At 36.9% G+C, this 250000-nt stretch overlaps 1 protein-coding gene across 7 annotated transcripts; it reads left to right on the forward strand.

Annotated features, from left to right (window-relative positions):
• Positions 1 to 50100: 50100 nt before the first annotated feature.
• On the forward strand, positions 50101 to 176342 carry SATB1 (SATB homeobox 1). Of its 7 annotated transcripts, none has more exons than XM_072412430.1 (12): positions 50101 to 50346; positions 85674 to 85767; positions 106880 to 107115; positions 109498 to 109674; positions 110424 to 110550; positions 111286 to 111409; positions 118115 to 118226; positions 126487 to 126935; positions 146673 to 146885; positions 154374 to 154529; positions 173664 to 173867; positions 174563 to 176342. In XM_072412430.1, exons 3-12 carry the CDS (start codon positions 106905 to 106907, stop codon positions 175085 to 175087), a joined length of 2298 nt encoding a protein of 765 aa, XP_072268531.1. In that variant the 5' UTR covers positions 50101 to 50346; positions 85674 to 85767; positions 106880 to 106904; the 3' UTR covers positions 175088 to 176342. The 7 variants fall into 7 exon arrangements, with proteins under 7 accessions (XP_072268531.1, XP_072268532.1, XP_072268533.1 ...); XM_072412431.1 differs by having other exon boundaries at positions 85674 to 85755; XM_072412432.1 differs by lacking the exon at positions 85674 to 85767.
• Positions 176343 to 250000: the final 73658 nt, after the last annotated feature.

The following is a 250000-nucleotide window of genomic DNA, read 5'->3' on the forward strand; positions in this document are numbered from 1 at the left end:
CAGATTCAGGATGCGAGTGGACGCGCGCACTCGAGTCCCGGACCGCGGTAATCCGCGATCGCGGGTCGCGCGTATTATCGCGCTTCCCGCGATCGCGGATTTCAATGATGAATCAGGGGCATGGTCTACATAACACAGGATTAGCCACTGAACTGTTGAACACTGGCACAAACAACATGGTTAACAAAGTTAAGACTTTCAATGGTGAGAACAAACAAAGAAGTCTAGCAATTTCAACAAAACAGAATCTCAGTTTATATACATTTGCAAATATATAGGAAAGCTTTCTCATACAAACTGATAACTCAGTATTTAATAAAATATCATGAGTTTAATAAACTGTTAGATACTATCAAACTAGTAGCTAAAAACAACCAGTGAATGGGAAGTCTAACTGATGTTTCAGTTACTTGCCAGGAAGAATGCATAATTACTGTAGGTAATTTTTATTAATTTCCCAACCCTTTGTAACTGAATCATACTACAGAACCGAACAACCCATACTGCTTTATTGACACTTCAGATATGGTTCAGTCAGCCAGAGTTCTCCTAATACATGTTCTACTGAAGAGAGAGAAACATCAATTCTCATGTTTAAAATATAAATATATGATTGTAATGTAATAAAGTCTGCATGTCTGTATTAATGACATATGACTATGGTAGGGACGTTAGATTGCGAGCCCCTTTGAGGGACAGCTAGTGACATGACTTTAGAATTTGTGCAGCTCTGCATATTATGTCAGCGCTATATAAATACTGTGTAATAATAAAACTTTGTAATAATAAACACAGTAGCACATTAAGGCTTTCTCTTTGTGATAGGGTGTGAAATACAATTTGTAATACAGACGGAGACACAAGTTCTTTAAACAAAAAAAGATTTTAGTGATTTAAAGTCAATATCTGCAATAAATATTATAATCGAAAATTTTATAATATATTGTTATATAGTATAATATGTATATTAAAGTATATTATGTATATTTACCAAAGGTGGTTTTTAATCTATAAAAATATGTTTTTTTAGTAAAATAATACCTGTGTTCAACCTAAATGTCCTTGCTCAGGCTATTCTTGTTACATAGAAGCAACTGACTACCAGTAGTACTTCTTTGTTGACACTTTGGGCCTGATTTATTAAAGCTCCCCAAGGCTAATGAGGATACACTTTCATAAGTGAACCTGGGTGATCCACTGGGTGATCCACAGGTTTGCTGGATCACCCAGCTTCATTGAAGAAAGTGTATTCTCTCCAGCCTTGGAGAGCTTTAAAAAATCAGGGCCTTTGTCACAAGTACGCCTGATGGAAACTACAGGTAATCCTACTGACATACAATATCCAGGTATGGATGGGCATTGCCCCTATCTGGATACCAGTCTAAAACTTTTCTTTTCAGCCAGTGCTAGAGCCTTCCGTTAGGGCTTACATCTACGTTGCAAGAAAAATACAGTTTAGGTTTATAACATATAATAACTTCAATGTATAATAACGGAACAGCTTAGATGATAAGGAACGCCAAAAGCTCCGTGTGTATCCGAGCCCGTTCTGTCTTGTAGTCTCTTCTGTCTGATACTTGTCACCTTTCAGTGTAGGTAAGCCTTCTAATCACTATGTCTAGATGTACTTTTCGTTCTGTCAATAACAATCTAGCTGGCTTTATTTTGTTAAGTACACGTTCACTAGCTGTCTTGTTGTATTTTCGCCTCAGTTCTCACTCATTACTCTACTTCCAATGTCCTGGTGCCACTTAGTATCTTTTCTGTGTTCCCCAACAACAACTGACCAGTGTAGCAATACAAACGAATATGAAACACAGAGACGAATTCCAGGAGTCAGAAGCATTTAAAAAAGAACACAATAACAAGCAAAGCAGACACATAAAATACTATCATGCAGGTTCAAGGGAACACTGAGACACAATATAAACTACACACAGAGGGGAAAGTACAGCACAGAACAGAATATATTCCTTCTGAATTTGATGCAGATGGCTCTGGCTTGGTATGCCTATGGCTATGTGCATCATTGTATTAGTGTGGCAATAAAAATAAGCCGGTTCTAATGATGTTTAAACGGTCCCTGATTCTAAAAACTACCCATTGTGGTTCTCAGAGAGGGAGGGTGCAAAGCAAGACAAAAGGAGGATGTCTCAACTACCTGTAAGGCTTATACTGTAAAAATGGCTCACCTCTTGAAAAGTGGTGCCAATAGCTCCATTTAGGTTCTGAAGCCAATGCCTATATGTATTCCTATATGTGCTTACTGTATTGTATATACTATTCTATAGTTCTGTGGCGCAGCGTGCTTCCCCATCAAAGCTTCTCCTATCAGAAGACACTTAGTTGATTTTTGTACGTCCAAATGAGCTGTGTGAAAATTTACTTCATCTCTTCATCTCTGAAGTATGAAAAAGTGTAGGTACACCATGGCTTTTCATGCAGAAAACAAGCAGTTATGAAAACTAAAGATATTATAAAAGGTTATAAAAAGAAGTCAACTATAGAAAAATCTAATCTCAAACACACGGTTTAATTTTGGGTACAAAATATGTTGTGAGACTAGAATGATTTCAGGGAAGGGCACCTAAATTATTAAGAGGTATTGAGGGTCTCAGCTATAAAATAAGATTTAAAAAAACAGATTTATTCTCCATGAGTCAGAGCTATTTTGATGAGGAATTATAATAATATATTAATATTGTTTAAATGCATGCATGGTCCCAATTGTAAACTGAGTACAAAGTTGTTCAGTTTTGGGCCACTACAAAAGACACATTGTGTCGTTTTAATAGCGGCCCAACCATTCCTGCACTATCAAAAAAAAGAGGTTTAACCTCTCCACTACTAACTACCTAGGTAGATTGCTTTAAAAAGCTGGATCAGTTACTTCATATGCCTAAATTACAAACATCTACTATATTTCAACTTTTACACACATTCTTCTATTTGTAGGTGTTTAACCATCTTTTTTGTACAGAATGAATAAACAAGTACTTTTATTAAACTAATCAGTAAATCCTAATTTTCATAATAGAACCTCATATGTTAATTAGAGAGATTACATAACTATATGGGTGACAAAGTTTTTTTTTGCCTTTTTGGAGAAATTTATACAATTTGTTTTCCTTTTTCTGGATCAACTGGAGGTTTATATATATTTTTTGTTTTTTGGATGATCCTAATAGACATGTGTCTTTTGAACCTGATCATGTAACAATCTTAACGTCACAAATATTGCATTTGAAGACTTTTCAGTTTGGTATAAAACGACACTTAACGACACAATCTCTGATCACATTGCATTAAGCCCCACATTTGAAATTAGAGTTATCAACCTCATTGATGTCTTTTTTTATTTGTGTCCTTGACATTAGTTTAAAGCACCAGTATCTTTATTCTATAATAAAACTGTATTGCCTTCATGTCACCTATTTTATCCCATTCCGCCAAATCAACACATTTAGAAAGGCAATTAAACTGTAATGTTTTCATACAATTATTTTTACATTCTCTAAAAATCTCTTTTTGTAATTTTCCCTGATATACTAATTTGTAATTGCAGTGTCCTTACTCTAAGGTGGTATTCAATTGTGTTCCCACTTTCAGGATCCCCTAAGTGTAAAAAAAATGCATGCCAAACAGGTACAAAGTTTTTATTATGTTATTGTAAATGCTTGCTTGCTGTAAATTGTTATTTAGATATTTTTATTTAACCTCCCTAGCTGTCTAATTCCGTGCAAATTTCCATGCAAAGAGCGTTACAATTTTTTGCATGGAAATGTATTTTTCATTGTAGGCTATAGTTCTTAGGCATAACTCACCGGTATTTATTAAATTTATTAATAAACTTTAAAAAACAAAACACAAAAATATGTTAAAAAAATTATTAAACATGTAATGTAAGTGTACAGTAGCATGTATACTATATATAATATAATTATATGTATATTATATGAATATTTCTTTGTGTTGGACTCTATACAGCTAATTGTATTGACTCCAATACAAAATTATTTGAATTTCCCGCCAATCCGCCCACCGCACCATTGCCTGGCTGGAGATCGAGGAGGATAGACGTCTCCCCAGGACCTGCGGGGACCAGCAGGATGACGGGGGACGACAAACGGGGCAAGGTAAGTGGGGGTTTTTTTAGTTAAAAGCTACCGAGTCCCACTCTGAAATACCGCTAGGGGCGTTAACAAAATACCTGGATATCCAGCTGATAATTAAGGATCTAGTTACCCAAAGATAAGCCCCAAGATAAGACCAATTGATCATGCCAATCCAGTAAACATGTAACTCTGCTGGGTAACATTTGGCCTGCCTTGTGTTTACTATAGCTCAATGTCATTATACTTTGATGCTATCCAGTCAAACAGGAACATGTGTATATTATCTGTTTGATTGTCCAGTTCCACTCATGTCCAACAGAAATTTCCACTGTTTTGGGACTGATTGTCAGAGAGCTATGTCCTTGATGACAAGACCAAATTTTATTCATACAATAGCAGTAAAAAGACAACAAGGCCACTAGCTTGGAGATAATAAATGCACCTCTAGAAAGGTTCTATTCTAGTAAATGCAGCAATTTCCTTTTCAGTGCAAATAAATGAACACATGATTCAAGAGGAAAAACATTTGTTCATTTAAAAAACTATATTTAATTATTACAAATATAATTTTATTAACATGAGCCATGAAACACACGGCTGTACTAAATGTAGAACACTAATGACTACCACTAACTAGTTGCACTAACTAATATTTTAGGAAAAGTCAAATCATTTTATGATTAAAACTCATGACTTATTACCCAAATCATAACAAATATCTGCATAAATGACTTACTAATTTGGCCAAGAACATATTCATTGAAGCTCATTTTTACAGAATCACAAATAGGGAGAATATTGCATTTGGTTTGATGAAATAGCCCATCTGCAACTTTTTCGTGATATACTATACTCGGATACAACTCCAAATACACCAATATGATTCCTGTAGGATTCTGCCAAGAGGCCAGATGCTAGTGTCAGAAGAATATATTCCATAGTTTGGCATTTGAGCTCTAATACTGCCCTCAGCAAAAGGATGAGATGAGTTGAAACCAAAAAATCAAAGGCATAAAAATAAACAGATATTCTGTATGCCTCAATATATGTGCATTGCGGTAACATTGCAAAACTATTTTCTTTGTCGAATGTGACATGTTAATTAAATTAAAAGTTATTATTAGAGACAATATATTCTGTTCTGTCAGTAGAAACTGCATGTTTATTTCTAACACTGGATTTGGCACTGCAGTATTGGAGATATGATTTCTAATTGCTTGAGCAATATTTTATTTATATTAAGGGTAAGGGAGCCGTGCAGCTGGCAAACAGACAGACAATAAAATGATGTGTAGTACTATGATTTAATGATAAAAAGACTATATTTTTCTGTCTCCATCAGTAACACAGTGTGTAACAAATTCCTGCAACTTTGTAACAAATCTCTATGAAGCCCAATGTCCCTTTTGTGTCAAATTCTAAGGCATCCACCCTCTCATCTTCTATTTTAGCCCTCATTGCTGCTTTGCTTTTTTTATTTTTTTATTTTTTTTGCTTTTTTTCTTGCAGTTTCTGGACTGGACCAAGGCTGGAGAGGATGCAGTTTCATCAGTAAAGCTGGGTGATCCATCAAACCTGGATTGGATTTCTTAGAAATCATTTGATATTTGTTAGCAAATGTTTTCAGTCCTTGGCCAGATCCATTCCAGGTTTACTGTGTCACCCAGCTTCACTGATTAAAGTGTATCTTCTCCAGTCTTGGAGAGCTTTACTAAACCAGGTGGCTGTGAACTTTTCTTCCTTCTGCACAATAGTACTGTTTAAAAGTAATTTTGAGTGTAAAAACACACATTTTGAGAAATATGCAAATGATGTGCAGGGCTTACAGGAAGAGGGTTCGATGATGCTGTCCATTATTTTACTCAGAATGGTGGTGAGGACAAGAAACTGTGCAGGAGACAGGATCAGAGAGGAGCTGCAGCTAAAGAGGCTGGGTCAATGAGTTTTGGACTTCCTCCTAAAGGTAAATCTGGGCCTTAACAGATACCACCGCCCAGAAGATTTTTTTTGAGTTGCCGTTGTTTCAGGTGAAGTATCTGTTAATTGGTTTCTCATAGCTATGTTCAGGTTCTTTGACTTGGATGATTGGTGCAATGGTCCAGAGCTGGGCTTTACAAATCACGAAGTTCAAAGAATTTACCCAACAGGGGTTAAATCAACCAAAACTTAGTTTGCATAACAGTAGGTGCAATCACCCATAAAGTTCTGTCTTCATATTTCCCGAAGCTTCCAGTGCCAAGATTTCCTGCTGTAGTTTTTTCCCTCCCATAAGACCAGAACTTGGGGTAGATTCCCCAATTATTTGTTTATTCCTCATTGTAGGGAGCCTGTAAACCATCATGGCCCTGACATTTGCTTAGAGTAAGGGCTGTAAGTTGGATGAAAATGGAAATTCTAGTGAAGATATCTCACCACTGAAGACCCTTAAAGAAGCTAGCAGTTGATTCAATTCTTCATTGCCCACTCAGAACTGTAATATCAGTTTTGTGTGAGCTGAGCTTTTGCACTTTAATGGATTTTATAAAGTCACTAGAGGATGAATCACAGTTACCAATATAAATGAAGCAAATATATTACACATGATGCACCTGCCTACTCCAAGGATCACTATGAACAAACTACAGTTTTGTAAAAAAAAAAAAAAAAAGTAGAAAAGAGGTACAGCAGATTTCTTTGCCAACTAACCTTTTACCAAAAAAAGTACTTACCAAGTGAAATGCCTGCAATGTGTTATAAAGATAACTCGAGGCATTAGCAAATTTGATAGCACATAATGGTGTCTGTGTGATGCAGTGATTCTAAACATTATAAAAAATTACTATATAAACATTAAATTATTATCCTAATCTAACCTCAGTTTTGTAGGTTTTATGTTGATAGAATTTAAATAGTAAACACAAAATACACAATAGCTTAGTTTGTTGGTGTAGGATCTTCAGATCCCATCCTGATGATGGATAACACCCATAAGGTAGGTAATATTCATCTGGGAATTCTTGCTGTTCTAATCTAAAACTATGGGGTGATACCACTTGTGTTCTCCATTTTTGCAAATCTGATCACACCTTTTGAAACTTTATCTATAAAAAGGACAAATTTATATGGTGGTTATCAGTGCTTTAGTGATCATACCTTGTTTACCTTAAACTGATAATCATAAGCTAAACATAAACTGAGTAAGTGAACATTTTTTGTAGCCATGATTGTCAATGTGGTGCTAAGCAACCCATTGATTGCCATTTCAGGACAACTGTAAAGAAATAACTTCAGTGATCTCCACTGTGGCTTATGGTATTATGGCTTATGGCATTTTCTACTTTTAAAGTGATGAACTTTCTGGCAATCTATAAAGTGGTGATCAGCCTAATAGTCACTTTATATGTATGACAAATGTTGTAGTCAAACACAACAAAGGTGTTCATTGTAAAACTGGTGACTGACTGCCCAAGGGTTCATTCATACAGATCTCCTGAGGGCTCCACTATGCTCCCTTTAAAAGACCATAAGTGTTCACGTCAATGTGTAGCATGAAGAAAACGTCAAATCCAGCTTTTGTCAGCACTGTCACAGGACTTAGATCCATTAAATCTCCCATCTGACAGGGGCTTTACTAAATTAGGGAATTTCTGGCATTACTCCTCAATGCAGCAGTAGCAGTAAACCAGAATGACACTAATCCACATGGCAAAGCTTTCTGCTGCAAGTAATTTAGTCCAAGCTGATTACTGTAATATAACTAAAACAGTTCTATCTTTATATCTACATTGTATGTTTTTTTCCCATGGAAGCACAGAAATAATTCAACTAATGAAAAAATAACCAGGTTGATAATGAAATAGTTCACTTAGCCAACTGTTTGTCATAGTTACTTATCTGTCTTCTTTGAGGCTGTTCATTAAGTAGATACAAACTCTAACAGAATTTAGTTTTCTATAGAGCATAGAGTATAGGAAACTATTGCTGTTTCTTCTACAAAATACTGGTTTTACTTGGTATTATCCATGTTTTATCTTAGTTCTGCTGACATTTTTTAGTTTCAGTCGTTTTATGTCTTCATGCACTAATTCTAGCTCCTGCTGAATAATGGCTCTGGATCGGCTTCTTAAAAGTGATAACTACAAACCAGTAATGTGTTGGCCCAGCTACTTATAGTCTGCATTGGGGTGAGTGGAACAAATTGACAATGTAGGAGCATGGGAAGACAGCTGTAAAACTAAGTTTTTGAACATGGATTCAACTCTTGTTATTTAGGAAGGGTTTCTAATTGAATGAAGGTAAATCCTAAATGTGCCTAGTCTGATAGTTAAAAATATATTCAAGAGAAGATAGAGGCAGACAGGTTATTTGTGGGCAATGTGATGTTTGTGTTTATTGACTAAACAAATTCATGTGGCCCTCATTCTAACAGAGACCAACTATTGTAAACCAAGTGACAACATAATATATGTTAATATAAAAAATACCAAAAAAATATATATTTTTGTCTCAACTTGCCCGACGCGTTTCACCTTTTGGCTTCCTCAGGGGACCATTTAGATCAAAACTATACATAAGTAATAAAACAAATCATAATCAATAGATATACATATATATACAAAGGAAAGAAAAATCATCCAAAAATATATATTGAACACGTCTACTTACTTATAGGTTTTTGAACCAACACCTCTATGGCAAAATGACTGCATATTCTTTTGAGAGTAAATTATTCAATTTGGACGTCTGTGTTGGTGACAACTGTTAAGAATGCCAGTTCCTTTTTCCTTGGGTAGATTCTCTTTCTCCACTTCCTATAGCTTCTCTAGCATAGAAAGTGAAGAGAAATTTAGATAGAAGAACAATGACATTAAAAAAAAATAACCTGGTGGGTGTTTTAATCATTTTACTTTAGCCCAAACTTTTCTTTTTAAAGTTTTGGATACACATCCAATTTATGGGTTACTTTGCACTTTGTGACCATACTAGCCATCCTCTCTTTTGCATGGTGAAGCTGAATTTTACTCCGCCTATATTTTTCCTTCCCTCATTTTCCCCCTTTCATCAACATGCTAAATGAACTTAAAAAATTCATAACATACCTTAGTTAAATCCCTGTGATGTCATAACTAGATCTCTGTTTTTTTCTGAATGCAAAAAGCTTATGGATGGTTTGAGGGGCTAACAATTGTTCACCACAGACAGCGGGCTGTCCTGCAATAACAACATGTAAACCTGAGCCTTCATGATTGAAGAACTGCATATCAAGCATATGCAAAGGACACATGATCTTGGGAGAAAAAGGGAAGATGTTTCTGGATGTCCACTAGCCAGGAAGTGAGGAAGGCTGTGTATGACTTTCTGTTCTAATATGTAAGTTTATAGAATGTAATAAAGTAAAAAAAAAATTCGGTGCAGGGGAGTATTCCTTAAACCCGTGCAAGATAGTGCCGGAGTTTAGCTTTCAAATGGCTTTACTAATTCCTCTGGGCTACTTGAGGAACTGTCCCACAATAATCTAAAAAACAAGTAGAAGGTGAATTTGCTGCACAGTTGTTTAGAGTTACAAAGCAAATGATTTTGTTTGTTTTTACCTTAGGGGCCCTATTTATAAAACAGGAAATCTGACATTCCCTCAAACATTCCCTGATGGGAATCCTTTAGGTCCATGTGTTTTAATGGCAGTAATTGATCCTCCATGTTTTGACAAGGCAAAATTCCCTGTTATATAAATGGAGCCCCACATTTGCACTATATTAATTAGCCTGTATATTAACCTGCCCATCCATTTTGAAATTTAAGTCTAATGATTTTACATTTTTAGGTGAGTCTAGATGTAACCTATCTTTGCTAGAATTTTCCATTTCTATTCAACTGCTGTGATCATTATAAACAAAAGTTTTTATAATTTCCATGTAAATGCTTTATGACACAGAAATGTAAAAAGAAACTGACTAGTCCAGCTGCATCACGAGTGACACCTTTGCTACTTACTGAAGGAAGTGATGCAAACTATTACTGTCAAATCTCACCACTACAGTCTGTGTGACGCATAACCGTTGGCAGGTAACAGTTTTACCAACTAGATGCCTCACATCCAAACAAAATACAAGTTTAGTCACAAAAAAAAAAAAACATTGCAAAGATACCCTTCCATGTAACAACAGTAAGCAGTTTAAAACGGATAAGAGATTTACTGTAAAAAAAAGTGCCAAGCAGAGTACAGGGAACAAAGTTATTTTGCTTAATGTCAAAAAGTTTTCCTAATTGATGTTAACCTTTATCTGAACCTTTAGTGCCAGGTATAGCAGCAGGTATTCTAACAGCACTTTTAGGTGGGACAAGCATTGCGTCATATATTTTAATGCTTTTTGCTTCCCTCTCTTGCTTCAGTCTGTTTTATGAAGCTTCAGTATTCAATGAAAGAGGATAAGGCTGGATCCATAAAATACATTGTCAAATATTAGGCTGTGTCCCCAAATCCATTTAAGGTGAGGCAGTTAAAAGAGAAACATGGAACCTAGCAATGGTGGACTCTTGTCACAGATTCCCGCAAGTCCAGGCCACCTGTGCCTCCTTCTTGCCCACCTTCCTTGCAGCCCCTGCTGCCAGCACCATCTCTGCCTCTGGCTCCAACACTCTGTTTACTTCCTGCTCCAAGTCAGGTGATTCTCTGTCAGCTGCTCCCTTGCTTCAGAGAACCAAAGTATTCCGCAGATGCGCTCCCTGTGCTGGCCAACATCTAAAAAACACCTGAGGCCATCCCAGCAACAGCACTCCCTCTGCTGGTGGGATTGATGTCATGCGGCTCGCTTAAACCATGCCCATCTCCCTTTTTTAAGGAAGTGACCTGGCAACAGGAAGTTGCCTGAACAAGGAGTTCCTTTGGCTCTGCTTCCAGGTTACTGTTATTATCTGTTATATTATCTCTAATATTCCTGATTCTCTGTGTACCAACGCTGGCTCGTTCCTGACTACTCCTACTTGCCCTGACCCCTTGCCTGTTTCCTGACCATCCTTGTTTGCTGCTGGCCCTGATCTTTTGGCTTGTCTGACTACCCCCTTGGATTTCCCTTTTGTACTATGCTTCAGCCCCTGCTTGTTGGCAGTCACCTGCTTTGGCAAGCAGGAAGGCCGCAACCTGGCAGTAGCTTGCCACACAACATCCTCACCTCTAGGAGAAGAAGAAGAGAAGACCAAGCTACTGCTTAGACCCTGTGCCTCGTGCACGTCTCTCTACCCACAGGGTGGGTGACACAATGGGTCCACCATTTTGTCTTAGTATATGATATATGATGACAGTGATGCCAGTGTAATGCATTCTCTGTCCCCCCATTTCTGAAATGCAGAAGGGAAGAAGATTTTTTTGCAAAATCAAATTGCCTGCCCATATTTTGACTGAAGTGGGCAAGTAAAAAAAAAAAGGCCGCAACTCCAAAAAAATCATTCAATCACTGTTTTATTATTGTATTTAGTACATATCTTTAACCATCATGGCCCATGGAATTTTAATTCCTTCACCACTCCATAGTGTGAAAGATATGACAGCAAAAAGATGTCAAAAAATATCTTCCCGCATAAATTTTTAAATATTATCCCTACTTATTCCAAAAATACTTTTCAACTTATTTGTTATCAATGCATCAGCATTTTACAACTTATCATAATTAGAAAGATGAAATTATATGTTTGATTTTTGCTCACAATATTTTATTAGAGAAGGTTAATTCTATCAATAGACACCAAAAGATGAAAGAATTAACCCTTATTTTTCCTTCCCTCATTTTCCCCCTCATTTTTTTTATTAGAAAAAAACAACATTCCAGACACAAATCTTCTAAATAATGATCTTCTGAAAACATAAATACATGTTATCTTTATCCTTAAGGATTTCCTAATTTTATGCGGCTATGGAATAAATATCTGAATTATTTTTAATGAGTTTTTCCATACCTACGTACTATAATAAAAGTTTACCACCTACCTAATTTACATATTCTAGAGTAATGCTTTTCATTTGCACTACAGGACAGAAAGTGTTACTGGCAGGTTTACCAAGTAAAATAAAGAAAAAAAAAAATACTTCTCTTTATCCAGTCCATATAGTCACTAAGAGAGAAGCAGACCTCATTTCTTGTGCATGCAATCCAGCGGGAGGACTCCTGAACTTTGTTTACAGGTAAGGTCACCGAAAACTCTTATCTACATGTTTAGTGGCTTCATATCAGTTTATAGCAGTGTTTCTCAACCAGCCCCTAGGGTTCCTCCAGAGTTTGCTAGAGGTTTCTTGAGCAATGAGAAATCTGTGACTCTCAGTTACTGCCATAAACACTTTTACTGTTTTATTATCTCCTTTTTGATAGAGAATGCAGCAAACGTTGCTAGTTTCTCTTAAAAAACATTGCAATCAGTTAAACATCAATTATCCACAATGCCCCCCTATGAGTGGGTTAAGGAAAAGGGACCAACAGGCTGCAGTGTGCCAGCCTTGGTCTTTTTATATTTAGAGTTTTCAGCTGATTAGGCTACCGGTGCACACATGTACAAGGTTTAGATACTGGATACAGTTAAAATAAATCTGAATTAAAGTAACAGAAGGTAGCTGGATGTTAACTGTACACTTCCACTATAAAGCACTGGCTGGGAGGGATCAGGGGCATTGTAGACTCAATTGGCCTTATAAATTTTTTTGGGGGAAGAAAAAGTTTCGCAAGTTTTTTGGGAAATCACTGATATCTAGTTATGCCCCTGGATCCAATTCCCTTTGTTTGCCCTGATGATAGATGTCCATTGGATAGCTTTGAAACTCAGAGAAGAAAATAGAGTTTCATGTTTGTGGCTTAAAACTTTAAAGAGATGCATCAGTAAAACGGACGCTTTGATGAAAATTATATTGTGTACATCAGATTTATAGAGCATAACATACATTTATAGAACATAACTTTTAACTAAAGGTCATATTTGATTACATGACTATCTGAATATATATATTCAAACCAATGCAACATATATTCTCACATCAAAACAAGAAAAATATAGTTACTGAAGAAAAACTGTGCAAATGTATATTTACAGTTACTCCCTGCAATTCCTAATGATACAGCTGAAATCAGGTCAGGTTGTCATTTCTATACACTAATATTTCGTACATTTGAGTATGTGACTTTCATTCTGATCATTGTATGTATTTGGACAGTAACAAGTGTCTGTTTTCTATGATGTAAAGAAAAGGTCAATGAGGGCTTCCCCTCAATAGTCACAGAATGTTCTTACACTTGTGGAATTCTTGAGATGACACTACAAATTCTGATGAATCATTGCTTACCATAATTGCAAACACATACTTACCATTTCTGCCACTTTTTTCCTTTAATTTAAAAAGGGAGTTTTGCCTTATTTATCACTCTAAAAATGATAATGAAGAATGATGCCTAAAGATAACATTTTGGACTCAAGTCATTAGAGCTGCAAAGGTGGCTTCCCTTGGATGCAATTGAGCAAATTCCTGCAATTTACTCCATTCAATACATTTTTTAGGATTTATAAACTGAAGAAACTAGTTGCAATTCTGGAAGTACCAAGTATGCCTCAAGGTTTTACAGAAATTGTACTTCATTTTCTGATACTTTCATGCTGGTGGTCATCCTAATTTGGACTATTCATGAAAGCTTTAAATATTTGTAGAGAAAGACACAAAAGTGTTAGGGTTTGTTCAGGCCTACAGTAAAATACTATGGGTGTTACCTCTCCAGGTTGCCTACTATACACAGCTAGACATCCAGGATCATTTTCAGAAAAAAACACCTAGTTATTGCAGCCATTTGCAAATGCTAATTCAGGCTTTTTCGACTCCCTATATATGCCATTTTAAGCATTTTTAAAGCCTGGTTCAAAAAAAAAAATAGGCACTAGAGATTAAAAAACAAGGCATTTTAAACACTTCCCATTCAAGTTTGGAGGTGGTAGCAGAGGTGACAAACTGCCTCTGGTCACTACATTGAGTATTTAGAAACCTGCATAGAAATGCTGCCGCCTGTGAAATAAAGGATAGTAAACGGAACTATTTGGTCCAATGTAAACTGGAGTAGTAAAACTACTCAAAAATGCTTGAAAAAACCTCAGGTCTAAAAAAACCCTAATATTATAAGTGTGATAATGTATGTGGAAGATAATGTATAGCAACTAGACAGGATTCAGTTTAAAATAATCAGTAAAAACTGGTTGATGGGTTATATGGATTTTAAAACTGATTGATGGGTTATATGGATTAATAAATCTCTTGATTATATCGAATATTACAATGTGACAAATACTTCTATGTATTTTTAAGAAGAGGATATTTTTTTTTGTATTACACAATGCTGTGAAAAATGATATATATTGTAACAAAGACAATAACAAATATGTGGCTACACTATTTTCTAAAAAAAAAACAAGAGGTTGGGGCGGGGCATCTGACATTGAATCCTTGGGGGCGTAGCATGGAATCCAATAAATGCTAAAATTAGTGTAGTATACAAAAAGTAAAAATGAAGTCCAGGCAAACATTAAAATACACAGATAAAACACACATAAAGGAGCTGCGAAATGATTTGAATTTCTGTTTTTTAGTCTTGAGATTGCTCTACAGCAGGAGACAGGAGAATTACACCACTTTTTGTATATTACAATATACTCCAATACAATGATGACACAGAAATGCCTCCAGTCTTTTTGAGTTGGCAGTGAAAGAGCAGCAGGAGACTGATAAGAACATCTCCTAGCTCCGTCTTATCAGCTTGTTCCTATTTTTATATTTGCCTGGAGAACACCTGTATTGGCTTCCAATGATGCCCCTTCCTCTCCCTGCTGTATAAGCAGTTAATAAGGTAGAGTTAAGCTGCGTACACACCTGCAATTTTTCTCGTTGGAAAGGATCTTTCACGATCCTTTCCAACGAGAAAAGACTGCACGATGCATGAACGATGCTGTACATACAGCACCGTTCATGCTCTATGGAGAGGGGAGGGGGAGAGCGACGGAGCGGCACCCTGCTGCGCGCTCTCCCCTTCCCTTTCATTAGGATCGGTCGTCGTCCATCGTCCATGGATCCGCCAGGACGGTCGTCGGACGATGGACGACGACCGACTGTACACACGGCAGATTTTCGCCCGATAATTGGCCAATACCGATTATTGGGCGAGAAAAATTTGCCGTGTGTACGCAGCTTAATGGCACTGACATTAGTACAATGATTTATAACCGAAAATCAAGCTGCATTAAAGTATGTCGTTAATAAATGCTTTAGACTCATACATGATTGGCGCATTCTCCTTTTTGTAATTCTTCAATGATCACTAAGACACACAGTTGCACTGTTTTGGAGCGCACCCCCTTTACCAATCACATGATAAGGAGTCTATTAGAGCTCCAAAAAATGTCTTCACTGTTAATATCTGTGACCGATAAGGAAAAGCAAGAAAGTGCAGAGGTGTGCTGATCATATACAGTATGTTTAAATCTGTGGTTAGGTTGCAGCACCATATGTACCTTCTCACTTCAACACTCTACAGTAGGCCTATTGCTATTTACAATGCTTCATTTCCTTACAAACATTTTTTATCTGCTAGCCATTCACATTCAAAACCACACAAAATATGTTACTTGTGCCCAATTTTTTGTCATAAGTTTTGTGTATCTGATCTAGCAACACCAGCATAGTTTCATGGGAAATTCGTATCACCCACTGACACTGGTGCTCTTCATAAACTAGATTACATATCAGAGTTCAGTTTCATAATTACAGTGTGGTATTGTGATATATCTGTATTCAGCATATATTTTAGTATTGTCCTAAAAACATGCAGTTAGGTTCATTCGCTTCCACTCAATATTGGCCTTAGACTGTGTTAATGACATATGACTATGGTAGGGACAGATTAGATTGTGAGGGACAGCTAGTGATATGACTATGGACTAAAGTGCTTCATAATATGTTGGTAATATATAAATACAAAATAATAAGAATAATATTGTAAAGTGAATGCTGTCTTAAATTTTACCCTACAGTAGCTTGAAGGTAAAAAATTTTCCATTCCACTACTTCCGTAAAAGACAATATCAGTAAAACTATTCTTAACTAAATTTAACTAAACTTAACTAAACTAAGTTAACTAAATCCAAAAACACAATTCCTCCATATTTCAGCTTACCAATTCATAGATAGAGCTTGCATGTGAAGGAGTAAGCATGATCACCTTGGGGCAGAAGGTGCTATTTATTCATTACCAGATAAAACTATATGAAAAAAAAAACACATACAGCCATCATATCACCAGTAATGTAGGAAAAATATGCAGGGTGGAAGTTTAGATTTTAAGGCTTTATTGACCAAATGCATTGTCCTAATCCATCAGGAATAAGGAATCAGTGAAGCCACAATCAAAAAGATGGAGTTTGCACCTTTGAAAGCAAACTGAAATTTGCTTTCAAAAGAAGCTTAATACATATTCCACAAAATAGGCCCATAAAGAATCTCAGACAAAAATCATCCGTGTCTGTGTTCTACATGGTCATTCCATTCATTACTGTTACTAGCCAATCAATATCATTGAGCATCTTCATTTGGATAATTTGGTGTTAAGATATTATTGTGACTGATGTTCTTGAGGCATGATTTATATGTCAGTATAAGAATTCAAAGAATGTTTTTAAGAAAACAGGTAATTCAACAAATTTTCCAATGTACAGGTAGTCCCCTAGTTAAGGACATCTGACATACAGAAGACTCCTAGATACGAACGGGGCTTCCCTGCTCACTCATGTGCAGGACGAGACTTGATGGGGAGGAGGGGGCAGTTCGCTGAGCTGTTCTGCAACCTTTTGTAACTCTTCAATGACCAAGACAAACTCTGCAGTTGTTTCTTTTTGCATATCAAAGCTCAGCTTGCTCCAGATGTTAATAAATGTCTGGGCTCCATAAAGTTTTTGTTTTTTTTTGCTTTGTTTGTGAATAACTCACAGTGAGGATTTTATACAGTAACTGACACCACGCTGCCTAATAATATGTTGAGACAAACATCTGTCCTAAACCTACAGTCCCTATCTCGTATGTAACCTGGGGACAACCTGTATTTGTCTTTCCATTGTGTGTTGTATTTGTTTTAAAATAAGTTTCTTGCTGAGAAGGCCTTTTAAAATTATATTGGGTTGTGTCACATTACCTGTTATACATTGAGATTATGATATAAATAAAACAGTTTAATACTTCAAGTGGTACATTTTTTGCATTAATAAGTTATTTTTAAGAGCTGCTGTTATTAGATATCCCTTTATTCTGGTCCAAGCAGCTCTAATACACAAAGGTACAGCAAGATGGTAAGGCACAGCTGAAATAGAATTTATTAAATAAACTTAAAAAAGTGAATTAGAAAAGGAGGTAAAAAGCGGGCTATAGGATGTATGATGGAAGATGCTATATACAGACAAACAGAAGAAGTTTATTGGATATTGTTTTTTTTTTGTTTTTACTTTTTATTTGTATACAAATAGAAAGTAAGGCTTATGTAAATTTATAAGCTGTTTCATCACAACCAGAAATGTGAATTCTGCAATTATTTAAGCATTTCTTTTTAAAGTAGGTTTAAAAAAGGAGGTAGCTTTAGGACAGAATTGACAGGTAGAAAAAAAACTTTTTTTATTTAATTTTGTGATAATAAGATATGATGTTTGGATTAATGTTACTTTACCTGAAATGCATTCTGCCTGTGATGATCTTTTGACATGAAGATGAAATATAATTATAATAAAAAGTTTTAACTAAAGTCACTTTTGCAAATGTTTTAATTTTTTTTACACTTTGCTTAGTGTATAATATACTGTTTCTCATTTCAACTAATTTATTATAATAGTCTTATATTTTAAACGATACAGGTCAAAGCGTTATGCAACTCTTAACCCCAAGGCTCTTAAACAAGAAAATTTAAAATGAATTGTAGTTATTTTTTTATTTACAAGCAAATTATTTTTTTATGCTTTTGTATTTAGCTTGGTGATAGTGATGTGTTTTTTATATATATACAGAAATGCTTCCTCATTGCTAATACCTAATATGTATGTAGGCTGCTTTACCTATAGAAGAAAAGAAATATACAAAGTCTGCATTGATGCTCACTTAGATATGTAAGGCATATTCGCTGCTTCTGTTTGCCCAATTAAAAAAAAAACAAAAAAACTTTCATTTCTACATTCAGCCTTAGTATTGAATTAGATTCTATTAAAGATTTCTAAAATTACAACTGCAAGAAGAAATGAAAAAGAAAAAAAAAATTAAATCCTATTCCATCTCTAATTTGCACAAATGGTATTACAGGCTTGTTGGTGTACATATATATGGATATAATATAGTTAGTGGATATAATATATTAACTATATTATTTTCTAGTGACATTATGATATTCTCCAAAGTAGGACATTATTTTGCCATAATATAAAAACCATAAGTAGCATTGATTTATTCCAGCAGGACTATACTAGAACCAACAAGGTATTTTAATCCTCCAAAATCATAATATAAAATCAACCGTATGATAATAATATATCTTTTATATGACATATTTATTTCAAGATAGCATTATAACCCCCTATCATTATAACCTCACCATCCAACATATGTAGGTATAGTTAGCTGAATCTGCTCCGTATGCTCCGTGATACCTTATGTATCTGTTGGTGTGTAGGAACCCTTAAGCATACTACTAGTAGATGCTCATTGTGGTGCGGATCTGCAGTGTGATAGTTCGGTGTGGTGGCAAGCATTAAAGTCCAAATGAATCTTCATTTTTAAGAAGCTAAATATATTACAAATGCATCAAAATAAATAGTGCTCAGCCATAGTCCAAGCAGACTTTTCTGCTTGGGCTATGGCTGCTTTTATTTAAAGAAAACAAGCTGTAAGACTTTGAACACCTTTCTTTTATTTTTCTTAGTAAGTATTAAGGAGATGTAAACATGAGATAAACAGGAATATAATGCTTTTAGTGTCCTAGTTTTCTGGGAATCAACGCTATAGAGAAAATTTGTGAGCATGCAGACCAGAAGTATCTTCATTTGTGTACTGCTATTTTAGGTAAGCTCAGTATGCAATATTAAAATTGAAATGATATGAACTGAATCAGTTTATAACATCTTTGGCATTCTATAGAATAAAACACAGTTTAACCTGTAAATAGATGACTGCATTTTCCCTATAGTTCAGCTGATGCTTGTTTATAATTATCCAAGCTTTTGGAAATATATTTGACAGACATGTATTGTCTGTGATGACTAGACAATTCTCTGAACTATGCTATATGGGCAAATGTATGTGGACAACCCTCCAAAATGTTGAGTTCAGGTATTTCAAGTGATTAAGAATGTTTATGGTGCAGTACAAACACATTATAAACAAATGGACAATTCAAAACTCAGAGTAAGCTATAAAACGTGGTTTGATTCATTTAGGTGTAAATGAGTGGCATGTAGAGAACGCTAACCTCATTCTATATTGAACACCCTAGGGATGAGTTGTGACTAGTGTTGATGTTCGAATTCGGGTTGTCCCTATATTCGACCCGAATATGGCTGTTCGAATTCGGGTAGACCTGACCCGAAAAACACGGGATTCAACAGCAAAAATTCTTAAGTTATTTTTTTCGTATGTGTTTTTTTTTTTAAACGTGTTCTTTTTTATTTTTTACAGGTTATCCGACAATGACATTATGAATCATAATGTCATTGTGGGATTCCTGGACCGTGGGAACTTTGCGTTCACAGCTAATTGAAAGCAGGTGCCTTCAATTAGCTGTAACCGCAGGCAATACGAGGGCAATAGAGGTTGAATGGAGATACTATCTCCAATAATACCTCTACTCCTCTGTGATTGGCTGAGAAATAGGAAACCCTGATGACAGCTCAAGCATCATAAGGGTTTCCCTTTCCTCAGCCAATCAGGGAGCAGAGCAATCAGCAGAACTTTACTATGCTGACAGTTCTGCTCCCTTGATCGCTCCACGATCAGTGGAGCAGAGCTGTCAGCATAGTAAAGCTCCGCTGATTGCTCTGCTCCCTGAGGAAAGGAAAAGCCACGGTGGATCTGATTGGCCGACGATCTTTCACTATCTATCATGTGTACGGTCGTTCAGTGATTGTGCATGTGTCTGTGGTATACTTTCTGCTTTACATGTCCCTCCCTGCATCGTTCAAACGATTGTATCTAGTGTGTGGACACTGTTGCTGGATTATAAATGAACGATCATATTGTTACAGCATGCACATAATTGTGCACAATATGATTGTTCAAGTATAATCGTGCATAATCGTTGATCGGTCGTAATCGTTAGTTTTCTAACAAAATTAATTTTTGGAAGTGTGTACCTAGCTTTAGCCTAATATTGATGTGAGAGGTGCTCTTTAATCTTCATATTGGAAGTGTGTACCTAGCTTTAGCCTAATATTGATGTGAGAGGTGCTCTTTAATCTTCATGTGAAGTACAGGGGTATGTAATAGTGTTATGTATCTTTTTATAATGTATCTTTTTATGTATCCTTTTATAATGTATCTTTTTACATCTGTTTGGAGGCTGTAGAAGCTCTACACAGTGCTGAAACAAACCCAAATTTTTCCTCCTATTGACTTTAATGGTGTTCGACTTTGAAATTCGACCACCCAAATAATTTTGCTACATTCGAGCTAATAGCTGCTGAATCGAATAGTGAGCTATTGGACCAACACTAGTTGTGACATGCAGACTGTGAGCCATGTGGCCAGGTTCAATATCATTTTATACCTTACAAATGTTCTTTGGTATATATTCCCAAAGATACAAAATCTTGTTGAGTATCCTCTAGGACGGCTGAAAGAGGACCTGACATGTTGCTGCTGCCTGTAAGTAGGTCATTGTGTTCCTGGTGAAATGTGCATTTTTTTAATTGTAACAGTGCACATTGTTCCTACAATTTACCCAAATGGTCCTTCTAAATCTAGAACTGCTAGAGGATAGTAAAATGGTTTGCTTACTGTTCTAGCAGTGGTCAGTTTTAGGTATAGTTATGATGATACTGACATTGTTCTTTTCAGGATAGCTCACTCTCCCCCTCCATGGATCAATCTATCAGGCCCAGAGATGCCTATGGGGCTGTAATGTGCAGACATAGTTAGGGCAGAGCTGGATTTAAACAAACACCGGGGGCCACAGGATCTTGTTGAAGTATATATCTGTAAAGGGGAGGTTGGTTTATTTTAGCTCAAAGGAAAGGGGGCACACTGAGCACACAGGATACCTACACAGTATATGAAAGTGATGTTATCCTTTAAGCCACTCTGTCCACAAATTTCACATTCTTTGTATTTAGCTCTACAGATACTAGTACCTAAGAATATGAAGGATTTCTGTGGGACTCATTCCTGTAATTATTATTACACAGTATTTATATAGCGCCAACATATTACGCAGCACTGTACAAAGTCGATAGTCATGTCACTAACTGTCCCTCAAGGGAGCTCACAATCTAATGTCCCCACTATATTCATATGTCACTACTGTAGTCTAAGGTCAATTTTTTTTTGGAGGGGAAGCCAATTTACCTTACTGCATGTTTTTGGGATGTGGGAGGAGTACCGGAGGAAACCCATGCAGACACAGGGAGAACCTGCAAACTCCACAGATTCAAACCTGGGACCTAGTGCTGCAAAGGCAAGAGTGCTACCTCTGAGCCACCATGGCAGCATGGTGAATATAAAATTTGATATTATCTTTTCTGCTTCTTTGGTAAGTGGAAAATGTAATATATTTCCAGGTAGTTACCAATAAGAAATCAGCATGACAGTGTAGACAAATGATGTCCTGATAAGTAAAATGTCCAAGCTTACCATTACATTGGCAGTGTGAAATACTGGTCAGAGAAAAAAGAAAAGTTTCTCAGATACAATTTTACGCTATTAAAAAGTTAACAGCACTTAATGCTGATAGTGCAAGTGGAGTCTAGTCATTAGAGTTATACACCTGCTCCTACTCTGTCCATCCAATTAGATCAGCTCCTAGTCAGGTCCGGGTTTCTTACATAGACCGTGGCCTAGGGTGCCATGGACACTAGAAGTGTCATTTGTACTGCTAACTTGACTGACATTTTATCATTATAATGCATAAGTGCTTAGCATAGGGCTGTTCTAGCCACACCATCATGGCACCCACCAATGACCTTCCACTATCAACATGGCCGCCTTCCCATATTTGCCCCGGAGCACAAGTTAGATGTCCTAGGTGAGAAAAAATACAATTCAAACCCTGTACCTAGTTGGTATTCCTGCTGCCCATGTGACTTTTCATGCAGGTAATTTAGGCTGCATGTTCTATCTTCACCTTGTGTCTGGTCCAAAGCTTTATTCTGGCGAATAAAGAAAATCATGCACTAATCAACATTATGATGTAAGGTTGATATTGATAAATAAAATGTTATATTTAATACTTTGCTGTATAGGTTTTACTTAATTGCATCCTTTAAAAATAATTTTAAAACGTACGTAAAGTAGCAAACCTTAAGCACACACTCATAAGTATTAGCAGTAAACTTGCTGGAAAATATTTTTTTCAAGCAATGTAAAAAATACATTTACAGAAACAATCTCTTTTTATATAACTGCAGCTGCTAAGTGTAAAACAATTATATGTAACCCTAATCACTGAAATCTCAAATAAGCCTAAACGGTAATGTCATTTTAAAAGTGATTTTTAATATTTCAATAATTATGTAATTTTCATAACACCTGGTCCCTTGTCCGGGCACCTCCTACTACTGGGTGAGTGTCCTGCCCCTGTTTTTTAATATTGCTAATGTATTGTTTCCCAGTAAAAGGCATTCCCAATGGAGAATTTAAGCAATGAATTTAAGAAACCATCCCTAGGAAATGCCTGGAAAAGAGTAGACAAGTGGTCCCAAAAAGACTGCATAAGATTACCAGGTTAAAAAAAGTGAACACTATATTTTTGTTGGCAATTGTTCAAGACAGCCAATTGAATGTTATTCAGATGTAATTGAATGTAGTGTTTAGATTTCATTCAAACATTTTAGTGTATACTATAAAGTTTCAACTAACAAAGGAGATGTTACAAAAGATTGATACAATAAATATATACTTTGTTATAAGAGTTTGAACAAATTTAGGGTCCTGCTCCCCCAAAACAAACTATCCTAGACAACGCACCAACCTGACTCAAGGATTTTTCAAATGTACTGAAAAACTTCCAATCCAATAGATGGAAATACAGAAATTCCATGCAAATTGACTAGGGTTACCAGTCCCATGTGTTATATGACCACTTCTGCCTCTTTATACAATACCTATTCTTCAATAATCAATGTTACACAATTAGTAATTGTCTCTAGCAGCTGTCAGACCCAATAGGATTGCAATGTCACCAAGCAGACATTAGGAGCATGTGCTTTATGTTTTTAGTACACTCTATTTTCTCCACAGGTGTCCTATCATTTTATATTAAGGATTCTTGACATCACAGCTCCTACTTTACTCTTGCAATGCACAGATAACCACAAGCACTTTCTCCTCCTATTCTATTTCTTTTCAGGTTGCGCTCCTTTAATTTTGTTTCCCAACAGTGATTAAGCAGTAGCATCTCAAACATAACCAATTGATGTGATGTGAATGAAATCAATTAAACTGTTAAGTGAACTGTATAGTTGGATTTGTTACTGACATACCCACGTGCCCATCATTAGCCAGCTGCCTGCCGTTTTGACTTTGGTCCCTAGATTTCCCATAATTATTTTTCTTTATATTTTGGTCTAAGTTAATGAACTGAATATATTACAACCAAGCAACAACTTTCTGTGACAAAAAATGACTTAAACTTTATTTTACCTAGTTTTTATGTAAATGTAGCCCTTTAATAGCCTAGTGCAGGGTCTTCAAGATGTGGAATCTTAACATTTGAGTGTAGTAATCTGGTCTAGCTTTTTTAAATCACAATCAGACAACTTGTATTTTGAAAATGCAAAAGATATAGCAGCCTATCAGATCCATTCATAACTATAAGAAAGGTGATGCATATAGATAGGGCAATTCACTGAACCATGCAAACAAAGCCCATCCTTTAGTCCTGCTAGGCACCCCTAAAACATGTGTTATCTTACTGTAACTATTTGCATTCCAATTATGGGACAGTCATGTGAACACTAAATTGAAAACAGGCTGGAGACAGTCCCTTAATCCTTAAACGTAAAGGAACACATCGGAAGGTTAGACATGCTCAAGGCCCCTTGCATGTGTCTATACCAAATCATACCAAGTACCTCGAACCAGGTAACATAATGCATTTTATTATAAAATCATTGTATTTATTACCAGATATTTAAAGTACTGGGGTCAGAAAGTGTTTAGAAATTATATCTGAATAGTTTGCAGACTAAAGAGATATTGCAGATAAACATTTTAATCCATGCACAGGCCTTCTTCACTCTAACACCTATAAGATATTTTAGTACTAATAAAAAAAATATACTTTTTAGTAAAATAATCAAAATAAAAGGATTGATATACAATTTTTCAAAGTTACTCATATTAGGTAAAGTATTGAATGGGTATGTGTTGTAAGAATTGGAACAATGGTGATAGCACATACCCCATCTTCCAATCACAAGGCAGGCTTTCCATCCACTTTTCTTTTCTATAGTTCATTTTTCAGTATTTCCTGTATATGTAACTGATGCTGCATGTTTCCACAGGAACTCCCTTCCATATGCCATCAAATACCAATCAAGCCTTCAAAGGTAATTCCACTCCTAAAACCCATAATTTTCAGCAATGCATGTAACCTCAATTTATCCTTTGCCTGTTTCACCTAACCTAAACCTCTTTTATTACTAAATACATAATAAGTCTTACAACTGCAGTCACCAGGCATCCCTTTTTCTGCGTTTAACTCTTTTACACTGAGACTATATCTTTTATTGGTCAATGAAATGCTGCTTCTATGAATTGCAGTGGTGGTATATATTTTATAAATCTCATTAACTTTGCATAATTCAGAAAATTGTTTGCTGTTCTATCAATATGTAATTGTAACAGCTATATTATAAAGATCACTGTTCTTTCTTTTTCTCTCTTTAGATCCAAAATAGCACTGGTGTTGGTCAAGATAATTCAAGAAACAAAATTTAGCCAAGTGTGCCTTACTTTTGGTGAGCAGAACAAAAAAAGATACTGGACATACTTAAGACAGCCTAATTCTTACATTTTACACATTAAAGCAGACATTCAAAGCTGAAAATACTTGAAAATGTGTTGTGGAAAGCTAGCAGAAAGCTCCTTCTATTATCTTGTAACCAAAACGGGAAATTCATCATATATTCAAGCCTGCTTAATTACAGTGATTATTGAGTCTTCAAGTAAGAGCAGGTAAAACGTGTAATGAGTTTGAAATATATCTTTATCATATTTAAAAAATAAAAAGCTTCCATAGGACAGGCCACACACAAGAGAATGTCTGAAATCCTTCAAAGGCAATTTTGTCATTAGACTGTGTTATTTATTCTGATTGTTCTGTCTGTTCCTGAAGAATTTCTGATTTTTTTCAAGTTTAAAAATAAACAGTAAATTAAAATAAATAAAATCTTTGCTAATATTATGTTACAGTCAGTCAGTCATTGTACAAATATGTGTACTTGAACTGTCTCATCTGTTAAGATTGCTAGCCAATCTTGTGATCCAAGCATACCTAACATGGTGCATGTCCGGGTCAGTGACCTCACTTTCCTATCATGTGCTTAAGCAGAAAGTTTTGGTCACTGACAAACCTTCACCTTCTGACTGGATGTTTAAAGATTTTATTTACATGTATATTGCTCCTATTTCCTGTCAGAAGGCTTACAGTTTTAGACTGATGGTACTATGAGGGCCTAGCTGCCTATAATTGTTGACCACGCTCTCTGAGTGCTGCCATGAACTGCATTACAGCAAGTCAATATATATACGATTTGAAGTACATATTTATTCTCTTTTTTAAAACACACACAGTTATGGGCTAAAATTTTGGCACCCTTCCATTTGTTGGAAAATGCACTACTTCTCCCAGAAGATTGTTGCAATTACAAAAGTTTTAGTATTTCTTTTGTTGGCATTTTTTAATTTAAAAATTACAGTTTTAAAGTTAGCCTACATGGAATAACCCAGCGTTTACCCTGAGCATTTAAAAACCCATGTTTGATTTTCTATGCATTCCAATGAGTTAGTCTATATCTGGGCAATTGTAGGAGGCACGTTCTTTAGAGGGTTTTTAGGGTTCTGCAGACATTGCTGAAGGACGCTGTTGGAACCAGGTAGGACTTGGTAAACTCCCTGGCAATTCCACCCCGAGTGTGGCTTTTGGTATGGAAAATCCACCCTGAGCGATACTCAGGAATACCGCCAGGGAGGTTAAGAATGCTTCTATCGAAAACAAATCTAAGACTTAACAGGTGTTTAGAAGCATTTTAAACACCTGCTTTAAAAGCCTAGAAACTCTTACAAATGCCCCTTTTATAAGCATTTTGGCTTGCTTTAATACACTTTTAAAACGCTTGTATAAACTCCCCTAAACGCATTCAAATGTAGTATATAAGTCTGTAGGATTTTTAAAAAACGGCCCATGTAGATTTAGCTAGAGATGTCTACCAAAAAAGATGTCTGGGAAACTTTTACCAGTGTGTAAAGCAGTAAAGCATACAGAAACCAAAGGTAGACATAGGTAATTTAAATATTGTGGCTGGTTAGGTTAAGGGGAGTTACTTTTAATTGATTTAGCATAGTCATATACTGTAAACACTTCAACTCCCATGGAAAGCTTTACCTATATAAACAATAGGCAGCATCCTACACCTTGGTGTCACAAAGGATGTTCTTCTTACAATTTAAGTGCAAGACCGTTTATGGATGGAATCATATGATTAAATCTAGTTTTTGGAGATAATTATTTATTATCACTCCATAATGGAGTAAGCATTACCAATAATATCTGGAGAAGTACTGAATATCGTTGTGGAGAACATCTATGGGATGCCGCCATCTCTGTGTGTTGTGATTTTAATTCTGCCTTTTGCCTACATTCATACCAAGAGAGTAAGCATACCGGTGAATGCAACAACTTTTGTGCTGATACACCTACTAGCTGTACCAATTACATCCCTGAGGAAGCGGACACAGTCTGCAAAACGCGTCGGATAATCTTATCATATGTAATGTGTACAATGAATCTAGCCCATGTATGCTAACAATGTTGAATAACTCTTCCTGAAGAGTATTTTAATTGTTGTTTCTTATTGAGGGAAATAAAAGGTATATGATAACTTTTTACAAATCCACTGCTGTTAAAGTCCTGTATTTTTTATTGTTTTTGTATTCTTTAATGTATATTGGGGATGTTGGCAGGATTACAAATGTAGACCAGACAATATTAATGATAAAAATAAGCAGCATCTGTAAAAGAACAGAACTTACCGTATCCTTTTCTTTACAGGATAAACTCTTGAGCCGCCTCAAAAAGGTATTTTTATGTGTAGACAGACAGTTTTGAAGTCGATCCTTGCCGATATGAGGTCTCAGAGTCATTGCTAGATAATTGTGCAGAAGATTACTACTGTGCTAGTAAGAGGCTGACGCTGTGATAGACAAGCCAGGGGTACAGGGAAAAGAAACTGATGGAACAATAAGACCCATTGCCAGTGTCAAAGGAAACAAAATAAACTCATTGGTATAAAAAAAAACATGTGGGTGTCTGTAGAAGTTTAATCACCTTCTAATTCACTTATAAAAAATTAATTGAGCTGGACCTATCACATGCAGTAACCCATTCACTCCACTAGAATGTTTATACCAGTGGTCGCCAACCTTTCGGACCTCACGAACCACTAAATTAAATAATATAATAAATATTATATACATATTTTAAATCCATATGTCACTCAATGGGGAAGAAACTCCCCCCAGAGTGACGTGATGATGCCAGAACCTGCCCACTCTTCCTTCCCAGGCTCAGACCTGCTTGCTAAACATCCTTGGGGGACAATAGCAGAGGGCTGTGACTTTTGGGGACATGATCAGTGGGGTCATGAGAAGAACCCCACTGGGGGGCACTCTTGCTAGGTATTTTTTTAGCTGCGGACCACCAAAATTTTCTCATGGACCACCAGTCCCCTCTTATTGTCAGCAGGGTCTTATGAAGAACACTCAATCAAAATGTACCTACTGCTCAGATTTTATTTTATTCACTCTTCAACATTATTGCAATTATTTATTCTATAGGCAAGGGAAAGTAATCATATATATAACACAAATTTAGAATTATGCACCATATATCATATATAACCTACCATTATTTTATTGTGTGCCATTTAGGATTCTGGTGAACAGTAAATGAGAAATTCCCTGTTTTTGGCCTTATTGGACAACATGTCGATGTCCTTGAATCTCCCACAGGCAATGGAGGGAAAGTGAATAAAGTGGTTAGAAAATGTTATCCAATCACAGTTGTTTTCCTCTAAACTGGCACCATAGCAGTTTGCATCAAGCCCATCCCATCAACTCACAATACGCTAAACACAGTTATTGGAGCTGACTGTTCACATATAGGGCACCAGCTGCAGATCTATGTGCCTAAGGGCTGTCAGATTGTGCCTGCACATTCGACCACCCATAAAGTTTATGGTCAGCTTAATACAGCAAGCATAAACATTAACCAACCAGAAGAAGCGTGAAAAAATGCAGACATCTTGTATTTAATGCATTCTTCACATTAGCCAAGCTTCAAAGATAAAAACTGTAATTTTTAATCAAGTTTTTCCCTATATTAGAAATTGCACATCTTGTATCCTACACAACTTTATAACAAACTCAGAAATATAAATTGCTCCACTGTTTAAAATAAAAGACATCTCTAACAATTCCTCAATTTCTTCACATTCTCCAACGCAATCATTATTTTCAGAGCAATCTCTTGTACTGGAAAACAATTGGGCACTAATTCTAGCTATATAAAGATTTTTAATCAAGAATCACTGGTGGGACAGTTTTCTTTAATAATTTATTTTGGTATTTTCTTGTAGCTTTCAGGCACAAACTAAGCATGATGAGAATTTGTCTGCGTTTGGCGTATTGATCTAGCCCCGGTGGGTGCCTAGATAATGTTATCTAATTCGCTTATATTGGAAATGTTCAAGCTTTTATATATGAATTAGCTGAGTGGGGCCTATAAACAAAAAGTACCTTAATGCCAAATGGCATAAAGAAATCCCCATATGACTATGAATTCTTCAGTGATTATGGTTTATTGTGTACAGGTGCTTTTGTGGGTTTTATGTCTACTGCACCCAACAGAGATTCTACTTAGAATCATAACATGATTAGGTTAAACATGTTTACTGTCTTTTTTTTGTTTTTTTTTAACCATTGTCTGTCCTCATAAGTCACAGATGTCTTTATAAAGACAGGTTTTAGGCTTTTGTATGAAGGTAAATACATAGTTAACATTAAATATAATATACCATAGCATTTTAAGAGTGACTGCACTGTTTATGGAAATTTATATCAGTAATGTATGGATCCAAAAGAACAGGATTTGTGCGACAGTAACGAGATCCAAACAATGTGTAAGTGGGCACGATGCCATGTACACAGATGGTCAAAATAGCAGGAAGCCAAGAGATCATGTTTGCACATTAAGATCAAGACTGGGTGCTATGGGCATGACTCAGAGCAGTCAAGAGATTGTGATGTGAAACATGAATCAGTAAAGTATTGTCTTTGGAAATTACCAGCCACAATATTCATGTTAGATTTGTGGAATCTAATACTGCTCAGTTCTGTTAACCATGTACAAATTACTGAAAATACATGTCAGGGCTGCAATAAGCTATCACCTCTATCACCAGCAGCAACATACTGAGAAATCTTTGCCCATACTAGGATAAGTGTTTACGTTCAATTTTAGTGGTCCTATCAAATTTCACCAAACCAAATTTGCAACCATAATGCACTGCTTGACCTTTAAATTTAGGTCAGCTGGCCTAGAAGGGCCAATACAGGGACAATGTGCTTTAAATGTGTTAGGAAAAGCATAGGGAGTGCTGCTTAGTAACTACATAGAGAAAGATTAGTGTAAGGCTTGTAGGTACTGGCAGGCCACTTAGTAGATGTAGACCCTTAATGATTTTCATGTAGTTAGCAAAATTCTGCGTATTTTAGGAAAATTGAAGGGGGAGTGGGGAGAGGAAAGGAATTTATCAATTTTTGCATGTTAAGGATGTCGATTTCGAACAGTTTCTTTACAGTTGGTCCCTGTCCATATGCACTACTGTGATAACAAGCAGTATGCGTTATTTTATATATAAATTGTTGCTGGATTCAGTTTAATTTTTCCACTGGCTTTTTTGAATGATGAGTGCAGTGGAAAATCCATGGGCAACAGGGGCATACCAATTACCCCTGTGACTGCAAAGACTCTGAAGCCCAGGGGGAAAATGGTTTTGTTGCCATTTTTAGGGTGTATTGATGTCTGTGTCCTTTTTTAGCCTTTACAGACAATTTATTTTTATTGCCTCAGTTGGAGCGGGAAGACAAGGCTTAGAGACAAAGGAAGCCATTAAAGCCAAGGAAAAGGGATCAGAGGGTGACACAGCAAAGTGCAGGAAGAAAGCTGCCTGGAGTTAAGCAATAAAGTTAGGGGACAGTGGGGACAAAGGTTGCTACAGTGCAAATACTTTTCCTCTCTTTTTACTTCTAGGTGGCTAGAGGTCTCCATCCAATACTTAGTTGTAACCCAGTCATTTGTTGTCGACAGTCTGTTCAAAAAATGGCTTTTTCGCAACACCTCACTGCATTTATAACCCATCCTATATAGCCATACTTATTTTGGCCTTTTCTTAGGTAAATGTTCATTACATAGATGTTTGATTACATTTTTATTGAGGAACAATAAGCTTAAAGTAGAAGTAAACTGAAAAATGCCCAAAACCCAAAAAAATACACTTACCTTCAAACCTGCAGTGATCGATTGGTCCAGAGGTGTCTTCCATCGGGTCCTGCGTCGTCCAGCATCCATCCCAAAGCTGACGTGCCAAGCGCTGCCATCTTCGCTTCTTCTTTTGGGTTCTTCTTCCTACGTCACCCAACCCAGGCGTGAGGTCGGGTAACTTAGGTTTGAAAAAAACTTGCCGATCCCACTGTGCTTGCTAAGATCGGCAATTTTTTTCCCTTTTCACAAAAGGGCTCCTTCGGTGCATGCCCGAGCATCTCAGGTCAGCAACAGTAGTATTTTAAGTAGCAAGGCTGGGGCCATATTTACTAGGAACAGAAACTCAGAGACTAGAGTTTTACTACACTAAATAAGATACTGCAAAGGAAACAGCAGTATAAAATTGGCCAGTAGCAGGACCATTTAATCAGAGGTAGTAAGCCATAATGTACTTGACATGAAGGGTACAAGTGGTTAATATATTACAAGAATCAAGAGGCTTCAAGTGAAATGGCAGTAAATAAAATGATCTCCGGCAGGACCAACATAATCAGGGATAATACGGTCATTGAAAAAGAAATTATGTTCACTCTCTTTCAGTTCTAGGATTTTACATATAAAAACATAACAGAAAAATAACCTGGTCGTAAAATTAGGTAGGTAGATAAACAACAATACATGACATAATATGCCGTGTCAACATTTATTTAACAAACACTAGACCAAAATGCAATAGCAGCAAGTACTGTACACCTTTGCCACTTCCATAAGAATAAGGAGGGTATGTAGCAACCAGCTGCTGCTAATCAAATGCATTTGATTGACTGATCATAAGCAAGCATGATCACCTTTATAAATGTAAAAATTTTGGCAGTTTGCTAACTTTTTTTTTCTCAGGACTGCAGGCTTACGTTTTGTATGCCTACCTTTTATTTTATGTTTGGGGATAGGGGTTTCACAGGGGAGCAATGCCTCTGATCATCACACGTATCTGCCTACCACTTATCTGCCTATCACTAGAATCTGGCTATTAATGGAATTCATCTCTTGGGCGATATCTTCCTGTCACTGGAAATATCTGCATGTCATTGATATCTGCCTGTCAGACACCCTATCCCCCAGTCCCTGTTTTCCCTTGTGTAGTGAATGTTGAGTGATAAAATATATGATGGTTCAGGAGCACTCTGTTCTTGCCGAAAGACAGCTTCATTGGATTGATATTGACAAGTAAATGTTCTTCATTGAGCATCCAACCTTACAAAAGTCCCTATTACCATAAAAAAAGTTAGTAATCAGAATAATTCAGAACTTAAATAATGTTTGCCAGCTTTCTTTGTGTTTTTCTTTTAAAACACTGACATTAAGGCTGTTTTGTGTCCTTTTCAATTTTATAATCATGGCTTAACCAAAAGACCTACAAATATTTTAATTTAAATCTCAAGCCAATGGTATCGGAAAACACTGAACTGGACTGCATATAGCCATGGGATTCTATGTTTATTTTTTAGTGCTGCCTGCCATAGGACCCCCCTTATTGTTCATTCAAATAGATTGAGGATGGCCAGGCACCCTATGACAATGTAAGTGGTGCACACATCAGCTCCAGTGATTTGCCCCATGCTTCATTCTTTCCTGACCATGTTTTCCAGATTATATTTTTGTGTTACCCTGCAGATGACTTCTTTTCTTGCCAGTACAGGTGGTATGGTGGATGCCAGAGGTGCATGTTTTTAAGGGGAGGGAATGCTTAGGGGGGCAGATAAGTGAGGAACAATAAGGAGTAAGAGTGCAGGCCGTTTTGCTGTCAACCTGTCTTATGAAGGCCTTCCTCCCATCAAGCATTGTGGTGCATCACTCTGTGTTTCCTTGGAAAGGCATATGGTACCTACTGACTGACTACTTTCATTATGTCTGATATGCTGCAAGTAGAGGAGAAGTAGGGGGGGGGAGGTGAAGGATACTTTCATATATTGCTAAATAAACCTGCCTTGTCTATTTCTGTTTGCAGCCAATTGAAGCACTTCCGTATAATTCATGACAGGAGCCAATTTTTACCAAATACATTCCTGAAGTTTACATTTTGAGAAAAATCAGGAAATTGAGAAGCGGGTTCAGAGAATGTAGGTTTGAGTGCACCCTGTTTTGACATTTTAATACACCTATAGGACAATGCAACACGGAACTGTAAAAAAAGGAACATCACAAACTATACTATGAAACTCATTTGGCCACTAGCTACTTTGTATGGATTTGGGAGCTTTAGCCTATTTTTTAGGAGCAAACTTTCCTTTTAGATCTGTTGTGGCTGATACTTTCATCTAAAAGAAACCCTGTTTTTCAAGATTGTGTTATTTAAGCCACACAAAATGTAAAAGGTAAAAAAGAATCAATTATAATTCTATGTTAAGTGTTTCCAGAAAATGGTGTTGATGCTGACTATAACTTATCTGTATAGATTCAGCCCCTATAGACTTCAGCAGGGTTACTGCTAAGTGTAGGTTTCATGGTATTTAAGCAATATTCAATGTACTGTGAACTGAACCCAGTAAGATGCACACATCTAAAGGTGCGTACACACTTCCAATTTTTATCGTTCCAATCGAACGATTGATTGGGCAAAAAATTGTTCGTAAAAAAGTAACCAACGACGCCGACGAACGAGGAAAGTCGCTGGAAACGAACGACCGGACCGGCGGATCGGATTGGACGACGATCGTTGAACATCGTTCGTGTGTACGGTCGTTCGTTGATCGTCCATGGTCTGAGCATGCGTAATGAACGAACATTCGTTCACTTTCCTGTCGTGCACATAGTTCCTCTATCGTTCAAACGATCGTATCTATTGTGTGTACAATATCTACGAACGATCGTGTCGTTATCTCTCTGTGCAGGATCGGTGCTATACGATCGTTCGTATATATCGTGCAGGATCGTTCGTCGTTCGTTTTCCAACGATAATAATTGGAAGTGTGTACGTAGCTTTACATCTTACAATGCTTAATCAAGTTACTGTACCTTTGGAGAAACAACAATGTCAGGACAGGACCACTGGGTGACAATGCTCAAAGTACAATATGCCTTGAGGAACAGCTTTGTCACCCTACGACAAGACTACAGAAGCTCTCACGCTTATCCGTAACATAGAAGCAGTTGATAGTTAGAAAGTTGGGAAAATTTAGCACTGCATCACAAAAAATAAATGTCTGCTACTTGGTCTAATCCATGTATCCTATACTAAATCAAGTGGGCTGAATCCAAATCTGAAGTCCGATTCTGCCTAGGACATCAGGAGGATCCCAACTTAATTATGCGTAAAGACGTGATTCGCTACATTCTCTTGTTCCGCAATCTCTGTAATCTCTATACATAACTAACTTTTGCCTCATGGTTCCATGACTTGCAAAAACATATACAGTTACACATAATTCTGCTGAGTCCTTGTTCAACTCACATGTACACTTCAGAAGTGTTTCAGGAACTTGCTTTTGTGTTTGTGGCTCTCCGCTGTCTCCCGTTGCAGAAACCAGCAGCAGTCTGCCATCATGTTGGGGTTGCACCGGCCCTGGTATCTTGTTTCCATAACAGAAATGTCCTGGTGGAACCTCTTCCCTTGTTCATCACTCATATCACCCTAATTTTGTGGGAAGAAATCCAACCAGAAATGTAAAAAATGAATTTTAATTGACATTCAGCAGCCAAGTTGATGGTATGCTATTAGCATGTTGTTCACGAGTTCAGCATGGTTTTCAGCTCACTGGTTGCCCAGAAAGTATTGTGCAACTAGCACAAATGAATCCCAAGCAGCAAGTTCAAGTGGGTTGATTTTGCCTCTGAATGTGGCATCACGCATGAAATTGCGGATTTGGGGACCAACAAAAATGCCTGCTTTCAGTTAAGAATCTGTTATAACTTGTCCTTCAGATACTGAAAACCTATACCCTCACGATCTATTGCAAAGACAACTTTTTCATGAATCCAAGTTTAATATGAAGTGACGGAAGGTAAACTTTCTGTGGATCAATGAGTGATTTATGCTTCACGTTGTACTGGCAAACAATGTGTTCAGGTCTGGGTGACCATTCTTTCACTTTGTAATGGTTGCTGTCATCACGACTGTCCCACAGGCACAGAAAGCACATATATTTTGTATATACCAATTGCAGGCCAAGAAGTGCCACAACCTTCAGGTCACCACAAATGTTCCACTTGTGTTCTGAATGGTTAATCAATTTCAAAATGACCTCCATGGATTCATATGTCTCTTTCATTCCCTCGGCATGAGCAAGAGCATCAGAAGGTTTTTTCTTATCTTTATGCAGCAATACAGTTTTTAAACTTGCTTTGCTCGAGTCTATGAACAATCTCTACTGCTCTAGTATGTATTCGCAACCTAACTCCATCATCAGACCACTCACATCAGTACAGAAGCAAATGTCGTTTTACAGCTTGTAACAATTTGCAAACTTTGTGTGATGATCATGAAAGTGGGAAGTTGTTGTTCTTTTTTGTTGCAAATTCCACTCCTTTAATCTGGAGGCTAACAGTTTGGACTTCTCTTTTAACAAAGACAGGTCCCTTACAAGATCATCTAAATCTGATTGGTTTTTAAAATGTGGCTTACTCTCTTTAAATTGGGGTTGATACCATTCACTAACATCGACATCATCCTTCTGTTCCTCATCCGACATGTCACAGTCAGTAACAACAGATGTACGAGGAACTGGCATTGGATTCTCTGCATCATGTGGCACTGGCTTCAGAGCAGATTTACAATCAGGAAAGACGATTTTTTTACTCATACAGAAGTAGCAGTCCGAGAGATGGTCTTTTTGCTTACGCCAAACCATAGGCACAGCAAAAGGCATTTTATTCCTTTCCCATTCAACCATTGTGTTAGGCCAACGTAACACACCTGACAGCAGATATGAGGTGCCCAGCTTTTATCCTGATCTCCAATTTCATATCCAAAGTAATACCTGTAAGCAAATCAGACTCACTATGGCCTGGCAGTACTATCCAATAAGATTGTTTTGAACTAGAGACAAGCCCTTGGTCCATCTTGCCTTATATACCTGTTTTTTGACGTCAGCTGACTGACTTGCCTAGACATGCCCAGCCGCTGCTGGAACATGGCATGCCACCAGGGGGCGTGATTCAGATGAGGCAGCAGCAGGCATAGTGGTAGCTGCAACTGTTATAATGTTCCCATGTAAAAATACATTACCCAGAAACTGACCATTTGAACAGCTATAGCACGCCTATAACCTAAAATCTTACGTGATAGGCAAATTTTGAGTTCAGATTTGGAATCAGAACACTCGATATCATGTAAATCCCATGTGATATTCTCAGTAGCAAAATCATCGTTGTGCAGTATGAGACAGCAGAGGTGAATTTTTGATCAGACATACCAAAATGCTTTTAATGCAATATTTAACAAACCAAAAAAGAAAAAATTATTGCTAGGATTCCAAACAGTATGGGCGGCAATACTTACCATGAATCCAAAATTTGTGCCCATAGTACTGTTTTTTTAGTCACAAGATGCCCTCAGAGTTGAATAGTGCCCAGTGTCACTCAACCCAGTGGAATGAGGAGAGACCCCCTAGGCACAGTGCCTACTCTCCAAGAATATTGATGTAGAGAGCAGCACTAATATTATGTCAGCACAGCTTTTGTCATCATCCAGGACAGAGCACTTCTCGAATAAAGTCATTGCCACATTTTACCATTCAAGTTCCTCTTTGCATCAGTTTTCAGTGGCATTACAAGCACTAATATGTCTACTACTGTGTTCCGGTTCTTTATGGAATTTATGGAATACATTTGTGACCAATTTCACCCCTGTGTACTGTAAGCCCAACTTAGGTTCCCCTTTTTCCATTTTACGTACAGGTCCCAAGGTTCACAAACACACAGTACATTTTGCCCAGTGTAAGTTTGCTTATTCATTTTGCATTGCGGTTCTAGCTATAACTATTCTCTATATACTGAGAGTAAAAAGAAGGATGAAAAGAAAGATGGAGCTCACGCTGAGAAAGGTTCCCTACTTAGAAGGGAACATTAACATACTGATGTGAGCTTGGCTGGATCTTAACTCTGTGGGGAGTCTTTAAGTGAAGTAGTGAAAATATTATTACAAATTAGTGGAAGCCAAGTAGATGTGGTATGAGAGGTGGATAAGTAGTAGAAGTGTGAAGAGGTATCATGCTGAGTTACTCAAATGTTCACCCAGAAGTGTTAAATAACAAATTAATTTGATAGAGTCTGTTTCCCCTTAAAAACAAGGGTTTCTCATATCAAGAAAAGACCTATTTAAGGAATGTAATGTATATGAATACATATATCCACAGGGCTGGGGAAAATAACAGAAACACATAACAATATATTATCATATAACAAATGTGTAGCAGTTTGTGACTCATTGAAAAATATCATACAAATTCTATATTCTATATTGTTGGATTTACAACATTCTTTAAAAAAAGCCTTTAAACTCAATTTTAAATTCATTAAAAATGGTAACAAGCAGTAGTTGAATCGATTCACCCATGAATAAAACCATTTTAATTTATATAGTACAGTTTCTATACCAGGGTTCCTCCAGAGGTTGCTAGGGGTTCCTTGAGCAATGAGCAGTTTAGCAGATTTCAATGATTTTTGATCTATCTGTGAGGGTGGCAGTCTTCCCATTGTCCAGAAATGTAATTGCATTAACAAATTCTTCTGGAAACCACACTAATATACTGTGAGCTGTGAATATAGTATTTATAGCAGAGGTTCTTTGAAAATCTGAAAGTTATTTAAGGGGTTCCCCTATGTTTAAAATGTACAGAAACACTGATATGGTATATGGAGGCATTTTCATCCTATAAAACAAACCTGTCATTACCAAATGATGCATCAGGTCCTGTGAAATGGCCTAATCTTTATTGGTTCTTGTATGCTGTATAATCACTGTTCCTGTTGTTAACCACAATCTGCCCGTTACAACTGAAAAGAAAAATAAGATAATCCGTCAATGATATGATCAGCTTATTAAAGCACATATAAAAACTCTAAAACAAAACATTTAGATATTTCAGCTTACCAGTCCTTAGATAAGGTGGCTGCATTCGATTTCACAGGTTTAGAACATTTTAGCAGGTACAGTAAATATCCGCTTGTCTTGATAAAATGCAGTGCCCTAGTCATTCAAAAAAAGAAAGAAGTGTAAAAACTTCCTCTTGTACGTTATGTAAAATACCAGTCTCGTCAAAATGTAATAGGATGAACAAAGGCAGAAATGTTGGAAGTGTAGACTGTCTGACACCTATGGCTCCTTCCATAGATACAGGGGAGAAATACGAGTAGTCATGAATTAACATTAACTAGGTTATTTCAAGATTTACCAGGTGAAAATAAACAAAAAGAAAATAAAGTAGCCACTAAATCAAAGGACTGTTAGGCTTGCTATGTTTTTGATTATGGGTTTAGAATAAATTTAAAGGGTGGATAAAACATTAAGAATAATTTTGTATAATTTTGGAAAGTTATGCTCCTGCAACATGGAACAGCAGCAGCTTCACCTCCCATTGCCTCTACTGTCAATGACACAAACAGCCCCTTTTGTAACCCTACCCTCCTTTCCCACTGCCAGGCAGGAGAAGGGAATAAGAAGAGACTAAGTAAGACCATGGTATTTTGTGTTGCCAAATGTCTTTGCTTGCCATGCAGATCCAGACACATTAGCCATGATATATTAAAGCTCTCCAAGGCTAGAGAGAATACACTTTCTTCGGTGAAGCTGGGTGATCCAGCAATGGATTTCCTAATCTCATTTTCTATTTGTTAGCAAATGTTTTTATTCCTGGACCAGATCCATTTCATGTTTTTGGAATCACCCAGGTTCATTGATGAAAGAATATTCTCTCCAGTCCTGAAGAGCTTTATTAAATCGGGCCAGTACCATGTTACATATTTAGTGGGCTTGCCTATTAATCCACTCTTTTTGGACCTCTGTCTTCTCAGTCTATAACAAAGTAATGGGCTCTCAAGTCCCTGTATCCCCTGAGATTGGGATTTTTTCTGTGCTCCCGAGTTCTGTGTCCTTCGTTTTTTTCTCATGGCTGCACAAACAGTTATTCCCTGACACTGGAGATCTACTGTGGCTCAGACAGAATGGCTAAAAGAACTGTTGCAATGTATGGAGGAAGGCATGATGCATGATCGCTTCTTGCAACACATTAGGACAAGGAGCATCTGGATCATTTTCAAGAGGACCAATGCATTTCATTCTTCATAAACGAGTTTTACTTGGTGCTCATGTCTTGGTGGTGCCACATCCCCTCCCCAAATAGCACATTCTTTGCCTTTACACTGTTTTTTTTCTTCTCTCTTCCTCTTTCTGTTTGTTTTTTACCTTTTTCCATACGCTGATCATGGCTTTCTCACATTTTACATTTTACATTTTTTTTCTGAATTTAATGTTGGGGCTGTACACTTAGTTGTCCACATTTCCTGCATTTTACACTTGGCTGTTGTCACTTCCTGGTGCATCTTGCTTTTTCTTTCTATCTAAATTTGAATAAAGCTTAATTATATTAAAACAAAAAGAAAATAACCATGCATTTGAAATAGTTTTAAAGACTCTTTGCGGTGTTTTATTACTACTAGTCTGTTTGCCGACAGTAGGTCAGCCAAATCTTTTCTTACTCCTCGTTTGGACACATTTAACTACAATTTACACAAAGAGTATGCAAATTGTTGTGCCACTGACTTACAAATTGGAAGTCCAACATCAAAAAAGTGTTGAACTAGAGCTGGTAATTCCTTTCCACTGTTGACTTCTAGCCACTTTGACCGCAGTTTTAGAAAGCTTGCTTCTTTTGCTCTAAAGTATCTAATGTCTATAATCTAGAAAGCAATTAATAATAAGGAAGTGGTGTTGTGGCAATGTAGTTTACATTTTGCCAAAAGGAGCTAAAAATTTGCTGAAAGATTTCATCTTTAAATTTGTTGCACAGCATTTCATGCCTGACCCATATAACGGCTCAGTGCTTCATGACTAGGAAGACAGTAAGATTGTATTGACACTTAATATTGTCACTGGTTAGGTGTGGTTTCATGTTTATGAACATCTCTTTTGCATCATGCCAAAAATGTATTTTGCTGGACAACATAAATTTAAACTCAATATGAATATAAGGCTACCTAAACAAACATAAAATGATAGATGATCTATATATTTTCCATTAAAACCATTAAACATGGGGGTTGTCTAAAGTTTTCCCTTAAGAGCACTTACTAACCCCCCCCACGCTTCCTTTTTTATTGAAAAAAAAAAAAAAATGCATCTCATATAAACAGCTTTTCCATATTGCCTCTACACAAATAAAGTCATTTAATACCCATATTAGCACAGACATCCAGAGAGAATGTGCATATGGCAATGTGTCATTAATGCACCTTATTTGTTTCACTTGCGAATGTACATTTATCAGGAGGGAAAAAACTATCCATTTTTGATAAGTAAATTTGTAATTGTAAAATTAGTCATCCTACTTTGTGTGGTTCATATGGCAGTAAACAAACAACATATTTCCACAGTGTTTGCAGAAACCCCTCCACATGTTCAACAATATGGACAATGTATACCTGAAATAAATGTGTGCTACTGATACTGCAAGGAATTTTAAAAAAGCCAAATTATTTTTATTTAAACTGCAGATTTGTAAAGGACCCTGTTTTCTTAATGTATTTACCTTACACCATTTTATAATAAATACTGCACCAAAAATGTTACCCCCCTTATTGCCTTTAATGATGTGTGGGACTATGATATCTCTTCAGCCAGATCGGAGGAAATCCACAATTTCAAATCAAAGGCCCACACTAAATATAGCAGTATGTGTCAGTTGATTTACCAATATTGCTGTCACTAATTGAAAAAACTAATACAGTACCCAATATTAGGGCCTACAAGGTTTTGTACACTGTTTCAATAAATTTTTTTTTTTTATAAGCTTGACAAATAACAGGCTTAATATAAATAGAATTACACATGTGTATGCAGCACATTTTAGTAAAGAGTCATTCACTTACTCAGTATTTCTAGCCTAAAATTCAGAGTGGGACATCTAGGCATTTTGGTATATAAGACTAAATATTTTTGCTTTTACAGTCCACGTGAGTTTTTCAGGTCCTAATCAGAACTAAACCCACAAAAACTCACCTATCCATGTTCTGTCGCAGAACACCATCTTCCTTCTTCTTTTCTTCCTGAAGATGATCTTCAGTTATCTTGATTGGCCATGCCGGGATGATGTAACTCACCCAAGGAACTTCATTCATTCATTCCCAGCACATGCAAAGGAAGCTATAACATGCACAGCTCATCAAAATATGACAGCTGGGTGGCAATAAGGCAAGTAAGGACACATTGCCTGTCCCTTTTTGTAATAACCACCTGCCTGAAAAACAAATATTAGTTCCACTTTAAAGTAAACCATGACATTGAACTACCCTATTTCTTACTATTCAAAGAGGCTGCTCTAGCTTTTTGTTGATCTCTAATGTTACAGTCTGAAATGGCTAAATAGAAGCTGTGGAAACTTAGACTGGAAATCAAACCTTTGATAGCAAAGTGGTTCTTCTACAGACTGAGCTAATGGAAAAATAGGAAGGGAGCGATAAAGAATGAAAAGGCTAAGTAGGTGCAATGGATTTTTACACTGAGTTTCATAGCTGCTATCTATGGGTTGCTGGTCTTGTTATATTAAATAGCAAATGGATTAGCATTTGACACTTTAAACTATCAACTGAATACAGAAAATTTTAAGTTAATTGTGGCGGATGGATATGCGCTTCCAACATGCAAAAGAAGACAATATCTTTTAAATTTTACTTGCTGAGCTGCCCTTCAGAGAAACTATAATAACTAGGGATGAGCAACTTAATTTTTTAAATTCAGTCTCGTGGGGAATTGGCCCGTTCTTGCTTGCCAAACATGTAGGCCAGAACGGCCATTGTAAATTCGTCCGGCGGGACTGAATTTTTGGGGCCTGCAAGACCGCTCCCCTAACAGCTGACAGCTCCGCTCCCCTGATTGCTGTTGCAGCCCTGTACTATGTGTTCCTGGATAGAGTTTCTCTATCCAGGAACACAGTGTGAGTCTCGCTGGCTGCTCATGAATGAATGCAGCGTGGGAAAAATCATTCATAAACGCAAGCCACATGACTCACTCTGAATGGAGGAGTATCGCAGCTGCATTTATAAATGGAGCCATGGGAATCCTCCTCTCAGTGAGAGTTACCCGAGCACTACAGGTCAGAATGAAGGCTTGCCAGAGGCATTCTTGCTCATCCCTACTAATAACATGATTTCAGTGAACCTCCAGATATTGTATCTTTAAATTTTGCATTCAGTGGGGAAACAGTAATCTCTCAACAGCCACTGCCAACAGCCATTTCAATATCAGCTGCGTTTTGGAATGCACCTACTTCCATGCCTGGCCACCTTAGCCCCAAGCATTTGTTTCTAATACAGAGGGCAATGGGTAAGTCTGTTGTGCCCACTGTTCTGTCCCCAATGTCTGGCCAGACTACAAACTCCAGCCCCAGCTTGCAATGAGCTGAACTAATGCTGTGTGGTTGGCATATTTTGAAATAACATCCTGCAATGCAACAGACAGAGTGGGGCTGGCTGGGTGCTGTCTGAGCCTGTAATAAGGTGGCACCCTGAGGGAGACCAAACCAAATTTTGTGAACCAGCAAACAAATTTTGTGCTGAGGTTTCTTTGAGCACTGGATTTTCTGTCCTTGCCACTAGGTTGGCAAACAACCTGCATGCCGAAACCTGACATAGAAGGCAATAAAAAAAGTGCAAAATGGGTCGCGGGGAATGGGGGTAAGAAAGCCTGGAGGGGGCAATTTCTGCTCAAAATAGAGACCAACTCTAATTACTTAAGCTAGCCAAAAAAGATTATCACCTAAGCCGGTGTTTCTTGACCTTTTCAACCTTTCAGGTACTAAGGGCCCCTGCTATAATTACTATATCCACAGATCACAGTATTTTAGTGAGGTGGGAAGTGGGAAGAATGCCTTTTACATTGCTGGCCAATAGGAAGAATGTCACCCTTACAGATAGCCAAAAACATAATCAGTGTCACTTAAACTGACCTGACCTGATATACAACAGGAACAAGAGGTAATTTTTCCAGAATGATAGGATATCTCCTAGTTGTTAGACAGTTGACCCCATTGGAAAATTTACCCTCATCTGTTCAGGTGACAAAAATGTTGGCTTTTCCTTTCTTTTTATTCTTGTAGCAGGCTCCAATACAAATAAAGAATATTTTTTATTGAGTAAAACATAATTTGTGTACAGATTACTATACCATAGGATATATAACAAAGTAAAGAGTAACCAATATCTATACCACCATATAATTACATACATATCAACTTTACATAATGTTAAACAGTGAAAACATATCATTGGAACATATTCAAATTTTGTCTTCCTATGCCTTAGATACTCTAACATTACATATAAACAAGTCTAGGGGCTCAGTTAGCCAACCTTCACAAGGCCCCTGGCCTGAATGTGTTTTTAAAGAAGTGAATGGCTGCATTTTTTTTATGTTTTTGGTAAATGAATTTTTGTGGTATTTAGAGTTAATAAATATTTTACATAAATGTTTCCTAAATTGTAACATTGTAAGAAATTACACAGATATGACGTACAGGTGCCTCCGTGAAAACCTATAAATATTAGTTTCATTATGACAATGAACCTCTGCTGGTGACAAGCAAAAGACCACGTGGGCGTTTACATGAACTTTGTTTTTAAGTTTTATGTGACTGCTGAATCAGGTTCAGATGGGTTCAGAGAGAAGTCTATAGAGTGACATCTAAGACCTTATCACAAGCAATCTTCAGTGCACTTCTTTAGGAAGTTAACAGACATTCTATTCTTGTCCTGAGGTCACAGAACTGAGGGGGCAGTGATTTTATTCATCTGTCCAGAGCTTTATGTGAATTATCTATTCTCCAATTGGGGGAAGGTTCAAACCTCAGATCTGTTTATAAGTGTTTACATAAGCTTTATCTTCTTTCTACAGGAAGAAGAGAGAAAAATGTCACCTTGTTTACAAGTTTCACTTTCCAGGAACTATAGTGAACGTGTCTATACTTTATCAACTTTCACCTGCAAAATAGTTCAGCTGAAACGAAATACCAGTAAAAGTTTCCCATTCTGCAAAAGCGTATAACCTTTGCCATATTACTTGTTTTTCCTCATCAGTTAAAAAAACTCAGAGTAGATAAAGAGACCCTGTCACGAACTTAAAAACTGCAGTAAAAAATACATTATTTGCAGTGTTTTTCCTCTCTATAAATTATGTTGTTATTCACTTGTAATGTGCCCCTGAACGTGTTAGTGCTAGATACTTGGGGAATTTAATTCCTTAGCACGGCCCCCTACTTCCTTACACATGACAGCCCTTTTCTATCCTGGAAATGTCTAATTACTCTCTTTAATGGCCCAAGTCCTCCTTCCTTACCCTCACCTTAGTGTTTCTCAATGTTTTCTTAACATGGGGTAACCCTTGAAATAACTGTCAGGTTTTCAGGGAACCCTTGCTAGTACTACTATATCCACAGCTCACAGTATATTAGCGTGGTAGTCAGTGGGAAGAAGGTAACCCTTATATATAGCTAAAAAGATCAGTCAAAAACTGCTCATTGATTAAGAAACCCCTAGCCACCTCTGGAGGAACCCTGGTTGAAAAAACACGTGACATTTTGGTATCTTTAAAAGTGTCCTTGGCCTGGGCCTTTTAGTTGAAGTGGGAGTTCCAAATTGTAAAGGGGGCTGTAATGGTGGTGATTCTAGAAATCACAGTCTCCAGCCATCTCCCGTTGCATGTCTTTAGTTTTCAACAGCATTATATATGCTAAACATCATGTGTGGCCCCATGGTGTCAGGAGCCACAGGTAATAGCTTCTAGGTAAACCACCACTGCTACAGGGTATAATTTGAGTGACAGCTCTGAGTCTGTTGGGGCTGCTGACATCATATGTAACATGGTGGCATCCAGCGGAAGCCTCAAGTTTTTGTGATAACTATACAAGGCTTTTAGAGGGAAATAACATGATTGTAACACATCTGAGACACATATATTTTTATGGGAGGGTTGCAATTTCCATGACTGGCGTGCCAACTGGGTCTCTTAGGAATTTGCTTAAATGGTTCCAAAAGATCATTGCCACGTTTATTTCAAAACTATTCTGTCATTAGTTCTACTAGGTATTGAAGTTGAACTGGAGATGTCTGAGAATGTTGCTAATGCTGATGACTATAAACATACAAATCACTCAGCCCTAGCGAATATCAGTATTTTTTTAAATATTATTATTATTATTATTGATAATTATAATAATATTATACTGTATTTATATAGCGCCAACATATTATGCAGCGCTGTACATTAAATAGGGGTTGCAAATAACACACAAATACAAACAATGACATTTTCACCTGATACAGTAAAGGCTTATACAGACCTGTGTTTTTTCCTAGCGCTTTTGACCGGTTTTACTCCCTATTAGTAAATGTTACAAAATACACTTAAAAAGGCTTTTACATGGCTGATTCCATCAGTCAAATTTTTATTCTAATTTCAGCTTTGTTGGACCCTTGTCCAAGGTCCCTTTTTATGAAGACTTGGGAAACATATGCATCAATCATGGGAGTGGATTGAGGTGGCTTGTAATATCTTACTTATTGTAGGACTGGTTATATTGAATTTTAAAGTTATGCTACATGGTACCTGGTCCTACCAAGATTGCTTGGTGCTTTCCAGGCCCCTCTTCCCTCTGTTTCAGGTGGTGCCTGTAACATGGAGCACATCTGCTGGTTTTGCCTAGTGGTGCAGGAATACTTGGAGAAAGAGTTTCAGATCATATAATGATAGTTACACCTCCAAGCCTGGGGAGTGCTCTTCTGAGCAAAACTGACATGCCCTTGCCAAAATATCCTAGGAAATATATATAATTATTTTCTGATAGCAGCCAGAATTTTGCTCTGGTTAAGGCCTGGAAATCGCCAACCCATCCCACTGGTCTTGGTGACAAGAAAGCTCATCTGCATAATGATAAAGGACAAACTCACATGCACCCTCTGGGACACCCTCCATGCATTTGAACTCATCTGGGATCCATGGATGGAACACTGCTCTTCAGTAGAGACCCCTACCCATTTTATCCTCACTCCCCATTTTTATACCCCACCCCAGGCTTTCTTGTTTTATGTGTTCCTCTCTTATATGGGTATTATGTAACATTTCCAGATCCTGTCAATTTCATCTACACAACATCTCCAAAATCCGGCCCTACCTGTTCCGAGACCACCAAACTCCTTGTACATGCTCTTATCATCTCCTGTCTGGACTACTGTAACATCCTCCTCTCTGTTATTCCACTAACCTGACTCCTCTTCAATCTATTATGAATGCTGCAGCCAGACTCATCCATCCTTCCCACCGCTCCTCTTCCACTGCAACTTTTTGTAGTTCTCTTCATTGGCTTCCATTTCACCTTAGAATCAACTTCAAGCTCCTGTGCTTTGCCTTCAAATCCCTACACAGTTCTTGTCCCATTTACATTTCTGACATGGTAAAAAAAGTACTTCCCTAGCTGCTCTCTCTGCTCCTCCAATGACCTACTAATGACTTCCTCACTCATAACCTCATCACATGCACGGATACAGGACTTCTCTAGAGCTGCCCCAACTCCCTGGAATGGTCTTCCTCATCCTAATGAGGAGCCACTCTATATATGCATTGTATTTGTTGAATACCTTCCTGGAATAAAAATGTATTGAGATAAAAAGGCTTGTACAGGTATTGTAAGGTAATTTTGATTGCCTAATCCATGAACTTTTTTTTAACTAGTTTTTAAAAATTATAAAAACACCAATACAGTCAGTTGCAAATTCGTATATTATCATCTGCAAATGCCTGCAAAACCATGCGTTTTTTTGCCTGAAAGTGATCCTGGATGCCTAGCTGTGCATAGTAGGTATCCGGGAGAAGTAATGCCCTGTTTTTATTGCAGATCTGAACCTCACCTTACTACCAAGGTAAATAAGCCCTTAATGTTCCAAAAGCTTGTAAATAAATGCTGCTTCGTAGGGTTTGTTGTCATCGCCAGCTAAAGCAAAATTTCCTGGGTGGTTGGCTACCTGGTAATTGCCAAAACTGTAAGCATAAAAAAATCAAGGCAGTGGTGGTGAAGCTGTCATTTTATTTGGTGTTTACTTGAATACAATGTTATATATATATATATATATATATATATATATATATTAATATTAATTCCGCTCAAATTGTCCTATGATAAGAACATTTGACTATAAACAACATAACTATGTTAGGGACATTAGATTGTGAGCTCTGTACAGTGCTGTGGTATATGTTGGTGCTTAACAAATACATACCAATTTGTGTATTTTGTCCTTGGTGTCAGATAATAGAACCATGAATGCTTTGCATTGTTTTTCGGAGATTATAAGACGTTTCTTTCTGCAAAGCATGCTTGCACAATCTGTTACTCACATCTCACACGTAGAAGAACGCAGAAACTAAACAAGACAGCATGCAGAGAGGGAAGAAGAAAGGGAGACAATGTAAAAGGAAGAGGGATGAAAGGGACAAGGACAATCTTCTAGTCTATGTAGACAACAAATCACAATGAGGGTAAGGGCTGGCAAGGGACAGGTACAAAGCTAAAACAAAAGCTGACATATGAAAGCACTATAACATTTTTAGAAATATTGGAATTTGTTGCATGGGTCTGCCAGAAATGAAGACACCTGAGGTAACTTTGTCACTGCTGTGTAACACAGATAATTTGTTAAGTAATCACACTTATCACACTGTTTTTTATTTCAGCCCCATTGGTAATACTCTTAGAAAGATTCTGTCATATGGGAACATTATTACAGTGCTATAGACCAGACTACAGCATAGGAATCACTTTAATCTTTAAATTATTTGTATCATTGCCAAGTGACCAGCAGTGGAAAATGTGCTTGAGCCACTGAGTTTGGAACATTACCTTTCATGATATGATCATTGCCAATTTTGTTTTAATTTAAAATAAAAGATGGTATTTTTTCCTTCCACTGTTACTCATTCAGAGGGTCGCAGTATTATCAATTATCGGATCCAAAGGGCACTGGTCTGCTGTTTTGCTGCCAATTTTCCCTTTAGATCGATTGAAATATCACATATCATAATTTATACACAAAAAGTGTATAGGATGGTTAACCAATTGACAAAAAAGTCCTGCTTCAAAAAGTTTTCATATCATTTACAAGCAAAACATTTTTGTTCAATTACCAAAGTAAAAGGTTGGTCCCCCACCCCCAACTGTCCCATCATTGTTCATAAGAACCAGACATAGTATATCCCTGGGGTGAACAGTACAGCTCCACTATTCCTCGGGGGCTGTGACGGCGAGAGGAGTGGCTCTTAATCACCAGTGTGCGTTCTCTTATTGTCCAATCATAAACCACCTTGTATTTTGTCAGTAGCCAATAATCGAAGAGGGGTGCAAAAGGCAAGCCAATTTAGCAAATGGGAGCCGTAGCCTTCATGGTCAAAGTATTGGAAATAAAGTAGAGCTGCAGTGTTGGTCAGGGTAAAAACCTTTTCTGTTTCTTCATATGCACAGCACAGGGTCATCAGGTGTACTAGGGACACCCATGGAGTTCAGTTTTTGTTTTAGTATGTTTTGCTGGTGGCGGGAGTTATAGTAACTCTACCTAACATAAACCAGTCCCTTAAATTAGCTATACACTATGTAATAATGATTAAAAAAAAAACATATACAGGTTGACATACAAAATTCCAGCAACCTCTGGACCTGAGGAGTGCCAGATTTATTTTTCGGATTTTTTATGGTTATTTATGCTGTTTATATTTAACAGTAAATGACTACTAGCACAGCCCTTTAAATGGATGCTATATAATGGGCTATACAGCAGCAAATACATGAGAAGGAATGAGCAGGAAAGCACGTGCAAGCAGGACCCAACAGCTGATTCTGGAGTACAGCGCCATCAAAACATAAACGGCGCCTCCAGAAAACAGCGTAAACTTGAAAATGCGCTCCGAAATCCATGCCGGAAATCTGAAGATACCAGATTTTTGAATATTAACCAGTAAATAATTAAAAAAAATATTAAAACAATTCTAATTATGATTTTTTTAATGATTGATTTTTCAGGCAATTATTGATCAAAATTTCATATGGCAAGGCTTTTTTTTAGCTATCGGTATTGAAATCAAAACTACTTTTGCGCCATGATGTTTCAGCTTCTTAAAATCAACTGAATATCGAACAAGTGGATGGTACGCCTAATATTTGTAATCGATCGGATCATTGGAGATCGCAATTTAGTATAGTTATCGAAAATAACATTGAAAGCTTGTGTGCTGTATCTTTCTCACTTTACTAAACTATCTCCCTCTGGGGGCTTCCTGGAACATCTTATGCCTGGCGTGCTTGGTTATCATCCTCGCTCTTCACTGAACTTGGCGTTTGACACCTGGAAAAGCCACGTTGGGGGTTTACAATAGTGGCGCTCCAGATGTACGCTTGGCAAAATAATTCCAGCATAAAAAAAGAACAGAACAATAATTCTAGGCATCATTAAGTTTGCATAAAAGCACTTGAAATGATTGAATAAGTAGTAAGAGTGACTGTATACTGGAGCAGGGTGCTGTGATGGGCACAGTGATGGGCACAGTGATGGGCACATAGGGCAGTCCTGCTGCTGATGCCCCCTAGAAGTGCAGCTTCCCCTGGTGTGATCTATGTGTCAGGCACAATCAGGGAGACTGGGAGGTGCACAGGGCGGTGCAGTCAGCGAGGTACGATCAGGCTCACACCTCTCTCAGTCACACACTGAGCAGCATATCTAGGTATATATCTACACACAGGCACACTCCATGCAGCTCTCCCGGAGAAGACACAGCATTGGGCATAGGACACATCAGCCCTTCTGATTTATTTCACTGGGGTCATCCTTGTAGCCAGATCACTCCACCAACAACAACCTACCCACCAGTTAAAGTGCACATCCAGGAGCACTGATCCCACAACTCCTTCTTGGGGTTGGGAAATTAATTTTTGGATGGAGAAGTGATCAAGAGAGTGAAGTTAAGGAGGAGGACAGTGGTAACACCTAAGGTACAGTAGAACATGGATGTGACTAGCCAGGTGTTGCAGAGCCTGTCCCCCATGCCACCATCACCTTGTGCCACCAGAGGAGGGTGGGAGGGGGCATCACAATGCTGGAGTGCTCTCCTGCCTCTTTCTATGGCCCCATCACCTTAACTCCTTCCCTGCTGTAGGCATGTTTTTATTTTTTTTGGGGTGTGCACTCCTTTGTGTCTACATGTGAGCCAATGCACTGGGGGGTGACACTTGATTTCTGTTTTATATTAGTTATTTTAACAAGCTTGCATACCACCAATGATAGGCAGATTGACAGCTGATCAGCATTAACTTATCCTTGTTATAACTGTCTTCAGTGTGTTGTCTTTGTATAGAATGCATTTTATATTAGAGCTGCTTGAATTCAGGAGGGAGATGCATGTATTTTTGTGCACAAGACCTCATGGGGGCTCTAGATCACACTGCACAGGTATAGCTAAAGTTTTAACTGACCTTAAGATCAATTCACAAAGCTTTAACACAAGGTTAGGAATTACTAAGAGTCATTGAATTTAACTAAAAAGCACTATTTTTTCAATAAAGTATTATACGTGTGTGTTAGCTTTGTGAGTTGAGTTTATTGCTGTGATCAGTGCTGTTTTACATATTAGATTGTGTTTGCATAACATATAACAAATCATTACTGTCAATGGAGTCAACTATTAGCTTTCTATTGGGTTTATCATAAATGATTACCAGCTGCTATTAAACATATAAAGATAGCAAACTCCTGCTTGCCTTTTTTTCTTGATATCTAGCTCAGAATAAAGGGGATAGAAGAATCATTGTATTGTAAATATAAGACATACAAATCAGTCTTTTATATAGCTCTATATATCAGGAAGAAAGGAATAGAATTAAACTTAAACACAATTGTATTCAAATAAAGAGATGATCTCAGCAGGGGTATATCAATTTCTCATGATAATAGGAAGACACCACTGTCATAACTATTGTGTGCCTATCAGAATCAGTCTGATTGAGCTTTATACTCTCATCTCTGTCTGTCCTACTGATCCCATAAATGGGTGAATTTATTGTGAGGGCATATAAATAAGTAAAAAGGCACAATTTAAAATTTTTTATTACGTACATAAAATATAACTTAAAGATAACACAAACTTTATAAATACATCTATCATACTTTAATATATTTGTATTCTATTACTTTCATGGCAAGAAAGTTCATTTCACTGGAAACTTAGAAAATACTACAGGGAATTCCTAGAAAGATGGAGATCCATAGGAAAACCTACAAAACAATGATAAAATACAAATATTTCCTAAGATGAAAACATGTAACATAAACATTTAAACAACAATATATTTGCTATGATGAAAATCTAGAACATAAAAATCTAATATTAACATTTTTTCCAGGATGAAAACATAAAAATCAAACAAATAAAACATTTTTAGGATGAAAATCTTAACATTAAAATTAAACAGAAATATATTTTCTGAGATGAAAACCTGAAATATAAATATCAAACCAAAAAAATATATTTTACAGGAAGAAAACCTGCAACATAAATCAAAGACTCCTAATAGTGATAATTGTATAGGCTGTATATAGCCACACCTGCATTGTGGAACTGCAAGTTCCAACAGGTCATATTCTAGGTAGGTGATTGCTGAGACTTGTAGTTCCACAACATTTGGTAATTTGTACAGAACTCCCAAACTGTGCATAAAAAGGGATCTGAAACAAATACTTTTTTTTTTAATGATATGAAAAGACCATGAACTACAGGTAATGTCTCTTTTATCCCTAATTCTCTGCTGTCAGGTGGGCACAAACTAAATGTCATTGCCAGGACATTGGACCTCACTTTTAGCAGAGGTGTCATTAAATCATATAGCTTCCCTCTATATTCTAGCTTTTCTGAATCACTTAGTTTCTTTACTTGATTAAGCCACATTATATTGCTAGTTACACTCTGTTTATGGTCACTGCATACAGTGTTGAGGTCTGTTTAAAGCTCAGTGGAAAATATTAGTACAAGTCTGGCATATTTGGCATCAAAGTGTCGCTAATGTTCCAATTAATTGTAAAGTTAGATATGTTTAAGGCAGCTGGGGTCTACAGTAAATGTTACATGTCATTTTAAATGCTTCCATTGCACAGCACAGTTTATATATCACCATAGCCCTGGCTGCAGTTGTATATACAAGTTGTTACGTTTTATTAAAGATAACAATTCCATGCTGCAGTAAGTAAATTCACTTTGCTTATACAAGTGATAAAATGTATATCTGTGTTTTGTATTATAGAATAAGTACATTGTGCCTTGGTAAACAATATAGTCTGATGCTGGCCATGCATGGTCACATTTGGCTAATTTTAACTACAAAAGTGATCAAATCGTAGAACAAACCCATCTCCGACAGTTTATATATAATAAACTGTATGGAAGGGATAGTGGCAGGTTGCTTGTAGGTGTTTTATCATATTTGTTTGTATTTTAAGGAGTGGTTGTCAGAAAATTGTTGTGGATTTGGGTGTAAAGAAAGGATACAGTAAAGTATTTTGCATTTAGGATGAAGACATAACTAACACCGTAGAAGAGCTGCACAATTACGATAAGATCTTTGACATAAAGAGGTTTTGGGAAGACACTAAATACAACCAATAGGAAAGAAAGGGGAAGTATAACATGTAAAATGACTTCTGATGTTTGGACAGTATAATGTTTTATGGGAACATCAGCATGCACATACTGGCCTACAAAGTAGCCATTTACAACCTATAAGCACCCCTGGTAAAGTATAAACCTAAAGATTGGGTCAATGTACAGATTGCATTTGGGGCTGGTACAGGTGGGCATTTATTTAATCTAACATCAGTTTGTGGAGATCTGGCTTTTATGGAGCACTATACACGTGTATCTGTTGCTGATTTTGCCATATATCATGTCACCTTCTTTATATTTTCATGTAAAGGTAAATGTGAACATATTTCAAATGCATTCCAAAGTGATCCTAGACCCTTCCATGTGAGCAATAATTCTGCATGGGCTGTTGTACTCAAGCATTTGAGATCAATTTAAGGTCATGGTGTCAGTGTTAGTGCATGTTGATGGCAAATGTATGGAAATTGATAAATGATCTTTTGGCACTCATGCACTCTACCCCCAGATTCTCCTTTAAGGACTTGCTTTGGAGGCTGTAGCCTGTGCTCCCCAGTCTAAACACAAGTGATCGGATTGTGGGGGGTCATCGTTTGCCTTTGGGCACTTGTAGGGCTACCACAGGCTTTAAATCGAAGAGCAAATTAAATGCAACATGCTTTTTAGTGCTTTAGAATTACTTAGTTTAAGTTGTATTGATAAGCCTTTTAGCTGCACAGGGAGTAGCCTAAGGCAGCGTCAAGGTGCTTTTGCATTTACATTACAGCAGTTTTGGTGCCAAAAAACTTTTTTGCCACATTTTGATCATTAAAAAACATGTTTTACTACAGCAAATCATGTTATTCTGTTAGAAATAAGAAATAGTTTTTTTGCTCTATAAGAGAAATTACCAATAATGTATTGAAGGACTATGCTGAAATGCTGTATGTAGCTTTCCCTTGTATATTCTCCCCATCATACTGTTATGTTGGGTATAGGAGTCCCTCATCTCACAAAATCATGAGCATGAAATAAATTGAGGTCAAACATTAAGACCTTAGCTATGTGTAAGATCTATACAGGGTGGGTTTATTATGGCACTAGTTGCCAACGAATGACTTTTCTGTCTATAACTTATGGGAAACCTCTTTTTTTCATAATCAGGAGGAATTATCATGTCACAGAGGAATATTTCCACTATACACAATACTCTAGATCAGGTACACAAGGAATTGATCTATGTAATAAGGGATTCATTGTACGTGTGTGCAGGCTACACTAATGAAAATCTGCCTTTGGTGCCAACTAATGAATTTGGAAATGCCATCCCCCTGGCTTTTTTAAGTTTGGGTATACATAAGGGGGCATGCAAATGTTAGAGGTCTGCAGGTCTGTATCCCTACAAGTGACACCCTTGATTTTAGCATCAATTTAGCATCACAGGTTTCTTCTAGGGCAGTGTTTCTCATGCCTCCATGGATTCCTATGGTGCCTCCAGAGGGGTTCCTGGAACAAAGAAGTGAGTTTCTGCCTCTCAGATCAGTTTAAGTGACACCATAATCTTTTTGGCTATCTGTAGGGTGACATTCTTCCCCCTGCCCATCTATGTAGGAGGCATTTTACCTGCTGACCACCACACTAATATACTGTGTTTGATATTATTTATTTCAAGGGTTCCCTCTTGGTAAATAGGTATATAAACACTGCTCCAATGGGTATAAAAAGAGATCTAACCTGCAAAAGTGCATTTTATGACACACAGATATGTTGATGGAATATCTTTTTTTCTTTTTCATACATGCATCTGTTTCTACTAACCAAACAAAATGACACAATGTGGCTGGTTAGCAAGTGAGCGGATATCTCCCCTCTGTACTCTGAGACATCTGTCATCTATGGGTGCTCCCCAATAATTTCACTCATTGTCATTTGTTTGAGCAAATGCACTGTAAGCTAATCACTGTTCTAGCTGTGAAAAAAAACTTGGGTGTAAAAAGTCTGTTATTCTTTGCAGAAATACATTCCTCAGTAGTCCCACAACTTCAAATATGTATTTAGCACTATTTCTTTGTATGAAAAGCTGTATTATTTGGAGTGCATGGGCAGTCAGATGGAATGCAGTTATTCGTGTGCTTTATCATAACATTTCTTTTTTTTTATTTTGACTCGTCTTAGCTCTGTTTTGTCACAGTGTGTTCATGTAGATAAAGCTGAGGGCACGATGAGGGTTATAAATGTTATTAGGTATTAAACTATAATCTTTAAAGTAAATCTGTCACATATGAAATAAGATTGCAGTGTTATACAGTTGGCTATGTGACTGCAGAAATCACTTTCATTTTTTTAAATTCATGTTGCAATTGCCAAGTAATCTGCAGTAGAAAATCAACAGCCTGGTTCCCTTTTGTTTAGGCTTCCAGTAATTTTGCAGGGGACAGCCTATCAGCTAAATAAAAGTTGTATATTATTGGGCGCTGTGTTGTGCTTGGAAGCTGCAAATAATTAACATATAGGTGTCTGGAGTGAATTTATTATTCTATTAACTCTGGGAAGAACCACCAAAAATATGTTACTTTGCCTGATTTGTGAACTGCTATATGTACCAAAATGTGGCTTTAGTGGAAGATTCGTATAAGGTGGTAGTATTGAATTATTAGTTATAGAGAACGTGACTTTTGGGGTGGGGATTTACTAAACCTGTGCAGACAAGAAATGCATTTTATCTTTAACATTTAGTTTGGTTGGGGAAGAATTTAAAAAATCTTTTTAACCATAATTAATAGTATAAGTCAGTGTGGGGCGCAGCTTTAACTATATTAAGATTAATAGGCAAATTTCTGTAGAAAACAGTCATAGAGGGTTGGGCATAGTCATGGGGCACATAAATAAAAATGTTAGAAAGGTACCATGTCCCTCAACATTTGGACCCCTCCTCAATGTTGATCCCTAAATGTTGATCGAATGCATAGGACCTGATATGGTACATGGGGGGGGGGGGGGGGTGCTTAATGTCCCCTCTTTTCTATCTAGTTAAATTTAAAGAGAACTTTAAACAACTTTTTTTTTTTTAAAACTCCATTAAATAAAAGATATACAGCTTTCAGACATCCCCTAGGCATGTTGTTTTATGTATTTGTGTATTTTCAGTGTTGCCCTCATAAAAAGACTATAACTGATCAGCTGATCATCAGCTGATGGTCAAGAGTAAATGCTGTTCACCTAGTGAGTCTTTTTCTACTATATATATATATATTATACATTCACTTTATTGGTGCACAGATTCTACACCTTTACTAAATTATCTCCAAAGTATGAAGAACAGCATGGTAGTCAGGCAGCCAGCATTCTCCTAAGCAGAGAGCAGCCTATACTGCAATACCACCTTAATACAAGCACACAACAAATAAAACACTATGCATAGTTTTACACGTTGGCACAAACTAAACTCTCCAAGGACTTTATGCTACAGGTTCCAATATGTAGAATTCTCTTAAACAATAGGAAACCATATATGATTTTGGTGGAATTGTTATAACATGATCATATTCATTTATTAAGTTTTCAAAACAGCATTTTTGTTTAAAGTGTATACCCAAAAATGTATTTTATTACAGTTTACCATTCCTTATATGTACTATGTGAAATTGATATTTCTTTTTTTTGAGCACCTTTACCTTTTTATCTGATGATTCTGCCACTTCTCCTGCCCAAGGGGTGACAGCATTTATCCACAAACAGTATTTGTAGAGATAGTTTGTTGGCACCCCAGGGCAGGATGTGTGTAAAGACTACTGGATACCTCCTGTTTTTTTACCAATCAATATACGGTACATATATGGGAATTGTTTTTAACTAGATACGTATTTTTATCCATTCCTAAAATGTGCACAGTTCTGCCACATAACACAGCCCCGTTTAACGATCTAGAAGACCTGATTGTCTCCATTGCAGATAATTGCACCTACAGAACAGTGAAACAGTGAAAGTAGAGAAGGCTCATCTCTCTATCACTTAGCTAGCTCTCATATTGCTGTAGTTGCATATGTGTGGCATGAGAGTTTTTTTTACTGTACTCTATGCCTGAATGTAATTTAATTTTAATGTAGTTGTCACCCTTTGATGGCCACTACTAATATGAACTACAAAACATATCACCCTCTCATCCTCATATACTATAGGTGGCCCTCAAATGTAAATAACACTTGACATGAGATGTGTGCAGCACAGTGCACAGAAACTTAGAAGCTCACTTGACTTACCATGTATATTTATTATTATCATCTGTGCATGATTAGTTATTTACAGTGAACAAAGCTTCACCTTGTTCAATAAGCTAAATGATTGTTCACTAAACCATCAACCCTAAAAGTGTTTGTTTAATATTTTGCACTTTTTTCTGTTGGTTTCATTTAATAGAGGCAGAACATCACATTTATTTATTTAGAATACTCACATTATAAATAAAATCATAAAAAATAAATGAAGATATATCAATTAAAGGGTGTCTCCTTTTAGAAAGCTATAAACATTCTATGGTAGGCATCCTTGTACACTGCAGTGTAGAACACTTTAAGTTTCAATGTCACCTTCTTTTTTTAAAAAGATAAAAGGTACCAGGACCAGTTAAACAAAGTTTCATATTTTTACATTATGTACCTAAGTCCTGTCTCACAGTACACATGTTTAGCTCATTGGTGGCTGTCAACCTCTATAACTGGGAGCAGAAAAAACACATTTGATGAATGTAATGTTATGTCCAATGGTAAAGACCAACAATAAATCACTAGAGTTTAGAACAACTCAAACAACTCAAAGACATAAGGCAATAGTCTATTGTGAGGGTTTTTCGACCTCCAAATGAATATTCTCTCATAAGAGTATTGAGGAGCCCGTCATGTGCTTCATTAAGCTTGCATGTATTTTATATGGGAAGAGGAAAAGATGGAGCAGGAAAGATAGGTGGTGTTGGCTTATTAGCGTGGAAGTTGCAATAATTAAGGTAAAAATTTTCCAGCTACCAGGAGCATTGGGATGTCCCATGCCATTAGAAAGTGCAGAAAGCCTATTGGTTTCAATGAGAAAGACAGGTATTGGTGTTGGTAAAGTAGAATCAAGAAGCCAAACCCAAGCATGTAGAAGACAAATATAGCCACCCCCATATATGTACATATATTAAATTACAAACAATATAAAAAAAAAGTTTTTAAACAGTTAAGAATTCTATATGGCCTCTAAGCTCTCTGCAAGAAGAGATAATGCACTAGCCTTTCCAAAGTCTTCCACACTCCAAGAGTGTCAGATGGCTGCTCTTGGCTTTCTTCCTTCAACCCCTACTTCACTACAGTGTTTAGCAGCGACATAAGGGTCAGGGGAAGAAGTCACAATAGGAGTCATGGGATAAGGACATCGGACACTAGCAAAAATGATAACTGACTAGTTATACTCATGGAAGCTCCAGAAGTGGAATAGAGTAGAGGTAGGAAATACATTCAGGATCTTTTTAACACACACTGATGAGTATTTCCATGAAGCATGTAATATTTATACCTATATTTGAAACACTATAGTCCCCACTAATATGAATATTGGCTGGTAGTTGTCTGTCTTTAAGAAAATATTTTTGCTTAGGGTTTAGAAGATATATATTGTCCGCTAGTCTCCTGAAACAGGTGCAATCCCCCCCACCCCCACCCCTTTTATAAATTATTTTACCACAATATGGGCTTGGATTGTCATGGGTGCAATATAAACTAATGTGCTGTGAAATGTTTTTGAGCTATTCTTGTGGTTTGTTTTGCTGAGTGATCACTCTTCTGAAGGTGTTAGTAGGTGTGACTTACTTGCTAAATGTGTATATTTATACTGCATTCGGCATTTGGAAATTATATTATTTATGTCAAGTTAATTATTATGGATGAAATAATAATATGGAAGCTTTTCTTAAGTAGTAAAGAATGTTCCTTTTGTAATGCAAATGTTTATTTACCCTATAGATAAGGTGAAGCTGTGATCACATTATGCATCTTATCATATGATATTTCTTAAATTTCCTTTGTACATGATTGGATATTTAAATGAACATTATTATGACTAAACAGGATTTATAGTGCCAACATATTACACAGGGCTGTACAATAGGGGTTGCAAATGACAGTGACAGGAGGAGGAAAGGAAAGAAAATAGAGTTCCCCTTTCATGAATTTCGTGACGGATTACTAAAAGATGATTGATGATTGGTTACTATGAGTCGCTGCACTGTACACAGTCCTCTTTCCTTCGATAATGTGAATAACACTTTGCATAGCAGACAGACACACTGCAGAAATCACTTATACTTTCTCATTTCAGCTGAAATTGCTGAGCACTACACAGTAGGAGAAATCAGTGGGTTTACCACCTTTAAGGCTGAAACAGTTGACATTCTTTAAATCCAATAGCTGTAGAGAACTGTTTAATATTACAGTCCCGGGTTGAAATTATTACAACATTATTTGGACACTAAAATGTGTTAGTTAATTTGAATTGATTTATATGCAAGATCTTTTTTCAGTAGTTGATTCTTCCTAAATATGCCTGTAGGACAAAGTGATAGTGACTATATAACTGATTGACTGATATGATGATAATTTTATAAAATGGGTTATGTATTCCTTATACATGATCTTATCATGCAGCTGATAAAACATTCATGCATTTTAACTCCACTATACAAATATTACACGTGCAAGGCTTAAAGTTAACATGTCACATGCTTGGGCAAGTCAAACTGAACATAGGATGAGAAAATACATTAGCATACCTTCTGTGAACCCTGAACATCAAAATAATAAATTGTTTCAAATGTATGAGAATATTTATGTAAATCCCAACTTTCCATGGCCTCCCCTTCTGCCTTGTTTTGCTGTTTAATCTATGGTTGTGATAACCAGTAAGAAAGGCTTAGGTAGTGGTAGTAGTGGAACCAACCTCATCTTTTCAAATATCAGATGCATTTATCTCTGGATCTGCTGGTACATGTAATATTTACTGAGGGTATACTTCCAACGTGCCTTCGTGCTTCGTCCTGCTTTGATTTCCCAAACCTCTTCCCCACCATTGGGCCTGATTTATTAAAGCTCTTCAAGGCTGGAAAGGATAAACGTTCATCAGTAAAACTGTGTGATCCAGCAAACCTGGAATTGATTTCTGCAAAGACATTTGATATTTGCTATCAAATGTTTTGAATCCTGGACCAGATCCATTCCAGGTTTGCTGTATTACCCAGCTTCACTGATAAAAGTGCATCTCCAGCCCTGGAGAGTTTCAATAAATCAGGCCCAATATGTTCATGTTTATACTATTTATATATAAGAAAAAAGTGCCTCCAGGGCATCAAATGAACTTGATCACTGGTAAAAAAAAAATCCTTGGTCTCTTTTCACTACAAGATCCTATATGTACATTAAAATTAAAGCCAACCCTATCAGTACAACAGGCTAGAACACTAACCATTGCTAGATTTGACCTATTAATTGTACATGACATTGAACACAGCATATTGTTCACCAGTATCTGTAGCATGAGACAAAAAGAACATTTGAAAAGTATATATGACAAGACAGTTTTGCAGGAATGGAGGTAATAAACACTTCTCAGATATGATTCACAGTTGTTGAATGCAGTACGTTGAGATAACTGCCAGGAATTTTTAGTATTTACTAAATATAAGGTTTGACATACATTTTTCATGAATGACCTTGAATGTTTAAAATATTTGTGTTTAGCAATATGACAATGTAAAATGCAGTTTGTTTTCATATATCATTATTTATCAATAAAATCAATGACATTTTAGGATCCTTGTATAAGGGAATATATAAGACATATTTCAATCTTTTGCTTACATCCTGTGTATTGATCAGAACCTAATATCTATGACCAGTTAGTTAAAGAAAACTAAGCAATGATAGAAAGTATTTAGGGAGTAAAAGTCATCCCTACAATGCTTCCATCTGTACTTTAATTCTTTTGTATATGCAACAAGTACAGTTCAACTACAGTATATGGCCAACAACTTATAAACACCTGGCCATGACACCTAGGGACATAGGTATAAACAGTTAAGCTGACATTTACGAAACAGGTGCAGGTGATTTTTTCCTGGTGCATGTAAATGGTTCAAAGTGAATCATTGTTTCTATATACCATATAGTACAGCCTTTCTCAATCTTTTAAGCCCAAAACAGCAATAAGGTCTCATGGAACCCCTGCTAAAATTAATTCATTGGTAGATAGTAGTCAGAATGCCCCTTACAGTGATGGACGGAATGTTCCTCTCATAGACGGATAAAAAGTCTGGTGTTATACTGCTATAATACAGACACAATAGGCCTGGTTTATTAAAGCTCTCCAAGGCTGGAGAAGATACAGTTTCATCAGTGAAGCTGGCTGATCCAGCAAACCTAGGATAGATTTCCTAAAGTCATTTGCTATTTGTTAGCAAATAATTTTAATCCTGGACCAGATCAATTCCAGGTTTTTTTTGGATCATCCAGGTTCATTGATGCAAGTGTATTCTCTTTAATCTTGGAAAACTTTAATAAATCAGTCCCAATCAGATGATGGTCATTCAGCCACAGCTCAAGGAACCCCTGGCAACCTCTGGAGAACCCTGGCTAAGAATGGCAGCTCCAGTATGTACAAGCTTTGTGTCTTTTCACAAAATTTTTTTTTTGTGTTTTGTTTGTTGGAATCTGCATCCACCCATTCACCCAAAAGTGTCAAGAAAGGTACTGATGTTGGAAAAGATGGTCTGGCTTGCAATTGGATTTCCAAATTGTTCTCAAACTGTTTATTGTGAATGAACTTAGAGTTCTTCACTGGATGATTAAGTTCATTCACATCAAATCTGTTTATAGGCTTTGTGCACAGGGGCAGAGTCATACTGGGACACAAAAAAGGTCAGACAATTGTTTAAAATATTTAAAATGTCCAATGTATGAGTCTGCATTACCAGTACCCTTCACTGGTAACATCTGATCTCATTTTTTTAAGGAATGACCACTTGCTTTTTGCCATAATAATAGGTGCAATGGTACCCACTAAATTTACCCAAAATGGGGTCTATTTATAAGTGGTTTAAGACAAGACATACATAGCATCCACCTAGGATCCTAGCATTTTCCTATTTAGATTCAATTGGAAAATGTGTAAATCCCAGGTAAAAGTTGTGTATATCTAGTATAACATTTTTAGAAATGTTTTTGAACTGCAGTAAGATACATGAACAAGCCATGCGTGTTTTTGAAGTTAGACGAAATCATCCTACGGATATGATGATAACAAAAATTAACCACCAATGAAAAAAATTAATTTTTATAGGTATAAAATAGCAAACTGAGGTCTATCACAAAGAACATTCAGATTTGAAGGGAATGGAGATAATAGGTGTGAGTATTCCACCTTCCCTTCTACATGTCAGAGTTGTTGCAGCCAGATGAAAGCTTTTTACTCTTTCTCTTACCTTTGGGAAAATAGGCAGAACAGTGAGCATGAACCTGACATCATTCATGTACAGGCAGGGTAGAAAAACACTTTTGCAGAATACTGTCTGTCTATTTAATACAAACTAATCTAGTATGAAAATGAAACACATCCGAGTATCCAATTCTTTCCTCTATGTATGCCCCTTAGAATTTCATCACAATCCTTATTCAGCAATTTTGGCAATGTGAATTGCATTTATTAAAAAACGGGGATATCTATTACAACTAAAGCATTGCAAAATATTCAATAGGTAAGTCATAACAGCCATATGCATATGCAGACTTTTTTTTATAGAACTGTGAAACCATTGGTCACTATGTTTGAATGTTTCAGATTCAACCGTGGAGTTGGATGCCTTCGAAAGAATGCTGTGACTGGTACAAGACCTTATATATCATGTGCCTGATTTATTATAGCTTTCCAACGCTGGAGAGGATACACTTTCGTCAGTGAACCTGGATGATCCAGCAAACCTGGAATGGATCTGGTCTAGGATTGAAAACATTTGCTAACAAATTACTTATAAGAAATCCAATCCAGGTTTGCTGGATAACCCTGGTTCACCGATTATTATTTCACAGTATTTATATAGCACCATCAGATTAAGCAGTGCTGGACAGAGTCCATAGCCATGTCACTAACTGACCCTCAAAGTGGCTCACAATCTAATGTCCCTACCATAGTCATATGTCTTTAATACAGTCTAAGGTCAATTTGCGGGGGAAGCCAATAAACCTAATTGCATGTTTTTGGGATGAAACTGGAAAACCCACACAAACACAAGGAGAACCTGCAAACTCCATGCAAATAGTGTCCTGGCCAAGATTCAAACCTGGGACCTAGCACGGCAAAGGCCAGAGCACTTACCTCTGAGCCACCATTCTATGCTGCCCTCTGATGGAAGTGTATCTTCCCCGGCCTTGGATAGCTTTAATAAATAAGGCCTTATGAATTCTTCTGTTTGAGGTATGGTTAGGCATGGAGCAATTGGTCGTAGGTTGATTTCCACTTGTTGCTCCTGCTGATACTTTTTCCTCTGCTTTGGTTTCCTATGGCCTATTTCCCGCTCCTTTACTTCCTTTGCAGTGTCCTAATGCACTTCAGTTTTTCGTAATCCTTTCCACAAAACATCATTATAGCAGCCTGCCTATTACCTGAGGAAGGGTTATCAGATTATTAATTGGGTCAAAGGATGATACTGAGGTAAGCAAAAACAAAGCTTGCCACATATACATACACACCTACTAACACCTTTGCATACTTCCGGAAACAAGTCACCATTTATTATCACTTGCTTAACAAACCCACAAATATAACACTCTACATAATAAAAAGGCCAATGAGAGAAAAGTGAGGACAACATTTGGGTGTGCAATCCTTTGTGATGCTCAAGCATCATTTACTGTAAACAATATCAAGGAGGTGCTGTGAGGACCATAGACAGTCCTTCTCCTCCTCAATTACTCCTCACTGTGTTGACCAGCAGCAACATTTTAGCTTACAAGGACCATAAACTGTTCTATAGCTTATTGTCTTTATGTTTACATATATATTTTACATTTTTATTTTAAAGTTTTGCAAACTACCATAATCCATAATACTAAATCAAATGCCAAATGTGTGAGCATGTGAGCTATTAGTAGGCAGATCATTGAAACAACTGAAAGCCATTACTGGGTTATTATTTTCAGTTTGACACGCCATGTACAATCAGATATGTCAGGACCCATGGGAACATATGAAGGGAAGAAGTTTGTATCCATAACAATAACATTTCAAAGCCATGTAAAAATAGTAAATCACACGATAATAAATGATGTGTTCAATAAAAATACAATACACTTTTATTTATATTATACTAGCCAATGGGGAGGCTAGCCTACTATGTAACTTGTTATATTACCCTTGATTTATTTGGCTCCAACATATTGCACAGCAATGTACATAGAACATAGTCATGTCAATAACTTAGTGGAGCTTAAAATGTAATGCCCCTAAAATATTTGAGGGTTTTTTGGGAATCCATTTAACCTACCAGTATGTTTATAGGATGTGAAGTAAATTCAATCACACACAAGAAGACCATACAAATGTGTCATACAAATTTCATACAGTATTATGGCCTGGTCTTCCCTTTTAGTAGGCACCCTGCAGCAATGACAAGTCTAGGAACCTGTTACTGCTTTATCCCCTGAAGCTCCCATATTTGAGGCCAACTCCACAGGGATCTTCTGTGACCATTTAGTGGCATTTTAGCATGGGTACAAAAAGAGGCTTTACATGTCTCTTCCGCCAAAAACTGGTAACGTTTTGGTCTCTTCTGCCTCCTGGTATCTTTTTGTTTAGTGAGTTTTGGTCTATCTTGAAGGCAACTCACACCTAATGATAGGAATCATATGATATTATTCAACGGTATTTTCAAGTGATAATATAGTCAAACTGATCCTCGTGATCAACTACAAGTACCCAGTGTGCCACCCATTTCTTCAGTAATTTACATGAATTTCAACCAATTTTACCATTATATCTAAATGAAATATAGATCATAACACATAAAGTCGTTTCAATTTTAATATGATGCCTAACCAATCAATAAAAAACTCCTTGTCTGATACATTTTTGATACACATACTGCTCACATAATATTCATAAAATAAAATTGTAATATAACAGATCAATTTAAAGGTTTAATTCAATCATCTGATCCTATATGGCTAGCTAATTAGTCACTGCTCCCCCCCCCCCCCCCCGAACATGAATACCACCTGTACATACCTTTGATCAGGTGTGGAGTATATTAGGCCATGTTGATGTCATTCTTCCTTGACCCTACAGGGCTGATCAGTACCACAGCCACAGCATTTCATTTGTGGGCCCTAACATAGACATCACCTCCCTGCAGACTTGATGGATTGTCAAATGTGGTCATATGAATAAAAGAGCCAAGCATGTGTATTACTGTGCAGCCCTACAGGTCGAAAGGAAGATGGGAGCTCTGCATAAGCTACAGCTCCTGGTGTAGGTGATCTGTACAGTGGGGTATATATTATTAGCTATTATTTATATAGGGCTGACATATTACACAGCACCTAAATTCCATAGTCATATCACTAACTGTCCCTTAGAGGGTCTTGAAATCTAATGTCATGGTCATTACTGTAGTACACTTTTTGAGGGAAAGCCAAATAACCTAACTGCATGATTTTTGAGTACCCCCACACAAACTCCATGTAGATAGAGTCCTGGCTGGGATACAAACCTATGACCTAATGCTGGAAAGGACAGAGTGTTCATTTCTGAGCCATAGTACTGTTCCATATAGCGAGAAGATAATAAGAGGAAACAGGCTGTGAGGGTGAAGTTGTGCAAAAGCATTGCTATCTCTTAAAAGCAAAATTACAATTTTAAGCATTTGGAAGTCCTAGCATGGAACATCTTGAATAAATACACCTGGGTAGGTAGCCACTTTTATCTTATTTTTGCAGCTTAGTATTAGGTCTTTACTGATGTGTACCCTAATATGTGCTGCTACAGTGTTCAAGGAGAAATGAAGAGAAGAACACTGCATTTCCAGGGCTATAAATATAGTACATCAAAATAGGTCCTACCAGCATAATTTGGGGTTGATATCCAATGTAAAAATTCATTTAAATTCCAGAGAGAGGACAGATGGCAGTTAAAGGCTTATACTTGTCATTGCTGGAAATGACATGATGCTGTCAGTAGGTACTGTTTACCTTATGAATGTATGATTAGGCTGAGCTTAGTGGTTTCCTGAAATAAACATTATGTTGTGGTTTTGTGCAAACATACATGCTTATCCTTGCTCTACCAAATAATGGCTTTGTCTGCCTTTTAATACTTACCTTTGGTGAAATCTACAGAAGCTGTCTCTTTCTGGTCATAAGCTTAGCCAGATAATTTGCCTTGTTAGATATTATTTCCCAGACTATGAAAACATTGCTCAGCTTTCCCGCTGCAATGCTAAACTGCAGATGAAAAGCAAATCATACCTTTGTGACCACATTCTTAGCATGCCATTTACATTGCATTGCAGAGAGCAGTTGACTGCTGGAAAAGGGGAATTAAATGCTAGTGGATGTGTAATGCTACAGGCTCTTCAGATGTCTTGCTTTGTGTTTGTATAGGATTGAACTACAAGATATACTTAACATCCGTTGCTGTAACTATGCATAACGAGCCCTATAGCAATATTACTATAGGACCACTAATTATGTAATAATCATCTCATAGAAATTTCCTCTAGTGATACAGAATATTGATTATGTTCATAGCAATTGCATTGAGGCTCCTTACATTTTTTCTTCCATATGTGCTGTATTTATGTAAAAGCACCTGCAAAAATCACTAGACGTGTTTGGGAACCTTGTGCTTTTGGGCCCCATAGCAGTCATATAGTCTGCAATGTCTATGGTTATACTCTTGCTTACAATCATCCATATAACCTGACTGTATTCATACCAGCTGACCTTCCACCAAAAGTAGCACTTTTCCCAAAACCTGCTGCAGTAATGGTACACAAATTAGAATGCTGTAAGATAGACAAAATACTGGATAAAGCAAAATCTCCTCTGACCTAATTAATATTGTGATTTGATTATAAGGCATTTGCCAATTTGCAAGCATTACGCAGTCTTGGTACAGAAACAGAGATGTTTGTCTTCAGTATGCTTTTTATTTGGTATACAGCATTACAGGGTGTCTCCAAGGGATTAATTCAGCATCCATGGGGACTTCAAACCATTATCAGGTGCCATGTGTCGCCACCCTCCCATTACATCTCCATCTTTAGAACCTCTGCCATATATTAAAGTGCATCTATATTTTAGTAATACACTTAATTTAATGAGGTCAGTTTAACAACTTCTTCATGGCACCCCAGTGCATTAACCCAAGGCAGGGGTATGATTCTATATTTGTGCAATTGACCAAAAGTGGCTAATAAATATGTAGCTTATCCTTTATTGATTGAGAAACTGATCAACTGAAAATATAGTGATCAATTTGCATTTAAATAATTTAGAAAGCGTCAATACTAAGGAATCAGTTATACATCAAGTGTGCTATGTAGTAGTATAATACCTTGATTTTCAAAATCCACTTTGACTGTTATGATATAAGTACCAGCAAACTGATATGAGAGCAGCACAATGGATAAGCATTTAACACTTTTGGCTTCTTGGAGGCTTGGGTTTTAATCCCACTAGGGCTACTATCTCCTAGTTTTCTCCCTGGATTTACAATGGTTTCCTCTATAGACCAAAAAAAAACAAAGTAGTGAATTGTTTAGCTGCCACCCAGGTATAGTGGTCATTGGTAAAGCTTGTATAAATGACCTAAGTGACAAAAAGAGATATAATATTAATATTATATATTATTCTCCATAAAAGACAAATGGGTCTATTTTAAAAGCTATGAATCTGACTTTCACTTTAAAATTCCCTGGTGAAGACTTAATTACTGCCATTGGAGCAGAGATGTCTTTAGAATATTGTCCATCAGGGAAAGTCAAGGGGTGTACAGAATAATTTCAGTAAGTGTATTTATTTGGACAACCACATATTTAAGACAAACCAAATATGCAGAACACAAATGCTTTCTGTGAAAAAATGGCTTCATTTTCTTGTGACTTGGAACACACTGCAACAAAGCAAAAAAAGTGCAAGCAGGCAAGTACTTTTTTACAGAAGGGACAGGCAATATCTTCTATGCATTAAAATAAGCTCACCAGTCAGATCACAATTTTTTTACTAAACTAACCTCTCCTCACTCTTACTCTGGTTTCCTCACTCATTAATCTTATGGGTTTGGGATTTTCAGCCATCTTTATTGGTCAGGCTGGAATGACATAACTCCCGCACATGGGCACAGAAGTTGGTTCGTTCCTGACAGCCAACTATGCCGTGATTTTCTGGTTTAGGAAATCAAATAATTTACATATCAGCAGGCTGATATGTTGCAGCAGTGACTAGTAAAAAACATATAAGAATTTAGAAACCCAAAATGGTGTGCTTTTAAAATCTCACAGACATCATTCGAATTTAAATCTGCTCAAACGTTTAGACTTGTTCATCAAATTTCTGAAATCAAATATCAAACACCCTACATGAGCGGAGTAGTGTGAAATATGGTTGCAGTGGATTACAGAGAATTTACAAAGTAAAGTCAGTCAGTCTGAATGTTGCCCATGAAAGGCAAAGCGTCAGGTTCACCAGAACACCAGCTTCTAAAGTATCTTATACTTACCAAAGATAAAAACTTCTATGTAGGCCCCTGTTTATGATATGGGGCTTTAATAGGGCTGAGGACTTCCCATCCTTATGTGACAGCTTTGGATATCTGAGCATTGAATGGCCAAGTACCAACATTTTCTGGGAGAAAAGGGAGTAGGTTTGATTATAACAAAAGCTGAAATTCACAGAGCAGTGAACAGAAGGAGACTATTAGCTATAAAGGCTGACATTGAAGTAAACCTGTTACTCTTCACTGCATTAGGAATGCATTGGTTCTTTTTAAGGCAGACAAATACTTGTTTGCAGTAAAATGCATGAGAACAGTTGGGAAATTTTTTTTGTAAGAGTTTTCTTTGCAGTTGTGTTGGTTTGCACAATTCTTCCCAGACATGGCATGTAGCTTCTGGCCATCCTTGAACAGGGGCACGTTCCAAGTGTAGTGAGCTGCAGTTGAACGCGGTTGTGTTGCAGTTGTTGCTAAAGGACTGGAGATTTCCCACATTCTCTTTCACTGCAGTGAATCACACCACCCCCACTGCTGCCGGGTGCATATAGGGGCATCCAGGAGTAACTAACCACACCAACTTTAGACCTCAAGACTGAAAGAGGCCTTTGTGGGCTTTGTGACTTTAACGCAGTATTTGAGGTTAGTATTTGAATGGTTGGTTTCATTTGCTGTATGAGTTTTCATTTTTAATAAATGTTGTGCAGTTGTGCCATTGACAACAAAAGGAACAATGCAGACTGCTAACTGGCCCTGGTCTCCAAGGAAGTCTCTTAGTTCTCACAATTCTCTTGATAATAAAATTTCTGTCTTCCTATTCTCTCCTGTGTAATATATATGTGGGGGAGGTGATGGATAGCATCACCAATCTATGTCTCCTTAAGAAATGAGGACGTTTAGCAGCTGTCATGTGTCACCACCTATACACCTATATCATAATTACACACCAGTATGTGTACAGATGAATCAGCATGTCTCTTTAATATAGTATTTCAAAGAAAAAAAATAATAACCAGAGAAGATTACAATAGCAGGTTAACTGGAGATACTGGTTTTCCATCCTAATAAATTACTAAAATTATAACCATTTCATAATTACATACAGCAGTAACATTTATGGTCAGATAATTGTTTCTTAGTTCAGATAGATCAGGCTTTTTTCTACCTGCATTTCTGCTACTTGAAACTGCAGTCTCCTCTATTTGCCCTATTAATTGTTGATATGTTGCCATCCACAAGACAAAAATTAGAGCTGTAATTAAATAATCATGTGATCCTCCTTAGTGCCAGTGAGAGCAAACTCATTTTTCCAAGCACTGATGGTCACTGATTATTACATTATAACTGTCTCGTTTTATGATTTTTTTTACTGCTCGCTATATTGCTTACCTGATAAATAAAAAGTATGTAAAATTGAACTGGTGATAGGAATGCGGAGCATTAAGTGGATATGCATCCTTTTTTTTTCCATCATTTGTCACCAATCGGTTCATTCTGGAAAATTGCTTCAATGGTGTAGCTGTTATTTGCCATGTAATTTACTCTGGTGTTTTGGCTGCAAGCGACGCATGCAGGGATTGCCAGGAGAATTACAAAAGGAGCGCAGTATTAAAATGCAGAAATGATTAAAATTGAAATAAAAGGATGCTGCTTTTGCCAATGGTCTGGCAGTTATAATAACATAGAGATTAGTTTCCACCATCATCTTCTCTACACTCCCTTCATATAAGCCACCTTCATTGTGTACATATACTTGTGAGAGCATTATTTAATAACATGATATAAACAGAAATGATGCGCAGTTTGGATGTCCATAGTGAGATCATTCTCTAACAGAATGGTTGGCAACAGGGCACAGTTGCCCACTCAAGCCTTTAATTACATGTAGGAGTTATTGGTACCATGGCTGTTTACAAACTGGTTTGACATTGAATCACATAGCCACATACCTTGTATGAATTATATTTGGTATATATATTTTGGTATATTTTAAAAAATGAGCTCTTAGCTTGTGTGCAATGTGATTTGAAGCTTCACGGTAAGCTCTGATCTGGATCAGAAAATCTTAACAAATCATTTTAAAGTCTCATCGCATGTGCTCCCATGTAGCACACCCCCGCAGGCGCTGCAGTATAGGGATTTAAACCGATTACAGTGATTCAATGCTTTTCAATCGTTTTAGGGTGGTACCCAAAAATAGATACATCTTGCACAGGAGATTGGGTAAATCATCTTATTTCCAAACCCCAATCTTTAGCAGTTTGTGTTTGCCTTTGTATGAATAACTAGAAACATATTTCCTTTATAATAAGCCTAGTAAGTGCAATGACTTTAAAATGAAAGCAGTAATGCTCTCTTTATTTGCAATGTATCTTTATCTTTAGAAGTCATAGATGTATTTGTGGTTCCTGACACTTGAAAAATTGCAGGTACAGTTTTGCATGTGATGAAGCTTTAAATAAGTTCCCTACCTGTCCAATATCTACTATAGAACTTTCAGATGAAGCTCCTTTTTCTTTCCAGTACCTACTGACCAATTTTTCCATAAGGAGAACTGACTTTTTACCATGCAATTAGGCCTATGCAAAAGACCCCTTTTTCCAGGCAGTGTCCTAGACTCAAAGAACATGCTGAAAGGTTACTTACAATTTTTTTTTTGTTCCCAGCACATTTCACCAAACAAAACCGTGATTAATTGAAAATGATCAAATTGATAACCCAGTATGGTTACCTCCTACATTACCCTCTGACATTTTCAGTAGATAGAAGCAATTTATACTCAGAACTTGGGGAAGGTCAGCAGAGTGTTAAAATGTAACACTCCTAGGGCAGGGGTCATTCTACCTATATGCAAAATTGTGCACCTAGGACCCTGTAAAAATATCTGCAATAAACTACTATATATATTACATTCTTCATTTTAAATGACAACAATGTCTAATTTTTCAGCACTTTCTTTTACTGTAGATGTATTTTTATTTTCATAGGCCTATTCCCTTGCAACTCCCTCACAAAAATCAGCCAAAAACAGCCGATCCTCAAGGATAAAGTTTTTTAACTGCTCTCTACTTTGATATGCCTTTGATAATGACCCCACAGTTACTTTCAGTAGAAAAGGTAATATGTAGAACTCTACTTATTGGGCTATGTTTATAAAAAAAAATTGCAAGATTTGCACAGAAACACCATTATCACCCTTGCAAATCTACTTATTGTGCATGCAAGTGTAACATTATTAAGATAATTATTATTGTTGCTTATAAAACATGGCTTGGATCTAATGAGGGGTTACAGACAATTTTTACTTTTGACATTACCAATTGAAAACTTGAAAAGTGCTACATATCCAGCGCTACTGCAGTTACATGACCTAGCAAGGGCTGACATCCTACATTCACATGATCTTACAAGATATTGCTTCCCCCAAATCTATGCCTGTATCTAATTGGAAACTACATAAATATTATCTAGCATTACAGAGGTCACATGAAATTTCTGCCTGAGCTCTATGCCTGGATGTAATAAAAAACAACAATGTGGCTATCAGCAGCCTATCCAGCCTATCCAGCCTATCCAGAGCACAAGGTCCCATCCACATACCTTTAATGTCAAAAGGTGAGACAACAAAACATCTGTCAGTTTCAGAAAATACAAGATACAGGGGAAAAGGGTGCAACAATTCTTTACAGCAGGGGGGAAAAATATTAGGAGCCTGGAAGATATGGTCACAGAAAAAAACACCAGAAAGTATCGGGCGTGCTGCAATATGCCCTATGGGAGCATTGGGCTAGGATGTCCCCTTGCCAGGCAGCACAGACATAATGGCAAAGGTCTAAACTGTGTGGGCAAATGTAGAATAAAATTAAACCCATATCCTATGGATGGCCATGGGTAAAATGCTACTTAAGCATTTACCTGCTCATTTTAACTTACTTCCAAAACACTTGACTGTTGACTGTTACTGTCAAGGTTGGCTTTGTGCTTGGTGCCATAGATGGCGACATGAGCATCCTGGCAATTGCAAATCCAGATAAAGGCTGACATGGCACCATTCTTAGCTGTAAAGGAAAGAAGGGATTAGTTCCGCTTTAAACATACATGTTTGGGATGAAGTAGTAAGGGGTAGTAGAAGTAAACCTTTTGTTCCATTCACTTTCTGTCCCTGGGATACAACAGGAAGTAATAGGAAATCTATTTATATTTCAATGATTTTTTTAAAAAGCACATAAAAAAGTAACAAACAATTTTAAGTAAAAACATAACACAGTTGAAAGCAATAGTAAACAATAGTAAATTAAGGACATCTCCTATTTAGTAGTAGCACTTTTAGACAGTTGTCTCTGAAACAAGTATCCCCATTGGAAGATTTCCCCTTCCATTCTGTTCAGGTAACAACTCTAAAATTTGGATTTTTCACAATGATCACCAGTACAAATAGAGAGGTACTGTATATCTCCTACATACTATTAAAACAACTGTAAAAAAAAGAAAGAAAGAACACAACAGAAGGTTTAACCCTTCCTTAATTTATCCAAAAAGGTGTGCCTAGAGATATACGTTATATGTTTTATAGCACATACTGCAAATGTGCTGGTAGTTCAAAAGGTTACAAATAGTGCTTCAGATTTATTTCTGTTTAAAAATTATACACATTTCACAATTTTTTGATGCTTTAGATAAAATAGGAAACTGTGCTAGGTGAAAAAAAATCCCAGATCCTAACCCAGCTATATCTATGGAAGGATGAATAAGGCCCTTAATATGATTAACTTTATTATAGTGATGAAACTGTGGGAGAAGTGGTAGTTACTGAGATTTTGTTTTAACAGCTTTTAATTTAATCTATTTTACCATACTCTTATACATTTTGGTGACACGTTTACTGGCTCTTGGGTGAACAGGGGACAGAAAAGCAACAGACTTAATACCTGGGGGGCTGTGCATTGCTTTTTGTTTTAAACCACATTCAATGGAGAGAAATGCCCATCTACCTGGTACACTGTACTGGTACATAAAAAACACTAACATTGTTGCCATACCAAAACATAAGTAGGGTATACAAACCATATATAGAAAGTATTTTGCTAGAAGCACCACTACCATAAAAATGTTAAGAAAACTTTCAAGAATATCTAAAATATAAATGATTGATGCTGTATTTTTGTGCAGCCTCGTAAACAATGAATTATGTAACATATCCATACCTTTCCTGTTCCATTTACCCTGTAAAGGCAATTTTTGTACTGAGCACACAAAGTGAACTCACCCTACCTTCCAGGGGTTTCTGTAATTCCACACCAAATTTGTTTCCTTCCTACATTTTGGCAATCTAAAACGTTTGAATAGGCCGGTCCTGATCTCATCAAAGTAGGGGAAATAACCCAAAGTCATCAAACAGCCATCTTCATTCTACATTCCTTATCTTGCCACTACAGATAAATACTCAGCACAAGTGGAAAGGCCAAACCTTTTGATGTGGTAGGCTTAGGATACTACCCAATATACCTCGGGGTATATTTGAGGTGCCCATGCCAATTCTGAACTGCTCAACAAATTGGTGGTTTCACACTGAGCAGATGTACTGTCATGGCTGCTGGATATTTATGTTTTCATTTTAATCCAGCATGATGCCTGACATAATAAGTTTATACTATATCTTTTACTGCTATGGTATACAGAAAGGACTGGAAAAGAGATAATAACAGATTGAACTCAAATATTATAAATATAAGCATCATTGTGCAGATGGTAACCTTATCTCTGCAAGGATCTCAAAGTGCTGGTACATGATCAACAGGAGGGAAAGCCAGTAAATTATTATGAAAACCTCCAAAAATAATGTTTTGTAGATAGTATTTTAGAGTACTATATACTAGAATGTTGTACTAGTACAAAAATGCAATAAATAGATTATCTAGAATTTCTTTCCATTAGTTATATACTAGTACTCTGTAGTGGTACAAAATAAAACAATGCAATAAATATGCAGAATTTATCCTGTAAATAGATTAGCTAGCCTTAGCTGTATGTAGTAAGATTTAAAAAACCTGTATAGATAGAAAATCATGTATCCTATTGAAATCATCAGGACAAAGTAACAGCCTGTTTATGTATCCTGTAGATGCATGTCTATAGGTTATAATATTATTAATAAACAGTATTTAGATAGCGCCTACATATTACGCAGCAATGTTTATTAAATAGGGCTTGCAAATGACAGATTGATACTGACAATGACTGCCTACAATTCAGGAGGTGGGGGAAGTATCACAAAATAGGAGGGGATATGGAATGGTGGGTAACTACTCAGGGTTTAGGAGACAGGAGAAGACAGGTAGGCATGTTTGAAAAGATGGGTTTTGAGTGTTTTTTTAATTGAGCAGAAAATAGGAGCAAGCCGAATAGGATGTGGAAGACCATTCCAGAGAGTCGGGGCAGCTCTGGAAAAGTCTTGGATCCATGCATGTGAGGAGGTTATGAATGGGGAAGTCATTAGTAGGTCATTGGAGGAGCGGAGAGAGTGGCTAGGGGAGTATTTTTCCACCAGCTCAGAAAGGTAAGTGGGACAAGAACTGTGGAGGGATTTAAAGGCAAAGCACAAGAGCTTGAATTTGATTCTAAGGTGAAATAAAAGCCAATGAAGAGAACTGCAAGGGGATGCAGCAGAAGAGGAGTAGTGGGAAGGATGGATGAGTCTGGCTGCAGCATTCATAATATATTGTAGAGGAAAGAGTGGGGTTAGTGAAATATCAGAGAGGGGGATGTTACAGTAGTCCAGATGAGAGATGGTTAGAGCGTGTACAAGGGGTTTGGTGGTCTCTGGGAACAGGTAGAGGCAGGATTTTGGAAATGTTGTAAAGGTGACAGGACCAGCAAATGTTCTGAATATGGAGGGTAAATGAGAGGGCAGAACCGAACAACATGCCTCAGGGGAGGGACGGATAACAGTGTAAGGAACAGTAACAGCTAGGAATATGTCAGTGGGAGATTTGGAATTTGGGGAGGGGATGATAATTACTGTTTTATCCAGGTTGAGTTTCAGAAATCTGTCAGCTACCCATGACAAGATGGCCATCAGGCAGCATGAGACCTTATCCAGGACTGAGAGAGACAAGTCAGGGGTGGACCGATAAATTTGAGTGTTATCAGCATATAGGTGGTACTGTCAACCAAAGGAGAGGATATGAGACTACCGAGAGAGGAGGTGTTCAAAGAAAAGAGAACCGGCCCAAGGACTGACCCTTGGGGTACACCAACAGGAAGGAGAATAGGAGAGGAGGAATTACTGGTATTTTTTTTTACTGGTCTTATTAGATAATGGGATGATATGATGGCATTGCACAAGAAGACCAGTAAGGTGTTCAGTGTTCACCTGTTCCAAAAGGTTAAGGTCAGTGCTCTATGCAGGCCATTTGACAGTGCTTAATTGTTATTTAAAAATACCAAAAAGTGACTAGATATGTTAACATGTGTCAAGTGACCAGTATCACCTGACTTTATTTGTAAATAGTTAAAGAATATTTATTAAGAAGAGATTATTTTAAAACTACACATAAAACATAGCTACACAAGCCATTTTAAAAGTTCACATAAGAAACCACATAAAAACTCTGAAATTTAGTTAGGTCCATGCAGAGGCCATAAACTGCAGCACCGCCAAATTTGCCAAATTGACAGATGAATTTGCTCATTTTGTACTGGCCAACTTGTGACTAATGTTGATTGCATTTCACAACATTTTTTTCCCTTTGCCCTACTTTCCCAGTCAATATCCTACAAAGGTAGAATGTGGCTGCATTGGTGGACATTTTTTGCCTTTACCGATAGCCATGCCTTGCAGATTTATAATTCATTGAGAACATGGCAGATATGTGTTTACGCACTTCAGATCTTGAAGTCATTTATTTACATTGAATGTATCCATAACGCCTTTGCATTCTCATAGCTCCAGTAATTGAATTAGACCCACTCATGCAATGTTTTTCAACTTCACAGAAACAAATTAATACAAAATGACCCATATGGAATGCCATAAAACATCTTTAAAAGGCCTATTATGTTCAAGAAATACCACAAATGATTAAAATACCACAGTGCAGAACAGGACATAGATCACACAAAACAATAGAATAGGTCAAACTGAGTAGCCCTCAGATTCAGTAATATGTATTGTAGAGCAAAAGGATTCCTATGGAAGGCAAACAATTACTTTAGAATATAATTTGTAACTGCTAGGGGCATCTTTCATTTCAGTACAGGTACAAAGATTTTATTTATCTTTCATGAAAGCGTTGTGTTCCTTTTGCTTCCATTCTGACTATCTCTTGGAAAACATAAAGGGCCACAAGCCATTAGAAACTGAAATTATTGATAAGGTATTATTAAAAAAAAAAAACTGTAACGTAACTGAACCTACCGTCATCAAGATCAACTGTGGCATTGAGCAGTCATTATCTACTGTTGCATGTCCTTCATGCATAACTCATGCATGGGACTACAGGAGTAACTGGCTACAATGCCTGGGATTAGCCGCAGGCACCTGTTGATGAATATTGACCAAATTGCCCCCATTGGATAATGTGTATTGGAAAAATAGGAGACGGACAAAACATATGCCTACCTACCATATATGCCCAACCTTCTGTTGGCAAGTTCACCAAAACCTCCACTTGCTATTGATTACTTGTATACTGTGCAAATGAATTTAGTACCTGCAGACAAATTTCAGTAAAAAAGGAATAGGGAGCTTTGTGTGGAAGGCAGGACTTTAAATGCCCCAGGTATAGTATTTTAGAACATTTACACCTGTGTCTGTAGTGCCAGAGCTGGACTGTATAACTAAAATCTGGGTTCCAAAGTGTGACACTTCACCTCAAAATGCTACTAGGTCTTGTATATTTAAAGATTACCTGTTTGCATACAGAAGCATATGTGTTTACCACCTCTGACTATATTGAAATACCTTGAAGCAATACCCACGCCCCTGCTTCCTTTCTTGGTAACAATATTTGAAGTACCTTTCTCTTTCCGTTCTTCTTGTGGTCAGGTGTTGTACACTTGCCAAGTTTTATTGCTTAATGTGTTGTTTATTAACAGAAAGGTAGAAATATGTATGTTTTGACAATACAGCTACCTGAACTAGAATTAGCAATATTTATAGCAGAGGATTCTCTAGAATTTACTATCAACATCATATGAGCAGTAATATTTGGTATATGTGTGTTTTTGAAATTGGAGAGATTAGCACATTTTTAAGAAAATTGTGTTTGCCATCATTTCTTTTGATTCATTGGGCCTGAGTTAAAAAAAGCTCTCTAAGACTGGAGAGGGTACTCTTATCAGTGAAGCTGGGAGATCTAGCAAACCTAAAATGGATCTGGTCCAGGATTAAAAAAATTGCTAGAAAATTGCAAATAACTTTGAAGAAATGCATTCCAGGTTTGCTGGATCACACAGCTTCACTGATGAAAGTGTATCCTCTCCAGCCTTTGGTAGCTTTATTAAATAACTTGAAAACCATAGCTGTTTAGTGTTTTATAAAAAATGAAATGCAAAACATACCTTAGAACTCATCATTAAGAGCTCCACTCTCTGCCCTGTTGACCTCTGTAAAAGAACTGCACTGTAACTAGAGGTGTGCTTGGGGAACAAAATCACTAATTAATCTCTCCATCCTGTTTCCAGTTCATATTAGATCCTTAGGTACCTCCTGGGATTGGGTGGCTTGATCCAAAATAAATGGGGATGAGTAGGGATGGCTGAAAATCCAGTGTACACTTCAACGCACGACTATTACTTTTCGTATACTTTGCACCAAGGCTCCTTGAGGTTAAAAAATGTTGGTGCTATCCTGATTTTTTAATTGTTGTTGTACAAAAGCCTGCCCATGTAGTGCAGATTAACTTAAACAATACTCTTTCAACTATTTTCTATAAAAGTAAGCATAATGTAACTGAACTATTTAAAGTTATCCTGTGTTTCTTTTACATGGCAAAGCTGCAGGTTCATATTAATTTACCCAACAACTGCACATCTTACCTTCTTTAATGACCACACTGCTCTGTTCAGAAAGAAGCACACAAGTGGCATTGCCAATGACTCATCAGTACTGTCACAAAACAAGTATATATCCCTGTCAATTTCACTGTATATTTGGCTTACACTGGGATGTAAACTTCCTGACAATACTGGCCACTTGGTAAGTGATATACTCTTTAGCTACCATCACTGAACAGAGCAGTAAAGAAGCAAAGGTGAAAGATACAATCTGCTGGGGAGGAGTATTAAAACAAACATGTTGCTTCACCTAAATGAACAAAGCTTTTTGAAAGGGTGTTTGACAGTAGTAGCTTGGTTCCCTAAAATGGCATTAGTTGCCGAATATTCATATAAACATATTGGCTGTGCTCCCTGGGAATGAAAAGCAACCTTGCTATATATCAGTAGGGCACTTGCATCTGCAAAACAGAAAAATCATTTATGCTGGTCAAACTTACTTACTAAGAAGTTTTTCCAAAGCATACCCCCTAGGTTGCCTATGCCAGCTAGAGTTAATTTAGTTTCTGGTTGGAAGTCTCCTTGTAGAACTAAATTCATGCCATCAGATATGGATCTTCATTACAGAGAAAAGTTTTCTTGCAAGGTAATATATATTGTTGGGGGTTTTGTTTTTTAATAATTTTTAGAAAATTTCCAATTTTAAATATACAACATTACAAAGCCGAAATAAGCACCTTTGAAACAGACAAAAAAAACAGTAACAATCAGTGCAGCTTTGTCTTAATAAAGACTTCTGTAAAAAAAAAAAAACTATAAAGTGCATTAACATTCTTGCACTTAAATAAAACATAGAACAAAACTAATAATCATTACAAAAATTGCCATAAAACACTAGTCACAAAAAAATGACAACATAACAGTGGTACAACACCCAGTAGACAGGAAATTGAAGATCCAAAAACTGAAAAGATATCCCTACCCGTGCCCATAAAACATCATTACCAACTAGCTAAGATCCACTACCATATGGATGACACAGAATATTCTATTCAAGGATCCAACACAGATAGAAATTTCTGGTGTGTGTCCGTCAAGGAGCTGGATAATTTCCTATTGACTAACATGTTATCCATTCTAAGCTTCACTTCATGATACGGTAATAATTGTTTCTTTTAATTGCTCTCTATTACTTGCTTAGCACTTGCTTAGAGTACATACACACAATTGAAATTGTTTATTGGGAAGCTGGGCTGGTTTAAAATAGAGTAGGGCCAACCATGGATCCCTGGGAAAATATAATTGGAACATCTCATTCAACATCCTAAATACTCTACCCCTGTATTGAATTACAAGGAGCCATATCCACCAAATATGCTTAACTGTCCCTTCTTCCTGGCACCCCCTAAAACATAACCCTGAACCATAACCAGAAAAGTGTTTCAGCCTGGCAGATACCGTATACCATCTTAGCATAACTTTAAATGCAGACTCAAGGGTTGTAACATTTCTTGAGCATGAAGCAATTTTGGACCATGCACGGTACCATTCTTCATCCAATCTCTTACCCCTCAGATCTCGTTCAGAAACATATTTATTAAAACGGGGATTTCCTAACCGGTTCAGCTCTTTATAAATTAAAGTGATCTGTTTATGGAGCTAACGGGGTCCGTAGACAAATATGTTCTAACATTGAAAGCCGCTGAGGGCGATCTTTCTGTTGGATTAGGGACAGAATCCTTTTCCTTAATTGCAGGTACCTAAAGTACTCCCTGGAGCATCATGGATATCCCGGATAACACTCCAGCTAACGACTCCTGATCTATCCAACAACGAGTATACAGTGGAGTAGTGATGATCTAATATTGTTAGGGGCTTTGAATGATTTAGTACTAGCTATGTGGAAGAATATTGTCTAAATGCAAGTGCTGATTTTATTCTCATCATAGATATCCATGGGTGAGGTTAGAATTTTAAACACAATCTTAAACACAAGAACGTACTATTTTTTTCCATGGTTTGCTGAGATCAACCAGGGTAGTACTAAAAAACTACAGCCACAAGTATTGTTGTGCATGTGGATCCTCACACTCCAGCCCTTTGCATTAGTTGATACAATTTTTTATTTTCAATTTTTTATTTTATCTTTACTTTTTTCTTCTTTTTTTGTCCATCTGAGACTTGCTAATGTCTCCTAGTGTCAACTGGTTAGCGGCAGTACTATGTATTGGGTACCTTAGCAAACAGAATGATAAAGGGGCCTCTAAGTAAAAACTAGAGGTTTGAAGGGTTTCATTTAATGACCTTGGTTTGAAGCTGTACCAACAGAGCCCTTCTTGTGTGGTATCCATAGCATTTTGTGTGGGACAAGGACACATTCTATTGGCTGACCAGTGGTGGGGTCCTCAGGGGATTCAGAATTTAGGGGACAAAAACATACAAACATGCAATAAGGGGTATTTGCTTGGAGATGGAGACTTTAAAAGAGACACCACCCTAAAAGCTTGAATTGTAGGCATTCTAAGTGTCAGTCTGCCAGACTTCCTCCTACCACTAGAAAGAAACAGTACATATTGTGATATACTGCACACTGCTGGCTTTTTGGGTCTCCAGGGTGGAGTTGGTTTATACAAAGAGGAAAGGATAAGAAGAAGCACAGTATGTAAGAAATGGGACCTAAATTGAAATGAGAAAAAATCTTTTTGGAAACATTCTGTTCTATATAAGTTTTGAACTATATTAAATAATTAAAATAAATGTTTCGTTTTAATCCTTTCTTTTTATTTTGTGTTAACATTGGGGAGCTTTCTGTACACTTTTTTGTTACAAACAACAGAGAGTGTGAGGAAACGTCTCCAAAATAAAGAGAAACCCTTCTGTCACAGCTTAATGGAAGCTATTCTTTAACCTTAAATTGTTATAATAATGTTGGATATCCCATTACTTTTTGTAACAGTTACAATGGTCATGTGGAAAATCTCCCCAGCAGAGACATTTACATAAAAAAAAATTAAAGTGTAACTAAACTTACTTTTGCTCACTCCATCACAGGCACCCATATCGTCACCCTGTCCTCTTCAAGGTTCAGTTCTTTGGCCATCTTGATTGGCCAGAATTCTTCTGTGTTTAGGTCTTTGATGATCTTGATTTCAAAGAAGATGTGTTCTTTACATATTGGTAGATCTCACTAATATTACCCAAGTAAGGAATACTAATCAACAGCACCAGGTTAGCAATTTCCACCTGTAGCAGGCATTGGACAAAAATATTTCAAGATGTCCAACTACCAAAGATGCTGACATTGGCCTTCGGTGCCTTCTCTATGATAAAGAGTTTTCAGTGGTCAGTTTGTTTCCTAATATCAAAATGCTGGTTTTAGTCAATTTAGTTTAGTCAGCTATAGTTTCAAAAACAGTATTATTTTCCCTTGTACAGAATCTGGTCAGTTATTGATATTTGCTTGTATGAATTGTGAATTTCCTTGATACATTAATTTTCAAACCTATTGACTCTTACCTTCAGTCGGTCCACAATTTACACTGCACATGGGCCCATAAATTAAAAGCAATTCAATAAAGCGTGCTAATTCGTAGCATAAAGTTGTGCATGCACAATAGAGTATAATGACGCAAGTCTGTAATCTGTCATGTTCGGACACTCATTTGTAAATTTTCCATTTCTTTCCTGTTCAGATAAATATTTTACCACCTTTCATCTATTCACTTGCTTTGTGTATAACAGGTATTGTGCCTGATTTTATAAACTGTTGCTTATGAATATTTCATCACCTATCTCTATTTTTGTCAGGATTGTAATGCCCTCTCGTTTTTTATTGAGTATGATTAATATTTCATTGTCATATCTTTGCTGCAGGTTGGTTTGCTTTTGTGTCTGCCTTCGTTTCTACTGAAGTATTTAATGCTTAATCCATAAAAAATGTGGTTCATCAGATTGGTTCTAGAAAATGTGATCACAATTACTTTTATAGTACTCTTGCAATTATGTATTTTACAGCTGCACTTTGATGCACATGAAGACCATTCCCCACCTTAATGGTGGCAAATCATGAATATACGATGAATGCAACATACAAAACCTGTATGGCTAGATACTTACCTTTCATTGTTTGTGGTCAAAGAAACACATCCAAAATTCATAGTAAGGTCCAATATTATATATGCAATCTAAAGAGAGAAACATCTCCATATCATTATTTGACATGGAAGTGTTTATATAAGAGTTAAATATGCTAATATGGACATCACTGATTTCAGCTGTTTATGTCCCAACAGGTATAGGGCACCCATAGACCTAAAAAGATAACAATGCGTAGGTGTACATGCTAACTGCCCTCAAGCACTAGGTAACTTCTCTGGTAATATTTTCCTAAACAAGAATGATAGGCTCTGCTAAAAATGGCTGCATCGGTAGAAATTTAATTATATCTATTATTAGGTTTGGTCTCATAGCGGCCAGTGACTCTTACTATTGTTTAAAACAACAGTTTTTCCAATTTGTCTTTCTATGGGTACTTCATACTATTGTTCAATACAAAAATAGTTTATTTGACTGAACATTCAGTTATGTACAGAAAGCCCTGATAAAATGGGTATAAATAAAAAGTGTATAAATAATGGGTAGTGGTTTGGATACTTTTAGGAAGCATTGCATGTAATTGGTTGTGACATTGTTTCTAATAGCAGTTCTTGGAACCAACCACAACAGAAGCAATGGGAACATGAACAGAAATAGATTATGCACTGATATTTTCCAATGAAACAATATTATTAGCAAAAAGTGCATAGACCAGAACAATATCTTGCCATCAGCATTCTATGATCTATGAGACGCACTAGCTGAACACTGAAAACGTCTTCGAAATATTTCCTAATCTACGGAATATCTTCTCCCGGGGAACCAAATACAGCTTTGCTCCCTATGTCCAGGGTGGTTATTGCAAGTAGTTCATTAAACAACATATACAAGTCTTTTCTTTCAGCAATGTTAAGTTAGAGATATGTAAGTGGTTCAGGTGGTTTTTAGCACTGGATAAAATAGAAGGGGTTAGAATTCTTTAGGTTTTATTTCTGATTGTAGCTCTGCTGGGGAGATTCATTCACTCCATCCCAATGATGATTCTTCCCAGGACTAAAAGTGGTGAGGGAAAATCCACACGTGTATTTGTAATATGTGTATTTGTAATCAGAAATACAGGCAAAATATGACATTTTGGTGACAATTGTCTTTGACAGCCTTTCTCAACCTTTTTAACATGAAATGACTTTCATGTCTTAGGGAACCCCTGCAATAATTACTATATCCACAGCTTTTTAGAATCATTTGTGAGGAAGATGTGGTAAAATGACTTGCTTTCACGTCCTCTACTTCCCTAGTTTCTGTACAAGACAACTTACTACTCTTTTAGCGGTTTTCAGGTGTTTGATAAACGCCCGTAAAAGCACCTGCAAATGCCATTGCTCACTAGGCAATTAAAACCAGGCATCTGGTTAGTGCTAATGGCTTTGCAAGTTGACTGTCTATTTAAACAAGCCCTTGGAGAAGACTTTTGCCACTTCTTGTTGTATCCATAGGTCAAGAAATGCAGAAAAATCCCCCTGCCTGAACGCAGAATGCAGACAATACGTGGAAGAGGGTCATTCTACTTTATTCAAAATAAAATAAAGTTTTGACCTAAAGGCATAAAGTTGCATTTATGGCAGGGAAAATATATTTCTTTGCACAATGTTGATTTCCTATCATAATAAAAGATGCAAAAGACAGCTCCATCCTGAAATGGATGTTGCTGTAAAACACTAGACATATAGTAAATGTTAAAGCCTAAAATTTAGCCTTATACTGGTCATAGAAACTGAAAGAAGGTTAAGTACAGAGGCATGATCTGATCACCCTCAAACATCTGTGCCAGCCCACACAATCCTAAATATAAATAGTTACATTGTTCAACCGGGCAGGGAGGGTAGAAACTCTGCAGATATCATCTACTGTCAGCAAACTATAGTGATTGAACCAAAGCTGATATTCCATCTGATGATCCTGGTGCATCATAGACATATGATCATTGCTTGAGCAAATGGGAAAAGTGTCCAGATGGGTGGACTGTCATATTGACCTTCATAAATCCTAATTGAAATATAATATTTGCTTGTTTTGCACTATAATGTTTGCAAGCATTTTATTTATGCAATGAGTCAAAAGCAGGGTAAACTATTTTTAGCAGATAGGAAAAGAGGTTTTAGGAAACAAATGTTTTCTTTTCACTGTAACTTGAAATAATAATATAGTATTTATATATATATATCAGGGTGCATCCAACAAGATGTTCTTTTATGGAGAATAACAAAGTTTTATTGGAACAAACAGTGCTTCGGATCAAACATTATTATATTATGTATATGTAGCAAATACAATTTAATGCAGTTATTAATTTATTTATAAAAACTAAAATAGTTAATGTGTTCCTAAAGAGACATTGGGCTTGATTTATTATAGCTTTCGAAGACTAGGGAAAATAGACTATCATAGGTGAACCTGGGTGATGCAGCAAACCTGTAATAGACTATTAGTTGGCAAATGTTTTCAATCCTGGACCAGAATTATTCCAGGATTCATTGCTGGATTACCCAGGTTCACCTATGATGGGCAATATATACCTCTCAGGCCTGTTTAACTGACAGCAATGATCTTTCTGGCAATATGTAGGGGTGTCATTCTCCCTACTGGCCAGCAATGTAAGGGGAATTCTTCCCATTGACCACCAAGGTAATGTACTGTGAACTGTGGATATAGTAATTTTAGAATGGGTTACCTAAAGACATTACATTTTTTTCTAGAGTTCCCCCATGTTAAAAAGGTTGAGAAATGCTGATCTATATATCTGTATTTGTTTTTTAGTGATGGACTAATTGGAATGTATAGGAGTCAGATGAAAGCCGGCAAGCTTTGGCATCAACAGGACGTGTCAGAATTTTCCCTGGTCAGAATGGATGTATGGAAACTTTGTGTATAGACTAAGTGTTTGTTAAATTATGGTAAAATGTTTTACATATTTTTAGCTTTGGCCTGAATTGGTTCTTTAAAAATGCAAGCATTAAAGCAGCTCGAGCTGCCAAAAAAGTGACAGGTGTGAGGGCTCAGTGCCAGTTACCTGAAAAGACAATTCTCAGAAGCTGAAACTGGTCTCCTCATGTACGATCATCTCAACTAAGATAAAAGAAGTAAGAGAAGGACAAGGGAAGTGCAATATAGAGTCACAAGTACCTATAAGAACCCTGTATATAGAAAAATACGTGACTGGTCTTTGATGACTTGTCATGTATTTTTCAATATATGAAGAACTCGCTTCCCAACGATTCACTTATTACAAAGGACAAGGGGCATTCTTTCCATCCTGGAGAAAAGAAGTTTAATCTCTGCATAAGGAAGGGATTCTTCATAGTAAGGTCTGTGAACATGTAGAATATGCTCCTTCAGGAAAACGTTTCAGAGAATACTATAGATTGCTTTAAGAAAAAGCTGGATGCTTTTCTAGAAGCACAGAATATATTGGGTGTTAAAGTTTTAAAGTAAAGGTGACAGAGGCTGTTGATCTCGGGAACAATCCGATTGCCTCACGGGATCACAAAGTATTTTTTTCTCTTGTCGGAGCAAACTGAACCAGGGTTTTTTTTTGTCTTCCTCTGGATCAATTATGTTTTTATATTGGATATGATTATTTCCCTAGTGGTTAAACTTGATGAATGTATGTCTTTTTTTAAGCTAACTGACTAGGTAACTAAGTAACCTTCCCTGTAAAAATACTAATTCACTCACCTTTGAAAATCAAAAGGCAAGATGTTACAGAAGTTAGAACAGTGGGCCTGATTTTTTAAGGGCTCTCTAAGACTGCAGAAGATAGACTATCATTGGGGAACCTGGGTGATCCAGCAGACCTGGAAGGAAGGTGTTTCAGAAGGGGACATGGAGTGCAAGTAGTATCAATATTTACAAGAAAATGTAAGATTTGCCAAACCTTGGGCTGCCTATATACCACATATTGTGATTTATTGTTTTCACTGTAGGCAGCTGTTAAATTTTTTTCTTGATAACAGTAAATTAGAAAGTATCACATGACAAAGAGTTTGTGTGCTGCATTACTAATGTAGTATGTTTCTGTCAAGTTTTTCAGTGGAGGTTTGCATATATTTACATATCCTGAAACGCAAGTTGCTAAAAGCTACACATTACTGTGACATTAATTATTTCACAACATAAATTTTATATATTCCACTACTTATCTGGAAACGGTAACTCTTCGGAGACAGGTTAGTACAAAGCAGTGTAGGAGAAGGGGTTGCAGCTGCTACTGGACCCAACCTCCCTTTGGGCCACACACTGCTCCTGCCATTGTCTCTGAACTACATTCACTCAATTGAAGTGCTATGCTTTATCACTCATAATGTCAGTCCTTTCTTTCACAGTAATAAGGGATGATCATCTCTAGACACAGGCTCCAGTGTTTTAAATGTAAGCAATAATGTCTTGCAGCTTGACAAATAATCACACATATATGATGTGCCCTTCTTAGCAGTCCACAGAGTCTTACTTACCTGCTTCTGAATCAGGCACAAGAGAAATATTGATCTTAAACCTATACATTGACATGAATATCTGGTGTTCAGTGAATTTTAGAAAGTTCCACACTATGAACATTATCTTTCATCTTACCAGGCCTACATCATTTAAAGGAATGGCTTCTCGTCATTCATTATCCGATGAGATGCCTTTTATTATTAAAAATGACTAATATTAAACAGTATTTATATAGCGCCAACATATTATGCTGGTTGAAAAATTCAGATTTGCAAACCTAAGCCATGTTGCTTTATGTAGAAGAGGCTTTTTACCAGCAACCTTTCCAAAAAAGCCATACTTCAAATTGTACCCTAACATTTAACATGCTAACGGAGACCTGTAGAGTCTAAGATGCAGCTCTTGGGTTTTTTTTTTGCACTTTTTATTGAATGTATTGAGTGTTTCTCACTGTAGAATGATGGACTGCAATATGTTTGTAAATGGCCTTATGACCCTTCCTAGATTGATGGGGAGCAACTATTGCTTCTATAGGTCTATTGCTGATTTATTTCCTCCTTGGCATTGTGTTAACACACACCTTAATGCTCCAGACCAGCAAACTGACAAACATCTGCTTTTATAGAAGTGGTCACAGTTGCTAAAGATCAGTTAATGATGTGATTTTTTTTAAGCAGCACCTGGCTGCTACTCACCCTCCTAATACTTATGGAAGTGGTAAGGGTGTACTTAATTTTTCACATACTGCTTCTGCATTTTGCCTTAGTCTTTGTTAAATAAATAATGACATGTGTAATATGCCATATGTTGTTGTTCATCTGAAGTTGTATTTACCTAAGATAAGACCAATTAAAGTCTAGAATATTAGTTTAAAGACAAGTGGGTCTGCCATGGTTTGGTTCATAACTATTATGCAACTCTTTAATAAAGTTTACAGCAAACCCTATTTAAGCAATGGGGCAAATCTTGTCATTCCGTTTTGGCCATTTGTAGAGTTAATAAACTGAAAAATGCGGACCTACCTCTTACATACACAAGATTGTTTCCATTTCCATACTGACAATATGACAGGTGTGAGCCCAACCTCATTTAGAAGGGAGGCTGGGACATCCAGGGGGTTTGACATGAACCCATGATAGAGGTGAACCCAAACCCTTGTCTTTATTTGTTTACTTCATTATGACTCTGAAATTTTCTCCTAACTCTGAATATCTTTAATTTATATATGTATGTTCCCCTCTGAAGCATGGTTAGCTTTTTTTTTTACTTTTCCATGCCCTATGTCTGAGACATTCCCACTTGTAAACTGGCATCAAACCTATAAACAAGAAGTGGGGGTGCCCCAGATATTCCAGAAATGGCAAAGAGACATAGAAAAAGCATTGTATGTTCTCTTCGAAGCTACACGCCTTAACTTTGCCCCTCTGAAGTCCCATTCCTCATATATATATATATACACTAGTTGCTTGTCGAATTGAAGACTTCCAGTCTACAGCCTGGAAGTGGGACTTCACTAAAATGTAAAGGTATATAGCTAATCATGCTTCCTAGGAGAACAAATTTTATTACTTTTTGCCTTTGATGTCCCTTTTCCTCATGATGAAATATCTTTTAAATACAAGACACATTCAAAGTTTAGGTACACTTGCTTGATAAGATGGCTTATATTTATGACATTTGTAGGGATATGTATGTAATAGGTAAGAGCATCTTTGTCCTTTCCCACATCTAGATGATCAGCTATTTTGGGCCATTTTGCTTCATATGACATTCTAACATTGTGAACTGTTCAGGTTTATATATTTATTAATAAATATCCACCTACCAGACCACAATTATGAGATGTGGTAGATACCATAGTTTTGCTATTTCTAGAATCTATTTCCTATTTTCTTTATGATTTCTTTCATAATTATGAAGTCTTTAGTTCCCTAGGGACCAACATTCTATATAAACCAAATGTTTATTTTTACTGAATGTGGAAACCAGCAACTGTCACATTAGAATTTTGCAGCAAAGAAACAATATTAATTACATTATTAATTATCCACAGTGCATTTCAGTAAATGTAACCATCACACAATTATCTACTATAATTACTGTAAATTTAGCAAATCTGAGTTATTTTGAACTGCACTTTGCACAGTATGAAATCTAATATTACTTGTCAGCGATTGTGTTTTATTTTCATTTTTGTGGACTGAGTGTGAATATTTCAGTGTTCTTTATCACCAGATAGTTTGGAGTGCTTGTCACAGATGTTAACCACTGCAGTTTTGCTTGAAAAAGGAGAAAAAGGAGATAAATTTAACACCCTTAATTTTTGAAATTATATTGCATGTGAATACAAGTAGGGGTATATTTTTGTGGCTTATTTTCTGTCTTGCACATTTGCTGCATCAATTCAAATAACAAATTAAGCTGCGGCGAGATCAGGAAAAAGAGGCAACTGTGGAGAAAACAGGCAGACAATTGTACGTGTAGAGAAAAAGGCAGACAGTTAGCTGTAGGCACCTAGAGGTAATAGTACAGAAAACAATCAAATAAAATCTGTAAAGAAAACAGGCTAACACAGATGATTGTTGGGAGAAGGACAGACACAGACAACTATAGACAGGCTGACAGACATGGGTAAATCTAAAGACTAAGACAGACGCTGGTAACTGGTAAAAATGAATAATGACATAGAGATTAGGTGCATGGAAGTGAACAGACATAATGATAGCATGAACAGGTAGATTGAACAGGCAAAACAGACCACTTGTCACAGCTTACCAAACCTCTGCCCAAGTGTGTTTTATCTTGGTGATCATGATATGTCAAACCCAATTTGACATCCAACATGGCAGCCAGTGTTCTTATTACCTTTGCGAAGTAGGAAATTATATTTTTAGTGTAATATATAAATATAATTTTTTTTTCTATGAGAAGTGTGAGATCGTCTCAGACAAAAATCTAGTGTACATACTGCAAAGGTATTGTGTAGTAATTTGCTATGGCAAATCACTAAATTACCCACTGGGGACGACAGCTGTCATTTGCAATGGGGGAGGATGCAGAAGGGTGGCATCACCTGTCATTCCCCTCCCTTTTCTAAAGAAATTAACAGCATTGTTTGTACCACACCACAAAGTGTGCAGTGGTTATGAAATAATGTTTCGTGAAAAACTATGAAAAATTATTTCTAGCAAAAGGCAGTTTACGTGCCTATGGGTCTTAAGTTGCATTGGCTTCTCAAAGCAAATACACCTTTCACATTTGCATCTTGTAGTGCATTATAGCACAGGTGCATTACTGGATCTGTGCATTGGGGACCCATTCAAAATCAGTAGCACCGAACCACAATGCACATACACGTGTGGGTTACAGTTGTTTTATTGTGCAATGTATGAAGAGTTATCCCAACAACAAAGTGTGAATGCAGCCTCACATAAATGCTAAATGTGCTGGCCATGTATCCTACATGCAGTCCCTAATTTATACAGTCCTTTAGTATAATAATCATTGTGATTTATAAGATTGCATCTTTAATAGATAGCTCTAAATAAATTGATCTAAATTCTCAATGGCCCATTTAAATGGATAGGCTAGCCCAACACAACATTTCATGCATGTGGCATTATGCATGGTATTATAGGCGCTAATGCAGTGCAACAGAGTACTGTATGTACCAGAGGTAATTAGGATAGCAGAACAGGGCATACTGATGATCTCATTAGTTTGGTGCTTCTCCTTTAACTGTATCCCAGGCTGGGATTGGAGGGAAAACTTTACAAAACATTACAAAACTGGAATAGAGTTGTGTGGCTGTGTAAATCCTGAAACTGAATGGTCAGAATTTCTAATTCTTTTATAGATAAAAGATTTCCCATGTACTTATTTCATTTAACTGCCTGGTTGGTGTTGTTGTAATATTATAAAATCTGCTGTAAAAAGCTTGCCAGTGAAGCCCCTAAAAGACACCCGACACAAGGATATGAAGCCAGCAACCATGCAAAACGGAAACTTTACTATAAAAGTGCCTACTTCTTATGTTTTAATCTGGTTTGGGTAGCATACAAATGTCAGGCATTGAAATCTATTGTTTTTTGGTTCTAGTTCTATAGTTCTATATACTTTACCAGCCTGAATTTGGAAGTATGTACATTTTGAACGAAGTGCGTCAAATGCAAATGACTTTATTATAAACATGTTCAGTAAGCATGTCCCAATGGGGTTTGTAGTGCACTGGGTCCTTCTGAGACTCTCATTTTTAGATGCACCTGCACAGCTCTGTTTTCAGAGAATATATTCAGTGCTTGATGTTTCTCTTTATCAGAAGTGTACAAAAAATGCTGCTGTGTGTTGTAAACAGTCCCCTGACAGTAATAATCATCCTGAGAGTGAATGATCGTTGTCAGTGTACACATAATACAGTGGTTTGCTACAGGGGAAGCATATAAAGACCACAGCTTTAGGGTTTCTATGTCATTGTATTTTTTTAAATGGGGTCTAAAGTTACCTTAATAAATGAGGCTGTTCACCTAGCAAAGTAAATATGCACTTTGTAAAGTGTATGTCTGTGAATAACGTGAAGCTGGGTACACTTTGGGCCTGATTTATTAAAGTTCTCCAAGACTGAAGTAGACTATCATGGGAAAACCTCAGTGATTCAGCAAACCTTCTCGATGACCCAGGTTTTCCCAATATGGTGTATCCTCTCCAGTAGGGTTGAACGAGCAAGATTTGTAAGTTCTATCTTGCGGCGAATTGGGCCTTTCTCGCTTACCGAACATTTAAGTGAGAACGGCCTTGTGATTCGCCATGAGGTTGTGTTCTCGCTGAACGAACAAGGTAAAAAGCAGGAGGCAGGAACGCCCACTGAGAGATCTGAGCACAGGCATATATACAGGGAAGGAGTGAGGGGTTAGTCACTGTCTTGTTCTGTGTTAGGTCTTGTGTCCTGTGTGAAGGATAGAAGCAGAGAGGAACGTGGATTGTGACAGGGACAGGTTAGGAGCCTTCTCTATATATGTATATATACAGATATTGCAGTTTTTGATGCTACTTGTTCCTATTTACCAAAGAAGCCAGTTTGCTACAGAAAAATTTCTGTCCTACTCTAAAAAAAAATCCAGATATTTCAGTTTTTGATACCTCTTGCTATTTACCAAAGGAGACCGTTTGGTAAAAAAAAAAAAATTCTGTCCTACTATATAAAAAATACAGATATTTCAGTGTTTGAAACCACTTGCTATTTACCAAAGAAGACCGTTTGGTAAAAAAAATGTCTGTCCTACTACATAAAAAATACAGATATTTCAGTGTTTGATACCTCCAGCTATTTACCAAAGAAGCAAGTTTGGTATAGAAAAAATTCTGTCCTACTATTAAAAAAATACAAATGTTTCAGTATTTGATACCTGTTCCAATTTACCAAAGAAACCGTTTGGTACAGGTGGATTATTGCCTGAATAAGTAAAAGATGAGCGGTAGACGCAGGGGAAGGTGTGGCGTTGGGTGACCTGCCGCATCTGGCAGGGGACATACTCCCCAAGAGTCTGCCACTGTACAATAGCAGCAGCAGCAAACTGTTGAAGGCAGCAGCACAAGTTGTCAAACAGGTCTTAGATGTGTGCGGAGCACCAGTACGCTGGTAGATGTATTGAGAGGGCGGAATACAATCAAACAGCCACGTCATGTGAAGAGTATTGTGGACTGGGTGGACAGGGGCCTCAAGTGCAGCAGACTGTTCTTCTGCAGCAGCAGCATAGCCATGACAGGAGCAAAGACAGGAGTTAGCGTGGCTAATGTGCCTGTACCTCTCGATGACTCTCCCTTGTTTTTTTACAAACAGCCTGAGGATCTGACTTTCAGATTTTCAGAGCAGGAGGCAGACTTTGGGACCCTTAAAGAGTTTGGTCAGCACTTGCTGGGCGAGGGTTCTGGATCAGTGGCTGAATTTGCAGGTGTTGGCTTAGATGAAAATGAGGATGATAATGACCAAGATGTCATCTGGGAACCACTAGTGCGTGTAAGGGCTAGCAGCAGTTTCGAAAGAGACGTAGAGGGAACGCAGCAGCAGCAAAAGACGGGATGAAAGGGGCCACCAATCTGCCTCATGTGAGTCCAAAAGAAGAGACAGAGGAGTGGGTACAAGCAGGGAAACAGTCAGAGACAGGGTGACTGTGGGGAAGGTGGACCTGGAGCAGACTCAGGGCACCCAGCAGATGCAGAGGCAGGCAAAGAAAAAGAGCAGCAGAGTGGTTGCACGCACCTGTCCAGTGTGGTCCTTTTTCACGCTGAAAGACGATGACAGGTCCGTAGCAATCTTCATCCTGTGCCACAGGCACATTCCAAGACGACAGGCTGGATCACATTTGGGTACAACATCCCTGCTTTCCCACATGCCCAAGAACCACAAACGTTCTCTTGAAGGAGGTGCAACCACGTCATTCTCTCTTCGACCACCTACACTGACTCCTTCTCCGCCTCCAACTGTCATTGCTACTACTTCTAAGGAGGTTGGTGCCAGCCAGACTTCTAGCAGCGATGAAGTATCAGCTTCTGCCCACAGGTTTAGTGGCGTCAGACGACGTTTGTCGCCGCAAGATGGGTATTCCAGTGAACCCTTCAGCTCCCCTACCTCCAGTCCCTTCAGCCTACTCTACCGGAGTTCTGTACAAGGCATCAGGCTATGGGCCCAACCAAAAAAAAGAGTCATCAAACTAAATTCACATCTAGGCAAACTATTGGTCTTGCAGCTACTGCCGTACAGCATTGTTGACTCTGCTCCCTGATGGCCTGTGCCGAGCAGAGGTGGAATATACCAATCAGGCATTACTTCTCCCACACAGCTGTTCCCAGTTTACATGCATATGTAATTGAAAACCTCTCCTGGGCATTGGCAATCTCAGTGTGTAGCCAAATCCACCTCACCATGGACAGCTAGACAACCAGGCTCACTGGGTGGCCTTGCATAGCTCGGTGGACAGTAGTCTGCAAGAGGCATTACAGCACCTGGTACCCCCGCCGAGGGGGTGTGGTGGGAAAGCATGGGCCACCCTAGGCCTCTCCCTTCTCCTCCTCCTGCATTCCTTCTACTGTCAACCCCTCTCTTTGAACACTCCTGAAAGGCCAGCAGCGGAGGGCACTGTGGTTAAGCGGGCACACCACTATGGCTCCCTCAAGCACACGCGTTGCCAGGCAATGCTGAAACTGGTGTCCTTGGGGGAGAAAAGTCACACCGCCAGAGAACTCTTGTCCGCTTTGCACAGAGAGGATGAGGCTTGGCTGACACCCTCCCAGCTTACAGTAGGCAACGTAGTGTGCGACAACAGGGCCAACTTTGTGGCTGTGCATGGGCCACATAACGCATGTGCCCTGCTTTGTGCACGTACTGAACCTAGTGGTGCAGAAGTTCCTCCGCATGTACCCAGGACTGCAGGACTTACTGAGACACGCTTGCTTCATCTGCAGCCATGTACGCCGATCCCTTACTGCTGCTGCCGTGATTAGCAAGATCCAGCGCCAACAGAGGCTGCTACTGCATAGACTCATTTGTGACACTGTGACTAGATGGAACTCCACCCTGCACATGCTCCAGTGCCTGTGTGAGCAAAAGCTAGCCATCTGCCAGTACTTGGTCAGCGTGGTGCATGGAGGCAGGGGGGTCCTTGGAACAACCACACAACTGAGCTATTTTACCAGTGACCAGTGGCTGTAGATGGAGACGCTGTGCAAGGTACTGGCCCCCTTTGAGCAGGCCACAAATGTGAGTCAGGAGTAGTCAGGCTGGAACAATGTCATACCCATTATCTTTCTGCTTGATAATACCCTGTGTGGCCTGATGGAAAGTGGCGATGAGAGAGAAGGGGAAGAAATGGGGGAGGGGGATGAGGGTGACATTACACTCCATAGCAGAAAGCCAGCATCAGGAGGAGCAAGAAGGGACACTGGCCAGCATCAGGATTTTCAAGAGGAGGAGGAGGAAAATGATTATGATGATGATGATGAGGGAGACCATATTGGGGCTGCTGGACAGGACCAGAAGAGGAGGAGGTGGGTGATGAGGAGGAAGATGTTTTGGCACCTACTGAGGGACAGGAGGAGGTTGGGCCCAGGAAACCCCTCTTTCATATGTGTGTCCACATGTTGCTATGCCTACGGAGGGACCCCCACATTTGCAGCATCAAAAAGCAGAATGATTACTGGCTGGCTACCCTTCTGGATCACCGCTACAAAGACAAAATGTCACAGTTTTTACCCAACCCGACGCAAGAGAAAGAAAAGGTGACCCCCCTGAATAGAATACTATGCGACCAGCTGTGTGAGGAGTTCCGCGCACCACATTCCACACAGGGAGCTCAGACGGACACTGCCTCCACCGTATCCTCCTGTAACGGCAGCAGCAGCAGTAGTGGCAGCAGGCCGCACACATCCAAAAGTCTAGGCCAAGGCAGGGGGGATTTTCTGGATGCCTGTCGCCTCACCTTGGCCAACAAACTGCAGATGAAAACCCCCAGTACTGCCACACTGATAGGTACCATTGCCTTTGGCCAATTTTTCAGCTAAGCATTGTAAGATTGAGGGTTGGAACCAATGTCATCCACTTCATGATGCAAACTAGCAAAATCATCTACCTTCCTACTGCTTCTGGCACCACAGGCCACAGCAACAGTGCTGGCGCACAAAACATCTTGGTCTGACCCTTCACGAATTTCAGATATTTGTATTACACACTTCTGGGTGGCATTGACGATGGACTACACCCAGCTCTAGATGGCAGTTACCAATGCGGTCCACGCTGTGTTTCAGGGCCCACCGCCTCCTCCTCCTGCTGTTGCTGCCCCCTGTCAGTACTCAGTTCACTAAAATTTTACACTTCTGGGTGGCATTGATGATGCACTACAGCCAGCTCTAGATGCCAGTTACCAATGGGGTCCCTGCTCCATCTCAGAGACCACCGCCTCCTCCTGCTGTTTCTGCTGCCACCTGTCAGTACTCCATTCACTAAAATTGTACACTTCTGGGTGGCATTGATAATGCACTACACCCAGCTCTAGATGCCAGTTACTAATGCGGTCCCCGCTCTCTGTCTCAGGGCCCACCGCCTCCTCCTCCTGCTGTTGCTGCTGCCGCCTGTCAGTACTCTGTTCACAAAAATTGTTCTACACACTTCTGGGTGGCATTGACGATGCACTACATCACTACTACGCTCCATCTCTGGTCTTCCATCCTTTTGCCTAATGTCACTGCTCTACTTGTCCACAACTTTATGGGTGACATTCCTAACGCATGTCATCCAGGTCATGATGCCAGCAAGCAATTATTATTATTATTATTATTATTATTAATAAACAGGATTTATATAGCGTAAACAAATTATGCAGCTATATAAATTAAATGGGTGTGCATACATTAAATAGCAATGCATTCTTCTGCTGTTTTGACAGCAGAGACTGTTGCTAGTGGGTTTAGTTCACCCTTTCTCAATATCCTAATGTTTATGCCGCCTTCTGGATGCTGTCCATCACACAAAACTTCTATTTGCTTGCTGTCACTTTTCCTGCCATTTTCTAGAAAACCACAACTTTATGGGTGGCATTCCTAACACATGTCATCTAGGTCATGATGCCAGCTAGCAATTATTAATATTAATAAACAGGATTTATATAGTGCTAACATATTATGCAGCGCTGGTTACATTAAATAGGGGTGCGTACATAAAATAGCAATGCGTTCTCCTGCTGTTTTGATGGCAGAGACTGTTGCTAGTGGGTTGAGTTCACCCTTTTTCAATGTCCTAATGTTTAGGCTGCCTTTTGGATGCTGTCCATCACACAAAAATCCTATCTGCCTGCCATTTTCTGGAAAACCACAACTTTATGGGTGGCATTCCTAACACGTCATCCAGGTCATGATGCCAGCTAGCAATTATTAATATTAATAAACAGGATTTATATAGCGCTAACATTATGCAGCGCTGGTTACATTAAATAGAGGTGCGTACATTAAATAGCAAAGCGTTCCCCTGCTGTTTTGACGGCAGAGACTGTTGCTAGTGATTTGAGTTCACTCTTTCTCAATGTCCTCATGTTTATGCTGCCTTCTGAACGCTGTCCATCACGCAAAATCCTGTTTGCCTGCTGTCACTTTGCCTGCCATTTTCTGAAAAACCATAAGGTCTTTTGAAACTTTTGTATTTGTCCCTTGTTGCCACTGTTCTCCTGCACATACCTAGCAAATTTGGTGGTTCTAATATGTATGGGGGCTTTGCTAATAATGTGTAAATTTGGCTCATTGACTTTAATGGAATTTGCTAAATCGGTTCGCCGAAATTTCGCGGACCCATCGGAAGTTCGAGGAAAGGTCAGAGGCCTTTTCGCTCATCCCTACTCTCCAGTCTTGAAGACTTTTAAAAATCAGATCCAATGTGTGCCCAGGATGGATTTTTAAGCATATAAATAGGTAATCAAAGTCAGTTTTGCTTTATTCGCTAACATTTTGCCAGCAATTCATCTCCAAAGTGATCTGCATACATCTCTATAGCATTACTGTGATTTTCACGTAGCTCACAGACCAAACACTTCACTTTGCAGTTTTAAAAAGTTACAGATAAAAGTTTAAAGCTAAACCAATGTGATTCACCTATTCCATCGCAGGGTGTCACCACCTTTCTTCTTTTCTTCTTCATAGATACTATCTTTGGCTATCTTGATTGGTGTGCCTGGATGATGTAGTTCATTCATCCGCAGCACGTGCAAAGGCGGCTAGGATTGCTGGCTTTCCCAGGCAACTAAAGCTGATGTTACACATGGGCAGCTCAGCTTTCCTGACATTTTCCCGTTGTGATCAGGCAGGTAGGACAAGTTATTACAGAAGGGACATCACCTGTCCCTTTCTTCAATAACCACCTGCCTGAACCTGTATTTTATAAAGTGTGACTTTAGTTCCATTTTTAACAGTTTGTATCCATGGAAATCTTATAAAAGGGTGCGCTGAAACACATATGCATGTATGTTATTATTAGCATTCGTCACAGCACAATGGTATAAATGCGCCTCTAGAGAAAAATTTAGTTTGCATTTGTTGACTTTTTCACTGTGCATCACAAAGTACAACAAATGATGCTTCTTATGGGTTTTTAGAAGACAATCCCAGACCACACCTAAGTCTTTTATTGGTAATACCAAAATATTAAGGAACTAAAAACAGAACTGAAATTTGTAATTGGTAAATTCCATCTTTTTGGCTGTAAACCTTGGCTCGTTTCATATTAGGTGCTGTAATAAAACCAGTGGGTCAGCATAACAAATTACATATTAGGAGATTGGCCTCAATAATTTTATGCAATGAGTTTACTCTAAAAGAAGTCTAATAAATTATATCAACAAAAGTTAGGGAAATTAACAGTGTACCTGCACCACACCCAGTCCCCCTCCCAGTCCTATAATTATCTTTTTCTGATCCAGCAAGGCAATCACTGACTCTTCTAAGTAGCCATTTGAACTTACAAAGCCATTTTTTCTCATGGAGCTGTCATAAATGTGTCAGAAACATTTTGCTAAGTAGTTGTGTGATTTACTTCAGCGGTTGCCAACCACAAGAAAAGTTTGGTAGTCCACAGAACAATTTGAACATTGTTTGCAATGTTTATGTTTTATTAATAATAAAACAAAAATAATATTCTAATAAACTCTGATATTCTGAATTTTTGCACTAAAATCACAAACTGTACTAGAGACAGAAAAGTTGTATTAGATTCAAATGAAATAAACCCATGAGTGAGGAAAAGCAAACAAATATTTTGCATTTCTTAGTAATACCAAAGATAATGCAACTAATGATAAAATTAACAATAGTAATACTTTACTTAACCATGAGCTGATCAATAAATCAGAGCCTCTCGTCAGGCACCATTAGGAAGATCATTAATTATAAATGTATTTATCTTTTTATAAAAATTGATATTAATGGTCCAAGGGATTTAAATTTATGAATTTAGTTTTCTGTGGGGTCGATGCCCCTCATCTAGTTTGTGATATCTCGTTGGACGGAGGACATGTAAGTCCAAGACTGTGAGAAGGAGATGAGGGGGGGCCACAATATAAGTGTAATTGAACCAAAGGTACAGTTTCACTTTAATCTCCCTGGCAGTATTCCTGAGTGTGGCTCAAGGTTAATTCTCAGTGCAAAAAGCGGTAACCCCTAGCCACAGTTGTGGTGGAATTGCCAAGGAGTCTAAAACTCATACCTGGTTCCCACATTCCAGTGGCGCTCAGCATCTGCTTCCCGGCTCCACAGATGCCGGCATCCCCAGCGTGTGAATGTTGGGGACGCAAATCCAGGGGAATCAGATGCCGGGCGGGCATCTGCTTGTCAGCCTTAGGCTGGAGGCAGGACCGTTGGGCAGGTAAGCAGGGAATTTTAAATAAAGCGCATTTTTAAATGTACTGTTTAAAAATACTCATTATTCAGATCACCAGGGAGGGTAAAGGCCTGTGTTGACAGCCTAGGAGCTTCTGCCAATAGAATTAGTTGAAGGTTCTTCTGAGATCATTCATGTTTCATTGATAAGAACATCTGACCTGCAGTTACCTTTCCTCAAATAAATTGTACATCCCCATAAAATGTTGACATGGCCTAAAAACACCAATTTGAACATGCCAGGCTTTAGAGCGTATGAACCCAGGTGGCCAAAGTTCAGTGTTGAACCATCAAGATTCATCTACCTATCTCTCACAATATTCAGTATCTTGGTTCATGTGACCTCTTCAGCTTGCCAGTTGTGTGGGAATGCCTAAACTAGGTTTGATAGGGTTGTTACCTTTTGCTCATAAGGCCTGAGACTCAAAGGAACCAAAAGACGTACATGTTCCTCACCCCAAAAGTATAATACCAGGTGACAAAATGATCACAAGTGTTTAACAAACAATTCATCACCAGTTTATTGTAAAAGCTTTTCCTATCGGGACCAATCCCCTAACCTTGGAGAGCCATGAAGTACCATGAGAATTTTACAACCCAAGCACCAGCAACTCTTCAAAAAATTTTGAATAAATCTGGGTCTTGATTATTCCTTTAGGGGAGTGGACTGAATGTTCAAATTATAAAGGTGAAAGTAGAGTCAGATGTCCTGATCTGCATATTTGTATCAGACCAGTGACTTGTGGTGTTAGGCTGCATACAGACATCGAATAATATCCTTTCCAATGACAAAAGACTGAACGATGCATGAATGAGTGCTGTACATACAGCGCTGTTCTGCTTTATGGGAAGGGGAGAAGGACTGAGTGGCACCTCGCCACGCTCTCTCCCCTTTACCTCTATTACAATTGTTCCTTGTTAGTTGTCCGCGGATCCATCCGGACAAATTTCTGGACAACAAGTGCCGTACACATGCCAGATTTTCGTCCGATATCAGCTCTGAATCGATTATCGGATGAGAATCATTTGACGTATGTAGGTAGAATTAACCCTTTCACAGGACAGATAGAGCCAGCCTCATTTCTTGGTTTGGGAACCCCCAACATCATCTGACACTTTCCTCCTCAGCCATAGGGCCATGTGACATGAGCAATTGATTTGCAGAGAATTCTCCTTATTTTAAAACAATCCAAATATTTTCCTTGCTAATCCCACATTTTGTTTTTACCTATTTGTAGCTTTGCATGCTATAGTTGTAATAGTTTCATAATGGTGACAGGCTCACAAGATAAAGTCTTGAATCACTATTATGGACAGGACTACAAATAATTAGATTTACCTACTCTTCTATTCTATTCTACTTTGAAAGTCAACTAACAAAAGTCAGCAACTGCAGCCTCCATAGTTCCAGGTCCACATTCCCTAATCTCTCTATCCCTGGTGCCCAACCTCCAGCACCACATTCATTCCTATGGCACTCGTACAACCCCCACACCCCATCAGTGGGTGCCATTCTCTGGTCACTTCTGTATTCTTCTCACTCTGTGACTATGGACACAAAGCTTAACTGAATGTGGTGAATACCCATTTATACCTTGGTATTGCAAAATTTACAAACTGTGTTGTCCTGGTTAGCACCATTAAGAAAAAACTTTATAATTCTGATCAGTTCTAATTCACAATAAAATAATTCACACCTAAAATAACCCAAAACAAACAGTGCCAAGACAAGGTGACGTGTGCAGACAGAAGTGATTCTAGTCATGTCAGAGAGACATCCTAGTACTGAGAACAGAGAGGCATCCTCTATAACAGCAGCAACTGTTGTTAAAATGTTTTGGCTATACAGGCCCTAGATTTTATTGCGAACACTTTACCTCAAGTGACAGAACTCTGAATGTTATGTGTAGACACAGATGAGACCCCTATGCTCTTACCCCTGGTCTAGATATTTAACTCTTTGTGGCACCCTAACCCCTCCGCCCCAAGCCCTGCACTCCCACCATTGTTACCCACACCCCTGCTCTCCCGGCACAGGCACCCTGACCCCAGCACTCCCACCATGGTCTGTGAAAATGTGGAATCAGCTTCTTCAGGAAGTAGTTTCAGCAACTACTATATACTGTATATAAAACTTATATATTACTATATAACAGTGTATAAAACTTTTAAAGTAAAAATAACAGAGACCACTGATCTAGGAAATATCCGATTGCCTCATGGAATCAGAAAGGAATTTTTTCCTCTGTTGAAGCAAATTGTACCAGGGTTTTTTTACCTTCCTCTGGACCAACTATAGGGTTTTATATCTAGGATATGTTTATTTCTCTAGTGGTTGAACTTGATGGACTTTTCAACCTGACTTACTATGTAACTATGTCACCCCACACCCTCAGCACAGACACCCCAACACCTGCCATGGGCACCTCACACTTCCAGCAGACACCCTGACCTCTGCATTTCAAAGACAGTCAGATAAAACCCTGCACTCCCATCACAGGCATCCTGTAGCCCCAGCACAGACACCCCAACACCTGCACTCCCACCATGGGCACCTCACACTTCCAGCAGACACCCTGACCCCTGCACTGTCACCCTGACCTCTGCTCCCCCAAGACATTTAGATAAAACCTTGCACTCCCATCACAGGCACCCTGACCCCTCCAGATACCCCAACCCCTGTTCTCCCAGCACAGACGCCCCAACCCCTTCACTCCAACCATGGGCACCTCATACTACCAGCAGTCACCCTGACCCCTCCACTGGCACCCCAACCCCTGTTCTCCCAGCACTGCAATGTTCTACCCAGCCTCTTTTAGGTGGGCGCACCACCCGGCACTTTTCAATACCCACCCGGCTGTTTTTGGATAGTTACTGATGAGCTGGGTCACAATACAGGGACTGTCACCTGCCTACAATTTCTTCCCACCCAACTTAAAAACATTTTCTGGGTTCAACACTGCACTGGCACTCCAAGTCCTGCTTCCCCTCCATGGATACCCCGCACAGGCACCCGGTCGCCTCAGCACAGACACCAAGTGCCCTTCACTCCCAGCACAGGCACCCTGACCCCTGCACTCCCACCATGGACACCTCACACCCCCAGCAGACACCCAGTGCCCTTCACTCCCAGCACAGACACCCCAACCCCTGCTCTCCCACTATGGGAACCCCACACATACACCCTGTAGGCCGAGCACAGACACCCCACAGTCCCCAGCCAAGTTAGTTCCTGTCAGAGCCCGGTGAAGGGGTTAACCAGCGGTCGGTGTTGCCGTGGTAGTGTGCGGATCCTCCCCCCCCCCCCAGCCTCCTGTGAGCTCAGCCAGCCTCCCCGGCCATGCCTTTCCGCCTCCATGCAGCCGCCCTTCCCTCACACTGCTCCCTCATATTCTGCTATTGTGTATAATCTCCGCGCAGCCGCCTCACTGTAATCAAGAAGATTAGAGATTCCTGCGCGCCCGGAAATCCCAATCCCCCCCTCCCCCCTCCGGCCTCATCCAGCTCACCTCACTTTATACAAAGTCCCCAATGGAGCGTCCTCCTCCCTCACCGTGCCCTGCTCTCTCCTAGCCCCGGCTCATGCCTCCCTCTCCTCCCCCTCTCATCATGTCTCTCCTCCTCTGTGTCTCTCCCAGGACGTCGGCTGATCCGGGGCCGCCAGGGAAGGGCTAGGGGGCTGCGGGAAGGAGCCGGGGTCCTGCCTGCTGTTATTTTCTAGTAAAATGAGGAGGAGGAAGAAGAAGCAGCAGCGTCCGCAGCAGCATCAGCAGCATCCTTATTAGAGAGGAGCAGGAGGAGGAGGAGGAGGAGTGATGAGTCAATACAACTAATAATTTAATGGGGACACACAACGCAGAGAGAGAGGCGGACAAACACAACACACACACACACTGCTGACACACCGGAGGAGCCACACACACCCGGCAGCATGTGCCCATTGTTTAATAATGCATGAAGCCGGAGGAGCCCGGGAGTCTTATGTGAGCGACTCATCCTCACTTCTCCTCATTCATCATTGCTTTCCCTTGCTCCCACCCCTCGCAGCTCCCAGCTACATGGAGCCATCGCCGCTCCACCTGTCAACTCTGTAAAAGTGGCCAGCCACCGGAGCTTCTCGTCCCTTCCTCCTCCTTTTTTCCAGGAAGAAACTTTCTATAAGAGGGGATGACAGCTACTTTATGACAACGCCATCTGCAGTCCTCTGATCCCTCCATCGATCTGTCCTCTCTTGTTGTTTTTATTTTATTTCTACTATGACTTGATTGCGAGCTTCCCGGACACCTGAATGTCACCAGCTGCTCTTTGGCTTCTTCTTCCCTTTATAAAAGATTATTTTTTGTATCTTCATCTCCTTTTATTTTTTTATTATCCCCCCTTTGCCTTATGGCCACGCTTTATTTATTTTTATGACTCGATGTTTTTTTTCTGCCCTTCCCCCTGTATTTTGGGGGAGGCCGTGATCAGGCAAACATAAAATTTTAAGAAAAGAGGATGAATATTGTGAAAAGTCAGCTGTAGATCTGCAGCAGCTTGAAGTTGTTCTGCTTCATTCATCCGTCCCTAAACATTTATATGCTGTATCAAGTTGTCAAGTGGTGAGTGCTCTTTTCTTTATTTTCTGATGCTCCTGGGGGTGAGAGGTGCTGCCTGGCTGCATGGTGTGTGTGTTGTGACACTGGAGCACTTTTGCTCCTTTGTCTCTTTAAAAGGTCAGAAGGAAATCCTGGTCGGGATTGTGGCAGTCCCAGGGATTGGCAGCCTCCAGCACTGGCTGGGAACTTCCCTGCCTTCTGTCTGTGTCTCTGGAGGACTGACAGTGTTGCTGCACTGATGTGATGATGGTTGTTATCATCATGTGCTGGGTGCAAACGTGTTCCTGCCTGATCCTTACACATGCTGAGCATTGCATCCAGCAAGGGGCAACTATGGATTCCTATTACCAAGGGGTGGCTATAGGGTCAGGGGGCACAGCACCTCCACAAGGATCCTCATCTACTAAAAGTTCTGTAAGCTGAGACTATAATGTGCTAGAAATATATTATGATCTGTGCAATAACAGCCACAATCATATTTAATTTAAAGTGTCTGTGTCTATATCTATATATTGGTATGGCTTTGTGTTTTATATTGCAGGATATATATTAGATATATTAATAATATACATTTATATGCAATCATTTAATCACACGACACTGTAATAAAGAGCAGTAGAGACACTGAACCGGACTTGTTCGGCATTAATAAAGGGGTGCTCAGGACATACCCCATGGGGGTAGCTTTAGATGAGCCATGTGGCTGGGGTAAGTCCCTGATCCTTTCTAACAAAGCTGCTTGGACATGTAGCAAAACATAAAAAAAACTCAGATCATTTTAATAATGTAAAGAATGCCTCCTGTAACTTGTTTGCAGACAGACTTGGAGGTGTGAAGTATCACTCTGCAGCCAATTCCCATTTCCTCCTTTTTGATGACACACACACATGGCCTGTTCATTGACAACATGATGGCTTGCTTTGACTCCAGCTGAGCCCAGGTGACAGCTCTTCAGCTCCTTGCTGACCCCTCTGTGCTCAGTGAACGGGTTAAGGAGGCTCCAGGGATAACTACAGCTAATAGTCACCGCCTGGTGCTTTCATTGTGGGTACTCTGCCCATCATTATTTGTAATTGAGATCTTGGTGAACTTTAGCCTTGGGCACCTTGTTATAAATAAGGAGAAGGGGGGGATAGGATGGTTCATGCATGCTTGATTCCAATCTCTACGTTTTGTGGGTAGTCCACAAATGCAAGAGTTGTTATAGTGGTCACACTTGTCAATGATAGCTTCAAAATTGGAGGGAATGCAATGTCTGACACCCAGACATCACTTACATCACTTGAGTACTCGCACTTTATCACTCCATAACTACTTCAGTCTTTACCTCTTACACCAAGAGACATTTGGATTGTCATTTGTGCTGTGTACAGAGGTAGGGCATTCAACGTTCAACACTGCAAGCCTGATTTATCTCAACCTCAGACTTTTTATTTGAAATAAATGCCATTAATAGACTTGGATGAAGCTTTTTAATAAGGAAGGTCTATAATTCATAGAGGAAAGTCTTAAACTTTGGCTTCTCATTATGCCTGGCTTCTAGAAAAAGGACAGAAATACTTTTTTTATTATTACTTCTTTTTTTATTATTGTGCGTTTCCTTGTCAAGGTTTTTTAGAGAAGTTATATAATATTCATGATGAGAAATTGACAATTGTAACGATTTAACTTCCTACAGCAAAGTTTCTGAAGACGTAGCTTATACCTGTGTCTGTTGTAAATGAAAAAAGAGGAAACCTTTTATTAAAATATCGTCAGGAGTTTATTAATGTCACCGTAAGGTGGAATGGGAAGCGAAAGGTGAAACTCAGGAAATGTAACTAAAGTTTAAAGGTCCTCCAGTGAACTCTGTAAGAGGGGTTGCAGCATCAGCAGCATCAGGTGTATACATGTGCAGGGAACTCAGAAATGTCACTTGGAATAAGTCATCACACATATATATTGATTTAGAAGAAACATGCTTTTCTTCTCTTGCACATCACCTAGACCATTTTTCTATCCTCTTTTTTTTAACCATTTACTTTTTATGTTCTTGAAGTCTTTAGGAAATGTACATGTTGCTGTCAAAATAAATGCATTTAAAATCTTATCATAAAAGGTTAAGATCTTCGGAAGTCTTACTTATTAATCAGGGAAATGGTTTTGTACAAATGTCATTTTTCCAGGGTGGCAGAACAATCTGCTAATAAATTGTTGCACAAGGTGTGGTAAGCAGATTTGTGAATCAAAGCAGTGTCAATAGATATGATAAGTAGACTTTTTACACATAAATCAATATGTACAAGCTTTGCAGGTGTTCATTATTTGTAGTCAATTAAAAAAAAAAGGCTGGCACTTCTCATGAGATGTGTGCTACAAGTAAAATTGTCCAAGCCATGCATTTAATTTTTATGTCCATGAATGTGTAAGCGTGTTTATTTTGTACACTAGTAAAATTGGTTACCATTTGCATGTTTTTTTTCTATGCTACAAAAGATGAGCGTGCCTCATAGATTTATAAACACTTTTTTTTTTTAATTGAGCCAGGTGATCCTTAGAGGCGGGACTGAGCATGGATCATTCGAACGAGAAAACTCAGGGGATAGAACATTCAGAAATGTCTAACAATGTAAGCGATCCAAAAGGTCCGCCAGCCAAAATAGCCCGCCTTGAGCAGAATGGAAGTCCTCTAGGAAGAGGAAGAGCTGGAAGCACAGGAGGAAAAATGCAAGGGGTGCCTCAAAGACATTCCGCTCATATGATGAGGACCAGTATCCGAAAAGGTAATATTGCTAACACTAGCTTACTTCTTAGGTGAATGCTACTGGACTGAATTTCAATACTTTTTCTGTTTTTCTGTAACAAAGTTGGTTTTGAATTTTTTTGTTGTAGATCTGTTTTTTAATATATTTATATATATATATATATATATATATATATATATATTAGTAGTTAGTTTAATGCTTGCTTTGCCATCCTCAATTTGGATAACATAGACTCTGTGAGGCAAAGGAGAATAACTTATAAAGCTGCAACAGTTATGATGTGGAAATCTAAAGAATGAGCTTATTATAGTTGCTTCCTTCAGGTTTGGAATGCACTGAGCATTATTTGGAGACAACTGATAATTTCAGCTACATAGTTGAAGGCATTGGAATTTCATTGTCTTCAATGTGTAACATTTATCATACAATCCTTCATTTTGCATTCCGTTTGGCCAAAACAAAGCATATATTGATCCCTAAAATGAACAGACACAGCAGTTGGTATTGTTAGATCTCTATCTATTAAAATGGAAAAAGAGCACTTCAGCAAATTCTTTGGCCTCTGTTCATGATTACCCTATTTATTGATTGTTTGCCAAGAATGTATGCATCTTAAGAAAGCCAGGGCAGAACAAGCATTAAAAATATAATTTATTATGGCTTTTCAAAGCAAGTGCATTAATATTGTACTGTGGAGCTGTAATAAGGCATTATAAAAAGGACTTTCTGACGCCTGCAAACATATAGGTTCTATAAATTCCTAAATAGGAGATTTCAGCTGCCTTTGGTAGTATGTGATATTTGCACAGCAAAGTTTAATGCCAGGACAGTTTTAGACAAGGATTCTACAGACTCACTGCTCCTTATGCAGACTTGTTGTTTACATAGGCTCATAAATGTTCAGCAAAAGCTCTAGCAGTGCCTTCAGGTTGGAATCATCTTATATTTTTAGCACTGACCAAAGCTTTCCTCTTTTTTAATGCCTGGCAGTTATAAAGTTGCTGGGCCAAGGATTCAGTCAGATGGGAGCAGTTAATGCGAGAATACTGTTCTTTAATGCTGAGCACTTGAGGAAGGACAACACGTCACTCTGTTCTAATAACATGTTTGCTCTTGGTTAAAGATATATCTATATAGCTCGAATTTGTGTTACTGTTTTTTTTCTATGTCGTATACATTTTAGCAATGCTCCGAGGACTTCACATAATGCTTTGTTTATATACGATGCACGAAGCGTTGATCGAAAGTCCATCGAAGAAGTAAGGTTTTAATTGCACAGAGCTATAACCTCTATATTTCTTTCTATAAAGACCCAAGCAGTGTCTCATGTAGCATGTTGCAGGCTCAGGGAGCTCTTGCATTGAATTGATTGTGATCTTTTCTGGCACAGAGCAAGGGAACAAATGAGAGACTTGCGTAAGGTCACAAGGAGAGTTCACATAATGAATCGAGCTCCCCTCACCCACTTCAAAGACAGAGGAGTCCCTACTTAGCTACTCCTTCAGAAGAGAATAGCTACAGTCCTCCTACACTGTTGAAAGAACAGTTGCAGATCTTAACCAGTTGAATACCAATGTCGATTCTGAGCTGTGGATTTTCGATGAGTGATTTTTATTTTTTTTAATAACAATTGGCAGCCTTTGTAATATATTGTCAGGGCTGATTTCAAGCTTAAAAAAAAAGTAATTTAATTATTTGCAATATCTTTGATATTTTGAAAACTGTATATCTTTGACATAAGTTGCGTGTGTAATATTGTGCGATGTTAGCTTTCCAATGATGCACTTTTGAGCGAAGCTTTATGTACATTACGCAGCGCACTTACGACTACCTTTAGTTTGTCGGATAAACAGGAAACTTCATTCACCTGGTTATGTGATTACAGTTTGTTCTGCAGAATATGTTTTGGCATACTAGCTCCAACGGAAGACAGCAAATATCTTTTTTTAAAATAGACAAAACATTTCCATAAAATGATCGCTGTGGTGGAATGTAAAGATTGACGCTAAGCTGTTGTCAGGAAATCAGAGAATGTGTTTCTATTACTTTTAAGGGGATCACTTGGTTACCTTTATATTGAATTACATTCTAGTGGGCCACTGTGCCAGTAATCGGCAAACTACACATTTTTTATTTATCGTATTGTAGATGAGAATTTTTTGTTGTGCCCAGTCTGAAGTTTTGACACTTGGTACCTTAATGTTCGATTAATTAATTAAATTCAACTTTAGGTCATTAAAAGAAGAAAATACTTCTTATTGTACATTTGTAGTATTGTAAATATTTATAAACACAGAATGTATTAATTTTATGTATTTTTAATTGGTTTTGTGTTTTTATTTAATAACTGTAACTGTTCTTAATAATGGTCATTTGCTTGCTTTTTCCGTTTTTTTGCAGGAAATATGCTTCCAGTTTTTTGCGTCGTGGAACATTATGAAAATTTCATTGAGTATGACTGCAAAGAGGAGCATGCAGAGTTTGTATTGGTTAGAAAGGACATGCTTTTTAACCAGTTGATTGAAATGGCTCTACTGTCCCTTGGATATTCTCACAGCGCAGCTGCCCAAGCCAAAGGTAAATAATAAAGGCACAGAAAATGTGAAAGGAAGATGTTACACCCTTTCTGGATACAATATCATGTGCTCATTTTTTTTAATGATTGCTAATAATTTTTTTTACCTTGTTTTTTTTGCAGCTAAATAGTAAATAACGTGGTTAGTTTTAAGGGACTTCAGATGTTTGCACTGAATCATTAGCATGACTATTGACCTTAATAATATGGTCCACTGAGAATCTAGGGAGAAATGCTGAGCATATCTGAGCAGATGGAATGTTGAGAAGCAATTTGCATTTATGACTGAATACCTAGATGTGTTGCCTTTTTTTTCAGTTTTCACATTTTTGTTATTATTTAGGCAGCGTAATTTGCTGCTGACTCTTTCTTAAATATTTAAGTGTGAAACTGTTAACGCTCACTTTCTCTGAATTCGTTAGTCAGAGATGCTGGTATTTTGGTGCCTGCTAATTTATGCAAGTCAGTATGTATATTTCTCAATAATAATAATTACAAATATTAAATTTTTTTTGTATTTATTAGGCTTTTTATTGTTGGTGAAATATGACAGAGTATTGTAACATTTTTGTTTTATTTGTATTTACATGCTATTTCAAAGAAGTGTTTTTCCTTGTGTTTGTGTGGGTGTATTTGTGTATATATATATATATATATATATATATATATATATATATATATATATATATATATATATGTCATTGACGTACCATAAATTTGGAAAATAATACACTTTATCTTTATGACACAGGGCTGATCCAAGTTGGTAAATGGAATCCAGTTCCACTTTCCTGTGTTACAGATGCTCCTGATGCCACTGTAGCAGATATGCTGCAAGATGTGTTTCATGTGGTCACACTGAAAATACAACTACATAGGTGAGTCATGGTGTGTAGACTGTTTTTATTCCTTATCAGCTGCAGATGTCTGTCATTCCCTTATTACTTTTTGTTTTGTTTTTTTTTGCACTGATATCTTTTCCTGGCACTAAAACTTCATAAAGAGAACGAAGCATTACTTTTACTTATGTATGACATATATTTGTTCTTTATTTTATTTTTTTTCCTTTTACGCATGCTGTATATGCTGAATTATATTTAGACAATTAATTCAATACATGCATTACAAATGGGTATTTTACATAAAATGTACTTAACAGAAAATATTTTTGCATATCCTGCACAAAGCCATCTGGGTACATTCTGTGAAAGAATGACTTCACCCTTCTTAATGTAATCTGGTATGTGATATATTTTTTTCTTGTATTTTGTTTTTCTTCAGCCACAATTAAAAAAAAAATGATCTTAAGCCTGTTTCTCCTGATCAGTTGTGAGAAGGCGTTGCACCTTAAATTGTTTCACCAAGCGCATCAGAGCAGGAAGGTAGAAGTAACATGCAAAAATAGTCGCCACATGCAGCTGATGTATAATTCATGCATCAATACAGCAGATGTGTTGTATAAAGTAATTAACTAATCGGAACAATCAGGAGACCGAGAGCAATCTCCAGATGCATCTGCTTGATGCGCAAAATGAAATCTGTCTGTCTTAAAGGAATGTTCTGCAGCAGGATGCAATCTTGTAATAATCCCTTCTCTAATCTGTCTCTAATAGTTGCCCCAAACTTGAAGACTTGCCTCCTGAGCAATGGTCCCACATAACAGTACGTAACGCTCTGAAGGACCTGCTGAAAGATATGAATCAGAGTTCACTGGCTAAGGAGTGCCCTCTGTCCCAGGTATCAGCCTCGATCGGTATTGAAAAACAGTACTGCTATGTTGTCAAGCGTCCAATAACTGGCATGACCTCGATAATTGTATTCCGCTAGTTGCCACCTCTAGGAATTGTTCTTAGCAGTGTACAGCGACTTCTAACACATGATCACATCTCATGCTGGATTGCACCTGCCATTCCCCTCCAGCATTGTGATGTAATTGCCACAGCACACTTTAGGATTTCACATTGTCCACAATAGTAGGAAAATGTCTTGTACAAAAGCCTACACCCAAACAATGAATTATGCATGCAGCCTTAAAAAAAGGTGAGAAAAAGATTCCTCATGGGACTCAGAATAATTACAAGCAACACAATTAGAATCCTGTCATATAATCTAATTAAAATATTCTGGTAATACAATTAAACCATTGAAATCTGTTTTATTTTTAAGTACTGATCTGGTAAGACTTGGAGCTGATTTTGATCAGGCTTTCATTTGCCCTTATAATGACACTGTTTTGCCAAAGTAAACTGATTGTTCAGGTTCCTGATCCCCTTTCAGGGGACTGGGATATTTCTTTTTTTTTTCTGTGTTTATGACTGTACACTTAAATCAGTTTTTAACAAAGATGTAATTTTTATCAGCCTGCGTTAATGATATAAAAGTCAGTTTAAAGTTAGCATGCATAGACGTAAAGGTCAGGCCTTGAATAGCTTTAAGAGTTCTGAGACTTACCTACTATGTGGGTGTTTGGAACAAATTCAAAAGTGTGCTGATATATGCTATAATTTACAGAGAAATGGACAGTGCTGGCTACACACATCATGCTGCATCCACCTGTACAGTCCTCCCTGTAGAACTTGTCTGTTTGCTTCCACAGAGTAACTGTGTGTTATCACAAAGTGTGTTTGTATTAGTTGCTAGTACATTGTTGAGACTAATTACAGCACAATTCATCTTTACTGTTATATGTGGTGGCACGTTAGTATTAATATTTATGCTTTATGAAATGATAATTTCTTGCTTAGAGTATAGTACAATTTTTAAATGTTTTTTTTCTACTGGGCACAATTTCGTCATTAGCACCTAATATGTAAGCAATCCACTCTTGGCAACTTTGTGTATTTATACCAAAATGTGTTGCAGGTGATTTGAATTGTCCAGTTGCTGCTTCATACTGTTTTTTTTTTGCATTTTTTTTCTATTTCTCTGGTCTCGTGGCTCCCATTCAATGATTCCTGGCCTGGAAATAATCAAAATTCTATTCATTGGTTGCGAGCCATTCTATGTGTGCGTTTATACAACGGCCACATTTGTAACTACTGAAAAAAAACAGTGGGCGTTTGCCGCAGCGGCTCATGGAACCTACAGATAGGATTCGTTCCATTTTTTTTCCCTTCTTGTAACACAACAAAGTAAAATCATGAAAAAAAACAAAAACCCTTTTTTTTTTTTAAATAGTAAGAATGTTCCTCACCTGATTATCTGCAGGTAAAAGGAATTTGTTCCCACTATATAGGAAAGAAGAGAGACTATTATTTTTATTTTGTTATTACTCTGGTGGATTGAACTGGATTTCTAATGGGCTATGCAAATGATTTGACTCTTTATTTAGTCTCTGAATATTCTTTCATTAATATTTTCATGATTAAAGAACTCTTTTGATCATAATTTTTAGGTAAATTATTTAACTATCTCACTGGTCTTTTTTTTGTGGGATGGATTTCACCATTTTCAAGCGCATATAAGGTGCAGACCCAGGTATTTCACGAAGCTAGAGAAATGCTTAATTTATCATACAGACAACAAATTTGAGTCTGTGCCAAAAAATATGTTTGCCGTCAATTTTTGTAAAATATATTGTGCGCTTTTGTTTTGAATAGTTTTGAGTCAGTTCAAACCCTGTCTCACTTTCCATACATAGTCACACAAGTTTGTTTCCACTATTTGCCCCCAATAGTGAAGTGTTTTACTTTTATGTATCCAAGCCATCCTTTTTTTTTTTTTTCCACGATGAACATGGAGAATATTTATTTTTGTTTTCTTAGTATAAAAATGGAACTACTTCAGTATTTAGGCTGCTTATTTGCAGTCTCATTTAAAAGTGTAAAATGAAGGTTTCAGGATATTTAAAAAAAATATTTTTTTTTTCCTTTTTTAATTAAAAACGTATGCAAATCAGTTAAGGAACTAAAAACAGTTAAGGAACTTTTTTTTTTTTTAATACGCGTATGTCAGTAATCTAGTATGTTAAACTGTAGCCAGCGCAAATAATTCTGTAATAGCAGATGCTAAATAGCATAAAAAAAAATAAATACATAAAACAATATACAAAATACACATGGTTTTCCTTTTTTGTCAAGCCATAGCTAAAAATCATTTGTGCTGGTATGACATTGCTTGCTTTTAGGTGAACAAATGCCCATCATTTTAGCAGCACATATTCTTGCATTGTAGGTAAGCAGTAGAGAAGCTTGATGTTTTATCTAGATGGTATAATCCATTGCCTTCCTATGGTAATCTATATGTTCACTTGACAATACATTAGTATCCGATTTCTTTTTAAATGGAAAGCTTAATGGAAGGAAAATTACAGCACTTTCTATACAACAGTATCCAAGTGGAATAGTGGAATCTTGCTATAAGCTACCACACCAGCAAAAAAGTTCTGTGCAAACTTTCCACTGTTTTCACTTGGAAGTATGAATCCCGAGCGAGCATTCTGTTTTGTAGTCTTTGTATGATTAATAGTTTTTTTTATAACCTAATAAAACAATAGCAAGGTGTAATTTTGCATGCACTTTACTTTGTTGTATAGTCGAAATGTAGTTAATAAAATCTTTAAAAAAAATTGTAACACCATGTACAGGTTCCTTTTTTTTTTCTTACCTAGTTGTAGCCATGGGAAAAAAAGTTTCATGAGTCAGTTAAAATGTTCTTGATAGACCTTATTTTATAACATTAATTAAAATAATGTTTGCTTTGGTATTTTACAATTATAGTCTGCTCCTACTCCATCAGCAGTATAATTAATGCTGGTGGTTATTTATGTTTGTCAGGGTGAATGTGTGTTTAGGTTCAGTTTAGTGAACGGAGCAGTTTTCACCTATGATTTTGAGTGTTGACCTGTACATATGTGTTGCGATGCCTACGGGGTAGATTAGGAAATAGAAAAACACCAATCTGCAGTCAGAAATGAAACAGCAAGATGTTGTAATATATTAATTGTCACCCACTATAAAATGTTGGACAGATTAGTGTACACAGGGGTTGCAAGACTGGCCCTTTGGTATACAATTTTGTGCACTTGTTCTAACTGACCACACTTTTAATACGGATGCAAACTTTCCTTTCTTTATCTGTTAAGGATATCCTCACATTATCTTCTAAGCAAATATAAGACTTGTGGCAGGTATCCTAAAAATTAGGATGAGGGATCCACTTTGTGACAAAGCTCAGAAGAGTTTCAGCACTCGGTGTGTATGGTGCAGGTTTTATAACAATCGTTATGTTATTAACAACTTTTAATATGCAAAAGCCATCTTTGCATTCTTGTAGTTCAGTACCTTGTAACATCTACACGAAATCCTCAGTGTACTATTTGTTTATTATTGTAATTATAGGTTGGGGAGATAAGATGACCAATTAGAGGCAAAAAAGTGATTCAACACTGATCTACTCATAACTAAAAAATCATGTATTGACTGACCAGGCTTTTTGTTATCATTATTATTATTATTATTAATAATAATAATAATATTAATAATAATAAACAGGATTTCTATATAGGGCCAACATATTACACAGTACTGTACAATGAATAGGGGTTGTAAATGACAGACAGATACAGACAGTAACACAGGAGGGGCAGAGGACCCTGCCCCGAAGAGCTTACAATCTAAGAGGTGGGGGAAGTATCACACAATAGGAGGGAGTAATATAACTTTATTTACTGAGCAACCTTCCGAATATTAAATGTTCTCATTTTGTTAATTGTGGGAAGAGCTAATATGAATCTAAAAACTTTTATTTCTGGCTGCAAATATTTTAAGAATCAGGATGGTATAATAATATGGATAGTAAGTTTTATATTATGTTACATGTTTACAGTACAATAGTAGATGACATAGATGACTGTGATCATTACGTGCATGCTTATTCTTGGTGCTTGGTTTCCCAGTGCATCTTCCATCAAGGACTAACTAAGGGATTGGATTTACATGTTCTGGTGTCATCCCCGTTAGCTGCACAGGGACCACATGGTGAACTGCACATTTTTCACTGTCAGTTACAACAGAAACAAATTGAAAAGTCAATACAAGCTTTATTTTGTACATGAAGCGTGCAGTCACCTTATAGGTGAATTGACTGCTGTGGAGCTTGCTGTGGGCACACTCAGCTTAGTGGGGCCATAAACAGTCCATGTAAATCCTAAATAAATGTAATTGTTTGCCCCTAATTTCCACAGTACATTTGGGCTGCTCATATTATGGGGCTTATCCAGTAAGCCATTGCATTAGGAAATCATTTTCATTCATATAACTACTTTGTGTTTCTGCACATCCTCAGCACTCACAGACCGGCCACATCGATTGTCTTCTTGGGGCAATATGGAGTTATGCAAAAGTAGAAGGAAAAGATTTCTTTCAGAGTGATACCTTCCAACAAAATTTTTTTTGGGGGGAAGGGGGGGGGGGGTTGTGCCCTTGTATAATACTTTAAGGCAGGGGTCTTCTAGGGCTAGGATCCACAGATATTTTTAGTATTACTTTGACAACAGTAAATTAAGTAATACATGTTTTACAAAAAATCCGAAATGACTCTGCTTACACTAAAATCTGTCCTGTATGTGGCCTTGGAGGACTGGATTTGAAGACCCCTGCTATAAAGCAACAATTATGCAGGTGCAAACAACAACCGAGCATTTCTGTTCCATTAAACTTCTTAGTTTGCATGCATACTGTACTTTAATAATGACTTAGTCTGTGGGCAATATTTTAGATGCATTGCCCTGAGCTGTCATGACTTGTCATGCAGAGTTGTAAAGTCTTGGTTTTACACAGCCATATAATTTCCCGGTATAAATTATTATGGACAAGTTGTAGAAATTTGTAGCCACACAGATGGGGAAAGTATCGACGTCTGTGATACTGCGAGAAATATTGCTTTTTCTAATGTCCAGATTACACTGTTTAAACAGTTTTGACATCTGTCTTTAAAATTTTTTTGGAAAGGAAGACTTTGCGAAGAACCATTTTGCAAAGTGTTCTCCATTTCAGCCTTCCTTTTACCTGTATTATGAAAGCAGATGGTCTGCCTGTCTCTTGAATATTTATAACGATCGAAAACAATCTCTTGCTATTCACCCTTAGGCTTATGAGATGTCAGGACTGTTCTGGTTGGGAAAAAAAATCATCTTGGGTGTTTACAGAGAGAGGATTACATTAAGCTGAAATGACTATACATTTTCGAGTTTAATATTTGTCCATCAGCTGTTTAATCGTATTTAGATAATTGTGTAAATAAGTTGTTTCAGTCGTTGCCCTCTCTACTTTATAGAGCTTGAAATCTTTAAACACTAGTAAACCAGATTTGTAAATATGTTTTTTTCCCGCAGTGTTTATTTTGCCTGCAAAGCGGTATGAAAAAAAAAAAACAGTTTTCCTTGTTTAGGTGAATCAGATGAAATTATTTTTTTCCTGCAACTCCCACATTAATTCTGAATACCTTCAAATGATTTCATTTTGTCTTATGTTGTGTCAGTCATTTGCTAATGGCATTGTACTTCTTCCCATGGAATTTTCTAAATTTGAAGGGGATTGTATACACTTTGTGGATAATGGTCTTGTAAGTACTGGAGAAAATGAAGTTTAATATTAAATCTTAAAAAGTTGTGGGCTTAAAGTGTATGTAAAGCCGAACAATTGACTTCTTTTTGGTAAATATACCATTTGGAGAACTTTGTTTTACCTGTTCAAGAAGTGCAAAAAACAGTGCAATACCTATCGATCCTACCAGAAAACTGGTTAGGTGATAAGTTCCTGTGCTCTTTTAAATCCTATGCTGGATTTATTAGTGCCTACCCCCTAAAAAATGAGAATACCCTCTCGTTTATTTTAAGTACTTGCTCTTAGTGCTAACTAAGAGCAGGTAAGTACTTGCTGAGATTATAGTTGAGATTAAAGGGGTGGGGTGGCTGCCTGCTAGCTGATCTGTAAAAAATTCAAGCTAAGTGTACCTTGTATACCCTTTGATCAGTGGCCCACAAAAAATGGTCTTGCTTGTCAGAGGGAATAATGTCAATTCAGCCACACATTATTAATATAATCTATTAGGTAGTGTTTTCTGTAACATAACTTTATTGTTTTATGTTAATAAAGCACCAGTAACAGATTTGCATATGTTTTTTTTTATATGCAACTTAATCTTCAGCCACATCCTTCGCTTAGATGTGTCAGTGATTCCGCCATATATTCCATATTGTAGATTTCCTTTAATCCCCTACATTGCCATGTCTTTACGTATATTAGACACCACTACCCGATTCTCTCTCCCTATACTTACTATGTCAGTTCTGTATTAATTTTTGTTTCCGTTATTATTTTATTTGTAAAAAAATATAATGGCTTGCCAGGGTTTTTTTCCTAATCAGTCACACATTTTTTTTTACTTGCGATACTTCTTGTGATTTTTTTTCAATTGGTTATTCTTTTCTTTTGTGTGCAGAGTATGATTTCTTCCATTGTGAACAGCACTTACTATGCAAATGTCTCAGCAGCAAAATGTCAAGAATTTGGAAGGTGGTATAAACATTTCAAGAAGACAAGAGATATGATGGGTAAGTACAAAAACAATTGTATAAGGGAATTGTTTTCAGTGACATTGGTTAAAGTCATAATTAGAATCCTTCATTTTCACAATTAGGAACCAATCTAAATTTTGTAAATTGAAGTCAAGTAAGAGGATAAATGTGATATGTTTAGTCTTTATGTTGTAGCTGCCGTGGACTAATTCTTTTAGGCATTTAGGTATATCAGGAATTGGTAAAATAATTTTTATGGTTGTTTGATTCTTCTCTTGTTCCCTTCTATTCACTAAATATATTGTAGAAGTACAGATTCCCCCCATTTGTATGGTGATTATTATTATTATTTATTATTAAACAGGATTTATATAGCGCCAACATATTACGCAGCACAGTACATTTAATAGAGGTTGCAAATGATCGACTGACACAGACAGTGACACAGGAGAAAGAGAGGACCCTGCCCTAAGAGCTTATAATCTAGGAGGTGGGGGAAGTATCACACAATATGAGGGGAGATATATTGTGGTGGAAAGTAGTGAGGGTTTAGGAGACAAAAGAAGATGGGAAGGCAAGGATAAAAAGATGGGTTTTGGGTGATGTTTTATTTGAGCTGAAAGTTGGAGCAAGCCGAATAGGACAAGGAAGACCATTCCAAAGAGTCGGGCAGCTCTAGAAAAGTCTTGGAGCCGTGCATGTGACAAGGTTATGAGTGAGGAAGTAAGTAGTAGGTCATTGGAGCAGCGAAGAGAGCAGCTAGGAGAGTATTTTTCAACCAGTTCAGAAAGGTAGGTGGGACAAAAACTCTGTAAGAATTTGAAGGCAAAGCACAGGGGCTTGAATTTGATTCTAAGGTGAAATGGAAGCCAATGAAGAGAACTACAAAGAGATGCAGCAGAAGAGGAGTAGTGGGAAGGATGGATAAGTCTGGCTGCAGCATTTATTATAGATTGTAGAGGCGATAGTTTGACATACTTATTGGCAAGAGTACAGTAAAGACATCCAGTGTCCCAATAAAGCTCTACTTATACAATATCTAAACCCAATAATAAACACATAATACAGTATATTGCAGCAAACCAAACCTCTGAAGTGGTAGAAGTTCTTTTTTTCCATACACTGTCTGCAAATACAAAATACTAGCTGATCTTTGCAGAAAATCAATGTCCTTGTAACGCCCCTTGCACTAGCCTGATATAACAATGTTATCTACTTTCCCAGATAATGTCTGTAAACTACAGAACACCTTTTTCTATGTAATAGAAATCAGAGGAGGAAGAGGTATTGTAGTCCAAATCAGGAGCACCATGAGGTGACATTGTTGCTCCTCCATAGATATAGTCCAGTGAATGATGTCATCTTAGATCAGGAAATATGTTACTGATAGAATCCCCAGGTGAAAATCCTAGAAAAAGTTATTATATCAATAGACTGAGCTATAATCCATTACATGTTTGAATTAGGAATTGTTCCTATCACAAGCCTAACCTGACCTTGTGTGTACATACCTCTTGGTGTCCTTAAAATTATTGAGCTAAATAGATATTTTCCTAACACTGCTATTGTCTGACTTTCAAGCTGCATCTAGGTCCGTCATCTCAACCAGCTTTCTGATTGGTCATTAAGCAGTCACACATTCACATATTGTTCCTTTAAAACAGCCTAATAATTTTAAATGGGCATTCAAATGCCTTAAAGACACAAATACTTGGGCGGTAATTTACATTGCACTTAGTGAGACAAATTAGCTAATAAAAAACATTTTTGGTGTTTCTTTAGAATTGCCACCTAATAGAAGATAGGGATGAGATGGGTGTATGCAGTATAGCACTGCAGTCTGGTATTGTAAAACCCCACTTGAATTATAAATAGTGTCAGACATAGGCAACTCTAATAAGAATGCTATGTAGCATTTTTATTGATTTGTTTTTCTTTTCACCTTTTGATTACTCTATTTTAGCCCCCCCCAATATCAAAGAGTGAAAGTTTTTAGAAATATTGTCAAATTTACCAACTCTTTATGGTTGTGTCATTGGAGGGGCAAATGAAAGGGGCCCATAATAATGTATCACAATTATTTCCCAACAGCTTTTTATCTCCCCAAAACAATCCAACTATGAGATTTCCCATAGCAGGTGCATTGACACAGTTTAGTGGAAGGCATGATCAAGTTGTAGTCTCCCTAGTAATCTATTTATTCTCTGTTATGCATTGCTGCAAGAGTAGCAGCAAGTTGGCAGAGATTTGACATTGACATCCTGATCTGCTGTTCCCAGGAGAAAGAAAGGCCAGCGTGTGGGTTTTATTTACCAGGAGCCATAAAAAACTGAAATAAATTTTAGTTTGTCAGCTTAAGGGCTCATGTTAACAAGGGTTTATTTGCTTGTTTTGCTACAAGTCTATGGGAATTTAAAACTAATTTGAAGCACAACTAATGCTTAGTTACAAGGAGGTCAACTGCAGGTCAAATGTATTTGTCACTGCATTCTAAATAATCTCAGAAGCTTCTCTGAACCACAAGTCCAAAACCATCATCACAGGACTTAGGGGGTTTATAAAGCCAAATATTACTTTAGATTTGGACAGTGTATTGAAGGGTTTGACTACTTTCTTTTCTGCTGGGGATAGGTTTTAAGTTACCAGAATAGGGAAAGAATACAAATCTTCCAACAGGGACACAAGAAAAAAATATATATAGATATACACACACAATTCATATATATACACACACATTTCTATACATACATTACCTACACTTTACATGTAGGTTGTTAGCAACTATTTTCATTAGAGTCGGATTATTCATAAGGCTATGTACACAGTCAGATGATTCTCCTCTGATAATCGCCTCAGGGCTCATATCGGACCAGAATCTGCTGTGTGTACAGCGATCCGTACTGACAGGTCCACGAATGATGAATGATCGTAATGAAAGTGAAGGGGAGAGATCGCTCACTCTCACTCGATCACTCTCCTCCCTCCCCTCCCCATAGAGCACAACAACGCTGTATGTACACAGTGCTCGTTCATACATTGTGCAGTCCTTTGTCAATGGAAAGGATCGTAAAACATTCACTCCAATAGTGAAAGATCCTTTCCAACTACAATTATTGCAAGTGTGTACCCAGCCTAAGTCTGGTGCCTGTAGACTCAAATAAGAGAACAAAACTTTTTCTCCCCATTGTCTGTAGAAATGCAGCCACCTCATATAAATTTATTTAAACACCCACTCTCTCCTAATACAGCATAAGACCGGAGCATTGCTTTGGGCACCAAAAATTACATGCCTACATGTTCTAGTTGTAGAAGTCTGGCCCTTATAACAAACGTGCAATAAATACAGATGCATGTTTGTTTTATTCTAAATCTTTGTAAAAGTTTTGTTTACCCTACCTAAGAATAAATTGTTCATACGTGTATATGTAGAACCATTTTCTTCATTATGCAAAAAGTATCCAGTTTAAATGACATGTGTATATTCCCATTGCTTTTTATTTTTGAGAGAGATACTTTAAAAGCTGTAGATATGTAGTTTGTAAATACATTTGTCAGCTACTCCTTTTTAATGGTTTCTACATATACTTAATAGATGTCTCTTGCTGTGGCATGTAAATTATAGTGTGCTTTGTTTAAGCATCCCTATTTTAACATTGCCTTCCCGATTGTTTTGGCACAGAGAAAAGTGCTGAGATTTTAGCTGCTTCAAGCACCAGAGCAAAGAGAGTATCCATATAGACAAATTACCTTTTTAATTAAAACAATGCATTGTTTCTTGCTGCATTGTTTTCAGCTGTCAACATGGCCTGATTCATGCTTTGTTTTAGAATATTGTCCCTAGTCTAGGCCATTTTCACTTATTGCCCATCCCAGAAACAAGACATTAGAGAGTCTATTTAGTTAATATATCCTGATTTTTTCTTTTCTGTTTTTGGATTTGTTGGGTTTGGGGTATTCAACTTTTTTTTCCTTTAGGGCCTATTTACGCATATCGCACATTTCAGAGCACTTTGTAATGTGTTACTAAATGGCAGCCCATATGCTCAGTATTGGGTCAGTGAGGATTCTACATGGACAAAGAAATATGTGTGCGCTATTTTTGGCCAACTCAACAAACCTTGACATACGGTTTTCACATATGTGATCTGTAGGGGAAGTGCTTTTTTTATTATTATTATTATTATTATTACACAGTATTTATATAGCGCCGACATATTATGCAGCGCTGTGCAAGGTCTATAGTTATGTCACCAGCTGTCCCTCAAGGGGGCTCACAATCTAATGTCCCTACCTCATATGCCATATGTCAATACCACAGTCTATTTTACTTTTTTATATGTATTAAGCTGGCCTTCAGAATCAATAGTACCTTTCATATATTGCACATCATGGCACACAGGTTTTAATGTGCAACATAAACTGCACACAAGTGTTATGACCTGTGTTTTCTAAACACCTCCGGCCCCAGTGGGGGAGATTTTCATTTAGTTCCGGTCCTAGTGACAAAACATGGTGTGGGGGAACTCTACAAATTGGTAAAAGCAATTAAATCTGAGAAATATTTTCACATTTGCATTAACATCCCCTTTTTATATAATTCTAAAACATATTTGATTGAACTCCATTTAGATTAATTAATATATTGGGGTTGATTTAGTAAGGGAATAGAGCAGTTTTACTTTGCAAAGTACTTTTGGAGTTTAATAAATAAAGTGAAAAATTGATTGATTGGATATAAAATGTGAAATCTGGTTGAGCTCATTCACTTTTGAGTTAACATATTTGTTTTGAATGACTCAAAATCATCCCTAGAACCTGGTTTTAATGACTCCTGTTGCCAGGGATATGTATATATAACACATTATTAATACTGACTGTACAGCACCAAATTGCTGCAGTGGAAATCACTGTTTTTGGAAGGATTTTCTTTTACAAATTAAGTTGTACTGAAAGCCAAAACTTTTCTTTTTGTAGGATAGACTAGTGGAGGGTTGAAACCAATTTTTGCCGTCCGTTTCTGTGTAGAGAGATTTGCCCTAACTTCTTGTCCTGTAGAAAACTTCTTTCCAATGTCGGGGAAATCCTCTGTAAGACAATTGTCTCCATTGGAAGCTGTATTCCTTTTCTGGTGGCAACTTAATATTTTGGATTTACTCTTTATTAATTCCTGGTGATATGAAAAATACTAGAGAATGAACAGGAACACAGGCAGCAATAAAAACATTTAGTTTTACTTTAATAACGATTTGGACTCCCTGGTGAATTCTGAATATTGGCACTATTGTCCACATCAACCGTTCATTTTTAGTGTTCATTTCATAAGAAAGCAACATGGAGGATCTAAACATTTTTGCCTCGCTTTTTATCTATTCTAACCTATTTTCATGCAGTATATATTAATATGTGAGCCCAGCTCCAGAATGTAGACAATTCATATTACAGCACAAAATGTTCACATGCAGCAAGTTCAGTTGTAATATCAGGTAGCGTGAGCCACTGTACTTGTTAAATTAATCGTCCATTACTTAATTAAGGCTGGGCAAGACCAAGCAGCCACGTAGCCAATGTGCCTTAAAAATGCACCTGATGCCTAATTTTATTATTAGTACTCTTGCTAATGGACTCACATACTTTAGCTGTTTGAAAGTCCTGGAACTGATTTATGCAATCGAAGATAAAGTGGGTTGCTGCGGGCGAAAGATCAAGTCATAGCGTTGTGTTCCCTGATCTCTTTTTCATAAATCCACTTCCCTGCATACTTCTACTTTAAAGCAGCAAAGGTGACCTTATATGTGGGATTATAACTACCTACTGCTTCTGACTAGACAAAATCTGCTGCAGTACATTTGGGTATCTGTTTTTAGTGCTGTTTCTGATGTCTAAGTGCCAATTGGCTAAGTCTTTTTGGTTTGGTCCTGCGTATGTATAGCAGTTATACAAGACCCATCCAGTTGGCCTGAATACCGGTTATCACACAGTGATTTATGTCAGATCTGCTGTTTTATGGTATGCACACCTGCATTCCTACACTAGGCTTCTGTAAGTTTTGTACTTGTGTATTGTGTGTGCCACCAAAAAACATAAACCCAGATCAGAAAACTCAGTTCATCTAACAAGCCGTATACTTATGTGTTTTTCTGCATGTGTATATATAGAGAATATTTTTATTTAATTAATATGGCTGAACTTTGCCTTCATAACTATCTGATAGCAGAATTAATCAGATATGCTGCCTAATGCCAAAATCTATTTTAAAAAGGGCTCATCAGTTATCTGAACTTTTCAAATACAAGGTCAGCACTGTATTAATTCAATGACCCCAAGGCCATTTAAAAAATAATTTATCCCAACGTGCCAGATGCCAGTATGAATTCACTCTTGGCCCAATATATTGCAGCAGACTTTGTTGATGGTGTCTAATATCACAAGTCACTAACTTGGCTTGGGTAATATTTGTTCTATTATTATCCAGAAGTTTTATTTTTTTTTACATCTGGGTATGTGTATTGCTTCTTGTGGCAGGCTGAGTGATAAGGCAGTTCTTATTGCAAACTGTACATTTCAAGACATTATAAAGCACTTGCAGGTGAATGTTTCTATTGTTGGCATAGTGTATGAAGTAACATGTGTATGAAGAATATCAACTGATCAGTACTGGTTCCCAAAATGTTGGGCTCTATAAGCTGAGTACCTACCCGGGGTTCTTCCCAATTTCTCAGCTTTAGTAAATTCAATGAACATCCTATATATCATTTACATCCTCAGGCTTGAGTACTTGTTAAGTCACTGATCCAATACGCACAGTCCTGGCTTCATTCTCTGCATACTTGTTTCAGACCTAAACTGCCCAGTGACTTAAAATTTTGAAACCAGATGTAACCAGGCATCTAGCATTTTCAGAAGAAATTTTATTATAGAGAATAAAACTTATAAATGGTTCATTCCTATAGAATCGTCATATCAAATCACTAAATGTTTACGGTCAGGTCCAATTTTAATAATAAGTATACCATGTAACATGAGCAGCTGTACTTGGTAAGTTAATCATCCAATATTTATTAAAGCCAGGTATGTCCAGGAGGCCAGTGTTCCCTAAAATTTAACCTGATGCCTAAATAGGTCATCAATACTTTTTTGTATTGTATGATCTCCTATACTTTGGCTGTTCCAAAGTCCTGGGACTGATTTTTGCAACTGAAAGTGTGTAGCTGGGGGTGAAAGTCATGGCATTGGCATCCAGTTCTCTGTGTAAGTTTACATTTATATCTGTAAATGTGTCCTTACATATGGGGTTATTATCAAATGATTATGGCAAAATCTGTTCCCATATATTTAGGTGCTAAATGGTTGGATCTTTTTGACTTGATAACTTGATGTTTTTCTTTGTAGCTTTGTTGTACAGAAGGTAAAGGCTATCGTTTTGGTATCCCAGGCATACAGGTGTACAGTCTACCCAGTTTGGTCTTGTGCAGATCATTTTTGTGAAGCAGGTGAAGCATTTCCAAACATTCCCTGTGCTGTCCCCTTGTTGTCCCCCATATACACAAAGCCTGATCTATCAATATATGATATAAAAAGTCAATATTTAGTGTATGAAAGCCACCAGCCAGAATTGGTAAAATATGATTGGCTATAAAGGATGTGAAAGTAGGAAAGTACCTAACACTAACTTAGGGCAGCTTGGTGGCTCAGAGGTGAGCAGTGCTAGGTCCCAGGTTCAACTCTCGGCACCTGGATTGAGTTTACAGGCTCTCCCTGTTTTTGCGTTGGTTGGTTGGTACTTCTGGGTAGGTTAATTAGCTTCCCCCAAAATTGACCTTAGACTGTTTCAGAGAATAACATACATTAACATACATAAAGACAGTAATATATGACTGAGGTAAGGACATTAGATTGTGAGCCCCTTTGAGGAACAACTAGTGACATGACTATGGACTTTGTAAAGCGCTGCATAATATGTCGGCAATATTAATAATAACACCTGCTTAAGAAAGTACACATTAAGAGATCTTTTAGGGTGTGCTTTGGGTCCTGGCTACACTGGCTTACAAAGAATTTAGTAATTTAGTTTAGAGAAAACCTACAAAACTAGTTTAAGTAAACAAATAAATGACACCTCTATTGATAGTACATGTAAATACAAAAAGCAGGATGCAAGTTGATATTCAGCTATAGTAGTCCCGAAACTTAAACTTGAGTTGTAAACAAGTGAAATCTTAATACATTATAATGGTTGTCATTACTGTTGTCTGTTACTTCTTGGACATAACTAATTTTTCTGTTCTGGCCTTTGTAGTTGACATGGATGATGAATTATCTCCACAAAATGCAAACCACGTGAACTTTGTTCAGCAGCCTGTTCCTGGTAATACCCCTGAAAAGCCTTCATCCCCAGGACAGCACTCTCTGAGCGGTCAGCCACCTGTCCGGACACCAATTCCTAACTTGCACCCAGGACTTGTATCTGCACCCATCAGCCCTCAGTTAGTCAATCAGCAGCTGGTGATGGCTCAATTACTGAACCAGCAATACGCAGTGAACAGACTTTTAGCCCAGCAGTCCTTAAACCAACAGTACTTGAACCACCCTCCTCCAGTCAGTCGATCAATTAACAAGCCTTTGGAGCAACAAGTCTCGCCCAACACAGAGGTGTCTTCCGATATCTACCAGTGGGTACGTGATGAACTGAAGCGGGCAGGAATCTCACAAGCAGTATTTGCACGTGTGGCTTTCAATCGAACTCAGGTAAATAACGTTATCTTTTGGTATGGTATTTGTTTTATTGTGATGTGTTTTGGTTATGTTTATGTTAAAGTCAATGCTGTAGAGAAGGAGATAACATTTTTAGCAGATCTGTTTGATCTGTTTGTCAACTTTTTCGTGGTTAAATGGATGCATTTTGGCTGTTGTGTGCTTGGACAATCTTGTTGTTGGTTTTTAGCAGCTATTTTCAAAAGTGTTTTTGATGATTATAGGTTGTAAAAGCAGATAGAAATACAGAATGCTCACTACAAATTTTTTTGTTTTTATTACCGGACAATGCAAATAAATTGATAAGTTCCCTTTCACAAAAAATTCTTCACACAGCTTGATGTGCACAATGCTTGTGTATAATAATTTTATTATGTTATAAAATCAATATTTTACATGTTTTTCATGTCTTACTCCACTACTATATAAGCTAGAGTGGGTCTCCAGTGTCCATTTTGGAACATGTCCACATATTTTATTGTACATGAGCTTTTTGTATGTTTAGTGAGTGGTGTTGCTTGTGTTTTGTGCAATATTTTGTTTTCAATGTTGAATAAAAGGGGACAGAGAGGTGTGTAGAATGATTTGTGAAAACTGGAGCAGGGAATCTTATAGCAAACATGCAGAATTTTGTTTGCCCCATTGCAGATTAAATACTGAAAGGTGAAACTTGTTTGCTATGTCCATATCTCTTTTTATTAATCCTGGGTTGCATACATCATATTGCTGTATGTGTTTTATCATTCTGATCTTTATAGCCAAGCGTTTCTAAAATTGGAGGGAATATGTCACTCCATGCTCTAATACAGCAAGCCCCTGGTAATTAAATAAACAATTAAAAAACATTAAAAAAGCATCCTAATTCACCTAGTTTCACTGAAATTGCTTTAAACCTAACCTGTCACTTTGTCGCACAAAGTGTAGTAACTGCACAGCTGCATAGTTGGTACTTTTGTCTTGTCTACCTGATCCGCTACTGTAATTCTATGAAAAACCTAAACATCTGGGTATAGGAGTGATATTGGTAACTGTATAGCTGGCAAAGGTGACAGCCTGTAGATTAAGATAAATTTACATCTGAATGGTGTATATTATGTGTTTCTATATTATTGTATGACTGCACTACAGGTTTACAGGGAGGCCATGATGGCAATTTTTAATGGCCAAAATTTCTGCAGTCTTAAAACAAGCACCTGCTAAACTTCTAAAAGTATGGTTCTGTGTAAATGATCACATGAAAATAATTTGCATTAGTGGTTTGTATTTTGTGCATTTTTTTCCTGAGTTTGACATTTGAAACACAAGGCAACAAATTCCCAGTGAAGTCATTGTGTGGATGACGGGTTAGAGGCTGTGTTTGACATGAATGTGTTGCTTTGTTGACCTATTTAGGTACATTTAGACAACTCAATCTTGTCTACAGCTGCATTTTGCATTCCAGTACATGCATTTGAAAAGCTCCAAAAATGATTTGATTTCCAAAAATTTTTCTTTGGATCTTTTGGAGTGTTTGAAAGAATATCTGGTCAACACAGTCATTCTACTTTGCACTTGTGTGCTCCAAGTGTATGAAGAAGAAAATGTGTTGCCTAATGCAGCACTGAAGCAGAATTTAAAGTACAAAGAGAGTAAAGGGCTTTGTCCTAACATTAGATGGCCACAAACCTGAATATAGGAAAGACTATATATGATGCTTATGCAACAAATGAAGAAGCATTTATGGAATGGTCAGAAAAGGTCCTGAGATTTTGGCATTTAGCCAATCACTTTAGATTGTTACATATTAAGAAGTGATTAACATAGTCTTTCAATGCCTACGCCAGTTTCCAGCCCTGTGGCCTACAAATACCAGTTGGTAGTTATCATTACCCAGAGTTTGGAAACTTTTCATTTTTAAATAGACTTTTATTAAAGTCGGTAAATTGTATCTCAAATATTGACTGTTTACTGTATGAATTGTGTTTACACTACCTAGGTGCTATAGCAGTATTTAGAATTTAGGTTTAGATTGCCCAATAGCCCGGTTTCCTAATACCGTACATCTACTAATGACTAATGACTAAGAAAGCCTTTCTTTCATTGCTTACAGAGGCTCCCATTGATTCACTAGTGTGAATGGCTGCTTTAAAAGTTAAGTGTTGAGCTAACAGGAAAAGATGACTCCCTAGCATTTTGAAAGCATAGGTGCTGTAAAGGATGCTTCCAATTCGGCTTTAAATTAATGTTCTATTTTGTGTACCTTGGAAGTTAGTAATGCAAGTTTCAATACGTAGTTAGATGGTGGGAAATAATTTCACAGTTTGAGAAATTGTTGTCTGTCGTTCAGTACATAGGAGGCTTCCTGGCAATGGACAAGAGGATTTGGGGCTACAAGTTGTTACAGGCATGTTGTTATGTCTGCTAGGCAATGCTGTTAGTTTAAAGACTTTAAATAAAGTAGGAATGATTACAATCTATATAAGCTTTCTTCCCTTCATTTACTGTCTTGGAGACACAACAAGAAGTACATAGAAATCTAAAACTTATAACACCCATATGGTGCTAGCCATGGTTGTCTTTTGGCTGATGCAGTGGTAAATGTAAACACTTTTTATTGGTTTAAAACAAAACCAAATAGCAAATAAATAACCCATATACCAAACTCCTGTTTAAAACATGATAACATTGTCATTAATGCCAGGACACCAAATATCAAGCCTAGATTAATGTCCCAATATGTATGCAATAATAAAAAAAGGAAAATTATATTACCAGGAGAGAATATCTCCAATATCAAGCATAAAAAATAAAAAAGTCACCTCATAAAAATATACAAACCAAAAACTATATCCGGAAACTTGGATCCTAACAAGATCCTAGCAAGTTGGGCAGCACTTGGTTACCATGGTTAGCATTGTTAAGCTAATTCCAGACCTGTGGTTGACGTCAGCGATCTGTTACAGGTTAAGTGGTGCTTCTAAACACTCCCGTCTGACTAAATGGGAGCAGTTGAGAATCACTTTGTACAGGTGCTTGCAGTACAGTTGCTTTGGATTGCAGCGGCTGGATCTTGCATTGACTTGAATGCAACAGCCTTCAGCTGCAGCTCAGTGGTTGTGGTTGCTGCAAGAACACTAAGATGACCCAGAATTTATCTTTACCTATCAACTTCCTGAAAACATTGAAACGCAGCAAACTGCAACTTCACCTGCAACTGCCTTCAACTGTATGACACAGAGGTTGCATTGAAGGGGGGCAGATGGGAGCCTTTACCAGTCATGGAAGTCTAAATGTTTCCCAAGGGAAATTTATTTGTGAAAAAAAACAGTAGTAAAGGAATACTGAACCCAAAATGTCACTTTCAGTGCAATGGGCCTGGTTTATAAAAGCTATCCAAGGCTGCAGAAGATATACTTTCATCAGTGAGGTGATCAAGCAAACCTGGAATCTATTTCTTAAAATTATTTGCTATTTGCTAGCAAATGTTTTGAATCCTGCACCACATCCATTCCATGTTTGCTGGATCACCCAACTTTACTGATGAAAGTGTATGTTCTCCAGCCTTGGAGAGCTTTCATGAATCAGGCCCAATATTGAAAGGAGTAGCAGCCATCACAATTCCTTGTCAACTGTACACCAGGGTGGGATCTATATTTTATCATATAGATCAACCTATACCTGCCTTACCAACCTTTCCCAATAGCACACCATTCCCTCAGGTCACTGCTGTATAGTGTTACTGTTATGGTTCATCTTGTTTCTATGGATAGGTTATCACACTGTAATTCTTGGCACATACCTCTAAAGCCATTGTTATTAAATACATTATGTGGCCTCTTTAACATGGCAAAATATGGTGAAATACTTATTTCTGTAGTCGTGTGGTCAGACTAGGGTAGTTACCTTTACCAGATATATTATATGATTAAAGGTAAAGAAACTCATAAGCTAAGCTGTGCCTATAAATGTTTTGGCTTGGTTTTGGAGTAGCTTTAACAAAGAGATTACAGGAATAGTGAAACAGTACTACAGGTTAGTAGATTGATAACTAACCAATGGCCACAGAGAAAGCAAGGAAGATAATTGCGCATGCGCTCTTCATATGGCACATGTGTGTTTTTCTTTTGTCATTGAAAGCACATGCAGATCCTAGGTTGCATTACCAGTTTTCTAAATTCTAGATCAAGATGTCAGTTCCTGCAATAAACTGCCTTCTGTATCAGATATTTCATTATTGCTATTTTATTTAATTTAGTTTTATGTTTTATTCCCAATTGCCCACTAAATCTTGGGTTAGAAATGGGTACACGACGGTCTCCCTTTGTTTGAGATCACTGTGACGGTTAGTGCCCTAGTGAACATTTTAGAAACTTTCCAAAGTGTTTCCTCTTTGTGCAATAATTGACCACATTAATCAGTAATAAGCTTGTAAATAACATGCAGTGGAATTATCTTGCTTTTTACACAGTTACTTTAATCATTAACGCTGCTAATACACTTTAAATACCACTAATAGTTCAAATGTGGCTTCTAATTAGTGCAGCACTGTCTTCTAGCAATCATTTAGTTAAATGAAGCAGCCCCACCATCAATGTGGTGAAATTCTGCAGCCCTGAAAAGTATTTTATTTAAGGATTATTTTTTATAGCACAAAGTATGAATTCATTCTGTTTTTGGAAAGAACAAAAATAAGATTTTTTTTAAGGAATTGTACAGAAACCAAAAAGTCACTGAAATAGCTATGAAAGAGCTCTTTATAACAACATAATATACTGCTGTTAAATGGTTTTGTAATGTTTTCAACATCTCTATGCCCTTTTCCAATATATACAGAATATATATATATATATATATATATATATATATATATATATATACACACATACGGTTATCTGAAAAAAAAAAGTAAGCATAAAAATTCAAACATTAGACTTTCATTCAAACAGTGCTGACAGATATAGATGATGTATCCAAACAAATGACACAAATTGACATAGCATATTTATTCTCCAAATCTAAATGAATTTTTTTGTGGATTTGTCATATAAAAAACATAATTTTACCAACACTTCAAATCCATACATTTAGATTTAGATGTTCTAGATTGCAAGCCATTGATCTCACCTTGAAAGCTTTCAAGTGGAACTTATTTAAAACTTGGATATATAGGTTTTGATGTTGTTTCTGCTAGTGAAGTCCGTGGTGTCATAATGCCAAGATAAGGAGCACTCCAAAATTCCTACAAGGAAAGTTATGGATATCCATGAGTATGGAAGGGATTTAAAAGATTATTCAGTGTTCTCCCCATTCCCTTTTAGCTGGGTGCACCACCCTGCACTTTTCAGTAACCACCCAGCTGTTTATGGGTGGTTACTGAGGAGTTGGGTCACAATACAGGGGTCGTCACCCACTTAGAATTTCTTCCCTTCCAGCATAAAAAAGGGTTGACAAGTTTTATTATGTAAAAAATAATGATTGACAAAACATAAGTAATCATTACACTATAATGTGGTGGTTGATTTTAAACAACTGCAAATTTGACCAATAATGGCAAGTCTAGAAAGTTCCCCCAAGCTGTTTGATGATAAAAGAGATCTCCAAGAACCCCAGCATGCCATTATGAGATCAGCCGCTATTAAAGCGCATCTAAACCTGCACAATTTACCTCTCCATGTGCATTTGAGTTTTCAACAGTAGACATCACATCTAATATTTTTGTTGTGAGTGGGTAGGTGAACAGGCACATTTTCAATGTTTGCCTAGTCAAATATGTTGTAAAAGTCAATTGTTTCCATGGAATATACTTATTGTGGTCTGTATGTTCAACTACAGTACATTAACCTTGATGCTTCTATGTTGGTTGTTAGTAGTTCCAATGCTTTTCTTAGTCTTCCTTTTTTGTAATGGCATATTGTCTCCTTGGAGAATCCCAACTCTGTATTTCATGGATATCACTCCCATGCTGCATACGAGAATCGGGAAGCATACATTCCCAATGCAGACTGTACCATTGAGCCATAGAGATTTATGTTTAGGAAATTATTATTGGCATGCTTTGACCTGTTATGGCAGTAAAGCTGGTTTGGGCAGTGGTTAGTCATTCTTACTATACAAGTAGTAATCAAGATATGACTATACAAATAGTAATCAAGACAGAAAAAAATAAACAGTTTCTTATTTAATTGAATCAGTAATAAAGGCGCAAATGCTTGGGTTTTGTTTGTAATTTTTTCAAAGTACATTCATTGAAGTTCACAAATCCCAATTTTGGGGTAAAACCGCTATAGTTAAAGTCTATTGCAGACAAACCTTGAAGGATTATTTATTCTATTTTCTCTTAGAATCAAATGATCTGTTAGTAGGAGTCCGAGCAGATGTTTGTAGAATGTGTTGTATCTAGTACTGCTAATTATCCTAAAATGATAAAAGTTTCTGTGCCCAAATTTCCTCATAAATGTTTAAAAATCGCTATCAGTGAATGTTTGATTTGAACCTAAACCTTAAACCGAAAAATCTATATCCAGAATAAAACAGTTTAACTTGAGGATAGGTGTTCAGAAAAAATCCAGCAATCTCCAACATGCTGAGCAATTCATACTTAGTCAATGTGCCCGATATATTAAAGCTCTTTAGGCTGGGGAGGATACACTTTTCACAGTAAAGCTGGGTTATCTAGCAAACCTGGAACGGATTTCCTAAAATGTATTTGCTATTTGTTAGCAAACATTTTCAAACCCGGATCAGGTGCATTACAGGTTTGCTGTATCACCCAGGTTCACTGATGAACGTGTATCCTCTCCAGCCTTGGGGAACTTTAATAAATCAGGCCCATTGTGTCTGGTGTAACTAGACACAATCAGACTTCAAATTCAAACTTTAAGTCTAGTTAGTGGCTTTGTCAAATGCATTTTTTGGATAGGGTAAGGAAAACTATTGATAGAATTGTTATAATATATGGAACAAAAATTTGAGTTGCTCCAAAAAGCATATAGGATTTCACCATTTTATTCCGTATACATTTGTTGGTTGCTGATGGTTGGTTGTCGATGTTTATATGTTCCTATGTACAAAATACATCCTAAGAATATGTTCATGCTGCAAATGGATGTGAAAAAAATAATCCTCAAAGAAATTAGATAATAGATCCAATACAGTTTCACATGCTACAATTATTCATGTGTCTGGCATTACAGTACAACTCCATACCAGAAAACAAATCAGTAATTGCACTGCGGAGTAGTGTGTATCATGTACAAGATTTACTGTAAGCAGACAATGGCAAATGCATCTGATTGTGAAATATGGGCTCCTAATTTTAAATAAATAAAATGTGGAAAGAGATTGCAGAATGAAAAATATCTTTAACATTTCTCTGCATTTCTAGCACACTTTGCTATATGTCATTGTAAAATGTCAACATATTTAAGTGAACTTTGCTTACAAGCTGGGTTTAGCACATTAGAGATTATGACAAATTTATAACAATACTCGGAAATCAGAGATCAGAGTTGCATCAAACCCAGATTTTATTTAAGAATTGAATGAAATTGCAGTTTGTCCTTTAATGAATCTAACTAAAATAGGGAATATGTATATATATGTATGTATACCTTATATGTGTGTGTGTGTGTGTGTATGTATGTGTGTATATATATATATATATATATGTATATATATATATAGTCATGTAATCTACCCTATTTTATTTAGATTTTATTATGTGTGTGTATATATATATATATATATATATATATATATTTATATATAACTATATATATATATATATATATATTTATATGTGTGTGTGTAAAGTAGCGTTGTTCACTAGAGATTAGTAATTCTTACTGTTAGTGTAATCCAATCACCCTTCCTGTAGACTGCAGAGGGTCCTTTTGGATCCTTTACTGGTTGTTCTGTATGACATGAATGGACAGCCTGGGCTTTATGGATAAAAATCCCTGCCCCAGATCCACTAAACTAAACCTAAATAACTAACATTTATTGTAGACCCTGCAGGTTCATCAAGTGAACCAATAAAAGCTCTGAGATGGGGGGGCACTTTAAAATATAAGGCATCTGTTCTACTGATGTTATTTCATGACTAATCCTGACAAAAATGTGTGCGCAAACATGCAAGTTTATACTCTGGACAAACACTCTTGTTACTGGCCAAAAGGATGTGGCAATTAGGATCAGATGGCAAAATTCATTCTGGATGAACACTTCTCTAGAGATATTAAAAAATTTCCTTATCCTGTAAGTGGCAAGATCAGGTGTCAGTCATGCTTTCCTAAAGGCACTTTTAGTGAATGTCTTGTATTGTAACCTAGACATTCATCTGTACGTGGACATAAATTGATACAAATTGTGTAGAATTTTCTAATATGGTTAGCGTTAGATTATTTTTTTTTCTAGGAATTGTTTCATATGGCACTTAGCTTGTTCTGTGGTGTCTTTTAAACATGGGGTCAATATTGATCATTGGATTCACATCCCTGTTTGTACTTAGTGACTGGACTATTATGTGACATTTATGACCACAGGTGATCATGGATAAGCCAATCAAATGCATTTTCTGTTGTGAAGTCATAAATTGGCCACATACAGACACTGAATATGTAGAGCTAGGACAAGATTTAGGTTAGCAGTAAAATATTAGGTTGGAAGGTTAGTATGAGGGACTTGGTATGGGAAAAAGTGAAATTTGAAGAACATATGGTTTTATTCCTTTTATATCCTTTTTTTTTATTTACTTTTATGTATCTCCTTTGATATCATATAGATATAATTTCATTGATCACCGGGAAAATAAAATCTGATCTGTGGAAATTTGCAAAAAATAATTTTGATACCACAAAGGTTCATGAAGGATTGCTACATAAACTTCACACAAAAATCAAACTACCCTGGGGCTCGGATGATGGGAAATAGATATCCTCTGGGAACCTTTGTCAGATAAAAGTTTGATTTAGTTTAGTTGGGGTTTTTTTTGCACTTTAGTAGCCTTCAGATTTACTTTCTATATTTAAATAGAATATGACAGATTTTAACATTGACAATAATTTAGATTGTATAGTTGTAAAGGAGAAGTAACTTCAACTACCCCAAGAGACACATGGAAAATCTTCTAAGGTAAACTCTGTGGCTATTTTTTTTTGTCTCCATAGAAAATGGAGACAAAAACTTTTATGTTGCACAAACTGCATTGTTCCATTAGCCAAGTCTGTAAGAAGATCTAAGCAGGTCCCACAAGCATGTGAATACAGAGGCCAGAAGGTGATTCTCTTTCCACCCAATTTCATAAGGACGGGATCCACTTTGGATAAATTTCAGGTTCTGTTCTCCCATGCTTAATTTCATTTTTTTCATTGCGCTTTTACTATATTTATTTGTTTTATACAAATGTATGTATTATTTTATCTAACTTTTATTACATAGCTAAATGCCCAATGTAGTTTGTGACATTTTTTTAAATTAAAACTCTCTATTAGTCAAATGTTACACCACTTTAAATGTTATGCTTACACTGAAGCTGGTAACTGTGTGCTGCCTGTTCTCCATACAGTATAGCTTATGCTTTTTATATCAGTCACAGCCTTTACCGCCTCCTGTACGGTGCTTGTCTCTGATCTTCTCTCAGTCTCATGCCAGGCCTTTTTTTAGCCTACAGTAAGTGTCCTATTCATGTGAAAATTAAGTGTATATATCGAGTGCATTGCTTATTCCTAGAGCCTTGTGTAGATGGCAGTCCCCGAAGAGAGCTTTGAGAACCATTATGTTACATTATGGATGAAAAGCAAAGTGTTCTTATTGGATATTTTAGTTTTTATTGAAACGACAGCACGCACAAAATAAAATGCTGCATCTGCCACCAGATTTTACCTTCTCTCTTTTTCTACCATACGTTTGCTGATGTTTTAGCAGGAATATTGACAAGTGGTGCAATAGACCCGCCATATAGGTGTCTTAATAATGCATTGCTCCAGGTAAATAGAATCATCTTTGTATGCCCAATACACAAGTTTATGTAATATTATTATATATATATGTGCATTAAGGACTGTGAACCACTTGAGCTTCCACAGCAGTTTACTTCTTATGTTCCAGAGCAATTTTTTAATTTTAGCTACTGCTCTGAGCATTTGACCATAACCTTGCCATTGATTGGGATGCCAAATTTATCATATATCTTTTTTTTTTTGGAGTATATATTATTTTTGGGGGGTATTTTCTTATAATTTTTTTTATTCCTAATAACATAAGGAGGTTTTTTTCTAGTGCTACTAGAGGCAGATACATACATTGATGTGATGTGGTCCCATTCATGCAGACACATGCGTTGATGCACAGCATACATGAGGTGCGCTGGCACATAAGCTTACTGCACCCTTTCTGGTGTGTCAGGTAACCCAGTAACAGAAATAACCTGCTATTATACAACACACAATAATGTGCATGAGCTAACACAGCTGAATAGTGTAAATGGTCCTGCTTGGAGAAATACAAGATCAGGCAGGTGGTTACTGCAGAAAGAGACAGGTGATGTCCCTTCTGAAATAGTCAATCCTACCTGCCTGATCGCCACCCAACTGTCCAATTTTACTGAGCTGCGCATGTGCAGCTCATCGCTAGTTGCAGGGAAACCCAACAAACCCAGCTACCCTTGCCCATGCCAGGAATGATGGCCGAAGATTGTCAAAGGAGGAAGATGGCAGCTCCCTACCATGGAATGGTGATAGGTAGCGTGGGTTTAGTTCCACTTAAAAACTTTAGGTAATATATCCCATATTTTATTTTTTTTTGTAAAATGTCTGGCTATTAGGAATCCTTATAGATAATAGCAATATTTTCTATTTAAAGCGCAGTGACCCATATTTAGAAGCACAAGTATGACAGCTTTGCTGTGGGTAGGATCTCCTCAGTTGATCTAAACCTGTTATGTTACAGTGTTGAGTTAAGCCCACAATCTGTTTTTTTTTATAGCTCAGCTTGTGTCAGCTTTATTTAAATGTATGCAGCTTTGAGGAATAGGAATTATCTAGGGAATGTCCCCTGTGAATCACAGACACAAAGATATCTGACAAAATGACTTCTAATGATGCATGAATAAACTTGTTAAAGGAAGGTTGTCAACAGTTTGTCGTTACCTGAGCTATTTCTAGTAAAGGGTTCCCAAAGTACATGCCAAACTGTTCAGTTTAAAAAAAAGGTTAAACAGTTATTCATTGATACTGACTTGTAAAACTTAAATACGCATTCCAGTCAACAGGTGAAATGCTCAATATATCAGGATATGTATGCTATGGTTATATATTTTTGTTCAATTTTTACAGACCATCTAATAGGCTTAGTAGGAGGACAGTAAGAGTATATTTCGTATAGTCTGTGTAACATCCTTTCTTTGGGCCTCATTTATTAAAGCACACAAAGGCTGGAGAGGATACTCATTCATTGGTGAACCTGAGTGATCCAGCAAACCTGGAATGGATCTGGTTCAGAATTCAAAACATTTGCTTGCAAAAAGCAAATGACTTGGAAGAAATCAATTCCTGGTTTGCTGGATCACCTAGTTTCACTGATGGAAGTGTATTCCCACCAGCCTTGGAAAACTAAAATAAATCAGGCCCATTGTGTCCGGGGTAACTAAACACAATCAGACTTCTAATTCACACTTTAAGTGTCTATTTAGTGGCTTTGTCAAATGCATTTGTTTTGGATAGGGTAGGAAGGGCTATGGTTTTTCTCACTGTGTTCTGGGGAGTTATGTTTTATCTCCTGTCCCAGACATACAACAGGAAGTTAAAGGAAATCTCCCTGAACTGAGAAAGATCTTATCATATACAGTACATACTAAAATTTAAACCCCATTGAGATTAGGATTTCATTTCCGCTCCTTTTTATTTTGCACTTCTGTTTCAATGACAATGGCCACCATGACAAGTAGAGAAGTAAGAGTTGGACAGAAGGTCTGTTCCTTGTTCATTCCATCCAAAAAAAATTCCATCCGAAATATTCAGGCAGGCAGCTTTTTCAAAAGGTCAGCAGTGGCAGCCTACAGAATTTGTTCACTATAGGTTTGACTTAGCAGGCAATAAGAGAAGTTGAAAAGCTTTATGTACAGGGGCAAGGGATGTGCATTGTCATTTTGAGTTTTCTTTTAAATTTTATATACAGCTAGAGTTTTGTTTGGAAAACAAGGTTGCAAACCCTTGGGAACTATCTGGATTTCTGCATGAATGACTAAAATGTGACTCGATTATCATCACTAACAAAAAAGCTTGGCCTTATTTAACAAACCTAAACAATGTATTACATTGTCATGTCTATACAGAACTAATGGTTTTATATATATATATATATATATATATATATATATATATATATATAAATATATATATCATCTTCCATCCATATAGTGTCTGGCAGACCACACACTGCTTTTAATTTTTCCACACACACCAAGGTCAATTTGTGGGGAGCCGGTTCACCTATCTGCAAATTTTTGGGACGTGGGAGAAACAGGAGTGGTCTAAAGAAACCTATGTGAACACAACATCAAACTCCTTGCAGATAGTGCCCTGGCCAAGATTCAACCTTGGACCCAGCGCTGCCCCAACTAATGCCTTTTAACACTTAGTCACAAAAAGTACTGGTAGGGTTTTGTATGTTTTTAAACTTGTGATGCAGTGAGAATCATATTTATTGCATTTATTGTATATCCCTGATATCTGAAATGTCACTCTCTTTGTAAAATGTTTTAATCAATAGAATTGATTGTTTGAACTGACTTCCTAACATGTTTATGACTTGGGTATATAATTTGCTGTGTTTGTTGAATAAAATTCCAAACATATTTGGGAAACCATTCATGTAGATAGACAGGTAATGTGCAATGGTTTACAGGTGTAAGCGTATTGTAAGCGAGAACATACGTGAGCCCCAAATTGATGTCCTCAATGGTCTGTCTGCATAGTCCAAGTCATAATGGTTTGGATTTTGATAGTTGTGGACATGTACAGAAAGTTATTAGCATTACCTGACCTGATTCTTATCACGTACAATACAATAAAAGTTTTAAATTGTATGATAAATGTGAGGATTGTGTAACCACATCCATATACATAACATCCCAATCTTTCAATGGTCCAGTTGCTGTTCAGCAATTATGCAAAGTCATATGTGGCCCATGTTATCACCAGCTTTGAGCAAATAAATTGAAGCTACTAGGTTACAAATATAAAATATACCACTGATGACTTGTTTTTAAGAGTATTTCTCTTTTTAATGGTTCACTCGCACAAAACAAGAATGCAAGTTAAGGGGGATATGATCACCCTGTATAAATAAATAAATAGTCTATATAGAGAACTTTTTTCCCAACTATTCACTTTAAGATTGTTACAAGAGGACAGTCTTTGCGTCTCTAGGAAAAGAAGTTGAAGGAAAAAAAGAGGTTTTTCACTGTAAGGTTTGTGAAAATGTGGAAGTAGTTTCAGCAACTACTATAGATTGCTTTAGGAAAAATCTGGATGCTTTTCTAGAAGCACTGAATATAACTGAGTATTAAGGATTTAAAGTAAAGATAGCAGAGACTGTTGATCCAAGGAACATCCGATTGCCTCATGGAATCAGGAAATAATTTTCCACCTGTTGGAGCAAATTGTACCAGGGTTTTTTTTGCCTTCCTCTGAATCATCTATGTCTTATAGGATTTTATATCTGGAATATGTTTATTTCCTAGTGGTTGAACTAGTGGTTGAACTTGATGAACCTTTGTCAGCTGTAAGTTAACTGTTGTCAAATGTAAGTTAAAAGTGTTACTATCTAGTATCTGGGATCAATGGTTCATTAGGTAGTATAGCAAGGCCAGTATTATAGTCCATGGAACATTTAAACAAACAGCAAAGGTAGCCTTTAAAGCCATTGGTTTTAGGCAAGGGGTTGCAATATTGTGATTCTCTGATTCTGCTACCAAGTTCATTTTTAGCACAAAGAAAATACAACTGTTTGGCCCCTTGTGTTTTTGGACAGATTTTGGCACTCACTGTACAAATACTATTTCTATTTTTATCTTGCATGGGAGATAATGTGATTCTTCCACTTGCTGCAGTGACATTTCTTACAATTCTTTTGAGGTCAATAAATATCTGCATGTTTGTGTTCCTCCATGCTGTTTCTTTAGATGAGAAGTTGTAATAAAGGGACTACCACATTGTCAACTTTCTCAAGTGTAATGCAGGAAAGAAAACATTTCATTACAACTTTCCTGCTCCCTCAAGAATTCCACTTGCTGGATTCATTGTCACAATACAGATGGGGATGAACAAGTGGGACAATTAAAGTACATTAAAAGTAAAAATAAGTATATACTTTTTTCTAATTCCTATAAAATTGAGGCATATAAACCTCAGAAACATACTGTTTAAAAACAATAGAGTGCTGTATTATTTGCTTTAACTACTTTACAAAGATAACAGCTTTAGATGAGCATATATTGTGGAGATCTGCAATTAACACTGAAAACATGTATATATTAGAAATATCGCTTTTTTAATAGTAGGGATGTGAGTGCTGCGGTTTATTTAAATGCTTTTTAAGGTGTTTATGTAGAAAATGAAACCTCATTTGGTAATAGACAAAGCCGAAGTCTTACGTGGAGTTTAAGATTGTGTAAATTATGTGGTGAAATGAGATCTACTACTTACATGTAACTACTTAATTGCTACTCTGTTCCATGTAATTCTTTGTAGTATAATTTAGGAATAAACCAACCATCTATATCATTACTGAATAAAAGGTAGAATGAAGGTACTATTACACTATCATTACTGTTTCTTTTTTTTTTTTTTCCTTTTTTTTTGAAAAGGGAAATAGATAAATATGTATGGTTTATACTTAGTTTAAGGCCAATGGTGGGGTGGACATGTTTCCAACTGGACCACGGAACTCATTTTATTGGTATCTATACCATGTTTCGTTGTGTCTTTCTTCCAAGCAGACAAATGGGTTTTTCTCCTAGATTGTTAAGCTGTTTGTTTTAGTCACTGTTTGAATGGAAATCATGGGTCTGATTTATTAAAGCGCTCCAAGGCTGGAGAGGTTACAATTTCATCAGTGAAGCTGGGTGATCCAGCAAACCTGGAATGGATCTGGCCCAGAATTGAAAACATTTGCTAACAATTAGCAAATTACTTTTAGTAAATCCATTCCAGGTTTGCTGGATCACCCAGCTTTACTGATAACAGTGTATCCTCTCCAGCATTGGAGAGCTTTCATAAATCAGGCCATCAATGAATCATGATCATGAGTAGTCTCATTTTAACTTGAAGTTGGCAATTTTTTAGGCTGCATTGTGGTAGATAACTTTTTTGAACCATAGCCTGCTGAAACAAATAAGACTTCCTCCTTCATGTAATACCTATTTTCAAGAAAATGAAAATAGTAATTAAAGATGTGGTAGATCAAAACCAGGAGTTGTTTTGGTTTTGGTTAAGGGGTTCATACATACCTCAATTCTGTACTGAAATAACCCCTATACTAAGCTTGCATTGGGTTAATAAAGTCATGTAGGGATGTTCCAAACAGAAATCTTGCTTATTTGGATGGCTCCGATTCTCCATTTATAAAAGTTCTGAAATCCATTGAATAAAAGGGACAGGCCAGGGACAGTAAAGCCCAACCCAGCTTATTTATGAGCTGGCCTTTATTTGGCTACAAGTATGAAGTTACCAATATACATTGAACTTAGCATAACCAATTTCAGGACAGGAAAAGAACCTTAACTTAAGGCTAGAATTCACCTTAATCTTACTCTTGTTCTGTGTTTTCCAGAAAAAAAATGTTTTCATATCTCCACCGAATTTTTTGGGGGGAAGGGTTGGAACTCTTTATTATTATTATTATTATTAATAATAATAATAATGTTATTATTATTAATAATAATGAACAGGATTTATGAATATATACAATCTAAGACGTGTGGGGGAAGTAACACACACTAGGAGGGGAGATATATAGTGGTGGGAAGTAGTGATGGTTTCAAAAGACAGAAGAAGATGGGTAGGCAAGTTTGAAAGTTTTGAGTGCTCTTTTAAATGAGCAGAAAGTAGGAGCAAGCAGAATAGGACGAGAAAGACCATTCCAGAGAGTTGGAGCAGCTCTAGAAATGTCTTGGAGCCGTGCTTGTGATGAGGTTATGAGTGAGGAAGTTATTGTTTGCTGGACCCTGCTAGGTGATTTAATTTCATGTCCCACAGATGGAAAAGGAAATGCCTACAAACATTTTATCCATTTCACATAACTGTTTGTCTCATTTGGAAGACTTTCTTTAATTGTAACTACAAAATGTTGGATTTCCCTCACTTTTTTGTTATAGTGGCTGCTGTCGCTGGGACAATAAAGAAAGTAAATCTCTCCAGAAATGACAGCAAAGAAAATTGTCCAGTTGGTCTAACCCTTCCCAAATTTTTCAAAATTTATTTTTGCCTTTTTCAGTGTTTGTTTAGGTCCCAGGGTCTCATTGTTTGGATGGTTCTCCACATTTTCGAAAGCATATTCCACAAAGATTTACAAAAATGCATCATGTATTAGAAAAAGTAATTTCCACTTGATTACAGTTAATGTATGTATATAATTCTTTCGTAATCCCCTGTATAATAACATTTACCTTGGAAGAGGTAGAGACAGAACTCCCAGCCAAATTTAATTTTAGACCAGGTTGCTATTTGCACCTGAGACCTAAAAGTTATTTCAAGGGTTAATGAGGTTGGAAATGTCTGCCTTAGATTATAATAGGAACATTAGTTTGTGGTCTCCTCCAAGGGACAGTTAGTAACACAATACAAAGATGGCATAGTAAAGCAATGTCAGCTCAATACAAATAAATGTGTGTTATATAGGATAATGTGTAAGTATACCCACGTTACAAACATGTCACATGGTTTTATTTGTCGGGGTTTATTTTCCATGTAGCTGATCCTACTCAGAATGTTAGTTTAAACATGGACATCTATAATAGGATATACACATCAGAAAGACTTATTTTAGCGTTGCACAGTTTTGGCTTCTTTAGTAGTGACAGCAATGTGTTTCTATTAGACAAGAGATTAGTGAAAGATTGTTAAAGAGAGTCTCTGAATCACAATTGACTGCTTTCAGAGATCATAAATGAGATGCACAGTTAGGCTGCCTTCTGTTTTCACACTGCGCAATAAATTACACGCCCAATTAATTGTCATGACCCCATCAATAATTGTTGGGAGGTTATCTGAGCTGTTATGATAAAAAAGTAAGCTGTGAGTTACCCAAGCATTTTTTATCTTATGGAAATAGTGAGGCAAAGATAGCACACTTTTATAGAGAAACAGTTTAGAGACTTAGAGATTTAATGTACAAGCCTTAGAAATGCACAAATTAATGAGAAAACTCCATTCCTTTTTAAAAATGTTTTATACATACAAAATTCAAAACATTTTAAATAAATAGCTGCTATTGTGAAAAATAACTATGCTGGCGGTGGGTGGTGCTGGGTGTTTCCTGCACTGATTTTTATTATGGAGGGGGGTTATCATCTTTGACAAGTGCAGACTCTCCACTCTGCAGCGGCTGCACATAACAACAATGCTGCAGTAAATTCACTTCCCTGCCCAACCAGTTGCAGCATCTGAAGTCACCATGGACAATGTAGGACATCATAAGCATCATGTGGGATCATTAGACAATATCTGCTGGGGGAGTGGGTTATAAAATAAGTATTTGTTCTTGTTTTTGCCCATACCCCCAGGCCGTGCAGTGATGGGTAAGACCAGAGGGCCACAATGGGATTTAAAATTTGACAGGGGACAGGCCAGGATCAGATGGATGGAGTGCTGGAGTGTGAACTAAAAAAAATGACATGGAAAAACTATTACATAAAAGATTTTGGCTCCTAACAGGTAGCAAAACATGAAAATGTAAGGCTTATTGTACAAACCTTTTTTCCAAAAGCTCACACACCTTTCCCAATAAGCTCATCCAAGGATCTCACTGGCATAGCCAGAGCAGTTGTGGCTTTTCCTAAAGACAGAGTTAAACTTCGGCCTCTCGGGTTTTTTTCTGCAAACAGCAGCTCCTCCCTGACTCCCAGAAAAGCTCCAGCTGCAACCCCACAGCAGCTTTGTGAATCCGCACTTGCCTCACCTCCTCTGCCGCCCCTCTGCTGCGGTGTTCTTCTCCTGACCCTGTTCGGGGTGGTACTGGCCAGAGCCGCGGACCACCAAACGGGCCAGATTAATAAGCCTAATGGGTTGTATATGGCCCGCGGGCCATCGTTTACCCATGCCTGGGTTGGACCCTAATTCATGAATAAATAATAAAAGCAGATAACACGCATCTACTTTATTATTGTATACATTTAGTTTAATGTATAAGCATGTACTATTACTTCCTATACTTCTTCAGCTATGGTCTTCAGACAATTGAATTTAAATTAAATTAAATATTGCCTTCTTATTTGTTTATGAAATGATAGTATGCAAATCTTTTTGTGGTTTGCTCATTAGTCCTGCCTTAGGCTACATAGACACATAGGACAATTCTTGTCCGATAATCGCATCAGGGCTAGTATCAGACGAGAATCTGGTGTGTGTGCAGCGCTCGTCCAATGTCATTCATGGATCCCTCCGTTGGATCCACAAACGATGAACGATTAAATACAGGTCAAAGGGAGAGAGCGGGGTGCCACTCTATTGTTCTCCCCCCTCCACTTTACATAGAGCAGAACGGCGCTCGTTCACTCTTTTGTTGTTGGAAAAGATAGTGAAAGATCTTTTCCTATGACAATTATTGAACATGTGAACTCAGCTTTAGTCTTTAATCTTGTTTAAAAGTAAAAAGAGTTTGGAAGACATAAGGGTCTATTCAGTAATGAAAATGGTCATAGTATAGCACTCAACACAACCTATTGGATTTTACTTTACTGTATTCATAATAATCTACTATGACATGTTGCACTTTATACATTATTATTTGCCTGCATTCATGGATAACATTTGTAGCCAGCTCCATGTTGTGTATAGTGAGGATGAAAATACTGTTATAAATAGTTACGACAATAAACTGAGGTCATATTCATATAAATAAGCTGTACACAACATATGCCTGTCCAGCCATTGCATATTCCAAGTCCCAGAATGCCCTTCTAGAGTGAGGTCAGAAGTTTAAGAGCCACTAGTTCCCTATGTCTCGACTAAGTGGACTAAATTTAGAAAGCTCCAGTGGTTGCTCATCTTGGCTTGGAAATACACTGTCCATGCTTAGAAAGTGTGCCACATGCTTGTGGTTTAAAGTTATGACTTTGTTGCTAAATTGTAATCTATTTGCGTGCATAAACTATTGATCGTTTGATTCTTTTGACATGTGACTGAAAAGATAAGGAGTTCATGGAAAATATTAGATATGAGAATAAAGTTATGTGGAAGGCTTTGTTGCAGAATGTCTTCCATTACTAGTCTTGCCAAATCAGCAATACATATTTTATTTTTTAAACAAAATGTATTTGTTGTATCCAAAGAAACTGTCAAAAGCTACTACAAATCAAAAGCTACTACATTATTTTCTTAAAATTATTTTTCCATCATTTTTTATTGTATTATTATCTAGCTTGAGATACAATGGCCAGTATATGCCATGCTTTTTGAACATAGCCTTTAATATAAGTAGTGTAGTTTCTGTACTGCACAGAATTTGACATTTTCATTTATCCCCTCCACATAGGGCTTGCTCTCCGAAATATTAAGAAAGGAGGAAGATCCTAAAACAGCGTCACAGTCCCTACTGGTAAATCTTCGGGCGATGCAGAATTTCTTGCAGTTGCCAGAGGCTGAAAGAGACAGAATTTACCAGGAAGAAAGAGAAAGAAGCCTCAATGCTGCATCTACCATGGGCCCAGCTCCTCTGATCAGCACACCTCCAGCCCGTCCTCCACAGGTACACGTCCTTGGTTTCCTGTGTGTGACATAGCAGTTTTATGTGGGCAAAATTATATAAAGTGAATCTGTGGCAAGACAATGAACATTTTTTTCACAAATATTTAACATGCAGTAAATGAGCTTCAAAGCAATCTCTCACTTACTTCTCTAGCTGCAGGTAATTCATACCTAAAGCAGCTAAGTCATTTTTTCCACAGCAGCTTAGCTAACCCGGCACCCAAAAACAATGACTTTGGCAGTCTTTCAGCCTTTTAATCTAATGTATTAACAGTACCAGTGCTCTGGAGGAAGGGAGAAGGGTGAGCTGAGCTGCTGAGAGAACCAAAGTAAAAGGTGTTTCATTTTGCTAATGAATTCCTCCACAGTGTTTAAAGCTGCAGATGACTTTTAAAGTTTTTTTTGCTGAGTTAGAAGGTGAAAATACTTGAATATCTATAGTGTCTGTATGGCTCTAAGTTAGCTAAAGAAAAGAAGAAACAAAGGAAGCTATTTGCACCGTTTCGATATCAAGGCATGACATCAACATGTTCCTGATGAAATTATTTTTATATGTATATAGATCATTTGTTATGTCTGATTATATTACTAAGTGCCAGACATGTAGAATATATTTTTGTTTCGTGCTATGCCTATGACATAGGTCTTGCAGTTAAAGTCACTGTTTTTTGATTGGACAGCGTTATGTGAAGGTACTGTAGTTCTCCTGTCTGCAGATGTCTGATGACCTTCACACTCTCCCTAGCCTTTAGCAGCAATGTGGGATGGAAAAACATTGGTTTGGTGCAACATATATTGATATGTTTTGGTATAATGCACACTTGATTAATATGCCAGTTTATAGCATGATCACTGTATAAAGGGATCCTGTCTCTTTTGATAGCTTTTGATTTCTAGTGGGTTTAAAAGCACATTTCTAAATCATATAACTATATAGATAATTATAAATAAATGATGCACTTCTGTATCACCATTTTCTGGTTTAGTGTAAACACATGGACAAACCATGCTTTCTACCATTCATTCCTTGCTTCTTCTATTTCCACTTGTCACAGTTCTAGTCTTGTAGTAAATCTTTAAAAGTGTGTTAATTCTAAAAAGACTTCATTTGGTGTATCTGGAAGGGACTCCATTGCTGAGACGATAACAGATTTTTCCACAATAAAGCCCCCTTTTATTGTTTTAACATTATGAAGGGTGCAGTGTTGTCATGTTTGTAGAGGTTCTTGCATTACAGCTGTATTTATGGGCTTTAAATCAGAGCGTTCCTGGAAAATATTGCTTAGACTCTTATCCAATAGCCCAATTCAATGTACACAATTAAAGCGATGAGTTCATCAGAGACAAAAGCTTCTTTTCTTGACATGCAGTAGAGTTTACAGCTAATGATTATCAAATGTCTTCCAGGAGTAATAAATAACGCAGGTTGGTGATGGTGGATAGGAGGAAGCTGCTATGTTTATGCACTAATGTATTGCAAGAAAGAGAGCAAATTTCCTTATTGAAAGGGAACATAGTGTGCTAATGTCTTAGTCTACTAATAATGGAGTTTAGCCTGAAGTCCAGTGAAGGATCTTTTTAGAGATAAGGGGATAAAATGGACTCCGGACCGTAAAAAGTGATCTCCCTCTAGAACTACAGTGATTTAATAATTAGTGTTGCCTTAGGCTTCACTGAATCATAGCATTGTGGTTCTGTATGTCTCGGTAACGAAGAAGATTACTAATATAATTTAAAATATATAATAGTATTACCGGTGCCTCGTGCTGTATTACTCTTTGCTATAATAATGATTGAAAATTGTGAGGTTTGTTTAGTTTAGCCATTTGCTGCCTTTGCAAGCAATAACAAAGCACACATGCCATTGATGATTGGAAGCTGAGCTAATTCTTCATTTTAATAAGCAATTATATTGCCTCAGTTTGGTTTTTGTCTGAGCTTAAAGAGCTGTTAAAACTTTAAATGAAAGTTTAAAGAGTAAGACTAAAGTGACAGCATAGTAAATTTTGTTAGCCATAACAGCAAATTAGATGGATTCACTTTATAATTCATAAACGAAAAGTTAATCTGATTGGCCACGGTATTTGTTTTGAAGTTAACCTTTGCTCAAGTCACTGATTATACATCCAAGGAAAAAATCATTTCTGTGTGGATGTAGCATTGTTTAAGTAAAGGTTAGCATTTTGTATTTCCATAAAAACTATACCATGGCCACATATGTGTTCCCCCATAAACTTTAATAGTATGCCTACCATTATTCTGCAAGGTTCTTAAAAATTATTTCAGGTGGTGGGGTTAGTGCTTTCTCAACAACTGCCTCATGGGAGACGCTACGGTAGCGTAGAGGTTACCCCTTGGCAGGCAAATATAAAATAAACGGGCAATAGTTTAGTACCACTCACTGCGGCCAAATCTGCAAACGCTGTTTTTTTCGGAACCAGTATTACAATGCAAGCTTGCCAGGAGCCATGCAGGAACACTTGCTTCCTCCACAGGTCTGAATGAGCGCTTATAGTAGAATTTGTCCTCATTTACATGTCGTGCTGTTTATCAATATTGTACAGTGTGACTACTGGTACACATCAAGTAACCTGCATACTCCAAAGGGTTAGACTAGGGTTCATGGAATGGTCATGATAACTGCACAGAGGTTATGGTGATGACTTGGGTTGTGCAGGTGATCTGGCACACCATCACTAATTCTGCTGAATGTAGCAGCCAAGACGTGCACAGTAATGGCATCCAAAGAGGAGGAAGATCTAATAAAACTTGCTTTCCTGTTTTCCTTTGTTTTACAGTCACATGAGTGTTCTTTAACTTAGTGGTTTCCACTAGTATTCTGGCCCGAGTTTAGTTTCTAAAAAGCAAAATGTGTGTAAAGGTTTCCTTTATTCATTTTTGTCCCTATCTTGCCCCAACTTAGCAGCCAGTTGACATACATTTGAATTTGTTTGGTTTTTAATGGTAAATATTGTTTTACCGGTTTTACCTTTGCCTGTTTTGGTGGTTTCCTCAGTATTTTTTCAATTAAAACAGACTTGTACCTAGCCTGATAAATTGACCTCAAGACCTTAAAGCAGTCCCCCATAGGTTACTTTATGAGCTCCTGAGATCTTCAAAACCCGCATTCTCTCATTTGCAAACAGCAAACACGCCATACATGACTAAGCTTTGGCCCCATATCCTTCTATCCTCCATTCTTAACATTTGGCTAGCATGGTCATTCATAGGAAGGTGCAAGAGGCTTAAAGAGAAAGGCCAAAGTGTCACCATGATGGCAATATATTACACACTGCTTTATGGAGGAGCAACTTGTTGTAATGACTCGGGCATCGTGTTTAGAGACCCAACAGATTTGCTTTAAGGTTAAAATTATTCACTTTTTGTGGCTAACTTTGCTATTTTGTAAAGACATTCCTGGTTTCATGACAAACATTTGACTGATGAATCACATCATTCTACACATAGCATAATCCATGCTAAATTATGTATTTCTTTTTCCGTTTAAACATTGTTTTTGGTGTAGTTGGGGTTTATGTCCCATAGTTTTAGAAAACTTGGCTCTCAAACTGGCCCCTATATATGCTTGGTTGGAACCTTTAAAATTCCACTTCCTCCTGGGACAAACACTAATATTAATGGTTCAGGTGTTCTCTGAAAAGTTAGCGGAACATGTCAGCACTATAGATGAATGCATTAATATATTATTACCAACTGCTTTGTGTGTCTATGCAATTTTTAATGTTATCTGAAATCTCAAGCTGGGGAGAGGCTGCAGGGAGGCTATCTGCAAGAAATTTAACGTCTCCCTCCCAACAATGAACATTTTCTTTGATCCAGACTTTATTTAGATTCATTTATATCTCCAGTTTTCAAGGAATTCATATGTAAACATAAGACTTTCATAAATCAGGAAAAACCTTTTTCCAAAACAGCAGCACAAATAGCTGATGATAGAAATACAGTAATCCACAATATGTGGTCAGTTTGAATCCACAATACCAAAAGAGATGATTGGCTGGTTTGTTTGATATCACTTTGTACTTTTTCTTATAAATAAACCCAACCAACAGGAATATTTATTAAAATATATGCAACGCATTGATATTGGATACTATTGAAAAAAATGCGTGCAACTGTTAATCTTGCATAACATTATTTTTCCTGCCAATTGTCTCTAAACAAGTACAAAAGATTTATAAATTGCTTTAGCGATTTTTCATTCTTTTTATGTTGATCCAAAAAAACAGGTATCACAGTCTGTTTCAAGTCTGATAATTTGAAAAAACGTGGCAACAAATATCATTGCACACCGTAACAAATGTCTGCAATATTAAAATAAATAGGGGTTAAAAATAAATATTTTTGGCAATTCCCTCAGAGGTTGTCAGTACTAAAAGGCTGAACTTATTTCATGCACAGCTAAAGTCCAGCTAAACCAGATGTTAACAAAACAAATTATAATAGCAACCAAGTTGATAAGTGAACACACACAGTCTATAAAAGGCAGTGCCTTTTTATACTGGTCAAGAGTGCTTGTACACTGCATGACATCTCATTTCGTCTCATTTCAGTTGGTTGGAGAGTTAATCATGTGTGTTCATGTGACACCCAATGTAGGAAGAATAACAGATGCCAGATTATCCTTCCCAATATTCCCGCATTACCGTAGACTTGTAGTTCACAGAAAGTAAGTGCTGATCCGTTGGAAGACTGTAGCAAGAAATTATAAAGGATTGGCAGGTCCAGCTACAGGCAGGGGCACATCTACAAATTGGGGATATAAATTTCAATAATATCCAAATCCAAATCTAACACTTACAAATTTCACAAACCAGTATGGCATTTTTTTTTTTTGGGGGGGGGGGGAATTGTTTTGTTCAGTTTTGGCTATGATGAAAGACTTAATTTGAACAGACATAGACACAGTCAAACTTATCTTTCATATAGCGCAAGACAATACATTTGTAAGTGATAAATCACCTAATGTAGGCATTCTGCAGCTACTCTATAACTAGGCCCAGTTTGTCATCCACTCTACAACAAGGATACCCCTATACTGTTGGTAGTGCAAGCTCACACTGGGTAGACCTTCTGGATCACCCACCTTCACTGATGAAAATGTGTCCTCTCCAGCCTTGGAGAGCTTTAATAATGCAGGGCGATTTTTCCCATCGACCACTAGGCTAAAATACTGTGAGCTTTGGATATTGATATTATTTTAGGGGTTCCCTAAGACCTGAAAGTCATTACAAAGGTTCCTCCTTAGAGGTTGTGAAAGGATCTAATAGAATGTCCAACAAGCTCTATGGCTATAAGTTGTATCTATCAACTGTACCAGCACTCCTGCTATTGCCACACATTGAAATTATTTCAGTTTTTCACTGTAGCACAACCTGCATATTACTTCTGGGATTTTGGATTTTACTTTTAGGTATATTTGTTCCTCTGGGGACTATTTCAATTAGATAGGGACTTCATTGTACCAAAGATGGTAAACTGTTGGATTGTGCATATTGAGGGGGTTCAGTAGAGAGGAATCCCTCTGTCCCTGCAATGTGGGATTCAGAAGCAAATGCTTTATGAAAATGACAGCTGAAATCTAGTTGCCATGGGCTGTATTTTCCTTTGCATATTTTCTTTCCTCCTAAATAAGCCCCTGTGTGACTCCAAGATAAATATTTACATTTTATATACTGAAAGTGCTCATAAAGGTAAAGATTACAAATGTCATCCTGGAGGCAAAGTATGCAGTCTAATAACAATTGTGAGGTTACATTATCTATAGATAAAGTACTATGCAAAACTGAAAAGGGCAAGGTTAAACTATCAGAGGGCAAAATCTAATAAAAATAAAGAAAAAGGAAAAACAAGATATTATCACACTGTTATCACAGACATAAATCATGACAGTTACCATGCATGCTATTCAAGATAAGCCGTATATGCAAAGACAGATGGTTAAATTCTTTCCCATTAATTCCAAAAGCTTTCAGTTGTACATTTGCACAGGTCTATGAAAATATCTGGCCTGTTGCCACAAAACTTGTTTTATGATTTAGTAATTCCTTGTTGTCACCTGACAATAGAGATTGTGTTATATTAACCTTCTACTAAAATGTGAAATATTTGTAAAGCTCCAGATGTGACTTGAACTGTGAATAATGTATAATGGTATATGGTTCATGTTTGCAGTTGCAGCAAATGTCAATAATATATGAAAATTCCTGCTGTGTGCTTATAAATTCTGAACTGTCTATCAAAATCTGATTTTCATCCACTATTTTCCAGTAGGTAAGATGTTGTAGATATTGGTGACAATATGGAATGTGTAATGAATCAGAGTGTAAGTCTATTCTTTGAAAGGAGAATGCATTAACAACTGACCAGTCATAGATATGAAGCTGGGAAGTAGGGACACTGCCATGCACCTCTGAGGCTAAAAGATATTAGAGGGAACAGTAGCTGTTTGGCAAGGCTTTTCAAATCTATTACTGTTTTGTGCTCTACCTTGTATAGGAGAGTGGTGAGAAAAATTTGTTGCTATCATTGGGCCTGATTTATTATAGCTCTCCAAGGCTGGAGAGGATACACTTTCATCAGTGAAGCTGGGTGCAAACCTTGAATGTCCTGGAAGGTTCAGGATTCAAAAAATTTGCTAGCGAATGATTTTAAGAAATCCATTCCAGCTTCACTGATTAAAGTGTATCTTGTCCAGTCTTGGACAATTTTCATGAATCAGGCCCACTATACCTACTTTCTAGTGCGTCATTTTGTTGCCGACCCTTTACTTCTCCCTGGCCACTGAAAGTATTCAACTGCCTGAGTAGGCTGATTACATGTTTTCCTGTTGCATGCAGTTGTTTATCCTGACAACTTATGTATGAGGTGGCGGAAAAACTACAGCATGCAGAAGAGACAGCAGGTATTTCACCAGAGGCAGCATACCAACAATTAGTCCATTAGAAAGGCAACTACAAGTATAATGTCTCTTCTGTTATAGATATGCCTAAACTGAATGGTGCCACTTTAAGGTCTGCTGGAATCAGAGAGCTGGTTTTAAATATGTTGATGTATTAAAAATATAAAATTGTTTTCAAATTATAAAATTGATAAAAAATAAAAGCTGACAATGGAATTTAAACGGATTAAACTGTAGAAAGAAAAATTGTTGTATGGTTTTGAAAAATTTGTCTTGTCCATGGTTAGCTAAAACTTGAGAATGTTGTCACTGCAAAAGGGGCTTAGTGTACAAAGGTTTTTTTACTATATTTCTGCCATGAATTTACTTTGCCTTGCACAAGAAATAAAAGTAAAGTACATTACATAATGGCTTCAAACTGACCTTAAATGATCTCAAAAGCCAGTGTACACTAGTCCCTAGAGATCAGAAATCTTTGAACTCTGTAAGGCTTCACAGGAGATGTTGGTGCTATATGAATCGATAACAATTATTACATAAATGATTATGTACAAATGTATGTTCCAGGTCAAGGCAGCGACCATTGCAACAGAGAGAAACGGAAGCCTGGAAAACTGCAGCATGAATATTAATGCTTCCATTTATGATGAGATCCAGCAGGAAATGAAAAGAGCTAAAGTATCCCAAGCTCTATTTGCAAAGGTTGCAGCTTCCAAAAGCCAGGTACATAATATTTATTTAAAGAAAAATATTTTTCTGCCTTCTGTACAGTTTTAGAACATTTCATTGTTGACTGAATTTAGTGCACTGTACACAGGGTGGTTTCTAGGTTTTATAGCAGTAATAAAGTATGAATATTGACTATTTTTGCCTGACCATGAAAAGTAAAAATAACACAATGAACATTGGACAAGTCAGTAAAAATATGTAACCTTTCTAATGGATTAGTGATTGATTTAACTTGTAAACCTAAACATTTTTCTACAGTATGTGATCTACAATAAAACATTGAGCAGATTTTTTTAAAGAAAATGTCCACTCATTTTTTTTTTAAATGAGATGTGTAAAAATTTTACGACTGTTAAAGTAAACTTTTCATGGAAGAAATAAAGAGACTCCCATTGCTGATCTTTATGTGAAAATATTTCAGTGCTTTGTGAGTAATTGACCCAAGTATGCTGATCGGGAAAGTCAGTTCTTATCTGCATTGACAACTAGTATTTTCAGAGGACATCATCATATATCTCTAATGGCAGTGTACATTGTATCTCCCATGCGAAAGGCATTTTTGTATGATGTTGTCTTGTAGCCCTCTTAAGTATTGGTTTAGTTATGGTTATTTTGGCCATATATCGCAAAAGAAGCCACACATTCACCCTTCCTTCTGGTCCTGGGGCATTCAGCAGGTAGCATAGCATTGCATGGCTCCTTCAAGCCCAAAATCCAGACATTAGGTCATGTGCCCCCCAATCAATCCTTATTTCTCAAACACATCACTGCAGGCCGACACATTTCTAACTAACTGCTGATACAACAATTTGACCTAAATACCCTTGTCCACAACCAGATGGGAGGAACAACAGTCATAAATGAATACAATAAAAAACAATTTACAAATACACATAATATACAACTATACACCGATACATAGAAAAAAGTTTAAATGGGACAGAACTCAAAAAGAACAAGTTAGTTAAATCAAAAGTTCACAATCTTGCTTATGTTTAGGATATAGATTGACATCCTACCAGTGATTTAGACTATGGGGCCCCTGGAGTGTAAGGCAAAATCCAATGAATTTCCCATTGCAGGAGCTTTTAATGCACATCACCTTCCCTTCTGAACACCAAAAATATTTTGGGCATATGATTGCCAATTCCTCTGACCATTTGATTGTTTTCATATTTGCTGACAGCCATGGTTTATTTGCATACTATATCAGGTGACCAAATAATTCAAACTTTTGTAGAAAATCATCCGAAAATGGCTTTTGATTGAAAGAGGAATGTTTTGTATTATCTACAATATGAATTATTTGGTTGCTTGAAACTTGGAATCTAATGTAATAGTAAGCATTCAAGTGCTGTGGCTGATCACTGATGGAAAGGTTCAAAATTACCAATATACAACCAAGGCTGTAGAGGACAACTACTCTTGTTGACAAATTTGAAGGAAATAAAAATCACTCATGTAAATTACACTGCAGAAGGTGATAATGTTTACTCAAACACTTGCCCAAGCCTCCTTTACCTGATGGTTTTTAATTTTATGTGATACTTGTCCCTTTATTTATACTATTTATTATGTTGTACTTTAGCTATTTATTAGCTATAGGTATTTGGAACTTTACTATTTGTACTGTATGTTAAAATTCTTACATGCCATAGTTTGTTTCTTATAAACTGAAATAATGTAATTTGTAGTGACTTGTATACCAGAAATTGTGACTATTGTTAATGTTTAGCTTTTATTTTTTTTGCAGAGAGCTGTAATTGGTTTCAATTTGCATACATTTTTTGTGATGACTTGTTGGAATAAAGATTTCAGTCTTGTGAATTGATATTCTCTATTTCAAGTACAATTAGCAAATAGCTCTAAAACTTGGTGTATACAGTGTATGCTGCCGAGATTGTGTGATATTCACAACGGTATTTAAATAAAATATTGCAGAGGTTATGTAAAGACTAGCAAAGTGAGCATGTGAGTAAAACGGTCCCTGTTTATTTCTACACTACAGTTTGTATGAAATCAGTTCCATATGGGTATGTTGTTCCATTGCTACATTATATATCCAGCAGTGAATATCTTATTATATTGAATAAAGAGGTAGTAGTTTAGGCCCAAATGTAATATATATTTCACATACATTATGCAATTGACATCATGAGTGAGGTCGTGTAGACCTATATCTTCATATGCACTTACACTAAAATCTACACACTAGTTGAGTCACATGATCTAAACCAACCAACCTTAGCCATTGCAAAGATATAACAATATCCCGTCATGTGTTTCTACATATCACCTTGCATCTCTTTCTACATAGTAATCACATCCCTAAAAACCATTGGCCAATAGGACTGCTATCTGGCAAGTATAATAGCAATGGGCTTCCACTGGGCAAACTTCATAACACAACTATTGCTTGATAATAAAACATAGATGCTGAAATGTTACAACCTTTTTGTAGTTTAACACACACATTGTAGTATATATCTGTGTGTATAGCACATACATTGTAGTATATATCTGTGTGTATAGCACATACATTGTAGTATATATCTGTGTGTATACATTGTAGTATATATCTGTGTGTATAGCACATACATTGTAGTATATATCTGTGTGTATAGCACATACATTGTAGTATATATCTGTGTGTATTGCACACACATTGTAGTATATATCCGTGTGTATAGCACACATTGTATTATTTATCCGTGTGTAGAGCACATACATTGTAGTATATATCTGGGTATATAGCACATACATTGTAGTATATATCTTTGTGTATAGCACATATATTGTAGTATATATTTGTGTGTATAGCACATATATTGTAGTATTTATCTGTGTGTATAGCACATACATTGTGCATATCACCGTATACACAAATAAATGGACAGGTAAACAGTCACATTTCAAATGCATCCCAACCCGTTAATCAGCACGAAAGTGGTAATTTCTGCAACGTGTTACCGGTACTTTTATTGTTGGGTTCTAAACATTAAGTGCTATTTAAACATTAAACAGAGTTGTTTATATTGGTTCACTGCTCAGCATGTTATACATCAGGCCACCGCAATCTCTTATGAAGTGTAAAATTCTGTCATGAATCATGGCTTGTATATCAGAAATTACTGTAATTTTGATTGAAAATTATAGGGCTTTTGAAATGTTTCTAATTGTGATAGAATGTTTTGTTTATCTAGAAACCTGAATTCTCTTTTTAGATGTCTTTATTCACGTGTGACAAATACATATTAGCTGGGTATTGGTTTTACAGCTTTTTTTTTTTAATGTGTTCGCGTGTATAAAGCTTCATTTTAAACTGCCACAAATTTATTAATAAATCCATTTTGTTTGTTAACAAACCCTAATTCAAGGGCAGATGTTTCTTTTACCTAGAGTATACGTAGCTCACATTTAAAACACTGCAATTATAAGTAAAGTGTGTTTGGATGTAAGTGTGCCCTTGTTTGTAATGTAAGCCATTTAGCCCAATATATATTCTTTGCACAAAGAGTTAGGTGTTTTATTTTGCTTTTTTATTAGAGTGTTGGATAATAAAACTGAAGTCTAGGAAGCCATAAGACACAAACTATTTCATCTCCGTGACACTGCCAGTACTGAATTTGACCTGATTTCAGCCTTTTGAGGTCCCTGTACAGCAAAAGCTTTGCTGCTTCTCCTTTCCAATTACTGACTGGGTTCGGTCATCTACTCCAAGTTGACCTGAGCAAAGAGGAAGTGGGTTGAATGATTGTGACCATTAGAATAAGGACATCTTGGGAACACTTTGTGGAAAAGCTGTTTTTTATGAATTTTTATCTTTCCTTGTTTTTGTCTTTACATCTTATTTAGGCTAAATTTTTATTTGATCCTTGCTTACTTCCCCTAAAACTAAAAAAAAAAAACAGAAAAAAAGAAGTTTGAGTGTAGTATACTTGTATTAGCTTAAATAAGGTAATGGTGACTATTTTCTTTAAAAATATTCCTTTGTCTTTTGGTTGGTGGTTAATGACCTTTTGTGTGTCCTATCAATAAATCAGGGAAAAACTCCAGGAAAAATTGAGAGCTTTAATGCTCATTTTTGTTTGGGACAGTCATTTTTCAACTAGGCTTTTCCAAGGTGTTCCTCGAGCTGTGACTGATTGGCCTCCCATATGCCAATAACGCCAAAATACTTCTTGGTCCAGTGGGCATTTTCCCCACTAACCACCAGTCTAAGTGGCATTTCTCCTAGTGACTCTATGAATTCATTGTAGCATTCTTGGTTCAATGGTTGGGGAGGTTGTGGTTTCCATTTCCTTATGCCCTTGGTATATGTATTTCCAAATATTTATTTTTTATTTTTTTCTGCACTACACCATATTGTTTTGGTTACTGTTACTGTCTCCTATATTTTACAATTTACAGCACAAACTTGCTGAATGCTGCTCACAGATTAGAAATTAATTTATGTTCTCTATTTGCTAAATTTAAGACTACGGAGAACAGACATGTTTGTACGGATAGAATTTTACTCCAAATGGTTCAGCAATTTTGGGCAGTTCTTAAGCAGCAACAAAGGATATACTCTAGATATTTACAAATGACGATCTAGAATTCAAATGAATATATTCTCAGGGGTTAAAAACAGAGTGTGATTGATATGCCTATAGAGTAAAAACCGATTATCCATATTAGAGACATTCTTTTAGCAAGTGTAAGAAATGCACATTCATCAGTAACTGTATAGATGGATATGCTAGTGTAGTTTTTGTACACAATTTCTAACAATCAAGTGTAAGTATTGCCTTGTTTTTTTCTTAATTCAGCAAATCAGATCATAGGCAGCATGCTGTCATATAATAAGGTGTCTGATCCTTATTACCAGTTTGTTGATGCACAGACTCCTTCAAATTGACCATTGCAACACATGGTTTCCCCTGAAACTAGCTGTGATAATTAGCGTGGCTCTAATGAGACAGAATGTCACTGATCTTGTGCTGAACTGTCGAGTATCTGCGCTATGGATGGGAGCTGTCAAAGTCTGCCATCTGTGACTGAGCTCGGCATATCCCTGTTACACACCAGCTATAGAGCATGCGCTCTGTATTTGTGAATATTTTCACAGAGATTATAGAGTGATTGTTCTCATTACTATGATGAATGTGTCATGATGTAATAATTTGTACTGTAGTAACATACAATTTATTTATCTTCTTTTTACCATCGCTAAACCATACTCATGGCATAAAATCGTGTAATATATTATCCATACATAGTTTTGTAATACTCTGGATATTTAATTACTTATTCTACATTTATAATTTTAAATGGCTCCTTGTTTATTATAAGTTCTATCCTTTGTAAAGTGCTGGCATAATTAGCAGTGTTGTAAAGTGAAATAAAACAGGAGTACATATGATCAATTTAAGACAAATTGGAGTAGAAATAGAGTATGTGGAAAGAATAGAACGCAGAATACAGAGAATAGTCTGAGGGATATCTAAATGTAAAATATTTATTGATAATATCTCCAGGATGTGTTTTGGGTTTCCTTTGTGCTAGGATTGAATATATTTGGTTGCCCTTCTGAGCTAGGAGAGGTAATACTCTGGTTGTCCCTGAAGCTAGGAAGGGTTATGTATGTATGTATATGTTGGTTGTTTCTTTCACTAGGGCAAGATACTTCTGAGTTGCTTCCTGAGTTTGGGCAGGATACATTTAATTTGTCCCCTGAACCAAGACAACATGAATTTTGATTTGTTCTGGATTTAGGACAAAACATACATTAGTTGTCTTGGTGGTCTCTTAAGCTATTACATGATAAAAAATTGCTTGTCTTCTGCATTTTGGCCGGATGTGTTTGGGTTGACTCTTGAATTGGCAATATATGTATTTAATTGTCCCCTAAGCTAGAACAAGGGTAGGATATAGTTTTGTTGTCTTCTAAATTAGTTCATGATATATTTTGGATGTTTCCTAAACTATAGAGCAGAATATAAGGTAGTAACCTCCTATGTTAGACCAGACTATACTGTGGTTGACTTCTGGGTTAGGACAGCATTTAGTTTGGTTGTCTCCTTCACCAGCATACAATACACTGTTGCTGTCCCCTAAGTTAGGCCAGAATATATTATGAAAATCTTTCTGCTTGTCTTCTTAGTTAGGACAGAAAATACTAGACCGAAAACGATACAATTTGTATTTTTACCCAGGGCCTGAACTGGTAATTATATACCTTTGTGACAGAGAAATTGAGCTACTTGTTTATATTTATCATATTTACGTCATTCATTTCGGTGTTCTACAGATTTGATCATTGCCAACAAATGATTAAAGTTCTCAGTATCTAAATAATTTACTTGCCTGTGTAGCACCCTTCGGTAATGAGCTACTAGAGTGCAAAAGAAGCTGCTGCAAGCTACAAGCAGGTACCTGCCTGTGATTAGTTTATGAGTACAGTTAAGGGGCGGTGATGTTGCTAACTTTAAATATGAACCTGGTGAAATGAAAAAAAATCATAAACATTTTCTGTTTAAATCCCATAGATAGGTTGGACATATATACAATGTTTCTAAAAGTTGTATGAAATATACACAAATATAAAATGGCACAGATATTCTAGAAGGTAATAAACTGATCATTACTTGAATAAGTTCTTTTTTTATTAGATTGCTTAAAGTGAACCAATGTCCAGACTATTCAAATAGGTATGGAAAGAGAATATTTAAAATATGCAGATTTACATACCTGAAATAATATTTGCTTTCAAACCAGCCCCCAATCACCTTTTTAGTTAAAGACTTTGTTGAGAAATTCATCTTCAAAGTTTACAACACAAGCAATGAAAACATTGCTCCTGTACCCTTAATTGGGAATTTTGCTAACTCTCTAATGCTTATAAGCAGTTAAAGAAAGGGACGGGACTCCAGCAGAGAATTCATGTGAAGATTAAATTATGACTACAAGCGTCTAGAAAAGTCAGTGAGGACTTGATTTTAATCTCCTCTACTACTTTATAACAATGTGTAAAACTTTAGCATCCATATATTGGGCAGAGGTGACTGTTCGTTTATAATCTAAATGAAGAAAGGTTAAAAGTTAAAAGAAGAACTCTACTAAGCACCACTGAAATTACATAATGGCATCCACCTAAAAAAGTATGTATAACTCACTCTGTGTTAAGGGAACCAATGAAGAATATTACCTTGTGGCTACTTTTTCATTTTTTAATTTAAGTTCTGTGCTACCCAATACTTGTACTTTGTAGAGGCAGAAAAACTCACAGCTCCCATAATGCAATGCAGATTTTTTCCATCACCCAACGTGCAATAGCTTTTGTACTATTGGTGTACTGGCTCGGCAAAAGCTAAGTCCATACCTATATTAGTTGGGCATTGGTATTACATTCTGGTTGCTCACCAAAAGCAAGCAAAACAAATAAAAGGATAATTTGTTACATTTATTTAAAACAAATCCTTCTTTTAATTTAAGGTGCCTAAAGACAAGAATTAATTGTCACCAGGGGCAATGATCATTACGTCTGTGGGTGCAATCAGACACAGGCAGAGTCAATTTCTTTCCAACATATTTGTGCGTATAAGTGATTCAAGCATGTGTCGTCTTCTTGTGTTAAACATTAAGACCACATCTGCCTGTCCAGCTCTAAGCAGATTCTAAATACTGCAGAGAGAAGCACTATGTCATGTGATTGTGTAACGACATGGCACCACTATCTAGCGCATTCTTCTTTGAGTTCAGGGTAGGGTACACATGGCACACTGAGTTCAATTGAAGTGGGTTGAATAATTCTAGAAGGACTGGTGCTGTATTTCTAAGTAGGTAAGTATTCTGGGGACAGTGCTGGAGAAGGGTGTAAGTATTCCATCCCCAGATATTTAGAATTTTTTACCTAAAGTAAAATTGGGCTTTAACTTGTGCGATGGTGTTGCTGAAAGCCTGTCTTAGGCTCTATACACACGTCAGATAATTCTTGTCTGATTATTGCTTCAGGGCTAGTATCGGATGCAAATCTGTTTGTACAGCGATTATCTGACGTTGTTCATAGATCCATCCTGGCAATTCCACGAACGACGAATGTTCGTAATACAGGTGAAAGGGAGAGTGCACAGCAGGTTCTCCCCCTTGTTCTCTTCATAGAGCAGAATAGCACTCTATGTACAGCGCTCATTCGTGCATCATTTATTTAGTCTATTGTCATTGAAAAGGGTCGTAAAAGATCTTTCCAACGACAAAAATCTAACATGTGTACATAGCCTTAGTCACACCAAGGTTTTATTATTAGGTTTATTTGTTTTGTTGATGCTAGATAAGAATATTATGTCTTCGTTCTTTGATATCCTCCCCATTTTATATAACACTTCCCACCCTGACAGTCTTTATAAGATGTAAACCCAAACGCTAAAGCTAATGTACCTTCTAATGATAAATGATTTCCTCCATTCAGTGGACTCCATTAAATAAATCTGAGACCACCAGATTACTGGCCTCTTGGGTTTAGAATCTGAGAAGCCCAGATTACGGGGTCCCTCGAGATGGGTTGTTTTTGTAGGACCGAAAGCCCATAACTGCTTATGATTCCAAAATATGCTTTGTTGCTTTTTATTTCCTCCTCCTCTGGCAGACCACACAGGGCTTGTTCTGAAGAACATTTTCACTAATCTGATCAGGCAGCCAAATATGCCGGGAAAACTGCTTTAATGATCCCACTAATTACCTCAAGTCAATATGAACTGTATTATTAGACTGAGGGAAAATATTCCATTAGGTCTCCCCCTTGGGAGTTCCTCCGCTTTGTGATGTCACAGAAGCCTTCGCCCTTTCGCTTGTAATTAATTTTATTTACACACGCAGGCACGCACAAGGTCACACCTGCACAACCGGAGCTGGCCAGGGAGTTAGTGGCACTCAGGCTTAATCAGATCTGTCATAATTACCATTCTGCATGTTTCTGACACACGCTGAGAAATATTTCAATTTAACTGCTGCTACCGGCACAACCAGATGTAGTGTGAGAGTGGCTGCATTGGAAATATTGTTCCTCAGGATACACTCTCTCCTCCTCTTTTTTCCTCCCACCTCCCCCTCTCTATTACATCTAATGTGGCACAGAAGCTGATGTATCCTGTAAATCTTAAATGCAGTGCTAGCTTGATAACAGCCGATTACACAGTTTAACCACAAACAGCTTGTTCATTTTTTTGTACAAATGAAAACCACATGTGGAGAGGAAGAAAAAAAAAATAACCTTTTAAACTTTTTCCTGCAGTCTTTGATTTTTATCGATAAGCAAAATATGAAAGTATTTTGCTTAAGAGATTACTTAACCAGTATGGTCAAATTTTTCAAAAATGTGATTCAGGTCGGCTAGTTGCTTCCTTTTTTAGTGAGAATCCTCATTGGGAGCGTGTTCTAGTAAGGTTCTTTGCTCTGCGTAAAGTTATTTGCTGTGCTCAAAGAAAAGCATGCTTTGGAATACGTTTAGCAATAGCAGCTTTCATAATTTCTCAGTGATAGATCCACTGCTTGTAACCCTCCCACCACCACCACCAAAATATTATTGGCAGAATACAACGTTATCTGATTCATGTAGCGGGGTGGCAACGCTTACTGCTTTGCACACCGTGGAGCAGTAGTGTTGTCACTCCTACCTGAGCACTTGAATATCAGGCTAACATAGCAACATCCATCCTAATGCATGAATCTACATGACTGACTGTTCTAGCAGGAATTAATGCTGTCAGTCAATTAGAGTTTCTATATTAAATCAGTTGGGGTGGTGTTCAAGTGCATCTCCTTTTCACCACCTTTTAAGAAAAGGTCCACAATATAATTATTAGTATACTCTGCTTTATTTAAATACTTTGCTTTTCTATCTGCTTTGGAACTGTTATTTTTGATCCTGGATGTGGAACCAAAAGGGGTGAAAAACATGTACAATAACATGCAAATATCCATAGCCATAGGCAGCTTTATAGCAAACATACTTCTGTCTTCATCCTGTTTTACTGATGCACATCATGCTATCTCTCACCACTCTGTACCCCCTGGTGCCATATGGTAAAGCTTTCCCCACAGCCAACACCTTTTTCTTGCATCAGTAGGCCAACCAGTGATAATTCAACTCCCCCACCTGCACTATGGAGTCCTTGTATTCCAGGTTACATGCTGTGTTTATTACAGAGAGAATGCAAAAAAAAATTTAGTTTTACTATGTATTTTTGAACTTTCCTGAATGTGAAAGATTTTCATTGTTTTTTTGTTCCTCCCTACTTGCTATTTCACACTTTTGTAAATAGTTAGATATAGATAAAGGACAGTGGCAAGAAGCCAGCAAAAATGTGCATTATTATTAATATTATTGTTATTATTATTATTATTATTAAACAGGATTTATACAGTGCCAACATATTACACAGCGCTGTACATTAAATAGGGGTTCCAAATGACAGACAGTGACACAGGAGAAGGAGAGAACCCTGCCCCGAAGACCTTACAATCTAGGAGGTGGGGGAAGTAAGAAACAGTAGGAAAGTTACAGATCTAGTGTGCTTTTTGTCAGAATAATAACTGATATTTTTCTGGCATTTCAGGAAGTTCATGATTGAACATTTGCAAACTAATAGCAAATTATTTGGAGGTTCTTCCATAATAGTCTATTCTCTAGTCTTGGAGAACTTTAATAAATCAGTCCCAATGTGTCACCAACAGCAGAATTGCCCATCTGATATAGTAACTTTAGTCAAATACATTTTACGTTTACTAAGTCTATGACAATTTAGGTTTGGGAGTTTATACAAGTAACTTATAAATATAAACACATGTATACATATATTATAGTGGTATTTGGGGAGCATATTCAGCAAAGAGATAACTTTAGTGGTGCTGCACTGCTTTACTATTTGGCATGGACTGCAAAGTCCCTAGTTAATGGTGCTTCTGTCTTTGTAGAGCTCCCCCAGGTTTGTTCTCCAATAAACACTGTTGCCAGCATTAACTTTTTTTACATAGTCACTACACCCAACTTTTGCATGTACCATTGTACTAGGTGCGCAATATTTTTTTTTTACACATACGCTTTAAAATGATAAACACACAAAAGGGGTTGATTTTCTAAAGGAGTTTAGGTTGCTTACATAGGATAGGGAATTACCCCTACAAGGGACTCTGTTAGTACGTCAACGCCTATGTGACTGATTTACTAAGCCTGTTCTTTTTGCATAGTGCATTTTTTTTTAAAATTGTTTCCATATTGAAGCTGTGATGATTTAAATCATCCAATTCTCTGCAAGCGAATATCCATTTTTTAAAATTTTTAAGCATGTAGCCAGTAAAGTGTTGCTGGTTATGCTCAGGTCTAAGTTGATAGAACACATCTGCAATAGAATCTCTCATAACTGTGCTCTGACAGGATCCTATTAAAAAGGGAAAAAACACAATACTTCTAAAGTTATAGCTATCGGAAGATCAATACATTTCATATAACCAAAGGATGTTAGGTTGAGTAAGGAATATCACTTACAATGTTGGGCCAGTTTTTTCTCATTATCATTAGGGCATATTTCATATTAAATTACATTGTGATTGAAACGGTAAGGAAGACAAAGTGCATCGTTTTTACCCTCAACTCTAATGTCTTTAATCAAATAATAACCTTCTAGAAATAGTTAATTTTAAGCTTTTGAAAAGATCAATACCACTTTGCCACCAAAAAATGGCAGAGATGATGAAATCTGATGTATTTAAAGTACCATTTCACCCTTTTAACCTAGTAAATAATTTAAAATGCTCTCACTGCTTTTTTTTCTGTCACCATAATGTATTTTATTGTCCAAATCAAATAAATATATATATATATATATATATATATATATATATATATATATAGTAGTATAGTTTTTGTTTTAACCAACATACTATTTTTTTTTTTTTTGTAAAATAGACAAACTTTTCTCGTATGTTTTTCTTTATACTTTAAAGTAGTGATACTGTGATTAAAAAGTATGTTGCATTTAGTAAAAAAAAAACTAAAAATATATATTATATACACACACACACACACACACATATATATGTATATATATATATTGCCATTTTTTTAAATTGGTCTGTTTTTGAAGGTGGTCCTTTTAAAGCCTGATTAAACTTTTAGTTATATCAGCTAAATACTTTCCACATCAAAGCCAAAGCTGAGCAAAGCCTTGCAATTCATTTTGGACACAGCTGGTATTGTGAAGAGAACAAACCTTGCTCCCTAGGAGGACCTGCTGATCACTAAAGCTCATACGCCAAGCTGATTGGATAGATTTAGCTCTGACTCAGCAAGGGAAGTGTTAAACCATTGCAGAGAGACTATTTCTTTTACACAATGAGGAAGAGTCCTTTTCAACAGCATTCTGACAAGGGACAAGGTTTTCTAATCAGGCTGTGGCCACATTCTAAAGGACGTTGATCATTCCACATTCCTTAAGTCACATTTGTATTTAAGTAGAAAAGTTTCTCCCTGGTTATCGATAAAACACTCCTCATCAGTTTCTAATAGACCCAAAGACTAAAATTAGAACACTTCACCTTTGGCTTCCAGGAGTATCTTGGATGTTCCAGTTAAAGACAAACTCTGTCCAGTAGACTTACAGGGAGATCGAATCAGAACTTCAGGAGGAACAACATTGCTGCACTTTTATGCAGGCAGCAGAATTTAGCATTACTCTATATGGCTTCCCATATAGAAACAGGTTTTACAAAACATTCAGACACATGGGGCCTGATTTATTAAAACTCTCCAAGACTGAATAAGATAAACTATCATGGGAGAAACCAGGAATAGGTTTCCTAAAAATAATTTGTTATTAGTTAACAAATGTTTTCAATCCTGGGCCAGATTCATTCCAGGTTTGCTGGCTCACCCAGGATCTCCCATGATAATTATTCTTCTCCAGTGTTGGAGATAGTTAATAAAATAAGTTATGCTGAATTCTAATATGTATATCTAAAAATAGACATAAGTACCTCTTTAATGCTTTGTGCTGGGTAATCATGCATATATCGTTGCTAGTATTTATTTTTAGATAACAATTTTTTGGTACACCCCTCAAAAGTACATTTGTGCTGTATAGCCCCAACAAAGCCTAATTTTTCTACCCAAGAACGTTCCAGTGCTTGTGTCTGTTAGTCTGTTAATATCTGTCGGTGTCTGTGGGTTTGTGTTCCATAATTGTTTGTCAGTCTGTATTATTGCTAGCTTTGCTGTTGAATGAATAATGTACCCCTCACAACAAAATCAAAGCATCAGGATTCAGTTTAGTGACTTGTAGAAATGTTCTTCCTGTGTTGTTTTGTGCTTCTATTGGTGACTGGACTGTGACTTGGAATATCCTCAATTATTTACAGCAAGGGCACATTATTTTACATCATCTATTGTAATACCTATTATAACTATTATACATTTGCCTGAATTTACCTAAATGGTTTGACACGTTACATGTGTCAGCGGCCCTGATTTAATAAAGCTCTCCAAGGCTGGAGAAGATACACTTTCATCAGTGAAACTTGATATTCCAGCTAACCTGGAATGGATCTGGTCCAGGATTGAAAACATTTGCTAACAAATAGCACATGACTTTTAGGAAATCCATTCCCGGTTTGCTGGACCACCCAGCTTCACTGATAATAGAATCCTCTCCAGCCTCGGAGAGCTATAATAAATCAGGCCTACTGTATTTGAAATGGGTCTGTTATTGGTAACCAAATACACACCTGTTCTATAAGCATTGTATTACTCAGTAAGCCGTGCTCGAAGTGATGAGCTGTTTTGCCACAAATAGTGCCACTTCCTGCCTTGCAACACATCATTGCACAGGGTAGGCTCCCTGAAAAAGACAAATTAAAGTGTTATCTGCAAAACCAAATAACTGTTGTCTCTCCCAGAAGCAGGGGGGACACTGCATCAGAAGTACACCAGACACAGTTGTCAAGAAAAATTTTTTTTTTTTATATATTCCTAGACTTCTGACTGGCTCACCTAGTCGAGGTAACTTCAGACTTCTTGGGAGAATATGTCCTATACCATAACATTTTTAACATTGGGAAACCCTTTAAATAACCCTACTGTAACTACTATATCTACAGCTCACAGAGTATTAGTGTTGTGGTCAGTAGGAAGAATGGCCAATGGGAAGAATGTCACCCTTATAGATAGCCAACAAGTTCACAGAATTTTTTTAAGCCGTTTGGGAAGAAATTGTAGGCGGGTGGCAGCACCTGTATTGTGACCCAACTCTTTAGTAACCACCCAAAACAGGCGGGTGGTTACTGAAAAGTGCTGGGTGGTGCGCCCAGCTAAAGGGGACTGGGGAGAACACTGTTGCAGCATACAGCTTAGGCAGGCATTACTGTTAAAACCTTCATGCAGGGTAGTTTAGTATTAACATCAATACTATGAATTAATATTATTACATTTAAATGTTATTATCAATTTACAAATCATTCCACAAAGGCGTATGTTAAAAATCATAAACAACTCCATACACAATAAAGCACATAGAAGTTCCAAATCTGATACAAAGAACCTATTTCTTTAACAAACTAACCTACTTTGAATTGAAAAATGTGACATCAAATTATTTATAGGCATTGTTACCTAATGTTTATAACCCGCCCGTGTATTTATAATACTCCAAACGTGTATTTAAGAATATTAACTACTCCTACATTAATAATAAACCTCCAAATATGTTAATAACAACTCCACCCTTGTCCATAAACCTGTGTGATTTGTAAAGGAATCATTAGAGGCTTACAGAACCAAGAAAAATTATATAAATCTAGGAGTGGCCACAGTGTAATTAAGAGCTTGTGCAAACACTGTTTGTCCTGTTAAATCAAATAAAAGGCTTTAATGTGATCTCTTTACAGGTTTAAAACTCAATGTTTGTCATTTCTTCTATCTGAATCTTAAGTCTTACATATCAGTTAAAGTTGAACACCCAGGGAAAAAATGAACTTTTGACACTCCTATATATATATATATATATATATATATATATATATATATAAATAAAATGACAGTGAAATTTCAGCATATTCTTGCTTACTGTTGCAAGACGCCTGCAGATGGTATACTGTTGCAGTGCAGTGCATAACAATATTTCTTGTGTGGCAGATGGATTTGAGACCTTTATTCCTCAATAAATTTTGCTTTATACTACATAACTTTACAAGATTTGAGTTGTATGTAGCAGGTTTGATCACAGCCCAGCATTCATCTGCATGGCATTTTCAGTTCATAGGCAGTTCATGCCAACAATAAAAGTAAGTGGCAAGCAAGGTTACTGGCTGCTGTTAAAGACAGAATACTGAGTAGAAACAGGGCTCTAAGAACAGAAGGTGTCAATTTAGGCTTTTGTCGATTTGAAAATTAGCAACATCCTGAAAGTTCAAATAATTTATTTGCTTGTGTTTATTTCCTATTTTTTTCTGTAGTATGTTTATACCCTCTGTGTTGTAGTTTCTACCATCTGGTGTATATATATTGCCATTTTTTTAATCTTTTAAAACCAGCCCAGCTTTTTTTTGTAGTAGTAGTAGTAGTCATAGTAATAATTAAGAGCCAATTCACAGTTTAGATTCTTTGAAGCTTCCATTATGCATTTAGTCACCCATAACTTTGTTTTTCTGAGTTTTTGCATGCACTTTCAAGTTTTTTCTAATACATTTTTACAGGTGGGAGAATGATTCTGCACTTGTGTGCCACTACAATGAAGTATATCTTTAGTTTTCATAATAATAAATCCATAACGTAGTGGTCACCTGCAGCCTTGGTAAATTTTGTGTAGCAATGGAACCCTGAAATTATCCACTATTTTTGCCCAGTCATAGCCTGACCTATTGCAGTAATTAGCATGTTCAGTTACCAACAAAAAATGGCACTGGATGTAGGAGTAAAGGGTCAGGCTAGAAAAGATGGCGCATCCAAGTTTTTAGACGATCTGGTTTTGCCCATGTTGTTTGAACTTATTAACTTATAGAGATGTGAAGGATCAGGAAGGGTAAAGACAGGTTTATAGCTGGTAAAGTTGTGGGTAAAGTCACTATTTGCAAACCAGAAAACGCAAAGATTCAGGACATCTGGATTGCAAGCTTAGAACTCCAACTAGGTGTTCATGTACCTAAGATTGACCCCTTTCAAATTACAACTGCTAATTTATTTTTTAAAAACATAATTTTAAGAGATATTGTATGTGCCTTTACATGTGCTTATGTTACCATATTAGGTACAGATGTTATGTCACTAGTCTGTGCAGTATTAATAAATGCAGTGATAGAAAACATTTATGTGCCCCAGGTGCAGTTTTTACATACAGGAAAGCACTCATTGTGAATATTCTACACAGTATATAGTCTAAACAGTGATTTTGTAAGTTGAAAAAAAGATTTGTGAAAAAATTAACCACAAATGATTTTCCTGTTAAGCAGTAAACATTTTGCATATACCTACAGCTAAAAAAGGCACACATTCTTCTAGAGTTTAAAGGTGGCAATATTTATATATCAATATAATGTAGCAGACTGTAAAATTCAGAGAATTCCTAACTAGAGTTGGGAACATGATGGCATGGTGTCGTCATTTTAGCTGGGACAAAAAAGGGCAACCCCTGGCAGCCTTTACAGTTATGTATCCAAAATGCAGAGTTTGACAGTTGAAGGGAACAAATAGGCAGATAAAAAGGGATATAACCTGTCTCTTTCTGCAATAAAACCCTGCCTGCTCGCTAATTGGAAATTTAGTTCTCCTTTAAATGCAATCAGTTTAAGCACCTGTATTTGACAGGTTGGGAAAGGGACACGAATTTTAAGTGTCACGTAAAGTTACACAAACTCAAAGAGTGAAGATTTGTTATTTCATGGGGAACATTTAGAAATTTTTTTTGTGCCAAATTAGCACCTCTTATGCCACTATAATCTTTGTCCTAAATCCTCCTGAAAACTAGTAGTCTTCTTTCTGTTATGTTAAGCCGCATACACACCTGCAGTTATAGTCATTGGAAAGGACCTTTTACGATCCTTTCCAACAACTAAGGACTGCACGATGCATGAACGAGTGCTGTACATACAGCACCATTCTGCTCTTTGGATAGGGGAGGGGAAGAACGACAGAGCGGCACCCCGCTACATGCTCCACTTCTTCCCTTGCATTAGGATCATTTGTCGTCCATCGTCTGTGGACCTGCCAGGACGGTCATATGGACGACTGGCGCTGTACACACACCAGATTCTTGTCTGATATCAGCTCTGAGCCAATTATCGGGCAAGAACCATTGGACATGTGTACGTAGCATAAGATTTTCTAGATATTCTGTAGATATGGGCAGCATGGTAGCTCAGAGGTTAGCACTCCGGCCTTTGCAGCACTAGATCTCAGGTTCAAATTCCAGCCAGGCTACTATCTGCATTGAGTTTGCAGGTTCTCCGCATGTTTGTGTGGGTTTCCTCCCACATTCCAAAAAAAAAAAAAATAAACAGGTAGTTAGATTAATTGGCTTATCCTCAAAATTGACCCTAGACTAAAATAAAGACATTTGAGTATTGGTGGGCCATTAGTTTGTGAGCCCCTTTAAGAGACAGATAATGGCACAGCTATGGACTGCAGCTATAGCACTGCATAATATGTTGGCGCTATATAAATACTGTGTAATAATATTATTAATATTCCATGCCTACCGACCTTTTATATATGTTTATGAGATCTAAGGCATTGTTAGGTTTAGAATATTTCAGGTGAGATTTAGTGATGTCAGTGCTATGCAGCTCAAAGTTCCCCTTGCTGGATGCATTGACATGGGAAAGCTAAGTCCTGCCTCTGCACAGAGTCACGGTGTAAAAAAGTATGACAGGTCAGTTATGGGACAAAGATCAAAAGCAGGTAGACCACAGGGTACTGGAAATTAATCAGTTGCCCTCTGCCTTTTCTGAAGCACAGACTTTAGTTCCTCTTTAACTACAGTATGGTAGAATTGGTCTTCTCCCAACTGGGCTGTGCTCTGTGGCCAGGCTGTGTAAATCTGGTTGCAAAGAAATACAAATCCTTTGGGAGGTAAAACAATTCCCATATAAGTATTTCTTCTGTGTAATTAGCTGTCTGCCAAGACTTCAGCTTTAAATAGCATTATTACTTTACATTATTACACTTAATCCACTGCTACTGGATACTGTTCTAGGTGATGAACAAATATTCTATATTAGAATCTGCATAAATTGGCACTGGCCCAAAGATTGACAGACTCTGTGTCTACTTTAAATATATGGTGGAAATATACATATGGTTTCTATATATTCTTTTACATCCTCTGCTATAAACTATTCTCAGCTCAGGAAGATTATTTTTTTTATAGAAAACTACTGAATACTTTTTAGGTATACCATATTGATCATTTAATCTTCATAAATTATTTAGTTTTTCCCAGTGGGCAGAATAAAATGTCATCATTTGCATTTCTCAAACTTTTACAATATAAAAATATACATAAATAATCCATTGTGTAGCAGGTTTAGGTTGAAGGGAAAAAACTAAAAACAGGATTATCTATAGTGCACTGTAAAAACTATACTGTATATTTTACAAATGCTCTGCTCCTGTAAACACTTCAGAAGGAGGGAGGAAATATCTCTAAGCAGAGTATAAATATATGTCCCTGTTTCCAGCTAATCCTGAACAACGCAAGTGGTATATTTTTTCCTCCATTTGACGACAGTGGCCACTAAATATACAAAGACAGTAAAGCTTCCTAATGGAGAGGCAAGACAGTAATACCTATTCTTTCCAAATGTAATGAAAAAAAACGATGAATATACTTTAAATCTGAAGTTACAGTTGTGGGTCCGGTTGGTTTTTAGGAAAACTGTCTATAATGAAATAGTTACTTGTGTTCTATGTAATATGCAGCTAGGGGTCTTCTATAGATATTAGGATCAATAAGATAATATATATATATACACAAAATAAGTTCTGTCAACATGTAATAAATAAAATATGCACCAGTGAAGAATATATGTATTTCATTTAGTTTACTTCTCATAAAAATTTCTGTGTTCTGAAAAAATACATTTTCTTGTATGTTGTTATTATAGGGCTGGTTATGTGAACTACTGAGGTGGAAAGAAGACCCATCACCTGAAAACAGAACTCTTTGGGAGAATCTATCCATGATTCGCAGGTTTCTGAGTCTTCCCCAAACAGAAAGAGATGTTATTTACGAACAAGAGAGCAATGCAGTTCATCAGCATAGTGAACGGCCATCGCATATGATCCACGTGTCTACAGAGCAGATTCAGGTTAGTATGCGTCTTCTGATAAAGTGGCCAAAAGAATGTGGTCTTCTGACCATTTTTAATACGTTTGTTGAGTATGCCATTTCTAAAGCATAGGCACTGATATTGAATTCCACCCCCTCTCCCCTTTGTAGCTGTAACAGCCTCCTTTCTTCTCAAGATTTTGAAGTGTGGGGGAATTTGTGGCCATTCTGACAACAGAGGGTAAACTCTGAAAAACTGTCCACATATATTTTCTTATTTAGGATATAGATGTATATATATATATATATATGCGAGATTCACAGTTGCAAAACAATAGTATATTTGTTTAAAATATTGCCCTGTCAAGTGCATACATATAGCACCTGCTTATCTAGCTAGTGTCAAGCCTTTGATCACATGGCCTTTGTTGAAATGTGGTGGAAATACAGGTAGAAGTACTAAATTATTAGCTTCACCTAAAAAATTCTAACTTACTAAGCACATTCTGCCCCACTCCAGTGCCTATGCATATAGATGGTGCCAATGCATTGAACACATAGCTCCACACATGCTGGAATAGGCTCGATATTAAGACAAATGAGTGGCTATAATCTAATAATGTTTCCCCCCAAATGTTGGGTATGTGACTGCTCTGCTCTTCCCAAATATTTTTTTAAATATTTTCTTATTTTTTTTTGTAATTAACCTTAAAGAAATATTGTTTGTCATTTCAGCAACAGCAACAACAGCAGCAGCAGCAGCAACAACAGCAACAGCAGCAGCCACAACCACAGCAGCAGCCTCCACCACCTCAGCCACCGGGCCCTAGACTTCCACCCAGACAGCCCACTGTGGCATCTCCAGCGGAATCAGAGGAAGAAAACCGCCAACAGTCCCGTCCCAGAACAAAAATCTCAGTGGAGGCCCTGGGCATCTTACAGAGCTTCATTCAAGACGTCGGCCTGTATCCAGACGAAGAAGCCATTCAAACTTTGTCCGCTCAGCTCGACCTCCCCAAATATACTATTATAAAGTTTTTCCAGAATCAGCGCTATTATCTGAAACACCACGGGAAGCTGAAAGACAATTCTGGCTTAGAGGTAGATGTTGCCGATTATGAAGACGAGGAGATGCCCAAGGATATGGAAGGGGAAACCCAGGACAAATGTACTAGTACACTGTTTTCTGTTAAGCTTGAAGATAATATAACTGGAGATAGAAACACAGACATCACTGCAGACCTAAATGACTTGTCATAAAGTATTATTATTTTATTCCAATATTCCACTGGCATTATTAATTCCAATTCCATCCTATATACTGTCCGTTACACATTTATTGTACATTGTGCGGCTAACAAAAAGTGGAAGAAAAAAAGAACTTGCACAAAAATAAATAAATAAAAGACAAAATAAATGATGCAGACAATATTTAAATGTTTTACTGTATCTATAAACTTTTCTTAGCTCCAGAGGAGACAATGGACATTGTTTTGAAGTCGGTGTTCACTGGATAAGCCACAACATACTTGACGAGCATGATGCTTAGTGCAGGCAGAATGAAAGTTGGAGCCTTGAAACAAGCATTGAAACCTTTAATGGTTTTTTGTTTTCTGTTTTCCTGTTCCTGTACACACACTTGATCTTCAGAGAGTCACGCTTATATATAAATAGGAGAGTATGTTACTCTTGCACAGTCATAGGGTACAGAAGAGCTCTGTGCTGTTGGATGCAGTTAAAATTGATAACATGCCAACAAATGCCTTGTGTTATATGGCACTGCCGTAAATTAAAACGTTTTTGTTTTCTTTTTAGAAATAAAGGTCACTGTACTTTTCTTTTTTTTTTTTACTTTTCTTTCCATTTTTCTTTTATTGCTTACAGAAAAAAGAATACTATATGTGATTGTTTGGTCCCATATCTGTAGATTCTGCAGCATCATGATGTAATTATTTTTGGGGGGACTGTTTTTTTATTATTATTATGTTTTTTTTTGTTGTAATATTGCTTACCTTTGTTACCATACTGATTTTTGTTTTCTATTTATATATGTATTTTGATGGGCAGTAAAACAAAGTGTCTTAAAAGTTTTAAATAGAGAAAAATGTGCTTTACAGAGTTGCCTATAAAAAGTGCTCTATGTTATTCAAGCAATTCATACTATAAGCTTCACTCTTATTGTGGTATGCAATTTTTACTATCATGCAAACAAGCTTAGGTAAATAAAACAATAGATCACCTTAGAAACTTATGCAATTAATGTGAAAAAAATAATTGATGTGTGCAATGTGTCTTCCCTTGGTTTACAATCAATTTTCAAGCTACATCTGTACAAAGTTTCTGTATAAAGGTGTATTTCTTTTTTTATTGAGTTTATGCCTATGAAAACACCAGTTATTTTGTTACGGCTGGCTGTTTTTATAAATGTATCACAGTTTTTCTTTATGCAAAGATGTTCTGACTAGAAGTGGTTATTGACTGTAACTACACAATTAAAAAATTGTTTGTATGGTAAGATATGGTAAGGTTTGTGTCTGTTCACAGTGTATAAAAATAGAGAATTGCTGGCTGTACATAGTAACATGGCATTTCGGACAGGTAAAAAAAGAAATGGTGGTCTATATCAAACTGGTGGTCTATGGCAAACTCAAGCCTTTTTTTTTCAGAAATAGAGCAAAACTAGGACCCACATCAGTCTTTTATTTGTTCTCAATTGTTCTCTTCAAACCATTGGCAATGGTATAGTAAGTAAGGGAGAATCTCTGTAACTGAACCACACATCGTGGTAAAAAACCCTAACATGGAACAATCCTTCGCCACTTTATCCAAAACAAAAAAAAAATGTTTTGACCAGATTTGCACAGGAACTCAATTATAAACAATTTACATATTAAGATTTTACTTTCTTCACATCCACAATGGTTGACAAATACTAGTATTGTTATAGTAAAGCTGAACCAGTTATTCTAACTGTGATGGGTCCAGACCTTGTATGAATTTCAGCTCAGTGGTAATCAAGTGGCTGCTGTGGTTTTGCTACTTTGATAAGGTAAAGAGCAACAATCTGTAGCAGACACCAATCCCAAATAACCTTTCTTTGTCATTGCTATTCCCGACTAAAAACAAACGTTAATTTGGATACCATAGGTTGCACAGGCACTGAAATTCCAGCATCATTTGATTTTTTTTGCTAACAACACTACTAGTAAGTAAGTACTATTCCCATCATGCAACACAAATTGGTGTACATATTGGTTGTCTACTGGCCTGTCCAGTAAAGTATCCTGGGAGAGTTGGTGAGGCAGACTGGGTGGCTGAGATGTCTGCATCCCCCACTGCAGAGAATTGGGCCTTCATTACATTGCTGCTTATAAATAAACAGCTACATGGGGACATGGGGGGCTTTTACATGAGGGGTGGTGTGGCAATGGAAGCATAACAACCACCAGTCTTACCGATGGGAAACAAGGGATGCAAAATCCTGTAAATGAAATACTCAGATTTATCACAGACTTCAGCATTCTTTGCAAAAAGAAGATATTGATTTAGGGTAGAAAATAGCATTTAAAACTTTGTCAAAGTTTTGACTTTATATACATGATATACATGAGATGATCATTTAGTGAGTAAGGTAAAGTTATGTTTACTTTCAGGTAAAAATATGGATGGTGGGGGGGGGTTAAAATCCTTGTCTGGTTAGAGAAATATTTCCTCACTTCTTCCTCTACCTATTTTTCATTTTCCTCCTATCCCAACATTTGACTAAACAAGATGTTATAGAAAATTGGCCTAAGTGAGCCCCGGTTAACAGCAAAATCCAGACAGCATTTTTGCCCAAACTATAAAATAAAGTTTGTGAAATGAACACAGCTTCCTCTTTTTTCAAGCAGACCTCCACATATACAAATATTGTAGCACAATCTTCACTGTTACATCACTAAAAGTATTAATTACAACAGTCTACATGCCTAATAGCAGCCTCTTGCAGTCTCTGGGCTGCAAAACTTTAGTAGGAAGTAGGTGAAACAGTGGTGCCACCAATTACAACCTCCAATCACCAACATTTGATACACTTCCTACTATCACCATCAAAAAACAAAATAATGTCTGCTGATGATTTTACTGTATACCTAACATTCTTACATATCATAGGTTCACCTTCCTAATAAATGTTAGGTATGACAGTAAACACATCAGATGACACTGACTATTATTAATAATATTTCTATTACACAGTATTTATATAGCACCAACATTTTATGCAGTGCTTTACAAAGTCCATAGTCATGTCACTAGCTTATAGGTGTGCCAAAGTCATACAGGACACAATGTGTATTCAGATGCCTGAACAGTCCTGGGGGAACAAGACACAGAGCCCATTTTGATCCATGCAGTGCATTAATACACATGTGCTCATTAAGGCAGTCCATTAAAATGAAGGGGATGCCAGTGCACCACCAAATGCAAAGAAAAGCACAAAACTATTTTTTTCTAACACAATGCACTCATGTATTGTTGCTCGTTATCAGCCACTGGAACACAAGTGTTGCCTTCATGTTTTAAGGTCATATTTAATGATACTGCAATGCAGCAATGCAAAATTTTTTGTTTTTCCAAAATGCATGGATATAAATGGGGTCCTTGAAACCTTACCTGAGTGGTCTTTTGTTTGGTAAAGCACTGTACTAGTTAGGAGTAATTGGAAAAGGTATTGCCACCCTATAAGTGTAAGTTCCTGAAAAGGAACAATCATGACACAATATACATGTTACAGCTTGGGTTTGCCTTTACTTTAATATACCAAGATATTTTCACTGCTCTGCTTTGCAACAAGCATTCTGTTTCCAGGGATTAGTATTTTAAATTATATATAAAAAATAAATATTTAAAGCCAATAAGTTATTTTGTAAAAGGCTTCAATTTGTGTAAAACGTTGCAGATAACATTGAAATTGATATTTAAAATGCAGTACCCCATATCAACCCTTTGTCCTTCCTGCTGTCCAATGGAATAGCCCTGCCGTGTTTCCTTCATGTGTTTCAAATTAATCTTCAATTATATTGACCAGCTCTTTACCACAAATGCATCTACTGAGAGTGTGAATACAGCAGTCTTCTATTTATTGTATCTCTATATAGTTTCTACAAACCTTCTGGTATATATTATTTGACAGTTGGGTAAATTAACAATCCAAAAAATGCATAAACGTTTTTTTTTCTTCGCGCACTACTTATGAAATCAATAAATCTTTAAATTGAAAAGGTTTTGTATTGCTTATCATGTTCCCTGGTAATCAGTAAGTGCAGGGTACCCTGAATTCATAATAAGTTAACAAAACACAAAATTGCCCATTTTTAGGAAACCTACTCAGGACAGTTTTATTTTGTGCTACTGTATCTTGGATAGTGTGTTTCTTTCCTTTTTCTGTTTCTCTTCTTCTTATGTAAATGCAGATTATTCCTAGTCTGCAAAGTTCTACAAATACCTACTGGCCACCTGCCAGTAAAGTCCACCTATTAAAACTTCTTATGATGGTGTGTAAAAATGAAACACTGCTACTGAAATTAGAGCAGAGGCCCCATTTCCGTCCCGGCCTATCCCCCTGTTCTAGCAACCATCCATACCATCCTGGCTGATCCCCATTACTATCCTGGCTGGCCCTGTTTTTGCTTGGACTGATCCCTTTCCATCCTAATTGACACCCTTCTATAGTTTGGCTGGCCCCAGCTCCATCCCAGGCATTGTCTCTCAATAAATAAAGAATACTTTGTAAATGTGAGAACTGGGATATATGTGTGCTGTGCATAGAGCAGGTAGACTCAGGTTCATGCCTCTATGAGCCCTTGTCACTCTCAGTGCTTTGAAGCTTACAGTGCTAATGGTGACCCAGGCCTCTCCCAATGCCCATTTTCCTGTGGATCTCTTTTCTAATACCTCAGTAGCATGATCTAGTTTTCTAGGATTAGATGTGTTGTATGTATACACTTTGTATGTATTTCAAGTATTAAAGTCCCACTTTGATCTGGTTGCAAACAAAGATTCATTATGAGTTATTATAGGACTGGAAGTGTGTTTATGCCCTATAATCCTAAAAACTGACCTCATATGATTCTAACAATTAGTTTTTAAAATGTCTAATCGGGATGGGAAACATCTCTGTAAATTTAGAAATCATAGGTCTGGAATTTAATCATGTTAACAAAGACAGATTTTTGCAAACTATGGAAACCAATTATTATTTTCTTACAGTCCAAGGTTTACTAACTCCATGCCTAATAATCTCAGCATCTCAAGATTTCCTTCATGTTGCACCGTCGTTCCCACTAATGACAAGACCCATTCGGGAATACTAAGGAAAGTCAGTAAGGAGACTTTGTTAGGGGGTCAGGAGGAAAGGGAGAGGGTGCTGCAGGTGACTTTTACCCTGTCTAACTTTAGGACATTATAATTCTCCACTTGCATAATATTAAGGCTTTGGAATTATTGGTAACTTCTTCTTGTAAGTCAATCTAATACAAAGTCAGAGGAAATGTTAATTCTGATGCTAGAACTGGTGGCACCAATGTCCTGAGTAGTGAATAATTAATTAGTAATGGAAAAAATAATAATTGCTGCATGTTTTTGAAGAGACGAGGAGCAGGTGCCATCAAGGAGGCTTGAAATACCATCCTGTCTGAACATCACAGCTGCTGGAACACCACCTGAATGCAAAATAAACCTATTAATTAGCCATTTAAATCCTTTTTAGTATATTTAAATATCTGCACCTTTTTTTGGCTTATATTCCTCCTAATAATTTTAGCACAATAAACTTTATGTAAAATGAACCTGATTTATCATTATACAAAGATTAAGCAAATCAGGACTGTGAAAGGGAAATACGTGTACATATAATATATAGGAGGGAGTTGCTTTGAAACTTTATAGCATTGTCAAAAATATCAAATATATGTATGTATGATCTGTTTGTGTACATTTCAGCGTAATTCTGTTTAACTACATATTCCTTTTTCTTCTTGTTATTTTTGTATTTCCAAGTTTTAAAAAACATTTTATTTGGTTTATCATAGTGAAAGTTTAAATGTTTATCTGTTGTCCTACAGTGACTCCTGGTAATTACAAAAGTTTAATACTTTAATGATATTACAGTAAATGTGAAGTATCTAAGAGAGCTATAGAAGCTATCATTGCTGCTCTTTCCTTCTGAAAACTCTATTGTCCTGGCTGTTAATGTTCACCTCTGACATCAATAAGCCTGAACAAATATGCACAAGATGAAACTCAAATCAAGTCAATTAACAGTATGAATTTTATATTATACTTTGTATATGGTCAGAGAGTATAATTCCCTATGAATGCCCTCAGAATATGCACTCAGTAAATAAATCAGCGATGGGACCCCAATTTCTAGTCCATACAGCTCTCTGTGAAGTATCACAAGTCAAGTAATGTGGTGAAGCAGGTAAAGTTATTTTATTGAAGATGGGATATTGCCTGTCCCTTCTTCAAGAAAGGACCTGCCTGTTTGTAATTTTTGGGATTCGTTGCACTTTAAAACACTATAGGAATTTTTTTTTGTTTTCCATTAAGGAAATGTCCTTTCACTTTATGTCCCAGAGACTGTGGGAACCAGAATACAAACATCAATAAAATTTGACATAAACCCTCCATATCAAAACCCTACCCCAATTATTTTCAACCAGGATTCCTCCTCAGGTTGCTAGGGGTTCCTCAGGCAATGAGAATTGTGGGCCTCTCAGTTTAGTTACCACTGACACCAATTAACTGTTTGGGTATTTGTAAGGGTGACATTATTTCCAATAGCCAATGTTGTAAGAGGCACCTATCGCATTTAACACCAGGCAATGTACCATGAACTGGCCATATCTTAAATACTTGGGACTCATGTTCCCTGAGACAGCAAGTTATTTCAAGAGTTTCTTCTTGTTAAAAGGTTGAGAAACAACCCCACTAAACATTAAAAAGTAAGATGAAAATTTCCCCAAAATATTCACCTTTGACAGTTACCACCAGAACAGACATTCCTATTTTCTTCCAGTGACATCAGTTTCTAGGACTTAAAATGAGAGTGCATTTCTTCAACAAGAACATACATAAAATACCTGACAGAAGTTCTAACTTCCACTGGAACACTAGAAAATAGGTATGGCTAGGGTTCTACTTGAAGTTGTTGGTGCTAAATAAACTACAAGAGCATGATGACGTTTGAATTCAGCAAATACCATATTTACTGGAGTAATTTTTTTCCCTCAAACTTCCATTAGAAAAAGAATGTCAAGTATGTAACAGACTTTTGCCATTAGGACATTATAGGAGATTGTTACATACTTTACTTGAGGGGCAGTGCCATCAACTGGTGGTCAACAACCATGCAAAAATGCAAGTGACCCATCAGAACCAACTTAAAAGTACAAATACTTTAACCTGTAAAGACATAATTTTTTAAAACTTTGGTTTATATTCAGATCACTTTATATTCAAGTATAAAGTGCACATCATCAGTTTTGCGATGATATTGAGGATGGATCATCTCTTCACATTGTTTTCTAAGAGCTTTTACTTACTTTTAAATAACGAAGAAAGTGCCCAGGAGTAGGAACTAATTATGTCCACCTTTTACCAGTATAATAAGGACAGAGGAATTATCAGTTCCAAAATGCATCATTAAGTTGTCCACCTAAAGAAATATTGCAGAGTGGAGTTCAGAAGATTACCTGTGGTGCATATTATAATTAGATGATGTCCTGCTCTACTCCCACTACTACTGTGCAGGAACAAGAACAAACATTGGAAAATATATTCAGAAGGCATAGATAGGGAGTTGGACCCTTTTTTCACCATTTTCCTCTATTTTCTTCTTCTTTACTCTAAATTTCAATGGTAAAAATACATTTTCCCCAGGGAAGTTTTAAACACATAGGACTGTTTATGAGTACAGCATAATTGCATGACATAAAATGCCCAACCTAGGACTTGCCAACTATTTGCAGAAAATTGGTTGGTAAATAGAATGCCAAATAAAATGCAATTTGCTTGGAGACAGTTGCTGTGTATATCATTGTAAAATAGAAATTACTGTCATTATTAATAATAGGTAAATACTTTGTCTTTGTTGCACTGGAATTTGAGCTTCTTCAATCCAAAAATCTTTTTATGAGTCTGTAATACATGGAGTGTTTTCAAGTGTTCAAACCATCCTGGTAAATAAGTCACTAAATTAGTATTTGATTAGAATTTAAGTGTAATTGTGCTTTGTATACCGCTGTAGAGGTAATTACTGGGTACAACCCCATTTTGTAATGGCTTTTAGGAATACAGAAGGGCATTAGGCACAATATGAGTATAACACTCTATGAGTATAAGTCATTCACATTCAGCAGGGGAGCTTTAAAATACAAACTGAAACACTCCAATATACATCTTCGGCAGGGATAGTTTCAAGATTGTAAAAGTGGCTTACCCTGATCTTTATTAAAATGTAGCATAGTCTGAAAGATAAACTGCCATCTATTTGGGGTCAATAATAGGCGATCACTCACCTTGTTGCAGGGTTTTATAAGCCCATGAACATTCCAGTAAACCAGCTTAGGATGGAGCAATATACAGTTAGGTCCATAAATATTTGGACAGAGACAACTTTTTTCTAATTTTGGTTCTGTACATTACCACAATTAATTTTAAATAAAACAACTCAGATGCAGTTGAACTGCAGACTTTCAGCTTTAATTCAGTGAGTTGAACAAAAAGATTGCATACAAATGTAAGGACTAAAGCCTTTTTTCAAACACAATCACTTCATTTCAGGGGCTCAAAGGTAATTGGACAAATTAAAAAGCTGAAAATAAAATGTTCATTTCTAATACTTGGTTGAAAACCCTTTGCTGGCAATGACAGCCTGTAGTCTTGAACTCATGGACATCACTAGATGTTGGGTTTCCTTCTTTTTAATGCTCTGCCAGGCCTTTACTGCAGCGGCTTTCAGTTGCTGTTTGTTTGTGGGCCTTTCTGTCCGAAGTTTAGTCTTTAACAAGTGAAATGCATGCTCAATTGGGTTCAGATCAGGTGTCTGACTTGGCATTGAAGAATATTCCACTTCTTTGCTTTAATAAACTCCTGGGTTGCTTTGGCTGTATGTTTTGGGTCATTGTCCATCTGTATTATGAAACGCCTCCCAATCAATGTGACTGCATTTAGCTGGATTTGAGCAGACAGTATGTCTCTGAACACCTCAGAATTCATTCAGCTGCTTCTGTCCTGTGTCACATCATCGATGGACATCGTCCTAAAAATCCTGAAGTTCATCTGCATCTGAGTTGTTTCATTTAAAATTAATTGTGGTAATGTACAGAACCAAAATGAGAAAAAGTTGTCTCTGTCCATATATTTATGGACCTAACTGTACGTACTCTCCATATGTAAGTTCTCTCTTCATGCCTAGTCATTTCCATCAGATTCTCATCTGAATGGTAATGAAAACACTTCTTTGGTGTAAGGTGCATGTAATACAAGAAATGAAATAAAAACAAGTGACAACCCAGACGTTGATTATGGGAAGTAGGATAAGTATGACACTACTAGAAAATGTATTTATTAAACTGTATTTTTCCTCAATTCAAGCAGTGTAGGTGCGACATAAAATTATAGTGTGACATAAAATGATAATACAAATACCTGGTGAATTCATGTGCATACTGATGGATAGAGGAAACAAACCTACAGATAAGCTTATCACTGTGGTCTTTCTTTTTCACTGTCCAGTAGCAGGCTGGGATGGGTCAAAGAGGAATAAATGATGTGAGCCATCAGATTGAGGATATCTCAGTATTACAAGAAAAAACGCTTTATTGAACATTGTGAACATTGTAGACTTCCATGTGCTAGTTATTAGTACCCTGACTGCTGTTAGGGACCAGTACGAAATCATCATACCCTATGCTTGTGCAGTAGAGCCTGGAGGTACTAAGATGAAATCCCCAAACCCATTGTCAAACCTTATGCTGGTGCAATAGAGTCTAGAAGTACCAGGATGAAATCTTCAGACTCATTGTCAGACCCTATGATGGTGCACTGGGGCCTAAAGGTACCAGCATGAAATCTTTAGACTCATTGTCAGACCCTATGATGGTGCATAGGGGCCTGGAGGTACCAGTATGGAATCATTGGACCTATTGTTAGACTTTATGCTAGTGCAGTGGGGCCTGAAGAAACCAGTATGAAATCCTTAGACCCATTGCAAGACCTTGGGCTAGTGCAATAGAGCCTAGAAGACCCATTGTCAGACCCTATGATGGTGCATTGGGGCCTAAAGGTACCAGTATGGAATCCTTAGACACATTGCAAGACTTTATGCTGGTACAGTGGGTCCAGGCATGGGAAGAGATCCCCCACACACCCTATGCCATCCCATCAGAAGTATGCTCAGAAGTTGATGGGAATGCATACATGTATGTGGGGGCCAAACACACAAGTTGTCATAAGTTACATGCAAGTTGGATTATTCTCTGATTTCAGTTTTTACTTTGATTTTCACTTTGATTTTGAATCCAGGCCTCAATGGGTTAATAATTTTGGTTTCAATTGACTGATTCTACACCTTTTTAAATTTATTATACAATATATATCAAAATTTTTAAGCTGAGTATTTTTGTCATCGAGATCTGATATGTGATTTTAGTGTATATAGATAAAATGACTCCTTAAAGGCTGCAAATGTATTTCGGTCAGCATTACAACAATTTTAATTTATTAGATCCTTTAATAATATTGCAAAGGTAAAACTCATTTTTTTAGGTATTCAAAAACTGTAATTCTTTATTTGATTTTGTTTTAGAAACAGAAGTATTTTGTGTCATTTCCCTTTAAAGTCTAATGAAAACAAGAATTTTTAAAAAAAGTTATATTATAAAGAGGTAGCTAAAACTATACCTACAAGGCAATTTCAAATTCGTTTTATATTGTACTAATATTAATAATAATAACACTATTAGGAGGATTTTATTATTATCAAGCGGGACTTTTTTGTATGCTAAAGGCAATTGCAATAAGAAGAAAAATATACCTTAGAGTATTGTGGGATGGAAACCAAATCTGGTTGCAAAGCCGCATGAAGTCAATTTGTGGCTTACATCCTGTAGCCAAGTCTATTGTATTAACTCTTTGTGGTAGAATAGAAAGGATCTTCAAAACCTTAATATGAAAAGCCAAGATGTGTGGTTCATGGAAGGAAATGATCTTACCCTACATAAAAAGCCAATTATCTGTTCCTACATTAGTGGTCAGATCAGCATCTCAGGAAGTGAAAGAACTTGCCTAATATTTGAGAAATGCACAAGTAATTATTTCTTACATAACTAAGCTGCCAAGTTTTGCAATCATGTAACTACCAGGAAAAAAAATTATAAACTAGTTTTATTTTTTAAGTGCTATGGTATTGTGCATGGAGAAACAAGATTGCGGCAATTCTAAAAAAAAGAACTTTGCCTTTGAAGCCCCCCTCCCGTTATGTCTCCTTGTTGTATGTACTAGTATACCGAGTACTGGCAAAATGACAACTGGCAAAGTGGGAAATGACACTACAGTATGTCCTCTTTTGTGCTCAGGCATTTGGTAGTGCTCTGAGAAATACAAATGATGGCAATGATTGGAAGGTTCCATGTAACATTGATAATACATTTTCGCCATAAACACGGTTTCACCAACATAAAAACCTACAGGAGCACCTATCTGTGTCTGTTCCCCTGTTGCAGATTTGCAGCCTTTTGGGTTGGACCATAACTGAACTTTATTGATGTTAATGACAGAGACAACATTGATCAACATTAGTTAGAGCATGGCTCAGCCCATTAGGCCAGTGGATTGTGATAGGGATCTGTGGGGGGGGCGGATATTTGGAGGCCCCCTTATGAAAGGCAACTTCCAGATTCTGAATAAGCTTCCTAATCGAATAAGCTTCCAACCCCACAACACAGGGGTTACATTGTGGAGATGTGTCTTTCTCCCCAATAATGCCTCTTTCTACCATCAAAGTCAGGTGGGAGTCTGTTTTGGTCAAAGGTGAAGGGGGCCACATACATTTTGCTCCCTTCTTATTTGGCAAACTAAATTCCAGATGACCTTCTATGGATAGGAGAAGAGGCACATAAGCTTGATGTTCCATTTTCTATCCAGGAAGGTCCCAAACCTAATAAAGAATGGTTTCAGTATTGGGAGGGACTGCCATGCATTTTTTTTTTATGAGCAAATCTGGTTTATCTGGCTTTGACAGCTGTCATAGTCCACTTGCCTAATTGTCTGAACCTTGCTATAATTGTCAATGACAGCTACAGCATATGGCTCCCTGAATCTGATCACTGGACAATTCAGGCCAAATAACTAATGTTTGGGTTTTCACAGACCCAAAGCCGAACATCAAGCTTATATCCAAAGCTAGCAAGGAGTTTTTGGTTTTACCGCAGTTGAAAATAATACTTTACAACAAAAATTTAAAAAAAAGCAAGTTGCATGATTCAATTGGGACAATTCTAAATAAAAATAAATCAAAAAAGCAATGGTTTGTATTATTAAAAAACTAAAGGTTTTGGTTGGATAGTGTTCAGTGGTAAGATTGTTCCCAGAATTCAAGTTTACTTCACTTTACATGCTAAGTGCACCCATTTACCAAACCTGTTTTAATTTTCAAGCTGTGAGCAGTTTATATCTTTGAAGTTTCTCATTCATCCATATGATGGTGAATCTAGTAGTAGGTAGTCACCTTCCATTAGTCTTGTTCTGCAAAAGACGAGGCTTGGACAAACTATGAAACTTCTTTAACATTACAAGAACCAGTCCAGGTAAATGTGCTGCTAGATATTCATTCCATAGATATTTATTGTGCTCCAAACAATGCAGAATGACCTAACTGTACATTTCATTCACAAGAGACACACAAGCTACAGAAATTTACAACATTAAAAAGGTATATTCCAAGAATAAAATAATAACATTTATTTTTTTCTCATTCCCATGAGCACTCTGCATGACTAATTGTACGAGACACCACTGTTAGTTTTAGAAAAATAAATAGATCATATCCACAAAACAATGGGAGTGTTAAATGTGTAATACTTCATTAAACAGTATTCTTTAAAAATAAATATGATTCAGTTTAACTGATATTTTTGTGGTAGTTGTATTGCTATAATCAGTCATCTTGCCAGGTATTTTAAGCTAGTTTGATGAGTAATGTGGCAAGGCAATGGTAATCCCTGGCTCCCTGAAGTCCAGGGCTTAATGCCTTCTGCACAAGTTAATACATGTCTCTAAACATCATTTCTTTATTTCTTCCCACCTACAGTCATAATGTTTTAAAAAAATGAACATTTGTATAGCACAGTACATTTTATTTCAGACATATGCACATAGCCATACGTCTTAATACAAAATGCAGCTGTTATCTTACTGAAAAATAGTGATAAACGCTCAGCATAGTCAATAAAGCCCAATGATCACCTTAAGGGAATTTTAGTAGGCACACCATCATGTTATTTCAACAGACACTTGACTTGTGTGGCAGCCATGCACCAGTGGTGTAAATACAGGGACATGAAAATAGATGTAGATTCATTCTGCTATTTGCATGATAATATATTTTATTCAAGGTGTGTGGAAACCCTTAAAGTCGAGCTGAAGCCTTTATTCATAAAATGGACAGAATTTGTCCCATCTGCAGTTAAACATCCTTACCTGTATGATTGCAATTTTTTAGAATATACTTACTTACTTGTCCCCATTCTGTCACAGTTGCTGCCATCTTCTTCATTCTTTTCTTCCCTGTTTCAATCTTCACCCATCTTGATGGCCAGACTGGGATGACGGCACAGGAGTTCACTAGGTCCCAACAGCCACAAGGGAAGCAAGGATGTGCTGGGTATCCCAGGATCCTATGCTGAGCTGCACATGCAGGCGCATATCAACAAATTTAACAGTTCAGGACAACAATCAGGCAAGTAAGTATGTTTTTTGCCTGTCCTTTTTTTCATTGCCTGTCCCTTTTTACAATAAAACCCTTCCTGATCACAAATTTTGAATATTTTTTTTGATTGACCTACTAATGACTTCCTCTCTCATAACCTCCTCACGTGGAAGCCTCCATGACTTTTCTAGAGCCGCCCAAACTTTCTGGAATGGTCTTCCTTGTCATATTAGGCTTGCTCCTACTTTAAACTTGCCTACCTGTCTTCTTCTGTCTCTTAAAACCCTCATAACCTGCCAACCATACCATATATCCCCTCCTATTGTGATACTTCCCCCACCTCTTAGATTGCAAGCTCTCCGGGGCAGGGTCCTCCTGTGTCACTGTCTGTTTCTGGCTGTCATTTGCAACCCCTATTTAATGTGCAGTGCTGCATAATATGTTGGCGCTATATAAGGACTGTTTATTAATATTAATATAATAATAATATAAATAATAGGACCTATGCCATAGTAGAGGTGCTAAAATAACTTCACATGTACAGTATATGGAAATATATGTATGCAATAAAACCTAACCTCAACCTAAAATGTTTCAACATCAGTCTAAATAGTCAGTGTGTGCTATGTGCTATGTCTTTAAGTGAAAACACTCATTTTATAATTAAAAACAAATCTGAATGGCTGCTAAATTTGCTCCACTGGATTAGATATACACAGATCTTTAGCAACTCTGTGATTCTGGTGTGTTACTGTACCTTGGGGAGCGTTATATTAAGTTTATCCAATGTCACTACATTTATTTTAGTCCAGAATTATTTTATTTTGTCAAGATCTTGTACTAATGATGATAGAGTCAGATCACTGTTTAAATGTCTTCTGCATCAAATTCTGAACCTTTTTTAATAGATTGTGGCCAATTCATGTGTGAAAATGATGTTTTGTGGTTTTTAAACCAATCTTTCACAGTCTGAGCCTGGTAAATCCTGGTACAGGTAGTCCCCGAGTTAAGGACATCTGACATATGGACTCCTCCTAGATATGAACGGGCTTTGCTGCTCACTCGTGTACAGGACAGAGGCTTGATGGGGCGGAGGGGGGAGATTCGCTGCCTGCCCACCTGCCCCTTAGTACAGCACAGTACACCAGATGCCTTCCTGCTGTAATAGTGTGTACTGTACAGTGCGGTGCAGAGGAGCTCATCTTCACACTCTTTATACTCTTCATCAACTCCATCAAGTTCTACCAACATTGTTTGAGGCTGTACTGAATTGGAATATGATTAAGCAATTACTGTGCATGCACAGAAGAATAAAATTAAATAACACGTTGAGACAAACATTTGTTCTAACTGCATTTGTTAAAATAACGTACCTGTTAATGTACCTGACTTACATACAAATTCAACCCACAGAACAAAAGAACAAAGAACAAACCCACAGTCCCTATCGTATTTAACCCGGGGACTACCTGTATTACTACCTTGTATGATGTACGTGAAACAAAAAAAATCATTGATAGAAAAACCTTGTCATTTAGTACATTCAGGAAGTCAGTTAACCTAATTTTTTGGGGTAAATAAAGTGAACTTAAGCAACTGAAGCAAACCCAGATCATTACATGCCCCACAGGTTTGGGGTGTATATACCAGGTTAGTGGGTATTGTGCACACCAACTATCTGTCACTTTCTTCCACCCAACTAAAAAGTAATTTGTGTATAACAAACACTGAGCTTCTTTCATTTTCCTATAGAACCATTGGTACATTTGTTAGAGTTTCCACAGAGGCAACACTTTTCATCCAACTCTGCTGATATCAGCAAGATAAATTACTATTAACTAATGTCTATGGATTATTAGAAACACTGGAATTATCCTCCATTTGTAAATCTTTACTTATGTCCTGAAAAATAACAACGGCCTTAACTGTGTCAATTGTAAGCCCTGTTTCTCATGGGGCTAAACATTTGGTAAATGCTGCAATCATATTACTACAAAATGAGTTACCAGATACACCAGCTCATTTGCTTTGAACCTCAACTACTGTATATTGTCATTTTCAAGCCATGAACTTGAATTTTTTAGCAATTATTTAACTGGATGTAAATATTTGGAGACAGTTTCTGCTAACAGATCATGCCTTTAGGAGCCATAAAAATATTCTTGGCTCAAGTTTTCACTCACATTAATCAAGTATGTAATTTTACACCTCCTTACTCCATATTAACATATTTTATAACATGCCTTCCTCTTTTAATGTGCTACTGGTTATAAGATGGTCCAACATGATTTTTAGAAATGATGTTTAGAATTCTCACAGTTCTATATGAGGCTTGTCTAAAGGAAAACTTTCAAAGTATAACATTTCAAAATCTATCACATCACATCCCAGGCTAATATAAAAGTCAGGTCAGCACCATTTCCTCTGAATGAGGATTTAAAATGTATATAATGCTGTTTTTTCTTTTATTTTCAGGGCACTGAATGCCCTCTAACAGGTTTTTACTGCTGTCTGTGTCCACGTTTTGGAAATTTATTCCATATATTCAGGTTTTGTTCAAGGTAATTCTGAAAGTTTTAAATGGTCACCAGAACTGGTAAAGAAAGTAATTATACATTCGGATATGTGTTCTGGTGATGACTAAGAAATAATTCCTTGTACTTTAGACATATTTATTCTCACTTCCTGTTGTGTCTACAGGACAATGTGGGTACAAATAAAGTTAACATAAACAATGGGGGATGGAAAGGCAGTATGAGGGGCCTATCAAGCTCAGAGGGAGTAGAGTTTATATTTGAAGTATTTCATTGCTACTTCTACTTTGTCCAATTGGTGGTGGGGGTGGGGGGGCGGGGGGGGGGAGACCACTGTATTCTTTAAATACATAATTAAAATGCCCATACATAGGTCAACTTTCCATTTTATCGAGCAGGGTATTCAATCATTTGATCAAATCAACTATAAATCATTTCTGAATTTCTGATTTATCATCACAGAAAGTGGTGCCATTCTGCTGGCTATGTTGTATTTTAGAAGTGTATGATGCACAAATGAGTGGACAGAATAGAAATCCTTTAGCAGATAAGACAGATTCAGCCACTTGCAACCATCTTTAACCCTTTGTTGTTTATCAGCACTGCATGTAAATCTTTTATTGTGTACATCTCACTCACTTCACATTATATCTGAACTGAACCTTAATGTAAAACAATTGCGACTGGGCAGGTTGTTTGTTGCAGAAGAGACAGGCAATGCCTGATCTATATTTTAAAAAATGTACCTACCTGTTTGCAGTTATTTAAGTAAAATCACCTCTCTTCATTCTGCAACAGCATCTTCACCTGGTCCTGGTCTTCTGGGTTCAGGATCTTTGGCAATTTGATTGTCCAGGCCACGTGATGTCCTACCCATGCACACGTATGGGAATTCGGTCATTTCTGGTGGCCAGCCATGCTGAGATTGTACACTGTGCTGCATATGGAGTATGGTTTTATTGGTCAACCCATGCTGAGGGACCCATTGAAATCAATAAAAGTGCACATTAAAACAACAACTACACAAAAGGAAAAAGAAAACAGATGGGTGTGAATAGTCCTTAATCCTTTAGTGTGCAGCTTATATTAACAATACATTCACCGCATGATAATGGCTTTACCCCTTTGATTTGATGTACATTAACCTTTTACTGTGTTACTCCTGTGCTCTACACATTTCTTATTTACCGTGCCTTTACATTTTACTCCACAATAATTCAGAGCAATAAAAAACAAACCAAGGCAGGGGGCATTAAAGGATAGGCCTCTTGTCACAGAAGAAATAATAAATAATTCAATTAAATAGGTTTTGTAAAGGTTTAGCTCTACAATGAACGTGAACTGTGCCCTTCACAATCACCTTCACCACCCCTGGCGTTACCATAACATTTCTTACCATAACCCCTTGACTGATTTAAAAAAAACACAACATTCATTAACACATCTTTACTTTATTTATGAGCTATATGCATTTTTACAACACACTTGATGAGTTGCATGCACGTCGTTGTCTATCCTACCTGGACTGCATCATAGTCATTAGATTAGAAATCTGCACTGACAAATTTACAGTATGGCTGCCAACAACAATCTCTGGTTTTCTGTGTGTCATTCTGGCTAAGAGTCAACTTCTTCTTTGTTTTTGGTACAGATGTAGAAGGATCCATGGCAAAGGGCTCTCGATATTGTAGTTCATGTTGACAGTCATCATGGAAGAAATAATAGCAGTATTATGGTGAAGCAAGGAGGATGATATCATGTTGTCCTCTCTCTGTGAGTTCACAATACAGCAGGAGCCACTTGATGTTCACCCTACCAAAAACCATCTTGATTCTGCCTTCCTAACTGGTTCCAGTGCATTTCCTTGCATATTGCCAAAATCTCACTAACATTTTAGAGCGATGTGGAAAATTTGACGCTGGCTTAAGTTCTATGCACCTTTTTGGGATATAGAGCCTGATTTCTTATAGCTCTACAAGACTGTAGAGGATAAACTATTATGGGTGAACCGGGGTGATCCAGCAAACCTGAAATTGATTTCCTAAAATATTTTGCTATTATTTGGCAAATGTTTTTAATCCTAGACCAGATACATTCCAGGTTTCCTGGATGGTCAAGGTTCACCCATGACAGTCTATCCTTGCTTATCTTGGAGAGCTTTGATAAGTCAAGCCTATATACTTTGCTGGCACCATTCCTGATATCCCAATAAAGGAACTAGGTAAAAGTTTCAGCTGTTTCTTGGTATTCCAAAAAAGCAACCCTATCCTTACAAATTATATAGCACATAGCCTCAAATGCAAAGTAAACATCTCTAGCCAGATAGTAAAATATTAGACGTTTCATCGCAATGACTTATACTACTTTGTCATAGATGATCAGAAAATATATTGGAAAAAAATATTCACTTTGAAGTGAAATATTGAAAAAGGGGTGAGCGACCAAGATTTTTGTCTCTTTTGTAGATTTATGTGCTATTAACTAAATTAATGTGGTAAATTAATGTGCTAAATTTTGATTTAATTTAAGAATGTGGTTCTGTGTGTAAAATATTATTGGACAAAATTTAAACCAGAAAAAATTGAATAAATTGGTAATATACCACCAGCTTTGAAAAAAACTAATTTTATATCCTCCAATTATGGCTGCCCCAAAACTCAAGAGAATGTGTTTAATGATTCCATGTACAGTACCATATCTGTAATGTAGAATATACTCCATAAAGCAAAACGCCAGATACCCTAATAAGGAAAAACAAAATAGTGATAAATAAGTATGACAATGCAAATAACACACATAATTAAGTAACAGATAGTAGTAGTTATGATTAAATAATAAAAAAGGATATTCACAAGTAAATATGATAACATGTTTCCATACATTACCAAATAAATCTAAATAAGTTCATCAAGAATTTCCAAATTCATTTATGTAAGTTACTGTGTGTTTGTCTCATTCAGTACCAGGGGTGTAGTCGTAAAACAAAAAGAAGAGGGGGCATGGTACTATCTACGGCGAACGGGCATGCGCATAATTGTTATGTAAGCGCCTTTTTCCCGAAAAAAGTGAGCTCACGGTGTGCCCACGTTTGCCTGGCCCACTGCACCTCTGTTCAGTACCAACCAAGTAAAACATGTCTTTCCAAAGTGTACACATATGTATCTCTTAGGTTAAAATAAAAAAACAAGTGCCCCTGCTCTGGACTCAAGAATGCTATTAGAATTGCCAATCCAATGTCATTATTGAGTCCACTCAGGATCAGGATGAAGAATACTATTGACATCCTTGTTGCAAACCTTATGCACCAGGTCAAGAGCTATTTATACACATTTTAACAAAAAACAGCTGGGATACTTTAATAAAGGGGCTCAAATGGGAAACTGCCAGACCAAAGCTGGACTTGAAATACATAAAGTAATCAAATAACAATACAGATACGCAAAATACACCATTTAAAAAATTTGTACCGAATGCATAATCTTACACATGAAAACATATATGGCATTAAAGAAGATTGTTATTTTTATTATTATTATTATTAATTATATTATTATTATTATTATTATTATTATTATTAATAATACATATCGCCAACATATTACTCTGTACAATAAATAGGGTTTGCAAATGACATACAGATTCAAACAGTGACACAAGAGGAGGAGAGGACCGTGCCGCGAGGAGCTTACTATCCAAGAGGTGGGGGAAGTAGCACATAACACACAATAAGGGGTACAATATGAGGCATAAGAAGTGGTGGGTAAGTAGTGAGGGTTTTAAAAGACAGAAGAAAAGATGGGTTTTGAGTGCTCTCCTAAGTGTGCAGAAAGTAGGAGTAAGCCAAATAGGACGAGGAGGACCATTGCAGAGAATATAGAAAAGTCTTGGAGCGGTGTGTGACACGAGGTTATGAGTAAGGAAGTCATTACTAGGTCATTGGAGGAGCAAAGAGCTCTGAAGTGGGAGTATTTTTCTTTCAGGTCAGAAAGGTAAGTGGGACAAGAACTGTGTAGGGATTTGAAGGCAAAGCACAGGAACCTAAATGTAATTCTAAGGTGAAATGGAAGCCAATAAAGAGAACTACAAAAAGATGCAGCACAAGAGGAGCGGAGGGAAGGATGGATGAGTCTGGCTGGAGCATTCATAATAGATTGTAGAGGAGAAAGGGTTAGTGGAATACCAGAGAGGAGGAGGTTACAGTAGCCCAGACGAGAGATGATTAGAGCGTGAAGAAGGAGTTTGGTGGTCTCAGGAGACAGGTAGGGGCGGATATTGAAGATGTTGCGTAGGTGAAAGTGACAGGACCTGGAAATGTTCTGAATATGGGGGGTAAATGAGAGGGCCGAGTCAAAGGTGACACCAAGACAACGTGCCTGAGGGGAGGGCCGAATAACAATGTTGTTAACAGTTAGATATATGTCAGGGGGGGATTTGGAATGGGGGGAGATAATGAGTTCTGTTTTATCCAGGTTGAGTTTCAGGAATTGGTCAGACATCCATAATGAAATGGCTGACAGGCAGCATGAGACCTTATCCAGGACTGAGAGAGACAGGTCAGGGGTGGACAGATAGATTTGAGGGTTATCAGCAAACAGATGGACTGACCCTTGGGGAACACCAACAGGGAGGAGAGTGGGAGAGGAGGAATTACCATTGAAATAAACTTGAAAGGAGCGGTCAGAAAGATAAGAAGCAAACCAAGAGAGAGCAGTGTCACAGATACCAATGGAGCGCATGATTTGTATTAGAAGGGAATGATCAACAGTGTCAAAAGCAGAGGAAAGATCAAAGAGAAGGAGGAGGGAAAAGTTGCCTTGTGACGTAGCTCTGATGAGGTCGATGGCCACTATAGGATGGGCTGTTTCGGTGGAATGGGCAGCTTGAAAGCAAGACTGGAGAGGGTCAAGGAGAGAGTTGGTGTCAGTGAGTCTTTTATAGACAAAGCGCTCAAGAACTTTGGAAACGTATGGGAGAAGGATGAGGGAAAGATTAGGAGAGAACTGTAAGGAGAACACATAACCCTAATATACAAGCAGTGCCATAGCAGGAGAAAGATCAACTAAAACTAGTATGGGATGGATAACCATTTTATTGAAAACCACCCAAAAGCTGCCATACAAAGTTGAAGGATTTATAAACTGGTATCAGCAGAATAGGAGACTAAGGCCCTGATTTATGAAAGTTCTCTATGGCTGGAGGGAATACACTTTCATCAGTGAAGCTGGGTGATCCAGCAAACCTGGAATAGATCAGGTCCAGAATTCAAAATGTTTGCTAGCAAATAGCAAAGGATCTGGATCACCCAGCTTCACTTCTGAAAGTGTATTCTCTCAGCCTTGGGGAGCTTTCATAAATCAGTCCGCCTCCAAGTTATAATGATAGCATTCCTGACATATAGGCTGGTTCTGTTTGGAGGGGGGAGCATGGAAGGAATATTTATATTATTTAAATAAATACTGCATACATTGAAATAAGTTTGAACATTAGGGTCACCACAATGAGCAGTTAATATGCTCTTTTTCTTTTGATTTTACATCTATATTAGCAGAATAATTTATCAGGCAAAACCTAATAAACTTTGACCAAGCTATAGACAATTAGTTAGATATCTTTACAAGCAGTAAACAATCTTTAAAACAAGTCCACTGTTGCTGCAGGCAATGTGGAGTGATTCATCCTCATAGTTAATAGGGGAAACAGTGAAGTTACATAGTAAATCAGGTTGAAAAAGACAAAAGTCCATCAAGTTCAAATATTGTTATTATTAGTTATGGATACAAAAATGCATACATGTCCATAGCCAACTTGAGAAGTTACCTTAAACCACTAGTAGAAAAAAAAACAACAAAACATAATTTAAATATCACAACTCATAGAATTGTTTAATTTTAGTTGTTGTAGTGTTTTAGTTGTTATAGTATTTTACACTGTAAGGTGAACTTTTAGAAACAGACAAGATATATGAGCTTGTGAACACCATTCTGTATCTTTAGTATGCATCCATATCTACTGCTCCGTTATGTCTGTGTGTGCAGTCCAATTGATCTTCTGATTTCTGATCGTGGTTTCTAACAGCTTCTCTATCTTAACCACTTCTACGCTCTTGTAATCTATTTTATATATATTATTGTTTATTAGGTGACCATAATGTTCAGGGGGGAATTACTGTATTCATTGGGCTTTTAATCTTTTAAAGCCAAAGTTTTGGTTTTGTAGAGTGTGCAAGGTCACGTTCAAAATTTTTTTTTATACCTAAATTCTTTGTATTTTTTTATTTTTGTTGTTTTGTATGAATTTGCATTAGGGCTATATTCATTTAATGTATTGTATCGGTAGTGGTGCAATCATGTTTGAGACAAAACATTTTGTATTATATATTGTGCTATTATCATTCCATGCTAGGTCATCCTGTTAATATACAGTCTGGTCTTTACTATAATCCTGTACATGCTGCACACAAATTATAAAATAAACCAAAAGCAACCCTGGCCATATGCTAGCTTGATGGAAAACTAAAACACTGTGTAGGAACACATGTAATCTGTACTCTGATACATTATCTAGTTTTTTAATGATCTAGATGATAAAAGTTCATTTTAAGTTCAGGGTAAGGAGTTCATTTTAACCCTTTCACTACCAGAGAATTGTTTCTCAATTTTACACAAACATACAATAGTGCACATTTTGTACATTAATCACATATAAAAATAGAATTAATTTGATAGTCTACCAAGGCTCAACCACACCTTTAAGGGAATAGTCAAGCTGTCAAAATGTATGAATGGCTTTTTGACTGTTGTAATTAAATTTTTAAAAAATATACCTTGTTTAAAATAACACATCGAAACTTTAATTATGAAACTATTAAAACATATTTGAACAGTGAAATCATATGACAAAATGTACTATATTATACAGTAGTGTATGTTACACTGTAATAAATCACTGCCTCATTTTATGTATATCCATTGGCACTATTTTTATCTACATCACATTTACAGAGGCAGAGATAATGTACACTGCAATAAATCTAGGCATTTCATGGTCAGTGACTACTTCTTCAGGATATGCAGATTAGATATGCAGGAAACCTCTTGCGCCGGCCACATGCAGGAACAAACATATACAATCTATGGTGCCATACTGGGTATTTATATATCTTTGGACAAAACCACATCCTCATAGAATCCTGTATATTATCATATATTCTTATGGGATGTGAGATGTGGATGACCCAGGGATAAATATACTAGATGTTCTTATTAGATTTTGGGCAGTTTTCTGGGCACAATAAACTTACCACAGTTACTTCACCCTATTATTGAGACATACTTCTCAGACATACTACTAACCCAGAAAATCTTCATTTTCTGCTCTGTTGTACCTCCAGGCTACCCAGATGTAAGCACTCCATGTTTCCTGGGTCCCGGTACCACAGTTGTGTCTTTGCCCTATGCTCTTTGGCATTTAAAAAACATGTGGCTCTAGGCTTTCTTTTGTCAAAAATCTGGAGCACAGTGTGGACTGGATATAGGCATTAAGCTGAAGCGCAATGGCTCAGTGGTTAGCACTCTTGCCTTTCCAGGTTTGAATCTCGGACCAGGCACTATCTGCATGGAGTTTGCAGTTCTCCCCATGTTTGCATTGGTTTCCTCCGAGTACTCCAGTTTCCTCCCACATTCCAAAAAACATGCAGTTAGGTTAAATGGCTTTCTCCAAAAATTGACCTTAGACTGTATTATTGATATGACTATGGTAGGGATATTAAATTGTGAGCCCCATTGAGGGACTGTTAGTGTCAGGACTATGGACTTTGTAAAGCTCTGCGTAATATGTCAGCACTATATAAATATTGGATAATAATAATATTCTTCAAGATCTCAAGCACCTACATCTGCATGGCCTGGAAGTACAGCTGGTGCCGTGATAATTCAGGTGTGTATAGATTTGCTGGGTGCAGGAGAAACCTTGAATTATGGAACTTTTAAATGTTTTAGGAAAAGACTTGTGTCAACTATCTTGTAATATGATTTCTAAATTACACTTGTGCTGAAAACTGTGGACTGGTAGATAAGAAATTGGAATCTGCTGGTCAAAAACCAGGTAATAACTGCTGAGTAAAAGTTGGCATTAGCCTGTGAGATATATATTTTTTAATGCAGTCCAGAGTTCCACTTAAAATGTGTAAAGCTCACAGTCCAGATATAAAGAAAAAATGATCACACATATAAACACTCTGTAAATATCTACTGTCTGCCATTTCTTCCACTAATCTGTCATACATTCATCCTGTGCTATAAATGTGCTCAAGTTTATTGTTTCTAGGAATAGTCTTAGTCTCTGTTAAAACATGTTGACTGGGCATTTGGAAATGTGTGGAATGTACTGGTGTGTACTGTAAATGTTACCTGTGACTGCAAGCTTCATTGTCAGTGCGATAAATTGTATACATCCATGCACTAATAATTGCATTCAGTAAGATCAAAAAGAATTAGCAATTCTCTTCATGAGAATTCTACAGACAACCTGGCGCGGATCCAAAAGAATGTTTCTATAGGCAAAACTAAATGTGACATAAAATAGTCAGGCTTAATTATAGGTTTTTGGTATACTCTCACTAAACATACAGAACATAGTTGTACAAAAGCAAATGTTTAAAGTATCTCTAGGAATAAACAAGACTAGCAAGTACATTTTCAGCAAAGGAAACCTATTGCAAAAGATATTCTTTCTATCCGTTCTTAAAATTTATTGTACATAGCTCTGCTTTACATTACAGCTTTGTCTGCCAGTACAAATAAGTTAAAGGTCTTGTCTTTCCCCACATCCTATGACTGAACATTGCAAGTAGAAGCTGCTCATCTTTCTGTATATTTTCTCTCCCCCTGTTTGCATGCTCAGTACACTGCAATACAACTGATTGGTTTCCTATGCTGCTTCTGCTTCCTCTATCTTCACCTCTTCTGTACAGAGGATTACAAGAGGCAGATGCCATGCCTAAGGCTGGAGTTAGCTTTAAGGCTGACGTTTGATTTAGGGAGACTTCTTTAAGAGAGAGGGGAAAGTAGTGTGCAAAACAAATAGGTGAAGGGGATCAAGAGGGATTTTATGTGTTATTTTTATTAGGTTTTGAAGAAATTTGTCAATCACATTGATACTTTAGATTGGAGACCTCCCATTTTGGAACAATGATCCTCATGATAGTAAGAATGATGATGGATTGGTAGGGCAGGAATAGAACGTGTCTTTATGTGTGGCCACAGATTGGGACACTGGCAAGCATGGTAAACTGTATGTTTGATGGTTTCTGTGCCTATTATGAAACAGAAACGGGTGAGTATCCACTGGGCTTAGTTCCGCTTTAAAACATAGTGGAGGAGGAGGTGGAATTTTAAAATTTCCGAGCAGACAACGTTTATATATTATATTCTCTATATTACTAATCTCCACATACTGTATTGTGCTTTATTACAATTTGACATTTTTTCACAATCATATTTTAACTGTATTAATACAAATTATATTCAATCTGCTGTGATTTGTCTTTAAATCGTTCCATTGCTCTTGTGCCACTTATTTTTCTGGCCTTATACACAAGTACACCCCTAACTGCCTTCTACACTCCTTTAAAGACCTCCTTACTCATTACCTCTTCCCATACATGACTCCAAGACCTGTCCACAGCTGCCCCGACTCTCTGGAATTCCTTTCCTATTGGGATTTCTCCCACTTTCTGCAAATTTAAAACAGCACTAAAACCCTTCTTTTCAAACTTTCCTACCTGTCTTCTTTTGTCTCCTAACCCGTACTATTTAGTCACCATTCTATATCCCTTTCCAGTGATGTACTACTCCTCTAACCTCTTAGCCTGTAATCCCCTTTGTGCAGGGTCCTCGCCTCCTTTTTTGTATTTTGTCATTGTTTGTTTTTGTTTGTAACTTGTAACCCTTGTTTATACAGCGCTCCATAGTGTGTTGGCGCTTATAAGTAAAGCTTATTAATAATTTTGATATGAATATAAAGGAACAAATGTAAAAATGTAGTAATGAGTCATAAAATCTAAATATTTTTACATCTAAAAGGTTCTGGATACGTGACATTTTCACCCATTTATTCTCATCCTTAGTTCCGATGTCAGTTTTTAAATAGTATAATGTAGATACAAATAGTTATCAGATGACAGATATCCTTTGCATTCAGTTGCTGTGATGTTTAGAAAGGATAGTATATCAAGCCTCCTTCATTACAACAACCACTTCTTTTCTTAGCAAAAATAATGCTATTATTAATTACTTGTAATAATTTATAATAAGATATATATATATATATATATATATATATATATATATATATAAAATAATGATAATTGCATTATTGTCAAGAAGTGCAATACAATTTTTCTTAAAGCTCACCTTTGAACTAGTATCTTTTTGTAGGTATCTCTTATTCTTTGCAGCCCCCTAATAGAAATCTCATACTGAAGTCTATTTTACTAATTCCCAGCTCCCTGAAAGTAGCCAGTGGTAGCATAAAGGGCCCCAACAAGAATAAAGTCATCAATAAAAACAAGGAACCTGCTTTGTGTGATTTGTGTCTGGACAACAGGTTTACATTTTGTTTCCCCAATTACAGCCACTACAGCCTAAACAGTTTTTTTTCTATTTTTGAGTGTAGTGGGCACAACTTTGAGCTTGGTTGGCAGACCCCAACTTAGCACCCTTATGTTAAACATGGTCAAAACTAGATGGGTATGAGAAGAACCAGGGAAAACAATACAGCCATATTTCTAATCTGTCCTGATCAGAGATACATTCTCAGTCGACTTTGAAATGGTAATAAAAAAATATGAAATCACCCTTCCTTGGATAAATAAATAATATTGGAAGGGGACAGGGGTGTAGTGGAGTAGGCACACGTGGGTATGCCGTGTCCTCTTTTTTTTCGGGATTAAGGCGTTTACATAACAATGATGCACACTCGCCATGGATAGTACCGTACACCCCTGGAAGGGGACTTTTCCTGGAGAAAGTCTGCCAGTGCTTTCCTCCAGTGATAGTAACATGCTCAAAAATCTAGTTCTAGATGAGTTAGTTTAAAAATATTTCCCTTGGAGCCTGTGTAGCTGAAGATGGTAATATACATGAAGATAGTCTAGAAAGAATGGTGATTGTAGGTTTTTTTCGACCAATAATGTAGTCCTATGCGGATCACCCTGTTTTTTAAGATATGCAAATATTGTTTACGATATCAAAAGACCAGTGTGGGAGATGTGATCAACTGAGAACTGTACTGTAACATGCATATATGACACCAAAACTGTTCTAACTACTATCATAACAGTTTTTGGGACAGTACCTGTTTGAAACACTCACATATGTAAGTTTTAGCCATCAGAGCTAGATTATCCACAAGACATTTTATGTACAAACTTAGAACTGCTGAATGTCCAGAAAGCCCAGCTACAACTTTTATTCTCTTGCAGTAAACATGTTCAGAGGGCACCAATGGTCAAAGATGTGCACCTACCTGTTGCTTCACAGTGGAAAATGAACTTGTAACAGGCTAGTGTCTAATGGAGGGACAGTGCAGCTGAGGTTGTTTTTTCATCTGTATTTCAATCCTTATCAATGTCATTGGAAATGGACATGGACCCCCTTTTACCTGTCATAGGCAAACTTTTGTCTATAGATGTCCAGCTGCTGAAAAGGAGAAATCTCAGACTGTGCAATTTGAATGCATTTAGGCAACTGCAGACACATCACCAATGTCAGTGAGTTGGCAAACCTAAAAGCCTGTTCTATCACTCCATAAAAAGATCTGAAATAAAAGCCTTCCTGCTTGTTACAGGTCTGCTTCATAATAAATTGCCCTCGTTTTGTTTTAACGATGACTAATACTTCAGTATAGTCTCTTTAATAAATATGCCATGAGTCAGTGAATAATTATTGAAGATCTGTAGAGAACTTGAAATAAACCATTAAGAACAGAGTTATTTGTAGCTCCAGTCCTGGAATAAGGTTTATTGTCTGCAGTAACTAGAAACACAATGGTACAGTGATGGTAAGTATTTACTCTTCATAAATTGTGTTTTCAGTTTATTTAGTTTTATAGCATCATTTCAAAGACATGTGAAGGAGCTCAGTCTCAACATTACTGTTGGCTGGTAAATTGGTGTGTCTATTTTATAACAAAATTAATGATATTTCCATGATTCTAAATAGTTCTGACATTTATTTTATGAAGAATACTATAAAGCACCTGCATAGAAATAGGTAAACGTACTGTCTTCCATATGCCTTGTATTGCATTCTTTATTTTAGAGAAAACAAAGTGCTATAAGGAAGACTTTTTTTATTTATGAATACTTTATAAAAGTGATGTCCTAATTTCTAAATGCAAATCCTAAATGAATGACATTAAATTTACTAAAGCACCATGTATCATTAATATCTTGACTTTTTTTTATGTTTACTTTTCTCTACTTGCAGCCACTTTCTGGGTACATCCCATGCAATCTACTGATGACTTCATGTTTTTTTCCAGGCGATTTTCTGGGTGGTAACAACAATTGATCATGCCTAGTTAATGTGCTTTAAAATGATCAGTTGTAGTCATTTTTAGAAGAGTGACAGGGAAGGTGAAAAGTTGGCGGAAAGGGACAAAACATTATTACGTATAATAGAAGGTGGCTGGTTAAGGACCTTTACGGTAAGACTGCTGGGTATTATTATTTTAAATGCTGGGTAAATTTTTTTAAAGCAAAAAAAATCATGTTCGGATTTACTTGTGAAAAACCCTTGATCCTTGCGCAAACTGCACCAAACAAAATCCGCGCTGTCTTGGCTTCGCTCTACTTTCCAGGGCTCGGCGTTCTGTCCAATACTACCATAATCTTTCCTTGGGGTTCATCCTCACATCACCTGATCTCACTCTCTGCAGACCCAAGATTGAGTGGCATGTCTTCCTTCAAATGTAAAAAGTAAAAGAAAATTTTTTATTAGATTAGAGAAAAGCCCCTTGATGGCGTATGCGTCATATCAGGCATGCGCACAAAGAACAGCCCACAGGTTCCTGGGTTATGTGATGCATGTATCACAGGAGGCTACAGGTTTCCTCTTCAGTCTTTACTGCCATGGTTAATAAATGGAAGAAAAGTGAACATCCTGCCCCAAAAACAAAAAACATGTGATTGGTCCACTTTAACAATTTAAAGCTTATAAAGTAGTGATTAGGTTTACATATACTTTAAACTTTAACTCCACCTCTTCATATTTTTTTTAGTGGTAAGGAAAAAATCTGTTGGAGGCACGACACAGAGACTTAAATATCTAAGTCTGGTGAGTAGACACTCCACGACAGGAAATATGGGGCTATATTTCAATTCATGTGATGGGGACATGTAACTGGCACAACATGAAGATTTTTCAATAGACACCAGAAGTTTAGGCTTTGGTGGTCCATACTCAAAATACCGATCACGTAGCTACTTGAGAACCACCACAGCTCCAAATAAACACTAAAGGAACCAAGGCCAGTATTGGGGTTTTGTAGTGTGACAAGTTACCAGAAGATGAAAGGAATAATTCTGAATTTATTATATGCTGGGATGTCAACACTTGCCATGACTAGAAACTGTTTATGAAGTAGCTATCAACACAGAGCTTTTCACAGACATTAGTGTTTTGCAGTTATTTTCTGAAAGTTTTGCGTTACATGCATCATATGTTCAATATAAAGCATTATGTAAAATTTTAAAGGACCTATCACCAGGATTTCTGCTTTACATGAAAGGGTAGACAAAAATTACTATTTTTTTAGGGGGGGGGGGGAGTTAATGAATGAGAGCACAGAGCCTCCTGATATACATATGTCACCCATCCCAGGAAGCATCTGGCTGCTTCTTCTGCGAATGCCCAATATCAGCATGCGCAGAAGGAGCTTTTTCTTCAATGGTAGTCAGATCGGCACTCTTTTTTCCCTATTTACAGCAGACTACGTCACCCGATCTTGCACCTGGGCAATCCGAGATCACATGCTGTAGGCAGAGGCCTGAGGACATGAAAGAAGATAGCGGCACCCGGCACTTCCTTTAGACTAGAACAAAGGTTCCCGTCCTAAACAGCACAGGACCCGATCCAGTAAACCTGAAGGGATCAATGGCTCTGCGGAAATAGGGGGTTAGTGAATTTTTTATTTTTATTTTTCTTCCACTTTAAGAAAAGGCTTAAACGGGGAGCTAAACGCTACAAACACAACATTGCAATCTGGCAGGTCCTTTATTGCAGAAGGAACAGATGATGTCCCTTCTTCAATATAACAACTTACCTGTCTGATTGCACTCACCTGTCCCTGTTCTTAGACGCTACCATTTTTTTCAGTCTTCTGTCCCTTGTTCTGATCATCATCTGATTATTATCATCTTCATTGGCCAGGGACAGGATGACTTAACTGCGACATTTGCACATCAGAGTTCATTCAATGCCGGCAGCAGGCATACCAGGCACATCCTGGTGTTGTACACAAAGCTGCACATACACAATTTTTTAGGGGGGAACTATAGTTCCACTTTAAGTTTTCTGTTAACTGGTAAAAATAGTTTATCCATATAGCTATTACATCCTTATAGCACTCATAGAAACCATAGTAAAACCTGCACCCACTGCTTTTTTTCAAAGCTGCCTATTGCAGACCATGGATTGGATTCTTTCTAAAAGTGCCTACACACTTTTTATTACCTTTTCAACAATCCAATTGTCTTTCTATTGAATATATTCACATGAAAAACTAAACCACACAAAAACATTTTCAGTTGCTTTCAAATACTTTCATTTTTTTTCAGGTCTGAAAGAGGTTGAAACATATTTGATCACTTTCAAATTGGTTGTGCTTGAGTTATAATCTACAGATTTTTATTAAATTTGATCTTTTCAGAGCATGCAAAAAAAATCAATCGAATTAAAAGTTATTAGAAAATCGTAATTTAATTTTCAATTTGGATCAAATTAAAAACAGCAAAGAATGCACTACCAGGATAAGAAATACATACAAAATAAGATCAACAATTTTTATTAAATTTAACTTAAAAAGTGAACAAATATTATCTAAATAAAAAAAAAAACAGTATAAAATTTGCATCTGTGCAGGAGTTTCCAGAAATACTGACTACTCTCCGCTGTTCTCACCTCTTGTGTGGGATGGCTGATCTGTTATGCACCCTTGTAGTTTTTTTGCAGGTAGTCTGTAATTTGAAGATGTCCTGGGCCTCTCCTACAGCTCTGCTTTCTGCACAGGCTTTGTCACCATAATATCTGGGTTTTGAAATACATTAGTTATATACATTTTAACTCCACTCCATTTTATGTTTTCTAAAAAAAATCCACTTTAGAAATGGCATAAATTTGGTCACAAATTACAGGATTACATTTCAGGATTAGGGTTAGGGTGTTTTCTAAGGGTGACATGCTGTGGAGACAAACATTAGGATATTATTATTATTATACAGGATTTATATAGCGCCAACATATTATGCAGCGCTGTACATTAAATAGGGATTGCAAATGACAGACTAATACAGACAGTGATACAGGAGGAGAGGACCCTGCTCCGAAGAGCTTACAATCTAGTAGGTGGGGGAATTTCACACACAATAGGATGGGAAATATGTAATGGTGGGAAGAAGTGATGGTTTTAAAAGAGAGAAGAAGTCAGGAAGGCAAGTTTGAAAAAATGGGTTTTGAGCGCTCTTTTAAAGAAGCTTAAAGTAGGAGCAAGCCGAATAGGACGAGGAAGACCATTCCAGAGAGTTGGGGCAGCTCTAGAAAAGTCTTCTATCCGTCCGTGTGATGAGGTTATGAGTAAGGAAGTCATTAGTATGTCATTGGAGGAGCGGAAAGTACGGTTGGGGGAGTATTTTTTCTATCAAGTCAGTAATGTAAGTGGGACAAGAACTGTGGAGGGATTTGAAGGCAAAGCACAGGAGCTTGATGTAGCGGAAGAGGAGCAGTGGGAAGGATGGATGAGTCTGGCTGCAGCATTCATGATAGATTGTAGAGGAGAGAGTCGGGTTAGTGGAATACCAGAGAGAAGGATGTTACAGTAGTCCAGACGAGAGATGATAAGAGCATGTACAAGGAGTTTGGTGGTCTCTGGGGACAGGTAGGGGCGGATTTTGGAGATGTTGCGTAGGTGAAAGTGACAGGACCTGGAAATGTCCTGAATATGGGGGGTAAATGAGAGGGCCGAGTCAAAGGTGACACCAAGACAACGTGCCTGAGGGGAGGGCCGAATAACAGTGTTGTTAACAGTTAGATATATGTCAGGGGGGGATTTGGAATTTGAGGGGGGGATGATGATGAGTTCTGTTTTATCCAGGTTGAGTTTCAGGAATCGGTCAGACATCCATGAGGAGATGGCTGACAGGCAGCATGAGACCTTATCCAGGACTGAGGGAGACAGGTGAGGGGTGGACAGATAAATCTGAGTGTCATCACCATACAGATGGTACTGTAAGCCAAAGGAGGATATGAGACTACCGAGAGAGGAGGTGTACAGAGAAAAGAGAACCGGTCCAAGGACTGACCCTTGGGGAACACCAACAGGGAGGAGAGTGGGGGAGGAGGAATTACCATTGAAAAAAACTTGAAAGGAGCAGTCAGACAGATAAGAACCAAACCAAGAGAGGGCAGAGTCACTGATGACAAGCCACCAGACTGCACTTATACTAAAATGCCAATCAATAAATATTTATTTTTTTATTTAAATACTTTTAAGATTTAGAGCTTACAAAGTGCAATGACTTGACTACCTTTATTTTAGACTATGTTTATTTAGAGTGAATGTTATAGTCATTGTGTGTCATGAGTGTCACATTAAAAGAAAATACAAACAACTAGCACTGGGGATCCTAAAAAGATTTAGGATGTTTGCTTAGCAAATAGGATTATTCACTTACCTAAGTGAACGTGGTAACAATTCAGTTTGCAAAGAATACCCAAACCCAGGCAACGACCTGTAAAACAAAAAACATGATTTTTGCTTGAAGAAGATCGCATGGTTGAAGTCAGAAGTGCTTCACCACATTCAGAGCTTACACCCTAAACGCTCTGTATTTAACCACACTGTCTAGTACACACGGTTCTCCAAAGAAATATCTGGGATCACAGCTAAACTGGTTGGGAAGAATCCAGTCTAATAAACTAAATATCTATAATACAACTTGCCCTTCTAATTAGCTAATAATGTAAAAGCAAAGCAGAACATGATTATTTTAACATAACTGTAAACTTAAAATGAGGTTTGTTTCATCAGTAGCATGCACCAAGCACCAACATGATAACTGTAAAGGAGAAGAATCTATAGTATGTCTTATCTTTCCACATTTTAAGGTTGAAAAAGCAATGGTAACAAATTCCAAATTATCTTTGAAGGTAAATTCTTGATATGATCTTAGCAAACATGTGAAAAATGCTTGTAGCAGTCACTAAAATGATTGGACTTAAAATTACTTTTCAGTGTGCCACTAAGGAAAGAATATTGAGAAAGTCTGATTCAAGAAAATTAGTGAGCCCAATGCCTCTTTCCCACAATCCATTTTTATTTAGGTTCAGACAATTCAAAGTCGTATTTTGGGTGAAAGCCAACTTGATCACCACCACACAGGCCTATGGATATAACACGCATTTTTGTGTAGATTTACCTAAAAGATTTTTTTTTAAACCATGGTGTACTGTTTAGCCCTTCATTTATGTTATTAGTTACTATGGGACAAATAAGAGAGCTTTGGATAAGCAAATTCCCTGTCTATAAAGTTTGTGCTGTATAAAGCTGATGTAGGAAAGAGATAGGGAAAGCTGACAAACTGCATAAGGAGATTCTATGGTCAGTTAAGGAACTGTATTATAATCCTGGTTGCTAGTTTTTGAGCAAACCAATTCTTTTCTGTATTTTCTTTTTTCACTAATATAATTATTGAATTTGCTGGTTGATTTGAGGCCAACAATTACTATCTTCTTTTTTTGACTGTATGGCTTTCCCCTTAAATAGGTTCCCTCCATGCCGGGATGAAGAAGAATTTCTGCACGGCACGAGCCCACATTGAGGAACTGCCCAGTGCCATTGAGGGTTCTGCAGGATTAAAGGTAAGTGAGCCTTTTTTTTACTTTAGTTGTGCTTTAAGCAGAACTCCAGCCTGTACTCTAGTATGTATTGGTTTCTATTTATTAAAAATGTACTGTTGGGCAATTGTATACTGCTGTAGTATTGCAGTCATGTAATTTGTAGTTTAACATTATTTAATGCCTGCTTGACAATCACATACTTACTACAGAAGCAGTCAACATAAAATTCTTCATAGACCTGAAGGAATTATTTTTAATAATTTTTTTTACATTTTCCTCCAATGTAATACTACATACCAGTGGAGGGCCAATCTAATTTGACAAGGGTTCAACAACTTTTTGCCCCCCACTCTGCCTTTTTCTAAGGGACAAGGATGGCATAATCAAAAGCAAATATTTTGAACATTTTGAACCTGTTGACCATAGTTCCAAACATGCTTCATAGTTAAAAAAAAAATTCTTCCATATGGATATTCAAATTATTTGTCATAAACTGCAAATTTAGAACTTGCAAGTTTCCCCTAGAACTCAGGGTAACAGTGAATCCAAACCTCATACCTAATGAATAGCATGTTCACTCTTCTATTTCCTTGATTCATGAACAATGAATGGATGATCGGTTACTGGTGCATACATCATGGCGTTAGTGGAACATTTTGCAACAGAACCATGGGATCTTATGTAGGTAATGGTATTATTGTAGGGTAGAAATCAGGTATTTATATTAGGGTTAGGACTTGACAAGGTTAGGTGTTAAAGAAGAACTAAACTTTAAAAAATTTAAAAAATGAAAGCAGAAGGGACAGACTATGTGTATTCTGCAGTAAAAAAAAAAAAACTTGTTTACCTAAACTCACTTCTCCTTACTCACCAAGGCTGAAATCTTTACTTGGTCCTCATTCAGGTTCTTCTTGATTGGTTAGGTCAAAAGTATGTAACTCCCACACATGCTTATAGAGATTTACTAATTCCTGGCAGCCAGCAATACACATCGGGCTGTCCAGAACTAATAAAATCTCTATCATTTTTTTCACATGACCACAGCAGCAGATGCTTATAAATTATATCAACAAAATATATAATAAAATGTGCAAATAACATTTGAAAAATCATTAGGATATATTTAGGAAATTCAATAATAACACTGGTCATTTAAAAAAAAAAAAAAAAAATCAGCTATTATGATTCCTCATTTTTAGAATTACAGTTAGCCGTCTCTTCTCTTTCAATTTGTCATCAAAGTAAGATGTCAAGGTTTATGTAAAGTAATTTGCAGTTCATGATTTTGTTATTGCTACTGCAGTTGAATATAATTAATAATGGCAGCTACATTATTGAAAAATATGTTGCCCATGTCACATATTCCTTGTTAAAATTAGGCTTGTTTGTGACTAAATAAAGTTATAATTGTAGCATACTAATTTTGGAGATACAACAAAATTGTTAACTATAGTTCCCTCTGATTATTTTTTGTCATCAGTAAGTCATATTTCACATTGTGACCTTATCTTTAAATGAGTACTATAACATTTAAAAGACATAAAATTAATGGGAAAAAATCATTAACTGTCATTCAAGTCTTGTCGCCATGTTCATTACTGCTTTAAAAAAATGTCATATCTGCCAAATGTAGTAGTTATAGAATGATTATACTTACCAAATGCTTGTACTTACTCTTGTTATAAAATGACAGCTGAATGTTTATCCAAAGATCCTGCCTGATCACCATATTTCACTCCATACTGCCTCATTTATCCTCAGACACACCACTCCTTCTGCTTGATCACCAGTTATCGGATTATTCACTCACTCCTGCCTGATCACCAGTTATCCGATACTTCGCTTACTCCTGCCTGATCACCAATTATCGGATACTTCGCTTACTCCTGCCTGATCACCAATTATCAGGTTATTTACTCCTTTCTGCCTGATCACCAGATATCAGATACTTTGCTCACTCCTGCCTAATCACTGATTATCAGATTCTTCAGTCCCTCCTGCCTGATCACCAGTTTACGGATTATTTGCTCACTACTGCCTGATTACCATTTCTCGGATTCTTCACTCTCTCCTGCCTGATCACCAGTTATCAGATTCTTCAGTCCCTCCTGCCTGATCACCAGTTATCAAATTCTTCGCTCACTCCTGCCTGATCACCAGTTATCAGATTCTTCACTCTCCTGCCTGATCACCAGTTATCAGATTCTTCACTCCCTCCTGCCTGATCACCAGTTATCAGATTCTTCACTCACTCCTGCCTGATCACCAGTTTACGGATAATTAACGCCTTAACGCATCCAACACGTCCCTCTCTCGGTTTTTTAAATCAGACCACCTTTTCCTTAGCTGGTCCTTGGAACGCTCCACACGAAACTTTCTGTGTATTCTCCACTGCAATTTCTCTAAAATGCGCTTTTTCCCTGCATTCTGGGATTTGTAATGAGCCCTCCGACCATCATATTCTCACCTCTCCAGGACATCCACCAACACCTCCATCTCCTCTCTTGCCATAGGTGTGGCACGGGTGGCTGGGCTGGCTCTTTGTTGAGACATCCTCTCACCTGACAGGAAACAATTTACCAGGAAGTGGCTGGATTTGCAAAGTGCTGTGGGAAATCAGAAGTGCAAGGAGCCAAGTCCGGAATATTCGCCCGACAATTCGCCCGACCAACATTATTGAGGTAGGTGATGCTGCATATTTTTATAAGTTATATGTTTATAGTTTTGTTATATTTTATATTTTAATGTTTTTCACAGATCATGGCCTATGATGCATTTAATAAACCTTGACTTCATGCGTGAGTTCATTGAGGCATACAGGTCCCATTCCTGTCTGTGGAAGGTAAAGTCTGCGGAATATTCCAATTGTCCCATGAAACTGAAGGCGTATACTGCTATGGTGGAGCTCTGCAAGACCGTGAATCCTGCCGCCGACATAAAACATGTGAAGCAAAAGATACAAAACCTTCGGACCGTTTTCAAAAAGGAAATGAACAAAATAAAGTCTTCACAGTGCTCAGGTGCTGCAGTGGATGATGTATACGTACCTAAATTATGGTACTTTAATCTATTGACATTCACTGCAGATCAGGATGAAGGTCGGCCATCGGTGTGCAGCCTGGAAGAAGCGGACAAGGATGCCGGGGAAGGTACACACAGGGATGCTGGGGAAAGCCTTGATGAGACTCCAGAGATATTCAAGACACCAGACCAGGTAGTCCTGCAGAGATCTTCCAGTGGCAAGGTATCTCAGCGTGGTGATCAACCTCTGCTCAGGTGTAATGGACTTCCTCATGAAGGTATCTTGTTTCTGCAGAAAAGGTCTAACTGCAGAAAGTAATTGCTGGAAACAGACATCCGACATACCAAGATAATTCTTGTAGTCATCTGGGAATGAGTGGCGCAGTTCCCGTAGCAGATTCTCATGTGAAATGTTGTCTCGGTCCAACAACCAATCCTTACACCACATTCAGTGCTTCTTCTCAACGTCCTCCTCTTCAGCACTAGGTAGACATATCAAAGCAAGAGCTGCTTTCTTCTTCCTTGAGAACACTTTGAAGGGCATATTGCACAGAGGGACAAAGGAACAGTGTGGTGAATGTCGTTCGTTAAACCCGATCATTCATACACACTATTCACTTTCCCGGTGCACGTCACTTCCTGTATCATTCAAACGATCGCATCTATCGCGTGTACAATATCGTTGAACGATCGCGTCGTTATCTGTATGTACAGGATCGGTGGTATACGATCCTTCAAAGATATCGTGCAGGATCGTTCGTCGTTCGTTCACCAACGATAATTATTGGAAGTGTGTACGTAGCTTTAGTCTCGGGCAAAAAGCACATGCAGGATTGCATGCCATTCCTTAAGTCAAATGACATCCAGAATTGCTTATTACCTATTACCTATGGTTACATACACCATGTTTTTTTTTTTTTTTTTTACAGTTCATGTCCATTTCGTCAATCCCCTGACAATATATCCTCAGTGAGAATTTATCATGATTTCACAAAGACCAGAATCAGAAACTCTCACTGCTGCAGTCTGGTAGCTGTGTAAGTTTTTTATAGGTTGTCTGTAAATTGTCATAGAACCAGTAGTCATAATTTTTTGTTTTTTTGCTGATGGTAACTTTAAAAATACTAAAGGAAAAAAGTTTTAGCTGTATATGGTTGTAAAATATTTACACAGGCACAGATAAAAAGAACTTCTTTATTTGGGTCCTCTGTGGTCTGTTCATTTGAACAAATAAGTACAAGAAATACCTGCTCATATTTCCTGATCTCTATCTACTATGAAAAGAGGTACTGGACACATCCTATAATACTGGACAAGCATACATAAAATAAAAGGTTTTCCTAGGCTCTTCAACCTGGTGACATCTAGCTCAGCCAAGGGCTAAACATGCAACCGGCACCAGTTGGGCCACAGCAGCAGCCCCTTTTTGTGTACAGGTAAAATGTCCAACTTAAAGTCCAACTCCAGTAACTTCAAGCCCACCCCCCAATTCCCACCCATCCGAACACACCCCCTGAGGAAGTCATTCAGGGGAAATGCGTCGGGACAAGAGATGTATAGCCAAAATGACCTATTTTTTTCACATCACACAGCTAGGGATTTTACCTGTCTAGAGAATTGGTCTGATGATACCCATGACTATTTAATGGGTCAAGACCATATTAATTTATGTATATTCTAATATTTGTTTATACCTGTAATATATATTACAATATTAGTTTGTTTTGCCAAAAATCCCAGGTTTACCTCTTTTCTTTTTCATAATACTTTTAGTCAAAAATTTGGGGTGGCAATCATAAACTCACACCAGGAAAGTTGTGATTCTTATATACATAACTACACTGTGGAATCACTCAGTTAACCCAGAAAAGCCGCAGAAGCAGGAAAAGAGGAGAGTGGAGTGTCTGCTAGAAATAAGCAGGAGAGAGAATAAGTATTGAAACAAAAGCTGTTGTTTTTTTTTTTTGCTTTCATTTATTTTTTAGATGCAGATGAGACTTCAATATTGTACATTTGCAATTAAACATTGAATGAAGGTTGCCTCTGTGATTCAATGTGAATGTGTTTTAAAAAAAATGGAGAAACATTTATTTCAAAGCAAAAAAAAAAGTTTACAAGAAATGTAGGAGGGGGTTCTGCATTATTTAATATAAACTATATACCAGAGCGTGCCACTTTTTACATTTTTCTTTTTCACAGTACTGAATTTAGAAACTTAGAATTGTTAAAAAAACTCTGCAGAAATGTGTTTGCATAATATCCTAATGTGTTAAACTCTTTCCATTAGGAAAATCAAGAAAATCTATATATTGTATATATTTAGATAACATCATACCCAATCATTTTAAAATGTTATCAGTATGTTTTGCAGCTTTTGAAGTAGTAATGGAATGATAAAATGATCATTTTATCTGTTGAAATGTGGTGTTAATGTCCTAGAAACAAACTTGTTGACATTTGCAGCCCATATTAGACACGTTGATTCAGGCCCAACACATGGCACGTCTCTATGCTTGTCTGCTTTCAGACAATTAAACTGAAGTCATTAGTGATGGAATAAACTGTTGCACTTGCTGAAGGGTTCAGAGTTGCTATAATTATTGTTATGTAGGTTTCTTCAAAACAAAATAGAGGCATTTCCAGGTTGTTATAATTACTGGCCACTTCTAACCTATACAATATTGTCTTTATTGCAATGCCCTTGTAAAATTATTACTGATTTGTCCTAAAGGATAATGTATTAGTGCTTACTTTTGTTGCTTTCTAATGTTTCCTAAAACATGACTACTTAACCTTACATTAGGAATGAGCAAGAATGCCACTGGCATTCTCGCGAAAATTTCCTTGAACTTCAGATGGTTTCGCGTAATTTTGGCAAACCAATTTTGCGAAACCATCGGAAGATTCAAGAAATTTTAATAGGAGGATTGGCAGCAAATCCTGTTTGCGATCCCGGGGCACTACAGGTAAATAACCTCTAGTCCCAGGGATTTTCTCAATGAATGCGCCCACCTTGGGCCGCATTTATTGAGAAGATATGTGATCCCCGGCACTAGAGGTTTAAATAACCTCTAGTGCTTGGGATCAAACATCTTCTCAGTGAATGAGGTTAATTAACCTCTAGTCCTGGGGATACTCTCAATGAATGCAGCCACGGCAGCCAGCATTCATTGAGAAGATGTGTGATCCCCAGCACTAGAGGTTAATTAACCTCTAGTCCCGGGAATATTCTCAACGAATGCAGCCGCCTCGGACCGCATTCATTGAGAAGATGTGTGAGGGGATGAGAAGATTATGAGAGGATGAGAAGATGTGTGATCCCCGCTCGCTCATCCCTACCTGGGATGTAGTTTTAACTTAAAGTTACTCTATCACTTTACCAACAAAAACTGCTGTAGGTATAAAGTACAACTATTGCGTCATCTCCCAGAAGCTTCTTTTTGCCTGAATGTTATGCTGGTTAATTTGGGCAAAGCTTTGGCATTTCCTCAGTGTCAATGCCCTTCCTGCCTACCACTCTTCTCTATTGGCCAGTGATCCAACCTATCATAGAAAATGGCTAAAATTAGAATAGATGAAAAGGAGCGGGAGGCAGCATGCCGTTTGACTCTAGGAAATGTCACAGCCCATAAATGTGCCACATTCAGTAGACCAGGAACATTGAAATGTGTTGCAGATATGTTGAAGGATCTGTAGATGTCCATGGTTTATAAAGATTAGTGGCTTGTTTTCTTGTTAAAGTGATAAAGTCCCGGCTGCTATTGAAATACAGCCATTCAGTTGTCTGTGTAGCCTCCAGTGCTGTTTATCCAGTAAAAGCTTTATAATTAGCCCCTGTTTGTGCCTGCACTTGAACTGTAAATATCTGCAAACTATTTTAATTTAAATGGATGCATGAATTTTATTGGCAACATGCGGCATTTCAATGGCAAACAGCAACCCACAAGAAAAGGTTGCATTTGACCTGCATTGCCTGCAGTTCAAATGCACCTCAATCGGACAAAGCTGGTTAGAGACAATCCCTGAACTGCCTTTGGCACTGCACACTGAAGGTCAATGGGATTTTGGTGGCTTGCATTTGAGGTGCATTGTAAATCCATGTAAACACAGGAAAAACATCCATGGACACTTAACATAGGACAGAGACCTCTTCTTACATTGCAGGGAAATTAGCATACAGGTTTATTTTTTCAGCCTAAGTAACTATGTATAGCATTCACTCACGGAAGCATTGTAGGTTTTTAAAGTTTCCTATTCTATACAATATTCTTTACAAAATCATTCAACTACTATTGCGCTTAATGATTTCTGTAAATATTATTCCAATACTTCTGATAGTAATACATAGCAGTAGCACAGGAGTGGCATCTTGGTGGCTGTACTTTCCATTGTGGATGGGCTAGGGCAGATTGTATTACCTGGCAACTTCTTGGACTTATGAGATCCCCTACTCTTAAGTTCAAAACAATATTTTTGGAAGATTTTTAATTGTTAATTATATTTCATTAAGAATCATTTGGGGAAGCAAAACATTTGACTACTATCCCCTTTTGTAATGACCCTGGCACTAGAATATTATCTCAACACTGGATATAATAAGTGATATTAGAAGATACATACAAAGTAACTTTTTAAGAGTTCTTTTGTAGAGTTCATCTTTAGGGGTTTCCAATTGTAATTATTCTTTACTAAAATGTGTTTGAGTCCTCTCCTGGGCCTGTTGTGGGTCTCTGTTGGGTAGGAAAACTCTGTTATCTACATCTTATCCACAGTTGGATGTTAGTAGTGGTACTTTAATATTGCTATGACTTGATATGTGGTAATTATTTTCTGCATATGTGTTAAAATCTAATTACAATAGCCCCTAATAGGTTGGGCTGAAAATGTCGAGCCATAATAATAATGAAGTTTTGTTATGCCACCATTGACCTGAGTCCTCAAGGCTTCCAAGTGTTGCCAACACAGTAAACACAATGATGTCATAATGGGTAACATAGTAAGATCATCTCTCACTTTTGATTATGTCATAACAAAGCCTGACAAATTTCTGCAACAAGAGCCCTAGATTCAGGTTGCATCATGTTACTGTAACCGTGTGCAAATAATTTATTAGACAATACTAAAATAGTAGCCAGTTCTGTTGTGTTCAGCACAGCAATCCCATATTGCTAGGTCAGTAAGAATGAGTGCTCAGATGTGTGAATGCTTAAATAACAATAATAATAATTTTAAACTGGCAAACATGATGTCACAAAATGTTAGATTTAGATTTCCCAGTAGTAAAAGGTATTTAAGGATAATCTAGGCACTGGCTTCAAACCCAACATAGTTAGCAACAAGATGGAAATTATTTTTCTTGCAGTAATTACTATGGAACTCCCAGAAGGTGTTTATTATGTTCAAATGGCATTGAGTCTCAAGATATTTTTGTATGCAGTTTTTTTTTCTTTCCAGCATCATCCAGTGCCTTGTTATGCACAGTTTGGATAGAATAATTTGTATTATTATTATTCTTTAAGATTTATGCATTAAATTAAAGTCTGCAGTATTCCAGACTGCATGGCACATCTAAAATAAAAAGAACATATACGGGTTTTGTAATAACAGAATTAATGTCACACACATTAGGATCACTCAGTGTGCTGGGGGAATTATACGGTGCTCATGTTTTCATATTTGAACTCAGCATAAGTGTGAAATTACCAGTTTGTTACTGCAGTTTCAAGTACATTTGCACAATGTAAGTATGAGATAAATAAATACTAAGTGGCAATTACATGGGCATACACTGCTCTATTTCTCCAGACCCTAAAATAAATATTATTATACTATATAGGTATAATAAGGCTTAATCTTCAGCAATAATAGTTCATGTATTAAAAGTTGGGTGTGTTGTTTACAAAAGTGTAGATCAAGCCAAAACTTTTTTTCGTGGGATAGAGGACACTTAAGAACCCTAGGTGACAAGCAAACCTGGAATGGATTTTCTCAAACTCATTTACTATTAGTTGGCAAATACTTTTTAATCCTGGACTAGATCCATTCCAGGTTTGCTGGATTGCACATGTTCTCCCATGAAAGTCTATAATCTCTAGTCTTGGAGAGTTGTAATAAATTAAGCTCGATTATGGAGTTATTTGACTTGCAGCCTTTACAGAAAAAGGTTCCTACCTAGTCTATTTTCTTTAATTTAAGCTTTAATTAAACAAGTCCAAAGCATGAAGTAAAATGAGATCTTCTTAAAAACAAGAAAATAATCTGTACTATGCAGTTGTCATTAAAACAGCTTTCTTTATTGGAAGTCTACCCTTCAACCCCCAGTCATGAGACAAAAAAGTTTGGAATTCCTCAACATTGGTGCTGGAGACAATATTTTCAGAACCAGTACAGAGGGTAAGAGGGGACATATAGGGGACTCAGAATAGCCATATTTACCTAGCCAGTCTCTGGGATGGTTGACATAAATGGGACTGATTTCAGAAAGCTTTCCAAGGTTGGAGAAGATAGACTATCATAGGAGAACATGGGTGATCCAGCAAACCTAAAATGTATTTCCTAAAAATCATTTGCTATTAGTTAGTAAATGTTTTCAGTTCTGGACGAGATCCATTATAGGTTTGCTAAATAATTCTGCCATGAAATTCTATATTCTACAGTCTTGGAGAGTTGTAATTTGACATAGTAAAGCAGCCTTCACAGAAAAAGGTACCTACCAATTCTAATCATTTGAAAAACAAACAAGGCCACCACCTTCTCCAGGGTGCCAAGTGACAGAATAGGGGTGCAGGAAGCTAGAATGCTGTGCATTTGGGGTTCCCACTTCATATTTGCCCAGGGTCCTATTTTGTCTAACGAGCTAAGGAGCAGCCCTTACCCTTCTAAGATATGTGACTTATGTATCTCAGGAGACTCTGGGTTTGCCATTTAGTCTTTACTGCTGCAACAGGTAAACCCCATTCCTTATTATTTACATCACAATGATTATGGCAGCTCACATTGGAAGACAGATAATATACATATCTCAAATGAAAGTTAAATTGTGATTTTTTCTTCTTAACTACTAGTGATATAAAAGTAGACAAAAGTGGTATACCAATTATTTGTTGGTTGGACATGCTAGATGCTTTATACTGTTAAACAAAGTGCTAAAACATTAATTTCATTTTCATGCCTATTTAATTTTTGGTCTCTGTGAAACCACCAACTTTCCTGCCAAATGTGACTGTGGTTTTATGATGTAAGCACCTGTTCACTGTTAGTTAGGTTGAGGCCACAGACTAATTTCACTTATACAGCTAAACATCTGTTGTTCTGAATTTCTCTTTTACAATTGTTGCTCCAAATAGCTACTTATTTTAAATCTGTGAGTCTGTAGCATATACAAGATACGTTTTATTATGTAAAAGGCTGGAGGCCAAAGGTTAGACATTTTTATTTGAACTATGTAGGTACAAAGGTAGGTGTTGCTACTTACTGTATTGAAACTGTAAGCATCACAGATTCCAAAGAATTTAATTACATTTAAGGGCCTATCCAAATAAATACAATGGGTCTGATTTATTTAAGCTCTCCATAACTGGAGAAAATAGGCTCTCATGGTGAACCTGGGTGGTTTAGTAATAATGAAATTAATTTCTTAAAAAGCCATTATTTGGCAAATGTTTTCAATCCTGGGCCAGGTCATTTTCAGGTTTGCTGGATCACACAGGTTCTCCCATTAAACCATTATAGTCTATTATTTCTAATATATCAGGCCCAAATGGTAGAGTGGATGCTTGTTTGAGGTCACGTCAAAGAGTAGTACCGGGTCTACTAGTTGACATCAGAACAGGAATAAATATATCCAGGGGTTTTACCAATATTAACAAAAAGGAAAAGTGTCAAGATGAAGAGGATCAGCAACAAAAGATCGGAACTATTGAACTACAGAAACTTCCCAAGAGGCAAGCTGTATTCTTCAACAAACATATCAGTTGTATTGTCTGATTTCAATCTTTTTTTTTAATCTTTAATCTTTTGGTCAATTTGCCTTTTATTATTCTTACACACTTGGCTGCTAACACATAGCTACAGGACCCACACATTGAAATAATATATTAGGAATATCTATACTTTTGGGATATCCTTTTGCATAGAGAACATGTCTTTACTCTTAGAGGTAGTAGGTAAATGACCCTAGTAGAGGACTGAGAACATCTGAAAGTGGAAAAGAAGTACAGCAGAGGCAACTACAGATCACATAAAAATTGCAGTAAAAGCTTCTTTGTAATATTATTTATATTATTGGCCAAGTAGTGTGATACTACATGATATAAAGAGACAAAAACTGAAGCATCTATGCAAGAGGCTGACAACTAAATAAATAAATAAATATAAATATATATATATATATATATATATATATATATATATGAGAAATATATAATATGAGAAACAAAACACCTTTTAGGTATGTCTCCAATGAAAACTAACAAAGCTTTCAAATCATAAAGAGTTAATGGTTCACAAAGAAAATTGTACTTTATACAATATTTATACTAAGGAATGGTCCTAATTTACTGCCAGATAAATGGCAGTAGTATTAAGTAGTTAAAATAGTTAAAATACCATTATTGAAATACTGTATTCTAATGATAACAGTTTTTACATTTCCAATAAGAATTATCACAAAGGAAGGCCTCGTCGGTTTGTAGACAATGTAATTGTTTTTATTTGTGTTCTATTTTTTTTAATATAAAAAATAATTAGTGGAAATTAATGACAATAATTTCACTGTATTAAAAAATATAATGGAAGACATACTTTGTAATGTTTTATGTTATACAATGACAAAAGTTACATTCACTGAGTTTGTGAGGAATATGAGTGACTTAACCAAGCTTCCCCAAGGTTATACATGCAATAATTTGCCTTTTTAACAGTATTTCATGTTCTATTTAAGGCACCTGTGACATACTTAGTTTCAGGTCTGTTATTCATTTTCTTTTATCTTCATAGAATACTAACTGCTGTTTAAAAAAGAAGGTCACCTAAATAATGTTAGTAACTGAACCTTTATCATTTTAGATCAACAGATGTAACCTCCATAAACAGCAGGTTGTAATTGTAATATTTAGTGTGTTTAATTGAGATTTAGTAATAGTTTAATAATAATATAACCTGGAGAGCAAAAAGTATTGTGTTTGGTGGCACTGGTAAATATGTGTGTACCTTGGGTGGGTATCAGAATTTATACCAAAATCCTGGTCTTTGTATTTTTACATTTAATAAAAAAGTATCTGTATTGACAGCTTGGAATGATTGATGTTTATTTTATACCCAGATCATGTATTAACTTTTTAAGTATCACACTTTCAGAACGTTAGCTTTCTTCGTACTTAAAATCTACTAAAACTTCAAAGACTCTGCACTGATTGATGCCTAACACAGTATAACACCAAGGCTAAACACTACGTACACGTGCCAGTTTATTCTCCCCCATTGCAAATGGTCAAGTAGACTCGGGCGAGAATCTAACATGTGTACAGAGATCGCCTATGTTGTTCATGGATCAGTCCAGACAGATCCATGAGCAACTGTCGATGAATGACTGCAATCCAAGTGAAGGGAGGAGAACACAGTAGGGTGCTGTTTGTTTGATTCCCCACTTCATAGAACAGAACAGTGCTGTGTGTACAGCGCTCATTAATTCATCTTTCACACTTTTGTTGCTGGAAACGATCATGAAAGATTGTTTACAGCAACGATAATTGATAGTGTGTAGCAACTAAGTACTAGTAGTACTAAGGTGAGAGTAGTTAGCATCAGTGAATATAAAATTCAGAAGAGACTTGTCACACTTTATCAAGATGTAATAAATAGATTCGGGTTGATATTGACCTCACGTGGACCAAATCTCTTCCTGTTTGCTGTAAGAGTTGCATATAACATCCATACTATCTAAGGCAATCCATACAGTGACCAAGAAACTGAAATATATATTTATATATATATATTTATTTATATAATTTCTCCTATGCAGAATTTTCCAATCTGTTAACAATTATACAATTATTAAATTAAATTTTTCTCCTATATTTATCTATACTGAAATAATGTGTGAATCAAAAATTATCTATTTTTTATCAGGAGTATAAAAGTATAATCAGGAAGTATGTGATAAATATTTAAAGGATTTTAGCCTGGTCATTTAGCAAAGTGAATGCTGCAGGGGTTATTTGGTAAATTTAGTGAATTTGGGGAAAATCCCCTTTGCAAAGATTTCCCAGCCCAATGCAGGTAAATGAAAAAAAGTTTTTATTGGTTATGTGTTAGATCAAATGAAAAAATATGTATTATGTGATTAAAAAAATGAACAGTTAAAATATAAATAAACATGTAGACTTGATTGCATTAAATGAAAATAAGTAAAAGATGTTTTAATATATTTCTTGTTTAAACTAATACTGTTATATGAACAATTAATGGTTAATGGAATGGAGGTAAAGTATATGTTCTACTGGTAAGTGAGGTGTGCTGGTATTTACATCAACATGATTATGTGACTTGATTTATAAGTAGATGGAGTGGGCTGAGGTTGTTAATGTGTAGTTTAATGTGTGTATAGAGAGTAGTATCTCCCTTTATCGAGGGATGAACAATAGCCTTAACTAATGCAAGAGAATTATTATTGAAGTAGGTGTAAACCATGGATGCCTTATATTTCATTTGCTAAATTACATAAACAATTCCTATTTTTTGTTCATAAAATATTTATTATTACCTTTGTTCGACCCTTGTGGCATCTCAGCAATTCCAGTTTCCTGCTGTTTCTTACAGTCACTCCTATCTAGGAGAAGATCCTGATCATGTTGACTATGTATGTGTAATGCATAAAAGGCCACTCATAGTCTTGCTTTGGAAGCCATTGTCAGGAGGACAATGCAGGAGCACAGTTGGAATATATTTTCACCCATATCTTTCATTAAAGCATAACTTTGTATTATTATTTGAATGAAGGCTGTAAATAATAAAAATTACTTTTGAAATTATGTTTAAAATTATGTAAAATTTTGATTGGGTTTACAATTGATTTGATTGGATTTACATGGGTTAAAGGCTGAATGGGAAGTGATGCCTTAGGTGCCATAAAAAAAATTAGGAAGTTTTAAAATTTAATACCTGACTATTGAGTGCTTTAGTTTAAACACACCATTCCATCCAAAGATTTCTCCAAGTGGGTTTTCATATTTTGGAACAACAACATTTTTCTATTATTTACATCAGAAGTTTTGACTTCATCTGTTGCAGAAAGCTGGGCGGTGAGCATTTTCTCATGAAAGTCCCATGGTTCTCACAGTACCTGTTCAGTTTGTTGAAAGAAGTATTTTGGATTTGCACAGTGGGGAATTTTATCAATTTTGTTGCACACCAAGGCAATGCAAAACAGGAACATTGAATCAGATCTATTACAGCATTATACAAATTCCTCCCTCAACTGCAGTAAAGTAGCACTGGGAGATAATAGGGGACATTTGACAGTTTTGTCCCATAGCAAGCCAATGCTAACATAGGAACAATGAGACAGGCTGTGCAACAGATGTATTAGGAGGTTGCAGTCAGAAATCCTTCTATGGCCGTTTTAAAGATTCGTTGCAACTGGCTGAATAAAACCAGGCTCTGACCATTTCCTAAATGTGCAGCTCTTTAAAATGAAAATCTGCCTTCCCTACAGTTATTAATCAATCTCAAACATTCAAAATCTACTGCAATAAGCTATCTAGGAATACAGGGATGCAAAGGGGGTCACAAAATATCTGATGCAATAAACTATCTAGGAATACAGAGAATGAGAGAGGGATTCAAATATCTACAGCAATAAACTATTTAGGAGTCACAGGGGGTTACAATTAAACTTCAAAACTGGTGCAGATACTCAAATAAGTGAGAGGCAGCCTGATTTGTGTTTGTGTCATTATTTGTCCGATATTTGTCCCCCAATGTTACCCGACCCTCACTTTTATTTGTACATCTGTTTAGAGTAAAAATCCAGGAATAAATATCCAACTTTGCAGATCTGTTGCAGTTGGCTTCCTAAATTTGCAGGTGCAGTGGTCATAAACAACTAGTCACAGAGGTTAAGTGAAAGCTGTATGATTTGCAAATGTAAATGCAAACTTGCTCAATAAATGTCCCCTGGTTTGAGTTCCCAGAGTCCTCCTTCAGTTTAAGCATACACTATTCTCACTATGTAGTTTTTGCTCAATGCAGATGCAGTTGGCTAATAGCTAATTGCCTTTTCAAACATAGCTGAGCTTTGACTCAAAAGGAACGGTTTAAAAATAAACAAGAAAATTGTCACCACGAGCTTGCAGAGGCCATCAGATTACTGCAACACTAACAGCTTTGCGCTCCCCATGATATAATCGTACAGGCTTTTTAATACAACGAAATCACATAAAAATATTAATGCGTGGTGATGTCAGCACTACCTTCCCAGCGCACACGCTTCCATGGTTCCAAGTATGATTCTGAAACTGTAGTCTGATAGCCTGTGGCGATAGATCCATCCTGCCAGATTTTATTTTAGAAGCCAAGCTGCTATTTTTACAGTATATTTATTCCTTTTTCATTGTTGGGCTAAGAAAGTCATATCCTTTAGGGTCTGGCTAATATATACATGGTTACAAAACAGACTTTTTATAAACAGTAGCATTACCATAAATTTCCTTAAAGATCAAGGCAAAGAGATAGCATATTAATACATTTGGTTTATTCTGTTCGAATGAAGAGAATCCCTCGCTGTGAGTTTTAGTGTTATTTTCTGTGCAAAAATGAAATTATATGCTGCGTATAACAAGGAAGGAGAAACAGTTAAAAAAGATAATTGTAGAAGCCTTAGGACTGGACTCTTCGCTGATGATCACTGCCAGAAAGGCTTATTATATTCTGGTGAAATGTAGTTTGAATGGGGAGTGGTAGTCAGTGATGCGTCAGAGCTGCTCTTTGAAGACATTAAAAAGCTGAATGCACAACAAAGAACAGATGTTCTAGCATGCTTTATTTATGCACCCATCAGCAATCTTTCAGTGACCACAAAACACATGTTTTTTTTTCTTCACCACAATATTATTTTCTGATAAACTCACGCCATATTATTTCCTTAGACGCTTTCTTTTTTAATGATTTTTGTGCTATTTTGTATGGTAAGTATCTGATCCTTGTTGTTTGTAAATTCAGACAAATAAACTATTGAAATCTAAACAGAAGATAAATTAATAGATGGACAGACGTGCAACGATAGATAGATGGATAGATAGATAGATAGACAACAGATATATTAGATGGATAGATAGACAGGCAAATAAACAAACATGAAAGATAGTTAGATGGACAGGTAAACATACAAATGGGTGACAGTGGTAAAGAATGATAGTGGAATAGAAATATTCTGCACCAGATCCTATCTGAATGTATAAGAATATCAGGCTTTTAAAAAAAGATTTAAAATCATTTATATATATTTAATATTAGAGGTAAATATCATGATAATATTATTTATATTTTAATATTTTAGGTGGTCAAGCAGTAGGAATGGTTGCCTTAACTGATTTTTAGAAGCTTGGACAGCATGAGGCATTTACCCCTAATACAGGTACAATAGTTCCAGATATACTACAGAAAAAAAATACCTGTATATATCTGGAAATAATTGCTGTGATTACACTTGGTTAACAGTCACAAATAGGTTTTACCGTTGTGGCATAAAAATTAGACTGTTTTCTCATATTGACACAGTTTTTGTTTGATGAAAAATAGAAATGGTTTGGACAATTTAAGGAACCATTGGCCAGCATAGGGGTGGTGCTAGTGTGGTTGGTGGTACTGCAATTACTGCTTGGCATCAGGAACAGATGAATGAAATAGGTCACCAATCTAGGATTAATTAATTTTGATGAATATCAGTTACTCCACCCTGATGAAAGACAGCATATTCCATTTTGAAGCAATGACTCATCCTGCCACACTTGAGGGTGGACAAGACTGCACATGGATTCCATACTTAGACAATTCTTCTTAAATGTCCAGTTCCTTGGCCCATTATCCATCAGCACCACCTCTGCTGCCACCAACAGGATTAGCTGCAGAACAGAGAACAACAAGACAGCAAATACTAATTGTGCCACATTTAATGCTCTCATCATCAGCACCTCTCTTTTGCTCTTCCTGATTTATTAAATGTTGTGCATTATTATACAGCTACATCATCAGCTCTTGTCTGAGAAAGTGTTTATGAGTGTTGCATTCATTGTCTTGATTTCTTTGCAGTGACAAAGATATAGAATGAGAATCTGCCCCTTTCTACTTTGTGAAAACATGCATACTGGGGCCTCTTGCTGTCTGCTGCTATTGGTAAAGTGTTTAGTGAGCTCCTTCTTGACACCTATAGTTTGGTGAATTGGTGAATTTAGACTCCAGAGCCAATAGGTTTAAATAAAGGATTCACTAGAGGTTGGTCTCTTCTGATGATAACTCTTTTTTCCAGTTTTTGTATATACATGCAGTCTGACCCAATAAATAATGGTAATTTTGTCTTGTTAGGTTGCATGTTGCACATCTTGTTAGTACAGTAGCAGATATTTTTCATCAATAGTTGAAGTTAAGGAATGCTTTCCATGGTGCTGAAATTAGGTTGTTGTAATGTATTTTTTTCAATGCAGAATAAAAAATGATAAGTATTGTGTTTTGGTGTTTGTTGAACTTCTTGTCCAACCATCAATAAATACTGATTTCCATTTGTGGAGGAGGTTGCGTATCTCACAAAACATCTTGGGGTAATTGTATTGATACAATGTATTATAAAGCTGACCAAAAGCTGGCATAGCTAAATCAGCCCCCAGGGCTATTACAACTGTACACAACTGGGCTATGTTCAGAGGGATTTTTAATTCAAGCACAGCCCTTGTGGTTCACCACTTCAAAACCAGTGCTGAACTTCTCTAAATATCACTGGATGCGATGATCCAGAATGAATGAGAGTTCTTTTCTTTATTTTATTTATTTTGGTTAGTGGTCAGGTTGGTGGTGTTGTGGTTTTTCAGAACCTCATGAAATATCAAAGGTCCGTCTCTTGTGGAACTGATTTTACAGACTTGAATGGTAATACTTTTCGACAGACTAGCAAGCATTTACAAGCAGTTGAGAGTGTTTGGAAGGACAAAGGGTCACCCATGATCCTTCATGACATGTAGCAAGAAAGTCCCAAATGCTGAAGCTAGGTACACACCTGCAATAGTTATTGTTAGAAAATGAACGAATAACGAATATGCACTATTATTTTGAACAATCGTATTGTGCACAATTCTGTACATGTTGTAACAATAGGATCGTTCAAATATAATCCACCAACAGTGTAAACACGCTAGATACGACCGCTTGAAAGATGCAGAAAGTGACATGAAAAGGAGAAAGTGTACTGCAGAACCATCCACGATCACTGATGACCATACACACAATAGATAGTGAGCAATCGTCGCTCAATCAGATCCACTGGGATCGTTGTTCGTTTCCAGCGGCAATCCTCGCTCGTTGACGTCGTTGTGCACTTTTTTTGTTGACAATTATCAGATGATCGTTCGTTAGTCGTTTGTTTCCAAAAATAAATATTGCAAGTGTGTATGCAGCTTTACTTGAGCAAACACTGCTTCAAAGCAGCATGTACATGTGAAAAGTTGGGTCACAACAAGCCACACCCTTTAAGGTAACACAAAACTTTCACAATGCCCACCAGTCACTGTGCTGTTTCAGCCTCCTTTGTACAGAAGACTGTCTTTGTCAAACAAATTGTTCTTACAGTAAGGGATCAGTTAGCTTTATTTGTTAGGCCCCAAATTCTCAGTCTTCCCCTGACTACAGTAATAGAATATTTCTACACGTGAGCTCTTGCTATGTTAAATATTGCATTTTGTTTGTGTACAGAGCAACATTTACTCCTACACAAAAATCTGAGATTTTAAAGAGACGTACGTATCAGTTGTTTAATGAAGCACAACCCTAGATACCAGTGTAACTCTGCAATATGGATTTATAGCTCTAAACAGACAATCTGTTAAACTACACATGAGCATACAGAAAACATGTATTTTTTTCTTGTACATATTTTTGTCTTAAATGCTCCTAGACAAATAGAAAAAAAAACCGTGTAAGGAAACATAATGGCAGGCATTCAAGAAATGAACTCATTTGTATTTATCGATCAGGAATTCTAACAACATTGTGTTTGCACAGAAGCTGTTGTGTTGACTGTCTAAGGTTAAGCTGTCATGCACAGGCACCCACTCACAGATGTCCCCAAAGATGTCCAAATAAAACAAAAAAACTACTGCAGATGAAGCTTAAAATCTAAATGGCTTGGCGCCATGCTGGAAAGAACCCACCATGGCTGGCACTATAAAATATCTTTCTGCAGAGACAAAAAAATGACTCAAAGGGAATTCATCATGGTAAATAAAGTCTGCTTATTTTGAAGCAGAGACTGTACTTAATTGTATTTAACATTTTGAAGCTTTGTTGTTGGACAAAATACATTGTGCAAAACAACTATTCAAATTCTTCCCTCTGTGTGTGAAATGAAGGCAGAAGTCCCCAACCTTTGTCAGCCTGATGGTCATGTTCATATGTAAGTTCATTATGAATGGCATTGAGCAGGATACCTGGCTTACCGTACACAAGAAAGAAGGTACCTATTATTATTTCCAAGCCAAACAGCTAAAACACACAAATCTAATAGATATAAAGTAATTGTTTTACCTGCCAATAGATTTTTCTACAAATTACGATCACTACAAAATGTAAAGCACTATCACACAGATGAACCCCTTTTGGTGGGAAAGGAGACTTAATTTTATGAGATTAGGTAAGTGTCACCTCCCCCAGGCTGCGATTTGACAGTGAAACAAGAAGAAGCAAACTGATTAGCTCATCAATTTGTCACTCCGCCCTCTCATTGAATTAGCATATTGGCAGTACAGCTTGTAAGAGGCAAATTTCAAGTCATATATCAAGTCAATAATATTCGATTCAGTAACCCTAATAAACGCAGCTTACAATGTTCCAAATATGGGGGGCCTGTAAAAATGTCTTGACTCCCTGCCTAAATACATATGCATGGCTCTTAAAGCCAATAGAATCCCATAAGCAGCGCATTTTTAGCAAATTATTGTATACAAAATATACTACATCCTCTCACAAAAGGCAGAAAAGCAACATCAACCCAACAGCACTAGTGGTTACCCTTGTCATTATTATTTTTTTTTTAATAAAGCTATTGATGAAATAGAATGGCACAGCCGGGAACATTAAGTGGCTCTTTATCCAGCTTGGTTTTAATGTTTTAACAAAACCCTGAATAAAGGTTTCAGCGGGGAAGATACCAGTGACTCATTTAGCAGCGTAAAGGTCCCTGTATCCTGTATAAGTTGCCATGTAGTTGACGCAGGATTTCTTTTCTTCTCCTTGCTTCCAGTTGCTCATAAACTATATACTATAATATTCTGTAATTTTTTATTATTTTCAGGACAGGCCTTCCAGAATAAATAAGTTACATCATTCCGAACTAGCCAGTCAAGATGCCCCAGGATTAGGAGCGTGGAAGAAGATGGTGGCTTACAATAGAGGGAGGACAGGTGAGTCTAATTTAAAAAATGTAATCAGGCAGGTAGGGTTTTTTGTGACCTTTTTGACTATCAAAGTGGAAATAAATGTCAAATTTAAAAATATGTGAGCAAGCAGGTCCTTTATTGCAGATGGGATAGGCTGTGTTCTTTCTGCAATAAAGAACCTATTTGCTCCCAATTTTTTAACTTTTAAATTTAGTTCTGCATTATTAGTCAGGTCACAAATCAAAGAATACTGTATTAGCTTTTTTGCTTTTTTGTCAACAATATTTACCACAGTTAAGAAAAGTAAATCAATTCACCAAACTGGGATTCACATCAGTAAGACATAATACACAGCATTTTTTGTGTATCGCCAACTTGATGAGCCAGTTCATTTGATGAATAATGATGAGTTTTGAACCAAGTTCCAGTTCACATTGGATGCTATTTTAGAGAAGCCTGCATTCTCACTTTATTTTAGAACTAATAAAAAGTGCAAGGGTGCTTGTCTGCTTTAAATAGAACAAAACATTGCTTAATACTGCAGCTAATAAAAATTTTAACAATATAAATACAAAATAAAAATAAGTTATGTTCAAATATACAAATGTAACCATTATGTCACAGGGCCCTTGATCTCTGCTTCATAATCCCCTGTACCCTCCACCAACAAATGGAAATAGGAGCCCCAATAGATCCTGCTCATGGTGTGCACTTAGAAGTTCTGGACAATGTCTAGGCATAACTCATTTCTAACACATTTTGTAGCTTTCTTATTGACAGACCAATGTAAATACACACCTTGGTAATCAAAAGTTGTGGAAACACTGGGTTGAAGGATTTGATAATATTCAGAGAGGAGGAAATTCTGCTTGACATTACATTCCCTTTTATTCCCCCATGTTTCCCATCAATAAAGGTGTTTTTATACATAGGGCCTGGGTTACTACGTTGGACATTATGAGGACTCATTTCACATGTTAGTAAATCTGGCCCATGGTGTTCTCTTTCACCAAGACATTTGAAATAGCTCCATATATTCTACATATAATTAACTTTTCGTTTTATACATTTATCCATGTATGTGATATTTCATTAACAGTTAAGGTCTGGTGGGATTAGTAAATCTATAGTTACTTTATGAGCTGCCAAAGTTCCTAGCTGTGTTATTAATCCCCTCCCCCAGGCACTTAAAGCGGGCCTATCATGACATTTTTTACTTAATATTAAAGGGTGGCTTTTTTAATTAAAAAAACAAAAAAAACATGTTTCCTAGCTTGGTGGCAGTAAAGACTGGTTTTTAACACTGTGGCAGTAAAGACTGAATGGTAAACCCGGAGCCTCCTGGAATACAAACATCCTGTATCCCAGGAGGCTTCCGCCTGCTCCACCTGCATTTGCATCGAGCATACGCAAAAGGTCTTGTGCCTGAGCAGTGTGAGAACAGGTGTTGTATGAATAACCCACAAAAAGACTCAAGAAGGTGGCAGTGCCCACTGGTCCCTCTACACCGCAAAGAAATAAAATCTGAAATGGCATGGGACTGAATGGAATCAAAATGCAGAGGGATTGATGGCTCTGCCAAAGTAAAGGTGTCATTTTCTTTTCTTTTTTTAATGAAAGTCCTACTTTAAAGAATTTGATACATAGGCTTCATTGAGAGTGCTAGTAGCAGGATTTGAGAACTGCAAATCTGAGAACTTAAGATACCTCAACCTAGAATTTCAAAGAGAACAAAGAGCATTGCAACATTTTTCTACACAGCATCTACCAAAATATCAGTTTTGGGTGCACTGACTCTTTAAAGCATCATTGCAATCGTTTATGCTTTGTTTTCTTGGTTCCTGCATTTTTATATTTTGTTGTGAAAGGAATCATCGCTATTTCAGTAGACTGTTATGTGGATTTTACTACAATATACAGAGTATGAAAAGCAAGACAAGGCTGCAACACTACAAGCCAATTTTATTTGGCAAAGAACCTCGAGTCTGTTACATTTCAAACAAAATTAACAATATTCTTAAAAGCTTAAAAAAAACAGGAATGTGTGTAGTGCTAACTATCCCTAACTACAATAAACAAATATGCCACTGACGTGTGGGCAGCCTGCAGTTTTCAGAAGAACATGTTGTCACCGCCAAGTTCCTAGAAGACTGTTATTTAAAACGATTTCAGTTGAACATGATAAGCTGTTTCCAACTGCGCTCTAGATTTTCATTATTTTGAAGGGTGCTAAATTCTTTAGTGTAATACAGAAGGAAAAGAAACTGGACACATCTGTCCCCAGTCAAGGTAGCCTCTAAGTTTCATATTCCATGGCTGCCTTCTCCATGTTTTATTATGTACACACTATATATGTTATACGTTACACTTATGTTGTGTCACTGGGTTTCTCCTGCTGCCTGGACAATAATGTAGCATCAATTAGTTTTCACTGCACTCTCCTAAGATTAGGCTTCCAACATGCATAATAATGGTAATAATGCATGGCTGGCTAAGAGTGCTGCTGCTCCATTTTGCTGTAAGGTGGACCTCTAATGCAGCCTAGTGGGGCTGACCAAACTGTTCCGGTGGAACGAGTCTTAAAACCTTCTTGTGACAGCTGTTGGACATTACCTGTACAGGGGACCTCCATATACATATGTGATAATATGTGTAGTATATGTATGTGATCTATTACATGTACACGTTCGGTTTGGAAATTAAATATTTTTTTGTGAATGGTGATGATATTATTACAATATCAGTATTTATATAGCGCCATCATATTACGCAGCACTGTACAAAGTTCCTAGTCATGTCACTAGCTGTCCCTCAAAGGAGCTCACAATGCTCCTTACATAGTCATATGTCTTTATTACAGTCTAAGGTCAATTTTGGGGGGTAGCCAAATAACCTAACTTCATGTGTTTTGGATGTGGGAGGAAACCGGAGTGCCCGGAGGAAACCACATGGGGAGAACCTTCAAACTCCATACAGATAAACATGTGCTTTATATTATCATTTAGGCTCTTTAGGGATACTGTTCCCAATAACTTGTGTAAGTCCCACATGTAAAGCAGTAAAATGAACATTGTTGGTAAATACTGAAAGTTGTTTAAATGTAGTTTCCCTTTAATTCATCAGCTATAATGAGGCAAGGCAATGGGGCTGATTTTACTAATAAAATATGGGTTGTTCACATAACAATGTAAATTATCCCTTTGCAAAGGATATTCCTATCCTGAAAAGTACATACCGGTAATATTCTATCCTGGAAGTACATAATGATCACTGGATGCAGATGTTGGTTAGAAGCAGGGCGTTCTGGGCCAACACAGTAAGCCCTTTCTATACAGAGAGTGTCCTGGACGAGATTTGAACCTGGGTCCTAGTGCTGCAAAGGCAAGAGTGTTAACCTCCGAGACATAGTGCTGCCCATGCCTTTGGTGACTTTAAATCACTGATTTGTGCTATCTTGACAGCCAAACCTTTGTTTTTTATAGATCCTGGAATGCTATGAAGGCCAAGAACTGATTTGATTACTCACAAATGACCTCATGATAACGTTGAACCTTTTACCCAGTTTAATGCCACCATAGAAAGGGCTTACTGTGTTGGCCCAGAACGCCCTGCTTCTAGCCAACGTCCGCACCCAGTTATCCTTATGTACTTCCATTTTCAGGATAGAGATATTCTTTGCAAAGGGATAATTCACATTGTTGCAATGTTCCTGTTACTGCTTTACATGTAAGACTTACACAAGTACTAGGGTGCAGTATCCCTAAAGAGCCTAAATGATAATATAAAACACATGTTTATTGTAACCTTATACGTAATTATAAATTCAAAAAGGCAGAAGTTTCTCCCTTTGTAGAACATGGTCTAAAAATTGTTTATTGGACATTAGAGAGTCATCATAATGGGACTTGGATTATAATTAATCATTGTCTTTATTTTATTGTATTTGGTAACTTGTTTTATGTAAATTTACAGTTAGTCTGAATGTGAAATTCAGCCTTTCTTAACATTGTTTGTTACCCTAGGGCAGGGGTGTCAAACTCTGTCCCGGGGGCCAAATCTGGCCCCCAACGTCCTTTTTTTTGGTCCGCAAAGGAATCCTAAAGATAAACTGCAGCTGACCCGCCGCTGCATTGAAATAGCGTCACTACTACAGTTCCCGGCATCACTCGCATCTATAGACCAGCGGGTTCTCTGCCTATGCGTGGCCCTGCATTGGACTGTTTTATAGACGCAAATAATGCTGGGAATTTTAGTAGCAGTGCTAATTCAATGAAGAGGAAGTTTCAGCGGCGGCCATGCAGGGGCCCTAGGGAGATAATAAAAAAAAATATATTTGGTTCTCTAAATGCTGATGAAAAATTGCATTATATTTGAATAATATCATATGATTGTTTGACCTTTACATCTGTTGTAGTTCATAAATAGTTTTTTTGTTGTTTTCATTTTTTTAGTTTAGCCATTTGGATTTCTAGAGGGCTTGTATCCTGACTTGTAAGTGATTGCTGTAATGTAAGAAGACTAACATAAAGGGAGATTCAGATACATGTATTAGCAGTATTATGGATGCAACAACAAAAATACCAAAGACTTATATTTTATTAGCCTGCGGTTTAAACTTAATATGTACTTTCTAATGGACCCCTGTGTGCTGGTTATATCAGTACAGCAACAATACTTGTACATTTAAGAAAACATCCCACTGTACATGCTTTTTTCCACTGTAGTTCAGTAAAACTCACAGGTCTCCTCCACAGTCTGTGAATGGACAATAAATAGAGAAGCAGCACACTGGTATGCTGGTCTTTTCTATCAGCATGCTACATAACACCACTGACTGCTTCCTTGTGCTGCTTCTTCCTTCCACAGTCTAAACACCTTTGTACAAGGACTGTAGGAGGTTGTAGGATTAGTTATATTATAGCTATTTCACTGTTTTCAATTAAAACAAATATTTTTAGAATTGTATTAATAAATGCAGAGCTGCAAAAATTTGTGTATTTTGTATCTGCCCAGAGTCCTGATTAAAATCCTCAGCTATATTGTTTCTTTGGTTACCCATTTGCATTGTTTGTTCTTCCTTTATTAAACTCTTCTTTCACAACAGAATTGCTGAAAGTATTTCTTGCAATTTATTAATTTACAGTAATAAAGTTAACATAGAGTACAGTGGATATGTTGCAAGTAAAAATTAGATTAGAAAGAAAGATATTGACTGAGTGTTTTATAACCAGAAGTTTGATGGATTATTTTTAATGAAATGTTGTCAGTCATGAGAAAAATATATGTCATTCAGCCCTTTTCTCAAACTTTCCATGGTGATGTATGGTGTAAAATGAAACATGGAGTTGGACTTTTTATAGCAGACAGTAATGACTGGTCTTTTTTACAAGAACCTTCTGCACAGGCAGAGATTGCCATACAAATATAAAAGAAAAATATTAAGATTTGAGAATAAAACACATATTTCAGTATTTACTTTACATACTCAAATATAAACCAATCCAAATATAAACCAAGATATCTACTTTTGTCTGAAAAAACAGGGAAACTACACTGACTTGAGTATACACCTAAGGCACAAAATGTGGCCGTCATTGCTAACATTCAAAACAGTAATTAGTAGAAATGCCAATGAAACTGACAAGAATGAAAACATCCATTATGTGTTAATGTTAAAACATTCATTAAAAGAGAAAAAATATATAAAATGACATGGACTCAGTCTATCTTTGTTTTGTACCTTACTGCCAGCTATATTATTTTTAATATCTTACTGCTGGACATCAGTATATCTGTATCCTCATGTAAAGTGTGCAACAAACTAATAATGTGGCAGACAATAAGAGCTCTATTTATAAAACAGGGAATCTGACATTCACTCATATATTTCCTTGTTGGGAATGTATTACTGCCATTGAAACACAGGGATCTGGAGGATACCCACAAGGAAATGTCTGATCCCCTGTTTTAGAGAGCCCTAAGAGTTTGTTACACACTTTACCAGAGGACACACTGCCATCTATTGGTGGGACCAGAGGCTATACCAAGTTTTTTCTGAGTCATTTTCAGGTAAAAAAAACATTAGTTTTTATTCAAGTAATACTGTAATCAGATTTGGCCCAGGTTCAGCATTAAATAGTAGTCTGTATTTGGCTTTTGTATCTGCAGTTAATGGTGGCCTAGCTATTATGTGTAAGAAAGCAAAAACTTTTTTACACAATTCCAGGTAATGTGGGTAATTCTTTTAATTCAGTTTGACAGTATTTAGCACTTGAGTTGGCAATGTTTGTTTACAATAGAATTACTTCCTCATGTAAGGATATGGATTATAAACCAAATAAAAACAGGTCACATACAGGTCAATGTAACCAATTCTGAAAAGTCTCAGAACCATCCTGAAAAGCACACTGCATTTGTCCATCAAAGCCTACTGACACTTATTCTAAAACTTTTTTACACACCTTAACATATAGAGAAGTTTTTCACATCATTTATTTTGTTTCCCTTCATATCAGAAAATACAATAGGAGAGAATGTATGAGAAAACAATTAGTGCAGATGTATATGTCACAGTCTATAGTGAAACGGTGGGGGGGGGGGTGTCTCTGTTTCACCATTTACATATACAGTAGATGTGTACTTGGTTTTCTCCTGAATTACTACAGCCCATTACTCTGATTATTCCTATTTTGGAAAATTTTGATTTATATGTTTTAAAAAATTACAATATTATTAGTACACTCCAGAAATTGCATTTGTTTGGTAAATATGTGGTGTGCAGTTTGTATCTCTGCTTCTTTAACAACAACTGCTTCTTTCTCCAGAGCCACATTAAAGAGAATTTATTCCAGATTCTGTTTTATTCTTGATTGTGTTAACTGGGAAAGTAAGTTTTCCATAACAGATATGCCCACTTCTATTTTAGCAAAATACAACTTGTTTCAGACTACAACTGCCTAAAAAATCAATGCCCTTGTAAAGTGGTTTCCTATTAGCCAGGCCCCATGCCCTTTGTCTTGATCAGGTAAATGCTTTGGTTCTGACACTAAAATTCAAAGAGCCCGTGTGCATCTATGCACACTCTGCTGAATTCATTGAAACCAATGCACTGACACACACCCATTACACTGCAACACACTACAGCGCTCTGCCATTTGTGCAGTTGGGTTGCTTTAGTGTTTCTGGTGCCCACCATAATGACTAGCACTGCAGTTTACTACAATGCAAAAAAACAAATAGGAACTATAGTCCTTCCTCTTCACCTCCAGCCCACCTCCAAAATAAGGGTGAAGTCCCAGGTAAGGTCCATCATCTATCTAGTTGACGACCTCCATATCAAACACATGGTGGAATGGAGGAAATACATTTGAAAAAGGAATAAAATATCCATTTCCTAGCAATATCAATGTATTAGATTTCATATAGTAAGCATAACACTAACTTGTACATTATGAAGAAATCAAGAAAACCTATTTGGGAAGTAATGCATGTATCAGACTCTTAACAATTACTTTTGGCATGGCAAGATTAGCAGACAATAGACATCTTCAAATCCTATTCAGCATTGATTAAATGTTTTTTTTTCAGCACCTGGGGTCTAAACATCATTTCTCAGGAACCACCAGCGGAGTCATTTTTAGGGATATCCATGCTTGAAAACAGGTGGATCTGTCATTAGCACAGGTGGATCTGTCAAAAGAGCTGAGCCACTTACTGATCCACCTGTGCTCGTATGGTTATGCCCTTATAGACGTCCCTGTTGGGGGTACTTTAGCATTCTGGCTGAAAATCTGTCATTTTTACAATGGTATTCGCACGTAATTGTTTTGCATTGTGTTATTTTGTAACTTTTACTCTTTTTTGTTGTTCTAGTTCAGTCTCTCATTACTAAGTAAACAATAATCGTTGGTTAAAAACTAATGACAATGATTGTTCAAGCCACTTACAAAATGTCTTGTTTGATCAGGCTCTAAAAAAACAGTTGGGTGTAAAATGCTGTAAGTGATAGGCATCAATTATATTTCAGGTTATTGAAGCAGAATAATGAACAATAGATTCTGAATAACACTAATTAGATATAATTGCATTAGTCTAAGATTATTTACCACGATTTATTAAAACAGGATTGTAGACATATACTTTTATAGCTCTGATCCTGCCATCTAATCTATGGAACATTCCAGCCAGTGGTCTGAAGTGGGGGCAGAAAAGGTACACAATGGGAAATTATGATGTATTTATGTTGCAGTATTCAATCTATGAAGAATGATTTGGATAGATTGAAACAGGAGCTGTACAAACAGCAAGTTGTGCTAGAGTATTAAAGTACCCCCGTCATAAAAATACTGTACCTGGTTAGAAGGGCAAAATGAATAGTTATTATGTTTGTTCTTTCCTTATGATGTAAACAATATTTCTTTTGTTTTATATATATAATGCCAAATATATAAAAGGTTAGTAACTTTGAGGCAGAAAAAGCTTTGTTTAGAGAGATGAATAGCTTAAGCTGTATATTGCCACACACACAGCTAAATGATTCAGAGTGGTATCTCCTCCCCAAAATCCCTTCTGTAGTTTTAGATTTCCATACAAGGTTCCAATGAGACATCAGAAAAGGTTTCTGATGTGCTCTCCTATTTAGGAAACTAATAGTTCTCGGATTCCTTTATTATATTCTTTATTTATATAGTATAGTTTGCAGTAAAGGTTAAGGGCTAAAACATTTACTTTTTTAACATATATATATATATATATATATATATTTATATATAATAATTTATATACATTTCTCTTGTCGGGGTGTACCATGTCCTATTAATCATATTACAAAAACTTTCTCATGGAAATTAAAGGACTTTTTAGGCGATAATATAAACGTCTTATAATTCTCTAGAACACTTTATTGAAAAATCAGATCCTAAATACATGAGATATAATCTTTTTACACATGTACATTACACAAGTATATATTCCCCTCTGATTTAACTTATTTTTTAGATTTCATTCTGTTTCTTCAGGAAATCTCAAGACCGGAATTTTGCATGATTTTATAACAACAATATAACTATATCTAGTAAAACAAGAGATGAAAAACATCTTATCTCTAAAATATGGTTGTAAACCCTGGAGTTCAAAACTATGCAGGCTGCAGTTTATTTCTTAAATGACCTGAATGGAAAAGAATGAATGAGGTTGAATGAAAATATTCTAGAATACAATAGGATTGAATAAAGGTATAACATACAACTGGAAACTAAGCTTTAGATTTAGACAAATATTTTGACAGTTTTGAGCTGTCACTAAAATATGATATCTAACAAAGAAGATGTATTCCGTCTTTTCAGTAACTTCAATTAGTTAAAGATAAGTTATCTGTACATCAGCAACCCACATATGACATCATCACCCTCCGTGCGAAAAGATCACAAGAGACGAGTGCAGGCCTGCAGTACTGTAATGTTGTGACTTAACAGAAGCCCATAAGGTCAGGAACACACAGAAAAACACCGGAAAAAAATATGAAAACTTGACGGAATTATTAGCACCCACCTGATATCAATTTGAGCTTCTTTATATATATATATATATATATATAAAGGGGATATCTAATATCTAAAAGGACAGGTTAGATTAACAAGATCAATTCTTACATTTATTACAACCATTTTAGTAGAGAATTTTACATACATTTCAACATCTATGACTGTAAAAGAACAAAAAAGAAATAAATGGTATGACAATGTCCTTCGGTTTTATACTGCCAAAAATATCCACAAATGTGCCCTGTAATAACATCACCTAATAATATATATATATAAATGTTTATATACTATATATATTTACAGTTAGGTCCAAAAATATTTCAAAGGAATTTTGGTTCTGTACATTACCATAAATAATTTTGAATGAAACAACTCGGATGCAGTTGAACTGCAGACTTTCAGCTTTAATTCAGTGAGTTGAACAAAATGATTGCATACAAATATGAGGAACTAAAGCCTTTTTTAAACACAATCACTTCATTTCAGGGGCTCAAAAGTAATTGGACAAATTAAAAAGCTGAAAATAAAATGTTAATTTCTAAAACCATTTGCTGGCAATGACAGCCTGTAGTATTGAACTCATGGACATCACTAGATGTTGGGTTTCCTCCTTTTTATTGCTCTGCCAGGCCTTTACTGCAGCGGCTTTCAGTTGCTGTTTGTTTGTGGGCCTTGCTGTCCGAAGTTTAGTCTTCAACATGTGAAATGCATGCTCAATTGGGTTCAGATCAGGTGATTGACTTGGCTATTCAGGAAAATTCCACTTCTTTGCTTTATAAACTCCTGGGTTGCTTTGGCTGTATGTTTTGGATCATTGTCCATCTGTATTATGAAACGCCTCCCAATCAATGTGACTGCATATAGCTGGATTTGAGCAGATACTCTGTCTTTGAACAGGCTGCTCTTTATGGTAGATTTGGATATTGATACGCCTACCTCTTGGAGAGTGTTGTGAAGGGGTTTCTCTTCAGCATGGAAATGATTCTGCGATCATCCACCACTGTTGTCTTTCGTGGACGTCCAGGTTTTTTGGCATTGCTGATTTCACCAGTGCTTTGTTTCTTTCCCATGATGTACCAAACTGTAGATTTTGCCACTCCTAATATTGTAGCAATTTTTCTGTTTTTGCAGCTTAAGGATGGATTGTTTCACCTGCATGGAGAGCTCCTTTGACTGCATGTTGTCTGTTCACAGCAAAATCTTCCACATACAAGACCCCCCCCAAATCAACTCCAGGCCTTTTATCTGCTTAATTGATAATGACATAACGAAGGAATTGCCCACACCAGCCCATAAAATAGCCTTTGAGTCATTTGTCAAGTTACTTTTGAGCCCCTAAAATTAAGTGACTGTGTTAAAAAAAGGCTTTTTGGACCTAATCATATATATATATATATATATATATATATATATGTTATGTTATGGTATATATGTTGATGTTAAAGATGATAGATAGATAGATAGATAGATAGATAGATAGATAGATAGATGTTTATTTTCCTAAAATTTAGACAAGGAGCAAGTATAGGAGTTGTGTTAGGGACCAACTTGTGTGTGATGTTAAAGATGATAGATAGATAGATAGATAGATAGATAGATAGATAGATAGATAGATAGATAGATAGATAGACAGATAGATAGACAGATAGATAGATAGATGTTTGCTATATATATATATATATATATCTTTAGATATCCAATATTATTCTGCAAAACCGATGAGTGCATCCCAGATTAAATATTTATTTTAAAAAATAGAAAATAAAATAAATTCCTAGGAATCCAAAATCAAATTCCACTTTTCTCCACAAAAGTGTACTTCTAATAATTTCTTTCAAAGTAAATTTATAGATGTTGAATAGTGTTACTCCCTCAACAGCATATAGATATCATCACTTTTTTTCTATTGTAGGGGTACGCATTATCATAGCACTATCTGCACTCCCCATCCTACTAGATTTGTACATTAGGAAAACTTGTAAACAGTACTAGGTAATGAGGGGTAATTAAAGTTATATATGATAATCATTAAATAAGGGATCTGTTAAAACATTGTACTACTGACAACCCCTATAGCTCTATAATGCCTTATTTGTATTTTTAACAGTAAATCTAAAATGTGTTTTTTAGCAGTTCTACTTGCTGAAAACAGCTGTCGTGCTATAAATTCTACTGATAACTGTCAGAGATAATGAAACTCAACTCTACAAGTTCTAACAAAGAAAAAGAGCTACGAGACTGCAAACATGTGAAAGAGAGGGAAAAAAACACAGTATCAGCTTAGTCTAAAGGATTTAGGATGTTCTAGACAGACAGATAGAAAGGATGGTCCAGATTGTAGAAATGCGATTTGTTTCAGTGAATATTTGCCCAAAATTCAATTCCACTTTTGGAACAATTGTAATTAAAGGGTATTACGTTTATTTAACCGTTTTAGGTGAAGTTACAGTGGAATAAAGTGGTTGGGGTCTATATGGAGGGATACACACCCTATCAATGACTGACTGATATGTGAAAATTGGCATATCCAAGTAGAATGTTACTACTATGTGCTTGTTAAAGGGTGACAACACTCTAGCCTGGTATCAAAATGGGGATGTTATAATGTCCTACAGGTTTGCACCGCAAGCAGCAATGCTGCCACACATTAGGAAAGCAAGGGCCCATTGTTGTTCATATTACAAATCTGCCATGTGAAATACCCTGCAGCTATTGCAAGAGTGCAGATGGAAGTGGTTGCAATGAGGCTGCATGAGATCATCGGTACTAGATATATAATAAAGGAAGAAAAGGTACACCAACTGGTAAAACAGACACAAATTAGCACAACCTTGCACTTATTAGCACATGATTTATGAGTATGGCCTGGTATCAGCCTATTTCAGTACATGCACAGCAGAGCCTGGACTGCAGATGGAAAAGCAGCAAAAGAAGCCAATTAGTTGTGTTGCAGTACTGAAAGCATGTTGATAGTGAACAGAGCAAAGTGACATCGAGGTGAGCTCATCAGTGTGCTATTTCTTCTTTCACTGTTCAATCACAGACTTGGGGAGGGACAAGACCTGTAAGTGCTCATTGCTATGATCCGGTATTCTACACTCCCATTCAAGGCTGTGCTGTGTAAAAGAGTAAATGTCAGAACTCATTAGACAGAAATACAAATATTTGACTAAGTATATATAAGTATACTAGTATTTTAATGCTAATAGAATAGAAAGTGAGCTTACCACTATTACCTTAAGCCCATTATGCACTTCTAATATTTATTAGGCAGTTTTTCTTATTTCATTTTTTTTAAAATAAATATGTCCATTGTTTTACTCAATAGGGTTATATGTTATCAATCAATTAATTGAATTATTAATAAAATAAAACCAGGGTTATTGGCTAAAATGTTTGATCACCTACTCCATATTGGCCAATTAGTTGATCTGTTTTATTTCTTAAGAAACTGAATCTAATTACAAAAGTTGATTATAGTTATTTAAATAGTATTATGGATTTCTTTTAAAAAATCTGATGAATTGATTTTATTAATATATTAGATGTTTTTTTATAGAAGTATTCCAAAAGGCTAATTGTCTCATCACTGATGATGTATGCTTTGTGGTAATGTGTCGGTTGGATGTTATCATGTTCACATACAATATTTATTCATTGTATTATGTGGTCACTTCTTTCTGGTTGTTAGGTCAGTAGACATATTTTATAATAGGTGGCGGATTTTGAATGTAAAGTGTAATAAACTGATTTACAACATCAGTCTTTTGCAATAAACCTTTAAAAAAATCCTCTAAGCCATTTATATATTCTTATTTAGCTGTGATCATATGACTGACAGTACTTGATCAGGCTGGGCAAGGTCTGCTGACTTGAACAACTGGAAAATGTTGTGTATTCTCTACCGCATTCTGTCATTGGTTCAACTGCAATTCAAAACCTTCTCATTTAAGTGAAGGGGGTGGTTGGAAACCATTTTTTTGCATGTGGCCGAACACTGCTGTGGTTGTGCTACAGTTCCCAACAAGTTGCTTTTGACAATGAGTTGTATGGAGGTTTGCATTGTAATGGTTTGACACTTCCAGGCAGTATTTTGCTGTGCGCCTAGAAGCTGCCAATTATATGGGTTAACACCATGAGCGTGAAAAGGCCCTTACTTAGTAAAAAGTATTGAATTATTTAGTTGACCTCTGCGACTGGATGAACCCATACCCTTTTTGCTGCTAGGGAAAACCTATCCTACTAACTAAACTAAAATTCCACTTTCAAAATTTGGAATCAGGCAGAACAGGTGATGTTCCTTCTGCAATAAGTATTTTACCTGCCCGATCGCCATTCTTTTCTTACATACCCACAATCAGCTAGCAGGACTGAATGAACTACCGTGCCAACACTGCCAATCAAGATGGCTGCAGATCGAAACAAGGAAGAGAAAAAGATGGCATGATCCGCGGCAGAGGGGAGACAGGTGAGAGCAATAAAAATTGTGATCAGACAGGTAATCTTATTTTACTGCAGAAAGGACATCACCTGTCCCTTATGCATAAAAAGGACCTACATGGTTGCAGTTTTTTTTTTAATTTTAGCATTGTTTCGCTTTAGTATTTGCTAGCTATTATGGTGCTTTGGCAGACAAAAAATTTTTGACCCTTTTTTGGCAACAGTTTGACATTAGTCACAAAATTACCCACAATTAAACAGCAGAGCTTGCCACATTCCAACCATTATCCATTTTAGTGCCATTTGTTGCTGGGCTTTCAGTGAATCCCCTGCAAATTTAACCCCGACAGATTGCCTATCCCTGGATCTGCAGTGGTGTAATATAACCCTCTGTACAGTGCTACAATTAACAAGCTGCTTGGGAAATTTCAGCATTGCTGACTTCTACTCTGTGCAGGTGATGTGTCAAACCACTGGACATCTGAAATCTGGACCTGACCACTCTGTAATAGGCAGTGGTCTATTTGCAGCATACTAGTATATTCAAAAGTATATACTAGTATATACACTGACACAGTATGTGCTGTTTATTCAGCCTGCATTGCAGTAATAAAAAATAAAGGGTGAATTGAATTTCATTAAATAACAAAGAAATATAAATATATATTTCTTATATATATATATATAATATTTCTATATATATATAAATATTATATATATATATATATATATATATATATATTATATATATATATATATATATATATATATATATATATATATATATATTTATTTATTTATTTATTTATTTATTTAACCACCACACAGAAGTATTTTTGACCATTTCCACTAATTTCCCTGCTGTACTGAGACAAAAAACCCCAAAACAGCTTTCTATCATTTTATATTTACATTCTTTTGTGAAGACATTCATAAATTTAGAACATGAAACACCAATGTGTTATTTTTTTTCCCAAACAAAAACATTTCCTTTAAAGAATATTAAAAAAAATATTGGATGACTTCAATTCTCTCCATTTTATTTCAGGAGGACATGTTATCTTCCAGGCATGGAGCATATTGCACAATATGTTCCATTAACAGATTTCCTTTTAATTTCAGAGTGAAATAAAAATACGGATGCAAGGGATTTTTAAAAGTGAAACATTAATTTGTCTTAGGTCTAAACAGATGCCCTGAGCATGGCAGCTGTATAACTGGCAACTGACATAGCTGTATGTCAGTCATGACATTACATTCTCACATTGCCTTGCTCTGTCTACAGATTACAGACCTGAGATCTTCACCTCCTGTCCACGGATTTAGATGCTTTTTAACATTCTGCTAAAGATCAGGGCGTCTGTTTGATGTCAGATGTGTTTAACTGTCTCAGCTCTAGAAGCTGAATATTAGAGTCAATGCTTTACAGACTGATTTCATGCATTCAGAATACAGTAGTCATATATGACAGGGTTATGGGATTAAAAAGCTGACACAAATCGGGACAATCCAAGCACATTAGAGAATGAAATGGGTTATATTTACCACAATCAGAAAACTTGAAATGAAAGATGGCTGGCATTACCAAAAACTTGAGTTGTCAAGAATTTGACAAAATAATCAAATATTTTATTTAATTCTGACTAGTTCAAGTTTGACCTATTTGAATTTGAAGGCAAAATTGCACTTTGCACACAATCATGGTAGAATTTCTCTTTCTTTAAGCACAACTGAGGCAGAACCAATGTATGCTTCTGCAGGAATAACCACTACAACCATGTCCAAATACATTCAGTAAATGCAGAAGAATGGAGAATTTTGGTAAAACATGGTAGAATTGCATTTAAAGGGAAATTTATTTAGAATCAAGTCATGAACTTGTAGGGGTACCTACTATACCAATTTCTAGTATGACTGCACAGTAGAATTTCTTTGTTTTCATAGAATAGAAATCTAGTAGAATAAACACTCGTCACTGAATTCTGAGTAACCATCTGAGTCTTGGATTCCCTACTCATGGGAAACACCAGATAATCAAAAGCGGACAAATTAACACCTTTTTCGCTCTATATAAAAGATTGAGCACATTAGCACAAGGTTACACTTTGTGGTGCCATGCTAGTAAGAGAGGGTCAGATTGCAACATTTTATAAGAAAAGATTCTTTTAGGAGGGAGAAAAAAATGACAGATATTGCTTACCAGTGTATAATTTTACTACAAGAAATGGTCGGAGTTTAGAGGGGGAGATGGAAATAAAAAATACAATTATTAAGTGGTATTCACTATTTTCCAGTGCCACTTTTAGGTTTCCCTGGTAATTAGGGAAATAAATACATAAAGAGCAAAAGTAAAATCACAGCAATTATTTCCAATTACACACAGGCAATTTCCCCCCATTGCAGCTAATAGTTTGCCTATTCTCATAGTTTGTTCACCAAATGAAATCACAGCAGTTATTTCAAGTTACACACAAGCAATTTTATTCCATTGCTGCTAATAAAATGTGTCAGCTTTTCTCATAGTTTGACTGTTGACATGTTTTAAAATGTCTGGACTGGCAATGGAATAGACCAGCAGGGCATGCACCAGCAGCACTACTAAACATACCGCCATCAGTGGTAGCAGACAGAAAGAGGTTCTGGTATGTATATCTTCACAAGGAAGCTAAAGGCAGATTCCTCCCAGCCAAGCTTAGCTCTTTATTGATTGGCTGGTCCATTCATATCTCAGCCACAGTAGGGAGATGAAGACAGTGTAAGTGATATACTATCCTGGAGCCAGGGTACCTCTGCTTCCTCTGCAACATTCATAACCACTCCCTTAGCGGGCACAGGGTCTTCTGTTGGCAAACAGTATTTCTGTCTCACGGAAGATGAAAAAAGCAGTTTGTGTAATCACAAAAAACAAAAGCTGATGTAGTAGATAAGGTATAGGAGGAGTGTGATGATACACATTTATTTAATCTAGAATCCAAAACTTTTTGGTGCTGTTAGTCTTGATACTAAAGCTGCTACTGCTGCTTCTGCTGTTGTTGTCTGTGAGGGTCAGTTGTCCCCGAAACAGGAATTCTGTATTACAGATGTTCTACAGATATACAGAAAGGGCCATTTTCACCTTTCCCACCCCACCTCCTTCTTCATCTTGTAGTTGTTAGTCATTCATTGATAAATGTTTGGATGATAAACAGTAATTGTACCATCACCAACACTACCAGGTGAACCTTTCAAAAACTAAATACAGATTGTCCAAGATTTCTAAAATTTGCCAAAGAAACCTATTTTCCACCCAAAATAAGCATTTTTAATATTTTTTGATTTTTTTTGACTGATTTTTACTATTTTGTAGATCAGGGTGGTTGCACTTAGTATCTCAAATCACTATATCATAGCTAGCTATACATGAATGGACCTCAATTTTCAGTTTAATCAACTTCTATCAACTCAACAGTTAATACACGGTTGATTCTTCTAGGATCAAGTCTTTGTAAGTGATCGAAATGCAGATTGCCACTATATTATCTATGATCAGTCTATCAGTTAATGAAGATACAGGTACATTCATATGCTTAAAATTTGATCAAATAGAAATCGATCAAGAGATTGTAAAAAAATAACTGTCAGATAATTGTACTATGGACAGAAATTGTCCAGCCTGATCAATGAAGATTCTATCAATTCTGCACTTTTGGTTTAAGGACTTAGCCCCTATTATTCATTATTGATAATGCAAGAATAAGCTGGGGTCATTATTGGTGTTAGTCGAATATCTCACTATTCGATTCGAAAGCTATTCGATCGAATAGTGAGATATTGTTCGGGTGATCAAATGCCAAATTCGAACACCATTGAAGTCAATGGTGGGAGAATTCAGGTTATTTTTAGGGACTTATAAGGGCTGTAAGAGCAATTAGACTTCTCTTGCAACCCTTTACTAATTGTGCGTGTTCTTGGATAGAGTAACTCTATCTAGGAACACATACTACAGGACTGCAGCAGCGATCCTGATTGCTGTTGCTGCACTGTACTAGTAGTATGTGTTCTTGGATAGAGTTTCTCTATCCAAGAACACAGGGCACTAGATGTGATGAATGGGAACTGAATGACTGTGGGAACTGAACTTTGTTCCACTTTGATCCCCGGGGTACTACAGGTTAATTAGTGCCCCGGGGATCGCACACTCTTCCCAATGATTGCAGACTCTGCTGCAATCAGTGAGAAGATGACTGGCAAGTATCTCTTAACCTGCGTACACACCTGCAATTTTTGTCGTTGGAAAGGATCTTTCACGATTCACGTTCGGACGTTGGACGACACCGACTGTACACACGGCAGATTTTCGCCCGATAATTGGCCGATGCCGATTATCGGGCGATAAAAATCTGACGTGTGTACGTAGCTTTACTCTGTAACACCCTCAGTAATATGATACATTTGTTACATTTTTCTTGCAGTGGATAAAGGAAAAATGTAACAAATGTATCCTATTATTTCTGTGCTGAGATATATTATGTCATTGTAGCATAACCTGTAAAAAAAAAATAGTTAAATAAACACAAACACTCAATAAACTAATGTAACATTCATTTTTTTTTTCTGAACTTTTATAGTCGAATCCCGCTTTTTTCGGGTCGGGTCTACCCGAATTCGAACACCAACACTAGTCATTATTAGATTATGGCTAAAACAGTCCTGGTGTTAAAGTAGCCTATACTTGTATGTACAATTGACCTGGTTAAGTTCTGCGACGTGATAATATTATTTTATCGGGAGCAGGAACTTATAACAGTCCAAAAAGTCTAATAGATGCAGTCTACTTTCTTGCACACTTGCCAGAATACCACTCCAGGCCTGTTTGTTGACCCAGTTACAGTTTCCTATGAGTTCACTCTTTTTTACTCCAATAAGCGGATATAAATGTTGGTGTAATAAAGGATCTGAGGGTGTGATTATAGGTACATTTTTAGAAACACATGTATATAGGAAAGTATAACTTTTAAATCAATCAATCATATAAGAATTTTGTGGCAATCATCATCTTCTCATATGCAGACCCATCACCCTCTACGTCATTAGGCTTGCACATCTCACTGTTATGAATATTAACCAGTAATGATTCATTCATGAAGGACATTGTCAGCACTTTAGCCAGCTGTGGACTTCATCACAGGCGGCTAAAATGTTTTATAAGCAAAGAAATGATGTCATTGTTTACTTCTTAAACCCTTTCATTTAAAGTTTTCTTCAAATCAAGGATTATTCTTTATAAAAGCCTCTGTGGTAAGAATTTTTAAATGTTCATCTAATCAGCTTCTGAGTGACCCTTTATGGACAGTTATTTGCCATGATTGATGTTATGCATATAACTTTGTGATGCCTAAACAAATTTCAGACAGAGGGTAGAGTTGGAGGGCGATTTGCAGAAAAAAGTCCATGCCACAGAACAGTATATATGTCACACAGTGAGGTTAAGGAAGAACTCCACTTCTGAGCCTAAAAAAAAGTTCCAATGAATTACATTTTGCTGTAATATTCACCTTCTACCTGCTACCTGGATATTTTTACTGCAGCCACCAATTATAGGGTAATGATGCCCATCAACATTCAACTCATTTCTCATGAGCCTAGGTCATTAATAACCTCTCCTCGAGGTGCATCACCACTTTGGTCTAAAATCACAGAATAATACAACAGATAATAGGTTAAAAATAATGATCTATTTATAACATATTATATAACGGGTATTTATATACATTCCTTTTTTAAAAGCAAAAAAATAATAAAAAATATCACATGCAGTTTTGAGCTTTTGGGGGGATAGGAGATGACTGGGTGACAGGTGACTTTAGAAGGACAATAAAGCCAGACTATGAATTCACAATAAAATTGTGAGCAAAGAAGACTTTTTATTGC

This window comes from Pyxicephalus adspersus, chromosome 5 (genome assembly GCF_032062135.1).
Source record: "Pyxicephalus adspersus chromosome 5, UCB_Pads_2.0, whole genome shotgun sequence".
NCBI classification, from domain to species: domain Eukaryota; kingdom Metazoa; phylum Chordata; class Amphibia; order Anura; family Pyxicephalidae; genus Pyxicephalus; species Pyxicephalus adspersus.

What these genes read in the sequence shown, in the direction of transcription:
- SATB1 (XM_072412430.1), top strand. Translation starts at nt 106,905, where the DNA reads ATGGATCATTCGAACGAGAAAACTCAGGGGATAGAACATTCAGAAATG. An exon ending in GAGGACCAGTATCCGAAAAG is followed by an intron (nt 107,116 to 109,497) that starts GTAATATTGCTA and finishes GTTTTTTTGCAG; the next exon opens with GAAATATGCTTCCAGTTTTT. An exon ending in CTGAAAATACAACTACATAG is followed by an intron (nt 110,551 to 111,285) that starts GTGAGTCATGGT and finishes TGTCTCTAATAG; the next exon opens with TTGCCCCAAACTTGAAGACT.